General features: G+C 37.5%; 20 protein-coding genes and 1 pseudogene across 26 annotated transcripts; 11 read left to right on the top strand and 10 right to left on the bottom strand.

Annotated features, from left to right (window-relative positions):
- Positions 1-2,972: 2,972 nt before the first annotated feature.
- On the top strand, positions 2,973-3,743 carry LOC110370226 (cuticle protein 16.5). The gene has a single exon (XM_021325972.3). The coding sequence runs from the start codon at positions 3,040-3,042 to the stop codon at positions 3,649-3,651; it is 612 nt and encodes a 203-aa protein (XP_021181647.3). The 5' UTR covers positions 2,973-3,039; the 3' UTR covers positions 3,652-3,743.
- Positions 3,744-4,577: 834 nt separating this feature from the next.
- LOC135117501 (cuticle protein 64-like) lies at positions 4,578-5,419 on the bottom strand. Its single transcript, XM_064036873.1, has one exon. It carries the CDS (start codon positions 5,339-5,341, stop codon positions 4,673-4,675), a length of 669 nt encoding a protein of 222 aa, XP_063892943.1. The 5' UTR covers positions 5,342-5,419; the 3' UTR covers positions 4,578-4,672.
- Positions 5,420-11,729: 6,310 nt separating this feature from the next.
- Positions 11,730-14,979, top strand: LOC135117502 (uncharacterized). The gene is made up of 2 exons (XM_064036875.1): positions 11,730-12,095; positions 14,575-14,979. The coding sequence occupies exons 1-2, from the start codon at positions 11,793-11,795 to the stop codon at positions 14,929-14,931; spliced, it is 660 nt and encodes a 219-aa protein (XP_063892945.1). The 5' UTR covers positions 11,730-11,792; the 3' UTR covers positions 14,932-14,979.
- A 1,895-nt stretch (positions 14,980-16,874) lies between these two features.
- LOC110370146 (uncharacterized) lies at positions 16,875-20,659 on the top strand. The gene is made up of 2 exons (XM_064037003.1): positions 16,875-17,241; positions 20,245-20,659. Exons 1-2 carry the CDS (start codon positions 16,939-16,941, stop codon positions 20,599-20,601), a joined length of 660 nt encoding a protein of 219 aa, XP_063893073.1. The 5' UTR covers positions 16,875-16,938; the 3' UTR covers positions 20,602-20,659.
- A 1,677-nt stretch (positions 20,660-22,336) lies between these two features.
- Positions 22,337-22,901, bottom strand: LOC110370147 (pupal cuticle protein C1B). The gene has a single exon (XM_021325878.3). It carries the CDS (start codon positions 22,836-22,838, stop codon positions 22,419-22,421), a length of 420 nt encoding a protein of 139 aa, XP_021181553.3. The 5' UTR covers positions 22,839-22,901; the 3' UTR covers positions 22,337-22,418.
- Positions 22,902-24,432: 1,531 nt separating this feature from the next.
- Positions 24,433-25,165, bottom strand: LOC110370145 (cuticle protein 38). The gene has a single exon (XM_021325876.3). The coding sequence runs from the start codon at positions 25,106-25,108 to the stop codon at positions 24,509-24,511; it is 600 nt and encodes a 199-aa protein (XP_021181551.1). The 5' UTR covers positions 25,109-25,165; the 3' UTR covers positions 24,433-24,508.
- Positions 25,166-40,040: 14,875 nt separating this feature from the next.
- Positions 40,041-40,993, top strand: LOC126056795 (cuticle protein 16.5). The gene has a single exon (XM_049850923.2). The coding sequence runs from the start codon at positions 40,119-40,121 to the stop codon at positions 40,893-40,895; it is 777 nt and encodes a 258-aa protein (XP_049706880.1). The 5' UTR covers positions 40,041-40,118; the 3' UTR covers positions 40,896-40,993.
- A 3,491-nt stretch (positions 40,994-44,484) lies between these two features.
- Positions 44,485-45,440, top strand: LOC126056797 (cuticle protein 16.5-like; annotated as a pseudogene).
- Positions 45,441-53,128: 7,688 nt separating this feature from the next.
- On the bottom strand, positions 53,129-59,106 carry LOC110370180 (calphotin). Its single transcript, XM_064036951.1, has 2 exons — positions 58,336-59,106; positions 53,129-54,345 (listed from the first exon to the last, which is right to left on the bottom strand). Exons 1-2 carry the CDS (start codon positions 59,010-59,012, stop codon positions 53,223-53,225), a joined length of 1,800 nt encoding a protein of 599 aa, XP_063893021.1. The 5' UTR covers positions 59,013-59,106; the 3' UTR covers positions 53,129-53,222.
- A 10,866-nt stretch (positions 59,107-69,972) lies between these two features.
- LOC110370085 (LIM domain-containing protein A) lies at positions 69,973-76,109 on the top strand. Of its 2 annotated transcripts, XM_021325811.3 has the most exons (5): positions 69,973-70,094; positions 71,717-72,076; positions 72,198-73,400; positions 74,903-75,192; positions 75,302-76,109. In XM_021325811.3, the coding sequence occupies exons 2-5, from the start codon at positions 71,720-71,722 to the stop codon at positions 75,912-75,914; spliced, it is 2,463 nt and encodes an 820-aa protein (XP_021181486.3). In that variant the 5' UTR covers positions 69,973-70,094; positions 71,717-71,719; the 3' UTR covers positions 75,915-76,109. The 2 variants fall into 2 exon arrangements, with proteins under 2 accessions (XP_021181486.3, XP_063892834.1); XM_064036764.1 differs by lacking the exons at positions 74,903-75,192; positions 75,302-76,109 and adding an exon at positions 73,818-74,818.
- A 148-nt stretch (positions 76,110-76,257) lies between these two features.
- LOC110370088 (IQ domain-containing protein K) lies at positions 76,258-78,436 on the top strand. Its single transcript, XM_021325818.3, has 5 exons — positions 76,258-76,655; positions 76,991-77,130; positions 77,356-77,450; positions 77,847-77,976; positions 78,303-78,436. The coding sequence occupies exons 1-5, from the start codon at positions 76,403-76,405 to the stop codon at positions 78,390-78,392; spliced, it is 708 nt and encodes a 235-aa protein (XP_021181493.1). The 5' UTR covers positions 76,258-76,402; the 3' UTR covers positions 78,393-78,436.
- A 112-nt stretch (positions 78,437-78,548) lies between these two features.
- On the bottom strand, positions 78,549-79,739 carry LOC110370087 (uncharacterized). Its single transcript, XM_021325817.3, has 3 exons — positions 79,447-79,739; positions 79,091-79,339; positions 78,549-78,790 (listed from the first exon to the last, which is right to left on the bottom strand). Exons 1-3 carry the CDS (start codon positions 79,627-79,629, stop codon positions 78,635-78,637), a joined length of 588 nt encoding a protein of 195 aa, XP_021181492.3. The 5' UTR covers positions 79,630-79,739; the 3' UTR covers positions 78,549-78,634.
- A 795-nt stretch (positions 79,740-80,534) lies between these two features.
- LOC110370086 (3-phosphoinositide-dependent protein kinase 1) lies at positions 80,535-136,353 on the bottom strand. 4 transcript variants are annotated; one of them, XM_021325815.3, is made up of 6 exons: positions 136,101-136,353; positions 134,237-134,331; positions 84,525-84,807; positions 83,495-84,412; positions 82,424-82,701; positions 80,535-82,307 (listed from the first exon to the last, which is right to left on the bottom strand). In XM_021325815.3, exons 3-6 carry the CDS (start codon positions 84,730-84,732, stop codon positions 82,203-82,205), a joined length of 1,509 nt encoding a protein of 502 aa, XP_021181490.2. In that variant the 5' UTR covers positions 84,733-84,807; positions 134,237-134,331; positions 136,101-136,353; the 3' UTR covers positions 80,535-82,202. The 4 variants fall into 4 exon arrangements, with proteins under 4 accessions (XP_021181490.2, XP_049706825.2, XP_021181489.3 ...); XM_049850868.2 differs by having other exon boundaries at positions 136,105-136,353; XM_021325814.3 differs by lacking the exons at positions 134,237-134,331; positions 136,101-136,353 and adding an exon at positions 117,814-118,136.
- Positions 136,354-138,485: 2,132 nt separating this feature from the next.
- Positions 138,486-146,858, bottom strand: LOC135116547 (uncharacterized). The gene is given in 9 exon segments (XM_064037045.1): positions 138,486-141,595; positions 141,673-141,819; positions 141,927-142,256; positions 142,347-142,505; positions 142,594-142,822; positions 142,896-143,500; positions 143,503-144,332; positions 146,522-146,616; positions 146,709-146,858. Coding segments are annotated over 8 exon segments (2,466 nt in total). The 5' UTR covers positions 146,557-146,616; positions 146,709-146,858; the 3' UTR covers positions 138,486-141,464.
- A 1,118-nt stretch (positions 146,859-147,976) lies between these two features.
- LOC110370154 (lysosomal cholesterol signaling protein) lies at positions 147,977-158,474 on the top strand. Of its 2 annotated transcripts, none has more exons than XM_021325887.3 (14): positions 147,977-148,404; positions 148,915-149,204; positions 149,332-149,636; positions 149,724-149,845; positions 151,408-151,573; positions 152,225-152,452; positions 152,752-152,904; positions 153,546-153,714; positions 154,111-154,281; positions 154,562-154,679; positions 154,891-155,077; positions 155,558-155,733; positions 156,078-156,203; positions 156,585-158,474. In XM_021325887.3, exons 1-14 carry the CDS (start codon positions 148,316-148,318, stop codon positions 156,775-156,777), a joined length of 2,493 nt encoding a protein of 830 aa, XP_021181562.2. In that variant the 5' UTR covers positions 147,977-148,315; the 3' UTR covers positions 156,778-158,474. The 2 variants fall into 2 exon arrangements, with proteins under 2 accessions (XP_021181562.2, XP_021181561.2); XM_021325886.3 differs by having other exon boundaries at positions 154,888-155,077.
- A 156-nt stretch (positions 158,475-158,630) lies between these two features.
- Positions 158,631-160,238, bottom strand: LOC110370113 (DNA-directed RNA polymerase III subunit RPC8). The gene is made up of 4 exons (XM_049851934.2): positions 160,041-160,238; positions 159,690-159,873; positions 159,315-159,455; positions 158,631-158,853 (listed from the first exon to the last, which is right to left on the bottom strand). The coding sequence occupies exons 1-4, from the start codon at positions 160,149-160,151 to the stop codon at positions 158,645-158,647; spliced, it is 645 nt and encodes a 214-aa protein (XP_049707891.1). The 5' UTR covers positions 160,152-160,238; the 3' UTR covers positions 158,631-158,644.
- A 295-nt stretch (positions 160,239-160,533) lies between these two features.
- LOC110370181 (ecto-NOX disulfide-thiol exchanger 2) lies at positions 160,534-166,207 on the top strand. The gene is made up of 10 exons (XM_064036809.1): positions 160,534-160,798; positions 160,942-161,085; positions 161,370-162,016; positions 162,132-162,371; positions 162,477-162,660; positions 163,469-163,575; positions 163,950-164,063; positions 164,153-164,296; positions 164,570-164,713; positions 164,969-166,207. The coding sequence occupies exons 1-10, from the start codon at positions 160,792-160,794 to the stop codon at positions 165,167-165,169; spliced, it is 1,932 nt and encodes a 643-aa protein (XP_063892879.1). The 5' UTR covers positions 160,534-160,791; the 3' UTR covers positions 165,170-166,207.
- A 116-nt stretch (positions 166,208-166,323) lies between these two features.
- On the bottom strand, positions 166,324-169,606 carry LOC110370182 (dynein axonemal intermediate chain 2). The gene is made up of 11 exons (XM_064036810.1): positions 169,159-169,606; positions 168,718-168,865; positions 168,393-168,648; positions 168,208-168,317; positions 167,955-168,106; positions 167,730-167,864; positions 167,571-167,652; positions 167,327-167,505; positions 166,938-167,070; positions 166,756-166,860; positions 166,324-166,606 (listed from the first exon to the last, which is right to left on the bottom strand). The coding sequence occupies exons 1-11, from the start codon at positions 169,371-169,373 to the stop codon at positions 166,403-166,405; spliced, it is 1,719 nt and encodes a 572-aa protein (XP_063892880.1). The 5' UTR covers positions 169,374-169,606; the 3' UTR covers positions 166,324-166,402.
- A 107-nt stretch (positions 169,607-169,713) lies between these two features.
- Positions 169,714-174,754, bottom strand: LOC126056961 (meiosis-specific with OB domain-containing protein). The gene is made up of 9 exons (XM_064036811.1): positions 174,500-174,754; positions 174,321-174,382; positions 173,157-173,310; positions 172,972-173,052; positions 172,804-172,897; positions 172,251-172,423; positions 170,270-170,426; positions 170,085-170,190; positions 169,714-169,972 (listed from the first exon to the last, which is right to left on the bottom strand). Exons 1-9 carry the CDS (start codon positions 174,744-174,746, stop codon positions 169,814-169,816), a joined length of 1,233 nt encoding a protein of 410 aa, XP_063892881.1. The 5' UTR covers positions 174,747-174,754; the 3' UTR covers positions 169,714-169,813.
- A 279-nt stretch (positions 174,755-175,033) lies between these two features.
- On the top strand, positions 175,034-177,700 carry LOC110370208 (DNA polymerase delta subunit 2). Its single transcript, XM_021325956.3, has 7 exons — positions 175,034-175,512; positions 176,140-176,261; positions 176,384-176,477; positions 176,661-176,809; positions 176,884-177,132; positions 177,218-177,454; positions 177,537-177,700. The coding sequence occupies exons 1-7, from the start codon at positions 175,151-175,153 to the stop codon at positions 177,647-177,649; spliced, it is 1,326 nt and encodes a 441-aa protein (XP_021181631.3). The 5' UTR covers positions 175,034-175,150; the 3' UTR covers positions 177,650-177,700.
- A 296-nt stretch (positions 177,701-177,996) lies between these two features.
- Positions 177,997-198,824, top strand: LOC110370227 (activating transcription factor of chaperone). Of its 2 annotated transcripts, XM_064036753.1 has the most exons (5): positions 177,997-178,158; positions 182,429-182,531; positions 182,794-182,927; positions 190,779-190,949; positions 197,586-198,824. In XM_064036753.1, exons 3-5 carry the CDS (start codon positions 182,813-182,815, stop codon positions 198,350-198,352), a joined length of 1,053 nt encoding a protein of 350 aa, XP_063892823.1. In that variant the 5' UTR covers positions 177,997-178,158; positions 182,429-182,531; positions 182,794-182,812; the 3' UTR covers positions 198,353-198,824. The 2 variants fall into 2 exon arrangements, with proteins under 2 accessions (XP_063892823.1, XP_021181649.2); XM_021325974.3 differs by lacking the exons at positions 177,997-178,158; positions 182,429-182,531; positions 182,794-182,927 and adding an exon at positions 190,129-190,328.
- The last annotated feature ends 8,722 nt before the right edge of the window (positions 198,825-207,546 follow it).

Genomic DNA, 207,546 nt, shown 5'->3' with positions numbered 1-207,546 from the left:
AAGCTAGCTAAGCTAGCTAATGCTAGAATTTATGTGCTTGTTAAGTAGTATGTAGTATTAAACATGTATTTTTATATTTAAATGCAAGTGTAAATAGGTATATTTTAATGTGGTTACCAAGCAATTTAGACGTCCGATTTAAAAAAAATGCATTGCTTTGATAGTTTTGATTTGTTTTCCCATATCTCAATGAGGTTTTTATATAAACGCTTTACTCAGTGCTTTGCTTAATCATTGCGTGATTCGATTGATATGAAAACAATGTTTTTCACAAAGTAAGAAATAAGTGTAATCTTATACTCCATTTGCGTAGGCACTTAAGATATGTATATTAAAAACTTAGTTTTAAATAAAATGGAGAGTTTGTTACGCCACTTCTTCTTCCCAGCAAAAACACATAGGTAGTGTTGAAGGGTAGGCGTTTTAAGAGTTGTCGGCTGATTTTAACTTTCTAAAAGTGCTGATTTATCAACCTATTTTAAATAAACGTTTTTGAGTTTGAGTTGCGCCTAAATTAAATTCATACCATAAAACAAGTACTTAATCAAGTGAATCAATACTTACGTATTTGTATAAAAATCCTAACAAGACGGTTTACCTTTGGCTAGGTTCCTTCTAGATAAATAGAGATCGAAAAACAATTTATTTAGTAACTAAGAGTGTATTATATTATTTGACATTTAATTGCCACACTAGGCGGTGTTCATTTGTTTTAATTTAGCATACCTACTTATTAAGCTACAGAACTTAACCTTCATAGGACCATTTCAGTAGTTTATAAATTGTGACAAATGCTAATCTGACAGCCTCATTGTCAACGAGCTTTTGCCTCTAACAAACAAAGCTCAAAAATACACTTTAGAATGTCAAGTTTTTTATGCAGTAATTAAATTACAGCTGCTAAGATCCTGACATTTATGTGTACAATGCCAGGCTTGATGCTATCATTCTCACTTGTGCTACTTAGATAACAAAGAGTGACATATTTGATGGACTATAAGGCTGTTTATGAAAGCCTGTGACGGCGAGATGTAGATGAATGCATGACATTTTGTACACTTGCCTGTTAATTTGGTGATGTTGACAGCGATTCAATTTGACAAATCATTATCGTTGTATGAAGCTGCTCGTACTGTTTTAGTTATTTTTTATAAGCAGATTCCTTTTGCCCATTAGTAAGTCCGCGTGGGTTTAAGATGTTATCCGTTTTCATTCCATTGTTTTCAATATTCATTCTCTTATTTACTACATATTTGTAGAAATATCTCACAAATGAAAAAACTATTAAATTCGGTCCAACGGCAGTGTTTATTGAATTATACCTAAGACTTCGCACAAACACGACTTTGAGTTATATATTGCTGTATTTTAAAACAACATAATTTCAAACGTTTTTTTATAATTCTATATCTGTCTTTTGTGCTATCTGATTTCATTATCTTACATACAGATTTTAAATAATGAACTTGTACAAGTTCGATTGACAGTTATCGCGTTACATGTAAATGCAATATAATATTCACCTTTTTGATTAATGTTTCAATGTTGGATTTTATTGTTATAAACTTTATTGGTCTATTCAATATCAAGATAATGAAAGGACTTTTACGATGTAAGTTTCAAATAAAATCATCAACACTTCTGAGGGCCAACCTTATCGCCTAGCTAATATTAAACAAAGTATGTACTTGTTTATGTACTTTTCTAACGCATGTTTCTGCTCTAGTGATAATGAGGTATTTTGCACTTAATTAGCCTTGAGCTAAAAAAATAGAAGCCTGTTATAATGTTAAAAATTAAAGTGTAATTGAAAATAAATCATATTAGACTCTGTTATAGTTTTTCATACGCAGACAAAAAATAAGCTGTTAATAGAATTGATAAATATTGATACAGTGATTGAATTTATTATTAATATTTACATGGAAAAGTATTAAAAGCTAACTGCATTATGCAAAGCAGATAAAAAAAACTTAAGGATAGAAATAAATAAAATTGAAGTAGATAGATACAACTTTCCAAACTCCAAGGTTTATTTTTATTCTTATCTAAATGATTTCCAAAATAACATGCAAATACATAATATGATTGTTAGATTTTCTTATAGATATTTTCAATGTAGGTAGTTTTATTTGATGAAATCTTGAGTCCTGGACTATCCGGTACACCTTATTATGTTTCAGAACTTTACCTTAGAGTAAATTGAATAAGTATTGCCCTTAGAAATTAATTTACAAATTGTATTAACATACGTACCTACACACGAAGTGAAACTAGAAGGAATCTTTTATAAAGTTTAAATACTGTATGTGTGACTTATTTATTTTTACTTTTTTTGGTAATGTCACACCGACACTGTTTTACTTACTTGTTTAAAGTACTCGCTAACTAATGTCATGGTTACTCCATGGTTGAACCTTATCTCTCAAGATACAGACTAGACATAGTTTAAGGGTTAGTTAGTTAGAGTTGTGTATATTGTGCTGATGATATGATATTGTTAATATTAATACTTTACCTTGCATACAGTGCAACGAGTTCCTATTTTGTGAAATAAATAAATAAAGTAAATTAAAATTAAACCTTAAGAATAAGTAACATGAACTTAACTAGTTGACTATTTAGTCAACTAATTAGTACCTACACTAATTAGTTGACTAAATAGTCAACTAGTAGAATAGGGAAAACCTTAGTAAATACTAAGGTTTTCCCTATTCACCTACACTGTCTAAGAGGGTCTCAAAAATCATTAGTCTTCCGATAATGTAATGCACACCTTGGATTTCACGCGACAATTGGCATTATCTGTAAAATGATTCCGGAAGCTAACACATGACAAAAAATCTTTGCTCGCTAGTATTAAAAAATTAGGTGGCTTAAATATCAAAGCACAGATAGTGGTTTTGAAGGTTGTTTGGGCAGCACATGTTTTGGTAATGAGTACTTGCTCAACGCTTCGTATAAAAGGATCCGTCACAGCGTGTTAGACATCAGTTGATCCAACTTCTTCAGTTCGATAACAACACAGACCACTTCAAAATGTACAAGCTGGTGGTGTTGCTCTCTGTCGCGGCGTTGGCTGCCGCTAAGCCCAGCGTGTTGGCGCCTGCAGTCGCCTACAGCTCCGTGGTGCCGGCCACCAGCTCGGTGTCTCAGTACAGCTCCAGTGTGGTGCATGGCTCCCCCGCCGTGTACGCCGCCCCCGCCGTCTACTCCGCACCTGCTGTCTACTCCGCACCTGCTGTCTACGGCGCCTCCGTGGTAGCCCCCGTCGCCCTCGCTCAAGCCCCTCACTCCCCCGCCGTCGTCCTGGATGCCGTCAACGGAGTGCCCCTCGACACCCCTGAAGTCGTTGCTGCCCGCGCTGCCCACTACCAGGCTAAGGCCCTGTCTGGTCTCCACCACCTCCGCAAGCGTTCCGTCGGTGTCGCCCCCGTGGCCTACAGCTCGGTTGTGTCCCCCGTGTCCTACTCTAGCCCCCTCGTGTCCGCCTACTCCTCCCCCGCTGTTGTGTCTGCCTACTCCTCTCCCGTAGTGTCTGCCTACTCTGCCCCCGTGGTGTCCGCATACTCCTCTCCCGTGGTGTCTGCGTACTCTCCCCTGTCCTACTCCGCCGTGTACCCCAAGGCCCTCAGCGTGCACCCCTACTAAGTAATATAAGCAAACCAACCTAGACCTGTACAGCCGCCAAAAAGCAATATGTAACGAATTATCACTGCCGAAATAAACGATTACAATTATTACTTGCATTCTTTTATTTATTATCATGACTTCTAACGATTTTATAAAAACTTGTTTTCATTTGCTGAATTGCAGCCTAAAAACCTATGCTATTTTTTTCAATTACATAAGTTTTTTTCTTATTATTCTTTTCTTGCAGTACCTACTTGAATTTTGCATTAAGTGATATCCAGTAGTATTGTTATAACAGCAATCAGATAATAGATGCCATCTCATCATCTCATTACAACAAACATTTAATTAAATATGTACACAAATATCTAAGCAAACACCAATTTATATAGACCATTCAATAGTCGGAAATCATTATTATACACTTTTTTTCACAAAGAAATAAGTACGTGAAAATATGTCGCTCAATACGAACTAGAATGTTTTTGTTAACAAAAACTCTGTAAGTATGACCAATTTAATAGCTAAGGTTATGCATGCCTTTTTTTACTCGATTGCGGAAATATAATTGCTCCCCAGTATGAACATTTAACACAACGTTTACAGTTCAAGTGTTAATAAAATTAGCTAAAAACTTAACTTGAAGTAATTAGTTTTTATTACTCTAACAATAAAAAGTTAAATGCTCTAGGAATCATAATAAATGAAATTATTTCTAATCGCATATCAGATTTATGCTGCTAAAAAAGTCATCCTTTTTATCTTGCTTTGCTTATCTCCTTTTCCATTGAATCACGACTATTGGGCCCATTATATACTTGTTTAGTTAGATACAGCACCTTTTAAGCTTTCTTCTTCCTCGAGTGTAAAAAGAAAGCCCTAATTAACTATTTATTCATATCCATCACTTCATCATAGGTTTAGTTAGAAATAATACCAAAAAGTTAATATCACATCTTTATTTGCAGATTTATAGCTACACAATACATTTTCATACCTAATTTACAAAACCAATCATTTTCTTTTAAATATATCGCGACTAGTGGTGTCCATAGCCATAGCCATGTCCGTAGTGTCCGCCTCCGAAACCACCGTGGAAACCGCCTCCGAGACCAGCTCCCAGGCCTCCGCCGATACCTCCCAAGTGGAGTCCTACGGGGGCAGCTGCCACCACGGGGGCGGCTACAACGGGCTGCACTACTGAGGTAGCCACCACAGCAGGAGATGAATGCACGTCGAAGCGAGACTGGTGAGACACAGCCACCGGCGCAACGTGAGCCACCGGCGCAACATGAGCCACATGAGCCACCGGGGCTACAGCAGCTACGTGGGCGACGTGCGCAACCGGAGCGACGAGATGAGGTGAACGCTTGTGGATATGATGTCCCACTCCCTTGACCAACAATCCATGGCCTCCGAGACCACCTAAGCCTCCAAAACCAAGTCCTCCATGGCCGAGTCCTCCGTGGCCAAGTCCTCCATGACCTAGTCCTCCGTGGCCAAGTCCTCCGAAACCAAGACCAGCATGACCAATACCAGCATGGCCAAGTCCTCCGTAGCCGTATCCTCCAAATCCATGGCCACCATAGCCGTGACCAGCGTAGCCAGCCACCACCGGCGCCACTACAGCAGCGTGGTGCGCCACCACGGGTACTGCGTGCCCATGACACAGGGCGAGAGATGCAAATAACACCACCACACGAAACATGTTGAACTGATTACTTCAGGATCACAAATCTGAGCGAACTGCAAGAGTTGACTGACATTCAAACATTAGGGCTACCTTCTTATACCCCAAAAGCTGAATCAGAGTGACAGGATCAAACTATTAATACATTTGTCGTGCTATTGAACACTGTTTGTGATTGTTATCACAAAAAATTGGAATTCACCATTTTATTTGAATTGAATTGCTTTTTACAAACACAAAAGATAAAGTACGTGTTTATAACAAAGTTATTTACAATAGACCCTGAATTAGTTTTGGTAATAAACGCGTAGAAACGGAAGTACATACCTACGAATAAATTAAGCTATGATTCACCTATGGTTATGAAGCAATAGCGCATCATCTTAATGCTAATGAATGACGTTTGTATAATGCATCTCAATCCGGCCAGTGCCCCGGGCCGCAGTCACGGTGACGCAACGACTCGTCCAATAGCGCCGGCCGAGAACTTGAACCTGCGCCCGCGCAACACGTAACATCTACCGTTATGCGACTATAAAATAACATCTCATCTGCCTTTCGTACTCACTTCAAGGTTAATGCAAGAAACAAGATGATTACGTTACTTTTACTTGTGAGTGCAATGTGCGAAGTGCGTGGACAGATAGTTCCTTTGATCTACGCGGCTCCTAGTGCGGTGTCTCACCAATCCAGAATCGATATTAAACACAGCCCTGAATTTATAGCAGGGCCGTTGATATACAGTCCTGCAACAACGCTGTATGCCAGCCATGAGCCGCAGATAAAAGCTCAAGAAACAGTTCTTACTCCAGTATTCACAGCAGATACGATATTAACGCCGGTGGCTTTAAGTTTTTTCCACAACCTACCACTAGCAAGAGCCCTGGAGCATCCCATTTTAATAGACAAAGTACAAGAAGAGCAATTACAAAATGATAAATTAATGGAAGAGAAAATAAAAAATATTGATAAAGAAGTTATAAACGCGATAGTTGCAGAAGGATCTGAACAAGAAAAAATAAGACCTGAGGAAAAACCATCCACTGGAGGTGAAAATTACATAATAATAGCGTACGATGATAACAAACAAGAAGCAAGCACAACAGAAGCGCCCCAAATGGATGTTGCTACAGAATACGTAGAATAAGTGTTAATGTTAAGAAAGTCAGGATATGCTCGTGTTTTAAATGAGTGAAGATCCACGTCTTATTTTTTGTGCCTGTTTAAATCTGAAGTGACTGTTAATATTAAAAGTGTGTTGTAAATGTAATTTATTAAACTTATTAATACCAGCGTTATATTCTCTTAATTATTTCCTGTAAACTTTTTGAAAGTATACATTTCGATCGACAAACGTTTGCTTTGCCATACAGAAGCTTGCAGTCAGCCAAAAAAGAGAAAACTGAATGTACATATTTCATGTATCTTATATAAATACGTGTATGTAAAGCCTCTGGCTATCTTACATGTTCATTGGTGAGACGGTAAACGGTAAACTACGTCAGTCTAACTTCATCTACCACTGACTATTTACGATTTACCAACAAGCAAATGACGTAACATACCTACAGATAGCGCGCGAGTTGAATGCAGTCGGGGTCTGAGGTAAAGAGCCCCCCGCCACCTGCACGCCCCACCTCGCGCGCCTGCAGTGTAGTACTGTGCCATCCTTGTCAACTATCATACCGCATTCCTAAGCTCTGCATTCAACTCGCGCGCTATCTGTACGTCAAATTGTGACCAATATTTGTATACAATAATCGATAATATTCGAACAACAACAAAAACCGCCAACATTTGTGTTTGATGTAGTTACAATACAATTGAACATTGCCTATTGTAATGGTTATATAAAAAATCCCTTTGTTGAGAAACTTGAGGAAATGTGTTAGTACAATACCATGCGTATTAAATACACGTGAGCTCTGAGAGTAACAACACACTGCAGACTAAATAGTGGGCCGATAGTTGACCCGATGCAAAATCTTTCTTTTTAAGAAAATCTTGTTTCTGGTCAAAGTGGTCTGATACCGGCTCAATATTTGATCTTTGTAATGTGCTACTACCATTCATTTTCATAATTGATTTATGAGTCCAAACATACTATCGGCCAACTAAAAGTTTGCAGTTTGCGGATACTCTTAGGGTGCATTACTGCTGCTTCTTACGTCTTGTAGGTAAACGTGAGCTTCTAATAGGTATACTAATTATTTCAGCTAACCTTGATAGATTTTTGGTTCTAGACGTAATTTTTCCTCTTATCAAGAAACATGAAAAGTTGTCAGCAAAATCTGTTTACGTATGTAAGAAGGCAAGACAAAGCTACTTTTAAGATGCACGATTTGACAAAAATAAACTTCAACAAAGTTTATTCTTTCTATTAGTCCTACCTTATACAGAAAACAATATAGACTTGGGCTTGTATTGATGGCATAAACAAACACTTGTGTACTGCGTGAATCAAATGGATGACTTAATTAGTCATTACATCGTTAAATACCTGCAAAGTAAATGTAACACCGATACATGATACTCCTGCTTTAACCATATAACGATTTTCCCTTATACGGTACAACAATTTAATGGTTGCAATATTTTAAATTCCACTCGGGGGAGAATTTATTGCCTTGATAAATAATATAGATAAATAGTATCGTTACAATGTATGGTGGATTGGTGCATAATGGGTTTATAAATAAAATCAACATGTAAAATCCAGAATGTATTTAGTGTGTGATGAACATTATGTACATTTAAACCACTATTTCAAGTATGGACAATTTTAGATTCATTGTATTTTACAAGGGGTGGGGATTTTAGACAGGTTTAGACATTGCGATGTCGTGTGTTGAATACTCACTTAGTACAAATGAGATACAGCGAGCGGGCTGGAGTAGGCAAGGGAGTTGGAGTAGGTGAATGGGGCAGCATAGGATATGGCTGAGTAGGGAGTGTGGGACTGCAGGTCAAATCTTGACTGATGGGAGTAAGAGGTAGGGGCGACGAAAGTGTTCAACAGAGCAGCAGAACGCTTCTTGATAAGGTGGGTGTAAGCAAGAGGCTGGGAGATAGCAATGGACTGGGAGAGCAGGGGGGCAGCGTGTGAGTAAGGGCGGTCGGGTGTAAGTGGAAGGAAAGTGGTAGGTGCTGGGCGCGAAGTATGTCGTTGGGATCAAAGGTGCGGACCTCTTCTTGATCAGGTGCACGGCGGGCACGGACGCGATGGGTGCGATGGGCGCTGGCAGGATGGATGGGGGGCTCTGGATCAACGGTGAACGGTAGAAGGTTGGAGTAGGGTAGCACGTGGGGGAACTGCGGAGAACGCTTCTTGATGAAGTGAGTGTAAGCCAAAGGTGCTTGGTAGAAGAGCGGCGATGGGTGAATCACGCTGCTGTCCTGTCGGGTGATGGTGGTCACATCGGGAGTCACGTAGGTCGAGTACTGAGTGATGGGAGCCGCGATGAGTGCACCGGGCTTGGCGGCCGCCGCGGCGAAGAAGGCACACAATACCACCAGCTTGAACATCTTGGTCTGTATTGTTGTTAGTTGCTCGGATGAACGACTGATGCCTTGACAATGAGCAGCTTCGTATTTATAGAAAGTATATTCACTAAAGCTAAGGGCGATCTCGTTTTGAAAACCGGTGCAAGTTGGCTGTTCAGGAAGCTGATATTTAAAATCCACGAGGCCGTCTACGAGCCTGGCCAGTTCATCATCCTCTTAATGCTCTTATTGCGATACATATGCCAACAAAAGTAAACCAGATGAGACACCCCGAGTGCAAAATATCAACCTGCTAAGAAATATGTAGCGTATGGTAATCGCGTCTATATTTAGCTCACTGGACATAAACATAAACGTCACAATAAATTGGGGGTACTTAAAATGGCTAGAAGAATAAACGAGGGGGTTTATTTTCACATTTGTTATAAAACGAAAACCAAAATAAATACCGTGTCCTACGCCTTTCTTCTAACATATTCCATATAATGTTGATGACAATGCTGAGAATCGTTTCGAGGGAACCAAAACAACATTTAAGTATGCTTTTGTTCCAAATGAGTATCACATTTACATTGAGACAGACACAGTATTGTGTGTATGTACTGTTGCGCGGGTCTTGTTGCTACCTCCTTTTTCGAAAAGAGACACACGGCGTATGAGAGCCGTGTCGCCAAGTCGCGTATCAGATATTTTATTTATATAAAATATTTTTTACATCCCCTTTCATAAATCATCCGTGTGTTGGCCATTTGATTGAATAGCAATTATGTATTGTAGATGCCATGCTGTAGTTATTACCTATTACACTAGTACCTAATGGAACCGCCTGTCCAAATTTCTAGGTTATTGCTAATCTCTTTAAAACAGGAGTTAAACGTGACAGTTAAAAAGCTATATATAGAAAGCCCATTTTCGTCAATAAACTCGGTAAACAATATCTTAGATTTTTTAAATAAAGACTAGAGTCTTTATTTTCAGACTTAAGCCCAAGCTTCATCATTCATCAAAACTGTTTAATGTATTTCTAAAAAAAAGCACATGATAAAAACAAAACAAACTCCAAAATGGATGCAGATTTAATAATAGAAAGCTGACAAATAAATGTCACCAACCGACCAACCATGTAATTACAATGTGCATTATTTCGATAACCACAGTATCTGGCGCGGACATCAACTCGAGCCATAACTACGCTCATATTTAATCTACATATGACTACTTAATTACTTCATTGTTTACAAACTGATAATGAATGATCGACTGAACTTTATTTACTCGCTCAAAAGTTGTCCCTTCAAGGTTAGCGCAAGTGTTCCGGCAACGCCTTTACGGGCCTATTCTCTATGTGCAAAGGTAGGGATTAAATTGTTATTACAATAAAAACTGATTTTAAATGTTATTAAACCTCTTCTTTAATTACGAAAGTTTTTGTTACGGTTGATAAGCTTTAGTTTTTAGTTCCCAGTATTCCAAATGCGCAGCTGACTCGGTGGTTCGATAAGGGTGCTAATTGAACCGGCTTCTTTTTAATATCATTATTCGCCCCAAAAAATGTATGTTGCCTTCTAAATTACTAAGTCAGCCACAATTAATAAACCGTCGAGCATCTAAATAATACTATCTTAGCCACGAGTTATCTTCCACTCTAAATACAACTCAGCATGATGGTTATTTTTTTGCATCTAAATTTGTAGCATGCATTCTAACAGTAAACTTCATAAATACTATTAAGTGACATCATAAAAATATTTATTTAGCTTCTAATTTTTTAACTCTTACTAAGTTTTTTTGTTTAAGATATAACACATCCCGTATTAATTGACCCAGCATGGAAGTAAGTATGCAACATCCAGCAAGCATGGCTTCTGTCACGGCTCCGGCGCTGCGTGGCTCCGGCGGTCCCATGCGAGCTTATTGTCGCAGATGGTTTTCACGCTCACCACCGCAGCTTCGGCTTTCTGGCCGGCTCTGCCGGCCAGCCTCAGTTAAAACTACCTGCGCCTCAGCTCGCGGGCCGCCTCGCCCCTCCGCGCCTACGCGGTTTTGAATTGCACTCTAGGGGTAGGGCAGACAAGACTACGTGGAGTCGGTTTTGGCAGCGATTCGTTTTGGTCACTAACTTCAATTTTTAATACAATGTTTTTTAATTGAAGGTTATAAATGGCAATATGCTAAATAAAATGAATCCAAATTAAATTCTACCATCAAAAAAAAACGAGCCAAGAAGAACGTTGATCTCGTTTTTCTTGGCTCGTTTTTGGAAAAATGAGACCGAGTTAGTAAATTAGATGACAATGTATAAATAAGAAGGACAAGTTACAATAATTGATGATCTTTTATTGAAGCTTTCTAGTAGATGGCGTTGTAAAAAAGACGAATTAGTTTATTAGAGGCTATGTCATTTCCCCGTTGCTTAGTTATAAAATTAGAATTTTAATCATGTGTCCAATAAATATTTTTGTGGCTACACTTATTATTTCCCGTTCGATAATACCTCTATAACCATTGATCTACAAGTAATATTTACTAAATGCACCAAAAATAAATTTTTGAGTTATTTTTGCGTCTCCTCTTTGAGACTGATTAATGAAACCGATTCACACAATTCTTTATGATCACGTAAACTGTGTGTTTGAATATCATTTTAGCCTATAGCTAATTGCTATTTCATGAAAATTCGACGGAGGTAAGACGCTCTTCAATTTCATTTCATATTCAAAATATTTATGGTCGTGTACCTAATGTGTGTCTTTTTCTTGAAAATTATAGAGCACTAGAACAAATGTACCAAACGCTTTGTCCATATGCACTTTGTTTTCTCGTAAGAAAGTAGTCCTTTTAGGGCCGACGTTGCATTCCGGTATCGCCCATCAAGTTAATCTTATCACACTAGTATATAAGGCGTCTGTCAGGGGACAAATGCATCAGTGCATCTGAGATTACAACACAGACCACTACATACAACATGTTCAAGCTGGTGGTGTTGTCTTGCATCGTGGCCGCGGCCTCAGCCGGCGTGCTGGCTCCCTTCGCGCCCCTGGCCTACACCGCGCCCATCGCCTACAGCGCGCCCATCCTGGCGCCCTACGGCAACTACAGGGGGCCGCTGTCCCTCGCTCCCGGCCAGCCCGCCAACATCCTCGCCGCCGACGGCAGGCCGCTGGACACCCTGGACGTGAACTTGGACCGCTCTGCTCACCTCACCGCCAAGGCGCTCGAGGGTGGCGTGCACCTGCTCAAGAAACGCTCGGCTCCCCTGATCGCGCCCATCAGCCGCGTGGCTGTGGCTGCTCCCCTGATCCACAACGCGCCGCTCGCCTACTCCGCGCCTCTCATCGGCTCGCGCCTGGCTGTCTCTCCCCTCGCCTACTCCGGCGCACACATCGCTTACGCTGGCTGGTAGATCTTCATAAAACTGGACCGATTAAAATAAAACTACCTATCGAAACTACTTACTTCTTTTATTTGGTTCTATGCCCTGTTTTACTTATAACCTATAATTTATTGGCAATTTTATGTAGGAGAATGAAACAAAAATCATATAATCTGCACTAATTTTGATTCGAAAATTTGAATACCGTATTGACGAAGAGAGTACGTACGTACTCTCTCTCGCAAAGATCTCCCGTTATAAAAGACAACCAAGGAGTTAGATAAAAATAGCTAAAGATATCTAGTAACTATTGATCTCTATTGTTTTAATCGAGTACATTACTTAACTATGGAAAACTTTATGCCGAATGTCTTATTTACCTAACTGTTACAAGAATAAAACTAATCCAAATAAGTTAATGCAAAGTAAATAAGGCAAACGGTACTTAAAAACCCTGCTTTTAACAGACTTTAAAAAAACGAAATTTGATATTCAGCTCACTGCATCATAAAAACAAATGTTTTATATTAAACAGATGCAAAATTACGGTTTGCACAAAATGCATAGTTATGCCACAAAAAATTTGGTATATATATTTTTTACACACTGGTTTCTGCCCGTATCCCAAAGGAAATCTTTTCGCAAATGGACAAAAAATAGCCCATATGTTATTCTGATATAAAAACGCTACCTTTCTAATAGGTAAGTTTCACCATAATTCATGCCGTATCAAATCCAAGCGTTTTTAAGTGCGATCTTTTTACCATAACTTCATTAAAATATAGATGAGCATTGGGTTCGCAAATAAAAATCGAATATAGTACTAATTAAAATTTTCTAAATATATTTACATAAGTATGCCATTAGAGGAACGAGTACCTACAACATTTGACCAAATGGCACAGATAAGCCACAAGGGTTAGGTTAAGTATTAGGGCTTACGGACACATCTGCCCTTTCTAGTTTTATAGTCCCTTCTTTCTAGTTTTATGATGATGAAGAGTCCCAAATTTTACATTTCTGCTATAAAAATCCACCTTTCATTTGGAATTCTTCAAATATATGATGAATCGAATATGAACTTCGGAAACCTGATACATACGTACGATGTATGACTTTCGGTTTTTTCGAGATCAAGCAATAAAATAAAACCATGGTATTAGGAACCGCTTACACGGCATCTCATGAGCACTAATCAAGGGTCCTGGTTATATGGCCGTCATATCTTCAGCGGTGAGCTTTTAGGGTTATCAAGATAAAAAGACTACGAATTATTTATTTGCGAAAATTATTTTATACATCTATACTAATATCTATACTAATATTATAAAGAGGAAAACTTTGTTTGTTTGTTTGTTTGGTTGTAATGAATAGGCTCAAAAACTACTGGACCGTTTTTTTAAATTCTTTCACCATTCGAAAGCTACATTATCCACGAGTAACATAGGCTATATTTTATCCCGGTACGGGCAGTAGTTACCACGGGACGCGGGTAAAACCGCGGGAAAACGGCTAGTATACCATAAACTTTCAGCCATTATACTTAGTTTCGGTGACTAATCTTTACCACCGTATCAGTTGACCTATTTATATGAGACCTTTTTTTCGTGTCTACTTTTCATTTGGTCTAAAATTAAAGACAGCATATCGAAAAGAAGAAAACTTCTAACTCACATTCATAATTACAGTTATGTTAATGCTCAATTTACAATTGTTTCAAACGAAACATTTGTTAAATGAATCCCTGCAGAAAGTGGGCTTGATGTTTTATTCTAGCTATCTAGCTTATACCATCTGTTATGGGGAAACTCGAAAGTACATAATATCATTCAGTCCAAACCATGTATATAAAAAAGAACCACCGCTTTTTGGGAAGTCGATTAAAAAAATGAACAACTTTATTTATAAAATGCACCAAGATAACTTGTTAGTTATTTCGAACCTGCTCAATTGTAATGAACACTTGAAACCAGTTATCGTGGTAATGAATGGTTATGGCGGAGACCCTTCGCCTTCAGACGTACCCCTAGTGGAAGTCTTAAAAATCTATGTCATTAGTATTCTTGTTAAGCTAAGCAGTTATGTACAAAAAAATTAGAACACAAAAAACACGTACCAAACGCTTTGTCCATATGAACTTTGTTTTCTCGTAGGAAAGTAGTCCTTTCAGGGCCGGCGTTGCATTCCGGTATCGCCCATCAAGTTAATCTTATCACACTAGTATATAAGGCGTCTGTCAGGACACAAATGCATCAGTGCATCTGAGATTACAACACAGACCACTACATACAACATGTTCAAGCTGGTGGTGTTGTCTTGCATCGTGGCCGCGGCCTCAGCCGGCGTGCTGGCACCCTTCGCGCCCCTGGCCTACACCGCGCCCATCGCCTACAGCGCGCCCATCCTGGCGCCCTACGGCAACTACAGGGGGCCGCTGTCCCTCGCTCCCGGCCAGCCCGCCAACATCCTCGCCGCCGACGGCAGGCCGCTGGACACTCTGGACGTGAACTTGGACCGCTCTGCTCACCTCACCGCCAAGGCGCTCGAGGGTGGCGTGCACCTGCTCAAGAAACGCTCGGCTCCCCTGATCGCGCCCATCAGCCGCGTGGCAGTGGCTGCTCCCCTGATCCACAGCGCGCCGCTCGCCTACTCCGCGCCTCTCATCGGCTCGCGCCTGGCTGTGTCTCCCCTCGCCTACTCTGGCGCACACATCGCTTACGCTGGCTGGTAGATCTTCATAAAACTGGACCGATTAAAATAAAACTACCTATCGAAACTACTTACTGCCCTGTTTTACTTATAACCTATAATTTATTGGCAATTTTATGTAGGAGAATGAAAACAAAAATCATATAATCTGCACTAATTTTCATTCGAAAATTTGAATACCGTCTAAATATGCAAAGTACAACGAACCATAAATACGCAAAGACCTCCCGTTATAAAAGACAACCAAGGAGTTAGATAAAAATAGCTAAAGATATCTAGTAACTATTGATCTCTATTGTTTTAATCGAGTACATTACTTAACTATGGAAAACTTTATGCCGAATGTCTTATTTACCTAACTGTTACAAGAATAAAACTAATCCAAATAAGTTAATGCAAAGTAAAGAAGGCAAACGGTACTTAAAAACCCTGCTTCTAACAGACTTTAAATAAACGAAATTTGATATTCAGCTCACTGCATCATTAAAACAAATGTTTTATATTAAACAGATGCAAAATTACGGTTTGCACAAAATGCATAGTTATGCCACAAAAAATTTGGTATATATATTTTTTACACACTGGTTTCTGCCCATATCCCAAAGGAAATCTTTTCGCAAATGGACAAAAAATAGCCCATATGTTCTTCTGATATAAAAACGCTACCTTTCTAATAGGTAAGTTTCACCATAATTCATGCCGTATCAAATCCAAGCGTTTTTAAGTGCGATCTTTTTACTATAACTTCATTAAAATATAGATGAGCATTGGGTTCGCCAATAAAAATCGAATAAAGTACTAATTAAAATTTTCTAAATATATTTACATAAGTATGCCATTAGAGGAACGAGTACCTACAACATTTGACCAAATGGCACAGATAAGCCACAAGGGTTAGGTTAAGTATTAGGGCTTACGGACACATCTGCCCTTTCTAGTTTTATAGACCCTTCTTTCTAGTTTTATGATGATGAAGAGTCCCAAATTTTACATTTCTGCTATAAAAATCCACCTGTCATTTGGAATTCTTCAAATATATGATGAAACGAATATGAACATCGGAAACCTGATACATGCGATGTATGATGAACAAAACCATAGTAACTATTAGGAACCGCTTACACGGCATCTCATGAACAGTAATCAAGAGGCCCGGTTATGTCTTCCTGGGAATAATTACCGTCCGTTATATCTTCAGCGGTCAGCATTTAGGGTCACCTATGATAAAAAGACTACGAATAATTTATAATATCAAAGAGTGAAAATTATTATAATATATATACCATAAACTTTCAGCCATTATACTTAGTTTCGGTGACTAATCTTTACCACCGTATCAGTTGATCTATTTATATGAGACCTTTTTTTTGGTTCCTACTTTTCATTTGGTCCAAAATTAAAGACTGCATATCGAAAAGAAGAAAAATTGTAACTCACATTCATAATTACGGTTATGTTAATGCTCTATTTATAATTGCTTCAAACGAAACATTTGTTAAATGCATCCCTGCAGAATGTGGGCTTGATGTTTTATTCTATCTATCTAGCTTATACCATCTGTTAAGGGGAAACTCGAAAGTTACATAATATTGGACGATATTATGTAACTTGTCCAAACCATATACATAAACAATGAACTACTTATTTACAGAAAGCACCAAAATAACCACCTCAATTGTAATGATCACTTGAAACCAGTTTACGTGTTAATTAATGGTTATGGCGGAGATCCTTCGCCTTTAGACTTATTTTGAAGTCAGACTTATCCCAAGTGGAAGTCTTAAAAATCTATGTCATTAGTATTCTTGTTAAGCTAAGTACAAAAAAAAATTAGAACACAAAAAACACGTAACAAATGCTTTGTCCATATGAACTTTGTTTTCTCGTAGGAAAGTGGTTCTTTCAGGGCCGGCGTTGCATTCCGGTATCGCCCATCAAGTTAATCTTATCACACTAGTATATAAGGCGTCTGTCAGTGGACAAATGCATCAGTGCATCTGAGATTACAACACAGACCACTACATACAACATGTTCAAGCTGGTGGTGTTGTCTTGCATCGTGGCCGCGGCCTCAGCCGGCGTGCTGGCACCCTTCGCGCCCCTGGCCTACACCGCGCCCATCGCCTACAGCGCGCCCATCCTGGCGCCCTACGGCAACTACAGGGGGCCGCTGTCCCTCGCTCCCGGCCAGCCCGCCAACATCCTCGCCGCCGACGGCAGGCCGCTGGACACTCTGGACGTGAACTTGGACCGCTCTGCTCACCTCACCGCCAAGGCGCTCGAGGGTGGCGTGCACCTGCTCAAGAAACGCTCGGCTCCCCTGATCGCGCCCATCAGCCGCGTGGCAGTGGCTGCTCCCCTGATCCACAGCGCGCCGCTCGCCTACTCCGCGCCTCTCATCGGCTCGCGCCTGGCTGTGTCTCCCCTCGCCTACTCTGGCGCACACATCGCTTACGCTGGCTGGTAGATCTTCATAAAACTGGACCGATTAAAATAAAACTACTTGTCGAAACTACTTACTATTTTTATTTTGTTGTACGCCCTGTATTACATGTTGCATGAAGGTATTATTTATTAGACAAAATCTGCACTGATTTTGATACGAGATTTTGAACAACATAATGAATGTAAACAATACATCCTTCGTCTATCTGGTACGCATATTACAAAGAACGACTTAAAGATCAAGTCACAATTTCTTTCTTGAATAGTCAAGTATCTAACTGTACCGGCAGACGGCAGAGCTTCCAGCGACATCAAATTATACATACACAAGCGAAGATTCGTTATAAAAAACAACAAAAGAGCTTAATAAAAATAGCTAAAGATATCTTGTAAATAACTACTTATTTCTATTGTTTAAAGTCGAGTAGGTAGGTACATTACGTAATTACGAAAAACTTTCGAACTTTTTTGTCAAAATTAACAATTGCAAAACTTCTAACTAGAATTTTTCCGATTCTATAATATTTTCAAGATTGAATATTAATAATCACCATTTTCAGCAAACCAAAGGGCAGTGGTCAAAATGGGCCACATGTTGTTGTTTGACCAATATATCATTAGATAGATATCGCATTTAACTATAAAAGACCAACTAATCTAAATAAGTTAATGCAAAGTAAATTAGACAAACGGTACTTAAAAACCCTGCTTCTAACCGACTTTCAAAACAGAATAAAATTCAATATTTAGCTCACTGCAAAAAAAAATAAGAATAATATGATAAACTGATGCATCAATATTCACCAATTGCGTATTCAACTACATCTGCAGGTTATGACAAAAAAATGATTGGTATATTTTTTTACACTGGCTTCTGCCTATGGTTTCACCCACTTCCCAAGGGAAATCTTTCCCGCATATGGATAAAAGTAGCCTATATGTTATCATAATATACATAAAAAAGGTATATTTCTAATAAGTTTCATAAAAATCATGCAGTAGCAAATCCACGCAATTTTAGTATGATTATTTTACCGTAACATTATCAAAATACAAATGAGCATTAGCAATAAAGATCTGGTATCGTACTAATTGTTTTCAAAATATTTTTTCTTTGCTTTCCCATTATTTCTACAAAAAAAACAATACATTTACATGTTGTATTAGCAAGTACAAAATTTGACCAAATGTCACATACCTACAAGGGTTAGAATGATTGCTTACCTACAAACGTGTTCCATCACCTTTTATAGTCTTAATTTTCGTACTTCTGCTACAAAAATAGTTTTGAAATTCGGAATTCTTCAAGCATTTGATACATCGAATATGAATGTCAAAAACCTGATACAGACAATGTTAGACTTTCCGTTTTTTACAGATTAAGCAATCGAATGTAATGATGACATTAGATACCTACTCAGGAAGAACTACATACCTACCTACATGGCATCTCAGGATCAGTTATCTAGGGGCCTGGTTACTTCCTTTGATAAATTACCGTGCGTCATATCTTTAGCTGGGCTACCTATCATAAAAAAACTTTTTTACAAAAAAATTAAACCGACTTCCCAAAACACTAAAAAGCAGTTTTTTATTTACAGCTTTTCAGTGATATGAATAGTTGTCACTATCCATATAAGTGGGAAGTTCTCATCAATACAAAGAATATAAGTCCAAATACGAGGTATTTTAGCTATTCAGTTGTCGAGTTCCCTCGACTTTCTCTGGTCTCCATCATCAAGTCAGCTCCAAACCTTCACTGTTGCAAAGGTCTTGTCAATACAAATATATAATTTAAGCCCAAACACGAGGTAGTTTACATATTCAGTTGTCGAGTTCCCTCGGCCCTCTCTGGTCTCCACCATCAGGTCAGCTCCAAATCTTCACTGTTGAATAGTGCTTTTAGGCGTACACCTGAGTATCAAGTTTTTACCCTATGTATGCCTACAACTTTCGAAGTTTGCCCTCGATTTCTCAGGATTTCCATCATCAGATCCTGACCTGATGACTATGGGACCAACTGGCAGCTATTCCGAGTCGAACAAAAAAAGAATCACGTAAATCGGTCTATAAATCTCGGAGTAATCGATGTACATACATAGAAAAAAAAAAAAAAACATACCGGCCGAATTGAGAACCTCCTCCTTTTTGGGAAGTCGGTTAAAAAGACCATGAATAAATTTATGCCACGAAAAGACCTAAAATTATTTGACATATCTTATTTTATCATAAACTTTTCAACTGTAATAGTTTCATTGAATTAACTTTTACCACCGTATATGCTAAATCACTGCAGAAAATGACCTTCATGTTTTATTTATTCCATATTTCTAATATGGTCCGTTTAGGGGAAACTCATAACTTACATAATATCAATCAGTCCAAACCATATATACAATGAACTACTTTATTTATAGAATGCACCAAAATAACTTCTTAGTTATTTCGGACCTCCTCAATTGTAATGATCACTTGAAACGTGTTACTGTTTACTTGTTTGGTAATGGCGCAGATCCTTCGCCTTCAGACTCATTTTCAAGTCAGAATTATCCTAATCGGAAGTCTTATGACATTATTATTCTTTTTTGGCTAAGTAGATTACAAAAAAATATAACACTAAAAACACGCGTGCTAAACGCTTTGTCCATATGAACTTTGTTTTCTCGTAGGAAAGTAGTCCTTTCAGGGCCAGCGTTGCATTCCGGTATCGCACATCAAGTTAATCTTATGACACTAGTATATAAGGCGTCTGTCAGTGGACAAATGCATCAGTGCATCTGAGATTACAACACAGACCACTACATACAACATGTTCAAGCTGGTGGTGTTGTCTTGCATCGTGGCCGCGGCCTCAGCCGGCGTGCTGGCACCCTTCGCGCCCCTGGCCTACACCGCGCCCATCGCCTACAGCGCGCCCATCCTGGCGCCCTACGGCAACTACAGGGGGCCGCTGTCCCTCGCTCCCGGCCAGCCCGCCAACATCCTCGCCGCCGACGGCAGGCCGCTGGACACCCTGGACGTGAACTTGGACCGCTCTGCTCACCTCACCGCCAAGGCGCTCGAGGGTGGCGTGCACCTGCTCAAGAAACGCTCGGCTCCCCTGATCGCGCCCATCAGCCGCGTGGCTGTGGCTGCTCCCCTGATCCACAGCGCGCCGCTCGCCTACTCCGCGCCTCTCATCGGCTCGCGCCTGGCTGTGTTTCCCCTCGCCTACTCCGGCGCACACATCGCTTACGCTGGCTGGTAAAAAAATTACATCGTGGACTTGCTGAAATAAACGAATCGCCTAATACAATCTAAAAAAACTTTTTATTTACCATCTACGTCTTCGGCCTGTTTTTCTGACGGAAGACAGAACAGTGTCAAATTTTTTACTTTGCCAAGGTAGTCAGGAATGTAATAAGAAAATTGAAATTTTTTCTATGCTATAACTATACTCACATTCCAATCACAGCCAGACATTGTTGAAAATATCAGTTTACATCAAAATTATATAAAGTTTGTTTGGTTGTACATGCAAATATCACTTCAGACCCGATTTGAAAGAATATTTCAACATTAAGTAGCCAGCCCTTCTATCAATTAAGGTATTTACGAGTTCTTTTCATTCAGGGACAAAGTAAAGTTCCTTTTTGATACGAGTGAAACCATCAATCAACATATTCAATATTCAGCACCCTTTTTCTAGAACCTATAAAGAATCAGGAACATGTAAATAGGTAGTGCTTACGAAAAACAAATACCGGCAGTAATTGCTTTGTAAAAATAAATATCAATATCAGTTCTGAATGTTAATTGACAGCTACTAGTAGACCTTCAGCTATCGGATGTCAGCGACACGTAATCGAACGACGTATTGCGTTTGAAATGGATATTGTTTCACCGACCTAACTGTAGTATGATATGGGACACTACACTGAACAGTTTTTGTCACTTCCATTACGTCAGGTCTTGACAAATAGCAAATCAAATGTTAAAAAGAATAGTTTTAAATTATCGATTATCTTTTATTCAGCCTTCACAATTTTGTGTTTTATGATAGAAATTATTCCGCACGCAGCTTTGTCCGCATCCCCCGGAAACAGCTACTAGCTCCAGTTATTCTGATGTATAATCTATATTTCTTCCAGGTTTCATTTAAATCTGTTCAGCTATGGGATTGAATGCCATCCGTCCCAAACACAAAAACTATAGTTGTTCCAACTTGTAATAGTACCTACTTTAAGTTTCCACAGTTTTGCACCCAAAGGGTTGCACTATTCACACGTCCCCTAACTGACCGATCCTTCATCATTTCTGTAAATTAAGTTAGGAAAGGATTCAGAAAATTTCCTCTGCAGCTAAGAGCAATGATCAAACAATGTTAGTAGTGCAGTATGAGCACAGTGCAGATTAACCACTTGGATGCAATCCTTAAAGATAACTTTTATAGAAATAAAGTTAAAGAAACTGAAATTTTTATCATTCTCTATCCGTTGAATGTGGCTATATTGTTTTACGTGCTCACAATGGATGAAAACTTATTTACCAGACAGTATTCAGTTTTCACGGAGATCTTTTACCAGTCAATTAGTCAAACAATGTACCTTCAAAAGATAATGTCTACAAAGGTAAGGTTGTCTGGCTCAGTCTATGCGAAAGGTTAGAGTTCAAATTAATATAGTTTTCACCACTCACGGTAGTCAAAAGACAGCTAATAATGTACATTTGTCATCATTTATTTTTATAACTAGCTGTCTCCAGAACTATATAGCTTTGGCCAAACAAATGTCATCAGCCTGTAGATTAAAACCTATCTATAACTAAGCGTTCTATTTAATGACGACGTATGAAAATAATTGATGAAAATAAAAGATTTGCTTAACAAACAACAAATTGATGTTACTTACTGTTTATGAAGAACATAACATCAAGGTCACAAGACAATACCGCAATGGATTGCACAACTTGAAACTATATTGGGAGAAAAAATATACAAAAAGTACATTCCAATTTGATTTAATACATGAAGGTATTTAGTATTTACAGAGTGAGCAGCATATTATTTTCTACTTATGCCACAATTTACCAATGAGCGTAGTGAGCGATGGGTGCTGCGTAGGCGACGGGAGCCACTGCCAGGCGTGAGCTGATGACGGGCGCGGTGTAGGCGAGTCGCGCGCCGTGGACCAGGGGCGCAGCTACCGCCACGTGGCCGACCGGCGCGATCAGGGCAGCCGACCGTTTCTTGAGCAGGTGCACGCCACCCTCGAGCGCCTTGGCGGTGAGGTGAGCAGAGCGGTCCAAGTTCACGTCCAGGGTGTCCAGCGGCCTGCCGTCGGCGGCGAGGATGTTGGCGGGCTGGCCGGGAGCGAGGGACAGCGGCCCCCTATAGTTGCCATACGGCGCCAGGATAGGCGCTGTATAGGCTAGAGGCGCGAAGGGAGCCAGCAAGGCTGCTGATGCCGCGGCCACGATGCAGGACAACACCACCAGTTTCAACATGTTGTATGTAGGTCTGTAATGCGATCTCAGCTCAGATGCACTGACTGATGCATTCTTGTCGTGACAGACGCTTTATATACTAGTGTGATAAGATTACCATGATAGGCGTCGTTGGAATGCATCGTTGGCCATGAAAATACCACTTTTCTCCGAGAAAATAATTCATAAGAACAAAGCAATTAGACTTAATTATCGCAAACAATATTACTAGGTACTTAACGAAGCACTAACAGCGTTTTATATACATTTTTCTAATAAATAAATAAGGCAATGTCAATAATTATGTTTTACTTAAAATTCGGTAAATCCGGTACACAGGACAACCTCATATATTTCAATATTTCAGTCCAGCTACGATGACCGAGCTCATTATTGACACGCTTTTATTAGGTCGAGAAGTATGTAACTAACTGTGCAAGGGAATCTCCGGTAACAAATTTTTCGATCTTCCGTAAATATATAGTTCTGCTGACAATAATATAGTACAATAGAACTGATCTGATGTTGGAGACGGAACATATGAAGTGAAACTTCACGATAGAACATCGTATCATGCTAAGAACAGGTTGTAATGTTTGGATTCGCTGGAAAAGTCTTGTAATGAACTTTGACCAATTTTACGTGCATGTAGAAAAGCGTGCTTTTCTAGGGTTTTTTAATTGATTTTATACGATCGTAAAACTTGTGTTTTCTAAAACACCCCAAAGTGTAATCTTTGTGTTTTACATGTTTGTGTTTGTTTCATATAATAAAGTTTTAGTTTTGGAATAACTAATTGTTAGTACCTATACGTTGGTACACTACATGTACCTACATAAAGTTACAATTAATAAATTAATTTGTTAATCTTTTACAAATTGAGTTAGTTAAGTGATCGTGAAATGGTGTTGAGTTTGAATTATACTACGGCCTTTTAATAGACTGTCAAAGAAGGACATTTTTTGCATCTTCGTTAAGGTAATGTTTCTCTATTGGAAAACAAAAAAACAAATAAAAATGAGCTACTCGTTAAAGAGTATTCTCACCGAATGCAATGACAAAGGAGAGCTGAAAACTCGACTTTCAAATGGTTGGACTTCAAATTATAAAAAATACGTAACATGACGTAAAATTTAATTTTGTACAAGCTAATACACATATACAGGTAAAGAAAAATATTATGGGTTATAGTTTTGAACATAAAAAAGCCCACCATGAAAGTTCCATAGACCCAGCTCCAAACAAGTTTCTAGCAATAAGGTGATAATTCAGAAGACAATGCAAAGAATAAACAAGTTCACTCGAGTATCGAAACAATTTTTAAGACCCAAAATCAGATCAAGATAGGAGATCAGAAAGACACCAACAATTTTAAGGAATTCTTGCAAAATTGCTAGACTAGTCGTAGAGAATGAGATACTACGAGGTAACTTACACCCAACCTCGTACACATAATAAACAAACAAATATTTTCGCGAGCCAAATTCAACAATTTTCGAGCAAACACAGATTTACCTACTAAGTTGCATTTTGTTTTAACCGCGTGTTTTAGTTTCACACACACATACTTTCTATCACATTCAAAAGAAAAAGGGATTTGTTGAAAGAAAAATGCTTTTTACGAGTAACTCTCTTTATAAACTATAGGCAGATATATTGTCGAATATGCTAAACTTTCTTTACACAGTATTTCACCAATGAGGTCCCAAGACGCCAGCATGACCCAGGGGTCCCAAGCCCAGAGGAGCGACTGGTGCGCGCCAGCCGAGGTGTGCAGCGGCGGGCAGGGCGAGGGCGGCGGGCGCCAGCGCGTGCGCGGCGGGCAGGCCAGCCCACGGTGCGCCAAGGAGAGGAGCAGAGCGCTTTCCGAGCAGATGTCCGTGCCCTCCGATGGCAGAGTCTACCACCCGGGCGGTGTAGTGCACAGCGCGGTCGGCGTTCACACTGAGGGTGTCAAGGGGCCTGCCGTCTTGAGCTATGATGCTGGCGGGCTGGCCGGGAGCGAGCGACACGGGTCCTCTGTAGTTGTGGGCAGCACCACCCAGGGGCGCGGCGACCACGGCAGGACCGGCTACGCCGACAGCGGGTGCGTGAGCAACAGGAGCGGCCAACACAGGAGCAGCAAGCGGAGCCGCGAGAGGAGCCACCAGCGGGGCGCCTAGGTGAGCGCCCAATCCCCACGGCGCTCCCAAGCCTAAGCCCAGAGGGCCGAGGCCGAGGCCGAGTCCGAGTCCGCTGGGCTTGGCGGCCACCAGGGCCAGGACGGAGGACAACACCACCAGCTTGTACATTGTGGTCTGTGTTGTTTTCTTAGCAGAGAGCAACTGTAATTCTTACCCTCTATGCTGCAGCTTATATACCAATCAATTTCGTAGGCGTATTCCAGATACCTTTGTGACGTCAGCAAATATGCGGCTAGGCGTTGGCCGTAGGTCGCCGGTGGTTAGAAAAGGACCACGGGGCGGCGCAGGCGCCAAAAGCAGTGTCCGCCGGCGCGGGCTTCGAGATAATGCTAATTTCAACTCTAAGCAAATCGGTATACATATGAAATTGACTCCAGATTCGCCAGTACTTCCCTGTTCACCTTGAACGTTGATAAAGGGCCGTTCACTTGAAGTGATTATCTGCCTCGATGTGCAAAAATTCTAAATTACCCTTCGTTCTCCGTAATAGTAATTATACCTATACGCTCGTGTAATAGATGATCTCAATTAACTCACCAGTGTATACGTAGATCATAAATTAAGAATTTGGTACTGTCAGGCACACGGAATACCTGAGTGTCAACGACTTCTTACTTTAATTTGTACAATTTGTGAACTCACTTTAATTTAAATGTTAAATATCTTTTGACGTAACATAATTTTACAGGAGAACAATTTCGATTATTCGGGAAGATGTAATATCAAAGAAGTAATAACTACGCTAAACGCTTACAAATTATATTCGTGAAATAACAAATTGAGTGATAGCTCAATTTATCAAAAAAGAAAACGAATAATTTAACACAATCAACGATTGCTGCGTAGGCTCTTTTCTTTAATTTTATTGTACCTACAAATCTGTCAAATATTTTTCCTTATGACAGCTAAGTATGTCTTATTCTACCAAGAAAAAAATATAGGTCAATCAGAAAAATGCTAGCAAAGGCTGACTGCCAAGGATTTGAACTTGCAGATGTGCTTTCAGGTCTAAACAATTACTATGATAAAGGACTGGTGATTTCTAAGAAAAGGTACATTTTCACTTAATAAAAATCACATTAACCTTACGGAACGACTCATCCAAAAAAATCGCATTCGCTCAGGGCTGTCAATCACGTTTTTTTTTCCGGCTTTTAACTTACATTTCAATGTATGTTAGATTATCAGTTTTGTCGACTATTTTAAAATACATGGATTTCATGAGGTTTTGTTCTAGAACTTATGCAATGTAACATTCAAGACTAGACAATATGTATTGCTTTGTTGAAAAAAAAAATGGAATTTGGCATAAGACACGTTTTATTCACTAACCTCTGATCTCATCTGATATACCTACAACAACATGTCTACATACTTGATTGCTGTTCGAAAATATTCTCCCCCATTTTATTTAATATGCCCGGCAACCCTAAAACCAATTTAAATGAACGATCTTCGAATAAACAAACAATTTCTAAATAAAAAGATTTGTGGTAAAAGGCTACCATCTAATGGTCTGGTCATTGAACTCGCCTAATTAAACCCTTTCATAGGATGCCCGCAGAGGTGAACCCAATATTAATAAAACGCACAATAACCACGTCACTTTGATTGAGTGTTTTGAGCAAAAACGTGATAGTGTAAAAATATAAATAAGCTTTAATTCGTGCTTTTAAAGTTTCTTCTTATAATTTCCAATAGAACTCATGTTATCTTGAATGGCATGGAAACTCACACACATGAGTGAATTAGACTAGCTGCTACATCGATGGTACCGATCTATCTAAAATTGACTCATCATTCAACCATACCACACTACCACAGTACAGTTACGAATATAACAATACATATGTACACACAAGTACCTATGTATATGCGTAATAAACAAACACATGAACTTGACACCGCGTACTCAGAGAGTGTGACGTATGAACCGGTTGTATGCTCATACGCACCTCTTACGTACACACCCATACATGTAAACGTTACACATACATGTGTTACAACGAGTTTCGTTCGTGTTTTTGCCCCTATGGCTAAGACGACCTTCCTTGTTGGCCTTGTTGAAATCGAAATTGAAATCAAGGATGGTTTCAATAGAAGAAATGTTACAACGTAATTAGGTAGTTAATTGTTTAATTTTGTGTGTTTTGCAGTTATAATTTGGTTACGTTTAGAATGGAGTCCGGGAAAAAGTAGGCTTACACTCTGAGGGGTTGCGAAAGTCAGGCGTAGCAGCTCTCGTGACTCTTCTGACAGAAAAGGTGGAATTGTAGTGAAGGCGCAGTTTTAAGTGGCTGCGAGTCCCGCATAAAAACTTATTTTCCCCGAGCGGTGGCGGTATGCTTAGGTATTTTCCTCGGTAGACAAAAAAGAGCTACAATTCTATTTAAGTTTTAATTAAGAAGGTTGCGAGATAATCAAAGGTTACATCTATTTAGTGTGGAAGTAACGTCGTATATCAAATATATCTAAAATGAAAATAACGTTTTTGCGAGCAGTGCTTCATATAAGTCAATGACTTCAACCTTTTAATTAAGACATTATTGAAGAGTCTCAATGAACTTCACTACTTCTCACCTTTCCATGAAGTACTGACGACAATAAAACGATAAGTTTTAATTAAAACGAAGTCTTTTGCTGTTAATTAATTGGCTATGTTCACGTGAATGAGAGGAAAGCGATTTTCAGATTTTTCCTACTCCAAAAACAGTCTGTAATTTCTTCCTTAATTTTTTTTTTTTTGTATAAGATTTGATTACCATGGGCGAATTGTGAAGTATTATACTTTTTAATTTTCATCATCAGTCTGGATTGGATGGAGTCTGGGCTCTTCTTTTCTATGCAACCTTAATGTTAACAGCAAAACAAATTCTGGTGATATTTTACACTATACCAGTTCTACAGCCCATTGGAAATTTAAATATAATAATATGTCTTTCTATCAACATTAAACAACATTAACAACCGCAAACTGCATAACATTAGTCTCGCAACCTTAGGTATCCTTGCGCATATTGAAACTTAGCGCCGCGGGAAGTGGGGGTTGGCCGTTTAGCTGATGTAATTGAAAGTCAAATTACATCATTGTTATAGCCTTTATTATAATCTAAATAGAATTTTATCACTAATTACATCTAAGACTTATTTTAGCTACACACTTCCTATTTTGCGACCTAATTGAGTTTTTACTTCCCGCTTTTTCTTGACACTAAGTCAGCATGTTAAAGAATCCATCCAAGTGCGAAATTTTAATAAGGTTCCGGAACATCTGTCCAGGGAGCATCGCGTGCGAACGAGACCAAAGTTGAACGAACGAGGTCCAGTGACGCTCGCGTGTCACCAACTTGCGTCTCAGGCCGTGCAGCTGTCACCCGGCAATATTAATAGAACCTATCTCGGAACTAATACATCAAGATGTTAGCGAGATATGTTAGACCTTCATTGATAGCACTATACATAAACAAACAAGTTATAGGAAGTACAAGCAGAACATTAGGGCTTTATGAAAGAACAGAAGTTTTTTTTAAATATATTCTAAGAAATTAAATGTTAAAACAATACCTATTCATTTGAATAAAATTCTGTAAAGTAAAGCAACTTGGTTTCGCAGAATATATTCTTCACTTTGAATCCAGTTAATACACGACTTTGTTCTTATATCGGTTCTCAGAAAATATTGAATGATTGTAATACTGGTCAAACTTCGGGATAAAGAATATCATTCCTTGGAAAAACAATAATGCTGTGCTTACGATTCAGAGAAACTGATCACGTAATCCAATATTTGGTGATTACATCCGATTACTGTAAATAACATTGAAGTTATGTTATGTTTGTTGTTAGAGGCGAGCCTGAGGCAGTCGGTATTGTTGTTAAGTTGCGTTGTTGGCGCAACATTTGTTTATTTGTAAACAACAGTTCGGTTATGACTCGCTCAAACCCACACACATTATCTATCAATCTGATGGAAAAAGTTTACATTGCTCATGGCTAAGTAATAGCCGCTCGGGTCGATAGATCATACATAAAGGAGCGCTTAGCGCAATGGATCTGTGGTTGAGTTCTCCATGTTATGGAAGGCATGCTAAATTAATGGGTTATGGCTGTCATTCGAGCATCTTTGGCATTCTTTTCGGGCAATCATAAAGTTTAACAACCAGTATTATGAAGGGGTATCGGGTTACACAAGTAACAGGGTTGATGAGTTCATTTAGAGAGTCGCTCCATGTTAGCTTTTGACGCAAGGTGCTAGCAATCCAAACTATCCCTGAATAATAAATTAAAAATTATCGCGGTAAGGAAAACGCACATAACATATTCAGTTTAAAGTTTTCGAGCTACAAGTATAAATAGCAGGGATTACTGACTGTCGGATAAACAGTACAATTGATTTCACCCACTCGTAAATCATTTTGTATAATGAAGATAGGAACCGCAATTCGTCCCACACGAAATATTGGTAGTGGTCAAACCGTTGTCAATGACAATATTATCATGCAATTAAATATTAGGTTGCAAGCTTTGCTGTTCAAAACTAACTTTCTAGATGTAGGCAATATTGTTTCTATTATCTTTGTATGTTTGGTGTCAATCGATATAATAATGTTGCTGAGGAATTTGTTGCGCCACTTCTTCCCAGCAAAAACATAGGAAGTGTTGAAGGGTGAGCGTTTTGGGGGCTGTCTTATGTAAATTCCTGACGTTCAAAAAGTGCTGTCTTGCCTCGCCAAGTTTGAATAAATGATTTTTGATTTTGATTTTATAGATGTGACATCGGCGAATTTTATATGTTCCTTGTGATACGGATGCATTTCAGAGATATTGATACCAAACATCAAAAGCGCATTAAAGAATCTGCGTTATAAGACCATCAATAAAAAATATAGTTCCAATTACCGATCAGTACCCCTCTAACGACTTGCACAGCTACTTATTATCCAATCAAAGCTTGTCCATTTTCGTTATAATTACAGTGTACTAAACAAAAAATCAACATTGAATAAACTGAAGCAAGGCCTTCGGTTATAACAAATAGCATTCCGCGTCGCCATGACTGGACGCCATTCTTGTACAACTATCTCACATAATTATCATAAAGTTAACCCACTTTGTACCGCGAATACTATCATTTTGTGGCTTTTAATTGTAGTGTACCGTTTGAGGGTTAGAAGCCTCGAGGTATTTACATAAGTATGGTTTTAACAACCTGTCTTAAGTTCAACATGAATTCTAGCATTCTTCTTCTTCTTTCGTGTCGATGACATGTCTTATAGTGAGACTACACTTTGTCAGCCCAATATGCCGCCACAGCGAGAGCACGGCCGGATGCATTCATGAGGTCCTGCCGCGAGCAAGTTTCAGGGCACAGTGGACATGCGATGAGGTGGGACATGGTCTGCATAGCAGCCCCGCACTCGCACCCAAAGTCCAAATTCTAGCATTAGGGTTCAAAGAAGTTCAAGCTAAAAGTATCCAAAGTATGAATACTTAAACTATTTGTGTACTCATCGGATCAGTCCTATTGATGTCACTGAATAGGTAACACATTAACTATCACATTAGCAATGTTAGATCAGAAACCCCTAAATTGTCGTATTGACCAATTCGTTACATTCACAACGTAATAAGGTATTGTGATTAACTAAAAATAAGTTCTGCGAAGCTTATTGATGTCCTCAAACGTCCTAACCGATAACGAAGTATTGTATGTCTGTTACATAATTATGATAATGGATATAGACATTATGATCAGTGCGTAACTGTCTGGTAACCCCGCCATATAATACATACGTACATAAGTATGTTATCTCTTTGATTAGTGTTATAACAACGGACAAAGTTGAAATTAAGTTAATTCGAATCTATTGTTTTATGACTGTTTGTTAGTGTACTTTTGTTTGAAGGATGGTGATGCGTATCATTCCTACATTATTTTTTAAAAGTTACCTGTTTTCTAATTAAAACGTTTCAAATGCCGCAACACAAAAATTCTGTCATGCTCCTTCCTAGGTTAGTAAGCTAGGTTAGGTATGTGCAACATAACATTAAACTACAAATACTTATCATTCTAGCTGACTAACACACATACATCATCCATTCAGTCATACATTTCCGATGTCAAAAGCTCTCGATAGCAAATCATCGAGTTGTGACAACAATCGAGATATATTTCGAGCTGGACTCGTTTCGCGGGGGTAGGCGAGTGTTTAGCCTATGTTACTTACTACCTGTGTTGTCGTGGCTTGCCTTGATCTAGTAAGGCTTGCCAACTCGGCTAGCGTCGACCATAAAAATATCACGCGATATTGCTGTTAACACGGAATTTAATGTTGCTATTTACATAGGGAAGCGATAATGCTGTTTGTTTTTAGTGGTGCTTTATTTGTTTTCAAAATTTATGTTCATGTACCTGCTGTATTGTACGATTTGTCATGATCGTTTAATTCGTCTCGAAAAGGAGGAAGAATCAAGTACTGGGCACAATTTTGCCCTGACAAATTTTGTATTTATACCTATGTATATGCTAACTATTCCTGTATTACCTTTCGATTTTACTTGTTGCTTTTAATTTAAATATTTTTTAATAAGAAACTTTGCCTTTATAGTACCTATGTGATACATAATAGTCCAACAGTCCTTAGTTCTGTACTCAATTAAGTGTTTAAGTGAAAAGTTGTGACGTCTACAAACACGTCACGTCTCACAGTTACACAAGCCTTTGTGTAAGGTGCTTCCCTTTAGGAAATATCACTAGCGGCCTCGTATCACACTTATATGAGTTAAATGTCTTAAACTATAAGAAAAATAAATGACAATCGATGAGTTATGAGCTTGTTTCTGATCGAACAATTTTACCTTACAAAATAAAAACCAACTACATTGAACCCTGACCTTATAAAAGATTACTTAGTACTACAAAAACAGCTTCTACTCAGTCATAAAAAAGATTTACTTTTATTTCACGAATTTCCATATAAAAGCCTTTTATCGTCTATCTTATCTGCAGGCGCCGACGCGCACGTAACAATAAATCGCGCTTGATATCAACAATGAACACTCAATGTTTGCCTTAAAAGGCCGATTGCTTTATGCTACGCTTCGGTGTGACAGCGGGACGCTTTATGCAAACGTGAGCGGTATAACGTATTGTTCGAATGAAAATGGCAACTTAGTTGAGTTATCAGATCGCTCCAGTTTACCACAAAGGTACATTGTGCATTGAGCACGCCCCCGCGTCCACAAGAACATCTATTCTCTTAATAAGTAGCACAATAAAACTTTATGTTTCACGTTTATCGCGATTAGCAACTATTTCTTAAGAGAGGACATTTCTTTCAAACAGTACTTCAATGATTAATTTGTTCTCAACTAGTTAGAAACTTTGAAATTTCGCTAATCTGTATGTTTAGATTGATAAGGAACTGAGTTTCAAAAAGGAGGATGAATTCTGATTTCTTTTTCATTTTCACCTTTTGGAAAATGACATGTAAACTCCATTTTCTACAGGCAGAATTACATATCCCTTTGCCATTCGAATAAAGAAAGAATTCGTGACATCATCAGAAAAATATTTGTATGGTTTGGTTGAGATAAAATACCATTGAATATAATAGAGACACCGTATATTTTATTTCGGAAATAATTAGTTTTAACCGTAAATATACGACACATTATTAAAACAGGGGGGAAAATACTAGTCCATTATAATATGATGAAACCATCTTATAAGGGAAAGTAGATATGTACAATGATTGGCAATGATTAACAAATATCACAAAGAAAGGAATCGATTTCAGTTTATCATTTTTATTGTGAGTACAATTACTTTTTATGCATTATCACCTTGAAATCCAGATATATCATTAAACGGATTTAGTTCACTACATTAAGTTTCAATTGAAAACTTTAGTTTTTCATCACCCGATAACTTTTAGATACATATTAATTATCTAGTAGACAACTTGTCTACTAGAATTTTTAAAGAATTCAAAAACAAAATGTTTGCTCCATCTTCAACATTAGAAATTAATCACACATAGAAAACATATTGTCATTTCATATACACCAAAGTGACAAACTTTTTTTTATTATTATTGGTCTACATGCATCATCACTGTTTACAATTATCATATCTGCCTGATCAAATATGGCAGCATGTAATTATATATCAACAAGTCACTTGAACTTTTCATACAAGTGTCAGGTTTAGCGTTTCCTTTTATATGTCAAACAGGCTCTTTCACTCGCGTCAGTCCTTTTAATTAATTAATAAGTTATTTATAACTTTATAGGCACAGCTACAATTTAATGTTCAAAAGTAAAGCCGTTTATTAATCTCGTATTAACACTTCAAGTATAATTTTACGATAGATTGCGTCCGAGAGCTAAGTTTATGCAAATTTTAACCAACCCTACTTGCCTTGCTATGCTGATAGTAATTAAATCAGTCCATTGCCATTAGATTTTACAGCTCTCAAATCTAAATCATTAGGCAATCGAAGTTAATTGTATTATTATTTTTACATATCGGGACTAAAAAGCAATTAAAAGTAGAGTACCTACTTAGTTGATAAGCAATCTTTTCAATCAGTCTGTGAACTTACACAACGCGGAGATGACGAAATTGATTGGTAACTTGCATCAGGAGTAGTTAACAAAAGCTCTCAGTTCCAATAGCTTGAAAGTGCGAACAAATAGGTTACTGCTTGTGGTTAACGAAATTACTGGACATATTATCACATACAAAGTATTTCCTCATTACAATAAATGCTGTAGCACAATGCAAACTTGTCAGAAGTTTCTGTGTCATATGCATCAAGTAACGCGCCATATATGTAGGTACCTATACCAAGTGAGAGGAATAAAAACTGAATTTTAAAAACAATATGTAATTATGCTTCAACGTGCATTATGTCAAAGTATACATATAATACTAGATGCATTATGTCAAAGTACTACACTAGTACACTTTCTGTACATATCTATGAAGGCATGTCCACATAAGCTGCATATACAGTGATCTACAGGGTTTGAAGAACAACACCAGATCAGCAGAGATAGAGCAGATCTAATAAAGGCTGTTTAATAAAATTTTGCTGATGAAAATATGTTGAGTTTCACCATACCGTAGGTAAAAATAAAAGAAGAATGTCAGAACCATCTCGCATCTCTCTATCGCTCTAAGGTTTGCTGTTAGAGAACCCAGTTCTGGGTTAAGCTCGCCTTTGTACATGTCTTCTCTGTGTTGTGTGTATTTTTATATGTTTTTTGTGTACAATAAAGAATAATAAAAAAAAAAACCATAATGATGTTACCAACTGAATTTCAAATCGTAAGTTTAAGGTCCGTATTACGAAAAACGGTGTTCCAAAAAATATCACGTTCGCTCCATTACAGTCGTTTTGTTAGTTTATTACTAAGATAACAGTTGCACTTTAGATGGACTCCATATATAGACATATGTAAGTACACAGAGATCACGTTTCTCCACTCACGACTAATAGCCTAATCCGTAAATGTCCTTTCTATATCATATACTATTTATCCTGTCCTTATATAAAAAGTTCCCATTTCTGCTAACTGACCTTAAACTAGAGACAATGTTAAGTCCAGCTTATCTTTTTTAAACTATCTTTAAATATTAATTTATAATGTCAGTGTGGGCAAAAAGTTAAGAGGCGACAAATGTCATACGAGTTAACAGATATTCAAGGCTCGAGTTTTGTTAAAATTTCACGAGAAAGCCGGTTTCAGTTCAGTTTACAACGTCAAGATTTTTGCAAGTTGGTAGATCAATCAGCTTTTCAAAGTTCTATAGTACCCCAGGTAACGGATTTTAACGTCGAACTTCCGCATTAATATCCATCCTTATCGCGGTTAGACAATGAAAAATAAAATTCACTATTTATTACCACTTGTCTTTTCACTTACGTGACTAAAAACTGGATTACTTTCATGTCAGCCCTTTTACCTTTATGTAAATGTTCATCAACAAAAATGGAAATTGATATTGTTTCATTCATGTTCAGGCTCTAAGTTACAACATTACCCTTAAGTGCATTGAAGTATGATTAGGTACTTTACCGCCTACAAAACCGACTATACTGAGAAATCAATGTATCTCAGTACCTACTCATTAATTCACAAAGATATCCTTAAATGATTGGCATTCTGTAGCACCTATATCCTGATTCCTAAAATACCGGTCTTAATATATTTTTTGCAAGAGTTTTTACATTACAATCGTCGACCACATAACGCCAGTGGAATGATAAATGAAAATGCCCCGTATTTAACATACCCACTCGTGTTTTTAACAGTCTAAGCACATGTGGCATACATACACAACTGCAGTTTGTATATGCGCAGTTTGCAAAATCCGATTTAAAATGCCCTATAAGGAAAACGCTTATCTTTTATCACAGCCTCGAAGTAATAGGTTTTTCAAAATCATTAAATAATTAGTCATGAAAATATTTTGTTTCGTCGAAACGTTTTATAAACGTGAGCAAGTCACTTTATAATAAGGAAATCCAGTTGAACCTTAAAGGTTTCCACTGAAAAACGTGCTCTTAAGTAGATGACAACATGACGATGACGACTTCTTAAAACCACGTTTTATAATAAGGTGGATGAGGTTTAAGAACGAGTTGATCTTAAAATCTTAAAGTTTATTAATCAATTCCTTTGTTTAAAAAAGAAAATTAGAAGAATTTCATTAACAAACTGTGTGCATTACCTACTAAACCTAGTTCCACAGCTTTATTGTGTCAAGTTATCAGTCATATTTATAATTAAATTAATTTGTAACACTAATAGCATGCAGTTCGTGACAAATTCCAGGCTTAATCGTAAAACAATTGTAATGCTAAAAGCCCAGACACAATAAGATAAATGCTCACAAACTTACCTAGACATAACTTCACGGTCATCATTTATTACGCGCTTCAAGGAATTTGGTCAATGGCGGGTCTAAATATTATATGAATCGAATTGTGAATTAAAGCTCCTGCCTTCATTGGCAACAGAAATATCTGTGTATAAACTTTAAATCACATCGGCATACTCAGCCTTTTAAATGACACCTACCAAAAAATATAGAACATCAGTATATTTAAGCTACATGTTGGTTCCATACAATAGCAAGTCATCCTTAGGGCACATATTCAGACCATGGCTTCTATAACATAAAATAATAATAATACAATATTCTGATTATCCAACACGGGAATCAAACTTGACGCTTCTGGTCCACTTCTCAGCAAAAGATAAAACTTTTGTAAGTCATGTTTTTCCCCTCCTAAAAGAATTCAATTCATTCAGAAAGTTGTAACACAATTTAATTCAACCTTTAACAATAAATCAATAAATAAAGAAAACTATGATGCATAAATTATGTTAACCGACCAATAAATCACGAAAACCAATGCCTTACTACATCTTAAATAGGAACGATAACTAACGTCCTAAGTTATCGGATCTTGCTCAAATGGGACGGAACGGGCCCATTTTAATGTCATTGACCCGAGGAAAATGTACACACCTAACGGAAACGCAATATTAATACATTTTGTATAGAACTTGATGCTGGAGTGCCAACTTTAATTACACTCAGCCGAGTGACATTTTGTGTTATGTTTTAAACTGGCTTCAGTAAGGGTCGATGACCTCGGGTACCTTATCAGAATGTCCGGGATGTAAATAATGCAAAACAGGAAAAAACAGCTATCTGGGAGTCCTTCTTGGATGTACTCCTAGGGAGATCATCTTGCTATAAAATTGTCTGTTTACCAGTGCAACATTATTGAGTTTCCTAATTCAGATTACAAGGTAAGGTGTTGTTTTGTTCCAATATTAATATCATGACAATTTGCTGTATAATTAACTCTTAGTTTTCGAATACAGTATTTATGTCCGGATTGTTAAACGTTAGCCTAAAAGTATAAGTTTCTTAGCAACCTCGCACAATATATTGACTACTCGAAATACGTTTAACGAGCTCCTGTGATTATTCCATGGAGACGAAGTAAGAAACTACACTTCCTGTGTCGAACTTACTCGCCTATAAATAAACTCGTATATGTGTCGAATAAAAGTAGAGGTAAATAAACATTTTATTTCGGGACTGCCAGAATTAGCTCCTGCCTACTTTTAGTTCACGAGAAGTCATTCAAGTCAAAGTTATTCATCCCTTCTAATAAATGTAAAAGTTAAAATAACTCAGTCTTTTTGTCTGTCGCTATTTCACGCCAAAACTAAATTAACACAAAAAATATTGTAACCAGGGAAATCAACATCGTTAGTTGGTCTATAACATGCATATTATTTATTTTAGACTTCTTTCTCAAAAATAACCCGAAAAAGGGTAAGTATAAGGGTACTTTTGATCTAGATACGAAACAGCGGTGGACCCGCGGGAAATAGCTAGTTACTTGAAACTTAACTCTGCAAAGAGATCCGATTTTCCCAACTTATCAAAAAAAAGTTCTTCTTTGTCACCTTCACCAAGACCTGTAGATAATAATTTTCCTTAGGTAGGTATCAGCATTATGACGATTAATTTAATTTCTGACGTCACTAATTAATGGTTAAAAAAACAATTAGCGTAAAATCCGATTCGGTAATTCTATTCAGTCAGCCCGCATTGATTGTTTCAAGGTGAACGTATTTGTTCTAACGCTATCTATATTAACGTCATTCTATGCGGCCATGTAGGGTATTTACCAACCTAATCCTATCCTTCCTTATGGCATACTGTATGAAACAATAAAACTAATTCCATATCTATGAAATGGCAGCTAATGTGTGAGAATATTGTGTCTTGCAATTGTAAAAGATTTAACTCGAAAGGATAGGTAACAATCCTACCTTGCTTACTAGGCATGGAAGACGCTAAAATGTGAAGAAAACCTGTGTGATACGTAGTTATTTCTTAGTATGTTGTACTTAGTGTAATATCAATAAGCTTGTTAAATATAATTTCGATTAAATTAGTGACGGTAATTCTAATTCTGTTTTCAAATTGATAAACGTTCAATCATTCTATCAGTTATTCGTTTTATTAGGCTTATGCTGAAGAAACTTAGACTTTTTTTATTTGTTGTTTTAAAGCTATTATACACGTATACATAGCTGCTTATGTACTTACATGTGAACTATTTTAATCTCCATAATCTAACAGTATTTCCGCAAATTTTTAACTGTAACAACAAAAAATAACTGACGCAATGTTATTTAAGAATAACTAATTAGAATAGTTTAATATCCTTTATAAAGCATAATATCTCGTGTATGAGTCCGTTTACGCTCTATTTAAATATTATAATTAATTCTACGAAAAACAGTGCAACTAAACAATAAATTATTATATTTTGTATTGCGTTGTACGTTAAAATATGATCCATAATCCTTTCACTTAAGTTTTAAAATTAAAACATTACTTTTTCAAACCTTATTTTTAGTGTTACATTGATATTGACACTTCAAATATGGTATTTCAATGCTATTATTGATATTGCAAGGAGGTGAATAAAACGACCAAACTATCGGGTTTCTGATTTCTTTTTATAACTTCTTATTTAGGTAAACTACCTTATATTCAACACGGAGTTTCCCCTAATTTCAAGCCTAGAAATAGCTTACTGAAGTACCTAATGATAAAATGTGTTTTCATCCCACCATCTCGGAAAGAGTAGTTTTACCCTTTGATATCTGAGCGCAAAAGTCGTTTTTATCCTCTAGAGCGGCAAAGTGATTTGAATTTAGAACATCGTGTGCAAAATACTCCATTTGTGACAATCTTGATAAGACTTTTCAAACAAATACATATTAAACAAATAAAATACTGCTTAAAATAATTATTCAATTAATTAAGAATTTTTTATTATTGTATTTACATAGATTTATAACCTCGTTTCATTTTTAAACTGAGTTTTCAAATAAATGAACTTTAATAGGCACTTCTTTTTAATTTGATACTGATATGTGCGCGCCATTTTGTTTTCTTGCATTTAGTAATTTCCTCGATGAGGTGGGATGAAAAGTTACGTGTTGCACTCGAGTGCAAAGATTTTTCACCTTGTGCTCTTTTGATTCCCTCGCTATCGCTCAGGATTCTAATTATTGAAACACTCGCTACGCTCGTGTTTCAATTTTAGAATCCTTCGCTTGCTCGGTCATCAAAATTGAGCCCGCGGTTAAAAAGCAACTTTGCACTCTTGTATAACAAATAACTATTGTTACAACATCAATACACACGAATAAATAAAATATTAAAAAAAATGGTATGAGATTAATGAATAAGTTCAGCATATTGTCAATGTCCAAAGTTGCAAAGATATCGATCGTATGTGCTATATTGACAACAACACGGAACTAAATGTATTAGTAATCGAGTAATTCCTCGTGTTCTTGGACACTACTCCGCTTGACTGGGCGCGAACCTTTCATTGTCCGCCGCCCGGAGCGCGAGCGCAATGAATGAGCTTCGAGATACAGCCAAGCCAATTGCAACTTAATGCTAAAGTACTAAGAGTGATTTTAAACAATCAAATGGGAGTCAGTTACTTCTCTTTACTTTTAAAACAAAGAAGCAGCTTTTGTAATAATAGCACTTATAACTTTATAAATCTTATAGGTCATGCAAAAGCTACAATTGGCTAAGTACTAATAGATTATTTGCCACAAAATTAGAGTCAAGGCACTTTCCCAATGCTGCAATCCAAAATGAGTCAAACGAAGGCTGAAACACTTTCGCAAATTATTGTTAAAGTAATTAAAATATGGAAACAGAAGATCCGTTCGCGATTTTCTAGCAGTTATTATGTAGAGCAACGTCATACATTTCGCTGTCATCGTCGCGCACTACATACTCCGACCACGAAATTCTTCTACGATGTAATGTTTGACCGCCGCATGTGCGCGAGGTCAAATTATTGACAACTGACATTGTTCTATGTAAGCAACGAATATACTCGTACTTACGCCTGAAATTGCTTTATCGTTTAATTATATCCGGTCAGTATAAATATGAGTGTTTGCGAGTCGAATTTATCAGTCGACCGTCTGCGGTTTGAAGTGATCTAGTTCGTCAGAAAAAACACAGACCACGTTCACAATGAAATCGATGGTGGTGTTATTCGCTGTGATGGCCGTGGCTTGCGGCTCCCTGGTGCCGCTGGCGCAGCCCGCGCACCACGCGGCGCTCGTGCTGGACCCGCACGGCCGGCCGCTCGACACCGCCGAGGTGATCAACGCCCGCGCCCTGCACCTGCAGGCTAAGGCCCTGGACGGACACTACGCTCCCCTCGCGCACGCTGCTGTCGTGCCCTACGCGCACTCCGTGGTCGCGCCCGCCGTGCTGGCCGCGCCCGCCGCCGTCTCCCACCAGTCGCGTGTGGACGTGCGCAGCAGCCCCGCCGTCGTGAGCTCCGTCGTCGCCGCTCCCGTGCTGGCGCACGCCGCCTACTCCTCTCCCCTGCTGGCCCACTCCGCCCTCGCTCACTCGCACTACCTGAAGAAGCGCTCCCTGGGACACCTCGCCTACGCCGCTCCCGTGGTCGCCCACGTGGCGCCCTCCGCCGTGTCGCACCAGTCCCGCGTGGACGTCGTCTCTAGCCCCGCGGTGGTGTCTCACGCCGTCGCTCCCGTGGTGTCTCACGCCTACGCCGCTCCCGTGGTGGCGCACGCCGCCCCGGTGCTCGCCGTGGCTCCCTCCGCCGTCTCCCACCAGTCCCGCGTGGACGTGCGCAGCAGCCCCGCTGTCGTGTCCCACGCCGTGCACGCCGCTCCCGTCTACGCCGCCGCCGCTTACGCCGCTCCCGCGTACTCCGCGTACGGCGCTCACGCCGGACTCCTGCACTCTGCTCCCCTCGCCCACGGCCACGCCTGGTGAACAGCGAAACTGACGAACACCTAAGACTATGAACCTAAGATGATGTAAAAATAATAAAAAAAAAGTTATTTATGAAATAAATAATAAGGGAAACCCTACTTTTATGTTTTAATTGAATGCAACCCCAAATGTATAAGTTATTTATATTTAAGATGCATCATTGTATTTATCAACAGACTACTCTTATATGACAAAAGCTTTATTTCATAGCCAATCGAGCTTTTCAAGACGAGAGTAATGTACCTATACCTTACTTTATTAATTTAAATCTGATCGGTGGTTTTTACATGTACTTAATAACATGAAATTGTTTCAATAATTCATGAATTTAAATTGATATAATTGCAATCCCAATTCTTCTGGATCCCCTTTGAAGGTATGATGATGACGTACGACGACGATTAAATTATATTCTATAATATACACGCCATGTGATACGCCGTATATGATACGCCTGATTGTAAAAGTCCTTGATTTATGGGCAGTAAGATTATTAAATTCCAACTAATTATTTATCACCATGGTTTGATGGTTCAGTGGTGGATAAATATCATATTATCAAATTATCCTAAACTAACAAAATAAAAGGGTTTATTAAACTTTTACGATCGAAATATTCAATGAGCTTGACCGATTAAGCAATTGTCATTATTTTTTTAGTAAAGTAAGCCCTGGAAATGTCTGGAAAACACAATAGGGTTCAAGTAGAGAGTTATTCTAAGTGCGGTTGCCCCTATCTATGTATATCCTGAAAATAGACCAAATGTCTTATCCAAAAATACAAAATTTCTTTGTAGGTACATAAGCTTCAAAACACCTTGATCCTGTTTGAAAAAAAAGCATCAACGTTACCTGTCGTTTAAGCTATTTCAGACTTTTTTGTGACTATTACTTATAGAAAATCACTAACACTACATAATCTCACAAGCTAACGTAGCTACGAATCGTTACCTTTCAGATCCAGTTAGATGGTAATGGTTGGTAATTAACGCCAGTCCTTTCCATTGTGAAAGGAGGCCTATGCCCAGCAATGATGATGCTGATGGACAGCTAGTGGTTGCAATCGCAACTGCTGCTCACAAGGATAAGGGTCCAGAATTCGATTCCCGGGCCGGGCCAAAATCGCTGTTTGAATTAATCATTAAGCTAGTGCAAAAACCATACATCACGTCGAGATTTCAGTAATTGATTTCCAATAACGTCCGATGAATAACTTAAATATTGTACCTATGCATGTGTCAAACCACGTACTCAAACAACCCTTCTTGGCAGTCGGGTAACAAGATGAATATTATGAATAGTATCGGCCACGATATCGAATCTAAAATAGATGCTAACCACTTTCGCCTTCATTAACTTCATTAAAAACTACATTTAATATTCAAAAACTTAAATATATTTTTACTTTTCCTTTTTGTTTGTTAGGAAGGACATGTATTTATGTAGAATATGTATGTGAAAATACTAAACTTTAAGAACATTCTATTTTATTTAAAGAACTATTACTGAAATTGAATTTAATGACTTCAATTTAATTTCCTGATTCTGTAACTTAGATAATTCAATTCAATTACTTATATTTTTTCGCAGCTCTCAAGTAACTACCTATTGTAAATGCGGGCACAATTACGATTCCCGAAGTAATTTGGAATACTTAAGAATGTATAAAAGAACACTTACAATATGCAGTTGCTGTGTGAATTCACTTGGAATGAATTTTCTCGAACATACTTATGTCCTATTTTAAAAAATGAGTCAGTAAGTTATATCTTTATACACCGCTACAAACTTTTACGCTGAACTTCAATTTCAGGCAATTTCACCAGTAATATTTTTTTTTATCGTTGGAAAACTAGCGCTTTACAAAAAAAGGTATTCATGGTGAAAAAGGCAATTATAGGTAGGACAGCGGTAGGATAACACAATTAAACTGATATTTCAAAAAATATATTGAAAGTTTTCACTTACTGACTATAAACCTAAATACTTTCACTAGAACAGTATAGGTTAAAACTTTAAACCTCCTAGGAATATTAAGAATAGTTATTATTAAAAACTTACAAAATATTGAAATAACGTAGAATCTGAGACTTTCATACAAGTTAAAATAAAATAAAATAAAAAGTTTTTTATTTCAATAAATCATTTACAAGTAAATTGTTGGGGCTTCCCAGAAAGTAATCAAAAGATACCTACCTGTGTTGGGATAGCCTCGCTCTTCCAAAGTAAAACAGCAAGTTAGATTTATATATGTTATGGACCAAGTGATAAATTGGGCACTATACATAATGCCCGGTCAATATGAAAAATGCCCAATATGAGAGTGCAATTTGATAATAAATATTCAAATAATCAAATTGACCGGGCACTATACATATTGACTGTGACCTTTTGGGCAAAGTAATACAAACATATTTAAGTTCAATTTTTTTATTGTTATTGCCATTTAATCTATACTAATATTATAAAGCTGAAGAGTTTGTTTGTTTGAACGCGCTAATCTCAGGAATTACTGGTCCGATTTGAAAATTTCTTTCAGTGTTAGATAGCCCATTTATCGAGGAAGGCTATATAGGCTACTTTTTATCCCGGTACGGGAAGTGGTTCCCACGGGATGCGGGTGAAACCGCTGGCAGAAGCTAGTTTAAAATAAAGTAAATATTAAACCAAATAATTAGCCTCATGATTTTGATTAATTATGAAGGACTTCTGCCTTAAAAATCCACTAGTTTTTGTATTTCAAAGTTAAGGAAAGTCATATTAAAAATATAACATAAAATATAATTAAATTTAAAACAAAAATTTCACTCTCTCAGCGAAATCTCTGTCTCTGGAACATCATCAGGTGACATAAATCTTTCCTTGCAGATAGTTAATTGGTTTCTTGAATATAGTTGATTTAAAACACCTTGTTTTGTTCCCACTTTATAAAGGTTAAAGGTTAAACTTTAGCAAGCATATTTCTTCCATCGCTACGAGCGCGATCAACTTCGGGAACTCGGACCCTTACAGTGTCATCAATTGCAGCCATGGGATATTTAGCGCTTGATACATCCAACATTATATTTGCTTGTTTTTGCAAATTTATTTAAGTATGCGTACTTCCCCCCGCCCTCCCACCGCGTAAAATATAGCTTTTTATTATCAAATTGCCCAACTGCCATGTAGCAATATAATAATGCCCGTGCAATGTGATAAATAATGAAGTTAAGATAGTTATTAATCACTTGGCCCGATAAAGCTAGACATTATTCATAATGCTCGGGCATTATTTATAATGCCCGAATTAATCACATGGTCCATAACATATATACTATCAAATGAGTTTAGCTTGAACAAGTACATAGAAATATAAGGGTTGTCAACTTTGGTGTAAGTACTTTCTTCTTCTCGTTTAGGTAACATAAAAACTAAAACCGGTTATTTCTAAAATAAGATAGCAATGCAAAGTGTACACATTTCCTACGTATTTTTGTTTGACCGCCACACACTCACCGAGGTCATTGCAAAGCTAGTGAAACAATGTAGTAACGCATATACGCGTCTGAAATTGCTTTACCTTTAATTTATATCCGGTCAGTATAAATATGAGTGTATGCGAGTCAAATTTATCAGTCGACCGTCTGCGGTTTGAAGTGATCTAGTTCGTCAGAAAAAACACAGACCACGTTCACAATGAAATCGATGGTGGTGTTATTCGCTGTGATGGCCGTGGCTTGCGGCTCCCTGGTGCCGCTGGCGCAGCCCGCGCACCACGCGGCGCTCGTGCTGGACCCGCACGGCCGGCCGCTCGACACCGCCGAGGTGATCAACGCCCGCGCCCTGCACCTGCAGGCTAAGGCCCTGGACGGACACTACGCTCCCCTCGCGCACGCTGCTGTCGTGCCCTACGCGCACTCCGTGGTCGCGCCCGCCGTGCTGGCCGCGCCCGCCGCCGTCTCCCACCAGTCGCGTGGACGTGCGCAGCAGCCCCGCCGTCGTGAGCTCCGTCGTCGCCGCTCCCGTGCTGGCGCACGCCGCCTACTCCTCTCCCGCTGGCCCACTCCGCCCTCGCTCACTCGCACTACCTGAAGAAGCGCTCCCTGGGACACCTCGCCTACGCCGCTCCCGTGGTCGCCCACGTGGCGCCCTCCGCCGTGTCGCACCAGTCCCGCGTGGACGTCGTCTCTAGCCCCGCGGTGGTGTCTCACGCCGTCGCTCCCGTGGTGTCTCACGCCTACGCCGCTCCCGTGGTGGCGCACGCCGCCCCGGTGCTCGCCGTGGCTCCCTCCGCCGTCTCCCACCAGTCCCGCGTGGACGTGCGCAGCAGCCCCGCTGTCGTGTCCCACGCCGTGCACGCCGCTCCCGTCTACGCCGCCGCCGCTTACGCCGCTCCCGCGTACTCCGCGTACGGCGCTCACGCCGGACTCCTGCACTCTGCTCCCCTCGCCCACGGCCACGCCTGGTGAACAGCGAAACTGACGAACACCTAAGACTATGAACCTAAGATGATGTAAAAATAATAAAAAAAAAGTATTTATCAAATAAAATAATACTCAAAATAAAGTTTATATTTTATTCACCTGTTTGAAGTAATAAATAGGAAATAAGTAAGAACTTATCATGATAATAAGGAACGATTTACACAAGCCATATGGGAACTCAGAAAAGTCTAGTAATAAAAAAATCGTAATTTCTTCATTAAAACTAAGGTTGTGAAATGTAATGGAATTTAAACGGAATAGGATTTGCCAGAAATATAGCCCAAGTTTGAACGTGCATAATATCTGGTTTAGCGTGTCACAATCCACGCTTATTTATTCAAACGGGAGCCTGACTGTTTGGCAACTGTTCATTACATCTAAATTATATTTTGTATGTAGTTCCTGAGTAAACTAAATATCATCGGCCTATTTCTGAACAATCAGGATGACAAAGCCCTCATTACACACTGAAAAAGTTCATCATGATTGCACCATTAGATATGCAAATATACTATGATTCTAGCAAGAATTTGAAGTTTAGTGCTACTCGCAAAATAACATAGGATATTTATACATCTTTAGAAAATCGTCTGTCTCAAAAATAAAAGTTCAATTTGTCGAAATTAGTAAATCAGAAAAACCTTTTAATTATTCCTTTTAAAATATTTCTGAAGGTCATAAGCAGATAATATGGAACACAAATTATTTATACAGTACATAGAGGAAAGGGAAATAGTTTCAATTAGTACAGCTAGATCGTCATCTTCTCGCAGTAAACAGACTTGTAAGAAAGCCTAAGCCTAAAATATAATCACATCATTAAGTCATATTATGCATAACTAAAATATTAAGTAATGCCTTAAAGAGTTACTGAAAGAGTTTTAAGCGTCTAAATAAATCTATTCCAAGACAGCAACAGTTAATAGATCAATTATTTAAATAACAAGTGAAGGTTTTGCCGATGCCGCTTGCTTTGTACTAAGTAACACCATTTAATTACTCTCAAAAACTGATTATTCACTGTCAACTATATGAAAGATTGCTTATCAGTCAACTTAATAGAAGTAATAAAAGCCAGTAAATACAGAAATAGCCTCGTATTCAGAGCAATGTCTTCGAACAATGAGCTGAAATAGTCTGACAATAATGGTTCGCGGAATGCGTTTAATGCATCTACTGAATGTTATATATTTGCCAATTGCTAACCTTGTGGAATAGGCAATTAAGGTTTAGCGGTGTCCTTGCGACTGTCGCTTCGGATACATAAAGATAGTAACTAGCTTTATAACTATAATTATAATGGAGCTTACAATAACCCCTCTCACTTAGGATTTCTATCAATGATACAGGTTTCTAAAATCGCCTATAGGACAAATCTTTTCTATTCATGCTATAAAAGTCTTTCAAATAATTTTGGTAGAGATACTTGCCTAAATCACCATTATTTTATCTTTCAAATTGTTATAAAAAAAATTCAAATTTAAAATATCATTCAAATTGTAGACTTGCATTTTACATGTTACTGATTTATTAAATACTAGCTGGTGCCCGCGACTTCGTCTGCGCAGGTTTAGTATTTCGAACAATATGTTTACAAATTGTAGCCTATGTGTTATTCTGATGTATAAGCTATATTATTGTAAAGTTTCATTAAAATCCATTCAGTAGTTTTTGCGTGAAACAGTAACAAACATCCATACATCCATACATCCATACATCCATACATCCATACATCCATACATACAAACTTTCGCGTTTTTAATATTATAGTAGGATAGTGCGTAATTTTCACAGGAAACAGCTATAATCTATGTCTATATGCTTTGAGTCTGACAAAGCTGTCATTTGTACATTTTCTGCAGCTGCTGTGACTAATCAGAAGCCAGAAAGTCTGTCAGTCTTACCATGGATAATGTCTTGTAATGTGACTGGATTGAAGAGATCAGATAGGTAGTCGCTCCAAGCAAAATATTGGTACTCGAACAGATTCGGCGACTGGAAGCCAACACCAACATAGTTGGGGAATAGCTGGATGGATGATGAAATGAGTCATCATCATCAGCAGGCGCATAGGGTAGGATAGTTTCACTTACTCACTATGGTAAGGCTGACCCCACATTAGGCGTGCGCGATCCTCGGGCATGTGAGTAGCGCGGGCGTCGCGAGCGCGCTGCGTGAACATCGCGTTTTGCTGCCCTGCGGCATGTGTGAAGAGTGCAAGCGACGCGCTCGAGGCGAGCACGCGGCGCTCGAGTTGCGTTCTTACCCTTCGCCCGCTATCCCCGCCGCCCGCTAAACGCCTTAGCAGTTAAACGTCAAGGAGAGCGGCGCGTGCGCGCCGCGAGCGCGCTACAAATGCCGCAGGGCAGCAAAACGCGACACTCACGCAACGCGCTCGCGACGCACGCGCGGCGCCCGCGCTACTCACACGCCCGAGGATCGCGCACGCCTAATGTGGTGGCCTAAGCCGGGACTCCACCGAAATGTTTGCATTAGTTCACGAATAGGCAAAATGTACGTATCTGAGAGAGTCCACTTCATGTGTTCGTACTTGAAACCTGCAGTTTTGCCAAGATTTTCAAAATGTACGCTCGCAATTTGTCATTTCTTGGTGGAGCCAGCAAATCAAAAGAAACATAAGTGTTGTATACTGTGCGTCACTACCGCACACTGGGAAAATTTCGCTCTTGCGGAGGACGTTTATATACCATATTTTGTGTCACATGTAAACAGGACGACAGTAAGTATCCACCGAAACACTTTCAAAGATCTGATGAACGAACAAATCAGACCTGACTTGGTCACCTGGGGCCAATCAGAGCTCTATGAAGCGATAATACGCTTTGGCTCCTACTGTTATTGTGGTTTCTGAAAATTTATTCACCTCATTCAACGATGAATGTAATTCTGATGGTACTATTAAGAACACTTGCTTAGCGCAGAAGCTGACGTTGGCAGGTCAACTCTTTTGACACAGCAGATTCAAACCCAGAACTCTCACTAAAGTATCAGCAGAGCATGGTTGAAAGTAAGAAACTGTGAAATTTCACGTCTTGATATGAAAAAATATTCAAAAAAAAATTTTCTCGGTTCCAATTACCATAGGAGGCGGGAACTATCGCGTTTCTGATAGAAGAATACCAGCACCATAATATAACAGCAGATTCAAACAGAACTCTCACAAAGTATCAGCAGAGCATGGTTGAAAGTAAGAAACTGTGAAATTTCATATTTTAATATGAAAAAATATTCAAAAAAATATTTTCGCGGTTCCAATTACGCCAGGAGGCGGGAACTATCGCGTTTCTGATAGAAGAATACCAGCACCATAATATAACAGCAGATTCAAACCCAGAACTATCACTAAAGTATCAGCAGAGCATGGTTGAAAGTAAGAAACTGTGAAATTTCATATTTAAATATGAAAAATTATTCAAAAAAATATTTTCGCGGTTCAATTACCATAGGAGGCGGGAACTATCGCGTTCGATAGAAGAATACTAGCACCATTATATAGAAGCAGATTCAAACCCAGAACTCTCACTAAAGTATCAGCAGAGCATGGTTGAAAGAAACTGTGAAATTTCACGTTTTAATATAAAAAATATTTTCGCGGTTCCAATTACTCTAGGAGGCGGGAACTATCGCGTTTCTGATAGAAGAATACCAGCACCATAATATAACAGCAGATTCAAACCCAGAACTCTCACTAAAGTATCAGCAGAGCATGGTTGAAAGTAAGAAACTGTGAAATTTCACGTCTTAATATGAAAAATATTCAAAAATATTTTCGCGGTTCCAATTACCATAGAGGCGGAACTATCGCGTTTCTGATAGAAGAATACTAGCACCATTATATAGAAGCAGATTCAAACCCAGAACTCTCACTAAGTATCAGCAGAGCATGGTTGAAAGAAACTGTGAAATTTCACGTCTTAATATGAAAAAAATTTCAAAAATATTTTCGCGGTTCCAATTACCATAGGAGGCGGAACTATCGCGTTCTGATAGAAGAATACCAGCACCATAATATAACAGCAGAACTCAAAACCAGAACTCTCAGTAGCATGGTTGAAAGTAAGAAACTATGAAATTTTACACTTTAATATTCAAAAATATTTTCGCGGTTCCAATTACCATAGGAGGCGGGAACTATCGCGTTTCTAAAGAAGACTACCAGCACCATTATAGCAGATTCAAACCAGAACTCTCACTAAAGTATCAGCAGAGCATGGTTGTGAAAAGTGAAATTCACGTCTTAATATGAAAAAAATATTCAAAAAAATATTTTCGCGGTTCCAATTACTCTAGGTTAATTAATCTGTTTCTATATTATGATGCTGGTATTCTTCTATCAGAAACGCGATAGTTCCCGCCTCCTTTGGTAATTGGAACCGCGAAAAATTTTTTTTGAGTATTTTTTCATATTAAAACGTGAAATTTCACAGTTTCTTACTTTCAACCATGCTCTGCTGATACTTTAGTGAGAGTTCTGGGTTTGAATCTGCTGTTATATTATGGTGCTGGTATTCTTCTATCAGAAACGCGATAGTTCCCGCCTCCTAGAGTAATTGGAACCGCGAAAATATTTTTTTGAATATTTTTTCATATTAAAATGTGAAATTTCACAGTTTCTTACTTTCAACCATGTTCTGCTGATACTTTAGTGAGAGTTCTGGGTTTGAATCTGCTGTTATATTATGGTGCTGGTATTCTTCTATCAGAAACGCGATATTTCCCGCCTCCTATGTTAATTGGAACCGCGAAAATATTTTTTTGAATATTTTTTCATATTAAAACGTGAAATTTCACAGTTTCTTACTTTCAACCATGCTCTGCTGATACTTTAGTGAGAGTTCTGGGTTTGAATCTGCTTCTATATAATGGTGCTAGTATTCTTCTATCAGAAACGCGATAGTTCCCGCCTCCTATGGTAATTGGAACCGTGAAAATATTTTTTTGAATATTTTTTTCATATTAAGACGTGAAATTTCACAGTTTCTTACTGCCAACCATGCTCTGCTGATACTTTAGTGAGAGTTCTGGGTTTGAATCTGCTGTTATATTATGGTTCTGGTATTCTTCTATCAGAAACACGATAGTTCCCGCCTCCTAGAGTAATTGGAACCGCGAAAATATTTTTTTTATATTAAAACGTGAAATTTCACAGTTTCTTACTTTCAACCATGCTCTGCTGATACTTTAGTGAGAGTTCTGGGTTTGAATCTGCTTCTATATAATGGTGCTAGTATTCTTCTATCAGAAACGCGATAGTTCCCGCCTCCTATGGTAATTGGAACCGCGAAAATATTTTTTTGAATATTTTTCATATTTAAATATGAAATTTCACAGTTTCTTACTTTCAACCATGCTCTGCTGATACTTTAGTGATAGTTCTGGGTTTGAATCTGCTGTTATATTATGGTGCTGGTATTCTTCTATCAGAAACGCGATAGTTCCCGCCTCCTGGCGTAATTGGTACCGCGAAAATATTTTTTTGAATATTTTTTCATATTAAAATATGAAATTTCACAGTTTCTTACTTTCAACCATGCTCTGCTGATACTTTAGTGAGAGTTCTGGGTTTGAATCTGCTGTTATATTATGGTGCTGGTATTCTTCTATCAGAAACGCGATAGTTCCCGCCTCCTATGGTAATTGGAACCGAGAAAATATTTTTTTGAATATTTTTTCATATCAAGACGTGAAATTTCACAGTTTCTTACTTTCAACCATGCTCTGCTGATACTTTAGTGAGAGTTCTGGGTTTGAATCTGCTGTTATATTATGGTGCTGGTATTCTTCTATCAGAAACGCGATAGTTCCCGCCTCCTAGAGTAATTGGAACCGCGAAAATATATTTTTGAATATTTTTTCATATTAAAATATGAAATTTCACAGTTTCTTACTTTCAATCATGCTCTGGTGATACTTTAGTGAGAGTTCTGGGTTTGAATCTGCTGTTATATTATGGTGCTGGTATTCTTCTATCAGAAACGCGATAGTTCCCGCCTCCTATGATAATTGGAACCGAGAAAATATTTTTTTGAATATTTTTTCATATCAAGACGTGAAATTTCACAGTTTCTTACTTTCAACCATGCTCTGCTGATACTTTAGTGAGAGTTCTGGGTTTGAATCTGCTGTTATATTATGGTGCTGGTATTCTTCTATCAGAAACGCGATAGTTCCCGCCTCCTGGCGTAATTGGAACCGCGAAAATATTTTTTTGAATATTTTTTCATATTTAAATATGAAATTTCACAGTTTCTTACTTTCAACCATGCTCTGCTGATACTTTAGTGATAGTTCTGGGTTTGAATCTGCTGTTATATTATGGTGCTGGTATTCTTCTATCAGAAACGCGATAGTTCCCGCCTCCTATGGTAATTGGAACCGAGAAAATATTTTTTTGAATATTTTTTCATATCAAGACGTGAAATTTCACAGTTTCTTACTTTCAACCATGCTCTGCTGATACTTTAGTGAGAGTTCTGGGTTTGAATCTGCTGTTATATTATGGTGCTGGTATTCTTCTATCAGAAACGCGATAGTTCCCGCCTCCTGGCGTAATTGGAACCGCGAAAATATTTTTTTGAATAATTTTTCATATTAAAATATGAAATTTCACAGTTTCTTACTTTCAACCATGCTCTGCTGATACTTTAGTGAGAGTTCTGGGTTTGAATCTGCTTCTATATAATGGTGCTAGTATTTTTCTATCAGAAACGCGATAGTTCCCGCCTCCTATGGTAATTGGAACCGCGAAAATATTTTTTTGAATATTTTTTCATATTAAGACGTGAAATTTCACAGTTTCTTACTTTCAACCATGCTCTGCTGATACTTTAGTGAGAGTTCTGGGTTTGAATCTGCTGTTATATTATGGTGCTGGTATTCTTCTATCAGAAACGCGATAGTTCCCGCCTCCTAGAGTAATTGGAACCGCGAAAATATTTTTTTGAATATTTTTTCATATTAAAATGTGAAATTTCACAGTTTCTGACTTTCAGCCATGCTCTGCTGATACTTTAATGATAGTTCTAGATTTGAATTGAAGTCTTGATTACAGTTTCATGAAGCATCTATCGAAAACAAATGAGTTTTGGCCCTTTTATCTGGATTGAACTTTGAAATTAACACTTTAATCTTTATTCATGCTCTGTTAACACTCTAACGTGGATTGGGAAAAAAAATATTTTTCAGCTGAAATACGCCAGAACTATTCCTGAAAAGTATGAGGAACTATGGAACTCATCTTTATGTGACAATATCTCAGTTTTTTTTTCATTTTCTGAAAAATGCTCTGCTACCGGAAGTTAGCAGATCATTTTGTGAACTATCGTTTTTCAGCTGAAAATGGCAGAACTATTCCTGAAAACTATCAGGAACTATAGAACTCATCTGCATGCGATAAGAACTCAAAAAAAAAGTTGATCTGCTAGACAATGATCTGCCAGGTTCACTGACATTATAATTTAATACTGCTGTCAATTTGACGAACGAGCAATCGTTTCTAGAAATTCTGTAATTTAAGAGATTCGTGTATAAGTGGTACCTAGTGTGATGAAAATGAATTTATGTATCTATCCAAATTGGGAGAGCCCTTATCCTAAGTGGCACTTAGATAGGGAAACGATAACAGATTGTTGGTGAAAATGGGCATTAGATCCCTATCATAGCTGGTACCTAGTGTACCTACTATATTTTACGTCTTATCAATTTAGGTTTCTAATCAAACTTGAGGTGTTGAGAATAAAAACGAGGAAGTATTTAAATATTATTTTATTATTTGTCTATTCATTTTAATAAATAAGTATTAAAACGAAAACTACAATCATTTTCGTCGAATTTCAGTTCCTTTTTACCAGTGCGCAGCGCTCAGGTGATGAGGAGCGGTCCAGATGGCAGAGTGGGCAATGGGGGCCAAGTGAGAGACAGCTGGCGCAGCGTACACAGCGGGGGCGGCGTACACGGCAGGAGCGGCGTGAGCGTAGGTCGACACCACCGCAGGCTCAGAAATCACGTCAACACGGGACTGGTGAGACACGGCAGAGGGGACAGTGTGAACGACGGGCGCTACGAGATGAGCCAGAGAACGCTTCTTAAGGAGATGGGCAAGACCAGCGTGAGCGCCGTACGCGGAGTAACCGTGAGCAGCGTATGCGGGAGCAGCGTAAGCAGCAGCGGCGTAGACGGGAGCGGCGTGCACGGCGTGGGACACGACAGCGGGGCTGCTGCGCACGTCCACGCGGGACTGGTGGGAGACGGCGGAGGGAGCCACGGCGAGCACCGGGGCGGCGTGCGCCACCACGGGAGCGGCGTAGGCGTGAGACACCACGGGAGCGACGGCGTGAGACACCACCGCGGGGCTAGAGACGACGTCCACGCGGGACTGGTGCGACACGGCGGAGGGCGCCACGTGGGCGACCACGGGAGCGGCGTAGGCGAGGTGTCCCAGGGAGCGCTTCTTCAGGTAGTGCGAGTGAGCGAGGGCGGAGTGGGCCAGCAGGGGAGAGGAGTAGGCGGCGTGCGCCAGCACGGGAGCGGCGACGACGGAGCTCACGACGGCGGGGCTGCTGCGCACGTCCACACGCGACTGGTGGGAGACGGCGGCGGGCGCGGCCAGCACGGCGGGCGCGACCACGGAGTGCGCGTAGGGCACGACAGCAGCGTGCGCGAGGGGAGCGTAGTGTCCGTCCAGGGCCTTAGCCTGCAGGTGCAGGGCGCGGGCGTTGATCACCTCGGCGGTGTCGAGCGGCCGGCCGTGCGGGTCCAGCACGAGCGCCGCGTGGTGCGCGGGCTGCGCCAGCGGCACCAGGGAGCCGCAAGCCACGGCGCACAAAGCAGAGAACACCACCAGCGTATTCATTTTAACGTGGTCTGTGTTGTGAAATTCGACGATACACAAGATCACTTCAAACCGTGTAACGGCTGACTGATACTTTTCCCTCGCTATTGGACTGTTTATATAGTCCGAGCGGTCAAATTATAAGCTGGGTACATACACGGATCATAATTTCTCAGATGTTAAATTATATTAGGTAGTGAGTAGCAATGTCAAGTGTCATAATGAAAGTTATCAGCCTTGCAATAAGGCAGCTTTTGCGAAGTACTTAATCACGCTTCCGACACGGTAGCTACAACTGTGTGGTCATGGCTTATAGGTAAAATAAATACCAATAAAACAAACATTTATTAAAAGTGCGTCAACGTGTGTAATACGGATATACAGAGAAAACAATAAAATAACAACGATTAGATATAAATATAGTAGAACTAATAGAGCAGTATTTCACAAGAGCTTCTGGTATGACTGCAACGTTACATAACGCAGTTGAATTGTCTTTCACTAAGCGCACTAGGTACCTAATCCTTAAGCGTGAATCTATGTCACGCCCTACAACACTGAACTACTTGTAAATGACTATTTGAATCGACATTAGTCACCAGAATGTTATGTTTCTCTGTTCCATCCAATGTGGATATTTTTGTCATATTTTCTTACCTTAGAAGTTGTCTGATATGTATCAATCTAATATATTTTCACTCACTCTTTCGTGCGCCGGAAAAAACATGGAAGTAAGAAGTAAAATACAATAAATAAAATGAAATATGAATATGAGATTCTAGCTGAGAATGACAGAATACAATCAATATACCTCCAAAGTATGTCTTTGAATATTATTTTTGTTCCGTTATATTTTTGATATAGGTACCTTGATTGAAGGTGGTTACGCAAAATCAAAAGCACATCTTACGTAGATAATAACTGAGCGCGTGTAATTACATATTCTCACGCAAGTCTTGTTTCAAGTTTACTTGAGATCACGAGCTGAATACAATTTGTTTGGTTTTCGTCAACCCTGAAAGTAATTAACACGAGCCTTGCTCACGATACATCATTTTTATGTTGCTACCCCTGTGGAGTGTAAACGATGACATGAATATAAAATAAACATACATACGTACATACATTGAATGTATTTAAACTAGTTGTTTCAATGTCGAAAGTAAGTCAAGTGCAAGACCTACGCTTGGCCGGTTATTGTTCCTTGCATAATTTATCTCTCGCGAGAAAGTATGTACGTTACGTTTTAATATAGGAAAAGCCTTAATATTCGTTAAGGAAGGGTTCATGACTTTTTTACACGACCCAAATCATATAAAGATCTACAAAGTCAGGTCTAAAGTTATCTTTACTTAAATGTTTACGAACTAGCATACAAAAGCTTCGTCAATATTATTTAATTATACATTAACGCATTTACATTAAGTTAATTCGTTATACCTATCCTTACTTCGTATTTTTATGTTTTTCTGCCATTTCTACCAGTGTCACTGACAGACCAAAAAAACAACTACGAAAGCAATCAGTTCCTATCTCTCAGACTTCCTTTACGTACGCGGAGACCTTTAGAAATACCAGCACCATATGTTATCCCGCCTACGTACTCAATCACATTACGTACTGGCCAGATGGAAAACTTTGGGTTAAGTAGCCTTCTTAATGTTTTGAAGATCTGTTTAGAACGTTACGTACTACCAACGGGTGGTAGGTAGTAGCATTCTTAATGTTTAGAAGTTCTTAAGAGAAGTCACTGAAAAAGCATTGCCATGAGAAGAGCTTTTTTGGAGCTCCTTTGGTTGGAAGTGTTTGACATTGAAATTCATGCTGCCTTAAAATAAATATCGTATCGCATATTTAAATTACTCTGTAAAAACCCTATTATTATAATGATACTTATTTAGTAGCTAGTCTATTTGTTATCAAAAAACGAAATACAAATAATAAAATAAAATGTATTTTTTTATTATAATTAGGTAGATAAAAATGATGATAATTATTTTGCTACTTATTTCATAAATAATATAAATTATGTTAATGAAGAAATATAGCTGACCTGGATCCATTCCGTTGAGTCTATATTATTATATTTTTATTAAAAAAAACATATATTTAATTTCGCAACATTGCGGAATTTATTAGACCTAGTTAACATTATTATAACTAATTTTTAGTTTAATTTTTTATAACTATTTATATTTCAAGAATTCGTTGTGCAACAAATTGTACATATGTACTTTTCTTAGTATTTATATTTCTTTGTATTACTTATTTTATATAAATAAATCAGCAGACAAAGTCAAAAGAATACAATATTCGAGCTATTCTATTACAATTATAAGGTTATATCATAAAGCTCTGTTGTTCAGCCACACGCTATATGAGTTCCTTATTTGTTACATTTTCACTGAAAATGTCACAGAGACGCGACGATCTTTATACCAATACATATTTTATTTTATACATTATTTTATTTGTTCCGCTACCCGGCTGGTTAGAATCATAATAATCTGTTTATGCGTATAATAAAGAGGATTTTTTTTGTTTTTTGTATCCAAAAGGCTTCGAAATTACTGAACTGATTAAAAAAATATCTGATCACTGTTATGAAACAACATTCTTCCTGAGTGGCACGGGTGTAACCGCGGGCGCAAGCTAGTACCTTATAAAAAGAGAATAAGCTAACTGTGTAGACATTTCCAAGAATAGATATTAAAAGTGATGTTAAAAAAATACTCCTGAATCCATTCTATACATTCGTAGGTGTACTGCTCGTGTAGGAAAATTAAATATAATATCAGTATATTCCGTTTAGAAGAGTCAACAAGTTTTAAAATAAGCTGCTTCCCGTAACTCCATTACCTTTTTAACTTGAATCGTTATCCTCGCGCGGTTATTTTAAGACTTTCCCAATCTCTTCAAGCTCTCTCCAGCGTCAGCTAGCACGTTTTCCTTGCAATATCCTTACAGTTTACCGGAACGGTAAACAATTCTATCATACAGCATTTATTTTAAAATATTTTACTCTAATTATTTTTTTCAAAAATCTAAAACATCAATTCGACGACCTCGATGGCGCAATGGTCATCATGCCGGACCGCCGAACCCGAGGTCCCGGGTTCGATTCCCGGTTCGGTCGACATTTGTGTGATGAGCATGGTTGTTGGCCGTGGTCTGGGTGTTATGATATGTATTTATAATGTATATATGTAGCTATATGTAGTTTATCAGTTGTGTTAGCACCCGTAACACAAGTTAATAAATAACTTACCATGGGGCTAACCGACCGTGTGTGAAAAGGTGTCCCGACATTATTATTATTATCAATCAAAAATAGTTACCGAAGAAATACTTGTAACATTTACTTATGTATCCCATTGATATAAGTTATTCAAATCGTCTTCTTATTTAGATTTGACTGATAAGTAAGTATAAGTTAGGCACATCATATAACAACAACATTTGGATAAATCTTAAGATTTTTCCATTTCCACCGCATTGGATAGGAATGCAAGCAGGTATTCGTAAGTGCGATGCTGGGATAGTCCCGCAGAACGGAATCTCTCTTCTCATTCAAATGAAGTCCCAAGCGATCCATAGTAAGCCGTCTCACAGTGTAGTGCACCAGAAACATTCGAAGGCTTTGAACATAATAATCTAATGCTAAAGCAAATAGAGACATATTTACAACTTGTAACCTTATATTTGGTATTTAATATAATCGATAATGTTTCATATGAATAGAAATGACATCATTCAAATGAAGAAATCGATATTGTAAATCAAATAAATATCAATTTTGCAGTTGGAAATACACTAGTATTTCATAATTGACATTAAACTTGTGCATAAGCATTCATTATCAATTATCAAGGATTTGCATGTAAAATTAAATCGAAGTAGGAACTAATATGTAAATCAATTCATTGAGAATTTCTCAACTGCAGGTGTTTTTGCGTTCAATTCGAATCGCACGATATGTCCGGGTACAATTCAATAAAATTAAAGCTTCTTTAGAAAAATACAAAAGTCGTTTATTTACAAAAATATATATAACACTTTAACTTAACATTTAAAGCACAATACCTAAACATTAATAACATCGGATCCTATCACTCTTGTCGTTTACCAGTAGGAAGCGTAGACGGAGGGGGCGTACACTGAGCGAGCTTCGAGTACGGCGGGAGCTACCACATGCTGAGACACGACAGCCGGGGACGACTTCACGTCAACACGGGACTGGTGAGACACGGCCGATGCACCGGAGTACACGGTGGCTACAGGGGCGTACACGGAGCGAGCCTCTACCACGGCGGGAGCTACCACCTGCTCAGCCACAACGGGAGCAGAGTAGCTGGCGACAACAGCCGGAGAGTGGTGCACATCCACGCGGGACTGGTGAGACACAGCAGAGCCACCACTGTATACAGTAGGAGCGACCACGGTGCGGGCAGCTACCACGGGCTCAGCGACGACGGGAGCAGCGTAGCTAGTGACGACGGCCGGAGAGCTGTGCACGTCCACACGGGACTGGTGAGATACAGCTGAAGCACCACTGTATACAGCGGGAGCGACCACGGTGCGGGCAGCGACCACAGGCTCAGCGACGACTTCCACTGGAGCAACCACTTCCACGGGGGCGGAGACAGCAACCGCGGGGGAAGAGTGCACGTCTACCCTCGACTGGTGCGACACAGCCGACGGAAGGGAGTAGGCGAGGGCGACGTGCCCAATCGACCTCTTCTCCGCGCTGGGAGCAGCCACCGCCGCGGCGACAAGGGCGAACAACACCACCAACGATCTCATAGCGAACGAGGTCTGTGTTGGGATCCGAAGATAAAAATTTGTCGATCACTTCGTACCGAACTCGGTCGACTGATGACCAAATACGAATCGTCCCGCTATTTATACGTATGATAATAATCTACGTATGAGTATCCGAGTTTGTTATTTGGGCGTCTAGGAATACAAAACCGACCGTCCTTGTCGTTGTCGCCTAAATCAGCAGCTGCTTGAAAAGGTCGCACTAGTTGATACAGTTACGCCTAATGTAGGCCTGTGACGCGATGCTTAATGGATGTTTGACATTTCATGAGGATACGTTGGTGACGATAGGCGGACCGTATCGCAAAAAATCATTACAAACTAGTTGTGATCTAGAAATATTTATTACTTCAAGGGCAAGCAATATCCGCTTCATATCCGCAATTAACAGGTAGTATTGCAGCTGTGATTGAATAGTACATTCGTTATTCTAGTTTTGTTTGTGAATATTTATTAGATTATGCTAAATCACGTAAATAAGGAACTTATTTCGACATGAATTTAACATTTTGATTAAAACTGAAACCACTTCTGTTCGTGCAATATTTCACGCAGATGTTATCTCTATAAATCTCTATAAAAATATATATATTCTAATTGGATAATTCGGATGATACTAATTACATATTTTTCGGGTAAATGGCATGCAAATAACTAAGATTAGATGCTAAACACTAACTAATTCACTGCCACGAGCGCGATTGCACAGTAGGTCATTACTGCTTATCTGAATACCAACTGTAGATTTCTATTTTATTACAACCTGGTTAAGATGTTATAAAATGGTTCCTTTATCCTTGTTTTTTTTTTTTGATGATTTATTGAACCTGGTTAAGTGAAAATCTTCCCATGATCCAAAATATGATTTTCATTCTAAGTACTTCAATAAAAGCAACATTCCAAATTCTAGTTATTTTTAAATCCCCTTTTTTAAATAGGTAAGGATAGTACCACAACCTCCTTTTAACTTTGTAAGGTTGGCTGATCGGTTTTATAATGACAGTGAACTTTATTTTCCGTAACAGATACAAGTCGAAACTTTTAAGGGTTTCCTCGTACTAGGACGATAATTATACGCTTTTACTTGCAACGTTTCCGCGTATTTTCATAACTTAACAGAATTTATTTTTTTCTTATTTAGTTAGGTACTTATTTTATACTACCATAGAGCAATATATTTACTTCAGGATTTTTATAGTGCAACGACATTTATTATTTAAAAATAAGCGTGTCAGGTCTTGACTAGTGCTCCCAGAAACGTAAACACACCGTAACGTAACTTTTATAGTGAAAACTCGATATACCTATACAAAAACCCAAATAAAGTAAACAACTCTTATATTAGCTAATAGCACATTGTTTATTTATCTATTCACAAAATATTTACATTAATTGAAAATAAAATAAACTTATATATATATACAACTTAAAACTAATATAGGGCATCAAAAAATTGCTCCTCATCGCTGTCACTGGGTAATGTACCCAAAAGACTGGCAGCATTGCCACGTTGGATGGCAATGCTCAACCTCTGTGCGAAATAAAAGCCAGCCTTTGGGTCCCGGGAAGTGTCAACCAGGCGCTGGGAAATATCCCTGGAAAGAAGGTGGGCGCTCGGACCCCACGGCCCTAGAGTTTCAACCCCAAACGGCTCAAACATGTAATTGCCTATAAGGTTACTATATTTGCGCCGCTTGAGGTTCTCTGCTTGTGCAGCGGCGGAGCCAGCACGACATGCAGTTCCGGGAAGGTGAGATGGCGCAAGAGTGTCGACGCACGTCGCGTCCCACACTAAAGTCCTACCCACCTTCCACGGAAATAGCGACATGCCGTCTGGTCTCTTGCCATCGTCGCGTGCCAAGCCATTTGGTTCGAGTACGGCTGGCACGCCGACGGCAACAAGAGCGCGACGGATCACGTCGTTTATGTTGGCATGTCGTGGTATGCGGCCGGCACTCCGGCTGCACGACAGGCCGTGGTGACCGAGGCTGTTGACAGCTTCCCCGCAGTGGCAGCGATGAGGAGAGCAGCATGGAGCACCTAATCGGAGGCAAACGGCGAGTCTGAAGGTGGTGTCATCAAACATGGTGCCTGTGTTTGAGGACGGAAGTGCAAGAAGCCATAGACCGACTCCCATTCACCCACAGCCAGTAGGCGCGCTCGCTCTGCAGAAGTCATTGACGTATCGATTAAACTTTTCCGTATTACTCTGCAGAGCGGCTCATCCCACTGTCTCTGAGAGGACAGGTTGGCGGGTAAGTCGGTGTTCGGGCATGCGACTTTCCAAGCGTTTAAAGCCTCAGTCAGGCTTGGCACCTCAAAATTGACCAGTGTGGTGGGTAATATTTTCCTAATCAATTTCTCAGTGCCATGGACCGAGGAAATAAAGGCTGGTAAACTTACACTGGAAATTTTACGGACGCCAAGTCCTCCCATACGGATGGGAAGAGTCGCTTGAGACCAAGCTCTGTCGTCCAAGGCCACATTTAAAATGGATAATAGTGTATGTCTTATAATTTCGTCGATTTTGTCCAAAAGGTTGGTGTGCTTCCATAAATGGGAAGCACGCAAGTTATATGTAAGTTTTGGTCCAAAACAGCAGTACCGTATGATGGTAATGGCTGCATGCATATTAATTTTGAGTAGCCTTTCCGAAACATCATTAAAATTTTGAATTTTCTTCTCAATAAAATCCGAAAATGAATCTTCCAGTATAGGCGATCCAAGGAGGCAAAGAGAACTTTGGTCTAACGGTTTAATTTCAGGAGCTATTGCGAGGAAATTTTGAAGAATAGTCTGTCTGTCAGTCGAGTCGGGTATAAAAAGTTCACATTTAGATAGGTTGAGGTCGAGGCCAATGTCGTGGAATTTATCTTTTAGGAAAATTAAATCATTAAGAACAGTATCTCTGTTGCCTCCCAGGGTCCCGTCGTCGAGATACCACACGTTAAATTCAGAATTTAGCTGCCGAATAATTGGGTTAATCGCCAAACTAAAAATCACAGGCCCGAGTGGATCACCTTGTTGACAGCCAACAGCGGATTCTAACAGGTTGTTCCGATATAATAATTTTGTTGGGTATCTATAACATTGCCAAAGAAAACTGTAAATTTTATATTAGCTAGGATTGTTTTATTTATAGATTTCACATAAAGAAAATGGAGCCTACAAAACTGAAAAATAGTGCTAAAGGTGAGTATAAAATTACGCCCCCTGTCGTACGTAGCATGAACTACAATGTATATAGCTATGACGCCGCTGTTAACCGAGTACATAACGAAACTCAAGATTGGTTGAGCCTGCTGCATGTAGAGAATGTACTGCCAAGCTCCGTTTGAGCTTTTCGCATTCCAAAATAGATGGCGCTGTTCTAAATTTTAAATGAACCCATGGGAAAATAATCCAGAATCATTAGAATAGTACCAATCATTTTAATAAATGTAATAAAGTTTAATAAAGCATGCGCTATGAGTGTGTTGAGTAGAAATGGGTAAGTACGGAGTGAAATAATTAAAGTATGGATTGAATGCCTGAAATAGGACATGAATAAGAATGGTGTGGATATTAGTATTAGGTACGACCGACAGAGAAAAATTGAAGAAAAATACATATTGCGTCGACCCCAAATGATTTAGCAACAGGGCAGTAAGAAAAAATTGTTTTAGTTTCCTCACAATGAAAAGGTAATGATAACACAAAACAAGTTTTTTAATTGAAAGACATATTTCAACTGTTTCGCATAGTTCTTATGTGAAAATAATCATTAGCATAATGAAGTGCGTCTTTCTATCTAGCTTACCATGGGAAAATAGAACAAAAGATGTGTGTTATTTTAATCAGTACATCTATTCTATCATCATTTCATACATGTCTTTGTATTAAACTATGTTCAACTTTCTATGAAAGTAGTGTGTCGGAAGTGATATAGTATATCATTTTGCATATCCATGCACACATCACAAATTGTATGTGTTTTAGTTACATGAATACAAGCATTATGGAAAACATGAAGACCTTGTTAATCTATACTAATATTATAAAGCTGAAGAGTTATTGTTTCTTTGTTTGTTTGAACGCTCTAATCTCAGGAACTACGGGTCCGATTTGAAAATTTATTTCAGTGCTAGATAGCCCATTTATCGAGGAAGGCTATAGGCTACTTTTTATCCCGGTAAGGGAAGTAGTTACCACGGGATGCGGGTGAAACCGCTGGCAGAAGCTAGTAATGAATATCGGGACATCTTTTATATAGGGACATCTTTTTATCTTTCTATCGGGACTTAAATAAAATACCTAAAAAAAATCGAAGGTGCCTTTGCAAAAAACTCGTAGGTATTTGATAAAAATAGCTTACAATTTTAATACATGAAAAAATTAAATCCCTTATTTTAAAAGTGTCATAGGTTAATTAGTAATACCTACCTGTCGAAGACATGGCATACTTTTCAGTATTCCAAGGCTCAGACTGGGGTTTTTTCTATTGTCTCATTGTTCACAATTTTGGTCATGACCATTGACCATATATTCAAATTTTAATTATATTAAAAAAAATGCTATCTTATTAGATGCAATCTTGATTTTTCCTCAATTAATGTACGAAAAAACCCGTCGGTGGTAAAGTGCGTGTTGAATAGGAGTCCTTGAAGGGAACCTTAGGGAAGCCCGGTGTTGAAGTTACGTGGCGACTGGACGCTATCTGGGTCATCGATTTAATTCGCACAGAGAAACCTGTGACTCGATTTAGTACTACATTTTTTGAACGTGGCAACGTTTTTGTCTTACACTAATAACAAATGTCTTACACTTTGTCTTACACTAATAACAAAATAACTAATAAAAAAAAATGTAAACCGTCCCATTAGAAAACCTAATAATTATATATTATATTAAAAAAAAAAAAAAAACTTGAAACTACTAACTACATACTTACCTGATGATACTAATAATAATACATAGAATTTAAACACACAGTGCTCTTCCTCCTCTCTCCTACTATTGATTGCTTGTGCCCGACAGGGTCCATAATTGTGACTAATATCTATTACCTACCAACAACCTGTAATACATTATGGTATGCAATAAAGAATTGAGAATTGAATTGAGAAATGCTAATCATTTAAATATTTTTGTGACTGTCTTTCTCCTTATTACTTCTTAACTTCTTCTTCATATTGAAATAATTTGAAAATGTATCAAATATCTTAAACAGCTTAGCTTAGCCTTAAGCAATGGCCGAATTATCATACTGGAGCACTGTGGGCATACAGAGAACTCTAATTTGCTTGTGACGAACGTCACTCTTATTTCTTCTCCCTTTATATACCTTCTTCTATGTTTCCCCTGTTTACCCCTTGTGTACCTCCTACAGTCTACTTTAATATACTCTCCTTCCTATGTACTCCCACATTTACCTTCTTATCAACTTTCGCTATCCTATGTAGATACTCAATCATTTGTGTGGATTTAATAAATGTGAATGCATTCCAATTTTCAACCATATCGCATGCGCAAACTCGAACAGTCAAGTCATCGTGCAGTCAGATACAAGCCGTGCGGAGTGACATAGCTCTGTTCACGAACGAACAACCGTTACTTAAGCCTTTACGCAATACTTAGCTTGTATGCAGTATTACAAAATCACTTACACAACACAATTGCATTGTTAGACATCATTTGATAACATAAACAAATACTAAATTCTAAATGTTAACCTAAAAAATAAAGTTGTAATAACGACTCCATTCATTATCTGTGTCCATATAAAAATTCTCTGATCGGCCTTGCGCGAGGCACGTTTCAATACCGAAGCGCAATTCGGAAAACCCGCGTCTTGCAATACGAGTCCCAGTCATTCAGCAGAACATTCAATACTTCATGAGCAACTTGTTACTTGATAGATACTTAAAATAATTGTTTGGAAAATCCGGAATTTATTAGAATGCCGTTTACAAGTAGTTAAAACTTGTAATTATTGAGGTTTATTTCCATTTTACTACATAATCAGAGCCTATAAAGGAAGTTTTCATTGCATATGCACGAAACTAAAAGGGTTACAATAAATTAAATATTACGTAACTGGGCCACTAACCACGATTAACTAGATGTTTTAAATCGTGTAGTTAGCAATTCAGTTTTCCCAAAAGTAAACTAACCACATAATTGCACCGTAGTCTGCTTGGCAGGCATTTAAAAAATACATAGGTATTATAACTGCTTCGAAAAACCAAGCTCCAACAAAACATTCTTAGACATTTGAGACATCGTGTTTACATTCTTTCTCACAGAAAAAAATCAAACAAAAAGTGCTGCAGGAAATCAAAACGAAATGAAGACGCCACGGGTCCAAAGTCATTGATCTTAGTTACATAACAGTAAGCCAATTCCAGTGGAGATGCGATAAAAAACATAAACAGATTGTACCGAGGAGTTCCGTAAGTACGGCCGATGACGTCACGAGTTCGTCGTACTGTTGGCCAACGAGCCATAGAGGTCTGTTTACAACCTCCTCTATGTTGATTGATTGTGGTCCAGGTAGTAAGTAGTAAAACCTCTTTTTATTTTAATGGCGTACATACGTCATTGCGATGAGAGCTCGCGGCATTTCTCCGTTCATTCATGTTTCAATTGATTGTGATGTAGCCAACAAAATGAGTCACTGTGTTGTCACTAGTTTTTACGAAAGAGTGTAAACACTTTTTTCTTTTCTTTTTTTTAAAAGATATCTTCAAAATGTACTATCTTATTTTGTTGTTGCTTTTGTCTAATCTATGCCATTTGAGTTGTGTAGGTTAGCAAAAATGCTTCCCTTACGTAAATACATACAAATTAAAATCAATCGGTTTCACTCGACCGATTTATATTTAATTGTAGCCTAACTGGGTCAGTTACGTAGAAATAATAATTAGTAACTATATTCAGTATTCACGCACCCGGATAAATTATTTTACTCACTAAACTGTAAGTTTCCACTTAATACTAAAACGCTACAAAACTAAAACTTTCAATATTCCTGTATTTTATATTTATCGTGCCTTTCGTGTTTCGGAAGGAACTATACGGCAAATTGTTAGTTCCGACTGCATTTGAACATTTTTGGCAGTCGTTACGCGATCCGACTACCCTTTCAGAAAGTCTGACTAGTCTTACCAGGGTTTATCAGGCTGCGAAGGTCGGAAGGTCGGGCTGCGGAATCGCTCTATTTAAAACACTGGTAGGTACTCAGCTATATTCGGTTAGACTAGAAGCCAATGTCCAACATAGTTGGAAAAGGTTAGGCAAATTATTAATATTCTTACGTGTACGTGAAGAAACTATAATTTACATAACAAATACTAATTGTAACAATTACCATGCTAATTTCGCATATAAACATTATAAAGTCAAAACAAAGTGCAGCTACACACACATACATAATACAACGTTACGAGTCACACACACAAGTCTGTTTACATAATATGTTAATAACACAAACACTGACTGAGTCATACATTTCTTAACTTCTCCAAAGTTAACCGTTTTATCCGCAACAGTTTTGTGCCAAGGACAAGCAGTTGCGTATGAATGATTGACATAATTATGATACTTGGAAATGTGCTATATTATTACCATATTATTTTTATTTCTTCCAAAAAACCCGTGTCTGACATTGAAAAAATGTGAGTAGAAATATTTGATAGTCTTTTTCTCAGAATGGTTGACTTATCAAACGGACTTATGTTTTTCCATAACAAAGCTGATAGCCATATAAACAGCCAAGTAATTTTCATCACATTGTATATTCTTGGCTCACAAAGTACTCATTTCTTGCCCAATAACTTTTTATTTACGTCTTAATAAGTCATCTTAAATCTTAGTATAACAAATACAGATATTCTTTATTGTGGTATATAGGTAAGTAATGAAGAAATAGACTTAAAGGCAAGACACAGAACAACAAACTACATAACAGTTCAAATGTAGATCATTTGAATTGTTTATTGAATAGATCATTTATGTCGATGACATTTCATACAGCATCACAACACACTGACATTATTTGGCAACTAACTCGTACTCATTCAATAGTACAAGAACATTAAAGTCATAGAAGTAGTTCAGCGAACTCTTGCGCAAGTGCCGCGGCGTCGTGCATTGCGCCCGCGCAGGTCCGGCTCGTGCTGGAAAGCCCCTCTTGTGCAAGTTAATGCACAAACGCGGTGTTGAAAAATATTAAATCCTGTTTCTAATTAGTAACAACTAGATAGTAAAGAATTTGGTAATATTTCATTTTTTTACTGTAAAATGACTGAGAACCTAGATAAATTTAAATTATGTCTATAATATTTTGATGATGTATAAGCAAACTAAACAAACTTGTTCTATTACTGTTGCTCTAACATTGTCACAAAATCATCATCTTCCGAGCCTTGTCCCAACTATGTTGGGGTCGGCTTCCATTCTAACCAGATGCAGCTGAGTACCAGTGCTTTACAAGGAGCGACTGCCTATCTGACCTCCTCAATTTAGTCACCCGGGCAACCCCTGGGTAAGACTGGTTGTCAAACCCGTACCTACTGCCAAAGATGTTCAAATGACAGCCGAGACCTACAGTTTATCATCCACTCCGAAACACGAGAAATATTTATCTTTAATCTCAAAAGAAAATCTCCGAGCATTTAAAATTGAACAGCTGCACTCACGCTCAGGAAGTAAATAACAATTAGAACAGAAATAAATCGCATTATGAATTGTGAATGCGACTTTATGTAACAGATTAAGCACAATGGGTGGCAAATGTCACATTGACTTCGTGACATAACGAGTGCGTTTTAATGATACAAACATTATGCTGTTCTTGCGTGTAGCGCGTTGATGTCTTTTGTATGACTTAATTTGTGATATAATTTATTTATCGCTGTATGAAGTCACCGCTTGTAAATTAAACAAGATAGCGTTATAATATTGTAAATGTGAAAGAGAGTTTGTCTGTTATTTTTTCTTTTGCACTTTTTATGAACACTATACCTACTTTTTAGACAGTGCTGAAATATATGTCATTTGAAATGTCTTGAAGAACATTTTATTTCATTCGATGAAAACGAAGTTCGATACCAGCTTTTAAAGTATTCTGGGGCGATGATTACAAGCTCTTTTCTATTAACTCTGCAAGTTGAATGGCGCGGGAAACCACGATGTACAAGTAGTAACTATAAAAAGCAAGTCTTTTAAATACTAAAATTAATCATGACGAGTCAAATACTTTAATGTTATTAATTTACGTGTATTTAGAAAGTAAATGAATGAATCTTCATGAAACATTCATTCGGCTCGAAGATTTTTAGAAAAGAGTTTCAAAACATTTACATGTTTGATGAAATGATTACTGACGTCCACAACAGCGTTACGTTATTTATATTTTGCTCTTTATATTATTTATAGTTTCCAATTTGATCTGCGAGATCGTTGGAAAGATTCCGAAGAACATGTGACTCTCATTTCGCTCATTCCACATAGACAGTTAAAATATTATCAAATAATCCCTTTATTGGGAGATTTCAAAAATTCTAAACTTAAGCTGTTTTGTGAGTTACCATGAATTGACTATGTCTGTACGTAATATAGAACAACTTACCGTACCTGAATAAAATATAACCCATGACACTCATAAGTAACGTAACTTCTATTGATAAAAGAATTCCTGACATCATAGATCCAGAGTTTACAACATCACAAACACACAAACTTTACCTCTTTACAACATTAGTATAGAAGTTACAAAGCATTATTAACATCGTTCTAAATCAAAGCCCTAATTACCAAATACATACATATTCGGCAAAATACTCGTAAAACTTGCCAGTTGATGTTACTGGGTCAACGTGCCTTTTTAGAAAACTATGGTCCTGAGAAAGTGGCTTATTATCTCGATATGGAAGGGTGAGCCCCAGTCGTGGGTGGCTTATGTGCTATTAGATAACAATAGACAGGTATATATGTATGTGTTTGGCAATCAACTGTATTTCGTGCAATATTCTGTATATTAAAGGAAATGGACTTTGTCAATTGTATTGTTTTGATGTTGACATTGATAGAAGGATGTTTTGATTGATACAGACAGGAATACTATATTAGATTTGTTATTTATGTTTCAAGGAGCACTGGTAAGGTCCATTTTTTTCACCGACAGAACAAACGTCCGCTTTTTCGTAAAACAACTGTTTACTTGAAATTCATCGTAAAAACTCATAGTAAGCAGTAGTTTTAAGACAAGAATGTTTATGCTTTAATTATTTTGTATAAGATTTTAAGAGATGTGTTTCCAAGTTCAACTCTCATAGTTTGGCGCAGGTCCAAGAAGATGTGAACTTGATACTCCTTGACAATGTTTTCTTAATTTGTGGCATCTTATATTACAATAATATAAGTATTCTGAACGCCGATTGGGTGAAAACGTAGTTCAAAAGAAAAATGATTAACACTCTTAATATTCCCCGATATTTTGGAAACTCAAATGAGCCGGTATTTTTTTATTTTGTAAACAACATTTGGATATCAATATGTAGGCTCTTGAATGCATAACAAATGACCATGTTTGACAAACAACGCACTGCAATATGATATGATGCAACTGACCCAAAGTACACTATCAACTCAAGTCATGTATCAAAACTGCGACATACGACATCAGCCACTAATGTCAGTATTCGACTTACGTTAACAATATAGATCCGCTAAGACGACCTCAAAATCCCCATATTGCCAAACTTCTCGGAACATGAATGAACTAAGGGTTGATCAATGTTATCGCACGTCATACCCCGTACTATGATACCGTTGTATTACAAGTCTTGCGACCCGAATGTTCGCAAGTTTGGCTTGTTCGTGCTTGATGAGTGTTACACTGGTAGGAGGCTGCGTCGATCGTCTTACAAAATCGGTCCGCGTGCATCTTTGCGTAGCTCGAAGTATAAAGCGCCGCATTGGTAGAAGTGGAAGTCATTCGGACGCAGACAGTGCGCCGGTAAACTTGTGAAAATTTAAACATTACATTAGTTAAGTGTCAAACAAGGAGTGAGGAAATCTGAAGTAAGTTTCAAGTGTCTACGTTTTGTGTTCGGGTTCCGAGTTACGTCACAGGATTTGCGGTGAATCAAGCAGTATTTAATTATTCTTACATATAAAACGTTATAGAATTTCTCTTAACATTTCCCACGCAGAAATGTAACTGCCGGTGCGTCAAAACATACGATTCACAGAAATAGAGCAATTTAAACTTCGACAGTGATTAAAAACGTCATAAAAATAGTGTCCAAGTGCGTGATCAAACCAATTAATTGTTTAAAATTTTAACGTTTACTTCCTAAAGTAAATAACTAATTTTAAAGAATATAGCTATTTCCACTTCCGACTGAGTAGCATCGTAAACATTGAAACGTAAAAGTAATAATTACTCCAGTTATAAGATTTACATACAATAAGAGTAGGCAGTTTCCCAAGTACATGATCCTCGCGGAAACTTTCACTTTCCGGTCGATGCTTGTCGTGCGCCTGCGCCGGTCTCCACAACATCAGGAATATGCAAAACATTGCATAACTGCGAAGCCGTGTTGTGATATTTCATAATTTTATGTTTTAATAACAACAAGATTTACAGTTCAGTAAATTTACACTAATATAGTAAAGAGGAAATATTTGTTGTTCGTTTGTAACCTAAAGTCTCCGAGACTACTGAACCGATTTGAAACATTTTTTTAAATGTAAGGATGATATACGGAACGCGCGCGGGTCAAACTGCGGAACAGCTACTATAATTGCATATTCGGGGAAACATATATTGTTACTTAAACTTAAATAACGCATTACCAAAAATGTCTCGTATTATGGAATTATAATATTAAACTTATATAATTATTCCAAATGTCGCCTCCACCATACGCAGGACCACAACGCGCGCGCACGCTTTCAACGAACGTTAGCATGAGATCACACGCCTTTCAAAACGCTTTTCCTTTACTTTTTCTCTGTCATCTACACTACACGCGCTACTTATCACATCATCTAAAAAATACGGAAACAAAAATGTAAATAGTCTCCTAATTGTGCCGCAATGTATTGCATAAAACACGATAAATAATATCGGAAGTTATATAATTGTTATTGGCGGTTACCGAATTTGTGACGCATCGCGACGCGCGTGGCGTGCCAACGGGCTGCTCGTGCCACTTTGGGCTGACACCACGACACTGACACCAATATTTGGCTTTCTTTCATAATACAAGACAAAAGCTGACCTCAATAACGTGTTAGGATGCCTGTGGTTAGGTGTGTCCTAAATGTCCTGGATGCAATTTTTGTTGCAATTAGACTTGATTCATCTTGTTATTATCACATGGGAGGAATTTTGTATTGATTATACTGATTGAATCATCAAGCTAAAATTGATAAATTTATACAAAAAGTGCGTCATTAGCAGCCATGATTGGTAGTTATTTAGCGGTGTGTACCCGGCGTGAGAGTGCTTTCGCGGCCCCACGCCTTCCAATGACCGCGCAGCCACAACAAGCTGACGTTATGGAGCCTTACATAACTACTGTCTGCGAAAGTAAAAGTGATTCTTCGCTCGCAGTTTCGAAACAATGACATGCTTTACAAAATAAGGATCAAATGACATCAGCATTTTGGTAATTTGATTTTTATGTTTTTTACAGAACATGCGGTGGTCAACGATAACCTTTTTATTGCTGCCAATAATATTAGCATCAACGACAGCAGAGTGGTCTTGGGGCGGAGATGCGAATGCTAAGCCCGCTGAAAAAGCCGAGGAGAAGCCTGAGAGCTTATTGCAAGGAGAACAGTTACCCGAAGCTCAAGACAAACACTTTGAATCAAACAGCACTGTCCTCGATGACATTGTCGACGAACTAGTAAGCAGTAAACAAGGTAGAAGCCTAGGCGGTTTCGACGATGTGTACAGCGATCCCACGATCAAGGATGCCTTGGACGCAGGAGATGATGCTGAAGCTAGAAACCTGATTAAAGGCAGACTGTGCACTCTAGGTCTCATACAAGTACGTATCGCTTAAAGGTTTTTCCTTTCAAAATTTGCTTTATTCAAGTTAATTCTTTAACATCTAAAATTATGTACATAGCAATGATAGCAAACTAAAGTTTCTAATTTATTCATTTCAGTGCGAAGAGGAAGAAACACAAGAAAAACGTTATCTGTCACCTGATGAACTGATTTACGCACAGCCTGTAGATATCAAACCTATTGGTAAACCGATCGCATCAATCCCTGTTCGTGGCCCACCCAGAGCTTATGGTCCACCAAAGCCTATGCCTTACCCTTCACATTCACACAAGCACCCTCCCAAGAGAGTTGGATATGGTGGCCATCCTAGACCTGGTTTCTCAGAAAAGTACGGAGTAGCTGGTGGCAACTACCAGTTCTCTCAAAGCAGTGCTCAATACAACGCTCACGAATCTAACTTTGTCACCAAGTCACCCATTTATGCTACACCAGGACCTTACGCCTACGAGAACACTAAACCCAGTTACCCAGTTAAAGGCTCGTCTAACTCAGGTTCGAAAACTGATTCCATCGTACAACAGCACATACACCACCATTACGTGCATGACGCCGACAAGGACCCCAAAGTCATCATTAAACCAGTAGCTATTCCTGTCGGATCCATCGGACAGCTGAACTCACAAAGCTTTGGATCGCACTCACAATCTACCGACATCGTAACTGCTGGAGGTGGTGACTACAGTAGCATTACTTCAGGTGGCTTCAAACCCATGTCTGGCGCATTTGGTTACGAGAACAACAAGCCAATCTATGAATCCGATACAATATATGGCTCGCAATACGGCCACAATTCTAACAAAGTTGGTCACAATAGCCAACTTTTAACTCAAGGCTTACCAAATCAGTACGCCAATAACGCATTCGAAGATCAAAAGTATGGAAACAGCTTAAGTGGTTACGCATCTCAGAACAGTGAATTCTATAAGAAGGAATTACACGTAGGAGGATCTCAAAACAATGTTTACAATCAAGGTCCAGCAACCTTCGGACAGAACAATGCTTATTTGGAAAACTACCATGAAGCTAAAGCTCAAGGGCACGATTGTGTATGTGTAAACTATGACCAATGCCCCAGCCAAGAAATCATTGGCCGCAGGGATGACTTGTACTTGCCAATTGATCCGCGCAACAAAGGCAGCGAAATCGTAGCTTTAACTGAAGAACAATTAGACAACTTGAACAAAACTGAAGCTACCGTTGCAACCACTGAAAGCTCATCGAACGCTACGGAAACAAAGAAGATTAGCAAACGTGACACCAAAGAGGAGTCTACCACCGAGGTCGAGAAACAAGCCGAAGCGGTAAGTGTAACAAACCTTAATAACACCATACTTAATTTCAAATATTATGCATTACAATTTACAAGTCAAGCTATTTAATATGGTATACCCTGAATTATGATAACATTTGCCCATTAAATTCCCATCCCTAGCACTCATCTATATGAAACCCTAAAGCCTTTGAAACTTTCATGACTTATTCATACATCATACAACAGCATAAGGTAACATAGGTAATTTACTTGGTTTAAATTATATAAGGTAACATATTTATTTGATCTAAATTATATATGATACCTATTGATATTTAATAGCGAAATGGAATGTAACGGTTTAAAAAAGAAATACTAAACAATGGGCACTGACACACTATCTAACATTAAATAGAATAATTATTTTGTTTAAAAATGATCAATAAATAAGTAAATATCACTACAGAGCCCCCGCCGATATCCTGGCTTCAACGATTATAGTGGTATTGACCACAGACGTGTGCAGCCCACGTTTGGTATCTCTTTTGCTTTGCCCCAAGGCGTATCCAACCACCACCCTTACAACCCCCACCTCGGTCTGGCCGGCGCAGCTGCCACCTCAGGCGGTCTTAATTTAGGTCTCGCAGTAGTTAATCCGTTACTTTCAATTCAAGTAAGCAAAAATGAACACGGAGAAAAGGTTTATAAACCTCTTCTACATTTGCATGTTACTCCGAGTCAAAGTAAACTCAACGCATTAACCCATATTTTCGAAGAAAAAAAGCAATTCTTGTTAAACAAGCATCAGCATCAACATTACCACATGATATATCCGTCCGCGTATCCTGCGTATGCTCCTTATCCCATACACCCAATACCAGCGGTCCATCCTCACCCTCACTCACATTTCCCGCACTATGAAAACCCTCATCATCAGTCATACCCGCACTATGTCCCGAATCATGAGGAACATCCGCATCATCTAGCTCATCCTGAACCTCTGCATCATTCACCTTACTTCAACGAACCCCCACCTCATTCGCCTTATGATGGGCCTCCTGTTTACTCCCCTCATTACGCGGATTACGAGCCAATTCACTACAAAGATCATCATAATCCTGAAGGCTATGATGATTATTATGACGACAATGCTAGGAATTATGGTGATGAGGATTATACTCATGTCCAACATAGAAGTTTTAATAACCACGATAGATTTGAAAATGTAACTGATAATAATGATAATCGGGCTAGTCACTCAAACCGGTCCGCCTATTCCCGTTCCTATGACCCTCCTCCGACGCCACCTAGGGCAAACCGGGGATACCAAACATTCCGATTTCCTGAATCGAGAAAGAAGAGGGAAATAGATGTAGAAAATATGTCCATGACTATTTCAGAGGTAATTCACGCACTATTCCTTTAAGCCACCCTAACTTTTATGTAGATATTTTATAACAAATGAATCTTCTTGTACAATGTGGTTATACCTAAATTCTATTGGTTCTGTTACCAACAACATGGTTAAAAATATTTTTGTTTTGGTTTTAGCGTCAATATTTCGGACGTCCTCCTGTTCAACAATGCAGCCCAAACCAAGTGTGCTGCCGACGCCCTCTACAACCGCAGGCTGCCAACAAAGGACAGTGCGGCATCAGACACTCTCAAGGCATCAACGGCAGGATTAAAACTCCTTCTTACGTAGACGGCGAGAGTGAGTTCGGAGAATACCCATGGCAGACAGCTATCTTGAAGAAGGACCCTAAGGAATCTGTGTACGTCTGTGGAGGAACACTCATTGACAGTCTTCACATCATGACTGCTGCTCACTGCGTTAAATCGTAAGTATCTGAATTATTCTCATGTATTTATTCTGAAAACTCAAATTGAAAAGAACTAAGATAAAGAGATGATAATAAACAAAATTAACATTTAAATATTTCTCTTCAGATACAAGGGCTTCGAGCTAAGAGTACGTCTCGGAGAATGGGACGTGAATCGTGACGTCGAGTTCTACCCCTACATTGAAAGAGACATCGTTTCTGTCCACGTGCATCCTCTTTACTATGCTGGAACTTTGGACAACGATCTCGCTATTTTGAAGATGGACCATCCCGTCGAATGGACCAAATTCCCTCATATTAGCCCCGCTTGTTTACCTGACAAATACACAGACTATGCTGGTCAAAGATGCTGGACTACTGGATGGGGTAAAGATGCCTTCGGAGACTACGGAAAGTACCAGAACATCTTAAAGGAAGTTGATGTGCCTATTCTATCGCATGGCCAATGCCAACAGCAGTTGAGACAAACTCGATTGGGCTACAACTACGAGCTCAACCCCGGCTTCCTCTGCGCTGGAGGTGAAGAAGGCAAGGACGCGTGCAAGGGCGACGGCGGTGGCCCCCTGGTGTGCGAGCGCAGTGGCACGTGGCAGATTGTGGGTGTGGTTTCGTGGGGTATCGGCTGCGGCCAGCCCGGAGTCCCTGGCGTCTACGTCAAAGTAGCACAGTACTTAGACTGGATCTCACAGATCACTGGCAAATACTCTCATTATAACTGAAATGATGCCTAGTTTATACGAAATGATCAATACTTAAAATTGTATAAGCATCTTATATTTATTTTTAGGTATTAGGCATACTTATTTAATATTTATTACTTTTAGGCTTTGGATGGTAATATCCAGAGCATCCGAGTAATTGCATATTATGCAGATTTTTGTATTAAAAAATAAATTATAGAGATAATAATGTAACATCTTTGTTTTTCTGTTATTTTATACTCCCTGATATCTTTAATGACAAGCACAATGTAGATAACTCTTTTGCACCAAGTGATGCTGGCCTTACTTAGCATGTCTAATAAAATTAAAACCAAATGATCATTTGACAGTATTTGACACTATCTTGATGACATATAGTTCGCTATCACGAACGTCCACTGTAAAACGTAGTGATTATATACTCTCTGGTCCACTGTGGCTCCGGTACTGGTCCTGTGGACTGGTCTCAATTTAAAACACAGCTAGGGTAAAAAGGTTTCACAAAAATGGCTGGCAAAAGTACCGATCGCAAAGGCAGAGTTAAAGAAACAAAATCTGCAGCAATTGAGCAGAATGAGACGGCAGGCTTCACATTACCCGACAGTCTGCCGTGTTCAGAAATCGACTTCCCAGTGCTTATCAAAAGAAGACCCAGGGCTAACTGGAAAGAAATAATTGATGAAAGCAATAAATGGCATAAAGAATTAGACGAGTACAATGAGAGCAAACAGGAACCCATTCCTAGACCACCGTTTCTTAGTAAGCTACTTGTTTTTCAATTGTCCTGAAGATGTTAGTTTTCTCATTCTTCACCCTCACTAATAACTATAATTGTCTAAATGATAAGCTTTCTCTGAACACCAGACAATTAAGTAGTTGTAGGTAATTTGATATAGAGTGATTATTAAAGTGTAAGTAGCTCCTTACGGTTGCAAGTGGGATCCCTAGAACAAGTTGTGCAAGCTTGAGTACCTACTACATGCATATGACCAGGTACAACCTCTACGGCCTTAACACGGACTAGTAAACTTCTCATTTCGCCTCACTCCACATTTCTGATTTTCTCACTTCTTTCAATTGCCGTTCACTTTCAGAAACTGAAACCGATTACATTAAGAACGAGGTATTTGTTCAACTTATTCCGGCTTTAGTGGAAACTCTAAATAAGGCCAAGATATGGCAAGCCTTGACCAAAGAGAAGTGTTTCTTCAATGGAATAGACCACATTGTGCAGGTTTAACAGTATACCTTTAGTATTATTATTACGTAGGCAAAAGCATTTGAAATCAAATATCATGTCGCTCTAGAATACTCTAGATATTCCACATTTGTTTCAAATGTAAAATATGTGCCTACTTACAGCTACAGGTACTTAACTTCAGCTATCTCATAAACATTCGAACATAAAAAAAATCTTTTCGGAATAGGTATAGGTACTTAAATGATTGAGTACTTCTAGGTACTTTGGAACAACAACCCTCGTTATCCAGGACGTAAAGAAAGCAACTTACATTTATTCAACATGCCCTGGGTTAGAGCAACTCTTAAGAAGAAGTAAGTATGAGCTACTTTGAATATTGAGGCAAGAATCTCCAAAAAACCAGAATAAGACCTGAGAATAAAACTATTAATTAACTGAAGAAAGGTTATCAGTTGTCAAGTCAGATTGAGTTCCTATAGCAAGGTACGAAGGATATCTTTTCGTTACCTTTCGCCACTCAAGAAGCATATTCTGTAAAATACTCTTATAATCCATTCGAGTTAAGATAAAAATATTCAGTAAAAAAATGCAGCTAAAAATCAATGTAAATATGTTCATTAAATACAATAGTGACAATAACTTAATCATTATTTTTAAGTCCTATCAAAATTGTTTACCATTTAGATAAGTGCCTACTCAAATGGAGTAAACTCACAAAAATAATAAAAATAAAAAATGCTGACTTCCAGACCTCGTCCACTGTACCCAAAGTCTTGGTTGTGGCCTGAGGAGTACGCAGCTACTCTCATACAAAAGACTGTACGACAGTACTTCGTACAAAAACAGGAGGAAGTGCAAGAAATGCGCGAGTTCTGGAAGGTAATTATTATGATAAAACGACGAAAGACCAAGTTTATCAGGTTACATTTGAATTGGAGAAACTTTCGAGCAAAACACAGGCATCAAAAACTACTTTGAGGTATAGATGTTAAAAAAAACCCTTATTAATAAGACATAAAAAAATAATTTCACGCTACGAGACGAAACATTCAACTTAAAAAAAATATTATAACATTGTAAATCCTACAAATTGATATTTGCATTAGAATCTAATATATGTATAGAAATCTCAATGCTTGGTCTTGGTATAGTTGATGTAGTTATTTACAATGTCACTTCTTCTCATGTTAATTTATATATTACAGAAACTTGAAGTTGAACGCAACGTTCCTGACATGGAGATGAATCCATTCCTGGCTAAAGCCTTTGCATCTTCTTCTCATATTAAAAAGTAATCGCTATTGTGCTGAGGCTGAAATATTCCAGAAAAAATACTTTCTCAAGCTCGTAGCCAGTGCCCAATAGACACTCCATTAGCACATCTTTTTTTAAAACGTCTTTACGAAGAAGCTTATGTGAAGTTAAAATAGAACAACACGAACATCAAGAAATTTCCTTATGTAAATCTACTTTATTTCTATAACAATTCTATAATTAAATAAACATGTAATAATAATAATATGGATTCTTATTTCCTTCAACTGAGGGGCACTCCTTCATAGAGAGAGGGACTGACAGGAGTTCCGAGGCCCATTTTAAATGGAGCTGTTGGTTTTTCATCACCTTTAGCTATCCTCTTCACTCTATTGGCGCTGTGTTTGTAAGATATTGGCATGGTAAAATCTGTCATAACCTGAAACACAACACGAATATTCCATTAATACTTCAAATTATTCTCAAATATGGTTTATGGATTCATAAAATTGTTACTGCAAAATTAAAATTACACAGAGCAGAATTATCTCTTTAGATGCAACTTTAAACCACTATAAAAAAATTTGATAAGAAGTTAAACAGGGAAAATTGTGGCTAATCTTTCAAAAATTTACATTGGATACATTCCAATGTTTGGTCATTGGGTTGTCTTAGGGATTGTTTGTGTAAATCTTGTTATACATATTAGATCTACCACTACAAATGAAATCCTACTCACTTCCAGTCCTTTGTTTGCATGATCTGTGATGATAAACTTCTTCATAAGGGGGGGCATCTCGTAGCGGCTAGGAAGGATTACTTCTGGGTAGTCGTGTACTTTCTCCACGCTAGCTAACAATTTTGCCTCCTCGTTCTTAGGTATTAGTTTATAATCAGGCTTGTAAGATGTGCGGTATATTTCAGTAAGATTCGGCAACTTACGCCCTCTGAACGTTTTCTCAACCCATATTCTTACTCTGCGCCTTTCCTGAAAATCATAAAAATTAACTTCAGATAAATAAGCTCTTAGGAGTTACAATTTAATAATTATTTCTTCTGACTAATAATTAAAGTTACATGATAGAAACCCCTTACCTCATCAGGACAAGCTTCAACTTTAACGATTTTCATAAAACACGGTTCAGGGTATCTTTCGAAAACAGACCGGACGATGATTCTTCCGACGCCAAAATTCTTCAGGCTACCAACAATTTCCCACAAAGTTTTACCTTTGAAATCCGTCGTTCTTCCGACATATTTAATAACTGTCGTGGACATGGCTTAGAAATTAAAGAGAAACCAAGTCACAAATACAATATTATAGGAATCTGAATCTTTGACTGAAACTTTATTTATAGGTTAAGTACTATAATTTGTACGTCAGTCGGACAGACGAAATATTGACCATTGACAATTGACTTTTATGATATTGACAATGACAACTATCACGTACGATGATTAAAGCTATGGTCGTTTGGTTCGTTTAAAATGAAACACATTATTCAAATCCCACGCCATATTCGAACGATTATATTTTATTAACAAAGATTATAATTCTGATTATTTCATGTGTCTAAGGCGTATTTGAATGCGCAGTCGACACATACTCGATTCAAACAATACATGAAGGCAACCTTGTAACTTCTGCACAGAGCGATCGGGAATGTGCAGGTTGTAAAAAAAAATACCTATTATCTTCTATAATTCTTTAATTTCACAGTTTAATATGTACTTTTGACATCATCATCCATCCCCGAAATGAGACATGTTGGGGTCAGCTCCCAGTCTTACCTTGATCAGATGAGAACCAGTGTTTTACATGGCGCGACAGCCTAATTGCCCTCTACAACCAGTTCCCCGGTACCCAGATAAAGTACCCACTGCTAAAACTGGTAGATAGACTTACTGGCGTCTAACCACGACGACTGTTAAAGATTTTCAAATAACGTCATGATAAGATCATCCATTCACGGACTAAAGCATGCGCCAAGCATTGCTGATCCGCGAGGCTTTGATTTAGCAATAAGCAAAATTGAGACAAATTTAATAGAAGGTATTTATTTTGCTTGGTCTTTCGTATCGGCCCAGTCTCTGCGGCCAAGCTGTAGGTAACTGTTATTTTGTGTAGGTATACTGTTGGTCCTCCAGGGTCCATACCATCCGAAAATAAAAACAAAAAGTCATAAAAAATCAACTTCAATTTATTTTCAATTTCTTATTTTGTTACTTTATGGAATTTACGCAATACAAATGTTGTAAAATATAATTACAATAGTTAACAGTTATTAAATTTTAAATGCAGGTTTTAATTATTTATTAACAATGTCATGGAAAAGTCCAATTTACGCTGACCAATTTATAATGTTGTAACTCATCGCCCATAAAACACTACAAAATGAATAGAAAAGTCCTTCATGCTACTTAGTGAAATCTTATCAACTACATTTTGCTAAATGAGGGTTTCATATTGAACTATGGATTAAATCCCATTAAGCCCTAATGTTAAATATAACAGGCAAGTTTTAGGCATTTTATTATACCTGCTATTGTTAAATGATAATTTTAGAACTTAAATTGCCATGACATTGAATATTAATTGCTATGGCCATAAAATCACTGTTCAGAACAACACAAAACAAAATCAAATTTGCACTAGTCACTATCCATTAAGCAATCCCAATGTCTTAATCCAACTGCAATTAACAAAAATAATATATTTTAGACAATTAAATACCAAGCAATGAAATAGCAGTAATTGTCACCTTTGGTGGCATTATCCGTATACCTTTGCTATGTTAGAATAAAGAGCACAAGTAACTTGCACATTAAAAAGCATTGAAGCTCCCAGACGATGCGTTCATCGATACCAGGGAGCATAATTTTACTCAAACTGAGTTGTGAAAGTAGGTGGCCAATCTCTGTCGGATCGCTCGCCATAACTCTCAACTATTGAAGAAGCTACCCTTCTTACGTATAGCTGCTTCTATTTCCACAGCAACTAGTGTGTGACAATTAGCAATTTCCTTTAAAATATACAACTTCGCTAATTCTTATCTATATTTTCCAATTGTCACCGATAAATAGTTGAAGTAGAATATAGAAACATACCAATCATAATTTTCTACGGTTATAACTGTACAGCAGTCACATTCCGTTGGCAAATAATTAAACATAAAATAAATATTAAATTTAGCTATAAATTGCCTAGTTACCAACCGGAATGGGCTTCGTGAACACGCAGGTGGTGAATAACAAGTCCATTCTTACAAGAGGCCCGTATACAATAAAAGTTACATCGCCCCACAATTAACTATTACTAAGCAATCGCAATAATAATTTAAGACATATTTACACATCATCGTCGGTATTCCACAATTAAATAAGGAACTTAAATTACAATAATTTAAGATAGTCGGGATATTATTATTAATAGGAATCAGTCAATCAGTATCCACAGTGATCGAGCAGTAGTCGATCGGTCGTCGTCTCGTAGCCGTCCGGCTTGCGGAGCGTGCAGGTGCCGGCGCGGGCGTGTCTTCATGCGCTTTTTGAACATATGTAGCGCCGCCCGCAGCTCGCGGCACGCTCCGTGGCGACGGCACTGAGCTCGGCAGCGACGGCGGCGTCACGAGGCGAGCCGGCCCCGCACCGGCCGATGCGGAACTTAGGGACACGCACGAGGTCGATCATCGACGCGAAAGCTTTCGGCTTGGAATTTGCCATGCTCTAAATCAAGGCTAGAAGTAACCTAGAAGTGTGAACTCGCCGCATGAGGGACGAGGAGCGGGCGCGGGGCCCGGGGGCCGCGGCGGCGGCGCGGGCGCGACTCGGAGCTGCGGCCGCGCCGTCGTTTAAGTCGTGTCCCGTCCATATGTACCGATGCGCACTTCGTCGATAACGCTTGCCCACTCCAAAGCATACGAGTCTGGGTCTTCTAGGTAATATGTACGGTTTGGCTGTAAAAGAACAAAATATTCGGTTAAAATATTATTTTTTTTTCTAATTTTGGTTATGTTTAATAACGAACTGATCTTTACTATTTATAGTGCCAGAGGCTATGTAAATTACTCACCGTGTGCACTAAAAATATTCTGAAGTTTTTGGCTTCGACTCGTAGTTCGGGTGACCAAGGGATCTCACCCTTGAGCACCATGTTGGCTGGATCGACGTAAAATAGGCGCGGTCCTGTGGTGAGCAGTAGCATACGACGTCGTGGAAACAGTCCCTTCCTTTTGTCAACGAGACCTTGCTTCAAAATTAGCTCTCCATCTACGAACTGATGCCACTTGCTTTCCCGGGATTGAACTTCGAGGCGGCGACGTTTTTCTTCTGGACTAATGTTTAAGATTCCTGAAAACAACAGTGAAATTAGTATCCAGTATAATGACAAAGATTTAAATATTTAGTAATTATGACAAACGAACTAATGACATTCGGTTCAGTTCGCACTGACTCTTAAAGCATATGTGTCCTACACAGCTGATTATAAGGTCAACATAATAAATACGCAGGGCGTAACGAGCGAGTCATTCATGGCATAAGCGGTTGAGAATGTGGCACTCCGGGACGACTGCGACGTGCCGGAAGACTGACGTCATACCAACTATAAAACCGTAAAGCATACACTGACTGAGGACGTCCGTTCTGAATGTGTATAGCAGTGAATGCGATGACGTAGTGGTTACTCGTACAACGAGTGCAAGGATCATATTACGGTGCACAATACTTAAACTATATCATCAAAATAAATGTGTACCTTTGTCTATGTATAATACTGTTTTCTTTAAAAAGTCTGTTTATTTAGAAAATAGTCACAAAATAAAACATTATTGGACTCGGTTTAGTTATGAAACGAGAAGCGTATAAATTTGCCAAGAATTCAGGTCATGGACGCACCAGTTGCCTCTTACTCGTCGCTTCACTGCACTCGCCCGAGACTTTGTAATTGTCCACATCGGCTACATACTCAACCTACTAACATCTATTTAGACGTCTTATATATTTGAAACTATCTGTACATCCGTTAGGTGCAATATAATAATGACAACATTAAAATAACTTGGAAAACAAGCTTACTTTAGAGCTTTTCTTTTTAGAAATCTACCTATGGATAAGAATAATGTAATAAAAAATAATTAATTACCTTTAGAGGTAGATAAGTCGAATTCCCACAGTCTCACGAGTTGCTTATTGCCCAATCCAGGTTCAAGATGATCGGGCACATTGTATTCTTCTTCAAACGAACCACCGGGCAAATACGGGCTAATAGTCGGTGGCGTCTGTTCCCACACGCTATCCCAGTCCATTCCGGCGAAAAATGGATGATTGCGAATACTATCATAAGTTTCTCCCTTATCATTAGCGCCAAGTCTCTTAGTATGGTCTAGTACCAACAGTTTTTCCACGAGGTCTTTAGCATCAGCCGGAAATCCTTCTGGGAATTCAAAGTCCATCTTGAGAATTTTTTGAAAAGTGAGGAACTCCGTAGCTGCGCGGAACGGAGGCAAACCCGAAATCATTTGGTAAATGATGCATCCCAACGCCCACAGGTCTGAGGCACGGGTGTCTACACAGTCATGTAATAATTCTGGACTTACATACTGTGGTGTTCCAACGAAACTAATTTTTCTAGATCGTTCATTTTGGTCGTCATTATCAGCATTGTTTGGTGAAGCACGAATTTCTTCAGGCTCCAGAATTTTAGCCGTTCCAAAATCGGCAATTTGCAAGTGCATATTTTCATCTAATAATATATTTTCCGGTTTTAAGTCACGGTGAATTATTCCTTTTGCGTGCATTTTTTCTAAGGCCATCAACAACTCAGCCGCATAAAATTTTGCTACGTTAAGCTCAAAAGAGCCAACTTGATTAATGTAAGATAACAATTCGCCATTTTTTGCAAAGGATAAGACGAAGTAAAGCCTTTCTTCATCTTGAAATGTGCAATAAAGTTTCACGAAACCATGAGGTACATTAAACAACATGTTTAAGGCGTCTTTCTCGCGTTTAATGTACTCTCTTTTCTTCTTTCGAATGATGTGAAGTTTTTCACACACTTTAACTGTGAAAAAAAGAACAGGTCATTTTGTGGCTATTGTAAAGAATGCTAAATATTTAGTTTAACATTTTTTCTCTTTACATAATAATGTTCAAAATAAATAAAAAATACGTACTTGCATATTCCTTTCCACTGTGAATATCCTTTGCAAGAAACACGGTGCTGTAACAGCCCTCGCCGATTAATTTGCCAAAAATATAGTCCTTAGCAGTTCGCTTGGTGGGCTTTTGCGCCTGGCTGGGAGCCGGTGACGAGGCAGGTGCAACGGGTGCGGCAGACGCCGGCGCCGGCGTCGCCGGTGCAGGCGCAGGAGCTGCTTGCATCTTGATCGGTGTCTCTACTATGGTTTCGGCCGCGGCAATTGGGGCCCGTAACTCACTAGATGCTCGATCGTTGATCTGGAATAAAGGAAACACTCACTGAGCAAGGTAACATTAAGACTTATTCACGGAACTGTACGTGATCACAAACTCTGTCTAGTGGAACGTCGTTAGAGAAATGCGACGTCGTCGCGCTTCGAAAGCGTGCACTTGTTTATCGGCTCGCAGCAGCTGCGGTGGCGGCGGCGGCGATGGTGGCTACGTCATGCGCGGTGGGGGCCAGGGGGCAACGCGCCGTCTGCACAGTCGGCTTCTTTAAATTTAGGTGACCGCTAAATACGTAAACAATACTTAAACAACTAGGCGAGGTAAAAATTGGAAAAAAAATTATCTCATATTTTAATTCATGATGTGTATACAACAGTTGTCAATGGAACGTCAAAATAAACAAACATTTTATTGCACATACTATGTAGGTTTTTACACCTTTTGATTGAATATTTTAAGGATGAGGGCTTTTTGTATGTTTTACCTCGGCACCAATAAAGTTTTTAACGTGTTTAACTAATAATGACTTATGTATTAAAGAAAACTTCTATGTACACACAAGAGAATATGATATTTCAGCTTTCGAGGATTCAAATAGTGAAAATGTTCCGCCTGCCACGTTCACTGGCCTCGCCTACAGTTCGATGATCCAATTTTTCGAGTTCGTAGCTCGAGTTTTTGTTCATTTTTTACGGGGCCGCCGTCGGACAAAAAATGACGCTTCCATTCAACGTGACTCAAGATAGAGATAGCCTTTGCGATTCCGTCTCGTTCTAACAACGCTGCAGATTACCGCGACTTCGTGTTTAACGGTATACAGTAGAATTCATATATAACGACTTCGCTTATAACAACTAATCGGTTTTAGCGACGATAATCTTTACTCAAGTTAGGTTTCGTATATAGGTACTAAGACAATATAACCGTTTAGTGCGACTCCGGTTTAAGCGACCAACTGCTTATAGCGACCAATATTTATTATAATACGTCCGGTTAAAACGACACACGCGCAATGTTTTGTTTACCTACGCACTCGCACCCCCGCCCCGCGTTCGTATTTGCTCTACAAACATTCTAAAACCAAAATAAGCCAAATCGGTCCAGCCATTCCGGAGTTTTAGTCAGACTAACGAACAGCAATTCATTTTTATATATAAGAAGACTAGCTGACCCAACAAACTTCGTATCGTTTAAACCTTCCCTGGACCTCTACGAACATTTTAAAACCAAAATAAGCCAATTAATTCGGTCCAGCCATTCTCGAGTTTTAGTGAGACTAACGAACATCAATTCATTTTTATATATAAGATAATAATATGTATTCGTAAGTTATGTATGTATGTACAAGTTATGTACTTAAGAAATAATCCGTCCGTTTTGTGCGTCGTCCGGTTAGTACGACATAGTATCGTCGGTCCCTTGAAGGTCGTTATATCCGGATTCTACTGTATTTGCCAAAAACAAACTTAATGAAAAGCAAATGAAAGTAACTATCATAATATAACCGTTACTTTGCGGGAAATACATTCTTCAATTTTCTCTGAACAGTCAAGTTTTTTAGGTTAAGGTATTCCGTTGGTATTTGCGAAACCGTTTCGACACTACTTTCACTGAAAATTCTCGTGGATCCTGTATTGGGCGTCATTTTTTTCAGAGGCCTATTTACTAATGGAAAAAAACCGATGCTAGGGTTTTGCGGGAGGCGATGAGTTACATACAAACTATAATTACCACTAGGTCACAGCTAATTACGTCTGTCAGTTAAGAGATAAACAGGCTCCGAGGCTAGATATGACGACGGAAATGCCAACAGCTGTCAGCATTATATTTATAACAGCACCTAGATTTTATCCCTTGCAATTTTAAGAAGGGATCATAGAAGTATTAATTTTGAGGGAATGTTTTTTCTGGAATCTGCTGCAGCAAAATTTTGCAATCCGAAATCATGTAAGAGTGGAGCATAGTCCGTTGGCGTTTGGTTTGCAATGAGTCATTAACATTAATTAAGCTTGGTTGTAAGCGCCGCAAATGGGTCTCGCATTCCGCGGCTGGGGCGCTGGGACGGTGCTGCGGCGGCGTGTAGACCACCGTCACAACGGTACTTACACTCGCATTCCCACAGCAACGGATTCCACCGTCCACTAACACCGACTACAGCCGACCTAGATCCCCACCACAGAACCTTCCTTTACACATTGCACTGCGCCGTTTGCACTGTGCACGGACTTTATGTAATGCTTCAAATTAGTGTGGAATGCTTTGAAGTATTTCTTATTGGGTTACTTTACTTATAGATCTTAACCGACAGAGCTGTTTCGAATAACAATGACTTGACCTAGAATGTGCAATAAACTGCCTATCAAGATAAAACGGATGTAATGCCTTTGTGTTTACCACTCCTGCAATCTACATCCGTTTTAGAGTTAACAGACGTTTAGTCAGCATATTGACGTTGTTTAACAGTTAACTGTTTGAGCATTCACTTGTGAACATTTTTACTTAATAAAAAAAGTGAAAGATGAATGAGAATTCCGAATGCGTGATCATGAATCACGAAGTAAACAACCTTTGTTGTAGAGTGTACAACAACAACAACAAGCGACACCCTTCGGCGCACACAGAACGACCTCTAATTTATATTATAAATGAATATGATTCCACCTACCTATACGTTTGCATTAGAAATAAAAAATGTAAAAGTTGTTTTTAACATAGGTATTTGTGCTGTAACTATCGAATTAATGACATTTGAATAGGTACTTATTAACCACCAAATGTGCTAGTTTCGTTCATTTTGTTTACTCTCCAGTGAAATCAGTATTTTTCCACAAGGCACAAGCCCTACAAAAATTATTATCGGGAAAGATAAAGAATGTGGGTGTACATAACCTCCTCCGCAGAGTATTACGCCACAACATCACTGGTGGTGACGCATCTAGTAGTGATGGCGTTAACGCGTCTATTGTATCAGATAAGAACAGGCATGTGGGTAAAGGGCGAAATCTAGCAAATAGTAGGCGAGCATAGGTAGGTTATAGTGAGTTTTTCGCAATCTGATGTACCTAATATCTACCTAGTACTGGGATCTTAGACTAACTACCTATTCACCAAACTTACGAATCTGAGAAAATGGTATTGAGTAATGCAAACAAAAAACATAAGTCATAATTATTTTAAAAATTTGGCTAATACGCACGAAGCAAGATACGTCACGTGTGTGGCACACCACTAGCGCAATATTGTCGAGGGTTGTGCATTGTGCAAATCATGCATATTACGCGGCAACGTTAACTGAACAATCTGCGTGCAAGGATACGTTGTGTTTACGATAGTTACATGATTGAAGCCGTAGCGGTCTACTGTAGGCCAAGCACGAATATCTAACGTATTCGTATCGACAATGTATCGAGGCCTCGATTCGAAAACGGAGTCTGTCGATAGTAGGCAGCACGAACCACATTCGAAGCACTATCGAACACTCGATTCGAATTCTAATGTGACGTCATGCAAATGTAAATAGGGACGCGCCATAGTGAGCAAAATGAACGATTGTTGAATGAATGGTGCGTTCGAAAACTAACTCTAGTTGTTAATATTTTTTTTACCTTTGATTAAACGTTTTATTATTATTAAATTATAATAAAAACTGAATGTAATATAAAAAAGAGACCCAAAGTTAATTATTAGACATTATAAAATGGCATTATCTTTAGCAATATAACATAGTTACGGAGATTTTATTTTTTAAAAATGACGGGTACCGAACGCACCCACTTGACATCCGACGCGCGTAAGGGCGCCAAATTTGTTTATGTTTTGCTACACGTCCACAACAAAAGTATTTCTGTTTTTTTTTGCTACAAATAATTAAGTGCTTTCAATATAATAAATAATTATGAGAACCAGTCAGACGCACGCAATATGAAATGATGGTTGAATTCATGGAAGCGTGAGTAAACAGTTTTAATAAGTTTGAGTGGCATAAACTTTAGTGTGAAGTATTTTAAGTGCAATGCTATTTCTATATTCTATATTTTAAATTCGGTTTCATTTGTGTCCAGTGGGTTAATTCTATTCCTAAGTTTTGCTCTACAATGATTAAAATAAACATATAAATAACATTTTTTTTCAAACACATTAATTCTATAGGTATCTACGCAAATAAATAAAATATGATTTAATTACTTAGGTACCTTGTTTCTCGTGATTGATATCCATAATTTTCTAGTAAATTTGAAGCTAAAAAATAATATGCGGTACTACGTTCATACAGTGGCGGTCTTTGCATTTTAAAGTATATTGAAGCTATTACTAATTGTTCCATTAACTTAACAATAATTTTAAAACACTTCTATTCACAAAACTAACTCTAAACAAAACATAAACACGGTTAAAACTTTATTTTTACACTTCTCGAAACTTTTCTCACCGACTTTTTTCAAGTGAATAATGTTTCGACCATACTCGATAGCCAGCCTTCGAGAGTTTACGTTACCGTACGTCAAAACAATGTTCGTGCTGCCATATTTTGTTTCCTTTTACGCCCGATAGGGGCGCTGTACAATTCTCATACAAATGTTACTCGATTTCGATACGAATAACTTTTCGCAAATATTCGTGCTTGGGCTACTGAATGCGGAGATCGTGAGGAGTTCGCACTGGTAAACAAGGTGAGCATGCCGGCGACGCGTGAACAAACAAGTGCGGTGCCGCGGCCGCGGTCGCCGCGCTGTTTGTTTGTTTGTATCACACGAGTACGACTATCTACCCGCGGCGGGCGTCGCACACTAGCCGACCGCCTAGGCGTTGTGAACGGAGCACGGACTCATCCAATGACATGCCTATAGAAAAACAGGGCGAAAGTGTGCATCACCGCTGTGTACAGCGAAAGTTTATAAACAGTGTACCCACTAGATTGTACATTGCCACGTCCCCCGTCATGACTTGAGATGTTTTAATTAATTTCTTAGGTATTCACATCTTTTATAGATGGCAAAACTGATAAAACTTGAAAGACCAAAACATTTGGTCCAGTTATAAACCATTTAAAAAATTACATACTTAATCCATATTATTTTATATTAATTTCAATTATCTAAAAGCTACTTTTTATTATTTTTTTCAACTAGCTAGATGTTCTACTGAAATACAACAAAATTGTATCATGTCGAATATAATACATTGAAATTACTATGTTCCACAACAAACCCGCACTTGAATCTTTATTGAACATTGGTGCGTACAGACAGACAGACCCACATGGGGTACCAACACAAACACAAGCGACAGACAGTCATTGACCTTACCTTAGATTTGGGCGAGGGCTGTTTCCCGCGCTTAGTAGAGCTGACGCCAAGTAACCGCAAAATCCTGTTTGCTGCTTCGAGCAGAGTTGCACTACCCCTCGATCCTCTTTTAACTCTGTTGGTCAATCCGCTCATTTCGACTTGTCTCGCACAATATTTCCTACCGTTTTGTTATTGTTTGAAACGGTCAAAAACACGATCACAGTTCATGAATGTTGATTATTGTTCAGTAAAGAGTAACTAGTCACAAATTAAGTTCAGAAAATTGTTAATCACAAATTAATTTAACAGATATGCAATTGAAGATAAATAAATAAACAACGATATTATTTCCCAACGTATTTGCGCGCGTGTACACGTCCGTTCGGTCAAACGGCGCGTTGCGGACTAAACTAAATGCAATGCAACGAACTCAACGAACGAAGCGACCTGACGCGAGCGGAGCATTGACTACGTCTTCTCCCTCTCGCTAGACAGAATAATCGCATCGGTCGCGGTCGGTATGTACGACCGAGGGGAGGTGCGGCGCGGAGGCGCGCGCGGCTTGCTGTAGTTGGCGTGAGACCCCATTCTCCGTTCGCAATGTTCGCAACCCACTCTACCCTCCGAGTTCGATGTGTGGGGAAGGACGAAGCGTGGCACGTCACCCTCACTCGCCTCCTACACTCGAATACCACCTACCGATCACCTACGTATTACCCTTCAAATATTTTGTATTTAAGGGTCAGTGTCTGATAGACTTGCTACAGGTAAAAGTCCACTGAAAAAAGGACTAGGTTGTCAATGCGACTTTGGACATTGAATATCGAATTCTGCTTTAATTTTCAGGTTTTGCATTTATTTTTTCCTATTTTTAGGAACTGTCATATTCATTTTCCGCTTTTAAAAATTCCTTAGTGAAAGAAAATACCGTATAAAAGTTGTCCCTTTCCTTATGGATTTAAATAACCATCCTTATCTAATTAATTTTATAGTATTTTTTTTTATATCGATGCAAACAAACGCCATTTCGGCCATGTGATAGAAACGCTGCACCCGGGCGGCGCCAGAGATGCATCACGCGCAGTCGATAACAACGTCTAATCGCATTAAAATACAAGCGCCTGATATCTCAAGATTATTATTTAAAATATTTATTTATCTACATATTTTGTTTCGAATTGTGATAAAAATGTCATGAATAAAAAAATGTCTACTTTCTCTGAATTTCATGTCAGGTAAGACATTGCAAAAAAAAATAGTCCGGTGTTTACAGACTACAGGTATGTGGGGTACCTATTGTTTATTTTTTCATAACAGGAGTGAATTCTCTGTTTCAAGAAATACCCGTTACACTGACTGAACTGCGTAAGCGCATGCGGGTAATGAATAGGCAATTGTGAAGAGTTTTTTTTATTATTCTCTGTGTCTGTGTTCAAATAAGGACAATGCCTATTCATAACTAAGCTGATGGCTTGATGTTTCCCAGTTGCGGGTCTTAATGGCACCCAGTGTGGGCGCACGAGCGGTCTTCGTCTACTAACGAAAAACTGCACTAACGTGTTTGCATTTTTATTTGCAAATTTTAAATGGCTGATTTTGAATCATAATTATTGATATGGATTTCAACTAAAATAAATGCGAAGCGGTTACATAACAATACGAAGCTAACAAAGTTGCTGAGGATTCTATAAATAATCTATATTTAATGTATGCATTTAAAACTTCACATAATTATGAGATATCCTCGCTCAGTTGCACACACCTGGATAGAAGATTCTTTGAAACTTATTGGAAAACAACTTTAAGAGCCCCCGCAGACCACAGACTTTTTATCGGCCGATAGTTTGGTCGGGCTCTTAATCAGTACTCAGATGTTAGCAAGTGCGCACACTATGACGATTTGGTATCGGCCGATAAACAAGTTTGATGGGCTTCCCGATTCCATTCAAACTAAACTGTCGGCAAACTATCGACCGACCGTATAATCAGTATTGGCTCCCTACCACACGCGCACACATAACGATTTTTTAGTCGGCCGACTAAGCCGATAGTTCAGTTAGCTCCGAGCTTTGACAGCGAATGGTCGGTCGGGCGTGTTTTGTAAAATGGCGTCGCCCAATTCTCAGTCACTTTTTCGGAATCTTCGATCGTAACTTTGATCGAGTAATTTGGAATGCATACTTATTGTAAAATTTTCCATTTAATAATCTATCACTAAAGATATGATGCACCCAATACTCTCGGGCTCTCTTTTTAATTTTCCCTCTCCGGTGTATGAGAGCAATAATAACATTTCTATGCAATGTTTTATTAATTTTCATTGTGCGGTGCGACTACTCTTTTCACCCGTTGGTTAGAAACTAGCAAATAGTCGGCAGACTGTTGCGATAGTTTGCGCGCTCATCACCGACTAAACTGTTTAGTTGGCTCGGTGTGCGTACTAACAGGCCAACCCGACTAAACTATCGGCCGATAAAAAGTCTGTGGTCTGCGGGGGCTCTAAGCTGAGAAAGGTTGTTTTTTTTCTTGATTGAATGTATTATGTAGGTTGAGTGGTCCGCAGCAGCTGTCGGAGGCACGTGTTCGAAGCTCGTGCTGCGGCACACATGTGCATTTAGATTACCATCCCCGCATTCATGTAATGTACACCTACAACAATATGCTGCAACATGTTCATTTGTGCGAGTATCGACATTCACCGTTAGCTTTATGCCCGTAAAATATATTTATTTACACCATGGCTATAGTATAGTATAGGCGAGTATTTTCAATTATTTCGATCTAATAAATTATTTAAAAAATGCACGATAGATCTACAATGTGACTTTCTGGAGCATTAAATTGACTATGCAATAATATAAAGAGCACTTTGCCAAATCAATCAAAACTCAAACTCTGGATTAATCTGAGGGACATAGGAATTTCAAATTTCATTTTGCAACTTAAAAAACATAGGTATTTTTTTATACGTTTTGCTTAATTAAATCGACAAAATAACTTTCAACAACAAGTTAATACATAAAGTTGTTTACGTCCTGCTGCTTTATATATTTAGGGGCAACCTGTGGTAAAGATAAAAAATACTGACGTTCAAGTGTTTAAAGTTTATGTGCATACGTACATACACACTACGTAAATGTAAATAAAAATGACAAGTCATATCGTATTAAAGCAGGTGGTGGTATTAATAAACAAGACTGTCGACGCAATAACAAACGTGCACTTTGAAAATATACTTAACGAGCTCATGCACCTCAGGATTCGAGGCAAATGGATGTAAAATATCGCCAGGTGGAAAAGTTTTTTTAGTTTGGTACCGTAGCAGTTGCAACCCCTGACGGAGCCCCGACGAAGCTACATTTCAAAACAAAATAAAAGCTGCATCGAACATTGAACCCACCACCTGGCACTGTTTTTATGTGATACCCATATGGGGTAAAAAAAACAAGTACATATTGGCTTCTCTATCCCTTACCTACAATTGTTAGTTTTAGTAAGTATTAAATATGTTTCGAGGTTATAATTTGATTATTGTTGGATACATTGGATGGTACCAGTTACCATATTGCACGAACACCTGCGAACTCACGTGTGTGGTAAAAATAATCACATATGTTTGTCACCTATTAACGCAATCGTTATCAGTATCTAGTATAATCAGTATCATAGGTGACTGTGATGTTGCTCAGGATTCATTGGAAGTTACACAAAAAACAAAGTGACACAAGTCAGTATGATGATAAAAGAGGGACAGGTACGTTTCACTCGGTTCACGCCTCTAGCAATTTCGGCGTAGGTGTATCGATATCGCAACGATAACGTTCGATAACGTCCGCAAAATCATGAGCAGATAAGCCTTATCATCTGTGTTATAAATAATTACAAAACAAAGCTTGTGATTGTCAACAAAGTATTTTTATTTGCATATTATATGCCAGGTATAAGGAGATACCTGAAATTCTTTAATTTATTATAATTTATATTGTTTATCTACTACAAACAAAGCCGTGTTCTACACGTGTTCAATTCTCGTTTGATGGGGAAAACAATTTCTCATTCTATCGAGCAATCCTTTAGCAATGTAGGTACAGTACGTATTTTCCTCGGCATGAATTCCACTTTCATTTCTCCTTTGACTTAACCCATATCCGACATAGTTCCATGGCAATATCTTCTCTATTATTGAAAACACGTGCAAACACCGCAAGGTCGTACGACAATGTTGCAAGTTATTTGCCTATACCAATAATATGTATTTTATGTGTATTGTGTGTAACTGTTGCACGTTCATGTAACTGCATGTCATTGCACTCTAATACAATACGGAGTCTTACACATGTAAGCATGATATACGATTTAGTACGTACTATTGTTATACATGCGCAAGTGCTAAAACCTGATGAATGTGCAATTATATCCTCAGAATTTCCGCGTGCACAGGTTGGGTAACCCACATAATTATAAAGCGGTGACTACATACAGAATTTTGACACGGATAAACCCGGCAAGCGCAAAGTGAATGGTTATTATGTTTTTTCGTATTATGTTATGGTATTGGCGATACGAAGGCGCCTAGCGAAGGTTATCGACGTTCCGAAATGTCGTGGCTCCGGCCTTGAGTAGTCCTTTGACCCTCCATTGGTAGTAATATCCGCCGCTCTCGAACCACCTGCTCGAGTGCCCCTCGCATATTAAATATTTTAAATCTTCAACGGTTCTAAAACCTCCATAGCTACTTTGAATATACAAACACACCGTACAAACAGGCTATAGCTGTAACATTTACTTACAATTTATGGATCTTTATCCCTTTAACTAATTGTTCATTGTTATGTCCTCCTTTAAAGAGGAACTATGGTTCTATATAAATGGTGTTACCTACGTGCCATGATAATTATCATAAAAGTTTTTACTTGACCATTACCTAATTAAAAATCTGACCATTTTAGAGTTTTGCTTCACAATGTTTCACAGAACATGAAATCATTATTTTCGCAACACACGAGCGTGATAAGTTCGATGACCGATGAATAAATTCAAGGGCCTTAGGCGTAGCTTTTATTTTCCTGATAACCTTCAAATAGCGGCCCCGCGGGTAAGGTGAACTCGCGAATATACATAGGTACTCTTTAGAATTTCCCTTTATTATACCTAGTCACTGGTTAATTTCATAATAATAGAAACTTAGATACTCTAAACTTTATGGTGTTATAACAAAAAATAACTTAAACAGACTTTGACACGTGGAAGGATTTTTTTTATCTGTTTACGTTTAATTTATCCTGTGTAAAAAAAATATTAAACCTATTAAAACACCGTAAATAAAAATTGCAAGATCAAGAATCACGCGGGATCATTTTCTTGCATGAATATTTATAATTAAAGTAGTTGTTTAAAATAAACAAGTGAATTGATAAATGTAAAAATAGTTGGTTGTCACTACCTACATATTTGTTTTTTTGGAACACGCCGATAAAGTTGGGTAATCCGATGCCCGACTTCTATGCGATGTGAAGCTTCCTTCACTATTCAAAGGCTTCTTTCCTGTTTATGGTTCATTAAAAGTTTAATTACATTTAATGCATGTTTATTTGTAACTGCATATTGAAATCTAATAATGATATGACACTAAAGATAATTGAGGGCATGCGATGAATGAATATTCTTTGTAATGCATTAATGATGGATGACACAGTCATCGTTATGGTATGCAGTGTGTGGCCAGTCCCCACCCGCGGACAATATCGATAAAAAATAATGGACAGAGCATGTGTTGTCTCATCGGAAAACAATTAACGCACAACAAACAATTTAGTTGCGGTCACCGATAGCAGAGCGGTTCAAAGTACAAGAATTTGTGCCGAGATAACATTCATGTTTATCACATGCACTTCCAAAACACATGAACATCAAATTGTTTGTGCAGGCGCCTACTTCAAAATAGGGTATTTTTTGTTATCTAAGCTATGTATAGTGTACTATGCAGATATTTAAAAATATATTTTAGTATATTCACGTGTTATATTACGTAAATAGACACTTTTATTTTTATTCTATGCGAAAAATAAAGGTTATTTATGGTAAAGTCATGACTTATTTCGCAGTTTACCCACGTCATGGACTACTCGTATCTTATTGTTAATCTTCATTATCACAAATGGAAATTCGTATGACGTAAACAAAGTTTATAATTAAAAACAGTCAACTTAAGTTTGTATGTGATTCACATACAAATCACTCTTTGTGAATAAATCATTTCTCTTCGTATACTATCGTAGTATTATTTTATATCATTATTTAGCAACTCCCAGTTTCAGCCGCGTACCGTGGGACCTACTCCGCGCATCCCGATAAAACTAGCTGAAGCTTTCTTATTGATCATCGGGTGAAAATGAACTTTGAAATTGGCCCAGTGGGTCCTGAGATTAGCGCGTTCAAATAAACCAACAAACTTAAGTTTTATGATATTAATATAGATTGGACTGTTGTTAGTTGTTATCGATAGTTTTTGTTTTGAAATCAACGTTATCTTATAGTGGTTGATTAAAATTTTACACGTTACTTTATCATGTTTAGTAAAAACCCTAAAACTACTCAACCGTTAAGAGGAAACAGTCCGTGCAATATTTTATTAGTACGATGAATCATTTTACTCATCGTTTTCCTTATACATAGGAATCAAAGAAGTTAGCGTGGCAATAAGTAGATATCTTATCGTAGTGTTTGTATTTTATGAAAACAACTTAAAGTTAAGTTTCTAAGTAATAGTTTATTTTAAATTGTTTTACTTTAAATAGTTTAATAATAGGTTTAAGTTTAAAATAGTTGTTGACACTTGGTATATTTTTAGAAAAATATGTTGTAAGCAAATAATAAATTGTTCAACGGGCTGGAATTGTAGTTCTTCGAAGTTAAAAATAACTGAGCCTGATAAACTGGCAAGACTATGTAAAGTGCAAGGCAAAAAGTGTGTTAAAAGTTGCCTTGCAAGCACTGCAGCGCGGCGTCCATGCACCGCACACAAATATTTTGCCAGGGTTGATAAATTCGCACTGATAAAATATCCAAACACATTATGCCTACTATGTAAAGACTTCAAAAACAGATAAGTACAATACATTCTTAAAAATAAATTTTACTTGATATCTATAAATAGTTATTTAAACAAAACCACCCTACTTTACAATAGAGATGGGCAGCCCTGCACGAGCGGAATGCCTTCCACTCACAATTCCACATACTTTAATCACTTCCCGCGCGTCTAGACATCGACCTCTAGTTCCAAGTCCTCGCTACTGCCAAATTAACTCTTAGGGCTTGTTCTTAAGATCCCTATTTCGTCGAGAGTAGCCCAACGTTAACGATTAATAAAAACGGGCTCGCTGTCCTCGGAAAGTGCATTGATCTCAAGGCGCGTCCTTCTGTGGCACAAAAATTGCTGCACGTGAAGTGGGCGTCTCTTTTGTGTATAAACACAAGAAATAGGTGCGAGCAGGACGCAGTGAACGTAGTAGGCAGGATGCGCGTGGTGAGCACCGGCCAATACACCCAAGCGAGCGCAATGAACGGCAGCCATTAATGTGGAAGTACCACGCCGCATTTTGGCGCCAATACATCCGTTTAGGGAAATACTAACTGTTCTATTTATCTTATAACTTGTAACCTTTACCTTGAACAGATAACATTTTTACACTTTAAATGAAACAGTAAAGCGGAATGACAAACTTTTTACCTATTTAAGAAAACATTCTGGTAATAATTTACTGTATAAAATTTTACTATTGATACGTACAATACATTTAATGTATAACAAAATATATGTTAAGCTGTGTTACAGCTTCTTTACCATCTCATACAAACACCACGATGCGCCATCCGGTTTCGCGCCAAAAGCGTATACTCCAAGATGGCGGAAACCACGTGCTCCACAAATACAAACAGAGCCCATGCTTGCTTACTACGATTTGTTTTTCATATCGTGGACTGCTTAAATATTTTCTAGGACCTTGCATGTATATTTCATTAATTTTATCATGCATTTCGAATTAGATCGAACTAAAACTTGCGTTTAATGTATGTACACAAACATGTCTAAAATGATTACCGTCAATAATAATATTTCATTCAAAATACATTTCAATAGACGCATAGGATAGGATCAACTTTTTTTACAATCCTTCTTGGAAAAGTATGGCGACTTAAAAAAACAAAAAGTCTAAAGGCGGCAAGTCGAGGGCGGCATCGCAATGTGCAGTTCTGCGTTAGAATGTGTGGGTGCAAATTCCACGAAGGATGAGATGCCTGCCGATACATTCAACTTTACTCAACCGGCTAGCCTACCAGTGACCGTTGCGTTTGAAATTGCAAGCAAAGGATCTTCCTTCGCCGTGATATACAAACATTAAATTCGCAAAGAATATATATTTTGTGGAATAAGTAAATATATGAAAATGTACCTCAAAACTGGTGAATACAGACAAGCACTCAAGCGAAAAAATCAACGATCCGAACTGTCTGGCCGTTGAACCCAGAAGCAAATGGCAAAAAGCTGCTACACATCGAATGGAAATGTCTTGATCTTTAACGGATTTTCATTTCCGGGAAAAACTTGGATGCAGTAAATTTTAAAATCTATCTATATACATATAATAAATCTGTAAAAAAACTTTGTCTGTACATTGAATATAATAAAAAAATAATTATTGAATGGAGTTCAGAAACAATAATAGAGCAAAAATCCAAAAAAAAAATTCTGTCTGTTTGTCTGTATGTCTGTTTGTTTGTACACGCTAATCTTCGGAACTACTGGACGGATTCCAATGATTTTTTCTTTGTTGTATCGGTATAAAGTCTGGGCAACATATAGGCTATAATTTATCTTCGAAACTTGAAGATCTGGTGCAGAACTGCAAAGACCAACAAAACTATAAGAGATACAAAAATGGTGCCATGGCAAAAATTGTTCCACGTGATGAGCATTTTCGGCTGAGAGAATAAATTTGAAGATCTGGAACACCTGATGTGGAACCCCAAGAGCCCAGCTACGCGATAGCATACATAGGAATACCGTTTTAGCAAAAGTTGACTCACAAAAATCGAAGATCTAAAACACCTGAAGTTGAACTCCAAGTGCCCTACTACACTTGAAATGTATAGTAATGACGTTTTAGCAAAAGTTGTTCGATCTGATGTATATTTTCTGTTGACTTATGAGAATCGAAGATCAGAAACAACTGATGTGGAAATGAAAGCTATCTCTAATTTCACTGTATAATCATATAATAATCTAGAAGTACCTCCACGCGGTGAAGGCGGTAATAGTTTAGGACAGACTTTCAATGGTGATGGTATATCATCGTCAATTTTACTCTTTTACTACAAAACTTTATAGAATGAATGTTGTATTCTTTTCCATTTATCTTCGTGACAGGGTAGCCTACTCAGTAACGCGGGGGCGAGTGGGCAGTCAGCTAGATTTTAATTGATCAGGTATCTTCTTCACAATAAAACTATTACCATGGCTAGAAAGAGGTCGAATCTTTTCCAATGTTCCTAGGGAGAGAATCATAAGATCCCAAAGATATACCGAAGAGCGTTTGGACTTGATGCTGTTCGAGAACATCAGTCTGCAACTTGCTCCGAGGAAATTTCATCGGATCGCGAAGCGCGCTTCCGTCATTGGCATATTTACGCATCTACATCCATATCTCTAGAGAACTTCTCAAGTAAAAAATGTGCTACTCATTGTCTCGCGAGTCGGAGACGTTCACTGATACAAAATAAGCATGGTGTATCAAAGAAAGTAATAGTCCGTCTTTTAGATAACCCTAAAATAATGGACAAGTATTTTTTCTTTTCTTTCACAAACAAAGAAGAACGAAGATACAACACGCTTGAATTTTGTGTTAAGTCACCTCTTAGTACAAATTTTACATAGACGTGACGTCACGAGCCCCCACTCTCCGACTTTGTTGCGTTAAATCTCATTGTTATTATTGTTATTACCTCAAGAGCCTTTTCCCCAACTATGTTAAGGTCGGCTTCGATGCAACTGAGTACCAGTGTTTTACAAGAAACGACTGCCTATCTGATCTCCACAACCCGGTTACCCTCTCAACCCAATACCTCTTGGTAAAACTGGTCACTCTTACTGGCTTCTGACTACCCATAACGACTGCCAAGGATATTCATTGACAGCCGGGACACACTAGGAATAACAGCTCCTCCAAAAACCGTCATTGGTGTCCAAAATATTCTTAGAAAGTACATACGAACTAAGAAAAGTTGCATTGGCAGGCACTTGCCAGACCTGGAATCGTAGTCACACACTCATACTTGAGAGATTGGTTCTCTAAATACTAGGTTACCACTACTTTGTTATTTAAGGGTCCGTTCAGAAAGACCTCTTAAATGCGGACTAATTAGAAGACACCACTTTTATCCCTATGGTCACTTTAGTTCTAAGCGTTTTGTTTAGTCTGCTGTGCTTTTGCCGTTGACGTACAAAAGTTAAATATATGGAACGTTTCGAATGATTTTGCGTATTCCGTTGTTTTCCCGTCAACGGGCCCTTTAAATTCAACATCAGACGATTCAGATCTTTAATTTTGCTGAGCCCGTAGTCGCTGGCATAAGGGACAGGATCCGCGTACGAAGTCGCGGGCAGAAGCTAGTTTTAAATAAGGTTTTATTGAATTCAAAACTTCATTGGAAAGACAGTTGCCGTAAAATTATTTCTAATCTTGCAATATAAGAGTTTATAGTATGAGAATAGCATGGAAGTGGAGAGATATGAGTTTTGGGAAGGCTATTATTTTTTAATATACTGAAAACTGCGTGTTTGAGGAAACAAATTAATTGCTACCTTCCCAAGTGTTTAAAGGTTCGAACTGTAGAATTCCTTATGTTACACATATTATTAGATCATGACAGAATACCTCTGAGAAAAAAGTTTGCATAGAAAATTTACAGAAATTAGTTTTTACTTTTTTTTCGCATATTCGGTTAAGTGTATGATTTTCTTCCATCTGATTTGTTTTCACCTAAACGCCACCGAATATTTTTAAGGAAATACGAATTGAACTAGCTCAGCCTTGAAATGGAAGAAAAAACTCTGTTTACTACGCATTAACTTTAGAGGTCCATGACCTACCGGGTTCAAAGCATGAACGATCATTTTGTTACATAACAAATTTATTTGTTTCGCAGTAATAACATTTTTATAGTGATTTGATCTTAATCATAAATTATAAGATAAATTAATTAATTTGCCTTGTAAAACCAAGCGCGAATAGAATTATTCTCATTGTGATTGTGAGAATGACAATGTATATTCTAAACTGCGAATTTGTTTCGAAGTCAATCGATATTTATTATCTGCCGGGATCGGCTGAGATGAATCAACTAAAGGGAATGCAAACAGGTCTGGGCGATTCGGTCGTGGCTGTTAGACGCAGCCAGGCGGCCCATCGGCCCGCGAAGCCACGCATGGTACCTCAGCCACGGTCATTCGCCGAAGTTGCACACCGGCGCCCGTTGCACCGTTGGCGAGACGGACTTGAATTCCACACATACCATTCTCGCCTACCATTACACGAATCCACTTGCATTACTGAGTAAAAGCAATACTAAAAGCTTTTCATCTGGACATACGTTTTGAAGATTATTTTGAGGTTGAACAAGCAGTTTACATTTGCCAACCCAATCTATCTATTATAAAAATAACATGTACCGTAATATAAAATTGATTTGTTTTTTTAGTGCGCACTTAAGTAGCTGTAGTCAGTAAGATTGCGAGAACAAAGGAGTGATTCAGATTTCCGGGCTGGTATGGCTCATTTTTTATCTTGTGGATTTTCGATACTTGCATAGAGTAATTTTAAGCAAATTGTTCAAGAGTCATGGCTGATGATGGTAAGCTTTTACTTGCAAACATAAAATAGGTCGGGACATAAAGAATTATTTTGTACACTGATGATTTAATATTGCAACAACGTGAAAAGCGTAGCAGACGTGAAAAGAAGTGAGTGATTTTTACAGGTTATTTCTTTAGTCGGTTGCTTTGACCGACTCTTCGAAAGTTTGCAATTCGGCCTGGCTTAGCAAGGGTGGTCTTAAATGGTCTTAAATCAAACCCTCTTGGCCTTACAACGTAAAAATTGCTACACCAGGATATATTAATCTAGGAAGTCTTAGGGTACAATAAGGCTGCATAACGTCTGCAGCTATTGTTTCGCCAGAGGCACACGTAGTAAGGGAAGTAGCGTGTTGATGTTGCAAGGCGTGGGTGGTCTGCGCATGAGTCACCGTAGCCGCGCGGAGGCAGCGCCGGGCGCAAGCTCACGGATCCTAACTATTGTCCGCGCCCATTCACGACCTGCCAGCATACAATGCAGTGTTGCAACTATTGCATCCTGCATTGCTAATATTGGCTATTGTATATTAAAGAAAACTTAAAAAATTTCACCGGTTAAAATAAAATTTACTTTTTACAGATCAGCCACAGGCGATGAACTGATATTTAATTATGTTATTTCCTACGATTTATTATTTTTAATAATAATTTATCAGATTTGTATTCCATCTTGATCACATTAGGGACAATAACGCGATGAAAGATTTCCTCCAATTTTCATGGAAGGGGATTAAAAAAGCGATTTCCATGTGACCACAGATGTATTAAACTTTTTTTATATTATGAAGAGTGTGTTGGCAACTCAGACCTTCCTGTAAGTACAATACCATGGACATATAAAGCTACAACGACCACTGTGTCAGACGTACATGGCTTCAAAACGGTTTATATCAACAATTAAGCCCCATTCATTCGTAACACAGATTTTGAAGATAAGGATTTGAATGTGTCTCTCCGTACTAGGAAACTACACTTATCCAAAGCTATTGAATTTAAATATAACTTACTGAGTACTATAGAACGATGAGTAATCTGGGTTTGTTATGGACAACTCATCTAGCTTAACGGTCGCTTGGTAAACAGACGGTATATAAAAATAGAATATCTCTTGTCTATGACGTGGACCCTCTTTATGATTAATTCTTTTGTCATCCCGTAATCTTATATTCAAGGCCCAAATACGGGTTGCTTTTGCCTTTAGAAGAGGCTCTTAAATAAAGTTTTAATAAAGATAAGCCATGATAGGAAGGTAGGATGATTTTGTTCAGTATTTTATGTAAGAAAACTCTCGAGTCTTTGCGATCTGTTTATAACATAAATAAATGCGTATAGATGTAATAACATGAGCATTAAGTGTACTACGCATTTGTAAGTGGTAGTATAGGGAGGTGATGCCCGGAGCGTACGTTCACCCAGGCCGTCTCGGTCACACGAGCGACGCGCCGCCCTTACCCAGCCAACCCTCCCCGGGCGGCTCGCTAAATACTTTAAGAGGACGAATTGGAATTTTTGGCGCCAAGGATGTCAATTTTTCTCAGTAAATACAAAACGGATCAAAATACAACTTGGTTACCTGAAAGTTCATGATATTAACCTTATTTTGTTAGTTGTAGAAACATGATTAGGTAACTTTTATAACAGAGAAAAATATATCAAACATACCTCTTTTTAAAAAGAGATTCACATATTATGGGCAAACGGGACCGATTAAAGCCTCTTAACTTTTTTAGTAGTTGAGTATATACATACTCTTTAAAATTGTAGTAGGATTTTTTATCAAATTATCATTTCTAAATAATAAAATTACAAAACCATTTTGTCGCTTACGACTTTTAGTTATAAGCTAGCGCGCGTATTGTTATCCTCGCCCCGCTCAGACGCTCCGACCCCTTTAGGCGCCTTAGATGCGCGTGCCGGTTATGGAATTATTGTTGACCAATTCCTCGCCTTAATTTCGTCCTTCCCCTGCCGCGGCGTCCCAGACAAGACTTCGAGACGAGTGAACGACCGCTCATATTGTACGTGTTACTGCAGTAGGAACTGTGCACTGCGCTGCACACATGACCGTTTTAAGGGTTGCAGCCAGTTCAAGTGCCTTTAACATTTGATTTTTTAAATAAAAAGGTAGCGATGGAGATTGATATATCTCTCTTATTATTATTTTGTTTATTGGGAAAATGATCGACAGATTATATATATCTACAATCTACATAGATGAAAAGAATTGAATATAATAATTTTTAGGCAATAAGTAGTAACAACAAGTCTGTCTATCCCCAAATAGGCAAACTTTCACATTTATTAGTGTTTTTATCAGGATTTATTAATTAAAGAGAAACAAGGACAATGACATATAAAATCCTTCCTTATTATTTTTCCTCTTGGCACAAATGCATGTTATTTTTATAAAGTCAAGTCAATGTAGAGATGAATGCCTTTTCCTCGTTGATGAATCTGATTCTGAAAACATTTTTATAACTTTGAATAATTTCAATGCTGTATTTAATTCAATACTTCAAACAGGAAGCACATTGTAATAATTTTTATAAACATCATTATCATCACTTCGTGTTTATTAACTTAAGAATACATTGTCATGTCAGTTATGAAAATATGACAGGAAACAGTAATAGCCTGAAGGCTTGTACGAATATCGAAGATTTAATTTCTGACCACTCGTCTGGCTAGCTAGGAATTAAACACTTCTTTGTTCTATACAAACAAGGATGTTGGTCCGGACTTTGGTTCGCAGAATAAACGTGTGTCTGACCTTACTGTATGAAATAGGTAGGTTGTTCTTATTTTCCTCCATTCTCCCGCATTCTACTGGTTACATTCGTTACATAATAAATTCATATTTTTATATAAGGTCCTTATGTCAAGCCACGCCGTATTACGCTATTATTAAATATTTTTCCAACCTAAAGGACAAGTGGTACTTAGTTAAACAATCATGACCTTTTCTTGCGAATCTCATTCGTGTTCGACTGGTTTTATGAGGATTTGCGTTCTCGTACAATACAGCTTTAGTATCACCGTTCTTTATATCCATTGTGTTAGCCAGACAGTATTGAATTTCCATAGTGACTGTCAGAGACATGATTTAATTTAGAAACCAGTAAGTTGAGCGTAGAGGTCGACGAGATGCTCGCCGCCTCGCCGTCTGCTCACCTTGGGTGAACCCAAGCCCGAGCGATATCCGGCTATATCTAAACACACGTATTTAATTATGACGTGGTATTATGAATTTAACACTGGTACTCAGCTGAATCCGGTTAGACTGGAAGCCGACCCCAACGTGATTGGGAAAAGGCTCGGAGGATGATGATTATGAATTTAACACTTTCACCTAGCGGCAGCGTCAATGTAACTGATTTAATTATGATGTAATAAACATCTGTGCATCTGAATTGTAGCTTTTATTATTTACAATCTTATATTCATATTTACGTCCACCATACCCTAATATTGCTTTATTAAGAGGATTGTATTCAGCTCCCACGTTTCTCCCCGATGCATTAGAGACCATGCGGGTAGAAGGCGCATGTAGGATAATAACTCAAACAATATTCCCAATAAGCCACAATCGAATCAATCAAATAAATTGAACGTGTTCACAAGTTAGCGGCTGTCAAGCAAATTACTAATGGCTACGTCGCTTTTCACAGTAGTGCAAGTAGTATTGTAGCATAGTAAACTTGAAGCACGTGTATGCCGATAAGAGTGCAAGATATATGCACGTACATGCCATCATGTATAGTTTATCGATTATTCACAGCTCTGCAAAGGCCATAAACCTAATCTTTTGTTACATAACGTCTCCGTGCTCCTTAGCTATTGTACCTGTAGATAAATAAAGCGATATAAAATGGTACGTGCGACGCGCTTACACGTGGTTTATACTATACGCTGAACTGAACTTACTACATTAACCGCTTATCAGTTACAAGAAAAAATAATAGTGAGCACGGAAAAGGAATGAAATTTTCCATTATCGCAATATAAAATGAAATCAAGCACGATGACGAAGTGCAACACTTGCACGTGTAACTGAGAGAAACTTTCAATCAAAGCCACTGCAGTTTTTATTTATTGTACGGAAAACTTTTAGGTGTTAGTACTATCGATGCGTTTTGATCGTTTTAAGTTCCATTTGTCACTAGTTCACACGATCTATCATATGCTTAGAATGACATTAATAAATCTTCACTAAACAGAAGCACACTACATTTCAAAGAATGAAAAACAGATCAGCAGGGCAGCGTCTGCGTGTTTTATTTATATATTTTCATTGAGTCGACCGGCCGTCCCCACCATTACGAGGACGCATAAAATGCAACACGGTTTAAAAATACACTATCTCTCCAGAATAATTCAAATGACTTACGCTACTTTTTTTTTTCTTTGTCTTCCTAACGAAGCACTAAGCAGGCCCATAAAAATGATGTATCGAATATCAAATCTGTGATCAATGACCGCGTTGGCATAGTGCCTGAAACAATTTTGTATCTATCTACGCATAAAACCGTATCAAAGAAGTCGTCTTGGTGTATCAGCCGGAATGGAATTTAAAAAAAGAATACAACACTGTAAGTCATCCTATTGTTGGCGCGAAGCGATGCATCGGCATGGCGGCGGCGTCTGCGCGCCCGCGGCTCATGTTGCGGCTAAAAGCGGACTCGACACCAAAGCGCACGCAGAAATAAACGCAAATAAGCAACACCCAAGACCACGCAGACATAAACCAATGTATGTAGCAAACATCACATTATCTAGTTTCAGAATGCACCGGCTATTACTATACGCGCATCCCAGGTTCGGCACAAGGACGCTACGCAATCTGCGCGCTACGAATGACGAAATATTTACACGAATACTGCCAAAATGACTGAAGTAACTTCTGCAAAACAGCCACGCAGGCATTTCCTGTAAGTCGTCCCAACAGTAAACAAGGTGAACCTTTTGTTGCACTTCAGGCGATTGTATGGTTATGATATGACGTCATTGTAAGATTGTACCTGCGTCTTTCGTCAATTGTTATGCATGTATACCGATTTATTTAACACCCTCTGTTATTAGTAAGTTTTATAGTGATTGGTTCGTTGATAATAACATTCCTTTATTTCTATTGTATAATTAAAAAGGAGAGTTATGATTACGACATCAATTGTTCAGATTGACGTGCGTATGAGTAATCCTCTGTGCGAGTTTATTAATGACAATGCCGATGCATACGTAATAGAACGGTTACCTAACATCGCTCACATCGCTGCTAGTAGTTACGGCTTAATATAATAAATTATGAATATTTAGAAACAAATGCTGTCAGCTGTGATATGTTTACATACAATGTTAATACCAGCACTTAATGTTAATTAGGTAGGTAGGATATGTAGGAGGCATAGGTATGTGGGTGACTAGCTACAAACGATTAATCTAGATTGCTTGCATTTAATGCAATTCAAATGTTAGGGTTAAAAACCCAAAACTGGAAAAGGTCTACGCTGGCAGTTTTTTGTCCATTGAGATTTTTTTTGTCATAGTTTACATTGCGCCTGAATTCCTTCATTGCTGAAGTATCATCGCTTGCTCACAGGTTACATATCAAAACCAATAAGTAAATAATGCAGAGACAACAACAACCAATTTACAGATTATTTTATAATGAGTTTCTGCCTATACACGCTATTATATAAGTCATAATATTTATCTACGACGTTGCATGATTCCTAATTGTACACAAGGCCGAAACGCACGCATCCGCATTGGCGCTGCAAAATACTGAACATAATAGGCATGGCTTTTTGTCTAGTTTATGTATGAAGCTATTTTTATCTGTATTTCTTGTACTTATTGTCATAGACCTTGAAAAACACCACAAAAACATGGAAATTTCTTTGTGTAAGTTTCTTTACAATACGACCTTTATAGAAACACGGTTCGATAACTATGCTAAAGGTTTGGCCACGTCATCATTTGTATGCTATTAGCAAGGAATGTTAATAACTGGGTAAACCATATAGGCATATAAGCTATCAGCCACTTACGGAAATGACAGTTTATATCATTAACGGTGAGATAACTGGTGCAGGTATTACCTAGAACCGCACAAACCTCATAAGCTAAGTGCTGATTTTACACAGAAATAGTGAGTTTGAATTACCATGTCAATTAACGATCACTGTGTATTTTGTTTTGGATTGAATATGTGTATACAACGTAACTACATAATTTAGTAACTCATCCATCTGAATTTCAGTTAGATGTTTCAAAACTCTTTCAGACAGATTGGTCCGCCCGGTGTCAATATTACCAGGATTCTTGTAAACTATAACAGTTAATCTAGTATTAAAGATAGATATTGCGACTCATTGAGGGTCCAAAGCTGACCCTAGTGTGCAGACTTGTAGAGTACATTGCATTTCACTGTATCGCACTTCTTCTGGCTAACATTCTTCGGTTATAGCTAGGTCGGTTTGCATTGCACTAGTCTAGTAATTAGGGTAATGTTTACCGTTGCGCGGCCAAACGAATGAATCACGAGTTGCGTAGGAGCAACAGGCATCCGCGCGTCCAAATCAGTCGCCTTGTGACACTCGCACGCTGTTTTTAAACTGACCCTATTATAAATAATATCTATATTGTTCTCCGTCAAAAAGTGTGACGCCAGAACTGAAAAAAAATCTTCTAACGCAACGTTGTTTGTCGTGATAAATAGATCAGTAGTTGGTCAGGGTTCGTTTGCGTGAACAAGACATGATATACAAACATTATCTAGTAGTACGTTAATTTGTTTTGAAGTTAGGAAATTATAGTTTTCATGAACAAAGTTTCGAGTTAGGTACAGTTAAACAGGCGTCATAGTATTATAACCATACCGTACGTTCTATTTGGCCAAACAACAATGGAAAATCTGCTTCTTGCATCACTATCTGACGTTTTTTATAATAAAAATAGCGTTCATTCAGAAAGTATCACACGATTAGCACAAAATTACATCACACTGGTACAACAAACGTAGGTACGTCAACTCGTGATAAGGCATGTGTAACATAATTGTTGTACATTAAATGCAGATGTGTCCAACGCGTACGTCAGGATGTAGTATGTACAGATTGTACAGTGCGAGGCGCCCTCGTCTCGTGATCACAAGTCACAAGCCGCAAGCGACGCTGGGCGGGCCCGCGGGACGTCGCCGGCGCCGCGCCAAGCTGCACCGACGCGGCGGCGTCGTCGGCGAGGCCGCGTCATCCATCCATCACGGAGCTCATCATCTACTATTAATAGCACACGCCAGAGTATACTAGTGTTTCATTCTTCGAATTCCGCTCACAGTAAACAATATCGTCATTCTCGCAAAAACGAACCTAAGATATTCTGATTTCTGATCCTTTTCCTATATTCATTCAACCGCCTTATAAAACAGAAATTCAACGTGAACACTTGATAACCTATTTATCAGAAGGTCGTGTTTGTAAACATGGCACACAATTTTACTCACGCTCAAGCTGTTTTATATCTAGAGGTCATAAATTTTTAAAACAGTCGGCGTGATACGGAGATGCTTGTTATGAAATAACAAGTTAATGTATGTTATTATAACAATGACAGCAAAACATTAAGACGAAACATCTTAACATAGAGTGAACAGTGAAGAGAATATTGATAGTTTCAATGAAACAGATAAAGAGTTGTCGCCACAAAGTGTGTAGTGGCATATTATAGTTAAATACGGTATGTGCGTGTGCAGGGTACAATGATTGTAAACAGTAAACACGGGGCATCGCTCGCGGCAAACAGCTCCGAGAATATTCCGCTGGACTCCGCTCTGACACAAACACATCAGGCGCACTACACCGGAAATACCCGGCCGCTTGCACCACATACACAAATACACACCAACACAATACGGTTACATTATTTTGGACAAAACATTTACATACTATAAATTATTGATTTCGTTTATCTCTGTTAGCTAGAAACGTTACGAGATGTCCTGATTTAGAACTCATGGAATCGAACAAATGGGACGATGATGTGATCTTTGTACAGCTTCCTGCCTGCACGCGATGTGTGTGTTACATTGTGCTGGCTAGTTTAAACTAAGAGTATTCACAATATAGTGGCTATGTATTTACTAATGCAGATTTCGTGGTTTAGAAATTCGGCAATCCTCACCTATGGGATGTGATTAAATGCCGTTTATGGGTCAGTTTATATTTGTCAATATTCCCCAGCAATATAACATTCTTGAATGATTAATAATACGAAAAATCTCAAAAAAAGTAACACTATTTTTTAATAAGTAGACATGTCACCTTTTAATGTTTATATAAACAAAGGGAAGATGGGACCCAACACAGAAAATAAACACACACCTAGAGCCACACGCCAGATTTGTGAGTTCATTTCCGTAATCGAAAGTGGGTATCTTATTTCAAGCACATAAACAAAAACAACGAAATGAGTTGATCGTTTCGGAGCCAGACATAAGGAAAACATCTCATGAACTGATTAAATAATAATCGCTAAAGCTTATCTTTAACCTAAGCTTAGATCATCGGACTAAGAATAATTACATATTTTTATCCCTAAATGGAGATGGCTTTCGCTTCAATCAACGTACGGAAAATCAAACAAATAAAACAAACCTCCTACAAAGGTTAAAAACATCAAACCGACTTGGGGCATTTATGCCCTTAAATGAATTTGTCTTGCAAATCAATCATTGTTATTCTGATTTCCAAATTCGGCTATTAAAATAAAATTATCAGATAATTTGACCACGGCCAAAGTAGGATAGGCAAGGATGGTGAAAGATTATTACAAAGACTTCTTAATGATATTAAGAATGTTAATTGCGAAATAACCAGGTTTACACCTTTGAGGGCAAGGTCCGGGGGTCCAAGCAAGAGTCCAAGTGTATTGTTTTCACATGAGCACGTTAAAATCCATGTTATTAAGCGTGTTTTTGCGATGGGTGTCAGTAACCGGCGATGCGACGGTCAGTCACCGGAATGGCATGGTGAGTTGTTCCAAGGTCTGCGCAAATATGCGTGTAGGTACGTTCCACTAAGAACGTGTTCCGATTCAACTTATGAACTAATATTTTTATGACCAACATGAGTTGGGTTTAGTTCCAATTTATTTCCACACTGGAGTTTTTCCTAACAACCAAAATTCAAAAGTTGCCATTAAATGTGTAATGAATCCAGCACAACCCACTAATATAGCACAGTAAAGTATTGTGACTCCGATAAAGTAAATTAAAAAAAAAACAACAGGAACACAAACCAAGCTAACCGCAATGGAATTCCGGCTCTACACTTTCAAATAATAAGGAAAACATGTAGTAAAAATTTTGACCATAGGTATATAAAATGACTGATATCTTTCATTATTTCAACAGCATGAATCTAAGAGAAAATTAGTTAAGTAGTACGAGATTAAAAGGAGGAAATGATGCTTCATTACGTACACAGGAAAATTGTAACGCAAGTTCGCAAAGTGTGTTGCATGTACTAGTTTCACATGTGAAACCAGTGAGGTGTGCTCAAATCAAATTAGCATAATTTCATCATGATTTTTAATTTTATAGGATGTGCGTCAAAAAATTACTTTCTATAATTTTATATTTGTTTGGTCTCATAGTATGTTACACATAAAATTATAAAATGTCACTTAAACTAGCTGAAAATGACGACAACGTAGACGAAACCTAGCGTACCATTTTTATCAACTACGCAAAGTTTTCCGCCCGCAGACTGGCGTTACAGCCGTAATTGATAAACAATTGTCATGTGAAAAAGAGTACGTAACACGTACGTACACGTAGTTCTTACGTATACGTTTAAATTTATCACCGGTTGAAATTACGAAGGGAAACGTCTCGTGAGAAAACCCACGCGATAGTAACTAAATCTGGCGGTGTATGTAATAGTGGCCCGAGAACGGAGAACATTGCGCCACTTGTCATGGTGGGCAGCTCAGGGCTCCACGTGGGTACTCCATTCATTAGTCAGGCTCAGTACCCACGATGGTGACGTTCACAATGAGATAATACACAAGTTTCATGTTGTATTGTGAGATTGTGACTAATAAAGTAAATGGGTATTGTACCTTTTAACTTTAACTGGGTATTCTGCAGTATGACAGAGATTAAACAACCTCAACATCATAGCGCATTTTAAAGCCAGTTGGTATTACTTAGTTGGAGATATTGTTGGTTACTTTAAGCCGTTTAAGCACTAACTGATTCCAGTCAGGGAAATGCAGGTACAGCCTTACAGGGAAATGGGAGATCCGATTGCATGTGCAGAACAAAACAGACATGATGTATCTGAGTACATTATATTTACGTGGCATTCACGTTTAGAACCAATGCGATCTATTGCCGTCATTAATATGACAACAAAGTGAACCATTTAACTGAGTACTTAAAAACTTTGAGAAATAGTGCCATTAGTCGTTAAGTCGTATAGAAAAAGTTGGTCGTATCACGTATGGTCGTAGAACTGGTAGATATCAATAAATTATATTTTGATTGACGATAAACAACGCGAGCGTGAGGCCACAAAACTCGAACAGTGAGGCCCGCTTGTACAAATACGGCGCGGCCGGGTGAAAGACATCCGACATCTAACTAATATTAATAGTCCACGTATTGACGTCGCCTTTATACAGTCTACTGCCTATCACGATACAGTAATTTACGCACCAAAAATTCACAAAAAACTGCCTACGTCTACTACAAAAATATTTTTTAGGTAGGTAACTTACCTAATCGAAATATTTAGGTCTTTTATGATATGGTCTTTAATTATTGATTATACCAAGTAGGTACATAATTGCGTTAAAAAATACCACTGAAAAAAATGGCAGAAATACATTATATTCTGTACCTATCTAGCATCTAGCAAGTTTAATGATATGCAATTATGATTAAATTCCAATGAAATAGAGAAAAGCTATGATTTATGTAAAATTGTACGTAGTGTTGTGAAGTTATCGCAGTTAGTTATCTTGTTATTACAGGGTGCTGTATTAATGACAGTTTATTTCCACGTGCGGGGTGGCGCGCGGCGCGGCGCGGCGCCCGGCGGCGGCGCCTCTTGCTGAAAGACGTAAATAGGTTCAACGACCCCGACCTTGGCGGCGCCGACGCAAACCGTATTGTCTTCGCTACACATATTAAAATAATAATTACATAACACAAAATACGATAACATATTAAATTTAGCACGCAACTTCGAAGTGTGAGGTACTTTCTGCGTGCCTATCTTGCCGTATATTTTATCTTATCTGAAATATTTTACCTATTTGTCCCATAAACAACAGAACGTGATCGAGATTGTATTTAATCATGCAGCAAGCAATTTTCTGTACGTGTGGAAATGAATGTAATTATATTGCGTTTCATCACAGCGCCATGTGACATGGTATAACAATAACACGGCGTTAATACTTTACCTGTCTGCAGGTTTTTAGGTCGACTATGATGTGTCAAAGGTTGGGCCGTGAGTCGATCAGAGACAATAGGACGTGGGAACTGTGCGATGCCTACGCGGTTCCCACGCGTGATGGAGCGCCCGCGCCGGACCGCTCGCAGCCGCAGCCCCGGAAGCGGCGCACGCTATTATGTATTACCACAACACTTTCATACTTAGCTGAGTTTTATTTCAATTCAAACTAAATTTATTCAAATGTTACAATTCACAATACAGACGTAGTAGTTGTTAGCGTCACGATCACGGCACTGATCAGTGATCGTTTATCAAAACCAGTTCAGTTCAATTAATTTAGTCAAATTCGGAGCCAATTTTTTGAATTACAAAAAACCAGCCTCTCCTAAAATTTAAATGCTATTTTGGTGAGCGTATTGTTATTATTTGGAAACCAATAAGTTCTACATAGTATATTATCTTGATTTCATAAACAATGGACGCAAATGATGCAAGAAATAACGCATTAGCCGTATTAATAACAGAGAAATGCAGTGCAATGCAGCTAATTATACCAGTATCAATAACAGAGGCTTTGGACGATTTTCCCCACAAAATGACGGCTTTTCCTTAAGTTATAGAGCTGTTAAAACCAACGTTTTATATTATACTAATACGGTTACGGATGATTAACACTTTTTGTGGATTAAATAATATGAAATTGAAACCTTAAATCAAATTACCAAAAAAAAAAATGGATAGCTTTTGGATATAGACTGCCTTTAATAGATGTGTTAAAAATTATTTACAGTTATTTCGTGTATTTAATCTTTATGAAATTACGACAGCGTGACCTTTGAAATATTTTACTCTATTTCAGTTTCACCTCATTTACTGAACATTAATTTAATTTTTTGGTGCAGAAAGAAACGCCTCCTAGCCGTCAAGCATAAACGAAATCGATTCATCATATTCACGTCTTCATACATTTACAAATGTTCACACCAAACTTTTTATAGCAGTGTCGCATTCACATTTATGTGAGTATGCGAACAAACAAGGTCGTATAGGTCGTCATAACGCTTCTTTATTTCAGCAATAAACATACAAAAGACAGTATTCTCACGTCCATGTCCTTCACTAGATGTACAGAAACACGTCGCGTGACCCACCCATGGCAATGTGACTGCTTAATGACACGAGCGCTACCTACACTTTAGCTGTTTACACAAACAGAACACAGATAACGACAAATGAACAACAATTGTACAATAACATGTTATTCTGAGACGGAAACACGAAATAATTGTACAGAATGATCATTACTGATTTCATGATGATGATGATGTTGTTTTTCAATAGTTTAAGCTTCAGCACAATGGCAACAGCCCGTTTGTTTGTTAACATCCTAGCATTAGCAGCTAAACGAACAAACATCATTGTGTTCATTAATGATCTACTTCATTTGTGAAGAAGAGTTAAGCTAAAAATATAATAATACCGTCTCGAATATGAACTATGCTTGTTACTTCTTTTCATCTCAAAGTCATGCAGGTCGTGATCGGTCATCGCAATGTAAAATTCGTTTTGAAACTATGTATAGGATATGCATAAAAGAAAAATTTAGCATGAATATTAAAAATCAATTAACATACTAATCATAATGCAATGATTTAATTTTCGGTGTAATTTATAAATGTACATAATCTATGTATTTTAATAATGACGACAATTAATGATAAGATTATCAATTATTATGAATAGAATGAAATAAATAATGATCAGGTCTTAACTAATTTGTTCAAGAATACGTAATTAAGGATAGAATATTAATAGTTCTGATGACATTTAACTTTGGCCGGTCAGTTTCACCTTGGGTCTTCACGCAGACACCTTCATATCTTAGCCGTTTAAGTCATTGCGTTATGTGTGAACTAAAGCAGTATTGTGGACGAGATATTCGTCCTGTAAAACACGAATTTTCCGTCTCCTGTTTTACCATTACCGCCATACTATTTCACTATATAATTTCCCCAGTTTTGTAACAGTTTTAGTTGGTAAAAAATATCATTAATAAATAGATGACGTATTTATTTCAACAAAAGATTATTTATAGTCTTCTAGCATAAAATGATCATAACATAAACATATTTACGCCAATAAATAAACACTAAAGCAGTAGTTAAGTGCAACAATATTAATATAATAAACACGTAATTATGCGGAGGGGACTTACATAATCCGTGTGATATGAACCCTTCACCCCCGTTATCGCGGTCTCGTGGCCGGCCCGTGCAAGTCCCTGGGGTCACTAGCATTAGCTATAAAGTAAAACCTTGTATTCGAGGTACGTAGCTAGGTACATGAAATTCGTCTACCCTTAGCGTTCGAGTACTACGATATTAAAAGGGTCATGGCCTGTCTAGACAATACTATTGATGTATATAATCTAAAACTCTTGTCTAGACGTCTGTATAATTTAACATTTCGGGCGAGAATCATTGTAACGTTATTGTAGTGTCTGAGACACGTTATGTTTTTTTAGTCTAACTGAAACTGTATTGTTCGGCTTGCTCAGCTATAAAGATAATTATGCACGGAGATAAACATGTGAATGCTATTTTCCACACGTTTTTCGAACCCCTACGTGTTGTTATTATAAACTTTCACGTAAATTAATTAATGCCGTTGTTGATGTTATTATAAACTTAGATGGCGTTATCGCGATACTAGCTTTTGCATCTGGCAACGCCAGTCTTATTCTTGTAGGTATTAATTATTAATTCCTAGAGATCTTTACAGTCCTGAAACATTTTTAAGTACACAAAACTTAGCCTCATTGCTGCACGTTTTTCAGTTATTCAGCTTAGTTAAAGGAATCAGTGAAATGTTATCTAATATATTGCATTTTTATTATCGTCAAGATACAAATTATTTAAGTAAAGAAGTTCTTCACACTGATAAAATTCTTGGAATATAAAGAAACAGCCAAATAGAACAGTGAACAGAAATGTAAAAAGTAAGAACACAAAACGTAGCTTTCTTCCTGTTTTCGAGTGGTTTCGGCACAATACACCATATGTTAGCTTAGGTATACGATATTTACGTATGTTATGAAAAAGGATAAATCCCATATTTAGTGTTACAGCCATAAAATAGAACCCATTCAAGGAAAAAACAAAGCTAATGACTGTGAAAAACCCCATAGAATGTAATACAATGTAAACAAAATAATTATTAATCATTATTGTTATTCTACCTATCCCATACAAAAGATAAACAAAATTAACCAAAATAATTGTACAGAGTTTCAGTTGGTTCGTACCCAACTTCGTAAAGTGCAGGAGGTTCTCAATTCATCTAGGTTTGTTTTGTTATTATAATCAAAAATATCAAAGCATGAGATAAGATACAATAATTTAATTAGATTTAATTAGACCCATAATTAAACATTTTACATATTGAGAAAGCTCAATATGAGAAATTGGCTTTTTCTCGCTGTTTCACTCGTGTCCCGGGGAGCGCGAGGCATACAGGCAATCAATTTTTTTTTCTTTCAAATAGATTCGGGAGCTTTCCAAACAATCAAAAATCTACTTCATAATATTAGTAAAATAGAAAAAAAAATAGTTTTACTGTAGCATATGAAAGGAACAGCATTTCAGCATTTTCCATTTTCACCATAATAAAACTCTAAAGTACCTAATAAAATGGGATGTAGCTGAAAATGTCTATGGTTTTTCATTACATGATTTTTGTTCAAAATAAATACTTGCCATAATACTTTACTGTGCATTGGTAAAATGAATGCCCATTTATTAGGAACGCTGCAAAAACTTGTAGACGAGAACAAAAGATTAACAAGAAGTCTTAGCGGATATGATTTGGCAGTACAGTTAAAACCGTACAGTCGTAGTACTCGAACATACTACGAACGTGAAGGCACGCGAAAGACCCATTGTTTATGACAGATAACCGAATGCGATTGTCGATTGAGATTAGCGGCGACTAAACATCCTGTTTTACAATTAAGAATAGTACAATGAGTATCTATAGACGAATTTGCAACAACTATTTTTAAAATCTTGCAGACAATGCTTCGAACTACAATGAGTGAACAATCAAAGCACCGGATAAAAATAAACAGTTATTGGCGAAAGACAGTGTACTAGTTTTCTAATTATACCGTTAAATGAGCAGTTGATTGTTTTGTGTATCCGTACCTAAATTAATATTAATTAATCTTTAAAATAATGAAGCATTGAGACTCTAATAAATATAAACAAAACATGTATAAATAAAAGCATAATTAAGTTCGCTAATTACATTTAATAACCATGCACGTTATTTTGAAAACATTAAATATTTATAATAGGTATCTGTTTTAACTTACCGAGCCGTTCCGTATTATGTTTAGCACAAGCAAAGATTTCATAGACATTTTCGTCAAATGAAAATTGTTCCATTTATTTTCACACACTGACGAAATGTTATTGAATAAACACAAAAAAACTATGGTTCAAATGCGTTCTGACCAACCTGCGGAACCGCGGCGGAGTTTGTTTACAAACTGAAACGGGGACACGGCACCTTTTCTTGCGAAATACTTTATAAACTAGTGACTAAGTAAAGTTGGCAAAACAACTTGCGTCACTCTTGAGCCCGATTCACGCGCCCTACACTTTTGTGGAATCCGTACCGAGTATGCTGCGTGAATGGAAATCATTTTCCCACTAAGCCGTATGTGAATTTATTTGTCATAATTTATTAGAATATGCACATGACGCACACACATACTTTTAAACATATGTGTTATGTTGAGAAGTCTGCTTTTGTTGTTCTGCTATACGATGGGATTCTTTCATTAGAATTCAAAAGACTGATTAATTTAAACAAGAACCAAAAAATACAATACTTTGTTTTCATACATTCGTCCTAAGTCGTAAAAATGTTGTAACTAAGACGTTTTTTATTGACTTTAAAATACACTCCTAGCGTAAAGGTCAGATTTAAAACATGACTGTTATAAAAGCCTGAACTTATCAATAAAGTGACTTAACAGCTTATTAAAAATAGTCCAATGATTACAAACAACTTTAATTATATATTGTTTCACTACAGCTAGGCAGCTGCATAATATAATAATGTCAACCCGAACGGATTTATAGTTGGACCACGGAACGCTAAAAATATTTTAAATCTACCATCTTTGAGTTCGGTGAAAGGTAACCTTTTTTTTATTTTTCCGAAACTTGTGACGTCACGGCTACGTCGGAAAATTTGTACGAAACATGACGATGCACGCAAGGAAATGCTTTCATCTTCGTTATTATTAGTATACATAAGATGAAAAAGAAAATACGGAGATATTTTTCTACTTTAGTTTGTTTTATTTGTCACGTTTTCCCTGTAAAACGGGTGAAAACTTAAGAAGGGTACGGGAAGTAGTTCTATAAGAACACAGGTAAAACCGTGGGAATAGCTAGTTTAATAATATGTATATGATTGACGTAAGCGGCAGAGTCTAACATAAACAGGTAAACCAGTTGTGGTTTTTTATTAGTAACTGTTGTTTTTATTTATTTTTCATATGGTAGGTATGTTGTTCATTTGACTGAAAAATAAATGGTCTGAGTAATCTGAGTACAAAGTCTTTTAAAGTAACCTTTGGTTTATACTGAACGGTAAGAAACATGAACTGACCAATCTATAAGAACTTACAACACTCACATAACATCAATAGCAACTTTAATAAAGTGCTTATTTCCGATACTGAAAAGTTAAAATATAAATTACTATTTAATTCTGAAAGAAATCTATCTATTTGTCTATATCTCTATTTCCAATGTTATATCAGCGTTAAATTGGTGAATTCGTCGGTCTAGATTTTTATTTTTTATCTCTATTTATATTAAAGTGAATTTAAATACTTATATACAACGAAACTTCCATGCTTACAAGTTTCAGGCGGAAAGCTCGAGCCAAGTTACGGATGTTACCTAAACTAATGCGATAAAACCGCACAACATGAAAACATTTGAATTTGGTTTTTACAGTTTTTAAAATAACAAGTCTGTAGCTATAAATAAACTCGATAAGTACACAATAACTACATTAAATAGTGTGCAGTGCGTTATAATGATGACGCATGACGTTGGGGAAATCCTGCAACCACAACAACAGAAGTGTTATTTTTTTGTTTATTTTGTATGGATATTTTTCTTTTGCTCTTTTGTAACTGTTATCTACGTTGATAAGATTCGTTGAAGTGTAACATAACGCAATAATAGCATCTCTATCTCCACTTGGATCATACTGTGCATTTATACAGTTGATTGACATTTTACTTAAATTCGACTAAGTGGATTCAAGTTGCTTTCACCCCATTCTACATTCTTTCCTTGTAATGCGAAATAACATTACTTGTTTATTTACATCCTATATCCTGGAATCATCGACTACAAAAATATTTCTGTATAGGAGAACAATAATGATGAATTTAGTACAAAAAGCACCGTTATTTGTTAGGAAATCCCAAAGTGAAGGAAATTAATATTTGCCCTTGGACTAGTTTGGTTGGCGATATCACATACAACAACATAACGAGGGAGTTAACTATGCCAAAAGGCTGAGACAGGCCATGATTTTGTTTATTAGTTATTATAAATATGGAAACTTTAATTTAATGTAATATTTAATGTGAAAGATATTATACTACTGCAATACCCGTTAAGTTATTATTACCAAAGAAAATACTTCTCGACTTCTCTTTGAAAAAAAACTTATTACCCGTGATATTTTTTTAAGTTAAGACTGACATAATTTCATTTATTTATTACAATACATTACATAGCATTTAGTACTTGATCCCACCAGTAAAATACTTGATTAAGGTTTGGGCACGCTAAGTGCCACAACGTACTCGAATGAAATCTAGCATAAATATTGCGATATGTTGATAAAAATGCACTCTGAAATAACAGATAGCGAACCCACGTCGAAGATACGAGGACGAGATAGTGGATACTCATAATACATAACAACACTCTCTGAGTTTGACTCACCGACCTATGTCAATGCCCATACCGTTTCCTTTGCAAAATATTAAAAGCAATTGCATCTGGCTAATTAAAAGTATTCTTGATTCCGTTTTCCTCTACACGTAATCGTAATTAACTTTCTTCGAAAGCTAAAAATAGCCAGCAACACAAACAGCAGTAGAACAGCTAGAAGGTTGTACTATTACCTAGAAAATATAGCCGTAAATACGGCGCGGCATGACGGCTTGCGTCGTGACCCAGAGACGGACGACCTTATGCGCAGCAACCTTCGGTATTAACGGAACTCGGCAAGTACAGTACCTACAGCTGTGGACTTATGTAACGTTGGCGTGTACGCTCCCCCTCCAGCTCACCTTCTCCTGGCGCCTACCTGCCGCCTCCCAACCCTCGTGGAACACACCCACGCCCCGCAGCTGCACTGCACCACGACCTTTAGCCTTTCCGCTGCAGCTTGACCCATATAGAACTGATGCAATATTATGTCATATGGGTGAAATACTACGCTATGTGGCTTTCAGTAGCTCACAAAATCAATACATAGAGTTCTAGTTATGTGCTATTTAAAAGTACCTAATTCAAGTTTGTAAACGTCCATTTTCAGAATTGCCTGTCCTTTTGTGTTCTGGCATTTAAACTAAATTATAGCCTACTCTTATGTACGGACCAAACGCCTACTTAGATATCTATCAGAATCTATCCCTCATTCTCTAGAACATTGTCAAGTTTTTCATCTTATGACTTGATATAACGTCATAGTAGGAGTAGAGTAGTGGGTGTTAAAGTTCAGCTCTGCCTACGCCTTCGGGGTAGTGCAGGCGGAACGGCATATTGTAATGTTTAATGATAGTGCAGTATACAAAGGTTTCCTATTTATTACGCATAATGTCATACATAATGACATACTGCTAATTTTAGTACAAGGTGGACAGTGTACAATACGGGCAAGTACGCAGTTGCCGAACATCAATAAAGTTATAAATAGTACTACTGAAAATGTAGCAGGTATCATCGGGAACATGATTACAACTACGTTGCTCAATGTATTTTGATTCTCATTGTGTTTTATTGTTGTGCAAACACACGGTCATTCTGTACCCTTGCCGGGCTGTTTAGTGTATTACTGACGTCACCGTTGAAATAGCCTTAGAAGCAATCATAAAGGTTATACAAGCGTTCAAAGTGCGCAATTTCCAGCGTCACGCGTCCCGCGCCGTGCACCGTGAGCAGAGAGCGTCAAGTGGGCGGATGTACCTTTCAGTTTCAGGTTCTAATGAAAACATTACGCAACCTTTCACTCACGCAGCATTTTAATGGGTTTGCGTTCAAAAACTTGTTTGTATAAAACACGTCACGTGTGTGCCATGATTTCTGCTGGACGTCTACGGTTACGCTTGAAGAATTTTTCAGGAGCAAAATGTACAGTCGTTTTTTTCGCAATTTTTTTGGAGAAGTACAAATTAGGGTTGCTTTGTACTTCTCCAAAAAAAAGTTAGTTTTTAATTAATTCAAATAAGTTCAATTCCGTCTTCGTTTTTGGAATGGGTTAAAAGTTTTGTAAATAATAAAATTGCCTTACTTTTTAGGATTCCGTCCCCAAAGAATAAAACGGGACCCTATTACAAGAATTCGCTGCCAGTTTATCGCCAGGCTGTATCTCATAAACCGCAGTAGGTGAAGACAGTTTTTCACAGATGAAGAATACGGAACCATGGGCGTAGCCACACTGGGGCAAGCTGGGGCACTTGCCCCACCCTGGGCCCTGGCTCTGACCTATAAGGTGTCTGATTGAATAATGTTTTTTTACTAACTCTAACTAACAACATCAACAATCATATGTACTATCCGTAAGTTATAATCCGCATAAAAAAATTGTCGACTTTGAAAAATAAATAAATAATGTCGGGACTCCTTTTTCACACACGGTCGGTTAGCCCCATGGTAAGTTATTAATTAACTTGTGTTATGGCTGAGATGACGATGATGATGATGACATATCGTAACACCCAGACCACGGCCAACAAGCATGCTCATCACACAAATGTCGACCGAACCGGGAATCGAACCCGGGACCTCAGGTTCGGCGGTCCGGCATGGTGACCATTGCGCCATCGAGGTCGAAAGAACGAAAGGTCGAAAAGAGCGCGATCAAAACAAAATACACGCTAGAGTTCCCGAACGTGCGCGGTGCGCGCGTCATTTGAAAGCGAGCCGTATTCCCTAAAATATTAGTTGCTATGTGGCGTAGCGAGCCGAGCCGTCCATCTAATCCAAAAAATAATGCATTGAAGGAGATGGAACTGGTAGATGTGATCAAAATTTCGGAAATGCAATTTTATCCTAGTGTAAAAACCGCGCTCGCTATTTTGCTTGCCCAGCCATGTACGACCTGTACAATAGAACGATCGTTTAGCAAAGTGGTTCTTAGCCGGTGGTCCGCGGACCACTGGTGGTCCCTGGAGGCATTCCGAGTGGTCCGCGAAGCTTAGCTGCGCGACGTTGCTATACGTTAGGTATCTAACTTTATTTTTATCGACTTATCTATACGAGCGAGGGGGTTTTCGTATGGACGTTAATCGGGTGTGTCGTACCTAGTCCTCCCATTCATGAAAATGTATATTTGGCCGACATTTTACGTAGTTTTTGGTTTTAAGTCTTAAAAAATAATTAAAATTTCGCGCTCGCTTCGCTCGCGTATTCAGAAACTATGTTATTTTTGTTTTGTTAAGAAACAAAAAGTTAAGTACGTTTGGGCTACATTTCACGTAATATTTGGTTTAAGTCCGATAAAAATTTCGCGCTCGCTTCGCTCGCGTATTCAGAAACTATATGCCCTTATTTTTGCATTTGTCAACAAACAAAAAGTTAAGTACGTTTGGGCTAAACTTTACGATATATTTGGTTTAAGTCCGATAAAAATTTCGCGCTCGCTTCGCTCGCGTATTCAGAAACTACATGCCTTTACTTTTGGCTTTTGTCCTGTGTGTGATTGTTTATTTTCTGTACCTGAAAATATAAACCTCTCAAATTAAGAGATTATCAAGTTTGAGATTAATGGCTCAAGATACAAAAAATCGGAGGGCCTCCGCCCTACCCCGAGGGATAGGTTGACTGCTGCCCCACCCTGAGCCCAAAGCTGGCTACGCCCATGTACGGAACCCTACGTGCGTGAGTCCAACTCGAACTTGGCCAGTTTTATTACTTGTTATTTGCTATCGACCTACACATCACTATAAAGACAATTCCAGGATCTCTGTAATTACAGCGTTGTTTGTTACTTTATCATCAAGATCGTTTCAGGTATGACGTCTGTTTGCCTCGTCATAACACAAAAATAGCAAAACATCACATCCTTTACACGTAGATTTGTAATAATATTGTCGTACGCACAACAGTTGAGTAAACAGGTAAATACTTTTTTTTAAAAGTTCATTAGAACAAGGAGGCCAACGCCACAGAGTATGTTCTAGTCATGAGGTGACTTAAGTATGTCTATGGTTACAAGTGGCGCCAACGCGTTAGGTCGACTGTGGTTTCTTTCAGCTAAGTCTTAGTTCTACACATACTAGGTTTCCTAGGTAATTCTATACTGTCCTTATCATGTCACTTAGCACACACTACATTTTAAGTGGTTTTACATAATATCAATGGAATTCAAAAGAAAAATATTCATAGCTTTCCATCTATTAAACCAGTAGCAGAAGAAATATTTAATGGAAAACTCATCCTAACATTTCCTAAGCATTAATGCAATCAGACAGATATTTTTCCTTTTCATAGAAATTGATTTTGAAAGAAGAATTGACTAATGCGAAAGGAAAGAAAATTATGATGTTTTGATACGCAAGAAAACTCTATAAATAAATCGAAGTAGCAACAATGTTCTAGAAAACTAGTTATGTAGAACAAAGTGCCTGAGTAAGAGGATTATAACGATTTCCTTGCAGCTCTATAAGTGCAGTGTTACGTCAGTAAACAATGCTAAATGCATTCTGTTGTAAAGTGAAGGGCGTTATGTAGGGCGCGCCTAAGCCGACTGTTACGCACATGCAAATAGTGCACACACACAGGCTAGCTCCATTGTGCCATGAGCTTCTAGTACTCTCGTGAAATCTAAGATTAGCCCACTATGCGGTTTGTATTGTTCCTTGCATAATGCAGGACACAGTTTCGAATCGATATACGCATACTCGCTGTTATGATTTCATTCATCTTTCATCGGGTTTTGCATACTGATACGCTTTAGCCACGTGTTGCATTTCCCTCATTTTTTTTTAGGATCCGTGAACTATGAACTATCTGAAAAATCATTGCATGAGTTTTATAACTTCCTTTGAATACGAAACTACGATTCAAATAAAATGAAGTGACTTGTTTGCTAGAGGTTTTATGAAGTGAAACTTAAATGCGTAAACAGTACTACAACATTTTTTGTGGCACGTGTACAAACATTGCGGGGAGACTTAACGACTTAATAATGTCCGTACAACGGTTCCACTGATTGTGGAAACCATACAGTCACAACAGAATATTGTGCCACGTGAAAGTAAACAAAACAAGAACGTTAATTACCTTATCTTGGCTATAACATCTAACTTTGTAAATATTACACTATTTGGCTAGAGCAAAACCAAGCAAAATAAGCCCAATATTTCTTTGAAGCGGAATTGGCTGACGTCACTCGTGAAAACTAAATATTACTGGAAGTCGCACTTCGATATTTTATCAGTTCCAGGTAAATAAAGTACTACACATTGATATAATCCGATAAAGGTTACCTACTGTTATTTTGAACACAAACAAATGACGTTGTTTAGTGTTACCTATTACTCACAAATACTGACATCTGAAATTGGCAGAAGGGCAATTTATCTGAAGTCGTTTAGTACTCTGGAAGGCTTCGATTTTCCTATTTTCCTAGATAATTATCTGGTTAACGAGAAATGCTGTTATTGTGGTCATTGTTTGCGCTAAAATAGGTGGATGACATCGTAATTGCAGTTTGCAGCAGAAGTGGGGCGGGCGTCGGCGTCGGGGGTGGCAAGGTACGGCGACGGGGGTAGACAGGGGGTGTAGTATCGGACGCGCCAGGCGCTACGTCACTTACGGCGCCACGTGCGCGATCAATAGTGACGTCGTAGTGGCGCCGGGGGGAAGGGGCGGACAGCCTGCGCGCGCACTACCAGCCAGCGACCTACTTACGATTACGTTTCACGTTCCGTCTACGTAACGCGATCGAACTCTACAATGAGTGTGGCGCGGAAACACAGTTACAGTGGCGCAGGCGCGGGACTTAACTTGCTAGACGATCTGATCTGCCCTTTAGGTATTTGTATAAATTCAACAAGGTTTTGGCCATGACTCTTATTATTTTTAAACATAAGCAAGAGTTACTTGAAAAATGTTCTGTTCGATTTAGCATTTAAACACCACAACATAACAATCCCATGAAATCCATCATCCATATGCAAATAAATAAATAATAAATGAATTTAATTAAAGTAAACATACACAAGAAGTTTAATATTCAATTTGGGTGCTTAGTAATCGAATTAAACATGGAAGCTAGCGGAACAAGGCTACTACGGCTCCATCGATTTCCCGCACCACGTGGGTGAAGGCACGGGTAGCCCACGTGGCCAACTTAACAGAAAATAAAACGTCTACGTTATGTTTCAGAAACAGATAATTTTACTTGCTACTGCAATATGTTTGAAGTCGAATAGTTTTTTAATGAAATATTAAAACAAAACAAAATGAAGTCAAAATCATCCCTGTGTACGCAATACCTGAAAATTATGTTTACTTGTCCTAATTGCGAAGGTCGACAAAATTGGACTACATTACCATATAAAGACCAAATAGACCTCGAGCCTTCTATTGCACGTTTAGTATGCTTGTAGGTTGATGAAGTTGGCGAGGAACCTTACTTGAACATAGATTTAAATTCGTTTGCTGGTTGAGAACATACATTATGTTGGTTTTTGTGTAAGAATACTCAATTATTTCTGAAGGTCTAATAGCTTAACTTTTTTGCGCGTTAAACTGCAACGGGTCTTATTTACCTGGTAGACATTCTCCGAACTCGAAAACATGATTCATTTCATCATTAGGTATCAGACATCCTTCAAAAGTTGTTTATCATTTTCATCACTCAAGCCAAGGTCCTCTTTTATATTACTTTTTACGTTAAACTTAAAACAATAGAATTAATTTCCAAAGTTTCAAACAAATAAACAAAACGAAATAAAAACAACCGGTTCTAAGCGGTTTATTTGACATTGATGCCACTAATTACACCAGGTGCTTAAAATAATTAAAGTTACATCACGGAGCTATGCAGGTATTAGCAACAGTCATTAAACATTATGATATTTTCGACATTGGTTGAGTATTTAGCTGTCGTGCGGGATTATGAGTGCAATCACGAGTGGCGCTTGCGACCTAACGCCAACAGCCGTGGCCTAGTTGCAGGGGACAGGTCAGCTCACTGGCGGCTCACAATCATGTCATAGGCAGGCACGTGGTGACGCTACACTTGTTTGAAAACCTACGGCCTGTAACTGGCGCAGTATCGGATATCACACAAACATCACATTCTGAAACCGTGCTCGAAATAAATATCGCGTGCTGTCCCAAAAACATTTTTGGTACAGATACTACATTTTTCAATGAAAGTTAAATAGATTTATAAGTTCTAAATAGGTATGACGTTCGTGCACCCTAGATCCGAAACGTAAACTTTGCTATACCTCTCTGGGATTTACCATGACTTCATAATTACAAGGAAATGAACTTAATTTCATATTTACACATTATCCGAAAACCGAGTTTTGAGTTGTCATTTCTCAGAAACGGTTACGGCAACCAATTCACAAGCTAAAACCAACCTACGAGTCATATGAATGATAAACCCGATTGATTGATGAAAATGCAACGTGATCATACAACTTTAAATTATTCTCCGCAGAACGCAGGTCTTGTTATTTCAGTAAAAGTAGAAGGCAACTTTTTCCAACAATATTATTTATACCTCCGTGCTATTATTAAATCGCAAAGGAATATTGAAGTGACACAAATAAAGTATGATTAATTAACTTTGCGGTACTATCCTTATTCCGCTGAAACACGTAGTTGACACTTGCTAGTTAATTACAAAAACCCCACGTGGTTTAAAACCGCCGGTCGCAACGTGCTTATGACCGGGTTTAGTTTATTGTTACACCAAGTCGATAAATTTAGTCTTATTCAAATGAGCAGCATGCTTTGTCAGAAAACATAAATGAGTGTCAAAGACGTAACATGAGTAAAAATATTTTTGTAGATATTGGGAGCTTACTTTCGATGAATTTTCAAATCAAGAAATCAAAGTATATTTTCCTATAGAAAATAAACATTCTATTCTAGCCAATACAGCAGACGTCGTCCTGCATGAATATTACATAATTCGTGTAACCTCGTGGTCGGAGCCGCGTCTGGCGAGGCTCCTCACGTTGTCGTTGTCATGTCAACCCGACATAAAGATTATAGCGGGGGTGTGCGTCTGTCTCCTATCTGACCTACCCGTGTCGATTCCGCCCTGATACGTTCCTAACAACACATCAATATTTCACAGACATTTCGGCTTTCGTATATTCATTAAGCTCCTCCATAAATTGATGAATTGCTATGGAAGCATTACTAAAATGATGTTCTTGTTTTCCGCTTCTTTACCCAATCTCGTGTATTTCTCCAACATGTATTACATAAGTTGAGAGTAGAATAGAGAGTAGAAACTGCATTGGCAAGTTTATGCACAAGCTGGGGTGGTCTGCGTGCGCACAGCTTGGGGTACCGAGGAGCTTGATCAATAAAGGGGACCCAAACAAACGGGCGCTGCGGCGGCGTGGGCGACTGACCTATTTACCACCAGGCCAGCGGATGCAGCAAAATTACGGCGCGGAACATGCAGCTTGCATAACCACGTCGAACAAATGTTCAATCGATAAACGGTTGCGGAAAACATACTCAAGTGCCACACTGCCTTGTCAATATCCGAAGAAATAGAAAACGTTCTCAGAATACACACCTCGGTAAATTAGCACACAGCAAGGCATGTACCTACCTTATTCAAACAAAACTTAGAGCGTTATGCTTACTTACACAGAACGGTCTTTCCTTATTATCTTACTGGAAATCACCAGTTGGCAGTTTCTTATTTGTACATAATAATATTTATTTTCCTGTAGCAAGATTTAACAGGAAAATCAACATGCAGGTGATTATGCATTTTTCCGCTAGATATAAATAAATTATTACTCCGAGAATGCATTAAAAAATGCAGTAGGTAATTGTAAACGATTAAGAATAGAAAGCTATATGAGTACAGCTCTGAGTCAAATAAAGTGGGCGAGAGTATTTAGTGTCACCGAGATGCACTGCATGCTGATAATGTTTAACGGCTGATAAAAATAGAGTGATGTAAAACGTGACGTGCGAGACGCTGTAAGCAAAGGTTGGCGTATTATTAACGCATTCTAATTTTGGGGACCCACCGACCCAAACAAACCATCGCGAGCAGGTGACCTACATTCCGGCTGCGTCTGCTGGCCGGGCGCAAGGTACGGCATGAATCATACGGGAGGTGCGGCGCGCCCGGCCCCACTCATTACACCAGATTGTTCCCTACGGATACAGGCTTCGCTCATCAAATGTAAAACAATTCAAACATGTATTCGTGACTGCTCTTGCGAATACATCCTTGATTCAATAATGCCTGAAAAGGAAATCTTATTCTTCCTGGACTGAAAAACTACACCATCGTCAATCACATAGTTCTGTTTATGTTCTCCGATAAAATATTATGGCATCGTATTTGGTGTCCTATTTTCCAAATAGCTTATGTGATGTTGTGGTGGTAGGTTGCGCCGCGGCGCGGCGCCAGTAGGATGGGCATCATAACAAGCGCCCGTATCAAACGTAGCTTGTTTTACTCGCTGACCCAGTTTTGTAACGCAGTCGCAGCTCAGCGCAGCCGCATCGCATCGCGCTCTAACATTAAAGCGTTTTTAGATGTAGCTTTGTTTAGTTTTTTACCCCTGCTCTAAATCATTCAGATTCCTTGGTGAATACGATTTCCGCATCTATGCTACGTAGAATATTAAGTGAACTCGAATATTGTAGACTTATTTATACACTAACCGTTTTCAAAGCTGAATAAATATCATAAATCTAACGTTACCTACGTCATTACCTAAAAATGCATTTCTAGTCAAATAACTAATTATATGTATGCATGTACATGCATTATCTATAAATCCGGAATATCAATGATATCCAGATGTTCGATCCTTTCGTCCAAATGACGCATTATAGAACATAACATGTTTGTTATGTATGAGAACGGAATGCACAATTAAGTTAAAAACAATTTCGAAATCCGCTCTATTACGTAATTATGTATGACAACTCTCTAAACTGGATTTTTAGGTTCGAAACTCGTTCCGTCGGCATATGAATGGATTTGGAATGTAACAATGCCGTGTTCTCGTACTCACAGCAGGTAACATGAAAAATGCACAGTCGCGACCTTAGCCCAGTTGTGAGCGGCGGCGAGGCGGCGACGTAGTGGAGCACTCGCCGGCTGCGTGGAGCGAAGCCCCACCAGCCAACTGTGACACCATTTCGAAACACCAAGCTGTAGGTTGACGTGATTGACACAACTTGTGGCGGTTTTGACTTATGTAGCCACTGTGGGTAGCGTGTAAATTACACATTCGACTGCTTTATTACAGCACGCATAACTAACGGGACGTCTGAAAATAAAGTACCATTCAACTTTGACACAATTTACCAGCCCTAATGGATACTTCTGTACAGCAAAATGGTCATTCATCATTCACACACGCTTCGTAACAAATAGCAGTTCTTAAAGAGCTTGCATTAACGTGTATGATACGTGGATGATCAATTAGATAGTTCGAGAAACTTAATTACGTTAAGGAAACAAAAATCTTCAAGTAAACAAGGTGTAACGACGGATTGTTTTCAACAGCTATACACAATTCAATGTTACGTAAATTGATGTTACAGCCGGTGGTAGGAGTGTGCTGAGTGACAGTGGAGGTGGCGACTGCCGACCTTGCCGTGGTCGTTCCAGACAAACAAAACACTGCCGATGCTGTACAACAACACGTGGCAATTACAAAACACTAGATAAATTGATATAAATATTACTTTCAAATGGGTCTTTTAGTTTCTTGTTATAAATGCCAGATTTTAGAACTTTTACTTACATGATTGCAAAGAAGAGATTCTTGATATTACTTCTACCAGCAATTACTTTCCAAAACGTAAATCAGGCTGTATTTGATTTACTATGAGATTAATTTTATTGAAAAGGTAAGAAAAATATAGATTAGTACATAAGGAAATGCCATACTGAAATGTGAAACCAGATACTTATGTAATATCTAAGTTAACAGTAACAAAGTAGTACTTTGATTACGAAACAATAACGGGAAAAGAGGAAAAGTCATCAAGTCATGTGCTGTTAGCATTTAACAGCTCGTCAAGGGCTTTTAAATTTCAAATTATACAAGAGCAAGGAAAAAAAGTCAATGTTGTCAACATTCGTATAAAATTATCGATTTTTCCAATGCACCGCACGTTGAAAGTTTACCAATAGCGAAACGTGCGTAGTCTAAAGCATCAAAAGTTTCATCACGCCTAGAGAAACTACTGAAAATTCTGCTAACTTCAGTCATAATAAGATGACGTGATCTACAAATTTAGAATAGCTTCAAATTATAAATTAGGAGTGTACAGTGTCGAGTCATTGCAAAAGAAACGTTATTTATTTACGCTAAGGCTGCCGGCGCCACGGAAGGCATGACATGACAATTTTCATGATTATTAATTTCACAATAGATACGTAACATTACATGCTATGAAACAATTTTAAAACAATATCTGTATTTGTGTTATTTATTGTTTGCCAGTCGACACCATAACTGCTAACTAAAGATAGATTTTTATGATAGGCTTGATTATGCAAATAATTTAATTTAAAAAAAGCTGAATTTACACAATAATCAGATTGTCAACTTCTGCATCATAATATCCAAATAATCAACCTTTCGCAATGAGTCTCTTGTTGAGAGTTTAGCGCATACACAATGCAGATAACATCATGACTTGACAGCTTCAACATTAAGAAATGCTTTACAAAGTGATCAACTTACTTTCAATAACGCTTAAATAGCAAGCGATTATTCGCAACAAGACAAGAAAGAGAGAGTCAATCGTAGCCTCGTTGTTGTTGCAATAGTTTTGCAAATACACTGCCTCCAGCAAGGCTGTCGACACGAGCGCACACCTCACGCAGCCGGATCCGACCACCTGGTTACGTACCCTATAACTGCGGTACGTTCCTTGCTGTGCATTTGTACTTTATTAATCTATCTATCAAATATATTCGAAGGCATTTTAAACGACAAACAAAAGTAACAGATTTTTTATCATTTATATTGTAAATATTTCATTATCGTCACGATAATAATTTACTGACGTAGATGCTATTATCAAAATATCGTAAAAGTACGAGTTGCGTCAATTATTTATCTATGGAGGTCCAATGTTCGACGACAGATTTTGTAAAACCAAATTTTAATGTTACCAAAACAACAGGAAAATTACTTAACATAATTGCAGTATGTTATTTACATTGTGATGGAACGTTATCCTGGAAATGGTAGAGGCATCTATTCACTTTGCTTTAACCCAACTACAATGCGTTGAACATAATGAACATGTTGTTGCACTGAAACAACAGTGCTTTAGTCTGATTGAGAATACTTTTAAAAGTTTATAAACATTGCAACAATGATGTTTTAATTCAGAGAACAATATAATAAACCACAGAGAATCATACTTATTTACAGGAAGAAGACGATAGATATCAGAGTTTTGTTCTACCTTGTTGATCACAGTTGAACAACTTCGCTTTTAAAATCTTTTATTCATCAAAATTCAGAATGTAAGTCGTAAGTACAGCGGCGAAAAGAAACTATACAAAGACCTGTCTTGCTTGACACTTGACTGGAAAGTAAGTACCGTCTGTAATCTGTATGAAGCAATGAAGGTTTCGCTGCGACTGCGCCGCCGTCAAAACAAGTTGCGCAATGCGCTCGCATTCCGCTTCTGTGGCGGATGTCACACTCACAAGATTGTAACTGTGCTTGTTATTTGCTCTTCGGATGTTTACAAGCTATTGACTACGCTCGTTAATTAGACCATCATTTTTTATTCAGTCTGGTACTCGTACAGTGTCTATCTACAGTTACATTTACTTTAGACTTTCACATCTCAAAAACAAAGATTGCACGCACCTAGTTTTAAAACCTGAAAGTTAGATTGGTATTGAGCTTCATGACTTCCAAGAACGAAAGTTTTAATTGTTTACATAAGTATAGCTTAAATTTTTCAAAATATGTACTTGCAAAACAAGATTTATTGCACAACATTCGATTTACGAAATTTTGTTTTCAAGTTTGTCAAGGGAAAGTCTTAAGTTGTTAATTATAAAAGTGAGTTTACGTGGCTTCATTTCGGAAAATAATGGTGGTCGCCAGTTGCTCTGCTGTTGTTGGTGGCTTGTTATTGTAAGCGTTGTTTGTAAACAGGATCTTTTACCGTTACGACACAGTTTTGTTTCAAAACAAAATATTACCGTTATGTAAGTTAGAAAGTTGCGAAATAAATTATACTTCTCTTAAAGAAGCTACACCAACCAAAACATATCATTTCTTGAATTATTCTGCAGAATACGTGCATGCAATGGATTCCTGATTAACAGTAACTGTACTTAAAACCGGTCACACGAGAATTTATCTATTTGACGCGCAATTATGTATATGTAAGCATGTTTGAAGGTTTTCCTTTTCCTCGATTATATAATGTTTTTCTTGGAAACGATCGATGAAAGTAGCGTGGGCGGAGAACAGTTGACCATTATGAATGACATGTTGTACGACCGTGAGGATCATAAACAATAATAAGTAAGTTATTGCATTGATTAAAATTCGAGTTTATCTTTTTCATTATTCAAAGAAATGTGGCTTTCATCAGCACGTTTTTATGAATAAATAGCGTTTTATGCTAGGGTAAGTCCGGAATGATTGCATATGACAGAAACGAGACGTGGCATTCACGCAGGCGCGGTCACGTTGCGTTTGTTTGTAAACATGTCCACTGACTACTGAAGGTTACTCATAAAGCCGACTTGCCACCAACCGGGCATTTGGCTCCAACGTGGCACTACAAAAAATCATGTCTGCATTTGCTATGAAGCACGTTATGCAGGCAACCAAAACAACACCGTCAGACTTAATTTTCGACTTCGCTAGTAAGGGAAACAAAGGTCGATTCTACCTTGTCGGAAATCTTGTAAATTCCCAAACATTAAGTGAACCTTCATCCCTATAGCTTTTTTAGATTTTTATATAAAACCGAACTTTAATTCAGGATGTTAGTGTACAGGAGATATTATTTGAAATAATATTTTCTGCAGGTTCTCAAATAATCTCAATCTTATAAGCTATAGAAATGGATGTCCTAATGAGGAAACGTTGGTTAATAAACAGGGATCCAAAACAAGAGTGACGCATCACAAGAATTTCCAATGCAAGCCCAAAGGACGTGAATCAGTGTTTACCACACATTCTTTGTATGAGCAGCGGGTTACGATATCTACCTTAAAAGGTCGTGTTTCTTACTTACCTCGTTCCGCAATAAATAACGGCTTGGCTAAGTGCGTATGACGCCTTAACCTAGTTGTTTGCGCCCTTGGTCGCCATCTGCCCATCTATTTGTTCCTGGATAGACAAGAAAATAACTAGCTTTATAAATAGAACTTATTTTTGGAATGTTGTTGTTCTGATAGATTTATGACAATCTTTTAATAATTACTGCTTCCTAGAGATTGCTAATGCTTTTTATGGTTCTCAAATTTTCAGCGCTACCAGCGACGATACACTGATGGAAAAATTTCTGACGAAATATAACCTTTTTTTTTCTAAGAACAGAAGAGATGAAGGTCATTAATTACGGTCTCCCACATAATTTGCTGCAACTGATATAAATGGATGGGAAACTACATTTCCTGATCAATACAAAGGACCATGTTTACAGAGCCTAGCGAGTACCCCTGTAACCTGTTGAACCTAATCAGGTTATCTCTGTTGATTTCAAATGAAATCTCGCGAAAAATACAGACAGCAAAAACTAAATGACAGCATTTCTGCCATAATACTTAAAACGTCTACTATGTTTCTAAAGCTTAGATACCTACTCATTTTTCAACAAATAAACAGTCGTCATATACCTATCATCCGTCGTCATGAAGTGCATGTCAACTGGTAATAGGAAGTATACCTAACAAAAATAAAAGTTGTTTTAAATTGGAAGGAACTTTCTTCTCAGACCACTAGACTAAACGTCTCAGTACTGCAAATTCCTGGATTTAAGTTTTGTTGCGGGATCGCAATCCCCAATAACAACACGTCCAGGACTAGACTAAAGAAAGGGATGATGCTAAGTGACGACTTTGCGCCGCGTGAAGAGTTTGCAAGTAGTCTTTCGTCACATGATCGCGTACTTTTACGGGTCATCCAATAGGTGCCGTAAAGACCTACACGACCATGTGCTACAAACTCTTGGCTGCAAGAGTCTCAAAATGAACAGCAGTAGGCTACGGTCCGGGGGTTACACAAACCACAGAAATGACTGACATTTTGGGCACAGAAAACAAGGTATTATTTGGAGCATTACATTACATGGAGTGTCTTGTCGGTTCTTCTCCATGACATCAACTCTTTGGAAGAATGCATCTTGCTCCAGACTTTTCACAAGAAAACTGTACTGAGTAGGTACCTATTTGAAAAAGAAAACCTTTGACCTTTACTTGGACGGAAAATGACGAGGCGTCGTTCTTGCATTTTACCTAATTATTTTTCAGCAAAAAACAATCTGTCTAGGTACTTATAAATAGGCCGGGGACGGTAGTCGTCTGTTAAGCAGTAGGTACTTAAGTTTTTTTTAAATGCCCATGTAGGTCATTTAAATTAAATAAACTCGGTACCTACCTATGTACCTAGGTGGTAATATCTAAACAACTAAATTCTATTTTGTAATTTCAATTTGTCAAAGGAACTTGATATGTATTCCAGAAGCAATAACATGCGATTGCGATTCAAATTAAATTACAAATATCGGGAATTCAAATAACAACCTATTTTGTACAAAAATATTTACCTAGTTACTTATACTTAAGCTTGGTTAAGTAACTAAACGTGAAATGATTAGTAATTAATTAGTAACACGGTAACAAAATCAAAAAATATTTAATTTGAAAATGACACAAACTTGTCAATTTGCAGACAGAATTATTGATAAACAAACGACATTGACTTGACAAGATTAGATTCAAGGTCGTCTAGTCTAGTTATGTAGGTATGAATAAAAGTTGGGTTATGTAGCAATAGGAAATTAAAAAATATCCTTAAGGAACATTCAATGAGTGGATGCAAATACTATGTTATAAATTCATTGCAGGAGATACTAAAATTAAGATGATAACACATACCTACGGTCAGAATTTCAGCCATTGCAAAATTATGACCTCGATTATTAAATTTGTTACAGTTTTCAACACAAACACCAAAATTAACAAATGTACAAAGTTTTCACTGACTGTCTGTATTGACAACTATTCACGCAACTTCACAGTAATACACTTGAACGTTTGATTGCAATTTTCCTAAAAAACAATCACTTAAATTATTACTATCAGCCATTCAACCCAAAATCCAGCATGACAGACTATTACGAAGTTAGACATTGCGCCATCTGGTGGCTACTGATGCGACCAAATCAGAGGTCGTGCTTTATTTCCAGACGGAAGTCGTCAATCTGTGCGGTGAATACAAGTGTTTATTTCCTGGTATTACAATTCATTCAATAGGTGGCGGTAAAGTAGCACTATGGTATATTACATTAAAAAAACAATAATCTTAGAAATTGATTTATTTAAACTAGGTACTTCGCTACGCTACAAATTGATGTCATAAAATGAAAATATTTTAAAATTTTATTTTTCTATTCGTTGCTAATCCCTAAAATATTGTCAATGATGGCGTACCTACGGCTATGTATGTATGTTTTCAATAATTGAAAGTTCAAAAAAATCTTAACTGTTCTGCTCCTCGAATTGAGAATAATCATCGAATGAAAAATAACACTAGTTTACAGTACATCTGTTGCCGGGATTTTTTAAGCTGTTGTTGACTACTCATATTTAAAACTATTAGTAGTTTTTTTTTTTATCAGCTCTAGTTTTTGATATTCAGCTGAGTGCGGTTTAAAGAGAAAAAACGTGTATTTACCTTAAAGAATATTTGTTTAAAAATTATATCAATTGTTAAGTTCCAAAAAACTTGGCTTTAAAGCTCTTCTCTTATGTGTAGGCTTTGGGAAATGGCGTATCAGAGACCAGCAATAGTCAGACATCATATTTACATCCCAGAAACCCTGATAACGTTCTTCCATGACACATTAATCTTGATACATACGTTCTCCCTGCTCTTCGCTCATATCTCCTAAATTTTCCGGAAATCTGTCCAGGTGATTGAAGAGGAAGTGAGTTTATGCTCAAATTGCATCCCATATCTCTTAATTGTAAAAGCAGGTCTTCGACAAGTTCAACATAATTTTCATTATATTTTTTCAAAATTCAATATAATTTTTATTCTCTGAAAGTTCAGGTGAATGCTGCACTGGACACTGACCACATGTACTACTTCGGTTTTGCCATTTAGCTGGATTTTTGGTGTTTAAGCTGTTTATGTTCACGCTACAAAAGTAAGAGTCGGCGAGATGATTTTTCGATTCTTTCCAAATAGTTGGTGTTTTAAGTTTAAAAGTACTTCTTTTACCACTTTTCCATAATCTTAAGTATTCAACGCACGATTTACAAACAGAATCAGGAGCCCAAGATTTGACATTTTTATCTAACAACATTCCAAAATATAAAAAATAAGTATTTCTAAGCGTCTCTGATGACATTTCTTCTCTTCTCAAACACATATTCTCCACATAAGTAACAAACATGGTTTGGATTGTTCAAACAACGCCTCCTTGAACTACTCGTGTTGTAAAAACTTCACATGTTTGTATAATTACAATAAAATACGTACTTTAGCGACTGAAAAAGGTTCAGAAAAGAGAAAGTCAATAACAAGTAAAGTCGAGCTACAAAAAAATTTTTGCGGGTGTAATTAATAAAAACTAAACATAAGTGAATGTTACCAGCCATTAAATCCACGGCAACAGGCAAAAAGTTTGATTTTGTAAACTAGTGTAATTATTCCAGACAATACTTACGTTTGGAAAATATGGAAGGCAATAGCCGGCTGGGTCATCGTCTATGCCCACTTCCTATAAAATCGATGACAGATTTTTTGTAGGGGAAAAGTTAAAATAGAACACACTGAAAACAATCGTGTAACGCACACGTGTCTCAGAAAAATATAGGTATCTAGTCTTATAAAAATCGGCCTGATTATTTTGTCCTACAGTCTGACGAGGGCGGGCAGCCTTGACGCAAAATATGAGGTCTATATTATGAATCTAAGCAAGTTCCTAATATAATTTTTCAATAATCTATTCAAGAGTACACACAACCTGAGGGCGGCACGGATCTTTACAGTACTCGTAGCACCCCTAGGGTTATGTACCGGGGTGCCACGGGTCCTACCCGTTCTATTTAGATGTGGCGCTGCATGTTTTGCCCTTCCATACTTGTATCTAACATGTCACATTCATTTCAACTCTATCTTTCAACTACATCGACTGAGTACACAGCCCATCCAGTTTCTTTGGTATGGTATCCACCTCGATGCCCATGACAGCCTGATTCACAGCAACTTCAGTCTCTTATATGTAATGGGATTGGTAATATAAATAAAAAAAGTTCTAATAATCATACATTTATTATTCTGAATTTAATACTGTATTACATAGAAGAAATGCACTTCTTAGAAACATTCAGAAGACTTCCCTTTGGGACAGTTTTGTATAAGGAGTCTCTCTCCATATTTTGTCGCTCGTGATAATATTAATCAATATTTATGAAGATCTGCATTGCCACATACTTAAAAATCTATGTATATTTTTCACCAACTCTCAATTTTCGAAACTAAATCCTTAAATAGTAAAGCATAAAAGTACGATTGCCTATGATGTTGGATCAATAAAATTTTGCAAATTAACAACAAATAATATACTCTAGTAGTGCTTATACTGCCGCTGCCACATAATTTGTCAACAACATTTTCCATCACAATAAAGAAAACTAGAAATTAATAAAAACGAAATGAACATTAAATTTTTCAATTCGGTGACCGCATAGAAAGGCATTGTGACACATATCCAACATAGTGAATACTCATTTTTTTGAGAAAACACACAGCAAGAGAGAAGAAAATACTACCAATATAAATACAGACATCTTATTCATTCAGTCAAAGTGGAACATGTATAAAATATTTATTAATAAGAAATAATCAGTCTTGTTTAGAGAAACATTTTGTCAAAACGCGGTGAGCACGCCTTGATATAAATATTATCACAATACAATATGTCAGATATGATGTCATCCCTTCTCATGGACGTTACTAGTATATAAATCGCCTGCTACGCTACTTAGTGTTATTATCACAGTTGTTAGTAGAGGTGGGTGCAGTACTTTGTACATAATAATACAGGAGCTACCTGCGATCCGCGACCAATCCGGACACGACACACGATGGCCAATCTAAATTACGCACGCATATCTAGCAGGCCGTTACCGCCACGGTTAATAAATAGTAAAAAAAAAAACTAACGACGACTTCCCTGGCCAGCTAGCATTAAGATATCATCTTTAAGACGAAATTACGCACATAAATACACATCCTTTCATGGCAGTCTTCTCTTATAATGTACACAAATAACAAAGCAAGTCCGCATTAAACTCGTTACGAATGCGAAACTCACAAACACGTTGTTCACCCCTTAAATCCGTTTATTAGACCCATTGCTATTACATCGTATCTCCGGGATGTATAATAAAACAGGGTTCTTACTATAGATAATAACTTTTACGTCCCATTGAACTGGTTCATTTACGTCACCTAACGGTAAACGGAAAACTAAATTGAATAACAATAAATTATTAAATCTTACACCTATTATAATTATTATATATTTGTGAACGACTTGCAAGCTTTGTTGTCACAAACATTCTCATGAAATTCGTTCAAATAGTCAAAAAATATATTTTTGTCTAGGAAACACATTCCAGACTTTGGAAGTGTTCTTATGCATTAACAATTGACCAACGCAACGACAGGTTATATAGTAATGAAATATCACAGATTTTTCCAAATCTTTGGACAGTAACGGGCATCTAAATAATACATTTGTTACTTTCAGTATAATTTGTACCTATTGACTTTCTTATTAATATAGCCTTTAGAACCCGTGTACGTACAAAGAAATCCAGTAAGTTACTAGACGACTTATCTGAAATGATGTCATAAAAATAATCAAAAATAAGAACAAATCACTTATTTTGCTATGAAAGTAAATATTGTGGTTGATTATTTATCACACACAAAATACTAATCACTCTAAGTTAAATGCATGGTATATACACACTTCTACATTTTTGTGAATGGTAAAATGAGTTTTTATTCAAAGCCCAACTTTGTCTTAGATCAAATTGACGCTGACTAATTAGTATCCCTAGGCATAATATTCAAGATTATAAAGATCTAATCTTTAATAAAAAAATAACATTGAAATCAGTGACTGAAATGTCATTGACATCACTTTACATAAGAAAAATATTCACAATTTTATCTGGCAATACAGATTGTTACTATGAAGTATATCAAAAGCATTTTTTAACGCGTTTTTTAAGTATTTAATTTTCTAATACTAAATTGTCCCATTATCCACTGGATTCAATCGCTGATAGTAAAAATAATTTATATAAAATATTTCAGATAAATTTTCTGTCATATTAAAACCTTTCCCCTAAATTTTCAATCATCTTCTATATGTTTCGTGCATTTCGTACATCATACAGACACTTTTAAAGAAAACGAAAGGCACCCAGGATTACACAATTGGGTACCCACACCAACTACTACTCTAACAAATATAAAGATTAAATTCTAAAGTGGAACTGACAATTTTTTTTTCATAATATGTCCCACTGCACAATCATATTTTGGAAAAACTTAATTCTCTGTTGGTGGCATCCTAGCTATTCACAAATTCGGTGTGAAAATTGATACACAACTTACAGTCCTACATTTTGAGTTTTATCACAACTGCTCAAATATGCACATTACTGTTTTCTTATTGTATTTTCTAACCAACACTTTGTGTAAGTTCTTGAATCCCTTATACTTTAACCTTTATAGCATACCCAACCAACAGAGAATAATCTTATAAACCTAACACACATTAATATAACTTTAATTCAAATGGATCTGAAAGAGAATTCACAAAAGTTTTATGTATAGACAAAGTTTTTACGTTCTAAAGTAATCTAGTTGACAATGCAATTTTTAACATTAGTCACTATGGTTAGGATAATATTGTCCACACACTTTGTAAAAGTAATTTTGTAAGCCTTCAATCAGATCTAATAATAATAGATGAAATTAATAAAGTATTATTGACATCGAAAGAATCAACACCCCGCTTAGATTATAATGATTAACTGATATTTATAGCTCAAGTACCAAAACATGGACAATGAGAGAGCTTAAAGGGAAATCTATGATGAACATCAAGTATTACTATTATTTCGATAATGCTATTTATGCCTACAAATTGGCATGCGACTTTAAACCGGTTGTAGTTTAGGGCTTAGAGGCGGTGTGTCATCAAAAACTTCTTACTGCTGCACTGGAGCCGCGTAAAGCAGGGAGCCAGGAGGCAGGTGTGCGTAAGGCCCGCTTACACCCACTGCAGCTTGGTAACCGCAGGGTCCACCGCCACCAACACCGCCGCCGTAAAATTTGCCGCCTAATTTGTAAAACATCAGTATTTCAATCTCATACATACTCAAACACAAAGTATATGGTACAGAAATCTATACAAACCTAGCATCTCCTGATGATGAGGATGCATCTGAGGGTAATGCTGTGGGGTAGCAAAGTGTGGAGGAGGAGATCCATAAGATGAGCCAGTGCCATTGTTCTTGTTGCCAGCATTATTGTTGCGATACTGCTGCCCACCATTGCGCATATCTGTTACACATATAGTTGAAAAATAAATTAATTTATTAAAATTCATGGCAATGTTTTACATTGTTTATTTTACCAAAATAACATTAAAGAAGGCTGTAAATACTAACTATTGTATGGGCGTTGACCATATCCGTTTTGTCCATTGTATCCATTTTGATATCCATTATTGTATCCACCCTGGTAATTGCCCATAGATTCAAAAACATTGGGGCTAGGGAAGGGCACCTGCTTTTGATAGTTATTTTGCCGGTATCCTTGATTTCCTTGGTTTTGGTTTGAGAATCGAGGAGCTTGAGGATTACCGCCACGGTTTTGGTAAGTGTTCTGGCTTTCTTCAGGATTTGTGTTGGCCATTTTGTTATTCCACTGGTTATTTTGTTGACGCGGCGAGCTGGCACCACTGTTATTTTCTTTGCGTTGTTGCCAACGGTTACGACCTGACAATAAAAAAATAAATATTAATTGTACTTTTGTAATTATACTTTTCGTGTCTCATAGACTAAACTGTATTGAAATGGAAAACTTACCAGAGTTGTTGTTGTTGCTGCGAGCCATATCGTTTAATTTTGTTGGTGGATTCTGGCCAGTTTCTCGTAGGACAGCAAGTAAGCCGCGAGCCTGACGAGCATCTCCAGTTGTGAAGTAGGTATAAGCTGTTCCAGATTGTTGACAACGCCCAGTTCGACCTATACAAAACGTAACATTTTAATGTAGTTATTATGAATATTTATTCCTTATTGAATATGTAGGTTTATATATTTTGTTCAAACTAACCAATTCTATGAATGTAATCCTCAGACGAATTTGGGTAATCAAAGTTTATGACAAATTTGACGTCTTCGACATCGAGACCGCGGGCTGCAACGTCCGTGGCAATCAGGATGCTATTGACTCCATTCCTGAATTCGGTCAACACTGCATCGCGCTCAATTTGCGACTTGTCACCGTGTATAGCAAGAGCATTGTGGCCCCTGCGACGTACAGCACGAGCAATATCATCCACCTGGAAATATTTTGTTAAATCAGCCTATTCTCTGGTATAGGATTAAATAGATACCAATTTTTATAAAAAATACCTTTTTCTTAGTTTCCACAAAAACTATGACCTTGTTATCTCTCTCTTGGGAAATCTCTTTCAGTAAGTTAGTCAATTTAATCTCTTTTTCGTGCTCTTCGCAAACTTCAATTATTTGTTTAATATTATTGTTGGCAGACAGATTCAATGAACCAATATTTACTTTTACATAATCATTAAGGAAGTCTTCAGCAAGAGCTTGAATTTCTTTAGGCCATGTAGCGGACCACATGAGAACTTGACGATCTGGGCGAATCTGTTCAATGATCTTCCGGATTTGTGGTTCGAAACCCATGTCCAACATTCTATCGGCTTCATCCAAAACTAAGTAAGTGCAGCGACGCAAGTTAGTTGTGCCGCGTTCCAAGAAATCGATCAATCGTCCAGGTGTTGCAATCACTATCTCTACACCTCTTTCCAAGTCCCTTGCTTGTGGTCCCTTAGGTGAGCCTCCAAACAGACAAGTGTTTCTAATAGTGCCACGAGCACTATAACTCTGAGCAACAGATTGAATTTGCTGAGCCAATTCCCTGGTAGGAGCCAGAATAAGCGCAATAGGGCCATCCCCTCGCTGAATACGCTGTTGATGGCTGATATGAACAGCAGCGGTAACATGTATGCAAGAGTTTTACCCGAACCAGTGGATGCTATGCCTACCATATCACGACCAGACAGGGCAATTGGCCATCCCTGAGCCTGGATACCTGTTGGCTCAGCATACCCTTGTTCCTTGATCGTACTAATTATGTGATCAGGGAAATTTCCTTCATCAAAGACTTGATTAGGGCGGGGAACATTGTTGCCACTGACAGTTATTTCCTTTGAAACTCTGAATTTTTGCACTTCTTCATCTGAGCGACCCTCTACATTAGCATGTGGCTTGTAAAAGTCTTTCTGGATAGGCTCAAGTTGTGATAAATCCCACATTGGCTTTACCAAGCTATCACCAGGGTGTTTGGTCTTTTTTCCCCTCTGCTTCCCATTAAAATCAACATTTTGTTGCATATTGTTGGGATTGAAAACTTTTTTGGGCCCAAAGTTTTGCTGTCCATTTTGATTATTGAAATTCTTGGGACCATAATTGTTTTTTGGGAAACCTTGTTTCGGTCCACCAAAATCATTTTTGCCATTGTTATAAAACTGCATATTTCCACCTACTGCCTTATCTGCCTCATAATCATTTTTCTTTAGGGGCTGGTTATTATAATTATTTTTCATCTTGTTGAAATCTTTAGGCCCACCAAAATCGCCCTGGTTTCCACCATTTTCATTTTTGTGATTGAATTCATTCCTCATTCCATTAAAATCGTTTCTGGGCCGAAAATTGGGTTTGTTTCCCATGTTTCTTGGCCCAAAATTTTTAGGGCCCCCAAAGTCCATTCCATTGAAAAATGGAATTTTACCGAATTGTTCATTCCGGTCTGGTCGAGGTCTGAAACTGAAAGTGATTAAATACATATGTTATAATAAACATCAAAATCTGGGCTTGAAGTGAAGATACTGTAATGTAATTGGTTAGCTACTACTAAGATGTAAGAAGCATTCAAGGAAACACTTCATAGCAATCTTCTTGTGACTATGTATATTCAAAGTAGCATCAATATCTATCAAAAATTGATTTCAATAAAATAGTTTGTATTGAGCAGTTTTCTCATGGAAAACAAAAACAGCTTCCTATGTTGCCCATGACTAGTAAAGTCTTGATGTCGAACTAGTATTTCTATAAATAATTAATCACAAAATTAATTTATTTTATTAGATTTATTACTTTATGATATTTCCATAACAAATACAAAGGATCAATTTGTTAGAACAATTATTACATGGATGTATAGCTAATGTATAGCTGGATGTAAAAGTAACAAAGTTAAAATTTTATAATGACTTTGTACTACTTGCACTACAGCTGTGTTCCAGCCTTCTTTATCTACAATCTGCACAGTGCGTATGAATGAGTGGGTCCAGACCCCGCTAAAGAACTTGTAGGTATATGTCCATAAATGATTGAACAAAATGTTCATAAATGATGAAAATTGTTCTATATTAGTTCTTTATGCGTACTGAAGTTGAAGTACTAATACAATAAAATAATTACGCTGATATAATTTTATTGATTGCACCCTAAAGGCACCAAAACTACTGAACCCCCTTGAAATTTACTTGACTGACATGAGTTAAAACAAAAATAATATCATGACAATTACTCTTAATTTATTAGCAAGAACGTCTAAACCAATTTGGATGAATTATGGTGGAGGGTAGCTAAGAACCAGGCATATAATTATCTACATTTACATAAGTCGAGGCATACATTCATATTTACATGAGTCCAGGTAGACATAGAATACTTATACCTCCATCAGGGTACAGGAAATATATTCCTCCAGACACAAGTGAAACCCATAGTGAAAGCTTGTAACACATTAACCTGTTGTTTGCCAGAGTGCAGACAGGTGGGAGACAATTGATATGTAGTCTTATAATTACTGGCATATGAGTTATGATGTTAAAAGTTCAAGAGTGGGGCGTCTTTGAAGTCAGCGTTGCAATTTTTTAAAAAGAAATGGTGACAATGTCACATATCAATATCCCTATTGTGATGTTTTCATTAATAGTTACAAGAAGACTAATTTCTTCACAAAATATAAACTCTTCCAATATGTGCAGTAGTTAAGTTTGCTTTCATAAAATCAATAGAATGCCCCACCCTATGCTACAGTAGGGTTTATAAGTGTGTATATCAATGTCAAGTTATGTTGTATAACAGAACTACATTTTCTAAATATTGATGATGAACTTATTTTCAAAGTAGGCACTGAAGTTTATTGCATAATAATGTTTGTTTGTTTTTAACATAGATGAAGCAAATGGTAATTTGACAATAACAACCTTGTTGCAATCCTAATTCTCCCCACCCTAACCAACTACAAGGTGAAAGTATTTTATTATTGTTCAACAATAATGGTGGTGATTATTGCTTCCTATACGTGAAAAGCTAAATAATGCAAAGCTAATTGCAGATTTCTAATTTAAGTGGTTAATTACAATTTACTGTCAAGTTAAAATAAGGTAGTTACTTAAAATAATAGAAGATCAAATTATGATGAAAATAGGTATTCAAGTTACATGGAGCTTAGAAGGAATTGACCTTGAAATGTTTTTATAACATCAGGGTATAACACATGGCGAAGTCCTCTATTGACTAACAAATTGAAAATTCTTTTAAATCTAAACTGTAAAAACTGTTTAGAATCGTGATTGATAACGATTAGGTATTACAGTTTTCTAAAATGTTCAGACAATGCCTCGTAAGCAACAACGATGGCTGGAGGAACTAGGCGTTATTCAATTAGAAATGTTCATAGCTATTATTCCATACGTAGATTATCGCTAATCAAAATAGGAAAAGTAACAAAGCGGTAGGATTTACTAAGTAAGCAAGAAAAATGGACATCACTAGATATTTCCAGAAAACCAAACTATTGATTTTCTATGTGGGTTGGCGTTCATTATCAGCTGAGCTGAGCAGAATGCACTTCACAAAATGGCCGCCAGTCAAGTACGAGATCGATACTTAGAAAATTCAGGCAAAATGGGAGGAATGAAATTTTGCTTAAAAATACTTACATCGGATGCTGGTTGTGGAATCCGTTGTACTGCATCCTGACGCGTTAGGGTTCTTTTCTGTGATCTGATGAGGTGGTGATCGCTTGAGTGAGTATCTGGAACAAGATGATGACAATCACATTAATGTAAGAAAATTTTTGTAAATTTGTGATCTAAAATAATAACTTTCACGTTTTAATATACTGACCTCTCGGTTAGAGAGAATTTGGGATCCTTAAAAATTTTTCATTCACTAGCGACCTTTCTCAGACCCGGCGAACGAACAACTCAATAATGGCCGCCAACCGGAAACGGAATTTCGCCAATGGTTGCCATAAGTGATAAATGCATTTTTTTAACCAGCAATCTTTCAAAGGTCGCTAGCAAAGCATCATGAACGACTTGCTCTTCGTTTTAATTTTACTTAATATTTTACAGCCTTAACGACACCGACGCACATTTAAAGGTTTTAGAAAAGATAAATAAATAAATAATTTTTATTTGGGGTCTCGGTATAGTAAAGTCTTCCAGCTATGGGTCGACATTTTAATCTGCAGTCTGAGGGGGCTTAAGCCTTTGATTTGATATAATATCGCCTATTGGTTTTCCAATAAGACATAGATGAAAATCTCTGTTTCAGATTTACGTGAAACTAGCATAGGTAGTATTATGGTACTAAACACAACGAGCGAGATCATTTGGAAAAACATCTTAAAATAATTTCACTTCGATATAACGCTTTGAAGGAATTAAGTAAGAGTCGGGCTATGGTTCGGTCACTTGTATGGCCTCACACTCGCCTTATGAGTTCGGAATAATCATATCTCACTCTCTCTTAAATATACTGACAAAATCGACCTCTTACAGTCAACTTACAAAGAAAGTCTCGCGGTCTAGTTACACATCAATCAACCGATGCGATGATAAAGTTGGGCCGTACATCCGTGGACCGTATCATGAAATTACACGGCACGTTAAATTGGTGTCATAAAAATATCGTACACATTATTAACATTCCATTAATACTCCATGGGTGCGGGGGTAAGTCAATGACAACCAGTATCGGGTTAACCAAGTACTGGATTGATTAGTAGGTACTACGGATAGGCCGTTGTAGTGTAAAACGCTGGTACTCAGTTTTGTTAAATGAGACTGAAAGCCGGAACGGTAGGGTAAAAGCTAGGCAGATGATGGGGGTCAACCAACTCACACTTACCTTATTCTATTTGACTAACTAAATGAAGAGAACCTTCGACCTTTAGAGAGTTCAGATTTTTCTATTCTGAATTAAAAATGCTTATCAGCATCATTTTTAAGAGGCTGTTCGCACGCGCATGGGCTTAATCAAGCAGAGTGAAGGGCACTTCGGATTACTTCGATCGACCAACTTTGCCTGCGAGTCAGGAGGGCGCTTATTCTGGTAACGGCATAGAGATTAATAATCTCTGGCAAGAACCACCGCACAGCACAATGACAGCACAGGACAGGCACCTCTCTAAAAAAATTGACGTTTCAAATCAAACAAATCATCAATCAAATTAAAATTACAATAAAATAATATTTATTTATTTTAAATCAATTGAAAAACTAATAATAACTAGATTAGTGCACAAAAAATATACATGCATACTAAATACCGGTCTGCAAAATTCTAGATAGTTGTTCTTATAATTTGACCATGCTGAATAAATAAGTGTGAGAAGAATCATAGCTCACGATTATTCGTTTAAATATAATGAATAAGAAGTGATAACAAGATCTTAGCCGGTGACCTGCTACGCTTTTGGGAAAAATACTTGGGCATTCCATTCCATCATGGACCAAGTCGTGCTCGTCGAGTTTGAAGCTGCAACTGATAATTTATATCCAGCGTTATTCCAGTGCTTCACTATCATTTTATGCGGGTGAGTGATTATAACCGACTTACAAAAAAGCGACAACATAACTGAGAAACAGGAATTTTCTACATTCTGGTATTCACCAATTCATTTGAAAATATACCTTCATAATAAAATTTATTAGAGGAAAAGGTCTTATCTTTAAATTTAATAATGATTGATACATTTATATTGTTTTTTTTTTTAACTTATTTATTACCAAATGTAATTTTATTTAAATGCTTTACTTACTTGTATGCATTCCTTGAATCGAAAGCACAGAAATAGGGTAAACACAGGAAAAAAAACTAAATTAGGGAGCATTTTCTGGTAAAACTCACACTCCTAGTAGTAATAATATTGTGTAACTTTAACTCTTGCTCAATATTTTATTATTTGGAACCTCATAAAATCTGAACATGTGTATGACTAAAGCTTAATTTGAATTTAATTATCAAGAATTTTTTAGGAAAATGTCTGATCCTTCAAGTTATATTTCCTCATGATACATATGTTTAATAATACATTGTATTTTAGGTACATAGCAGGCCGCCTCAATGTGGTCTCGGCAACTGAATCTAAAGGCATTGCCACATTTGTGGGTACTTTTGCGTTACCATCCCTTATATTCCTATCGCTCGCTCAGTTAGACTTCAGCACAGTCAATTGGACGTTCCTTGGTGCGATACTTCTGGCTAAAGGCTTGGTATTCTTTGGTGTTATGTTAGTCACAATGCTGGTCTCCAAACCACTGAATTTGGGAAGAGCAGGAATATTTGCAATTTTCTGTACACAAAGTAATGACTTTGCTTTGGGATATCCAATTAGTAAGTATTATTTTTCTGCTATCTAAATGAGTTTAGTTTATCTGAGCAGTCTGCCATATATCAACATTATTTTGTGTATAAGTTTTATCTCAATAGAGTAGTGCTTAACTGTATTTGTATTTTTCAGTTCATGCATTGTACCAGAAAACTCATCCTGAATATGCTCTGTATTTGTACTTGATGGCACCGATCTCACTTGCTATACTGAATCCTATTGCTTTTGTTCTAATGGAGATCAATAAACAGAATGACCAAACCCCAGTAATTACAATTGAAGGTGAATCAAAGTTGTGTCGTTGTAGTATGAAATTGTTGAAGAATATAGCAAAAGGCATTGCCTTCAACCCTGTGGTAGTGATGACAGTTTTGGGTATTTTTGGTAATGCTGCATTCAAACACCAACTTTCTATTTATGTAGAAGGACTTTTGGAGGTAAGTCTGAGACTTGGGAATATATTTCCTTGAAAACTAAAAGTTTGTTAACATTTTTCAGTTTCTAACTTATTCTTACTGTTGCAGGTATTTGGACAATCTTTTGCTGCAACAGCGTTGTTCTTGCTGGGTTTGCGCATGGTAGGACAGATACACAGGCTACGAGGACCGGCCCTGTTGCTGCCATGTGTATTGATAATGGTTAAACTGTAAGTTATTCATTTAATCCATAGCTTTAACTAGCTTCAGTTTCACCTGCTTCCCATGAAAACTACTTTGTGTACCCTGATTTAACAAATTGGCTATCTAACACTGAAATATTGATTCAAATAGGGCCAGTAGTTCCTGAGATTAGCATATTTATCAAGACAAACTCTTAAGCAGCAAGGTCTTACAATATTAGCATAGATAAGCATCTGTCCATAAAGTATGGCAGACACAGCACATTAGTAAGATAATTTGTTGATAATAATTCAATTAAAAGTATTTTCACATGATTTTTGTAAATGTCAAGGGTACTGCTCAGTACTATCTCAGGTCTTTGGCCTGTAAGTATCATGTCCGGTTGGGTTTTTGATGTTTATTAGCTAATGATATTTATCTAATAAAAAAAAAACATTTATTTTATAATGTCAATTTAATATTAATAGCATAATGTATCTGAGTAGAGTAGACATGAAATTGTTCTTACTGATGGTAAATGGAAACTAAAATAAGCGCGACGTCACACTAGTCTATTTTTTCGCTAGTTTATAAAAATCAGTAAAGTAACTAGTTCTAGTAGTAAGCTTAAAAGACAGTTCAACTCACACAGATAAGAGTTCAGTGCTACATACCTACTTAAGTTTATAAGCATTGACTGATTCATTTATGATTCACTTTATTGTGGTTTCATCAATCAACACAAACTCTGACCTCTGCTGAGTAATGTGATGAAGACAATTAATTCTTACTACATTGTTGTAAAATTATGAATGTAAAAGTGAGTATGTTTGTTTCGCTTTGTAGCTGAAACAGCTGTGTTGACTGAGGTGAAATTTAGACAGTGATATGCTACTTTTTATCTCATTACCAAAAGTAATTGCGCTGTGAAAGAGTATTCCAGAAAATGTATTTAAATAACAAATTAATGTGAGATCTATACTTAAGTATTTTTAGTATCTTCTACAATGGATAATCCTATAAAGCTGTTCGAGGCTAGTTGAAGAATGTTTGTGTGCAGTCACATAATACCTACATGAACATAATATGACTACTTCATTTCAATTCTTATGAGAACGAGAACATATTTATGCTCTTATAATCTAAGGGAGATATTTGCATACACAGATATCAGACATGCAAATAAAATACAGCCATTACATTATAATGAATGCTGTCTTACATATTATTGTTATTTATCTATGAAACTAATACAAGACAAACATTTTGCATACTCACTTGTATTATTGTTAGTTGAAGAACTAGTTTTTTTGTAGTATATTAAATGTAAATTTTATTTTGTAAAATTGTTTGTGATGAATGAGATGAATAAAAATAATCGCAACCTAAAGAATTATATGACAAAATAAATAAATTCTAAAATCAAATCAAAATCAAAAATTGTTTATTCAAACTTGGCTCCAAGACAGCACTTTTTGAACGTCAGGAATTTACATAAGACAGCCCCCAAAACGCCCACCCTTCACCACTTCCTATGTGTTTTTGCTGGGAAGAAGAATTAAGACTCTATGTATTAATATTAATGCTTCGAAATTACAATTTATTACAGAATTGTCCTGCCAGTAGTAATGAGGGAGAGTGTGAGCGCTCTCCAGGCTGGAGCGAACGATTCGGAAACCCTATCCCTTTCCACTTACGCCTTCTTGTATGGAACAATACCTACAGCGCCTGCAGTCTTCGTCTTTTCCAACTTATATCAATTGGAAATCGATTTGGTAAGAACCTTTTTTCTTACTTTACTTTTTAACCTTGTATGGAATGCTATGTAGGTCGGTCGCGTGCCGACTGCCTTGTCTAATCAATCAGAGAGTTAGCGGTAAAATCTATGACGATTAATCTATTAGATTCTGTTAGACGCTGATTAAATTTATTTTATCGTTGCTACGTGTGAACGACTAAAAGGATTAGACACTAATTACTAAAATAATCTTTGTTGAAATATTTGAGTCATTGGTCATTTAAATGACATTGTTATTTATTTATTTATTTATTTTATTTATTTATGAGTTATTATAAAATCAAATAATAATTAACGATCGGCTACTTGCATTTAAGAATATGTAACGATAAATTATTTTCAAAATATTATCTTATTACCTACATGTCTTCTTTAGGTACTTACTTACTTACCATATTTTTTTAACATGAGGGCTTTTACTTAAAGATGAGCAAAAAAGAGTTAACTATTTCATATAAAAAAATCTTATAGGATTTATTTCGGTATAGGCACACCATACATTAGTTCATGACCTGAATCCCAATTAGAAGACCATGTAAACAAAGCCAAGTCAAAGCTAGGATCTAAACATAGGCCAGACATGACTTAAAAGTCTCGTTGAAAACAGTAGGAACTACTTTTATTTCAGATGGCATCATCCATGGTAATTTGCACATTCCTGTCAGCCCCAATGATGTTCATGTCTGCGCAAATGATAGCTATAAACAAAGACTATGCTGATCAACTAAAGAGGTTTGGCTTCGACCTCTCTATCGTGTCTCTGGTCGCCTCGATCTGGATACTCTTTGTATTCATCGTCACGAAGAAGTATAAACGCATGCCGCATAGATTGACGCTGTGCTTAATTGTGTCTCAGGTAAGAATACAAAATATTTATATACAAGTTTTTCTGCATTCATGGACAGACTGATATTTAGATTTTAATCACAACTTGTTGGAAGTTGACTTCTGTCTGGTATAATAATAATCGGATGCAGTTTAGAAGTAGGTATTTATTTAACATAAACCAACATCATATCTGACCACAATTCACTGAATGAAACAATTTAATAATATGAAATATTCCATAACCAAAGATATAAAAATGTAGGTGCTTACAAATGATAGCTGGGCCTTGCATAAATTAACAAACTGATATTTTCATGAACCTTTCAGTTGTTGCTGGCTATAAGCGTGGTATGGGGCGGGCCTTTACCCGGGTACACACCATCTTGGCACGCGTCCCTACAACAATCCCTTAGGATATTCAGCATGTACTCTTGTTTGCTGTGGACGGCCATGCTCTCTGTCGGACTGCTGATGTTACAGGTAAAGGGTTTCATTTGAATATTAGGGAGCAACCATCTGTAGGACCACTTTAGGAACGAAACAACTTTCTGCAAAACTTGTATTGAGTAGGTAAACTGGTATTGTGAAATACATATACCTTGTGAATATTAGATTACTTATACAAGTATCTGGATACTTGTTATGGTCCATAGGATACAACCCTGACATAGTTCGACGAGTGACAGGATAGAAACCACGCCTAGAGCCTTGGATTTCTATCGACAATATGTACTATGTGGAAAATAATGTATAAAGGATTATTACTTATTCTCATATTTTTTGTTTAAAAATAATAGTATGGTGATTTATTTATGGTCACATATCAATAGGTGTACGTTACGGCTAAAGCCCGAAGTGTGACTACACCTAGATTTAACCGGTTACAATTTGAAGTAACCGATCATATGGGATTTAACTTAGTTGTACCTAACACAGGCTTTAACCGTAACATAAACATATAAAAATCATAATCATAATATTTAGACTCGCCCAATATTACAATATTTTTGTTATAAGTTGCTCAAGGCCTCATTTTCAAAAATTAAGAGATTTATTTTTGTATCATTTGCTGATCTAGCAAAAGATTTTCTCGAATTTCAATTATTATTTTGTTTTCCCAGAGTCGTGGCCCCTGTTTCGTGGTAACCCTATGGCCGGTGTTAGGGTTCGTGGCGTGGGGCGCTCCTATCGTCATGGTGGTGGTGTTACTCGCCACTAAAGGCACCGGCGATCTCGACTGCAAGGCTACCGATGCTATAAGACTGTGTCTACTTGTCTTTTGTATTACTGGTATGTACTTATATTCTAGGTTTATGGACTCGGTTTTGTGTTGAGAACTTTCTCAAATATCAAAGAAAAGTCACCTATCCCTTTTATTTAGAATCATGATTTATTCATGATAGTTTTCTAAGATGATGATTGTCATGATTTACTAAGGCCCATGATCCAGGGTTCTTAGTCCAAACTGGGCAGAAAACCATGACAACCGTGTTCTTTAAAGTCCACATGCTTTTATAACAAAGATAAAGTTTAAATATAAATTTTCTATCCGTTCATCATATTAATCGCCAATCTCCAACTTTATAATCATTAAAAAACTCTGAATATTAGAAAATAAGGCTTGTCATCACTTGTCACCTATTCATGGTATATTACCAGTAAATATTAAATTGTTTATTGTTACAGTGACCATGGGATGTCTGACCCTGTACATAAGATTTAGACGGCGCAGCGCTCACTTCGCGTCGCTGTCCGCCGACTTGGCGACAACTTCAAGTCCTCGCGAAGAGTCCACGAGTTTGATCGACAACGCCGAACCCGTTTCACAAACGCAATCTATATCTGCCAATGGAAATGGTAAGATTATTATTTTATGTACAAAATAATAATAAACACAAACAGGAAAAATCTTGTTTAATTATGCAGATATTTATTTAACTTGCTTGTATGCACGTTTTTGTATTTCGAAAAAAAAAAAGTGGTCAGTTGGCTAGTCGGAAGTCTGGCTCAATTACCATTAAATAAATACCAACTTTTTTGTTTTCTTTATTATTATGCATGTGATATCTTCAACATAAACCAGCTTAGAAATACTGTAATACTTCAATACATAATCCGAGTATTTTTGATTTTACAGGGTGCTACGGAACTATTACAACAACGCCGTCACCAAACAAACAATGTTGTTCTGATGATCCCAACTGCGAGAATGGATTGTCCTCTTCACACGATATTGAAGACATTGGTGACGCCAAGTAAGTGCCTATCTTATTATCTCAAAGATCTCCATTTTCTTCGGTGAAAATGTCCATACAAAGTATGAAGCGGTGCTGTTCCGCGAGGACGTGCGGATCGCGTTCTGTTAGTTCAGTCGGCCGCGTGACGCCATATTTCCCAATTTCATACAAGTATTGAATTTTACTTGTTGTCAGACACCGAATTTTATTAAATGTTTGTATTCAGCAGGGATTGCGCATGTCCCGCGTCTCAGAAGCACCGTTGTCCCCCTGGCGGCGAGTGCCAGTACCTCAGCGAGCTGACGGCCGCCGCCGGAGCCCTGGGGCTGCTGCCGCCCGAGCAGACGCGCGGCCGCGGTGGACAGCTGCTCAAGCATACCGTGCTTACTATTGTATACAGCCTCAGCATGTTCATAGTGAGTATAATATTTTTATTATAACAGCATTAAAATTGGTTGTCAGGCAGCAATCCTCTAACCAAAACAGTCTAACCAAGGGGTATTGGGTTGCCCGGGTTCCTGGGTTGAGGAGGTCAGATACGCAGTTGCTCCTTGTAAAAGACTGGTACTCAGCTGCATTCGGTTAGACTGGAAGCCGATCCCTATGTGTGGAGGATGTCAGATAAGCAGTCGCTTCTTGTAAAAGACTGATACTCGGCTACATCCAGTTGGACTGGAAGCCGACCCCAACATGGTTGAGAAAGGCTCGGGAGATGATGAGGCAGCAGTCTGACAGAGGTGACGACCTCTGCGATCGCCAATTGTATTAATTAAAATCATTATTCTTACTTTATATACTATACAATACAATATACTACTACACTTTATTCTGTCTATACAAATACGATGGAGGAGAATATAATAATAAACCAAACTAACTCATTATGACACTTCCAGGGTATAACATACACGACGTGGCGCATGATGTTGAAGGACGAAAGCGGCGTGTTCGTCGAAATAGAGTTCCTAGACATAGTGGCGAGCTATGGCCAGGCGTTAGTCATGTTCATACTGTTTGGACTCGACCCGGAGGAAATATTCATACCCGCTATCCGGTTCGTCAAGAATAAATGGTAATTATTTGATTTATTTATCTATTCTGCTATCTAGGTCTATATAAACACATAGAACATACAAAACTAAATTTTGTATGACTTACTAAAGGCCAATTTTTCAATCGCCAGATATTTTTTATCTGAAAAAGAATATGTTTGACATTTTTACAGCTCGTAAAAATATGTAAAATTTTGTTTTTGTAAAAAATTCTTCCTTCTATAAAGTTAATAGATTTTTTATAGAAAATCGGCCTTAAAACTAATGATGACAACGATTGCAGATAATAACAGATATTGAATAGTTTTATCTTAAACTATTCAATTATAATTCAACAAATATTAATATTTTACATTAAAAACAGGTATGGTGGTGACACAGTGGTACTGCCGTCCGTAGAAGACTTGAGCTTTGAGACTAAACACGTCTGCGACCAGTTTATTACGCATCACCTCGAACGCTGCAGGGAGGCTATTGCAAAAGATACCAGGTAACTAATCTCGTTCATATCAGCCTGTGCTGTCTGTGAATCAAAAGTCATTGATTCAAAGTAGACTGACAATCAGCACTTTTTGAAGGTCAAGTTTATAAAATAAATCCCCCCAAAAACGCCCGCTCTTTACCACTTCCCACGTTTTTGGTGGGAAGAAGAAATGGTGGAACGAACTTCCGAGTAACACAATTCAGTCTGTATGGTTTGAAGAACCGGTTCTATACATAATCAACTCCTATTTTATGTGCCTGTTTAGTCTGTTTTTTCCTCAATAAAATATATTGATTAGTATTTAATATTCTCTGATCCAAACAAATGGATTACTGGAAATTTTATCTGTCTTCAGTGCCATTTTTAACTGTAACTGAATTTATCCAGGTGGCGTATGCGCACATACAGAGGCGTATTCCGTGGTTCCTGCCTCGTCCGTTGGCTGATCAGCTGCGGCCTCGCCAAAGACGACCACGAGGCAGTGCAGTACGGACGACACTTGCTCGACGGACGACTCATATCGCACGTGAACAACGCACATCATTTCACTAACTCACCGCTACTCTACACGTTCAAGTAAAACTGATACATCACATAGTAGAGAGCAAATGGAGTGTTATAAGGAGGTTACCGGTTTTTTGTGCAATTGACAGCTGTCAGTTTTCAAGTGAAAAATATAGTGTTGTTTGTACTGACTGAGAGCAACTGTCAACTGCACCAAAATACGGTCATGAATTTTAATACTTTTTAATGTATTATATAAAGAGCATAGGTACGATGTATTTCCAAGTTCCTTTAACATAATTATTCTGAGTATATCACTCCATTTGCTTATAACTCGATGTTTCAAAAACGCGACCTTGGCTATGCTGAAACTGATATATTTCTCAGGCTGGAATCTAGTGTTGTAATATTATATATTTTTACTGTATACATACTTAAAGAGTAAATGCTACTGTACTTCATACATTAAAATTATAGATCTTAGTAAAATATAGGTAGATTACTTTTCTGTTCTACTATTGTCGGCGATTGTACTGAGTAAGGAAAATGTCGGAAATAATGTTTAAGTCTAATTTATATGTTGCAAAATTTGGTGCTTTTTTACGAATCATTTTATTGGTACAAACGTTTCTATGCTAAAGTTGACCAAAAATTAAGTTATTGTTTTTTTAAATGAAGTTGTAAGACAACATAGAGAATGTTTAGTGATCTTATGGGGCTTGTGGTAATTTATAGACAGTTAAGTAATTTAGTTTTAGTTCACATGATTTCTACATTATGATCTCAAAGACACAAAACCATTTAGTTATAAGTGATGTCTATAGAAATACTTGTATTAGTTTTTGCAGTATGTATAAGTGGAAAGTATTTATTCAAACCACCCATTATTTTACTTTTGAGCTAGCCACTGTTCGTACTCAGTTTTATATTTTCAACCAACTTTCCAAAAAAGAGGGGGTTCTCAATTCGGATGTTTTATATACATATTTTTTTTGCAACTCTTAAAACATGCGGCCAAATTATATACTATTATAATGCATAAGTCTATATGTTCAGAGTTAACCCAGTGGGGCCAGTGGCAGTTAAATAGTGTTTCACTTTGTGGTACTTAAACAACTGAATGTAATTGACTTACGTCGTATAAACTCTTATTTATCAAACAGCTTACGTTAGTTGCCTAGTTAAATATTTTAAATAAGGAACTTTACCGTCTGTGTTAGTGAGAATAACATGAACAAATAGATTTAATCATTTTATGAATCTTTACGATTCACGTATAAATCTGTAGGTGGCATTCGGTTTTAAGGGACTGTAATTTAATAAGTATATATTTACTTTCATTTGTACAGCCCAACTTGCTTGCAAATACATGTTTCTCCGCCTTCTTTTAGGCCTACTTGGTATATCAGTCATAACATAACCCTTTATGAAATGCTTGATACCTTTCTTGAAATGGTTCACTGTCTTTTGGCCACATAATCATGGGGTTTGGGCAACAAATGATAAGAAATCATGTCTCGATATGCAACTGAATGCTACCTTCAGATACGACATTTTAGAAGCTAAATAATTTACGCGCATAAATTTTTGTGATGTTAGGCTGTTATTGTTTGCCCTTGTTGTAGTAATAAATAAGAATATCATAATCAACATAATGGTCATATAAAACCTATTTAAGAATAATCAAATCTATCTTATTAATATTATATTGTTGTATTTTCTGATTGAGCATAAAAAAAATGTTAAAAAATATATTTGTTGCATATACTGAAATTATAGTTTTTTATTCACACCATACTACCCCCAACATCCTCTCATTCATCTGGAGGAGTTTAAAAAGTACCCCAATTTGAATAAAGGAGGCAGATCTAAGATCTTACAATTGATGAGACAGATGAGTAGATCTCTGAGAATTAAACAAAAACTTAATATTATGTTTTTTTTTATTCATCATTCTCCTGCTCTTCATTGTCATCACCATCATCTTGCTCTGGTGCCTCCCACCAAGTCAACAGGCCTAGGCCAGGCTCATTGATCCCTCCTACTATTCTGTAAGGTGCTACTGTCTGTATTGTGCACTCTGTGCCTGGGGGCCCAGTGGGTAAACTTTCTTCAAAAGCTTCACTTGTAATGCGAAATCTTATTGACTCTCCTGCAATTGAAAGGTTTTATTAGGTCAACCACATTTTATGAGGATTGAGTCATGATAGACAGTGTTTTCTTTTCTAACTCTAACCCATTACTGGGGGTTATAACAGGGTTGCTATTACATAAAATAGTTTTCTCAATGGCTTTGGTGGCACTTGAAGTTTTCTATTTAAAACTTAAACTTGTGTTCTTTCTTTTTATTTAGTTTCCCCAACAAAAGATGTACACAACATGACATAGGTATGACAAAATAGGAATATTGTCAGTGTACTACTTCACTTCTAGAAGACCACAGCATGCACACACTTGAGATAATGATTGTATTATGAAATAGTTTTACTAAAACTTTGTCTAAATTATTTTATTTACAGTTTATTTTTGTCACTTCCTAAACCTTCAATACTGAAATTGAAGTCATATTTTCCTTCAAGGGGTAAATGGGAATAAATAGATGAAGCAAGTTACCAGAGTCCATAAACAAATCATGTTTCTCTCCATCTTCTTTTGGATATTCCCACACCCAAGCCTGATCAGTTTCATCAAATCTAGACGGATGTTGTAAGGCATTCACTGGTATTAAGATGTCATCAAAAAATCCTAGAGTCACTGAAATAAAAAGGGTTATTTCATTCGTTTTGTAAGCAGAAATGTAGTTATTTATAGCAGAATACTAGTGGCCTGCGGTACGTGTTTTTCGCTACATGTAAAGTCCACCATTTTACTTAACATTTGGTTTGGATAAATAAGACATTCTTGAGTTATAAATTACAACGAAAAGTGGCACTAATTTTTCTATACATAGATTACAGAAAACAGTAACTAGAAATTAAATGTACATACCATGTACACCTTCCCGGCTACAATTTTTTATCTTTCCTATAAGTATTTCTTCAACAATAGGTCGGAATACAATATATCTAAATTTTACTTCAGTGTGAGATGAACCATCTCCAGGAAATATATATGAATGTCCAATGTCTTTGATGTCAAATAAAGCTATGCATAATCCAACATTTAATACTACCTGTAAATCAACCAAAACATGATACGATTATGAAGCATTATGTAGCAACCTCACTTCATAATAATGATTTATCCCAAATATTTAATGATCATTATATCTACACCAGCAAAGTATTTATACGCTTTTTGGCTGTAAAAATAGGTAAATGAGGTTAGAATCATACTTACTTTATTTGCTAGTTTCCTATTAAGTAATGTTGTAATAGATTCCGTTAAACTTTGATGGAAGTGCTCTGGAGTAATTCTGATTACGTCTTTCATTTCAGCTAGCACAAACATTTTGTTTTGAGGATATTATCCGCATTGCAATTCAAAAACAATAACATTGGCGGTATGATTTTGTCGATGTTGGTAAAACTTGACAGTCTTGACAGTTTGGCCTGAGTCTTTGTCTCTGGCAGTATAAGGTGATCCCTAGACGATCAATTAAATTGAGCAAAATTGACTGAGGCAGGTATTGAAATTCCTCTATAGCGATATCGATAGCGAAATGATTTTTAGCAACTACAAGCAGATAAGCATGTCATCTCATCGTCACCTTTTGAGTTGATATGAACTTCTTTTTGGTGGGTTCTATTCCAGTTACACAGTTTAGTTCCTTGGTTTTTATTTTTTTTTGTCACAGACAATACTATTATTTCAGCAGGTTGGCAGTACTTGACAGCTTGCTGTCAAAGTAATTCGAGAGCTTCCTTTGCTTTTCTTCCCAATAATTCCCTCGCCCAAGCCAAGGGATTACAGAAAAGTTGGTAAACGATATTAAACTCTCAAAATATCGAAGACAAGTGCTTGTTGTTAATATAAGGCAGCTTCCCTAGTGAAAAAGGCAAAAATCTGCACAGATTTTGTATAAGTAGTAGAACAAACAAAGCAAACAGCCGAAGTTCAGCTTTGTGTTCAGCGCATCTGCTAAGAAATAATGCTGGGTATGTTTTATCAATTATATTTCAATAGCTTCATTAAGTACTATTTACCAGTGATCATAAAATGTGAACGAACAAGAAGTTTTCATAACTTAAAATTAATTCAATATCTACTTTGGTTTGTGATTGTTTTTTGCGATTTAAAGGTAACAATAGAAGGGACAGGTCGCCCTTGCGGAGCGACACTGTCGGCCGCCGACGCGAAATAAAGAATCAAGAACCTACGAAATCTGGCGATGATGTGAACAATGTTATGAATCCCATGATGATGACTAATATGTATCCACAAGGTAACCACAACACATTTCACTATCTATCACAATAAATAGTTTGTAGAAAGTTTCAGTATTTTTAAAGTAGGTAAGTTTCTTATTCAGAAAGATAAGACATCCCTGAGTGATATGATATTGCTTGTTTTATGTTCCATATAATTCACACTATGACTACTAGAGCCAATCTTTATGTAACATAGCTATTGTCTAACACCTCCCTTGTATTGATACACATACATAAAGATTGGTTCTCTTCAACAATAATATTCATGCAGTTGATATATCAATGAACCTTGTTCTAGCAAACATGATGATGGCTGGTGGAATGTACCCAAACATGATGATGCAGGGAGCTATGATGGGTGGGGGCATGATGCCTACTCCAGGTATGGATATGATGTCTGGAACAGGTATGGACATGGTCCCTCAACCAACTATGGATATGTCAGCTATGGGCGGACAGGGTATGGCACCTGCCGCACCTCCTGCTATGGACATGGGCATGATGGGTGGCATGATGATGGACCCCTCCATGATGGGAATGTATCCTGGCATGACTGGAGATATGTCAACTATGCAAGACAAAAAAGAAATCCTTTTTAAACATGCTCGGCTCATTCCTCCTGATTCTAATGCACCTAGACCTCTAAGAAGGTCTAAACCTCCTGGATGCCGAACAATATTTGTAGGTGGATTACCAGACAAGATAACAGAAAGAATTGTGAGAGAGATTTTTGAGACTTATGGCAGAATACACACACTAAGATTGTCTAAGAAAAACTTTTGTCATATTCGTTTTGATAGAGAGGAGTGTGTAGATCAAGCTATGTTGATATCTGGATACTGCATTAAGCTAATTAATTTGAAAGATAAAGATGATATGAATGAGGATGATGATGATGAAAATTCACATTCCACTACTGGCTGGTTGCATGTAGACTATGCATTGGTGAGCTTAAATCTTATTGAACTATTATTTGCTGTCCTATTTAAATATAGAATTAATAAAATGGTATGCAAATAAATATGAATATGAATATGAAAATTAAAACTCACCTTTTCAGAGCCGTGATGATCAAAATGACTTTGAGCGCCGACAAAGACAAGCTCTACGAGCTCAGCAAGTACAGATGCAGCATTTGAATGCTCAACAAGAAATGGCGAGCCGCAGTATAAGTTCATATGGTTCAGATACACGTAGAAGAACACCATCACCATCCAGAATACAACCATACTCAAATGCAGCTATGGTTCAATTGGCAGAAAAACTCAAAAATGAAGAACATTTTTCAACAACTCTACCGGTAAATTACTTGCTGACTTTAAATTACTCATCACTTAAACTAAAGCTTCCATACTTTAGCAATAAGTCTTTAATCAACCTTACCATTGTGTTCTATTTATTTCAGACATTGCTAGCTTGGTTAGAGAGAGGAGAATGCACAAAAAAGAATGCAAATCAATTTTATTCCATGATACAAGCTACAAACGCACATATACGCAGGTTGTATAATGAAAAAATGCAGGCTGAAGAAGAGTTACTAGATTGCAAGGAACGTGTCAAGAATCACATAGCTACTGTGATTGAACAACGTAAGTTGGCTTGAACATTATGTCATTGAAATTTCGCCTCCGTAACTTCTTTACTAATGAGCAATGAGACATAATTGTCTAGTCTGACATTCTTTTATATTACAAAATAATTTCAAGGTAAGAAGGTCGCAATGTTCTCGTTTAAGAAAACATTGAAGTAGTAACTAAAGAAAGTACATTTTTGTCTTCATGAGAATACATGCTGAATGTTCTAAGATGCTGTTGAATATTATCTTCAAGCATTTTAGCAATTACAGTCTGTTTATTCTCCAGTTAATTATGTAATACAATTGTTGCAAAATGGTCTCTCTGATATCGTCGGGTAGTCAATCACAAATGGATCGCTCGGGTTCACCAGATGTCGTCCAGCTCTTACCATTAATGAATTGGAACTCAATCCACGCAGCGCTGAGAAACTTGGGCGCCGTTGTAAGTTATTTATGTTATGACAATTTACTTTTAACATTTACAATTACACTCATTTTTCTTTTTTTCAATGTATTATATATGATTGTTCAAAAATAAATTGTCATAACATGTTGGGTACTACTAAGGTACTACTTGTGTGAAACGACACAGTAACATGTCTGACGTTACACGTGTGTAACGCGAGATGCAGCGCGTGCGCAACACTGTCGACTGTCGTGAGCCTCGCATGTGATAGGTAGACGTATAACGCTCCAAGCGACTGCGACGTTAAGTACAACAGTGTTGAGCCTGGGACGACCGATTGATCGAGACATTACGACGGTATGTTTTGGTCGTGAGACCAAAGTCGGATCTCTTAACATAATTTTGTGAACCTCAGTCGAACAGGTGGCGAAAGTGTTTGCCGCGTCGTCCCATCAACGTGTATGGGATCACTTCACCAAACCGCAGAGAAAGAACATCGAGACGTGGCAGAAAATGACACAGGTACTACTAATATGTACCAATTGTTGATTTGTTAGGAAACAAACACTATGTAATTGTTGTATTCACAAAAGTTCGTGATAACTCTTGCTGTTCACTATATTATTGTAAAACTAATATAAGCTGTAAAAAACACCTTACTGAAGTGAGTATCAGCTTGAGGAACTGACCAACAAATGTGGTGCAATAGTGTAATGAAAGGAGGTAATCTAGGTGACCGAGAAGACTGCAGTACAGGTAAACAGAGAAAGGAATCATGTGGTAAAGTATACAGAACTATTTCCTTATATTTCTATCTACACATGAATATAAGTAATCACACCATTAGTAATTTAATGTATGGTTATTCATTCTCTAAGCAAATAAATATCTTCCAGGAGTTTAATTCACTGAAGGAAGAATTCAATGAGAAGTTCTTTAGCGAGGATGGAGAGTTTAATGGTTTCAGTAGGTCATCAGAACATGGTAATGAAGATATTCAACAATTAAAGGTAATACATGTTTAATTAAAATAATTTTCTCAGAATTACTAAATACTGTCAAAAATGTGAATAATAATGAATGGAATTTTATATTTCAGCGTGAGAATGAGAGCCTGCAATTTCAATTGGAAGCATATAAAAACGAGGTTGATGTTATTAAGGCTGATTCTATGAAAGAGATGGAAAAGTTTAAGGCCCAGTTCATAGCGCGGCAAGCTTTGCAGGGAGCTATGGACAAAAATGTAAGTATTTCATCATCACAGTTATTGTTTTATTATTGGTTTTCTGTTCAGGGAAACTTTTCATATTTATTTTTATTCACAAAAGTACCTTACTTCATAATGGTGAAAGTAAAATATGGTGCACTTGGAGAGGCCTATGTCCAGCAGTGGACTGTGATAGGCTGATGATGATGAAAATATGAGTTTCAATCTTAACATAATTGACACTATTTCATATGCTGTGCTAAACATACATGATATAAATGATAATAAATTCTAATGTGTACGTTCCAGCCGCCATTGCCGTCGCCGATAGTGAAGCCACCTCCGCCGCCGCCGTTGCCCGAGGATCTGGACTCGGCTGTGCATCTCAAAGAGGCTGTCGAGGCTGGCTGTGGGGAAGCCAAACTTATTGGAGTCATGTCCGCTTTCTTACAAGTAAGTTATTGCTGTGTTCTTTTGTACCGCGGTAGTCGGTTAGAGTCCAAACAAATTGGATATCGAAGATTTGCGTAGTCTTGTATACCAATGGTCTTACGAGCTTCAGCTGGGACTACAAGAAACTAAATATTATATACTAAAAGAAAATAAATGAGGCAAATACTATACGGTGTAGGAACTCTTCAGGCTTCTATTTTACATTTACTATTTAGAGTACCTTGCTCTATAGCTGACAATAAAATATAAATTCAGGTACATCCACAAGGGGCCAGTCTGGACTACGTGGTGTCGTATGTCCGCGCCATATTCCCGCACGTCTCCCAGGCTACAATACACCATGTTCTACAAAAACACACTGATGTTTTCGAACGAACCACAAGCGGCGTTGGCGCCAATATTGAACATCGTTGGTCATTCATTGCGTTCAATAAAGAAGAAAAGGCTTCCACTTAACTAAACATAGAGAGATGAACTCTCTGCATATCATAGTAGTTATCTGCGTTCAAGATAAAATTGAAGCAAGAACCAATAATACTTCGTCATGTACAAATTGATGTCTGAATGTTTAGCTTGTAATGACTAGACATTGGGTTATAAGCATGTGCTTATACATATCACTTTAATTTTGCTGCATTATTGCATATTTTTTTATAAATCGTGCATGAGTTAAATATGTCAGTCTTGTATTTTGTGGGAATGGTGTAAAACTAAACCCTGATATATTTATAAAAGTAAAAAATACGTTTTTTTGGGAATAAAGAATGGGGTATTTATTAAAAACGACATGAAGTCGTGAAAGCCAAATCTCTGTAGAAGAAATGTTGAGAAAATAAATCTAAATTCAGATTATAACAAAGCTTTCTTATAATCCGTTGTCTAGGTGATCCCCAGGCAATTTTAAGCAATCAAAATTGGTAAAGAGATACCTAACCATTTTAGACTGCAGACTTTATTCATTATATAATTTCAAACCATTCAAATGTTTATTTTTCCAACATATGATTAGTAAAAGTTAGATGATCAATTAGATTTTAAGTTCTAAATATAGATTATTATTAAGACCTGCGTAAGGAGGCATTTATGTGTGATACATAAAAAACTTAAAACAAATTTCTTTTACAATAGATGGAGGAGAAGGTAATTAAATTCCAAGGGATAGGTAGCCAACTTAGTATACTCTTTGTTATTCTTTATGGATGGGACTATTGTAATGATGCTAAAATTGTAGCTTGTAAGGCAAACAAAATAAACCTAAATCCATGATTTGTCAAGATGACAGATCAAAATAATATAGCCTGTTGAGTCAAAATATTATTAACATGTATGATAACAAGTTGCTGTTAAAGACTGGAAAATGTATGTGTCTTATTATATTCAAATAAAATATTAACTATCCACAACTTAGTATGGTTTAACTACCCAACAATAAAAACTTATACATAATACCATTGTTATGCTGTGATTACATTTTGATGCATCTGGCCCTTTAAATTAAAGACTGCAATTTTGCAGTGCCTCCATCTTTTTTATATTATACGACCACCACCATCCCTAATAATGTGATTACTACACTTAACCTACATTATGGTTTCAGAATAAATAATGTATAAAAACGTAATTTGTTTTATTTAGAACTACTAATAAGCATGCTGTTTTAATTCTCATATTTATTTGTTAAAACATGGTTTAGGTTTCTGTTTTCTGTTGTGCCTGCAGATCGTTGATAGTCTGCATATACTCCGTAGTGGCCTCTTCAAGGTCTCGGTCATTAGAGGTTGGATCAGTTTCAACGGCTGGTTCGCCCGCGTTCCCGCCTTGACGCATCTTCAATCTAAGTTCGCGCATCCGAGCTTCTAGAATACGCTCCCTTTTGTTCTCGCGATCTAAAACCTGAGAGCATACATACGAGCAGATGGAATACCCCCCTATCTAATCATTTGTTACGTGTCGATAAAGCAATCAATTGGAAAAATTACTGAGTCACATTCATGATTTGGTGCAAGGTCTCGAGTTGCTATGTAACATAGCGTAATACTTACGTGAGTTAAGAGTTGTTTATCATTTTTATCTGCCGTTCCAAGATTTTCGGACAACTCAGCCAAGTATACTGTTCCTTTGCTACTGCCGCATGCTACTAAAAGACCCTAAAATATTAAAGTATTGATTACCTAGTACTTTTATTGGCAATAGTACTTGATGCTGTGTTCTAGATTATACTAACTCCTTCATGCGGACGCAGGCGCAGCAGCGGTTCATCGCATACTTGTGCAGTAACCAATGGAGCGCTCCTTCTCCGTAATAAGTCCCAACACGACAGGCAACCATCCCATTGTGTTACCAGCAGCAATGAAAATCTATGGATGGTATGTCAAGAAATAAGTAAGGTACATCATTTTTCTTCATTTAGTTTATGAAAGTATATTAATTCCATATTTTAATAGCTTTCTGGAAGGCTTGTATGAAGTAGGTCCAAGTCCTTATAAGTGAGACTCCTAATCAATATAACTGTGGCCTAAAATTAAGATGCTTAATTTCACATTAGGTTCAATATGACACCATTATTCTGGAGGCATCCAAATGCAGTAAATTTTTGTAAAACGTTTTAGATACCTGATAGGGTTCCAAGCACCATCAGTCAGTTTAGTACGGTGGGAGTAAGTCCATAGAATAGCCGATTCGCGGCAGTCTTCGCTCCAAACTCGAGCTGTCCAGTCACCCACTGTTAGGAAGTTTTTAACGAATGTCGGGTTCCTTTGCAGCGCATATACAGGACCGAGATGTGCCTCGTACTGAAATGTTACACGAATTTAGTATGAAAAACTCACGAGAAACATTCTCGTCTACTAAAACTTGCCTTTGTTGGAAGTTTTTCGACGGAATTCTTTCCTTTTCGGTTACCTCCTATCACTAATCCAGTTTCTGTTCCTACCATGAACCTGTCCAAATGTATTATTTTAGATGTCTTTAACTTTGTCATATTTACTTAAGTCTTAAGCATCTAAGTTGTACCTACCTTGTAGGAATTGTTGGCTCATATTCAAGAGCTGATATTCCAATCGCATTATCGATGGACTGTGTATCAGTTACTGATTTAACAATATCAATGATCATGGAGTCTGTTGGCTCACTCATATTCCGAGTATCCCACCTGAAACAATTATAAGATTAACTTTACGACTGAGGCTTCTTACTTCGAAGTTTGTGTAGGTATGACTTTTTTGAATATGAAACAGGCAACCATTTAACAACACCATCTGGTGATGAGGAGAAAAATTCCGCTCCGATTTTGGAATTGATAAATAGTACATTTCTTGCTATGTCACGGTGTGCAACATGAGGTGGGCAGACTCCGGCAGGGTCTCCGCCTTTGCGTGTGTCCCACCAACCGACCTGCAAATGTGGAATACCCGAGGTCATCACAGCAGGCTTTCTATTAATAAATAATCCTGAGGGAAGGTTCTACATGGTATTATCCGTCTGTCTTGTCTTACCTGACCGTTCATCATCCCTCCAATTATAAGATGAGGATCACGAGGATTGTAAATTAGATCTAATAACGGCTGCGGTGGCCTTATAACCAGCTCTGGAGCATTTGCGTTCTCTGCAACGATTAAAATTTGGTTCTAAATGTAACTAACACTAACATAAATTGACTTATTGAATTTGGAAATCATACCGATGTCCCAAATGTAGGAGTACTGAGGGTTTCTGGAATTCCTCGTCAGCTCTATGTCGGCGTGAGCTACAGCTAACTTGGCTCCTCCATCAGCTTGCCACGACAGAGACCGGATCGGTCGTCTGCCATCGGGCTCACGGTACACGTTGACAGTGTGACAGCCACTGTTTTCAACCGGTGGGATGGCCGGCAACTCGGTACAGTAGGTCTCATACATGTCCACTGCATTATTTTGAAGAATATTGTGTTCCATACTCTGCATCGGAAGATTTTATTTAGCCATTATTGTTTATTTAGCGTCGCTTCTAGGATAATTAACACTTACATGTCCTAAATGCATGACAGCATGAACATAAGCGTCATCCTTTTCGATTTTTCGTCGATATCTCTGGGTTGCTTCGGGATCACTCATGTTAATATCTTTTGGCCAGCCTCCCTCTACGTGGCTTATGCCAGAACTTGTGTATTCAGCTCTTAATTAATCCAAGAAAGACGAATTAGTTATTTAAACTGATTAATTAAGGATTAACTAAACTAAAAGTAACAAATAAATATGATGTAATTAACAGTTATCTTTGATTTTTTTATTGAATAATATATTAAGTCTAATCAAGTATAGATAAGAAATATGGGTAAGTACCTACTCATTCAAGAGATAAGGCACATTCAAACAGCACATTGAATGCCAAACGTAAATGTAGTTATTGATATCTTTAGGTAGGAACTACTTATCTCAAGTTATCATGCCAATAGCAATTTTACCTACCTCACAGAATTAACCCAGTGTTCAGACATAGTGCATGTATTTTGTATGGCAACATGCACCGGATTTCGCAGAATGTAATCTGGATAATGCGCCGGGTTATTGGGAATGCTCACTATCAGTTCGGGACCGCTATCTTCGAATAATGTTTGTCTTCCAAATTCTTTCCTGCGTTTTTTGTATTCGTATACCAGTTCGATCTTTTCTGGCTTCTCCATGATTTTGAGATCACCGGGGGCAGAGAATGTACACTTCAGCACATGTACAGTTTACTGATAGCCTTTGTTTGATCGATAAACTCACAGGGTTACCCAGCGATATGCTAATGGGCGGTTTTCTAAACAGTTTATTAATCTCAAACAATATTGCGTCGTATGTTTTTGAATCTTAGTTGACTGATAAGGTATTACAGATAAACTCTTCAGTCTAGACGCGTGGGGCCAATAAACTTTCCATTCAATTAGTATCTATTTAAACCCTACCATCCACCAATCAACCAACCACCACCAATCTTTCAATCTACCAATCTTCCAGATTTGGCAGAACATGGTCCAGAGAGTGATGTATTGCTAGTCTTTCATGACGTAAACATTTAAAGATATAAGGTAAACCAATTTATTAAGAGAAGGGAATTAACAGATTACACTGATATAATCATTTAGTATAGCGGTATCGGGTCTGCTTGCGTGGCTCGCCGCAGACTAAGAACTATAAGGCGCGGGGGTGAAGCAGCCAGTTTCACGGTGCACTGTTCCAGGAGAATGGACCACCGAGCTGCTGCACGATTTTCAGAGGACATCGACCTTAACTGCGCTATCTAAAACCCAAAACAGCAGTTTGCAGAGAAACTAGAAGCAAAGAATTCATGCAAAAACAAATCAACTTCATAAACACAAGATAATCAAAAGAAAAGTTAAATAAGTATTTACAGAATATCCTAAAGTGTCTTCTAGAATATTCACAGGTAGTCGCGCAGTCAACTCCCCAGTGTGGTCAGCAAAGCGGACCCGAATGTTCTCATCAGCAGAATTATCCCTGAAAGTGCATATCCAGTAGCTGTACCGTGTTTTAATTCGAAGACATAAGTTACGTAGGTAGTAGATAAGTATCATACAAAGTATCAAGTTCATCCAAATCGAGGTGCGTCAGCAATGCATGTAGTGACGCACAGAAAGGCGTTGCGCCTGCGACGCGGTCGCGCACTTGTGACACGGACGCCGCACATGCGCGCTCGCCACTCCATGCGGCCCATGCTGCGGCTTCCCCGCCACCTGAGTCAACAAAATTATCGAAGGCCAACTATAACTATTAACTTTATTGACAACATCATTGAGTTGACCCCTCAAAAACGTCTCAATTGCGACATGTACAACAAAGACCTTATTTGATTTTCCTTATCACTGTATTTTATCCCAGGGATCAGGATATCAAAACAGATTTGGAATTAAAGAAAAAAATATCCTACGTATGTACAAATGAAAACACCCTAGCAGATAGGTACAACCAGTACTAGGGGAAAGTGGTATAAGATGGGGCCTTTAAGGAAAAGTTGCTGAAATACAAACAAAAAAATATTATACAACATAGAAACTTTAATTAAGAAACAATCAGTCTTAGTACTCTTATATTCTATTCAACAATAACTCAAAAATTTAAATCTTCTTATGAAAATATTTATTTTTTCAAAACTGTGTTTTGCCCCATCTTGCCCCCGTCATTGGGGCAAGATGAGGTGTGATTGTGGGGTACATTAAATCAGTCACTATCGCCACAATTTGGACAAATATGTACCCCCTCATCATCATCGTCTTCAATTCCTGCACATGGACAATGCGCCCATCTTCCACACAACTGACAAGAGTGATCCATCCTTCAGTAGATTGAGAATACAAACTCTGACAGTAATAATATTCAGTATCCTCAGTGTCACTCTCAGATTCATCATTTTTTTTTGGCTGGCTTTTTATTTTTTTTATTGGGTTTCTTTTGTGTCTTCTTATTTTGTGTTTTCGGTTTCTTACGTCTTTGTTTTTCTTCTAGTTCAGCTTTATATGGAGATTCCGTAAGGATAGCTGTTTGTACCCCATCATGCCCCAAACGACAATTTACCAAACTTTATTTTTTTGAGATTAGAAAACCAAAGCCAATCGATTGAAACATTGCTCATAAATTTGCAAAATATGTCAGCTTTACGAAAAAAATACTTCGTCTGTCTTATTGTCACATATTTCACACAGTAACGTAGATCACTTAATCGAAATATTAGATTAAAAGCGTCAAAATCAACAAATTACTTACGAAATCTCAATGCACGCACTTTCTGCCATGACACTTGCGGCACTGAATAAGTTACTCAAAAGGCCATTAGATGACGTTAGTAGTAATTTCAAAGCATGTTTGGAACATTCTTTTTTTCGCAATTCCCATCTTACCCCACGACCCCATCTTATACCACTTTCCCCTACGTTACTTCTAAAATAAAAAGGCGTAGATAGGGTTTCCCCTATAGTAAGAAATTGGCTGCTCTATTGTGTATGTAGGTACGAAGTAGATTGATAATAAATAAGTGTTTATGTAATGATACCTAGCCGATCTAATTTTAGAACTCCTTCCAAAATAAAAATGATGCAATAACATTGTTTACTGAAACACGTAGGTACATGAGACATCCAGACAAAATATTGCAATAAAAATTTGTTTACCGTAATGATTACACTTATCAGTTTAACATCGGTTATCAAGGAAGATAAATAGTAGTATGAGTTTGTGTTTTGAATACGGCGGCTTAGATAATCGCTGAAGTTAGAAGTGTGACTAGGGCTGCCATCTCGAATTTCGCCAAACCCGGACAAAGATTTAAAAAAACCCGGACATTTGACGTAAATCGCATTTTTTCCCCGCACCGAATGAAGTTAGTGTTTTGTATCATAATGCCGATAAATACGTAAATACAGTACGGTGCTTTCTTACATGAAAAATGTCCGGGTTTTCCCCGGACGCTTCTTGAAAACCCGCCCGGACGTCCCCCGGACGGGGTCGAAACGAGGACAAATCCGGGGAAACCCGGACTGATGGCAGCCCTAAGTGTGACTCACGCGCAGTTGCCTGGTTACGTATGTGCAGCCTGAGGGCCTCTGCGTCAGCGGTGTGAGGCTGGTGTGTGATCACGGTGCGCGCGCATACTTGCACACTGACTGCACGGGAGCGCCACGATACTCTAGCATCAGCTATAAAGAGCACGCTTTCTAATGGCCTCCATTCTTCTGCCCTGTTGGAAGATCACTTTATTTTATGGCCATAACTTAGACACCTATTCTACCTACCACAGACCGTCTCTTGAGGTTACTTCGTTTTTGCCTTCCTTCACCATTTGCCTTTTGTGCAATATACTTTCCATAGGCAAAATGATCAGAAAACGTATCTATGTATCACCTATCTATGTCTGGTGGACTTGGCGACACAGACGCCATCGGTCTTAGTGTAAGAACCTTAGAAAGCTGTACGGGGCCATGGCTAATTTATGTAGATACATCATGCACAGGCAGTAGGTGCCGTATGTTTAATAATGTATACTATTTAATAAGGCAAGGAACAGGAATAAAAGTAGGGACAGTTAACTATGTGTGTATAAATATTTGAACATAAAACCTTTGGATAGTGTCGATGTCGAAAATGTCTAGGTTAACGGTAGCCGGAGTTGTATTGTCTATAATTTCTACACCGCGCACTGACATATCAACTCCTAAAATTAAAAATCAAAATTAACGTCCGCAGCGCAGTTATCTGTTAATGATCGTTAAGTTTAAGTTAACTTACCAGCTCTGGTTTTTATAGTTTTCGCTGGTCTCACGGATTTTACAACAACCAGCAAATCGACGTAAACATTGTTACTTTCATCTGAAATATACAAGCAAATAATTTTAGGTAATTTTTCCAGATTAAGTTTGAGCTAAAAAAATATGGCGCAGTAGCAATAATACATATTTTGTAGTTAGGTGTACCTGGTAATTTCATTACTTCGGCAAGTCCATAATAGCCTGAAGATTGCTTAGTGGGTATATGGAGAAGAGGTAAGAACATGCTGAAAGCATCTCCATTGTGAATGGTCACGTCTGACATGCCTTCGTTTAGAGACAGGAAAAACGGGGACGACACCTTCGGAAAAAAAACAATTTTACGTTATTTTAATTATAATAATAATAAATAATAAACTTCTTTATTGCAGATAACTGAGATCCATACATTAGGTACACAAACAATACAATTAATATATAATAGTAAGCAGGGACTTAGTCCTCTGCACTAATTTCCACGTAAGCGGGCAGTCGTGTCTACTTGCTATAGCACTCAAGATGCTGTGGCGACTTCCACGCAACCGACTGATGAAGGATGCGGTCTTTTTACGCCATATTGCTGCAAAGCCATCTGTGTGTGCATCAGCAAACATGGCTGATGCGCTACAGAAACGTGGAAGCCGCAACAGCGCCCTGAACGCGTTATTAAATTGGACCCGCAGAGCATTGTATGTTCTCTGAGTATAGTTGGCCCACAGAGCTCCCGTGTACAGTGAGGTACAGTACGCTTTGAATAATGTAATTTTAACTGCGTCTGTACAACGGGAGAATCTGCGCGCCAACATATTCGCCCGAACTGACAATGCTCTGCGTTCCCTCTCCATATCGACGTCATCTTTTAAATCGTCGGTGACCCAATGTCCAAGGTATTTAAATTGGCACACTCTTGTTAAGGCTTCACCATTTAGGTAAAGTGGTTGTACTGGTGGACTTTTGGGACCCGATTTAAAAGCCATGTACACTGTCTTTTTTACATTATATGTAAGACCATGTGAAGTGACAAAAGACTCACAAACTGCGAGCAACTTCCGGAGAGCTCCGATTGAGGGGGCCAGCAGCACCATGTCATCCGCGTAGCTGAAATTGTTACAACAAACACCATCAACATAGCAGCCGACATGCATGCCGCTGAGCTCCTCAACCAGGGCGTTTACGTACAGGTTGAAGAGTAAGGGTGAGCTCAAACCCCCCTGCCGCACCCCACACTCCAACCTGCTCGGATCCGAAAGTTCTCCCGCCCACTTCACACGATTATGTAGGTATTTACAGTAGTAAATAATTATCTTTATATTTGGGATTAACGATACTTACCTGCGGCCTGTAAGTTTCGTTATCTCCTGCCTTTACGCAGATTTTTGGCGACGTAATTTCAACTAGAAATAAAATTAAGAATATTATGTAGTCGATCAACAATTTATGTATTTATATTTCTATTCCACTTACCTAATTCGTTTAACTTTTATTTTTGTTTGATAGCAAATAGTACTTACCAACATCTCCTACTAAAAATCGTTCGTAAAAAGTTAGGACAAAGTATTCTGAACCCCAAACATCAACGTTAATCGTGTCTATATCGGAATCTCTTATTGTAAAAGATGTAACTCCTCTGGATTCTCCGCTTTTCTTTTTGGAACCTACCGTACGAGGACTGTTTTTAGCAATAATAATACCAACAATTAGGGCATTTTTTACGTTAATGTTCAAATGATTTAATTTCAATTTTTGCACTCCCGCCATTTTTCGTACGAGCAGCGATACGAAAAAAATCTCTCATTCAAAATTCGAAGTCAAACTTTTTTGTTTATAATCCAGGTGAAAACTAATTTTCAGTGTTAATATCTAATCTGGTTGATTTAAATTATATTATTTTATTACATTACCGAGTATAATAGAGATTTAAATATACAAATAAATACATCGCATTTAATTGTTTAAATATCAATTTAATTGTGAATTATTTTAATTCGTTAGTTTCTACACGAAAATAAATCTTTCAGTAGGCACAGAACGTCAGTGTCATTTGTCAAGAGAAAATACCCCGCCAAAAGCCAAATCTAAAGAGGAAAGCTAAAGAAAAAATATCGGGAATCAAGCTCTACTAAACAAAGTATTATTTGCTGCTACAAGTTAAACAATTAAACATGTTATTTAAAGCACAGTCTAGTGCGTCTAATAAAACTCAGAATGCGTTTGAGACACACGAATTAGAAAGACAAGATGTTAACTACACGGATTGCTCAAAACGGTTTCAAGAAGTGGCTAGGGATTTTTCAAAGCAATATGCACATATTTATTCTGCAAGACTTAATACTTATAGAAACATTATGATACCTATCATTAAGAAGAAATGGTCAGATCGGCATAAGATTTTAAAATTGTGTGAACTCCGTGATAAAGGTACCACTTGCATTATTATCGGAACACTTTTCAAGTTTCAAGAATTAAAACCTAGTATCCTGAAAGAATTGTCAGATCAACTGGAAATAATACCCCAAGCTCCCAGGTGAGAACATTGAGATTAGTCTTGTAAATGTCTTGGTTAGGGCCGCCGTACACGGACTGCTCGAGCAGTTAGCGGCTGAGTGAAATACACGGACCGCTCGAGCGGTCGGCGTCGACTGCTTGAGCGGTCGGCGTCGACTGCTTGAGCTGTCGGTTGTTGACTGCTCGAGCTACGACCCAACTGCTCGAGCAGTTGATTTTCTACCACAGTCGAGTCATGGATAGTGACGAGGAAGCACTGCTTTTGCTGCTCCTGCTCAGGCGGAGACGACGGCGGCGACGTCAAAAGAGAAAATTTTGGGTTCATCCAATTTTGCAATTAAGAGAACAATTAAGTCGGAGAGCTGTCGACTGCTCTAGCGCAGTCAACGGCTCGAGCAGTCGGTGTATGCCTCGCAACCGCTCGCGAGCGGTCGACGGCACGATGGAATTTCATCATGCAGTTGACGGCTTGAAGCGGTCGCGACTACTCGAGCAGTCGTGTGTACGGCAGCGAATGAATGACTATAGTTCACTGCGCGGTCGCGGCTTTAAGCAGTCGGTCTCAACTGCTTGAAGCAGTCCGTGTACGGCGGCTCTAAGTGGGTATCCCTAAGTTGGATTATTTTCATGAATTGTACTGTTTCAGAACACATTTTGTGCATGAATCCGACAGTTTAGTGTTGGAGGATGAGCTTCAGAGAATAAAGTTGGTTGGAGACTGCATTGATGTCCATGAAGTTGTAACTGGAGTAGTTTGTGCTTTATTAGGTAGGGTTTTGTATTTTATTGATGGATACGTTCAGCAAAATTACATTTTACCAAACGCAGGTGATGTCTCTATTGCTCTACTTCAATTACCTTTTCTTTTTCTAATAAATTGATTGTTTTAGGCTCTGAAGATGAAGATGGTATATTTACAGTCCAGGACGTCTGTTGGGCAGGCTGTGGTATACAAAAACCATTGCCAAAATTAAGCTCAGATAGGTAACACATCAATCCATAATTGTATACATCTATAACTTTACTTTGTACTTCAAAACTATCTTTACATAATCTAGCAATGTTTTGACAGAAGTACACATCTAGCTTTCAGAATATTAAGATCAGATAATTTTTTTTAAATCATGGCAGGTCAAAATTAATTCTCATTACTAAAAACCTTCACAGATACATTGTCCTGATGTCAGGCTTGAATACATCAAGAACAGCCAATCACATGTTCTCAATGCATTTGTTGATGGAATGGCTGTCGGGTTTGTCTGGCACCTCAGAATATCAGGAAGAAGTTTCTAAGATTGTCCGAGTAATTGTTGCAGGTATGAAGTTGTGCAACTATGATGTGCAGAAATAATATTTTATTTCTGTCAAATAATTTATATTGGTTTTGCAGGTGGAGTTCTAGCCAGTCACTCAAATGAAAGTGGAGTAAATGAAACCGAGTTTATTGCAGCAGTTGAACTGATGGACTCTTTAGCAGCTGCTGTGAGCGCTGTTGCACCTCTAGACCTTATGCCCAGTAGCAAAGACCCTACTGGAATAATGTTACCACAAAAGCCTTTTCATTACTGTTTATTCCCAAAAGCAATTGAATATAAATCATTTAACAGGGTTACAAATCCTTATGAGTGTGAAATTGCAGGTTAGTTGTATTTTAAAGAAAGTAAACATTATTTATGCTGTTCAATAAAAATAATGTTTGTATGTAACCTTACTGATTGTTTTAGGTTTCACCTGTTTGGGTACCTCGGGAGAACCTATAAAAGATATAATGAGATATAGTAAGTTAGACAACACCTTGGAAGTAATGAAGAAAACTCTGCAGTGGAGAAACATTGCCCCAACTTGTCCAGATACTATACCATGCACTCCTTGTACGGATACTGACCCCTTTATTATTTACAACTGCCCAGCTATATATTTTTGTGGTAATTCAGCAGAATTTGCTACTGATCTTTATGAAGGTATGTGATATGAAGCATTGTTTTATTTTATTTCTTCTGCAAATATTTAGTGTTTAACATTTAACTTAATGTTTGTTTTCAGGTGAGAATGGTCAACGCACCAGGCTAGTGTGTATACCAAACTTTTGTGATTCGTTAACCGTCGCTCTAGTTAACTTGTCGAATTTGGAATGTTATAGCATGAAATTTTCGTGAACTCTGTGTTAATTGTTTTGTTTACATAATAAAATGATATCCTTAATTGTCGATGGAGTTATTTATTTACAAGAAATTGCGACATTTTCAAGTTAACACGCCTCCCTGAATAATGCCACAAAATGAGCTTTCCTAATCAAATAATAGGTATTTCATACTCTACTATTTTAATTGGGCCCTATTCGAGTATAGATATTTTGTAATATTTATATTTCATGTTAGAATGCAACGCAATATTGGGCATCTATTGCGTCATCAAGTTGTATCATATCGAGTGAGGGCGCTGTTGTCGCAAAAAAGTATTTTTGTTTTCTGGCAACTTCGCGTTTTCGTTCAAGCTTGCTTCCCCCTCCTAACCTTTTCAGGTTCCCCCTTCTATTACTCATCAATGGCTCAAATCTAGTAGACGTGTATATTTGTTTTCCCGTGCTATTATTGCGTTCAAGATGGGTTACTAGTGCCTAAAGTTTGCACACCTGCGTGTGCCGTCACACGATAATAAAAATGTTGTAAGTAGAAGTTATTTATTATGCTTTTTAGTAAAATGTGGTTTCTCTAACAACATTTCCTTTCCCGCTACATTCCAATCAATTAACATAGTATTGTGGGTACAATGGTCCATATATTAACAACTAACTGTAAATGCATTCATTTGTTTAGATATTGTTGAATTATGTAGTTCTGTCATACATCAAATATTGACATAGTTTTACGCCGCTTTCACCAACATCAAGTTGCGCGGGAGATCTATCATTACGACATTCATTTCGTGGAATAAACGGCCATCTGTTCACTAGCTCGCAATCTAGTTTGTTATACATTCACTAGCAAGCTACCAGATCATAACACGGACATAGGGAACAACAAAATATATAGCTTTCTAGCAGCAATCAGTATTTCACCTCAAGATGCAATGGGTTTTCTTGGGAGTGTTTACTATTAAGAAACATTTTCGACGTATTTACTACTATTTTATTGATTTAAAAAAATATATCATCCTTGTTTGCGTTGTAAGAAATCACTAATATTTTATAAAAAATCTTTAAGTTACAATATAATGTTTGGCTATATATATAGTTTAATTGTTTTGTTGCATTATGCTTAGACATTGTTATCTGTTTAACCATAAAAGAGGTGAAAAGTTCATCATTGAGTACCATGTCTGCTATGAATGATGTTCTCAGATGTTCACTAACTAATGGTTTATTTTGAAACTCCTCCGTGTGCATCTATTTATAACCTAAAAATTCTTAAAGAGATTGATTTGTACAGTAGTTGCCATTCTATCTTGAATGAATTACAACTTATCATGTTGGAGGGAAGAACAATTTAATATTATTTTACATTTTATATTTGAGGTTTCTGGACCTACTTTATTGATTCTGAAAATAATTTTTCAAATGAAAGATACAAGTGGTGTGCTGGTTTGGTAGGGTACATCTCAACATGCCATGATAATAGTTTGTTTGTGTATTTCTTTTGATAAGAAGTTTATTTTTAATGATTAACTTGCTTCCATAAATATTTATTTTTATAATCCTTCTTGTTACAACGGGCTTGAATTGAATATAAAATGTGGAGTTTTTATTCCATATATATTTGTGGATATCATACAACGGGATAGCGGTACTAAGTAATGTACTGGTTTCATTTTTAAAACAAATTAAGTACTTATATACTTTATTTTTCACATAACATGCTTGCCTAATACACATCAAATTCCATGTTTGATTTTTATGTTTGCTTATGTCACCCCTTTATTTACTTAAGAAATCAGTTTATCATCTGAAGAGAAAAAAAATGGTATCTTGCAAAAACATATTTATAATTTTAATTGACCAATGTTGTATAGGAGGAAGTAGCTAATAACTGTAATCTTAAATTATCTATAAACAATATAGGTATATTATTGACATTTTAAGAATTATTACGATAAATATGACCTTTTATCTCTTAATATTTATCTCCTAATTCAAAAAAAATGTGTCTGTTGTTCTGCAAGTTATTGAAGTTATTAAATATTATATCAACTTTGATACATCAAGCAGTTCTTCAATTGTTTTCAATTACCTACCATCCTTCTACTGAGCATCAATAACGTAGAACAGTTATTTAACTTTCTGGCATTTTCCACCTCCTGTAAGGCTAATTCAGACAGCAGAAAACAGTACTTGTTAATCCTGTATTAATTGTAGATAACAGCTTAAGTAGTCTAGAGCTGCTAGGTAGATGTAGTTAGGGTTTGATGCCTGAGAAAATGTCTAGTTAATAGGAGATGGGAAATCATTTAATGACCCAATCTCACTGTGGGTGTGGCACGAAAGAGTTCTAGATTCACTGATTAAACCCACACCTCTTTCTGGAGTTCTTAAGTGTGGTGGTTCAGCCAGGGCAGTGGTAACTCCTTCGAACAATTCTGCAATTCTGGCGGACATTGGCTCTTATGATGACTGCTGTTTGAGGAGCCCGTGAAACAAAATGCGCCGCCGAAAGGGGCCTGTCGTCGTTAAATGCGACGAACAGCGAGCAACCCGTCACTCAACGCCTAGCCTACAGACCCGCTTCCACGGTGACCAGGCCGGTAGTCGTCTCTCGACACCTGATGCTCGTGGCGTCTCCCACCCCATATCGTTGCGGTAGCATATTAATTCCAAGATATTTATTGTTAATATAATGTAGACTACCAGTGTTGACGATTATATCCATTACGGTATCAGTCAGCACAAATTATCCACCATCGAAATCGTTTTCATGACTTTCAAATACGGCTATTATTATTTTACAGTTATCATCTACGTAAGTTACTACTACGTAGTCGCCTACCTACTAAGTGGGTGTTTCAAAACTTTGTGCAATCAATGGTTTGTTCATGTTGAAAGTCAATACAATCAACCGTTGTGTTGTGACATAAAGTGAAATATTCTGTTGGTACGTGTCTAGAACGACTATTGAGCTTTCGGTAGAATATTTTTATACAAAATTGGACTGTATTAACTTCGCTGTAAGAATAGGGGAACACAGTAGCTGCGTGCGCTATAATGAATGACGTCAATGGTTTCTACCACACTACGTTGAACAGCGTTTAACGCACTACGTTAACATAATGCCTACTTACATTAAAATATCATGCACCGTATGCTCGTTACTGTATGAACTACAATATGCTGTATAATTAAAAACTTTTCGCTAATCTGTGAAAATAAATGTAATAAATTTTCCTTCTGCATATTAAGGGCCAATCCAAGGTATCCATAAATTAAGTTCAATCGATATTTCCAAATATACTTGCAGGTGCTCATGCACCGTTACTTTGTGGCATAACAACCATGGACAAATTGTTAAATTCCTGCAGTTGTGTTAGTATCATTACAGTAAATGTATTACTTAGCATTTAACGGGTCTACCGCTGGTAGTCAACGCTGCATACTAATGTAAAACCAAGAACATGTTGAATGATTGAAGTAAGCACGTTGTGTGTAGTAATTTACTTGGGCATAGTTTTGTAGTCATGATGATTCAGGTAAAAAATAACGAACACGTTGTCATATAAAGATAAAGAACGTCACACACAAGTAAAAACAACGCCGAGGAGAACCTCGTCCCTTTCAATTATAAGCCGAGTCAAAGACTGTAAAAAATCCTGACCACGCTAAGTACAAATAAACATGACATCATCGCTATAATTGTAATTTCGTTGATAAAAATCGGCTCATATTTTGAATTACATGCTCTTGTTCATTGCATGAGTTCCAAGAAAAACACAGGCATTCCAAGAAGAGGAAAATATAAGCTTTATTTACCGCAAACGTACCGTCTATACACAATTCTATAAGTCGGTACAAAGGTCACTATTGGAGAGTTTCGAGGGATGTTGAAATGCTATAATAACGCTAAGTAGAGTAGTTAATTTAAGTGCGCTATTACTAATACTGTTGCTATGTATTATATTTTCATTAACTCGTAGGTTTATCCCCTTCGTCGATCGATACAGGTGAATGAAACAATGCATGCAAAAAGAGTAAAGTTTCGTTTTTATCAGTGAAGTACGTAATAATCCTCTTGATATCTTATCCTTTGTTTGCGTATATTTATCAATATACTGAGCCAAACATCACAATAGATTCTGCTTCTGATAATATTAATAATACGGCTAAATTAGGCTCTTGCATGACTTAGCATTTTATGTAGGTATATAGCTATGTTTACATGACTCACCATAAGCGTGCGTTAATGGTACTTTGAACCCATTCACGATGGTACTATTTTTGAAGCTTGACTAACATTAAAGACATTTTTTAAATTCTTAGGTAAGAAAATATTTTTTTTTATGGTCTTTAAAGTTATTTTATTCCATTATGCATCGTAATATTACATCAAGTGTCTTTCATGACATAATATAATGTCCAATTTAACTATTGATTGTAATGTTCAGTTTTTTCTATTATCCTCTCAATAGCCTTTCTTTTATTTACTCTCATTACACACTTATTTTGTGAGAGTAGTTCCTAGGATTATGTGCCAGCGAAAAGGTCTCTTCAGCTTTATAAAAACTTATTCTTCTTCTCCATTTCACTCAATCTAAGACATCGGCTTGGACACGGCGCTCCTTCATATCTTTTGCCATTACAACCTGCAATCTAGCCTTGGGGTGGCCCCTATATCAACGACCTGGGATGGAAAGTTGCAATGCCAAATTACCTACGAAGTCTAGTGGCTTTATCATTTGTATGTAAAAACGTTTGTATTCATGAACTAATTTTATGACTTGTAATTTTCCAGTGCCACCATGGCGCCCTCACCGGACAGCTTCGTCCTTCGACAACAAATTCCACCATTTTCATCATCGGACTCTGATCTCGCTGCACTTGTTTTTAATTTTGTGGTAAGTTATGTTATTGTTCTAAAAAAATCCTTCTAGGTCAACAAGGCAACACTTTTTATAGTAAGGCAAAAAAGCTAATGCTACTGCACATAAATTCAAGTACTACCTATTTGCCCCTATCGAAACATTTGGGGGTGATTTTTCACTTTGTTATCTTAAACGATTCTATCACTGGGAAGGTTCACCGGGTCAATACCATATTAAATCAGAAGCATATTTATTTTTGCAATTTGGAGTAAAATGTCAATGTAAAATGTTTCAGAGTTTGCATCTCTCCAAAAATGAGTGCGAGTCTATGGGATCACTTGCCGGCTTCGGCCGGCTCCCTTCTTACTAATGAAGAGTGCTTCATTCTGCTCGATGCCGACATCGAACAGCTCTTCACCGACAATGACGGTATGTACGACTCTGTATAAAAGTGAAAGGACTTACGGCACTAGCATGGTAAATCAGTACTGTTGCGTATGGTCAGTACGTGGCATTGCGCCAATTCGGGAAAACTCGTTTGTAGAATGTGGCCAACATAGGCACATTACACGTGCTGACGGACATAAATGCGTATCAAGCATAAAGAAACATAATACGCAAGTGCATACAATGTTGATATAAATTGTGTTGTATGTTTTAGTAGTTCACGTGTATTTACACAGATGGCGTAGTATTAGTATGTAATAGCTTGACAAGGCAAGCATGTAAAATGATGTACATGTTTTTTATTATTCTTTTTTTCTCTGCTACAACAAAACAAAGTACAAATCATTGTTTTTTTGTCTAGTTTAACCAGTTTTACGATTGTCAGTGAACGACATGTATATTTTATCAGTTATGGTACCCTACTAAGCAAATTAGAAAAATCGACATATGAGTGTTTGTGTGTAGGTGTACAAAAGTGCTCCGTCGGTCGCGAAGGCACGCGTGGAGCACCTTGCTTGAAAGCGCGAGGTGGCTTTAACGGAGTTTCAGACCTAAGAGACCACAAACCCTAGTTTTTAATATCTCTAGGCAATACTGAGAAAAAATTTCGTCAGAAAGACATACGCCCAACAAAGTATTCTGTAAGGGTTCTTTATTTACATACTTTATAGGTCCGGGTAATTTTAAAAAAAGCGGTGAACTTGTTGGTGCTTGATTTGAAATACTAGTTTTAATTTTATGCACAGAATGGTCCAGGAAGAGGCGTAAAAGCCCTTAACATTGATTTCTCACAAGAAAATGCCCCATTAATGTATATTCCCGTTTTTTTTTTTTGGTATGTGTATCATCATCATTTATTTATTGAATAACAATTTTCATTGTATAGAATTCCGTAATATGCACATAAAAATTACAGTAAATTAAGATTAAATATGAATTAATGTCAAAAGATACCAAAAATAAAAATAACTGAGAAATACATTTATGATTTTGTAACATTACTTAGTTACGATATGTGATACCTACAGACATTTTTCTAATAATAATGTAAGTATTTGTGATATCATATATCATTTTGTATAGTTTTCAAGGTTTTTTAAACTATGTTGCAGTTAAAATCATCTATCATGGTGGTCGCACTCGTGATTGCAGTGCACTATTTCGGGTTCGATTCCTGGGTCGGGCCGAAATCGCTTTGTGGGTTTTAGAAATTTTTACATAGCAGTCCGCAGTCTGGAAACTTGGAGTGCACCGAAAAACTCGTAAATGTCGTTCTGCGCTTTATTTCTCTTCGGACTTGCCGGAATGCCGTCCCATCGGGTTATGAGAGTGAGGGTATAGAGAGTGCACCGCTGTCCGCGCAAACTGTGCACCATAATAATGTATGTCTTGCTCAGCTGGCTGATCTCCCTATATGAGAACAGCCGCCGTGGTCAAAATCGTCCATGGACGCCATGAATACCGTAGATGGCGAGGAATCGGACTTAAGTTTGAGTCGACAACTACTATTTCCATAAAAATATAACTTTCGCGACATTCGTGTAGTTTATGGAACATATGTACTAGTCATAATAATTGTGTTATGCTAACAATTATTTCTTAAGCATTTAGAAAAGAGCTTTTGCATAAGCTTCGTACAAAAGCATTGCCAGTTATGTCACGCTGTTTATGAAGTTAATTAGCTATGAATTTAAAAAAGGTTACGATAAAAACAACACTTGTTTGCCACTGGCAGTCATAACAATTTCCCAGTAATTTATAAGGAAAATGAGCAGTTTATTCATAATTACTTGCATTATTAACATATTTTAAAGAATAACCGTCCGTGTTCGTGGATTTTCCAAAATAATAAAATTTTTGTTAACAGCTTAATATTAGTAATTTATTTATTTTGTATTATGTACCTGAAGCCGAAAATCGATCTCAGTGGCGTGCACTTGGAGAGGCCTATGTCCAGCAGTGCACTGCGATAGGCTGATGATGATGATGATGTACCTGATCTATGCAAATAAATTGTTTAATTTGTAACTAGCATTTCGTGGCCAGTTTATGTGGAAGGTATCTAAGTCATCTCTCCAGCGCTTCCTCGATCTTCCTCTAGGTCGCATTCCATTATCCTGTATCCATCTTGTGGTGATCTCAGTGGCCCGCCCGATCCATTACAACTTTGCACTTTTATTGCCCACATCGATTTTGCTGTTCTGTCTTGGATCCGCTTCCTTGGACAATGATGTCCCGTATGTTCAGTAAGGTGCACACTACCTTTAAGGGGGAAGTTTTCGACCAATTTAGATTAAAAGATTGGAGTTTTACTCCTTATCTGCTCAAGCTTTCATTAACCTATTTGATTCAAAGCGAGAATATCACTACTTCAAAATATTGTAATGACTCTGTACAAGCGGTTTTTACCACATTTGAACTAAATTTTATTTTCTTTTCCTTTATATGAATATATCCTATATGCACTGCTCTGTTAAAGTGCAATCTGCTGATTTATCTACTGGCAGATGTGGTGGGGGACAGATATTGTATAACTAAGATAGTGTTAGTTTCTAGTTTCTGTTGGCAACTGCAAAACATAATTTATATAACTTCATGCATGTTTACATCCATGACCTACAGTGCATCTATGCTTTGACGCTGATACGAGAAAATTAGAAAAATGTGTCTGGCTATCAAAGATTAATTAGTGTAGGTTAGTACTGTAGATAAATATTTGCATTGACTGACTTTTTTGACCTACAGTTCTACCTTTGAATATGATATTTGCGAAGAGTTGTTTCACAAAAATCCAGAATCCTAAGGTGGTACCACTTTTTGTCCTGTTAATGACCTGTCTGGTGATGATCTTGAACAAAAAAAAGTTCATTCTTCTTGCGTTACACGGCTTTTAGATTCCAGTCAGCAATACCTACAAGAAAATAGAATGTTCTATGGATTTAATTTAAAACAAAAACAGAAGAGTATTCTGCATTTTTTGTGTCAGGCGGATTTGTCTGTTTCTCTATTGAAGCTCATACATATATGTAGGTCGTACGTACATGTTAATGAAAATAATCATTATCAAATCACGCAACATAAGGTAACTCAGAAAGTAATTGAGCTTAGGTTGTCTTTGTTAGAGATGGCGAATTCATTCAATTTAGCCAGTGCATTTCAAAAAGTAAAAATAGCTTACGTTTTTATTACCAAAGTTAAAATTCAGAAATCAAAGTTTAAGGGTCAATTCACACTGAAAGAGCAGCGGCCGGCAGCGGCCGTAAGAGCACGGAAAATGTAAGAGCGCGGCGCGGTGCGGCGCCGCGCGGCCCGCCGCGCTCACGCTCAATCCCTTGCAATTACGGCCGCTGCCGGCCGCTGCCGGCCGCTGCTCTTTCAGTGTGAATTGACCCTAAGGTTCTAAAAATGTTCACTTTGCAAGTGGCCAATAAGCATCCACTATTTACCCAATGTAAGCCCCACCTACAGTACGCGACTGACATGCGCGAATGCTGCGACATTGCTTTATCATTCTTCTTTTATCGATCACGTTGCTCTAATTAAAAAAAAAATGTGAGTAAAGTCCAAAGTTAACACGTGGACTGGTTTTACTAACGTTGCAAGAAAGTATGAAACATTACCCTCTCCGATCTCTTTTTACCACATACCTACATATTCATTATACATACCTACTATATATCTGTAACGCATAGGGTCTCTGGCGGTATATTCTAGAAATATTTTTTTATGACTTTATAGTCATGTGATGATTAATTATATCCTGCTCTTGGGTGATAATATGATTAATGATGATATTTAAATTATGCTCATAATGATGTTTGATTGAAAACAAAATTTTGATAATAGTAATCAAATCACAAAAACATATTTCTTGTTATCATTAATAGTTTTGAAAATAATAAAGTGTCGACCAAGCTTTTTATGCAGTTAAGATGATATAATGGGGACTGAGTGATTGACACTAGAAATAAAACCGTGCAATACATATTATCATGTTTTGTAAAAAAAGGTTTTCTATTTCGTAGAAAACAATCGATGACTTGAGAAACTATAGATGGATTGTGTAATATACTGTATATGTCTGAAAAAAGTGTATGCCATCAAATAGGAAGCTACAGAAGACCTGTTGCGCCGCCTCCAATCCCCTGCTTGATGAAATGACGAGGATGTTGATTAGAAATGAACCATGGAAAGCGTATGGGATTACATGATCAATTGTATACGCAAAAACAAGAGTCACGTACTTAATTGGTGCGATCCGAGTCAAACGTGTAGATCATCACATGCGTTAATAAACGATGACCTTATTTGGCACCACGAGATAGTGTATGATCTCGGTAATCTATTGAACTATTTTATAGCGGGAATACGTCATTCGTTAACTGCCTTAAATGGAATTTTTGTACTGACTGATAAGTAATAATATAATTTGAACTTATCAAGATTATTTTAATAAAAATGTTATATAAATACACATCGTTATTATTACTTATTTTCAACACAGCTTCATGATGACTTATTTGTTTCATCTAGGGACTGAAAATAGATAAACATGATGACTATATATTATGTAAACAGTCCATTAATTATGTTGGTGTTATTCTCGTCCCTTCTTAGCCATCTACGTCCAAAGCAAACTCGAGCATGCGGTGCACTATTTATATTGTTGTTAAAATAGTCTCACAAAAGGTAGGTGCCTATAGTGTTATTTCTTACGTTAGTGTCGGTCATACTTCTAGAATATTCCTTGAGTCAACGTGGGCGGTTCAAAGTTGTGTTAATTTGTTATATAACCAGCCACATCTCCCTTGAGTTGTCGACGTAACATCCTGGAGTGTAGGTTTATCATAATTCGCTCTATTGTTATCAGTATCCATAATTATCTCGCGTGACCGTTTGACACAACTCGTATAATTAATGTGGTTTATTCCTGACGCGAGAGCACCCCCACGAACTCACCTCATGCACAAAGATAATGTGTTAGGTCAATATGATTATAATAATATTCCAGTCACGGTAATATATTTAATGTTATTAGGTACCGATTATTGCCTGGCTATTGCTGGATGTTTATGTACAGGGTGTTTGGACTACAATAAGAAAATGAACTAGTATAGTACTTACATACCTTTAAAACCATTAATACCGAAGTTCTCCCATTTTTAATGACTTCAACTTCAACATTTTGCAATAAATTGCAAAGCAAGTCAACTCAAAGTCAAGTTAGACACCTACACACCAAATTGTTAGGGAAAAATTGGGACGGGTCTTAATAAGAAGGAAATTATTATCATAATGGATTTTCCGTCTAATGATTTAAACTAACAGAGGTCTACTCTTCTACGCTGTCCTAAAAAAACAAAAAGGCAATTTTCTCTTAATATTTTTTTTTAAGAACTTTGCAAAAGAAAACAATTAGATATAATTTTTGACACAAAAACAATTTCACCAATAATTCTGGGTCAGTTTGTATATAATATAATCTAGTCTCACACACCCTATATGAACATTCTGAAAGTAATTGTAAAGCCCAAAGTAACTTTTCGCGCGGACGTAGTCAAATCTGAAATCTGGTAGTATGTACAAATTCTGACAATAAATAAGAATTTGTCAAAATGGTGAAAAAACTTACCTGAATGAGGAGCAAAAGCCCTTCCACTTCTAACGATGCAAATAGAGGTTGTGTTCGCTAGGTAGATAGATAATTATTACATAAAAACTTAAGACAATACTCAAGCAAATATGTATTATTACTATCACATTTATAATCACGATAATTTGAGTATATACTCAGGCTCTAGAGATGAAGCCGTTAACCACACCCCAACCTTACTCTATATTACCTCACCTCTATAATAATATTGATAGATCTACTTATTTAATGTTCTTGAATAAACCAAGATAAAAATATCTATTCACATGATTTTTAATATAAACAAAAGAAAGGAACTTTACTGGTTGCTATGTTAAATACGTGGGTGTGTCTTGATAATCACTTGCTTGGTTAGTGACTGTAGTTTGGCGATAAGAACCACGTCATGAGGCATCTTCTAAAAACATATTTGTCTTGAGTTACTGGCCTCTGCTCATGTTTTCAATTGCATATCGCCTGTTTGCTAGTTTCCATTATTTATCTTGTTTCCAATGAAAATATGTTTTGACATTTAATTTTATAACATGTTGTTTGTCTTGAGCTGCATGCGGAATATTACGGACTTAAGGCGTGGTTTATTTTTGTTTAAAAATAAATATTTATTTAATTTCCCTGTTCAAACAAAACCAACCAAAACTTCCACCTTATGTTTTGGTATCTAATTTTAGCAATTACTACATTATTTACTATTTGATAAACATTATAAGGTAGACAAGCGTCTGTAAATCCCAAATTCCGCATGTTATCTCGCGACATCATATGAAAACGTGCAAATTACTACAGGTGCGATTCACATTGAATGGAGGGATGAAAAGTAGCTAAGAAATGTTTATTACACCTCTTTAAAAGGTCAAAATCGATAGATAAAGTAATCTGATTACACTACTTTTAAGAACTCTTATAAACGTTAAGCTAACATTAAGCTAATGTTAAGTTAACGTTATGTAAGTTGATGCAAAACTCAATTTTAGGATGTAACAGATTTTTAATGAAGAGAAAAACAAACTTGAAGGAGTGTTTGGTCCCTAGATTTAGCTTTTATGTGGCACAGCATTTTTCTTTTGATACAAGATCCTATATTAAAAATATTAGTAGGAATCGGTCACGTATTTTGAAAAAAGAAAAAAAAAATCTTTGCTACTTCGATCTTCAGTCAGAATCAGTCATATACATATTATCTCTGAAAAATATCGGCTGGCCATTTAGCATATCATCAACTCAAAAGCTTTTAAACAAGCTTATCTCCTTTTTTAAAATCTGTATGATATTAAAATTTTAACAATATGAATAGGAAAAAAAATACTGAATGTAAGAATCTAACGTGACCCTAATGTTATATCAACGCAATCTTAAAAAAATAAGACATAAATGAACAATGTAAAGATGTTTTTATAATAACACAAATGATTGTTGTGACATTATCGCTTAAGATTTAAAGCATCACGACATCTGGGCGTTACTTTGACGTAATATCGTGCGACAGATATCGTTCATATATATATTGACGTCTTCTCTCTTCGCACTGTATTTTGTACATCACTTATCTAAGCTACTTACCTTGAAGCTTCTTCGACTTGCTCATTCGCATTGCTCTAATTATTTCAATTAATTATTTTCGATAAATATCGGTTCTGTTTTGTGTCTGAATCATAATTGTGCAAAAATGTGTTGTTATAAAAATAACGGAATGTGTGACCTCTGTAGGGAATTCCAGTTATCGCTGCTACAAAGTAAGAACTAATATTAAGCTAGATGTCAAGTAAACTTAGTCAGTATTTGAGAATTAAATTATTATTTTAAAGCTTAAAATAATTAAACGGCATTTAACTTAAGTTTCAAATTTAACTTAACACATCAATATTTTATATTTTTTTCATCTACTGTTTATAGTTCTGGGTTAATAAAATATTGCAAAATAACTTAAACAAATGATAAAAACAGTTGAATGAAGATGAACAAGCAAATTATTATACATCTTTGTTTATTATTGCGCAATATTCCAAATGTAATCCGTACTTTGACTATTTTATCGAATCAACTTAATTATACATTGAAGTTAAATTGACTTCTGCGTTAACTTTTAGCATATAAGTTCTGAGAATACCCGTAGGGTGCTGCATCTGATTAACAGTTGTTTTGTATTTTTATGTATTTTTAAGCATATCCTCCATTGTTCACAGATCTGCTTAAAACCTTCCCGACTGCTGCTCCCAAGACGGAGTACGACAGCTACCACCTCCAAGACGACGTGTCCGCGAGTCTGTACCCACCATCTCCGCCGGAGATCAAGCCCAGCCGCGCTGAGCTTGCCAACGATCTCCTGCAGCAGCTAGACACCAACTGCAAACAAGGTAACACTTCATTCTTATTTCATTTCACAGTTCCAAATAGATTAATAAGGATTTGGCCAAGTTCCTAACATTTCAATAAATAATATCAGCATAAGCTCAAGGAAAGATAGCTTATATCCGCAGTACGTAAAACAATTTTAGGGTCTGGTCAATGGCAATGGTAGCACTTCATATCGTAACGACATTCTGTTTATAAAGATAGGCTGTTTCCTAATAGGAAAGTGTCTTTCGGCACGGTCAGAGTTAAGATGAGTAAATCCCATCATTAACAAATGTCAATTATCACGGGAGCTTTAGAGAGGTTTAGCAACATTACACACTACAGCCATATGGCAGCATATTTATGTAGTATAAACTGGAGGATGTCTTCTTCGTTTAAAGCTTCTCAGCTTTTGAGCTAAGCTGTTTGATCTGATTTTTATGCCTTTCAAAATTAATAAATATCGTACTTTCAACGGAACGTCTTATAACATCGAGCTCAAACTGTTTTGGTGTATCTTTGATCGACAAATAAATGATCATTTTAAAGAGATGGTATTAAAAGTATATTGCTTGCTATATATGTATACAGTTTAGGGCTTTATAGGGTTCCATAGCCATATTCGTTGTTCAGCTGTCACCAGGTGGGGTATCCTATGAATCTTGATAGTTAAAAAATCGATGATATATTTCTGTTGCCGCTATAATAACGAATACTGTTAGTAAGTTAGAATAAAATAGATATTTTAGGGATGATCCTTTTCTGCGCTAGTTTGACTCACATTTGGCTGGGCTTTGGAACTGATTAATTTTCACATCATGTTGATGATTGTATAAGTAAGAAATTATTATTGCTTTTTATTAATGATGCTTATGCTTGCTTATGTATCTAAAAACCAGTGAATGGTACGGTACGGGTACAGGAAGGAAAACAAAATACGATTTTAAAGACTTATCATAAGAAAATCAAGTATTAAAATCAGAAAGGGCGTGAGGTGGGCTGCGTTGCGTTAATTGCGATATAATGACGCACTCTTCATATGAAAAGTTCCCAAACAGATAGTAGGTAGTACCTAAGGACAGGTAAAATATTAAAACTTGTCCTGTAAAAAATGACGGAGTATACAATTCGATTAACAATTAACATTCTGCTTGCAATATTACATGTACCATCATCTCCAATCAAAAGTGCATCTAATTAGGAATAGTCTCAAGTTTCTTTTATATAAATTGGATACTGCATACTTACTTATCTTAAATTTTAAACCATTTATTTAGCCACGCATGCATAATTTTAACATAACAAAAGCGTAGTAATTGAAAAAGCATATCATTTACACCCACATGAAATTGTTCAAAGAACATAAAAAAAGAGTTTGCACGAAGAGAAAAAAAGGTTTTAAAAGTGACCGATGATGTGATTCAAGAATTTTATAATGGACTTATTTTATATATGACTGCCTATAGTGGTCGCAAGCGCGACTGCTGTGCTCGAGGTCTCGGGTTCGATTCCCGGGTCGGGCCGAAATCGCTTTGTGGGTTTTCTTAAACTTTCACAAAGCAGCCCGTAGTCTGGAAGTTGGTGATTGATTCACCCGTGCGTCGGAGAGCACGTAAATGTCGGTCCTGCGCCAGATCTCTTTCCGGTCATGTCGGATTGCCGTCCCATCGGGTTATGAGAGTGAAGCAATAGGGAGTGCACCTGTGTCTGCGCAAATGCTCGTGCACATATACATATACATATATGTCCTGCGCAGCTGGTTGATCTCCTTAAATGAGAACAGCCGCCGTGGCCGAAATCGGCCGTTGACGCCATTATTAATGGACTTATAACTAATAATTTTTCTTTCTAATGTATCGTTCTGTGCTGATCAGAAGCTGATCTTTAAAACTTTAGTTGAGCTCAGCTTAGGCCTGCAAGAGGGAAATAACTGATTTAAACTAGGATGCAGATAACTAAAATATAGTCTTAGTTTATGGCGAAATGACGTGCATGCACGTAAAGTGAACGCGCGAATGCGTCAATTTGACTTTTTGTTTGCTTTACATCAAAGCGTATTTTGGGTGCGCATGATTTCATAATGGAATATGGGAAATATCGCCATCAATTGGTTCAATGTGCCTCAAGGTGCTTTCTTAGCTTTATTTGCAGGCCAGTGTCGCATTCGTTAGTGTCATCATCATCTTCATCTCAGCCATAGGACGTCCACTGCTGAACGTAAGCCTCCCCCTTTGATCTCCACAGATACCTGTTGGAGGCGACCTGCATCCAGCGTCTTCTGGCGACCTTTATAAGGTCGTCTGTCCACCTCGTTGGTGGACGTCCACCTCGTTCGTTAGTGTGGTTCTTTTGAAATTATCTTTAGGAAATCTAGAGTCATTAAGGTCAGAAATTCTGCCTTGAATGAGCCTGACGTTCAAAGGTCATATTCTCAAACAGGAAAAAAGATTTTAAGTAGATACCAGAAGTTATTTATAATAAAGCTTAATTAATTGATTGAAGCTATGTTCAGTTATCAAACTAGATATGGTCACTTATTGATACCCTTACGTGATACCGAGGTTTGACACACCTCTAGCACTACTTGTCACTATTTGTTTGCGTGATCGTTACAGTTTTTATCAACGTTTGCTAATTAGCAATTAAAGTTGATAATGCACTGGGATAGCTCGGCCAATCCAATAGACTGTGGCGTATCGGGAATGTGTCCGATTGGATAGAGTAATTTGGTTGATGTAGCCAATCCGGCAAATAATGACGTACTTGTAGCACATGTGATTGGTTAACGCAACCTCATCGTGGCTCATTCATTGGCTAGGGTAGCTATTGTAAATCAAGGGGCTTAGTCCGTTATCTGCTATGCCACGAATAATATTTCGTTCAAACATTGTTATCTAAAGTGTTCGCGAAATAACTTTAAAAGCTTATTTCATAGTTTCGCTTTTGATGACATGAATATGATGAAAGACAAATTGAAACAAACGTATGTTTACCATACGATTTGGTTTTAAATTAGTTCATGAGGCAGTTCGTTCTGGAAAAATCGTGAACACAGCCTCCAAGAAAATAACCTACCGATGCAAGGAAACTTATGTGTTAAGGAAAAGAAAATGTCGGTTCACGTGAATGATTTGATTCGCATACCACTACATTTTATCGTTTATCGGAACAACGTCAACATTTCGGATATAAGTTTTTAATTAAATGCATGAGTTACACAAATGTTAAAACATTTGTGTTATGGCCTAGAAATTGATATGAATTGGAGGATGAAGGAATTCAATTTAAAAAACCGTAGATAACCTGTAGCAAAGTTTCGAAATTCAGTGGAACAATTTCAAAGTATTTAATTAGAAAGGCAGGCTCAATGAGCGCAGGTTGTTGCACCGCTGTGTCGGAACCGTCAGCAGTCGAGGCTTCCATCAATAACACTTACATACGTAACGTCAGCTACTATACATATTATGAAGGCGATATTACGAAAGCACCGGTGCATAACTTTATTCATGGCGCCAAACAAAACTCAGAATTGTATTTGATTAGCTCATTTTTGTTAGAGTTTTAGCCTATCGTTTAACTTTAATTTTTATTAATTCCCTTCGATTATGGAATCAGGGAGTAAATGCACCAAGATATCTGCCTGCTCCTAGTGTAATATAAAAGTTCATAGCCACACTGCGTCGAATTGAGCGCAGTAGAAGTTGTCATATATTCATACATTTATATTTGATGCTTGTATGTTGATTAGGCAGCGAAGTGAAAATGTGAACGCAGCGTTGCACATTGTTGCTTTATTTATATGTAGCGGGCGAGTAGTGGGGAAAGGCGCGGGGGTCTGTGGCCGGGCGACTGCGCGCGCGCTCAGTAGTACCTTGTGCCGCGTCGCGTTTGCTGGTGATCGCTTTCTGTTTTGTAACCCGTGACAATAAATTCGATTCGAGGAGCACATTTCGAGCGCTCGCGCTCTCCTCTTAACCTATGTCTGCCACCGTCGATGCGCTGTCTGGACGCCGTTAGAATGAAGTGCCACTATCGTTGCATCTGGAATAAAGAGATAGTTTTCAATTCACAAAAGCTTGTTAAAAGACGTTAGATTTAAGGCTTGGCCCTTGGATCTTCACCGACGACTATTGCTCACACCACGAGGATTCCAGTTTTTACCACTGCCTATATAATCGTTTTAAAGTTATCGTTAGAACCGTATTGTAGCAGTAAGGACATTTAAGGACATTCTTGTTTGGGATAGAAAAGCAGTTTGTATAACATAATTGGACTTCGTGATGGCTCTGGCAGATATGTATGTTGGTAGGTGGTTTCAGAATTTTATTTTCTTAGTTTTAAAAATAGCAACTATGTATTTATTAATTAGTAACCCTGAGTAAATCTGGCGGAAAGGCGATCTCAAGGTCTGAATGCTCTAGTAAACTGGAGTTTTTTTCTTTCTTTGTTTTGATCTTTATGTCATTGAAGGTCTACTCTGCTAGTTTTTGTGTGGTAAGTTGATAAAACAGTGTTCAGCTCGAATGTTTACTCCAATTAAGTAACTGGACACATTAACGATTCGATTTGGAGCGATAACCGAACTGCGCAACAAACTTGTTTGTTTGTATAACAACATGGATACAGTTCAAGCTTCACTTTGCCGGAAACATTATGACGTACCGATCTACTTATCAATTAAAATAATGTCTTCAGGATTCCTACACAATGTACCAGTCTCTAGGATCTAAACAATATAATACAATTAATATTAGAAACTAGTAAACAAATATTTGTTTCATGACTGTTAAATACATAATGTCATACATGATTCTAAAATGGTTTAATATGTTGCCGTAGCTAATTTGTTATTTATCAAATCAGCATTCATGGCTGGAATTTATATTCCTTTGCACATTTAATATGCCATAGCCTGCTGGTTGTGGTCCAAGTTATGAAAGAGAGCGGAATAAAAGTATTAACTACTAATCTTGGAAAGCAATTCACTGAAAAGTATGCACCGAAGTTTATAGTCTATGCTATATATTATTTTTGTTATGATTTCTGTTCGTAAATTCTCGAAGAACAGTTCAGCATCCAAGAATAGCTGTTTACTGATAACTTGGACCGTGTTTTACTGATAAACCAGTTCGCGCACAAGGCGGCCTCGCTTGCTCGCTCGCCCAATAATTAAAGCAACTTATTGACCACTTGTTTCCATTCCTACACATTGATACAGATACGACCTACCTATACACCTTTCGAATGTAGGATAAATAGTTATCTTGGCACGTATTGTAAACGTGACAAAATTAAGTTCGTTTTACTTTCATTGCCTTGGTCCGATTTATTTTTCATTGTATTTTTATTGAACAGCGTCCTCCACTGCTTGTTGGTATGTTTCAATCCAATCCGTCGAATGTTTGACGTCATATTTTAGGCATCTAATGATAGGATGTCCTGCACCTGAGTCCTGAATATAAGTATGCAACATCCGACGTGCGGATGTCTGATAGTTAACTTTATGTTGATTGCGAATAAAACTAGTACCGTTAAACTAATTCGGTGTAGAAACATATTCAGTATTCTAAAACAGTTATAAAAAGCCTGATACAAGACAACATTATGATAACAAGGTCGAATTCGCTATTTAAATTTTTTCATCATGGAATGTTTTTTAGATTTTTTTTCCTGTGATGGTGGCAGATTTGGTCACAAACAAGTTTTAAATAAGATGTTGACAGCGCAGTGGTGAACTTATCTAGTGATTTGCTATCGAGGGCGCGGTGTCACCGAACTCTGATTGTGCAGGTTTATCTGGGGTCAGGGTGTTGCAGTCGTCCGAACTGACTGCTTCAGATATTTGTTGCCAACTTAACGATTCTATTAACGTCTACAATATTTACAAAAAATAATAGAGATCAAATAAACAGTGTTGTTCTTTTCTCCTCATAAGGTCTGAGAAACCAATATGAACAATTACGTCCAATTGATTGTTGATTGCGCTGCCTCGTCGGTCTCGGATCGCCGTCCATTGCGCTCAAATTCTTCATAAATCAGTGTCTACTTTTACATTTGATACAAAGTCATTGCTATCAGTTAACTTTCTTAGTTAGGTACATTGAGAAATAATATAAGATTAAGAATCACAAATTGCAATGAAACTTGATGTAGCAGCCGATGACTTTGATGTCACTTTTCTATAAATAATCATATCTGTAGATAATATTGTGGTCCACGAGCCAAAGTGGCAGATGATTGTGCCTTGTTTAATAATGGACATTTAATAAGGTATAAATAGAGTAATTAATGATCGAACAATGGCCCATCACTTGTTCGGGCGCCTGCGTGCAACATGAGATTGTGTTTATTTAGTTCAGGGTGGATATCTACTTTGCATTTTTGCTTACGTTGTAGTTCTAATATACCGACGCCTTTGACTGGAATTATTTATTATTTCGCATAATTTGATCATATTCAACGACTGTGGAATTTTCCTATCAGAGCTGTTACATTGATTACATTGAATAGCAAAATCTTGAAACAGTTATGGATATTTATAAAATTTTATTATTCATAGAAGCAAACCGGTTTTATACTATTTTATTCATTTTAAAGTATGTATGTACTGTAATTTTGTAATTCACAAATTAAACTCATTATTTCTTTCTTTACAGAGAATATTTTCTCCAATTGGCTAGAGGAAAAATCGGAGCTTCCCATTTTTGAGAACATCTCGCAAGTACCGGAGCGCGTAGAGCCGACTCCTCCGGTGTCGCTGCCGATTGTACCGACGTTCTCCGCGCCGCAGCACACCGAGGATCTCCTGCGGGAGTTCGAGACTGTCTATGGCGCCGTAGAGCTGACGCACCTCACGCCGCCCCAGAGCCCCCCGGGGCCTGCGACTCAATTGCTCTTAAGTTACGCTCAACAAGCGCAATGCGCCCCGTTCGCGCCCGCTCTGCCTCTTGTGCCGACCCAAGACCAGTGGCCCGTCGTGACCGCGCCCGCGCCCCTGGCCGAGCCAGCGCCGCACTACGACTGCGGGTACGAGGACGTCGAGGAGCTCGTCCGTCACCGCGCCGCGCAGCTCGCCTCTCCGCAGCACTCCGGAGGCAGTGCTAGTGTATCTCCACAATCTTCCCCGCCATCGTCGCCGCGCTCGTCGTGCACTGACGACGAGTGGTCGTCCTCCTCCAGGCCCAAGCCATACTCGCGCCCCTCTGACGACCGCCGCTCCCGCAAGAAGGAGCAGAACAAAAATGCGGCGACGCGTTACCGCCAGAAGAAGAAGGCAGAGATCGAAGACCTTCTCAATGAGGAACAACAGATGCGCGAGCGCAATTCCAAACTCAGCGACAAGTGTTCCGACTTGCAGCGCGAAATCCGTTATCTAAAAGGATTAATGCGCGACCTTTACAAGGCTAAAGGTCTTATCAAATAAACCTCCACCGCCGCCACCTCCAGAGATCGGATACTGTCAATATGGCGCGACACAGAAGCGCGCATTGTGAACACTGTTTCATACAGAAGTTGTGGAAGTAACGTATATTTTTGATGATAATATTAACATTAAGAAGTATAGATATTATTTGTATCACAGATAAGCAGATTTTAAGTCATCGAGCAGTTTGAATCATTTTAATCATTAGTAGAGGGATACAAAATAACACCATCAGAGAAAAAGGTGGCGCCCTTTCATATCTTTTATTTTTCTTTCATTTTACAGGATAGGTCGCATTCATTGTAATGAAAATATGAATTGTACATTCGCATTCGCGACAGCACTGTACACTCTAGTTAACACCTTTTAAATCAATTATTTGTAAATCTAATCATTTATTTGCATTTTATTGTCATCTTATGAATTTTTGATGTTTTATGTTTTCATACAATATATGGAATGCGACGGCGTACTATTGTTGTTTAATTTAATCACTGAAATTAGTTTCGCAGAAAAAATTACGACGCCAATTGGGAGGATAACATTATTAAAATGTTAACGATTGTTAGAGGTTCCTGATAATCGACTTGCATAATAGTAGCTGACCTCAATAATGCACAATAACTCTAATTATATCGGTACTGAATTATTTATGAAGCGTTAGAAACTTGCTAACTATTTTTAGAATCTTGTAACAATTTTGCTACTTGTGATTACTTATTAGGCACTATTTATAAATATCAAAACTTACTATTAGTAAACATCGACAGTTCCTTAACACGCAGTACATCAAACTAAAGCATATTTGCCATCATTATGAAACAATTTCCTAATTGATATGTTGTAAGTACCTACCTACTATAAGAACCTTATAGAGGTATATTATTATAGAGAATACCTAATAGAGGTTCTCCTTATATATTTTATCCAAGAGTACTATGCAAATTTCGTCTGCGTCAGGTCCGCCGTCACAAATCACCGATCCTCTTGAAATACATATAGAGAGTTGCTACCTAATTGCTACCAGCCACCATTAGTTGCTACCAATTGCTACCCTCGTGGTTTTGAAGATATTCAGCATCCTAAGGTGAATTTAAAATTTAAAGCATAAAAAACACGATAGAGTCAAGAAAGTATTTAAGGAATTGTTAATGGTTAAAATCGCTACACATCGGCTACAAAATTATATACTAGTCTGCAATGAGACCCTCCAGTTTTCATTCATCAGCGTTTTGTTTTCCAATTAAGTTCTTCGAAGATGGACAGGAAATGCTGAATGTTTTCCGAACAATACAATGGCCAAGTGTAGCACAAGCTGTGTGAATATTTTTAACCGACTTTTTTCAAAATACGGTTCACTCGGTGCGTTTCAAATCTGATAATGTAATAATATACTACACTGGCTGTTTCCGAAGGATCTACAATGCGTACCTAATTAAAAAGTCGTTCTCAAATTGGATCATTTCTTGAGATTGGCATAATTAACCAACCAAAGAAGCGAATTCTACGTAGTATTGTTCAGTTACAGTCAACTCTACCCAAAATTATAATATCAAAATGTTGCTTTCTTAAAACACATGGCTTGCATAAAGGATTAAAAGTTTAATGTTTTTTTTCTGTTATTTGATATGATGTACATGCTAATATGTGAGTTGGTATATGTAAGTGGGTGCAGTGGAAATTAAAATGACGATATTCTGCATATAAACTGGCTTGTGGACCTTGATTTAATCTTTATATTATCGTACTGTTTTGCCTTCCTCACAATTATAAGTAGTCTAACACCAGACTATCAGAATATGTCGAGGTTTAATTCCATTATCATAATTTTTATAATTAGCAAATAAATAAAATATAAACAAAGTCATCATTAAGTGAGATAAACGGACGTCAATCGTTATCGTGGTATATTCCCGACAAAGGAAAAACTTTTCCAATAGTGTTGAGATAAGGGCGAGTTCAAAGTAGGTCGTAAGTATGCGTGTAGCGTACTTGCTAATGGCGTGAGGACAGGGCAAGGCCCTCCAATTGTTGATTAGAGAGGTCCTTATCGACTGTTATGAATTTATATTGACTGGCAATAGAAATAGCTTTTGTTGCTATAGCTAGGGTTTCTTTTTTTATAAAACCCGTGAATATCGGAATATCGGCATATTCTATCATACGTGTCTAAGTAGTAATATTTATAGGATGGAGTGGGTAAAATCTAATGTCTAAATATGATAAAAAGTTAGAAAATCTACTATAGTTACTTCATCGTATTCTATAAAACCGGTACATACCTACTCCATACAAACCCGGTGAGTAAACCGACTCATATCTTAGCGGTTTCCGCTTGTATTGCGGTACTCACTTTCAGGTAATTTATTTCACTTCAAAACTATAATTAGTCACGTAGGTAATTTCCCTAAATTAGGACTTATCATTAATTATTTATACACTAATAGAACATTACTAAATGAAACGCAAGTAAAATCACTGACGGAAGTGGCGCTTCATGCGTGACTATTTGGCCACATAAGTTCAGTGACTTGACTGGATAGTCAAAGTTTAATTCTATTAATAAAATATAAAACATATTATCAATTACGTGTGTATTTTGCAGATGCTGTAAGAGGCGGTAAAAATTACATCAGATCATAGTAGTCAAAACAAGAAATGAAAGCAGTAGGCACGATACACACTACTTATTTGCTCACAAATGCCTATTTTGGCAGCTTGACTCAGTAAAGTTGACGGGGAAATTTCAACACTTACTTGGCCTTTCTACATCCTTATTACACCTATTTCAAAATGTTTACAATAAATACAATAATACAAAATCGCAGTGTAAAAATCGATGTTTTCAAGATCTTTTTTTATGTTTTCTCATAACTCGAATAATTTATTTTTAATCCGTTTTTGGTATTTCTTAGAGGTAATAGGTACCTGTCTGTAATGTAGGTTGATAATATCTTATATATGTTATGGACCATGTGATTAATTCGGGCATTATTTATAATGCCCGAGCATTATGAATAATGCCTAGCTTCATCGGGCCAAGTGATTAATAACTATCTTAACTTCATTATTTATCACATTGCACGGGCATTATTATATTGCTACATGATAGTTGGGCAATTTGATAATAAAGCTATATTTTATGCGGTGCGAGGGTGGCAGTTGTTCTAATAAATAAATCCTGTTACTTGCTACATATTTTATGATTATTGTTTTAAATTATACCTATGTTCTATTTTAATGGGAAATTATAAGTCTAGCCACAAAATTATTAATTGGACAATTGTCATCTAATTTACTAACTCGGCCTCGTTTTTCTTGATCTCATTTTTCTTGGCTCGTTTTTTTTATGGTAGAATTTAATTTGGATTCAAAACATTGTAAACATTTCAAAACTGAACTTAGTGACGAAAACGAATCGCTGCAAAACCGACTCCACTTAGTCTTGTCTGCCCTACCCCTAGAGTGCAATTCAAAACCGCGTAGGCGCAGGTAGTTGAAGCGCTCGCCGCCGCGGCTGAGGCTGGCCGGCCGAGCCGGCCAGCAAGCCGAAGCTGCGGTGGTGAGCGTGAAAACCATCTGCGACGATAAGCTCGCATGGGACCGCGGGAGCCCCGCAGCGCCGGAGCCGTGACAGAAGCCATGCTTGCTGCATGTTGCATGCTGCATGCTTACTTTGCTATGCTCTGTCAATTGATATGGGATGTGTTATATTTAGTTTATTTTAAGTTAAATGTCAATAACAATAAAAAAAATGAAATTAAATATGTTTGTATTACTTTGCCCAAAAGGTCACGGGCAATATGTATAGTGCCCGGTCAATTTGATTATTTGAATAATTATTATCAAACTGCACTCTCATATTGGGCATTATTCATAATGACCGGGCATTGTGTATACTGCCCAATTTATCACTTGGTCCATAACATATACATATTAACTTAAAATACCGTAGGCTCAGATATCTTACTACCTGAGGTTTGAGTATCTTTATTTTGTATCAAACGTATTTTGGTTACGCCCCGGCTGAGCTTATTTAGGTAAGTACTGGTTATCCACTCTAAGTTTCAATTACCGTTTAACTAGGTGGGTCTCCATAGTTATTGGTATTCACCGAACTAGATCCGATGAGTATCGGATTTTAGTTACAATAACAACGTTGGTCAGGCGGATTACTGAATAGACTGTTGCGGTTAGGAGAGGGCCCATCTACTTATAAGTTATTCTGTTTACTCGTAGTTTACTTACTCGACATTTAATGGCGACTGCTATTTAATCTATACCGTCGGTGTGGTTGATGAATTAAGAAATGTATCAGGTTTATCAGAGCGTTTTTCCAAACACTGTTGGGGTTTATTTATAGTCTTAACCGGATAAAGCCATGAGCCATGCAGCTAGGTACCAGTGTTTTGCACGCGCAACCTGGGTACGACTGAAAGTGAGAATTTCTGTCTTCTGAATACCTATTGCTACGTAACGACTGCCAAAAAGTTCAAATGACAGCTGGGACCCACCGATTTATCTAGTTTTCCGAAACGAGGAACTCGTCATGACAAAATGGACATTTACGGACCGACAGCACAAGGAGTTGTTACTTAGGCAAGAGCCCCTCCTGAAATGTTTTAGGAAAATGTATGAATGTTATCTGAAACATGGTGTTAGGGTTTGCAGTTTGAAAAGAGCTAAACTATCACCTGTCCTCAAACACGTCGTTATAGTTGGGATCAGACTTTTTTGTTAATTAAATATCTAAAAAAAACTATTAGATACTCCCAGTGCTTGCGTTTTATGTTAAACCGATTTGTTATCTGCCAATTATAGGTACCTACTATAATGCGAGTGGTGATAATGAAGCCCAGTGAGGTTTACTGTAAAAATAGCCATGTTTTAGCGAGATGCGCTATGTGCATTGTAGCTCTTATCAATAAAGGTAGGTAACTTTTAAGCGTATGAACCACTATATAGACAAGTTAGTAGGTAATACTCCTTCTAGTGTAATGAGGTTATCAGTTATACTAACTTACAAACTTCAAATTATTTGGGTTAACTACCGTGCTTACTGCTGCAATTAGGTATACTTGTTGACTATACATGTTTACGCAAAAGACACACTTCCTTATTGATTAAAACGTGTTTGAGGTCCTGAGCAAGCACACCAGACCTAGTCTCCGTATCGGAAGAAATATGGCCTAATACGAGTACTTAGGTACCTATTAATTATTCTGACGACTACGTAGCAGGCAAGGCTAGTAATTTTCTAATATTTAGGTATGGCAACATTATGCATAATCTTCTTTCGGCTAAAGCCCGAAGTACCTACTAGTACCTAGTAATAAGCTAGAGCTACGTATAATCAACCATAAGCGACTAAATGTAACATATAAAAATAATAAATAGCAGACTCTGGGAAAGATAAAAGAGAGGAACGAGAAAAAAAATGTATTACACTAGTAGGTGCCGCGGTTTCACTAGCGTCCTGAGGAGGCTATGGCACAAGAACACCATAAAAGTAGGTATCTATCCTATATTTTAAATTGGACCCCAATATACATGTGTGCCAAATTCAAGTTGGTTTTATTAATCGTAGTTGAGAAACAAACAACAGAACATCCAAGTATCCAAACTCACAAACTCACTCAGTTACTATAATTGTAAATCAAGTCTCGGCAATCAAGGTTTCAACACTTCACGATTATAATATTGAGATTTGTTTATTTTTATTTCAGGAGCTGTCACTTATGGACGGGATAGCCCTCTTCACCCTCTCGAGAGGTCCTCCAACGGGATCCCTGTTGTTTAAAAATACTGAGTTATATTTTATCCGCCACTGGATATTTCAATCCATATTTCCAATATATTTTTAGGTCATTCTGCTCAAAATATGACGTAGATTATGATACTGTCGGAATAAACTAAATATTTGGTGCGTAGATTTCATATTAATTACATTAATATAGGTCACAATGATGCCTCGATGATGACGCGTGTTTTGACTAAATAAGTATGGCATTGAATGGTAATTGAGTAAATATTATTATTCAATGCTCTAATGAGAACTAACTCATTAATAATATTGAGGATACAGTAAATAATTTAGGAACTTATCTGTGTTTGTTGAATGCATATTACAATGTACTTTATCTTTATATGTCTGTTTGGTTATTTGTAACTGATAAAGCAACAAAGCAGAGTTAACGTTAATTCATTACGGAGCTTATTTAGATTTTAAACTAGGGTTATTTTAGGGTAGTCCCCATCGTAAACAACGAGCTTGCAACTTGTCAGAGGCGCACTGGTGCACGCATTAATGGCTGGAATGGTTTTACAAATTACGAGGCTATACTTAAGTTATTGCCGTATTTTTAGGGTCTCATTTCAATTATCAGGCAAATAGAAAAACACGGTTTTCACTTTTTCTATTAGACTATCATATTACCTATAATTTATCATGAGATTATATGATATCCAGAGTAAAAATAATACCTTAAATCACATAGGTACTTAACATTTCAATTTTAATTTTCATACCACTATTAAGCCCCGTTCTCCCTTGGTATTTTTAAATGAATCCTCTCATTCGTAGATACAACGAAAAAGAACTAGCTCTGAGAATAGGGTTCTACGAGGCCCTTGAGAGACCCTGAGTGCCGGCCGCCGCGCGCCCTGCCAGCGGCACTACCCTACCATTTTATACAAATTGTTTTATATTTCACTTAGGAGCATAAGTTTCTTTCTACCATTGCAGAGACTATTGACATTTTGCTATCTTTCAGTTTTGTGATTCTAAAAGAATTTATTTAAATGTACTCAAAAAGTTACCACCCACATGCATAACAGAAAGTGCAGTTTGGTAAAATGTACAATAAATGTGATGAAGTTTCAAAACAAACTTAACCAAGATCAACAATAAACACTAAATGAGAGCAAAACAAGAAAAGCAAGAAATATGAGTGTTATCATTTATGCCACAGAAACCCAGCAATTATGTCAAGGAAACCGTATTACCGAGTATACCTCCGCCTGACCTGCAAAAACAAAAATATAAACGAATAAATATAATAAAAGCAAGTAAGTATGTAAACCTTTATAAATAAAATCAAGTATAACTATATTTAGTGAAAATATAAAGCTAAGTGTGTAATTTTCTGCTTGAAATAAAATACTTACAAAAACAAGTTTAACCTGGCAGCTACCACGCATTTGTCAGTTTATCAAGAATATTTTTAAAATAAAATGGTGTATATTTTCTTGTAGGAGGAAAATCATAGAGTGCATAATCCCCGCCCACGTAGTTAACAGTGAAGTGAGCCAAATGCAGTTCGTAAAGTGAAATACTGATAACAAGCTGCTATTTCTGTATTATTCCGAATAAACCCTAGCTTTGCTCCGTAACTACATATGCACTTCGGAATGACTTTATTGACATTTCGCATAGTTTATAGCTGACAAAATAGAGATAAAAGTACACTGTCGTGGGCTTGTTACATACACGTGCTTCTAACAATAACTAGATGACAGTTGTGAATGTTTGTTTTAGGGTTTGTAAGGTGCTGTGCTGTTCTCTACAAAGGTCAGTAATTTGATGCCTCGTGCATGCGTAAAAGTGTTTTGTTGACTATTGCGCAGTAATCAGACGGGTTTGATATAGTTGCAATATTTTTATATGTATTTGAGAGGATGTTTTGAAAGAGGTAAACATATATAAAATGTAACGCCAAACGTCTAGAGTTTTGAAATACACAAATGAATGTTCGACGCAACCCCATTCGCCTTTACAATGGATTCAATAAACAAGCCCACATGAGTGCACTATAATTACACTTACTACACGAACGAACTAATTACCCGCTCATTAACTTTACATAATTTGTTAGTGTTGCACCTCTTTAATTAACGTTTGGAGGTCGCTCTCCACGTATAATTATTATTTTAATCTATGATATACGTTCGGGAGGGCAGAAGACGTGCTTGTCGTTTAATCGTGCGGATTATCGCAAATCTGTCGTCGGCGACACGCGCGATTGATGTCGTCTCTGCATTTACCAATCGATTACTCTTTGCTTGGGGCGTAACCGCTTAGAAGCCACTTATTTAAGACTTCAATCTTGTACCTGTCCTGGATTCAAGTCCGTGACATTGAATTTCGTTTGTATTAATTGAGGTTCCTACTAAACTTCCTGCGAGGTCAAGATTAGATTTCCCACAAATCAATTACCAAGCTCTGTCTTAATTCTAAGTCTCCTTAATTTGACTATTAATAGGTACATTATCTTAAATAATATAACGAGTCGTGCCCATATTTTTAAGAATAACCACTGATTGACATGTTTATATTTTTGCGCTAAACTCTAGATCCACTAGCGTAATAACATGTACATTTCTCTTCAATAAATACGCAGGTATTTATGTGCCTGTATGTATTTTCATGTTTACAGATTTTTCAATTTCGTTCGACGTCTGGCTCTGAGTATTCTGTAAGCCCCTTTTCTAGGAATTTTCGTCCAAATTGCAGGTGTGTGATAGGATTATTTTGGACATTAATCTCCAGAATACCAGACCACTACAATACCATTTACCTTTTCTGTGATATTCTGTGATATAAATAAAATGTCAATGTTGAAAGTCTCGTATAAAGTGACAAATTATTTGTGCTCATCCTTTTGCTTCACTAATTTTAGAAATAGGTGGCTACTGTAACTGTCTAGAAAATATCCATCTGTAAGAACTGGACGTGCGTTGACTTGTACAGAAATTGACAAGAAAATAGAGGGGCTCGTAGTGCCCAGGGATCACTAAAACTCAATAATGTTTCTATAAATAAACACTGTGTAGGTGTTTATGAAGGTAAATGTGACTCGTAGTTTTGGCTGTTATTGAATTGCGTTCTAGATACTGATGTTGGGGCCGCCGCTGTCACTCACCTTGTATATACAAATGTCTATATACTTTCGTAACCCCTAGTAATGACAGTAGCTACACTTGTACGGTAGTTGGAGATATACAATACAAATACCTACCCACTGTAACATGACAGAGAGAAAAATAAAAACAGTCTGGTAAAAAGTATAACCTCAAGTCGCAGGCTTTACACGAGTTTAACCCATTATAAAACAATAATTGTTCTAAGGTAAAAACACATTGTCATGCTGACTCATGATAAAGTAAACTTTTGAACAAAACCTCCACGTCCATGT

The sequence above is a fragment of the Helicoverpa armigera genome, chromosome 11 (genome assembly GCF_030705265.1).
Source record: "Helicoverpa armigera isolate CAAS_96S chromosome 11, ASM3070526v1, whole genome shotgun sequence".
NCBI lineage: Eukaryota > Metazoa > Arthropoda > Insecta > Lepidoptera > Noctuidae > Helicoverpa > Helicoverpa armigera.
Note: the sequence above shows the minus strand (reverse complement) of the source record. Positions and strands in the feature narration are given on the sequence as shown.

What these genes read in the sequence shown, in the direction of transcription:
- LOC110370226 (XM_021325972.3), top strand. Translation starts at nt 3,040, where the DNA reads ATGTACAAGCTGGTGGTGTTGCTCTCTGTCGCGGCGTTGGCTGCCGCT.
- LOC135117501 (XM_064036873.1), bottom strand. Translation starts at nt 5,341, where the DNA reads ATGTTTCGTGTGGTGGTGTTATTTGCATCTCTCGCCCTGTGTCATGGG.
- LOC135117502 (XM_064036875.1), top strand. Translation starts at nt 11,793, where the DNA reads ATGTTCAAGCTGGTGGTGTTGTCTTGCATCGTGGCCGCGGCCTCAGCC. An exon ending in CGGCTCCCCTGATCGCGCCC is followed by an intron (nt 12,096 to 14,574) that starts ATCAGCCGCGTG and finishes CCCCTGGCCTAC; the next exon opens with ACCGCGCCCATCGCCTACAG.
- LOC110370146 (XM_064037003.1), top strand. Translation starts at nt 16,939, where the DNA reads ATGTTCAAGCTGGTGGTGTTGTCTTGCATCGTGGCCGCGGCCTCAGCC. An exon ending in CGGCTCCCCTGATCGCGCCC is followed by an intron (nt 17,242 to 20,244) that starts ATCAGCCGCGTG and finishes CCCCTGGCCTAC; the next exon opens with ACCGCGCCCATCGCCTACAG.
- LOC110370147 (XM_021325878.3), bottom strand. Translation starts at nt 22,838, where the DNA reads ATGTTGAAACTGGTGGTGTTGTCCTGCATCGTGGCCGCGGCATCAGCA.
- LOC110370145 (XM_021325876.3), bottom strand. Translation starts at nt 25,108, where the DNA reads ATGTACAAGCTGGTGGTGTTGTCCTCCGTCCTGGCCCTGGTGGCCGCC.
- LOC126056795 (XM_049850923.2), top strand. Translation starts at nt 40,119, where the DNA reads ATGAAATCGATGGTGGTGTTATTCGCTGTGATGGCCGTGGCTTGCGGC.
- LOC110370180 (XM_064036951.1), bottom strand. Translation starts at nt 59,012, where the DNA reads ATGAGATCGTTGGTGGTGTTGTTCGCCCTTGTCGCCGCGGCGGTGGCT. An exon ending in TCCGTCTACGCTTCCTACTG is followed by an intron (nt 54,346 to 58,335) that starts GTAAACGACAAG and finishes CAGCTTATAATT; the next exon opens with TGACCGCTCGGACTATATAA.
- LOC110370085 (XM_064036764.1), top strand. Translation starts at nt 71,720, where the DNA reads ATGCGGTGGTCAACGATAACCTTTTTATTGCTGCCAATAATATTAGCA. An exon ending in GCACTCTAGGTCTCATACAA is followed by an intron (nt 72,077 to 72,197) that starts GTACGTATCGCT and finishes TATTCATTTCAG; the next exon opens with TGCGAAGAGGAAGAAACACA. An exon ending in TCGAGAAACAAGCCGAAGCG is followed by an intron (nt 73,401 to 73,817) that starts GTAAGTGTAACA and finishes ATATCACTACAG; the next exon opens with AGCCCCCGCCGATATCCTGG.
- LOC110370088 (XM_021325818.3), top strand. Translation starts at nt 76,403, where the DNA reads ATGGCTGGCAAAAGTACCGATCGCAAAGGCAGAGTTAAAGAAACAAAA. An exon ending in TCCTAGACCACCGTTTCTTA is followed by an intron (nt 76,656 to 76,990) that starts GTAAGCTACTTG and finishes GTTCACTTTCAG; the next exon opens with AAACTGAAACCGATTACATT. An exon ending in AGAGCAACTCTTAAGAAGAA is followed by an intron (nt 77,451 to 77,846) that starts GTAAGTATGAGC and finishes GCTGACTTCCAG; the next exon opens with ACCTCGTCCACTGTACCCAA.
- LOC110370087 (XM_021325817.3), bottom strand. Translation starts at nt 79,629, where the DNA reads ATGTCCACGACAGTTATTAAATATGTCGGAAGAACGACGGATTTCAAA. An exon ending in TTGAAGCTTGTCCTGATGAG is followed by an intron (nt 79,340 to 79,446) that starts GTAAGGGGTTTC and finishes TATGATTTTCAG; the next exon opens with GAAAGGCGCAGAGTAAGAAT. An exon ending in ATGCAAACAAAGGACTGGAA is followed by an intron (nt 78,791 to 79,090) that starts GTGAGTAGGATT and finishes GTTGTGTTTCAG; the next exon opens with GTTATGACAGATTTTACCAT.
- LOC110370086 (XM_021325812.3), bottom strand. Translation starts at nt 90,218, where the DNA reads ATGAGCGGATTGACCAACAGAGTTAAAAGAGGATCGAGGGGTAGTGCA. An exon ending in AGCCCTCGCCCAAATCTAAG is followed by an intron (nt 84,808 to 90,083) that starts GTAAGGTCAATG and finishes CCTTTATTCCAG; the next exon opens with ATCAACGATCGAGCATCTAG. An exon ending in CGACTTATCTACCTCTAAAG is followed by an intron (nt 82,702 to 83,494) that starts GTAATTAATTAT and finishes TGTTGTTTTCAG; the next exon opens with GAATCTTAAACATTAGTCCA.
- LOC110370154 (XM_021325886.3), top strand. Translation starts at nt 148,316, where the DNA reads ATGGACCAAGTCGTGCTCGTCGAGTTTGAAGCTGCAACTGATAATTTA. An exon ending in TATATCTGCCAATGGAAATG is followed by an intron (nt 154,282 to 154,561) that starts GTAAGATTATTA and finishes TTGATTTTACAG; the next exon opens with GGTGCTACGGAACTATTACA. An exon ending in GCTATTGCAAAAGATACCAG is followed by an intron (nt 156,204 to 156,584) that starts GTAACTAATCTC and finishes GAATTTATCCAG; the next exon opens with GTGGCGTATGCGCACATACA.
- LOC110370113 (XM_049851934.2), bottom strand. Translation starts at nt 160,151, where the DNA reads ATGTTTGTGCTAGCTGAAATGAAAGACGTAATCAGAATTACTCCAGAG. An exon ending in ATAGGAAACTAGCAAATAAA is followed by an intron (nt 159,874 to 160,040) that starts GTAAGTATGATT and finishes GTTGATTTACAG; the next exon opens with GTAGTATTAAATGTTGGATT. An exon ending in TGATTTGTTTATGGACTCTG is followed by an intron (nt 158,854 to 159,314) that starts GTAACTTGCTTC and finishes TTTCAATTGCAG; the next exon opens with GAGAGTCAATAAGATTTCGC.
- LOC110370181 (XM_064036809.1), top strand. An exon ending in ATTTTTCAACAACTCTACCG is followed by an intron (nt 162,372 to 162,476) that starts GTAAATTACTTG and finishes TATTTATTTCAG; the next exon opens with ACATTGCTAGCTTGGTTAGA. An exon ending in TCATGTCCGCTTTCTTACAA is followed by an intron (nt 164,714 to 164,968) that starts GTAAGTTATTGC and finishes ATATAAATTCAG; the next exon opens with GTACATCCACAAGGGGCCAG.
- LOC110370182 (XM_064036810.1), bottom strand. Translation starts at nt 169,373, where the DNA reads ATGGAGAAGCCAGAAAAGATCGAACTGGTATACGAATACAAAAAACGC. An exon ending in CTGTCATGCATTTAGGACAT is followed by an intron (nt 168,649 to 168,717) that starts GTAAGTGTTAAT and finishes CTTCCGATGCAG; the next exon opens with AGTATGGAACACAATATTCT. An exon ending in GCCTGCGTCCGCATGAAGGA is followed by an intron (nt 166,861 to 166,937) that starts GTTAGTATAATC and finishes TTAATATTTTAG; the next exon opens with GGTCTTTTAGTAGCATGCGG.
- LOC126056961 (XM_064036811.1), bottom strand. Translation starts at nt 174,746, where the DNA reads ATGGCGGGAGTGCAAAAATTGAAATTAAATCATTTGAACATTAACGTA. An exon ending in TTGGATGAACTTGATACTTT is followed by an intron (nt 170,191 to 170,269) that starts GTATGATACTTA and finishes ATGCACTTTCAG; the next exon opens with GGATAATTCTGCTGATGAGA. An exon ending in AAGACACTTTAGGATATTCT is followed by an intron (nt 169,973 to 170,084) that starts GTAAATACTTAT and finishes TTTGGGTTTTAG; the next exon opens with ATAGCGCAGTTAAGGTCGAT.
- LOC110370208 (XM_021325956.3), top strand. Translation starts at nt 175,151, where the DNA reads ATGTTATTTAAAGCACAGTCTAGTGCGTCTAATAAAACTCAGAATGCG. An exon ending in CCAAAATTAAGCTCAGATAG is followed by an intron (nt 176,478 to 176,660) that starts GTAACACATCAA and finishes AAACCTTCACAG; the next exon opens with ATACATTGTCCTGATGTCAG. An exon ending in TGCTACTGATCTTTATGAAG is followed by an intron (nt 177,455 to 177,536) that starts GTATGTGATATG and finishes GTTTGTTTTCAG; the next exon opens with GTGAGAATGGTCAACGCACC.
- LOC110370227 (XM_064036753.1), top strand. Translation starts at nt 182,813, where the DNA reads ATGAGTGCGAGTCTATGGGATCACTTGCCGGCTTCGGCCGGCTCCCTT. An exon ending in GCTCTTCACCGACAATGACG is followed by an intron (nt 182,928 to 190,778) that starts GTATGTACGACT and finishes CATTGTTCACAG; the next exon opens with ATCTGCTTAAAACCTTCCCG. An exon ending in AGACACCAACTGCAAACAAG is followed by an intron (nt 190,950 to 197,585) that starts GTAACACTTCAT and finishes CTTTCTTTACAG; the next exon opens with AGAATATTTTCTCCAATTGG.